This window comes from Trachypithecus francoisi, unplaced genomic scaffold (genome assembly GCF_009764315.1).
Source record: "Trachypithecus francoisi isolate TF-2019V2 unplaced genomic scaffold, Tfra_2.0 Lachesis_group17, whole genome shotgun sequence".
Classification (NCBI taxonomy): domain Eukaryota; kingdom Metazoa; phylum Chordata; class Mammalia; order Primates; family Cercopithecidae; genus Trachypithecus; species Trachypithecus francoisi.
The window spans coordinates 63,830,975-64,119,332 of record NW_022681462.1 but is presented as its reverse complement, the minus strand read 5'-3'; the positions used below and the strand labels follow the sequence as shown (position 1 = coordinate 64,119,332).

Here is a 288,358-nt window from a genome sequence, read left to right as displayed (position 1 = left end):
AGTCAAGAAGATAAGGTATGTATGTATTTTTAATATGCCAATCGAAATAACTTTTTGTTTGTTAGGGCTTAAACTTTTCCTTTTCACTCTTCTCTTACTTTGTAAAACTTCAGAATCTTTATGAGGTTGAAATTTGGTATAATCTGGTGCAACCGAGATAATTATACAAAGGTCTATCATCTACACCTACAAGGGTCTTGATTCTTTTTTTTTTTTTTTTTTTGAGACGGAGTCTTGCTCTGTTGCCCAGGCTGGAGTGCAGTGGCCGGATCTCAGCTCACTGCAAGCTCCGCTTCCTGGGTTTACGCCATTCTCCGGCCTCAGCCTCCCGAGTAGCAGGGACTACAGGCACCCGCCACCTCGCCCGGCTAGTTTTTTGTATTTTTTAGTAGAGACGGGGTTTCACCGTGTTAGCTGGGATGGTCTCGATCTCCTGACCTCGTGATCCGCCCGTCTCAGCCTCCCAAAGTGCTGGGATTACAGGCGTGAGCCACCGCGCCCGGCAAGGGTCTTGATTCTTAATTACAAGCCTTAGCAACTTTTAATTAATGCATCTTCTAAGACCTAGAAAAGTCTTCTTCTACTCCCTCCCCACAACCATCAGTTTCTTATATTTTCCCAGGTTCTTACAGACCAGATAAGGTTGACAGAAGGAAGCAGCAAGTTAGGAAAGAAAACCTAAAAAGGAAAAAGAATCTAGTTGTGTGCTAGGCCCTCAAATTCCCAAATACCACTTATCTACCCATCCATCTGCCTATTTATATTCTGTTTATTAATGTTTAATCCCCTCCACAAAAGAATCTGAATTATTTTTAATTTCAGAGTAAAAAGATGGGGTATCTACCCAAAGGTAAAATGCATGCCCAGTCATCGCTACGGGTATTCTGTGTCACCTTTGGATAACTGAAACTATAAAAGTTGAACCAACATGGGCCATGAGTACTTATATAATATAATGATGTCCACTCCTCTGAAGAGCAGCTTGTGACTGTTACTGTGTTCATGAGACTGAACTTCTTGGTCTAGTGACCACGTGGGACAGTTAGTATTTCTCCCTCCCATTTAACAGACTACACTCTCAGGTCTGACCAGCTATATTTAAAATACATGCTGTTATACTCAGTATTGCTAATGGGGTGATTAACACAGACAACCATTAAAAACAATGCTGAGGCCAGGCACGATGGCTCATGCCTATAATCCCAGCACTTTGGGAGGCCAAGAGGTGGGAGGATTGTTTGAGCCCAGGAGTTTGAGACCAGCCTGGACAACATAGCAGGACCCTGTCTCTACAAAAAATTTAAAAATTAGCTGAGTGTGGTAGTGCGTGCCTGTAGTCCCAACTACTAGGGAGGCCAAGGTTGGAGGATTACTTGAGCCCAAAAGGTGGAGGTTACAGTGAGCTGTGATTCGCACCATTGCATTCCAGGCTGGGCGACAGAATGAGACCCTGTCTCAGAATAAATAAATAAATAACCAACCTCTGAAGTAGTGTGGGAAAATGCTGACATACAAATGCTACCTGAATATGTACAATACAAAACTGTATACTCGATATAATCCTAACTCGTCAATCAGGAAAACAGAAGCCACTCTATGTAGTACAGGTGTAAAAGATCTAATGCCACCCTAGGCAACATAGGAAAACCTCGTCTCTACTTAAAAAAAAAATTAGCCAGGCATGGTGATGCATGCTTGTAGTCCTGGCTACTTGGGAGGCTAAGGCAGGAGGATCGCCTGAGTCCAGGAGATCGAGGCTGCAGTGAGCTGTGATCACATCACTGCATTCCAGCCTGGGCGACAGAGTGAGACCCTCTCTGAACAACAAAAAAAAAGTTTTAATATAGAATTGTGGACATACATAAATTTTAGAGAAGTTTTATAATTTACATAACTTTTAGAAAAGTTGTGGGGGATGGGTGGTGAAAGTTAGGGAAACTGCCAGTGAAGGTCAGAGAAGTCAACACTGAAGATTTCTGGCCAAAGGACTGAAGGTAGCTGGTCCTTGAGGGTTCACTGGGAAGCTTCAGTGAATCTCACATGAGCCCCGACATCCAGCTGCTACAGTCCCAGGAGAATAACAACTCTTCTACTCTCTCCTTCTAAACTTCAAGTAGATTCTCTCATAGGAAACTCTAACTGGGAACCATAACAGGGAAGGAGGCTCCGGCAAATATAGTTCCCAATTTCTCGGTAATTATGAGATCTTAGAGGATGGTGATTGGAAGGCCAAGTTTATAAATCTCAGTCTGACACATCTAAATAAAAACAGAGCAGATAGAAAAAGAACTATACCAAAATGTTGAATAATTATCTGAGATCACAGTAATATGGATGGTTTCTTTCTCTTTTAAATCCTTTCCATACTTACCAAGTTTCTGTAATGAGCATGCGTTTTTAAAAATAGAAAAATAATTTAATAAAAATGGATAGCATTGATCACAGAAGAAACGAGTCAGAAGAATGGATACATGAACAGAAATCCATTATAACCACTGGAAAAGTATTGAGAATGTATGTGAATCATTATAGGCCTACTTCATTTTTTGCTATAAATATTTCCAAAAGAATTTGCTTTTAATCTGTATCAATGTCTTTTTAAATTAAATCAAAATATTTGAAACCACCAGGTCTGTTTGCTGCTTATCAAGGCATGGTGCATCCTTTGGCAAAATGAATAACCATCTTTAAATATTAGGGTGGATGAAACCTAGATTTTCATATGATTGGTGTGCCTAAAGCACACAATTAGGTTAGTATTGTTATGTATTATCATAGTATTAATATAATTTTTTTCTTCATCCTATTTTTAAAAGCTTGCTTTTTAGGAGAGGTGAAATTTTACCTCTGCTTTCTTAGGGTTTTTGGCAGGCCTGAGAATTAAATTCACATTAAGACAGATTACAGGAGAAAACATATACATTTATTTAATATAAGTTTTACATCACACAGGAGCCCTCCTAAGGCAATGAAGACTCAAAGACATAAAGGTGAACACTTATATACTAAACTGGACAAAGTGTAGTAAACTGTGAAAACGTGACAAGGCAAAGAGACTTAGGCTGGGGTAGTTAGTTGGGTGGAGAAGTGAGGAGGAAGGGTTGTTTGTATAACTTTCCCCAGACCTTAGCTTCCCATCTTGACAAGAATCTTACCTTCCTCCTGGTAAAGGGAGGATATCTTTCATATAGGAGTTTTGAAAGGCAGGTTCCCTCCTGCCTTTGGGAAGAAAAGGCAGAGGGTCAGAATGCCCTTCTTACACCTGCCACTTTTAAAAATGTCTTTAGTTCAAAATAACCCTTATGCCAAAGTGATATCTTTTGGGGTGGCAGATTCTGCCTCCTTTCAGCTTTTGCTCTGAGTGAGATGACAAACCACTGGAGGGCTTTGAGCAGAACAGGGACACAATCTTGCCTGTGTCTAACAGGCACACTCCAACTGTTGATTAAGAATAGATCGGAAGGAATAAGGAGGAGATGCATTAGGAGACGTTGCAGTAATCCAGGTGAGAGGAGTTTGTGGTTTAGTGGTGCCGTGGACATCTGAGAAGCAGCCAGATTCTAGATAGATTCTGAAAGGCTTGCTAACAGGATTTATTGACTGAAAAGTCAGTATGAGAGACTGCAATGATACCAAGGTTTTGGGTGTTGTAGCTATTTATAGAAAGGTAACATTGCCAACAGCTTGAGATGGGGAAGACTGGGCAGAGCAGGTTGTCAAGGAGGACTTACCAAGGTAAGTCTGAAATGCTGTTAAGTTTGAGATGCTATCCAATATCTAGGTAGAGTTAGTGAGTCTGGAGTTATAAATTTGGGAGTAGCTAACATCTGCTGGTATTAAAGCCATGAGCTTAGATGAGGTCACCCAGAGAGTGAGCATAGATGGAAGAAGGGCTCGAGCACTGAGCCCTGAAACTTAGCATGTAAATGTGTGATGTAAATATCCTTGTAGTTAGAATGAACTTTTTCAAAACTCCAACTGCAAACTTGGCCAGATATTTTAGAAGTTATAAATCTGATGCAGACCATGTATTTTCCTGGAATAAAGGTACTAAATTAGAACAAAAGTTTTACAACAGACATGCCAAATATTCAACACACCAGATATAGTGGTTTTGTCAATGAAAGCTTAGATAAAATTTAATATAAATTGGCTTTAGGAAGTTTTTCTTACCCTTAAGATGGAGAAATTCATGGTGTTGTTTTGTGATATATTATGTTAACAAACAGCCTCGGAATGCTGCTCATTTACTGGCATTTGGGATGATAGTTCATTTTGCACTACCTGTCTAATCTTGTTATTTTTTTCTAGGAACAATATTTTTCTTTTCAATGAACAGTTTTGAGACTATGTATACACTTGTCCTTTTGATCCAATAACTTAATCAAATCGCTGATCAATTCTGTGGGATAAAAAAATCAAATGACTGTTTTGGTGAATTATTGCTAGTTGCTTAACTAAATAATGGGTCATTTTGAAGCAGCCTTGTTGTCTGGGGTAAATACCAAAGTTCTTGTTCTCACGGCCAAGGAGATCTAGGTCGTGGACACACACAGACAGAGTGAGTTTAGGGCAGGAGTTTAGTAGATAGTGCAAAAGGAAAAAACAGCTCTCCATCACAGAGAAGGGTCCCGAGTGGGTTGCCAAGTTGTAGTAAAAATGTCAAGGTTTTTATAAATGGGCTAGCGAGGAGGGGGCTCGTAAGGAGGGGATATCTTATCCTCCTGATGGTTTAGTTGGGACCAGGTGTGCTATCTGTACAGCGCAGTTTTTTTTTTTTTTTTTTTTTTATCAGCTGTATCTCATTCCCTGACCACATAGGCTGACTCTTAGTCTATGTTTCTTTGTCCTGGTTATCTGGGAGGGAGAGTTTCTGTGTTTGTTCCCATCTTCTTGCAGCTGTAGGCAACCCCCCACCCCCAAGTCTGCTTTTAGCTTCCCTATCTTAGTGTGCCCAAAGGGAAAAGAATGTGCTTATTAAGGCCCACTGTTTTATTGGGGCCCATTGTACAAGTGTGAAGTTTGGTAATTACCCAGGAGACCTTCCCCACTCCTGTGCCGAAGCTGTCTTATCTGTGTTTTACTGTCTGCTCTTTCAGGCTGCTTGTTGTTAGAAGAGAAGTGATTTCCTTGAACTGCAGGAGGTTAAGAAAGGAGCTATCTTTGAGCTGCCTTTTTTTTTTTTTTTTTTCCCCAGGCTTAATTCACTTTATTTTTCTTGTATAAAAACCCTATGTTGTAGCCACAGCTGGAGCCTGGGTCCGCTGCATGGAGACTCAGGTGCGGGTCTTGACGAGGTGGTCAGTGAATTCCTGATAGGGAGACTTGGTAAATACAGTCTCCTTCCAGAGGTCAGGGGTCAGGTAGCTGTAGGTCTTAGAGATGGCATCAAAGGTGGCCTTGGCGAAGTTGCCCAGGGTGGCAGTGCAGCCCGGGCTGAGGTGTAGCAGTCATCGATAACAGCCATCATGAGCAGCTTCTTGGGCACACGCGCTGAGACTATGCCAGTGCCCCTGGGTGCAGGGATGAGGTGCACCAGCACAGAGCCACAGCGGCCTGTCACCTTGCAAGGGACGGTGTGGGGCTTGCCAATCTTGTTCCCCCAGTAGCCTCTGCGCTCAGGGACAATGGAGAGTTTGACCAGGATGATGGCCCCACAGATGGCAGTGGCCACCTCCTTGGAGCACTTAACACCCAGGCGGACATGGCCATTGTAGTCCCCGATAGCAACAAACGCCTTGAACCTGGTGCTCTGGCCAGCACGGGTCTGCTTCTGCACCAGCATAATCTTCAAAACCTCGTCTTTGAGAGAGGCCCCCAAGAAAAAGTCAATGATCTCAGATTCCTTAATGGGCAGGGAGAAGAGGTAGATCTCCTCCAGGGACTTGATCTTCATGTCCTTGACCAAGCAGCCCAGCTTGGTGACGGGCATCCACTCCTTGTCCTCGGCCTTGTCTCTGCGAGCTACGCGGCCTCGGCCCCAGCCCCGTCCACGGCAGCGACCCCGGCCCCTCGCAGCCCCGGATGCCACTGCCGAAACCTCCGCGGAAGCCACCCTGGTTCCCCATCCCGGGGCCACCAGGGCCTCCAGGCCCCCCCGCTGCACCGGCTCATCCGCCATTTGGTGTTTTCTCAGAGAAGCTGAGCTGGTTTTTTTAAAAGGAAAGTTTTCTGCTGGGGACTCACTTTACCCTAACTGTCTATCTAAATAATTTCTTTCTGCCTCCTATAACAATTTTAGTACAGCTGAATCATCTGAACTACTGTATAGAAGTAACATCTTGCTTTTTCCTCAAAAGTTAAATCTCTAATATGTATATGGTTCTTTCATATTACTTTTGGGCTCTTTGGTTGTTGCCACTACTTTTGTTACACTGTGGATGATCAAATTGCCTTTAGGCATCATTTTTAAAAAGATACGTTATGCTTGTGTGGTGGCTCACGCTTGTGATCCCAGCACTTTGGGAGACTGAGGCAGGAGGATTCTTTGAGCCCAGGAGTTTGAGACTGGCCTGGGGAATGTAGCGAGACCCTATCTCCAAAAAAAATTTTTTTTTTAAATTAGCTGGTTATGGTGCCATGTGCCTGTAGTGCTAGCTATTTGGGAGGCTGAGATGGAAGGATCCCTTAGGCCCAGGAGTTCGAGGTTATAGTGAGGTTACTGATTGAGCCACTGCATTCCAGCCTGGGAGACCCAATCCTGTCTCTAAAAAAAAAAGGAAAATAAAAAATGTAAAGGTATGCTTTATAAATTTAAAAATGAAAAAGACTATGAAACATTTTAGTAGGAAAAGATTTAGAAAATGCCTTCCTCTGGCCGGGCGCGGTGGCTCAAGCCTGTAGTCCCAGCACTTTGGGAGGCCGAGGCGGGCGGATCACGAGGTCAGGAGATCGAGACCATCCTGGCTAACACGGTGAAACCCCGTCTCTACTAAAAAAAACTACAAAAAACTAGCCGGGCGAGGTGGCGGCGCCTGTAGTCCCAGCTACTCGGGAGGCTGAGGCAGGAGAATGGCGTGAACCCGGAGGCGGAGCTTGCAGTGAGCTGAGATCCGGCCACAGCACTCCAGCCTGGGTGACAGAGCAAGACTCCGTCTCAAAAAAAAAAAAAAAAAAAAAAGAAAATGCCTTCCTCATAATTACTAACATTTACTTTAGTTTCCTTTAGGTCAGATCAAACTCTGGGAGGCTAAAGTGGAAGAGGTCGACCGATCTTGTGATTCAGATGAAGATTATGAAGCCAGTGGACGCAGTCTGTTATCCACACATTATACTATCGTTATCCATCCCAAAGACCAAGGTCCGACTTACCTCCTAATTGGATCCAAGCATGAAAAGGTATTCAAAGACTTATTGGTTGATTTAGAATGATGTAGACTAATATTATTCAGATATTGGTAATAATTGTCAAATCAATTTAATGGAAATAAGGAAGAAAATTTTGCTATAGACTTTCAGCTCTGTTTTCAGAGATTATTTACCTCCCTGGAAATGAGCCTTGTTCAAATATGTCATTTTCCAATCCTGTTGGTAAAAGTGGTATCAAGGCTGAAATTAGTGCATGGAAGTGGAGGGCTAAAGGACCTTATGTTAAAAATGTGAATCTCTCAGACTGAATATTTTTTGGTAAATCTAAGGACTCTATTTTATATTTTTGACTAATTTTGATAAAATTTGGGCTTAGATACAATTGAAAATTTATGTATTATATGTACATGTAGTCATTTATGATAAAGGAGGTATCACAAATTAATGGGGAAGTAATGTATCATTCTATACATAGGGTTATGTATTTATTATATACTGAGGAAATTGGCTACTTAGGAAACATTAGTTTTTCATCTCATACAGATAGCAAAATATTTCCAGATGAATTTAAAGAGTTAAAAGAATTCAATGAAATTATTTTTTAAGAGGGCCTTTATCTGATTTCTGAATCAGAAGTACTGTCTAAGAAAACAAAAAGGTGGACCGGGCGCGGTGGCTCACGTCTGTAATCCCAGTACTTTGGGAGGCTGAAACGGGTGGATCACAAGGTCAGGAGATGGAGACCATCTTGGCCAACATGTTGAAACCCTGTCTCTGCTAAAATACAAAAATTAGCCAGGTGAGGTGGCACGTGCCTGTAATCCCAGCTACTTGGGAGGCTGAGGCAGGGGAATCACTCGAACCCGGGAGGCAGAGGTTGCAGTGAGCCAAGATCGCACCACTGAACTACAGCCTGGTGACAGAGCAAGACTCCGTCTCAAAAAAAAAAAAAAAAGAAAGAAAGAACGAAAACAAAAAGGCAGTGTAAGAAATCAGAGTGCAAATGGTTGATAGATTTGACTATAAAAATTGAAATAATTCTTTATGTCAAATATTATCATAAATATGACTAAAAAGATAATACAGAAAACAAAATATTTCATGGATGGCTACTGTATCCTTAACACATAAACAACTCTTTATAGATTATTATTGTTACTGTTGGTCATTGTTTTTAAGCACATGTATCAGGCCAAGTGCTAAGTATATCTCTTCTTCATCCTTCCAATTACCCTCTGTGGGAGGTGACCTTATTCCCATTTGTAGGTGGAAAGACTGAAGCACTTTTCTGTGGTCACACATCTGGCAAGAGGCAGAGTTGATATTAGACCCCTGTCTCTAACCACAGTGCCTGTGTTCCTGAACACTTGCCTCTGCTACCTCTCATTTGATTTGAAAAGGACTATGTTTCTAGTAGAAAAATAGAAAGAGGGCCTGATGAACAACTTACTGAGGAATTTAATGGCTAATGAATGCTTACACTCATTTGTAATCAAAGATATGCACATTTAAAAGTGATAAAGCTTTTATTGTCTCTGAGGTTATCAAAGATTTTAAAAATTATGCTAGTGAAGCTATGAGGAGGGAAGCACTCCTATACACTACTGGTGGGAATAGAAATTAGTGTAAATGCTTTGGAAAGTACTTTGAAAATATGTTTCAAGAATTCCTGAAAGTTTTCACGCCCTAGTAATGACTCATAATTCTATTTCAAAAAATATATACTGGCCGGGCGCGGTGGCTCAAGCCTGTAATCCCAGGACTTTGGGAGGCCGAGGCGGGTGGATGACAAGGTCAGGAGATCAAGACCATCCTGGCTAACACGGTGAAACCCCGTCTCTACTAAAAAATACAAAAAAACTAGCCGGGCGAGGTTGCAGGCGCCTGTAGTCCCAGCTACTCGGGAGGCTGAGGCAGGAGAATGGCATGAACCCGGGAGGCGGAGCTTGCAGTGAGCTGGGATCTGGCCAGTGCACTCCAGCTTGGGTGACAGAGCGAGACTCCGTCTCAAAAAAAAAAAAAAAAAAAAATATATATATATATATATATATATATATACACTAAGAAAATGTTGGCCAGACACCGTAGCTCATGCCTGTAGTCCTAGCACTTTGGGAGGCCGAGACAGGTGGATCACCTGAGGTCAGGAGTTGGAGGCCAGCCTGGCCAACCCGGTGAAACTCTGTCTCTACTAAAAATACAAAAAGTAGCTGGGCGTAGTGACAGGTGTCTGTAATCCCAACTACTTGGGAGGCGGAGGCAGGAGAATCAGTTGAACCTGGAGGCAGAGGTTGCAGTGAATCGAGATCGTGCCGTTGCACTCCAGCCTGGGTGACACAGCAAGACTCTGTCTCAAAAAAAAAGAAAAAGAAAAAGAAAGAAAAAGAAAATGTTAGTAAATGCAGCCAAAAATTTATGTATAGTTTGTTTGACACAATACTCATTTTTTTTTTTTTAAACAAAGTTTCACTCTGTCACTAGGCTAGAGTGCGGTGGCATGATCTCGGCTCACTGCAACCTCCGCCTCCCGGGTTCAAGAGATTCTCTTGCCTCAGCCTCCCAAACAGCTGGGACTACAGGCGTGCACCACAATGCCCGGCTAACTTTTGTATTTTTAGTAGAGATGAAGTTTCACCATGTTGGCCAGGCTGGTCTCAAACCCCTGACCTCAAGTGATCCACCCTCCTTGGCCTCTCAAAATGCTGGGATTACAGGTGTGAGCCACCATGCCCAGCCTACAATACTCTTTTTAAAATAATTTTTTAAAAGTATTTTAAACATGGAAAATATAACATTTCCTTTCCAGTTAACAGGTGATAGCTGTCACAGTATTTTTTATCAATGAGAAGTTAGTAACCATCATAATGTTCAGCAATAAGAAATTGCTTAAATAAATATGGTATGTCCATATGTGTAATAGAATATCCTGCAGCCATAAAAACTTGTTTATAAAGAATTTCTAGCAACAAGGGAGTGCTTGTACTATATTACTAAAATTCAGAAATTATCCTCTACTTTTAGCATAATTCAAATATGTAAAAATTTAATCTACATATATATTTTCATAGAGAAAAAAAGACCAGAAATCTTTGGTGAATGGGATAAGATGGATATTATGTTTTCTTTAAATTTTCTGGATTTCCAAAATATCCTGTATGTATCACTCTGGGAGCCAGATTTTTAATTTCATAGAATTTATTTATTTTGTAAAAAAAATCAGCTGGTTGTATTTAGTCTCTTAACATGTGTTATTCTTCTTAATTTTGTCATGCTTTTCTAAGATGCATCTGAAGAAAATAAGAAAAATGTGAATAATAGGAAAAGGTAATATAAACACAGTTCAAGTGAGCATGCCTCAGAATGGTTTGAATACATGGCTTTTCATTATTATTTAAAAATTAAAGCAAGTGGTTCGTTTCCATCTCAAAGTTTTCTACTGTTTATGCAAGTTGTTTTTTTCTTTGAGTGATCAAAACTGTGTCTTCACATTTCTATTAATATGTTCTGGTTTTCAGGACACCTGGCTTTATCATCTGACTGTTGCCGCTGGAAGCAACAATGTAAACGTTGGATCTGAATTTGAACAACTGGTTTGCAAATTGCTAAACATAGACGGGGAGCCTTGTAAGTTCATAAACATATAAACAAACTTTATGGTTTATGAAATGGACCTCAACCCGCTTAGCCTAATGGAGTTTTCACTTAATGGGTTCCTGTTTCCCTGAAATATACCCACCTTTTCACTGCCTTTGTTCATCATGGGAGAGAATTCTCTCTGTGGCTCTTTGGCTGCAGGGACACCATCATTCCTCATTAGGCTGTGTCAGGTCACCTCCCTCTGCCTTTGCTTCCATTGCTCCTCTGCTTGGAATGCCCCCTTCCTTGGCAGTCCTCACCAACATAATGAAACCCCACCTAGCCTTAGGAGATCCCCCAGCCAGCCCCCTCCAGCTCAGCATCTGGCTCATAAAAGGTGCTTCATCAGTGTTAAAATTATGTCCTAATATGCTTTGTCACTTAATTCTTTTATAGCAAGCTTGTCCAACCTGCAACCCACAGGTGGCATGCGGCCCAGCATGGCTTTGAATGTGACCCAACACAAATTCCTAAACTTTCTTAAAACATTACGAAATTTCTTTCTGAGGTTTTTTGTTTTTAAGCCCATCAGCTATCATTAGTGTTAATATATTTTATGTGTGGCCCAAGACAATTCTTCTTCCAATGTGGCCCAGGGAAACCAAAAGATGTATAGCATTTGTAATTTTGCATCGAAATTAAGTTTTTGTTTTGTTTTTGAGACGGAGTCTCACTCTGTCACCCAGGCTGGAGTGCAGTGGCATGTTCTCAGCTCACTGCACCCTCTGCCTCCTGGGCTCAAGTGATCCTCCTGCCTCAGCCTCCTGAGTAGCTAAGACCACAGGCGTGCACCACCATGCCCAGCTAATTTTTGTATTGTTGGCAGAGATGGGGTTTCGTCATGTTGCAAAGGCTGGTCTTGAACTCCTGAGCTCAAGTAATCCACCCACCTCAACCTCCCAGAGTGCTGGCATTCCAGACATGAGCCACTGTGCCTAGTCTGAAATGAATTTTTATGGCTAAGGTTTCCCCACTGAGAGTCTAGATTCTATCCTATGCTTTACACACTAAGAGAAACCATATTTTGGCCGGGCGCGGTGGCTCAAGCCTGTAATCCCAGCACTTTGGGAGGCCGAGACGGGCGGATCACGAGGTCAGGGGATCGAGACCATCCTGGCTAACACGGTGAAACTCCGTCTCTACTAAAAAATACAAAAAACTAGCCGGGCGAGGTGGCGGGCGCCTGTAGTCCCAGCTACTCGGGAGGCTGAGGCAGGAGAATGGCGTAAACCCGGGAGGCGGAGCTTGCAGTGAGCTGAGATCCAGCCACTGCACTCCAGCCTGGGCGACAGAGTGAAACTCCATCTCAAAAAAAAAATAGAGACCATATTTTATTTGCCGTGTCTAACACAGGAATTTAATAAATATTGATTTTAGGAATGCCTTCAAGTTCCTCTTTATCTTTATATCTCTTTCTACTTTGGCTTCTCCTCTCTAGAGAAGTTCTAGATCTTTCCCCAGCTCTTTCTCATATATAGTCATGCCCGCTACCTAGGTCACCAGTCTTTAGCACATTTAAGCAATGTGCTAGTGCCCTGGTAGACTTATTGCAGCCTAGTAAATTAGGACCGAACTCTTCAAGATTATCCAAAACAAGAACATGTCTCACTCATAAATGGCAGCTAAACTGTGAGGATGCAAAGGCATAAGAATGACACAATAGACTTTGGGGACTCAGGGGGAAAGGGTGGGAAGCGGGTGAGGCAAATCAGGTTCAGTATATACTGCTCGGGTGATGGGTGCACCAAAATCTCCCAAATCAACACTAAAGAACTTACTCATGTAACCAAATACCACCTATTCCCCAAAAGCCTATGGAAATTTTTTAAATTAAAAAAAAAAGAAAGCAAACAAACAAAAAAACAGTAACGTGAGAATCCCAATGGCCTGGCTACCAAAATAGAATAATGTTGCCAAAGAGTTTTTTTCTGACCTTTGTGACTTAAAGTTGTGAGCCAAGCCTGAATGAGCTAATGTCTAAAGGATTAATTTAATGGGAGGCCAAAATAAGTGGTTTATTCAGTTTTCTGTTCATATTTTATTCTGCATTTAGCCTCTCAGATATGGAGACACCCCACTTTGTGTCACAGTAAAGAAGGAATCATTTCCCCTCTGACAACTCTACCTTCCGAAGCCCTACAGACAGAAGCTATTAAATTATTTAAGGTAAAATATTTATATGTTGTTAAATTATTTAAGGTAAAATACTTATACGTTGTTAAATAATTGGAAAAAAATTAAAAATAACATTTTCGGTTACAAAATTTTACTCCAAGAAAATTCAAAATGTGTTGCTTATTATTAAGAATATCATTGAAATAAAACTGGTGAATTTAATATGCTTTCTTAGTGAGGATTTTGGATTTACTGAAATAAACTATTAATATGTATGGTTTGGGCAATGTGAAATACTTGGTATCAGATGAATCATTTCCCCTTTAACTTCTAATTTTCCACATCACACCAGGCACAGCACTGGGAGAGGGGTCAGCACTCTTCTTTCCTCTCTAGTGTTACTCTCAGTTTCTTATTCCTCAATCTCTGTTAGAAATCCCTGATCACTCAAAACTTGCCATGCACCTTAGCACTCTATCGTTCTATCCCTATCATCAGTTACCTTCCAGTAACTCTTCAGATTTCTCTAAGGGCCAGGCGTGGTGGCTTAATCCTGTAATCCCAGCACTTTGGAGGCCGAGGAGGGTGGATCACCTGAGGTCAGGAGTTCGAGACCATCCTGGCCAGCATGGTGAAACCGCATCACCACTAAATATACAAAATTAGCTGGGCGTGGTGATGCATACCTGTAATGTCAGCTACCTGGAAGGCTGAGGCAGGAAAATTGCTTGAACCCAGGAGGTGGAGGTTGCAGTGAGCTGAGATCACACCACTGCACTCCAACCTGGGCAACAAGAGTGAAATTAAGTCTCAAAAAAAAAAAAAAAAATTATCTAAGGATTTTAGCTCCCAACTCACATTCTCTACCTGAACTCTTGCAAATGACTGTTATCACTTCACTCACCAATGCCATGATTTTAAGATTCTTGACCTTCTAAATTCCAGTAAGCTTCACCTCTGGTCTCCTTCATCATCCCATTCTCCATGTCCACACCTGACTTCACCATTCCTCACAAGTACGTCACCTCTAAAAGCTTCAATTCAAACATCTCTTTCTTTAAGCAGAATCCTAGCCTACAAGCTCTTTTTTTTTTTTTTTTTTTTTACTCTTCCATTTTTTCTTCATCTCTAAGACCTTTGTTTTGGACCATTTGCTTTCTTTGAGATCATAATGACTGCATCTTGACTTTTCTTCCTTCCTTATCCAGTCTGGTTTGTTCCTATTAATTCTCATAGTTCCTTGGGACCCATACTTCCATGCACTCTTCGGCCAGATCCCAACCTAGATCAGTGCTATGTTTTCTGCTCCCAGGATAACCAGATGTGCAATGCTGCAGAGCATCAAACCGCCATGCAGTCTGATGTCAGTATAAATTCAGGGTCTTCCTCTGTCACAGCCAACTTTCTGCCTTTGTGCTTGTCTTTGGTCACATCCCCCTCAAACTCTCTACTTAAGAATACAGCAGAGAAACTTACCTTCTATTTCACTGAGAAAATTAGAGGACATCAGACATGACATGACCACTTCATAGCCCTCCTCTTGCAGCTGGGCATGGTGGCTCCCGCCTGTAATCCCAGCACTTTGGGAGGCCGAGGCGGGCAGATCATGAGGTCAGGATATCGAGACCATCCTGGCTAACATGGTGAAACCCTGTCTCTACTAAAAAAAAATACAGAAATTAGCCGGGCATGATGGCATGTGCCTGTAGTCCCAGCTACTTGGGAGGCTGAGGCAGGAGAATCACATGAACTTAGGGGGTGGAGGTTGCAGTGAGCCGAGATCACGCCACTGCACTCCAGCCTGAGTGGCAGAGCAAGACTCCGTCTCAAAAAAGAAAAAAAAGAAAAAGAAAAAGAAAAAGAAGAAGCCGCACGGTGGCTCAAGCCTGTAATCCCAGCACTTTGGGAGGCCGAGACGGGCGGATCACGAGGTCAGGAGATCGAGACCATCCTGGCTAACACGGTGAAACCCCGTCTCTACTAAAAATACAAAAAAACTAGCCGGGCGAGGTGGTGGCACCTGTAGTCCCAGCTACTCGGGAGGCTGAGGCAGGAGAATGGCGTGAACCCGGGAGGTGGAGCTTGCAGTGAGCTGAGATCTGGCCACTGCACTCCAGCCTGGGTGACAGAGCGAGACTCCGTCTCAAAAAAAAAAAAAAAAGAAAGAAAAAGAAGAAGCCCTCTACTTAACAGACAGCCCTTCATCTCTTTTCTCCTCCACTCCTCCAGCCTCAGAATATGGTGGATCTTCTGTGTTTCCAAGTCTGGACTCTACACCAGGATCTTGGTACTTCATTTTCCCCTAGTCTCTTGGAGCTCAATCTCTTTCTTTTGGCTTTGTCTTGCCTAAGTTTCTCCGGTCTCAAAAAATCTATTTGTTTATTAGATAATATTATGGAGTTATTGTTAATTGCGGGGTCATGGATGGCTATATAAAAAATCTTTATCAACTGGACATCCAGCCTGAAATATTTATTGATAAAGTAATAAAGTAATATGATATACATTAAAATACTCCAGAGGAAAAGAAAGTAGAGGTGGGGAGGTGGTGAAGTTTAGCAAAATGCTGATAATTGTTGACACTGGGTGATGGGTACATAGGTGATTATTATGCTCTCTCTACTTTTATACATTTTTAAAATTTATATAATGGAAAGTTTAACAATATCCACCTGTAGAGTACACCAATCCCTAAATCAAGAAAGACTACACAAATATATTTGAAAATCTAGATGATGTGGCCAATTTTATAAGAAAATATAAATGACCAAAATTGATTCCACAGGAAAAGGAAAATCTAAACAGAGGAGTTTACCAAACTTTATGTGTAGATAATTTCAATGCTGTTTAAATTGTCCCAAAGCATAGGAAAAGAAAGAAATTTTCCAAATTCAATTTTTTCTTTTACTTTTTACTTGGGACAATTTCCAACATATATGAGTAGAGAGAGTATTACAATGAGGCCTAAAGTGCCTGTCTTTCAGATCCACAGTCATCAACACATGGCCAATTTTGTTTTATTCTCCCATTCCCCACTGCACCCTAACTTTAGATTATTTTGAAGCAATCCTCGATCGTTATATCACCATATTCTCTTTGTTAAATAAGTATCACTTTCATACAAGAGCACAGCAAAGATTGTACAAAAATAATAAAATATTAGCAATCAGAATCCAGCATCATTTTAAGAATATTAAATCACTCAACTCAATAGCAAAAAACAAATAATCCAATTTTAAAATGGGCAAAAGATCTCAATAGACATTTCTCAAAAGAAGACACTCAAATGGCCAACAAGTATATGAATCAATGCTAAGCATCGCTAATCATCAGGGAAATGCAAATCAACATCATAATGAAATATCATCTGACCCCAGTTAAAATGGCTATTATCAAAAAGACAGAAAATAACAAATGCTGTCAAGGATGCAGAGAAAGAGGAAAACTCATAGACCATTGGTGGGAATATAAATTAGTACAGCAACTTTGGAAAACAGTGTGGAGGTTCCTCAAAAAACTAAAAATAGAACTACCATGTGATCTAGCAGTCTCACTGGGAGTATATCCAAATGAAAGGAAGTCAGTATATTGCAGAGATATCTGCATTCCTATATTTATTGTAGCACTGTTCACAAGAACCGATATATGGAATCAACCTAAGTGTTCATCAGTAGATGAATGGATAAAGATGGGCCGGGCCAGTGGCTCAGGCCTGTAATCCCAGCACTTTGGGAGGCCAAGGCAGCCAGATCACTTGAGGCCAGGGGTTTGAGACCAACCTGGCCAACAAGAGGAAACCACATCTCTACTAAAAATACAAAAATTAACTGGGCGTGGTGGCACATGCCTGTAATCCCAGCTACTAGGGAGGCTGAGGCACAAGAATCGCTTGAACCTGGGAGGTGGAGGTTGTAGTGAGTCAAGATCGTGCCACTGCACTCCAGCCTGGGTGACAGAGCAAGACTCTGTCTCAACAAAAAAAAAAGAAAGAAAATGTAGTATACATACACAATGGAATATTATTCAGCCATTGAGAAAAACAAAGCCCTGTCATTTGCAGCAACACAGATGGAAATAGATGGAATTGGAGAATGTTATGTTAAGTAAAATAAGCCAAGCACAGAAAGACAAACATCTCATGTTTTCACTCACAGGTGGGAGCTAAAAAAGTGGATTTCATAGAGGTAGATGGTAAAATAGAATAGTGGTTACCAGAGGCTGGGTAGTAGGGGGTGGAGGGATGAAAGGAGGTTGGTTAATAGGTACAAAAATACATTTATATAAAAAGAATAAGTTCTAGTGTTCAACAGCACAGCAACTATAGTTAACAAGAACTTAGAGTGTATTTCAAAATGCTTAGAAGATTTGGAATGTTCCCAACACAAAGAAATTATAAATGTTAGAGGTAGTGGATATCCCATTCCCTTGATTTGATTATTACATGTTGCATGCATGTATCAAAAAACTCATATACTCCATTAATATATGCAGCTATTATGTGTCGATAACATTTTTTAATGTTAAAAAATGTTAAATTATGACTGAAAGGGATTTCTTCTAGGAAATTAAGGATGGCTAAGTATTAGAATATCTATTAATATTACTTACTATTAGGGAGATAATCATATCTGTAGATGCTGAAAAGGCATTTGACAAATTTAACACTTATAGATAGCAATATATAGATACTACTTTAACATGACAAAATATTCCTGTTTTAGCTAAAAGCAAGCATCATGCTTTATGGAGAAATTTTGGAAACGTTTCCACTAAAGTGAGAAAAAGACAAAGATGTGCCCCATTATTTTTAAAATTTTTCAATTAAAGTATAAATTATATAAGATTTGTCATTATTATTATTATTTAATATTCTGTTAGGGAACTAACTTATGTAATTAGGCAATAAATAAAAATATTTACAGATGGCATATTTGTATACCCAGAAAACCCAAAAGAACAAACTAAAAAACTGCTACACATGAAAAGAGAATTTGATAAGATAGTGAGAGGTACAAAATAAGCAAAAAACAAACGCTTTTATGTGTGCAAGCAACAACCAGTTAGAAGATAGAAAGGAAGAACTACTTTGGGCCATGATGAAGTCACAGGACTGGATTTGCCCTGCCAGTGGTTTTCAGACATTGAACATAGGCAGTGCAGGACAGATTCTTCAGAAAACTAATGACATAAGCTCTATGATTGCTGCAGCTTACTGTCTGGAGACATTCAAGACTGCTGTGCAGAGAGGGAGCACCCAAATAGAGCCTGGCAGTCTTCCTGAGTTGTGAAGACAGAGTTCAGAATTTGAGAAGGCCAAGGTAGTTAGACTTCACGAGGCTGATCAGGCACGGTGGCTCACCCTGTAACCCCAGCACTTTGGGAGGCTGAGATGGGCGGATCACCTGAGATCAGGAGTTCAAGACCAGCCTGGTTAACATGGGGAAACTCCGTCTCTACTAAAAACACAAAAATTAGCCAGGTGTGGTGGTTGGTGCCTGTAATCTCAGCTACTCGGGAGGCTGAGGCAGGAGAATCACTTGAACCCGAGAGGCAGAGGTTGCACTGAGCTCTGCACTCCAGCCTGGGTAACAGAGCAAGACTCCATCTCAAACAAACAAACAAACAAAAACAGGGCTGAGAGGAGAGAGCTAAAGAGAGGGAGGAAAGGAGGGAGAGCTCTGGAGATTTGAGTTTTCATCTGAGAACTGATAAGCATGTGTGTGTTTGAGGAAAGTACCTGAGGCTGAGAACAGAAAGACACAGGCAAAAACATTCCAGCTCACACAGAGCTGGAAATAGTTTTCCCATCTTCTAGAATGGAAAAATCTCTGATACATTGGACATCAAATAGAGTGCACAGAAGGTGATTGCCTCTGGAATGGGGCCCAGATAGTACTAAATATAAGGCTGTTCTGGTCCACCCTAAGAAACTTAAAAGAGACCTTGGAAGAACCAAACCGTTTCCAAGTAATTTAACTGTCATCTGAGAGCAAAGCTAAAAAATATTTAAAGCATCCCAAAAAGTCCAGTGCCCAAGAATATAATATTTACAATGTCTGCATCCAGTCAAAGATCACCAGGCATACAGAGAATCAGGTCAAGTATGCCATACAATGGGTAAGAAAAAGTAATCATAGAAACATATCTAGAAATGATGCAGGTGATGGTAGATAAGGACATCTCTGTGTATCTGTTGTCTATTGTTACATTTAAAATTTCCCCAACACTTAGTGACTTACAACATTTGGTATTTCACACAGTTTTGAAGGTTCAGGAATCTGGAAGCAGTTTAGCTGGGTAGTTCTGACTCATAGTCTCCTGATGGTACCATCAAGCTGTCAACGGGGGCAGCAGGCATCTGAAGATTGGAATGGGGCTGGAGGATTCCAAACTCTCTCACGTGGCTGTTGGCAAAGAAGCCTCAGTTCCTCACTACATGGGCCTCTCCAAATGACTGCTCAAGACATGGCAGCTGCCTTCCCCAGAGCAAATGATCTAACAGGAAAAGAGAGAGAGTGACCAAGATGGAAGTGCATTGTTTTTTATAAGCTAATCTTAGAAATGGCATGCCACATTCTACCGTCACACAGACCAACACTGGTAGAATACAGGAGGGAATTACCCACGGATCTGAATGTCAGGATGTGGAGATCACGGAGGACCACTTTGGAGATTGGCCACCACACTTCACGTGTTCAGGAAGGTAGAGGAAAGCATGAGCATTTTAAGAAGAGTAAGAGAAGAGATTTAAAAGACTCAGATTGAATTTTTAGAGATGAAAAATGCAATGACTAAAATGAAAAATACACTGGATGAGATTCACATGTATTTTGAAGCTCTGTTAATAAGTGTGTCGATGTTTAGGACTATTATGTCTTCTAGATGAACTGACCCCTCTATCATTATAAAATGACCCTCTTTATCTCTGGCAGAATTCCTTGCTCTGAAATTTACTTTGTCTGCTATTATTGTAGCGATTCCAGGTTTCTTTTGATTAGTGTTATCATAATATATCCTTTTCCATCATTTTAAACAAAAACTACTGCTGAAAAGAGAATCGATATAATTCAAGCAGAATAAATCTACTCACTCCTCACCTTGAATATATCTGTTTTTGCTTAATTCAGACCTGCCAGCTTTTTATAAATGCTGCAGTTGACTCTCCTGCAATTGATTACCACATATCTCTAGCCCAGAGTGCTTTGCAAATCTGCCTGACACATCCTGAGCTGCAGAATGAAATTTGCTGTCAGCTTATTAAACAGACAAGACGAAGACAGCCACAGAATCAACCAGGACCATTGCAGGTAGATATTGATATTGATACATATACATGCAATTTAAAGTGATACTGTTTTTCTGATTGTAAGAATGATACACATTCAGCATAGACATTTGGAAAATACAAAAAGTGCAGAAGGAAAAATAGGTATTAATATTTTGATGTCTACCTTTTTGGTTTATTTATATATTTATATGTTTATATATACATGTATGTATGTTGGTGTGTGCACACTCACAGTTTTTTATATTGCTGGCATTACAGTGTGCACTTTTTTAAACTATAGAAAATAATCATTTCCCCTGTATCCTTAGACATTCTTCAAAACATTAATGGTCATGTTAACATTAAGTACTATACATTTAGGTTTTTCCAAATTTTTTCTATAATAAATACCTCTACAGTAGACATCTTTGAACCTAAATGAGATGGAGTTTCACTCTTATTGCCCAGGCTGGAGTGCAATGGCACAATCTCGGCTCACTGCAACCTCCACCTCCCGGGTTCAGCAATTCTCCTGCCTCAACCTCCCAAGTAACTGAGATTACAGGCATGTGCCAACACTCATGGCTAATTTTGTATTTTTAGTAGAGATGGGGTTTCACCATGTTGGTCAAGCTGGCCTTGAACTCCTGACCTCAGGTGGTCTGCCCACCCCGGCCTCCCAAAGTACTGGGATTACAGGCGTGAGCCACCGCACCCACCAGGAACCTAAATCTTGTGGACAGGTCCAGCAAATTCCTTTGAACTCATTTTTAGAATTTTCCTATATCTTCAACAACATTCAGTATATTTTAAATTCTTAACAGGTAAAAAATGTTATTTCACTATTGAATCAGGATGCTTTTCTTTATTAGTGCAGTTGAATACATTTTTCAGGTGTTTGGTAGTCATCTGTGTTTACTCTTCAATGAACACCTGTTTTTATCTTTGTGTTTTGACTCCCTGTTAGCCACAGGATAAATCAGAAATTTCTTACCTTAACATATAGGACTCTCAGGGTTGGATCCAGGTTTGTGAGACTTGAAGCTTATACAGTTTGGGAAATGCTCTTTAAGACAAAGACTTGAAAATGGATTACTTTTGCACATTTTAGAAATCATATGACCATGTAAACACAGTTAATAAGGCCTTTCCCAGGACCTGTGCCCAAGAGGGCATCTGAAGCTTAAGATTCATCTGCATCAAGAACACTTCATAATCTGGCTCCATTGGCCCCTCCATCTCCACTTCCTGCCTCCAGCAGACAGTGAATGAATAAATACGCCCCATCCTTCAAACACACTCCACCTTTGCAATATTCTCCACCTTGCACCTGATGGCATTCTTGTTACCTGGATCCCTCCTCTTCCTTCCCTCCCATAGACTTTATAGCCCAGCCCAAGCAACATACTCCCTGTGATCCCTTCCCTGACTCCACAAGAAGTTAGTCATTCTTTCCATTGGTTATGCTTTAAAAAGTTAATACATGGTATTACCATGTTGTATTATAATTTACTGTTTAAATATATAACTGTCTCCTACTAGACTGTAGGCTCCTTAAGGGCAGGGACAATGCCTATTTCTCCCTCTTTTTTAATACAACGTTTTAAAAATGACTGAAAATTATATATAACAAACAAAGACAAATAAGATCTATATCCTACTTTTACATTTGTGTACTCTAATGAGTTTGTCTAATGCTTAACATTTTTAAACAAATGCAGTGTTTTATAGGATAAAGAAATAAAATTTTTGTTGTTGTTGTTTGAAGACATTTTTTTACCTTGTTTAGTGGTCGAGCATTAACCACCATGTTCTTCAGAAGAGAATTCTGCTGTAACATGTTTTATACTTCCTTGAAAAAATATAGAAAGGAGAATACAGAACAGAGCAAAGGAAAAATAAAAATTACACATATTACTGTTACCTAAAGATAACCTCCGTTAATATTTTTATACTTGTCCCTTATTTATGTATGTAGATACGTATGTATGTGTAGGTAGATTGGTTTTGATTTAGGGCATGTGTTTTTTACTGTTTTGCAATCTGCCTTTCTCAAAACTATTACTTGTATTTCAATGAATGAGTAAATACATAAGTGAACAAAAAAGAAACAATGTTTCTAATCTTTGAGTGTGATGTCAAAAAGGAGCACCTTGTCTGCTTGTGCCTTGGTTCCTCTGTTGTAGATAACCATAGACACAACTAGATGGATCATAGATCTGACCCAGTGTAGAGTTTTTTGTTTTTAACCTATAATAAATGCTGTAAACAGATCATGCATATGTGAAAGAAATAAAACGTTTTTGGGTTAAGAGAGACTGTCATCAGCCCATTACACTCACTCTGATGTAGATTTCTGACTGGCACGTGGTATCTAACCTGTGATGCTTCTCCCTGCCCAGGGCTGGCAACTCTTGGCACTCTGCGTTGGGCTCTTCCTTCCCCATCATCCTTTCCTGTGGCTCCTCAGGCTTCACCTAAAGAGGAATGCAGATTCCAGGTGTGCAGAATACTAGCCAGCTGAACTGTTTATGTGGTCTCTGAAAGTCTACGATAAATCATAAGTATTTAATGATCTGCCAGGTACATTTTTAGAAGAATGTGTGAAACAAATATTGGTACAGGAAGCCTTTGGTTATTGATGTGGAGCTAGGAAAATGCTTCCTTTGTTATGTTAAATCTCTTAGGGAAGATTGCAATAAATACTTGAAAAACTGACAGAGTATTTTTAAGTGAAAAGTGTATTTGCATTTAAAGTATGAATAACTTAGCATTAGTGGGTATTCATTCAATAAAAGCAACTATTTTGTTTCCTTAGTTTTCCCTTTTACTATTTTTCTCCACATTAAATTATTTTATGTGAACAATTTCCCCCATGGTCTTCCCTCCTTTTCTAATTGTATATATTTGAGTTACTTCAGAATTGTTACTCCTTTGAAAAACACATTTAAAGTTCAACTTCCAGAATGGCTTTCTTACTCTGGGACCCAGGTCACTCAGCCAAGGCTTGTCCAGGGTCATTTTGTCCACCAAGAGGTTTGCGTCAGGTTGCTTAAATAAACTCTTGGACTAAAACAAACACAGTAAAAGAAACAAACAAATAAACAAACCGAACTTGGAAGCAATAGGAAAATATTCTACAGTTCATAATACATTTTGGGGCCTCTGTGATCAAGGTCATCTGTGATCAAGATCATGTCATTTCAGTTGCAGTCACTGAGGAGCCCCCAGACCAAGGATCTGCCTACAGGGCACTTGAATACAAACATATTTGACAGGTGTTATCAATCTGCTTGAATAAGCAGTAAAATTTATGTATAACAAGGGCAAATAAGATCTCTATCCAACTTTTACATTTATTTACTCAAATGAGTTTGTCTAATGCTTAACATTTTTTAACAAATGCAGTGTTTTTTATAGAATAAAGAAATAAAACAATAACATTTTTTAACAAATGCAGTGTTTTTTGTAGAATAAAGAAAGAAAACATTTTTATTTTTGTTTAAAGATTTTTTTTTTTTTTTTGAGACAGAGTCTTGCTCTGTCACCTAGGCTGGAGTGCAGTGGCACATTCTTGGCTCACTGCAACCTCCGTCTCCAAGATTCAAGCGATTCTCCTGCCTTAGCCTCCCAAGTAGCTGGGACTACATGCGTGTGCCACCATACCTGCCTAATTTTTTGTATTTTAAATAAAGACAGGGTTTCACCATGTTGACAAGGCTGGTCTTGAACTCCTGACATCAGGTGATCTGCCCGCCTCAGCCTCCCAAAGTGCTAGGATTACAGGCATGAACCACCACACCTGGCCTGAAGACATTTTTTTTTTTTTTTTACCTTGTTTAGTGGTCAAGCATTAACCACCATGTTCAGAAGAGAATTCTGCTGTAACATGTTTTTATAGGTTACTCTCTACTATTATTCTTCATGCAATTGCTTTCTTTATATTTGTTAATATTAAATCACTATATATTGACTTGTGACTGGTAATTTTAAATTCAGCTTGTGACTATAATAATACAGTAAAGATGAAGAATCCTTTGTGGGGAGGTTTGAGTGAGGCAGTTACAAAAATAAAGAAGTTGGAATTTGAGGAAAGTTACAGCAGTTTAGTATTGTCATTCAAAAAAAGTTACTGTCAAAATTAGCCTAATACATTGTGATAATGTACAAGGGATACTTTCTTAATGGTTGCATATATTAGGTTGTCAATTAAATTTATTCTTAGATTTTATCTTAAGTTTTGTATTACAGGACAGAATTTGGAAAATATGCCATTTACTGCCAGCGTTGTGTAGAAAGAACACAACAAAATGGTGACAGAGAAGCAAGACCCTCAAGGATGGAAATTCTTTCAACTCTTCTCCGAAACCCTTATCATCATTCTTTGCCCTTTAGTATACCGGTGCACTTCATGAATGGGATATACCAGGTAGGTTACCTGATGAAAATATGCTTAGCTGACAATCCTATGTGCAACCTCTGTTACAGGGAACAGAGACTTCTCTGCCTACTTTTGTCAGCACCTGGCAGTGACAAACATGCAAATATATTAGACTTACTATCAGAACAGCTGAGTTTTGAAACAGTTTTGCTACAAAGGATTTGCACTAATAACAAATCCATATTGAACCAAATAAGGGATGGGCTTCACTGCCATTATGATTCTGATGGACAGAAAAATCAAAAACATTTTGGTTGGGGCTTTTTCCCATCAGTACACCTGCTAGGTGTGGAAATAATTACTGATACTGGGTGTGTACAATTTTAGTCTCTTTTAAAATCTCCAAATCTCAGAAATTATCTGGGAAGACTTCACTGGGCCCTTCCAGTTCTCAGATCTAGATGCTTGCTTATTACTTGAAGCAAACATGTTCCCAAACTAGCAATTAGTCTTTGTAGCCATATGCCTTTTATCACAGAATTCAGATACTTAACTGCCTATTAAAGAAACAAATATTAAATACATAAAAGTTTTCATTTATTTAAACGTATTTCTTGTTTATTTTCTTCCATTTGATTAAAGATTGCATATTGTACTATAGTTCTTGGTTTGATTCTAATGAGTAAGCATAATATCTTTGCAAAATATTTATAGCTGTCAGTTGATCATTCTATTTTAGATTTATGTCTGTTTGCTGAAGCCAAGATTTTTGAGTTCTTCAGCAAGCTAATTGCTGAAGTAACCTTGTTAATTTTCTCCAGAGGAGCTTTGGAAAAAAAAGTTAAAGCACCTAGAAAAATATGTTATCATTAATCATACATCAAGTATGCTCTGTATCATCCTCAAAATCTCAGTTTGAAACTATATATTTCTTACTAAGAGAACTGTTTTGTTAATTCTGTCTAGGTAGTTGGTTTTGATGCATCTACCACAGTGGAAGAATTTTTGAATACTTTGAACCAGGACACGGGAATGAGGAAACCAGCGCAGTCTGGATTTGCATTGTTCACTGACGATCCTTCTGGCAGAGATTTAGAGCACTGTCTTCAAGGAAACATCAAGGTGAAACCAAGTCCTTTTTAGGAGCCAAGCCCAATGAACAGCAAGGAAACTGCTCTTTACAAGAAGAGTACACTTTGCAAGAAGTTTAATTTAGGAGTTTTCCAAAAATTTAACCAATCTAATCTCCACGATAAGAAAAAAAATGCAGGACTTTGTTAAACTCATAGAATTCTTAATACACAATCTCTACATTTATACATTCCATATTAAAGAGAGGAAAAGTGTTAGTAATGGAAATGATACTCTAAATATTAGGAGACTAAGGGTAGATATGTAGAAGTGCTAATAAAATGACTTTCCTTTTTTTTTTTTCATTTACTCAGCAGTGCTTACTAAACTGTTTATCTCTTACCAAACTATTGTTATCTCAGGGGCTGACTGGACTCTGTGGGGAATACAAAAGGACCAGGAATAGTCCCTGCCCACAGTGAACTTAAAATTTGCTTAGGGAAGAGCAACCTTATACACAGATAACCTTGAACTAGAGTTGAAAGTGATGAGTTTTAAGAGTGCTGTGAACTTTGCACAGAAAGAGGGAGATTAAGTTCAGCATTGGGAGTTAGGGAAGGCCTGAGCTGGAAATGAAAAATGGTTTAGGAAACAGACCTGTGGTCGGGTGCAGTGGCTTACACCTGTAATCCAAGCACTTTGGGAGGCCGGGGCAGGTGGATCATTTGAGGCCAGGAGTTTGAGACCAGCCTGGGGAGCATGGCAAAAACCCATCTCTACTGAAAATACAAAAATTAGCCAGGCACGGTGCCGCATGCCTGTTGTCCCAGCTACTCTGGAGGCTGAGGCACTAGAATCTCTTGAGCCTATGAGGTCAAGGCTGCAGTGAGCCGTGATCACGCCACTGCACTCCAGCCTGGGCGACAGAGCAAGACTATCTCAAAAAAAAAAAAAAAGAAAGAAAAGAAAGAAAGAAAACAGACCTGTGGAAATGAAAAGGGAGGGATTTTAAAAGAATCTTTTCCAGATCATAGTAAAATAACTTTAATAGAGCTTCCATTTAGTAATGGCAATAATATATATAGAATTAGGCCAGTGCGGTGGCTCACGCCTGTAATCCCAGCACTTTGGGAGGCTAAGGCAGGCAGATCATTTGAGGTCAGGAGTTCAAGACCAGCCTGATCAACGTGGTGAAACACTGTCTCTACTAAAAGTACAAAAATAATTAACCAGGCATGGTGGTGGGTGCCTGTAGTCTCAGCTACTCAGGAGGCTGAGGCGGGAGAATCACTTGAACCCAGGAGGCAGAGGTTGTAGTGAGCCGAGATCGTGCCACTGTACTTCAGCCTAGGCAGCACAGTGAGACTCCATCTCAATTAAAAAAAAATAGAATTTTAGAACCACAAGGGACCTTAGAGAAACAATGCACTTATTTTGCAAATGAAAAAACTGAGGCCTAGAGAGGGAAATGAGTTACCCAAAATCAAATAGCTAGGCCTGGGTCTAGACCCTTTCCATAAATTATATTTCCGATTTCTTTGGTATAACTTTACTTATTACAATCTTTTTGAACTCGGAAGGTGAAAAAGTTACTTCTTTAGTGACCGAATCATGAAAATATCCCTGGAATCTTCTTGTTTCCAGTTTCAGGCAGTCATACACTAAGATTCCTTTTTGAGTAAAAAATGCATGGCCACAGTCCAGAGTTAATGTGTGTCCAAAAGGGTAAGTGGACCAAAGAGCAATTTATAATGACATCCTAAACTCAGAGCCTCACAGAGGCTGAAAACAAAAAGCTTGAGTATATTTGGTTTGATCATATTAATGGAAAAATTTCAGTCTGCAGCACAATTGTCTTCAAAAAATGTTGATTTGAAAAGTACTGTAAATCTCAATTTTCCACTTCCTTTCTAGATTTGTGACATTATTTCCAAATGGGAACAGGCTTCCAAAGAACAGCAGCCTGGAAAATGTGAAGGTACAAGGACTGTTCGTCTGACATACAAAAACAGGTGTGTAATACGCATCCAGATGCCGAAGCATGAGTATACAATATGTTCAAATAATACAGGTGTGTAATACTGCATCCAGATGCCAAAGCATGAGTATACAATATGTTCAAATAATACAGGTGTGTAATACTGCATCCAGATGCCAAAGCATGAGTATACAATATGTTCAAATAATACAGGTGTGTAATACTGCATCCAGATGCCAAAGCATGAGTATACAATATGTTCAAATAATACAGGTGTGTAATACTGCATCCAGATGCCGAAGCATGAGTATACAATATGTTCAAATAATACAGGTGTGTAATTCGCATCCAGATGCCGAAGTATGAGTATGCAATATGTTCAGATAATACAGGTGTGTAATATGCATCCAGATGCCGAAGCATGAGTATACAATATGTTCAAATAATACAGGTGTGTAATACTGCATCCAGATGCCGAAGGATGAGTATGCAATATGTTCAGATAATACAGGTGTGTAATACTGCATCCAGATGCCAAAGTATGAGTATACAATATGTTCAAATAATGCACCTACTATTTACCTTTCTATTGAATGCCTTAAAAATTATTTATTTGTAAGTTTATCTTTCTATAAATGATAACTCTGTTTCTATAGGAAAAAATTTGTCACGTAAAGTTTTGTTTCTAATTCTAGTCTCTTAATGTCATAAAGAATTGTATTTTATAAAAATATGCTTTTAGACAAAGATTAGAAACACTAGGTCTAGCTGAGCACGGTGGCTCACGCCTATAATCCCAGCACTTTGGGAGGCCAAGGTGGGCAGATCACCTGAGGTCAGGAGTTCGAGACCAGCCTAGCCAACATGGCAAAACCCCACCTCTACTAAAAATACAAAAATTAGCCAGGTGTGGTGGCATGGGCCTGTAATCCCAGCTACTCAGACAGCTGAGGTGGGAGGATCACCTGAGCCCAGGAGGTTGAGACTGCAGTGAGCCATGATTGTGCCACTGTACTCCACACTCCAGCCTGGGCAACAGAGTGAAACCCTGTCTCAAAACAAACAAAAAATACACACACACACAAGCATAGAAACTACAGAAAAAAATAGCTGCTCTCTCAGAGTAGTTGATACAAGGATGCATTTTTCACTTTCATAATTGCCTTTAACAGTATTATTACATTTTTCATAAAGACTGAATACTTCAACACCCTACTATAGATCTGTAGTAAGAAGAGATACCTATGTTTCTTTGGGAGGCCAAGGTGGGTGGATCACGAGGTCAGGAGATCGAGACCATCCTGGCTAACATGATGAAACCCCGTCTCTACTAAAAATGCAAAAAATTAGCCGGGCGCGGTAGTGGGCGCTTGTATTCCCAGTTACTCGGGAGGCTGAGGCAGGAGAATGGCATGAACCCGGGAGGCGGAGCTTGCAGTGAGCTGAGATTGCGCCACTGCACTCCAGCCTGGGTGACAGAGCGAGACTCCGTCTCAAAATATATATATATATATAAATAAATAAATAAAAAGAAGAGATACCTATGTTTGCCTCAGTCTTTTGGAAGCCATATATTCTTTATACTCATATTATTCCTTCTCAGTCTTTCATTCTCATTTTTCTCTTTCTTTCTGCCTCTCTCTCTCTCTCCCTCTCTCTCTCTCTCTCTCTCTCTGTGTGTTCACCGAGCTTCAACTGTAAGGCCTATCACTTAGCTAGATGCTATGAATAAAATTGTAATAAATACAGACAGACCCAGTCCCTGACCTTTTGGAATCTATAGGTTAGCGAGGAAGACTACTGTTGGGCATATCCTCACTCTAATGAGTGTGTAATGACACAGTACATTCTCTGAAGGGAGAGAGAGGTACTGTGAGGGCACACAACAGTGAGCCTGACCTAGATGGGAGACCACAGGAAACTTCTTTGAGGAAATGATGTTTACGCCAAGTTCAGAGGGAGATGGGAGTGGGAACATCAAAATGCATAGAAAAGAATGTTCAAAGGCCCAAAGGTCTGTTGAGGGAGGCTGCTCAGCTTGTGTCAGGAATTGAGAAAATGCCGGAGAATCCAGAGCGCACACCGTCTCTACGGATAAAATGGTAATGTACTTTGGCACGTAGTCAGGAACCAGATTTCCTTTCTTTCTTTTTAAATATTTTCATTTCTTTCATGTATTAGCAAAAGGTAGTACTTAATAAACACGCTTAACTGACCAGCTCACATTAATTATAACAAAATAATGGTATTTTGCTGGTTTTATTTGAGTCTTATATCCTGTAAATTCAGGAATCTATAAAATGTTAGACCCAGAGCCTGGTGGAATTATTGGAGTCATACTCAGAGACCTCTTTTTGGAAGATGTTCAAACTTAAAATTGGAATGTAAGAATTGAAGGCACTATGTACCATAAAGGATGTAATAGCTATTGATCCACTTTAAAATTTCTTGTTCTAATAGTCTATCCCACAGAAATACTCAGATAAGTGGGCAGAGTATTCCAGTATGTCCCAGTATCTTCCTTGTCATATTTTTGTCATATTCTTTGTCAATGTTTTTGTGAAAAATTTGGGACAGACACTTACATGTTTATTAATAGGGAGATCAATTAAATAAATATGGCACATTCATATTTTGGACCCTTCTCTCATCCAGTTGGCCACTTAAAAGGCCACCCAGTATTTGAACAGACTCTGTTGATCTGAATAAATGGTGGTTGTGAACACTGGAGCTTCTTTATTCAGGGGCTCATGAGCTGTGATGATTTGCCAGAGGTTCAAGTAACAAGAAAGTGACTATTAATCTTTGGTATCTGAGGTTCTAAAATCATACATTCCTAGAGATAAGCAATATTGCATAGATATTGGAAATCTAATAGGCATCACCTCTGGAGGGACCTGTTTCCCTTGAGGGCAACGTTTATCAATGTATCAATGGCCCTTTGGTGACTGGTGAGGACAGCAGGCTAGGAGACTTGGACCCTCTAGATTATTGTTGTAGTTCTGTTTAATGTGGAGCAGTAGTTCCCAACGTGGGCCCCACACTAGCAGCCTCAGGACCACGTGGAACATGTTAGAAACGCAAATCATTAGGCCCCACTTCAGACCCACTGAGTCAGAATTTCTGGGGGTGGAGCCCAAGAGTCCGTGTTTTGACAGCTCTCCAGATAATTCTTACGTGTGCTGGGTTTTGAGAAGCACTGACCTAAAGGTCCTCATCGCTGCCCCTGCCTCTTGACCTCAGCCTTTGTGGAAGGAGCCAGTTCCCGGACCTGGCCTGCCAGAGACATTTATGGAGAAGAGGTTCAGACATTTTTATTTTATTTTATTTTTTATTTATTTATTTTTTTTGAGACGGAGCTTCCCTCTTGTCGCCCAGGCTGGAGTGCAATGGCGCGATCTCGGCTCACCACAACCTCTGCCTCCCAGGTTCAAGCGATTCTTCTGCATCAGCCTCCTGCCTCAGCCTCCCGAATAGCTAGGATTACAGGCACCTGCCACCACGCCCAGCTAATTTTTGTATTTTTAGTAGAAACAGGGTTTCACCGTGTTGGCCAGGCAGGTATCGAACTCCTGACCTCAGGTAATCCACCCGCCTCAGCCTCCCAAAGTGCTGGGATTACAGGTGTGAGCCACCGTGCCTGACCAAGACTATTCCTAATAATCTTATGAATGCTTATGAAATCTTATGAATTGCTAAACCTTATGAATACTTAATACATACGAACTCTGATGATGATGGCTATGATTGGAACTGAAGTGAAATTTGGATACAATTTGGATATGAAAGACAGATTAAAAAAATGCTTCAAGTCTAATAAGCACCACGAGGAGGGACAAAGAGAGTCGTGAATAAAAATTTTTTGGTTGACAATTGGTTAAGTTTATCCAAAGACCTGGGATCAATAGAAAGGAATGTCTGGGTTGGGATAAGAGGTTGTGGAGTCCTCACTTCAAGTTGTTCTGCCTTTCTAGACCAAACCAATGGATTTCTTAAGTGTATTTGATTGATGTCTCATGCCTCCCTAAAATGTGTAAAACCAAGCAGCACCCCGACCACCTTGGGCACATGTTCTCAGGACCTCCTGAAGTCTGTGGCATAGGCCATGGTCACTCATATTTGACTCAGAATAAATCTCTTCAAAAAAGAATTTTTTTAAAAAGAGAGAGTTGTGAATAACAGATGATGATTACCTTGTTTAAAAATAAAACCTCATGACAATGTCTTTGACATCAGGAAAAAAAGTAACTCAACTGAAAGGCTTAATTTTTTTTTTTTTTTTTTTTGAGACAGAGTCTCACTCTGTCACCCAGGCTGGAGTGTAGTGGCCGGATCCTGGCTCACTGCAAGCTCCACCTCCCAGGTTCACACCATTCTCCTAACTCGGCCTCCCGAGTAGCTGGGACTACAGGCGCCCACCACCTCACCCGGCTAGTTTTTTGTATTTCTTAGCAGAGACGGGGTTTCACCATGTTAGCCAGGATGGTCTCGATCTCCTGACCTCGTGATCCGCCCGTCTCGGCCTCCCAAAGTGCTGGGATTACAGGCTTGAGCCACCGCGCCCGGCCTGAAAGGCTTAATTTTTAACAGAACTCTGAAATGGCTGGATAGCTACAGCTATGAGAAAGTAGTGTTTCTAAACATGGCCATGCTTTGCATGTGTTTATAAGTAGCTTAGACAATGAACCCTAATTTTTAGTGATAGTTAGGAGGGAACCTTGCTGTGACCTGTCACACAGCCAAGGACCTGATTCTTCATCTGCCAAGCAGCATGGTAATAAACAAAGCTAAAATATCAATCCTCTTTATCATGGAATTTTAAATTGATACTTAGCAAGTGATAGAAATTTAATTATTTAGATTCAGTTATGAAAGATCTAATTAATCGGTTTTGAACTTGTTCTCATAGACAACCGTTGGCAACTAACATTTAAATTCTATTCACAGTTAAGCTTCTTATTTAATTTGATTTCTCACTGTGTTTTCGAAGTTGTAAGAGCCAAGGCATGTTTTTAACAAAACTGGCCACAGCCAAGAAGTTTAAGCCAAGAAATGGAGTTTATCCCATTTCTCCTAGCTATGTTCACACTAAAAAAAAATTGCAGGATCAAGAGACTTTCATGTGGACCGGGCACGGTGGCTCACGCCTGTAATCCCAGCACTTTGGGATCCGAGGTGGGCGGATCACCTGAGGTCAGGAGTTCAAGACCAGCCTGGCCAACATGGTGAAACCTTGTCTCTACTAAAAATACAAAAATTAGCTGGGTGTGGTGGCATGTGCCTATAGTCCCAGCTACATGGCAGGATGGGGCAGGAGAATCGCAGGAACCCAGGAGGCAGAGGTTGCGGTGAGCCAAGATCATGCCACTGCACTCCAGTCTGGGTTGTCACAGAGCAGGAGTCCATCTCAAAAAAAAAAAAAAAGGCCGGGCGCGGTGGCTCAAGCCTGTAATCCAGCACTTTGGGAGGCCGAGACGGGCGGATCACGAGGTCAGGAGATCGAGACATCCTGGCGAACACAGTGAAACCCCGTCTCTACTAAAAATACAAAAAACTAGCCGGGCGAGGTGGCGGGCGCCTGTAGTCCCAGCTTCTCGGGAGGCTGAGGCAGGAGAATGGCGTAAACCCGGGAGGCGGAGCTTGCAGTGAGCTGAGATCCGGCCACTGCACTCCAGCCTGGGCGACAGAGCGAGACTCCGTCTCAACAAAAAAAAAAAAAAAAAAAAGAGAGACTCTCGTGATTCCAGAGACCTCTGGGGAATACTACTACTAGTACTACTAGTACTACTAACCTGCATTTGTTGAACATTTACCTAACATCGGGCCCTATTCTGAACTCTTTGTATGCATTCTTATATAATCCTTACAACTCTTTGAGGTTCTGTTATTATTTCCATCTCACAGATGAAGTAACTGAAGCTTTAGAGAGTTAAGTCACTTGCCTAAGACTATGAAAGGGAATTCTTCAGGCTTTTTTGGCAAACTCCTGTACTTAGCAATTCTCACATACCGTTTATTTGTCCATTCATGCCATCTACCAGTGCCAAGCCTTGTTTGGAGCCTTGGGAATTCCAAGGTGAATAGAGTTTCCTTACCCTTTAGAATCTTCCAGTTTATAGGGAGAGGCAGATATGAAGTCTTAGAAGTGCAATCAATGCTATAACAGGAAGAATATAGCACAGGAGTGAAGACCATGGGCTGGAGACAGGCTGCCTGGGTTAGAATCCTGGCTCTACCACTTACTATGTGGCCCTGAGCAAGTCACTTAACATCTCTGTGCCTCAGGTACCCTGTATGTGAAATGGAGGTCAAAATGATTCCCACCTCTACGGTTGTCTGAAGGATTAAATGTTGGCAATTGTAAAGCACTGGGTTCAGAGCCTGCCACATAGTAAATGCTTTGTAGATATTTGTCATTATCATGAATATGATGTGCATGTACAAGAGGTTGTAGGGACATAGAGGAAGACTTTGCAGAGTGGTCACTTCTGAGCAGATGACTGGAGGTTGGATGCCACTGAGGCAGGAAGAGAACAATTGCAGTTTTACTAGAGTATAACCAGTAGACCATGGTGGACTGAGGAGTGAAGGAAGGGTGAACGGAGAGAGATTGCAGGCTGTCCCCCTAGTAAGTTTACAAGAGGATGGGAAGGGGAACAGTAGGAAATAAATGCTCTGAAGAATGAATATGGATCCAGTTGAGGGCAAACAAAAGGATTACCCAGTGGCGCTGAGAGCCCTGCTGAATTTGGAAGCAGTGTGTTTGTTTAGTGGTACTGGTCCACAGTGATGTGATTTCCATCCCACAGTATTCAGCTTTCTGGGTGTGCAGTGAGGAGGTGAAGATTTGGGAATACCCCTGCGAGCTAATCCAAGCCTTGCCTGCTGTCATAGAAGCCCGTTCTGTCTGCTCCGGGCCTCTTTAGGATTTGGAAGCAGCTGAAAGCTGGCCATATTGTGAGAGGCTTAGATCACATTCCTGTAGTGCCTTTCCTATTCAAGCTCCATGGATTTGATATTTATGACTTCTTGGTCATTTTTGTTCCTCTTCAAATTCTCCCCAAATCCCTGGATAGCTGTTGGAGCCCAAACTGTTTCATTAGGGATTTGAGTCAATGGTTCATGTCCAGTATAGTTTTTCTCTGTTTTTTAATTATTATTGTATTTATTTATTTATTTATGCTAATGATGCTTCCTTTTTCCCTCTCAGGCTCAATCGCGTTGCCTGCCGGGAATAACAGAAAATGCACTTAAGCTCTTCTTGCCTGTAGCCATTTGGTTCTTTTTCTCCCCTTAGCCGTATTACCAAACCTTCCAGTGGTAACACTTAGCTAAACTCTAGTGGGTTACAGTGATGAGTATGATATACTTCCTAACTTCAAGTAGGGAAAATAAGCTATGCATACCAATGTAAGCATGCCAGAAGGGAAGGCTTTCATCTTAAATGTTCTTCTTTTTGTTTTATATGACTTTTCTGATATCACTTTGGATTTGCATCTGTTTCTGTTGTCCAGCCGTATTCTACTACCAGTTTAACAATATAATCCTGCATTATTTCTCATGGTGTAGTCATTGTAGATTAAAATGGAGCTTAGGATTTTTCTGATTTGTAAACTGGGTAGAGAGGAAAGAATGAATAGCATCATGGGGTAGGAGGAGCTTTTCAAAGTACACCCACCCATGATTGCCCAGAGATTCAGACCTGCTGCCCTCCCCTTCCCTGCTATTTGAGAGAATTACTGGGAGAGATACTGTAAATGATAGGGGTGTGTCCTCTCCCTCAAGTGTGTAGGGGGAAAAAAAGGCTGAAAATGCAAAGTTATAGCCAATTGAGCACACACCTAACAGCTACTGTATCTAAATCTCTCTTTTCCAGCCTCTGTGTTGTCATGGCAGGATTCAGGTATGTCAAGATGTTGCTCACCCACCCCATTGTCACAGCATTTAGAACCCTTACAGCACCTGTGCCTGATCTGCAGCCTGAAGTCAGAGCCCCACAAATCTCACATATGAACAAATGACACAGTGAATATATGGAGTTACTGATTTGATGAAGACCTCCCTAGGCAGACAAAAGCCATGTTGTGTTTCAGCGAGTCATAGTGATAACTTGTCAACTATTTTTGAGCCCCTAAAGCTGCTTATCAGATTGTGACCAAAAAGTCAAAACACACTTACATATATAAATATTATCTTTTAGATTCCCAGAGAAAACTCACCTTCTCCCCCTCCCCTTATTTGATGTTGATTTGGGGGTGATTTTAAGTTGAAACCTTCACTTCCTTTTCCGTGCTGTGTCCAAGGTTTTCAGGAAGGATCATGAGGGTTTTGAAGACTGGGTTTACACAGCCCATTGAAGTAAAGGCCTATATCATACATTCCTTGCAAGAGAGGGCATATTTAATTTCGCTTGATGCCTTAGGTCACTCCTCAGGAACATTTAAGGATTTGGTGTTTCAAGGCCTAAGAAAGTGCTTCATCCCTTTACTTCTACTTACGTATTTTTATTAAATTTAAAGTGGATTTCTTATAAGCACCATATAGTTGGGTTTTATATTTTATCCACTCTGACAATCTCTGTCTTTTCATTGGTAGATTTAGACAATTGACATTTAACGTGATTCAGCTTGACCTCCAGCAGTTCTTCAACCTCAACCTCAAAGCAGTTTTTTCTTATTTTGCTGGAAGTACTAAATAGAACAGAAACAGAAGTCAGTGACAGTAATAGTCTAAGTTCATACCACTTAAGGTACTGTGTTAAAACAACCCCATCTCAGTCCCCTGGATTTATCTTTACTTTATTCCTTTGTAAGAATATAATTTAATGAGAAATTTACTCTTTTTTTTTTTTTTTACAGACTATATTTCTCAGTGCAAGCTTGTGGAGAGACTGATAGAGAAAAGTTGCTGTTAATGTATCAGACAAATGATCAAATCATAAATGGACTTTTTCCTCTGAACAAGGATCTGGCATTAGAAATGGCGGCTCTTTTAGCTCAGGTAACTTCCATGTTATATAGAGTTATATATTGAAATAATAAGATACTAATTTCTACATTGAATTAAATGTAAAACAATATACTTCAGTAACTCTTTACATTCATTTTGCTATGATTAGCACCTTAAAAATTACAGGCACTATAATTACAGTTAGCCTCTAAAGTGCTGATGATTGCAATGACGTAGAATGAGACAGTATTCCATACAGAGAACCCAGTTTCTTAATTATGTTGAAAATATATCTCTAGGCTTTGTATTTAATAAAGGAATTGGAGTGTAGAGCTGTGGGCTTGAAGATGTCATGCTGACATCGCTTGGTAGTCTAATAGGAATAAGACCTTGAAAAGGCTAGAGCACTTTCTTTTATTTACGTATCATATTAGTTATGATTAAGTTCAACCTTCTACACACACGCACACATTAATACTGACTTAATCAGAATAGAAGTATATTTAGCGCTCACATAGAGAGAGAGGCATCCTGGCACCTCTATGAAACCATTAGGGGCATAGGCTTTATCCTCTTCTCTCTTCTACTGTCCCTAGGGTGTCATCATCATGGTCCTGGGAGTCTGCCAGAGCTCCAGCCAACGTCAGTGTTCCAGGCCTCAGGGTGGGGGAAGGGCTGAAAAGGGCATGCCCTCCTGCACTTGAGAAAACTCAGCAGTTGCATAGAACCCTTCCATTCATGTCTCTCCCATCAGAATTTAGTCACATGGCCTTGCCTACTACCTACCAGGGAGTCTGGGGAATGTGGTCTCAGCGGGGTAGCAGTGTGCCCAGCTAAATTTAAGGTTTTTCCTAAGAAGAAAGAGAGAATGGTCATAAGATGCAACCCATAGTCTCAACCACACCTGAGTCTTTGCCTAGGTTAATTAAGAAAAATGTTAAAGCAACTCTGTGATATGGCATCTAGACCAAGGCTTAGATTCCCCAGGGTCTTTGGTCTACGGCTCCTCACGCTACACTCTGTCCCAGGACATCTCAATCATTCTTTTTATTTTAGGCACCACCTATGCCAAAGTTTCCCAGATCTTTTCTCTTCAGTTTGTAGTTCTTTTGTGGGCTCCTTAAAGTCAAACTTTTTTTTTTTTTTTTTGAGACGGAGTTTCCCTCTTTTGCCTAAGCTGGAGTGAAGTGGCATGATCTCGGCTGTAACCTCCACCTCCCAGGTTCAAGCGATTCTCCTGCCTCAGCCTCCCTAGTAGCTGGGATTATAGGTACCCACCACCACGCTCTGCTAATTTTTGTATTTTTAGTAGAGACGGAGTTTCACCCTGTTGGCCAGGCTGGTCTCGAACTCCTGACCTCAAGTGATCCACCTGCCTCGGCCTCCCAAAGTGCTAGGATTACAGGCATGAGCCACCGCGCCCAGCCAAAATCAGCATATTGAAAACCAAACTAATCATCGTCCCTCCTCTGTGTTCACACTCTGTTTCCTCTTTATGATACTGCCTCCACCCGGTCCCACAAGCAAGCTTCAAACCCAGGAATTATCATGACTCTTCCCTCACTTCGGCTCTTTCCCACCAGTCACCACATCCTGCGAATGTGAATTCTTAGGGATGTTTTACTCTGTTCTCTCCTCTGTATGCTGACTCCTGTTGCTAAGGTTCGGATCGTTGTCTCACACTGCCTGCCGTCCTATAGCAGGCTCCTAAGTAGTGTGCCTTTCTGTGGTCTCTTCCCTCACAAATTTATCCTTCACACAAATGCAAGAATAATTTTTTCCAGTTATCTATTGCAACATAACAAATGACTCCAAAACTCAGCTACTTAAGACAGTAATTTGGGCAGGGATATGAAAGGACATGTGTGTCTCTGCTTCAGGTGGTATCAGCTGACATAACCTGAGAGCCAGTTGTCGCTTTATGGCTGAGGGCTGGAATTATTTGAAGGCTCCTTCGATGCTGGCAGTTTGTGGGGACTTCTGCTGGGACTGTCAGCTGGAGCACCTTACACGTGGTCTCTTCATGTATATGACTGCTTGTGTGCTTCCTCCAAGAATGGTGAATGAGTGACAGCAACAACATCCCAGAAGAAAGACAAGAAGTGGAAGCTGCTATTTTCTTAAGGGCTGAGCCTGGAAATTGGCACAGTGTCACCTGTGCATGGAGCTTTATTAGGCAGCACTAGTAACTGGGATAGAGATACAGCAAAAATGTGAATCTAGCTCTGTCATTCATTTTTTACATGCAAGGACTTTCACGATCTGAACTCTGCCTGCCTCTCCACCCTCAACTTTCCCTTAATACTCCCTACCTTGAGCTTCATGCTCCAATAAAGTATAAACTGTGGTTCCATACACAACTCCCTGCCTTGTGTGTGGTGCACTTTTTCTTGCCTCTTACGATTGACTAGTTTGTCTCCTTTACCCGGATCATCTCTACCCCATCCCTTCACCTGTTAACTTCACCTGTTAACTTTCTGAATCCTGTCTTGGAAGGTTAAATGTCCCTCTTGGGGTTTCTGTAATGTTCTATTGCTGTCCTGACCTCAGTGGTTTATAATCATTGATTTATCTTTCTGCTTTGCACTACTGACTGCAGCCTCCCTGAGGCCAGGGCTGTTCATGTTCATCTTTGTCTCTAGCACAGCCTTAAACACAGTTCTTTCTCCATAACTGTTCTTAGAGGAATGAATACTTGATAATTTAGCTGACTTTAAAAAAAAATTTTTTTTTATGGAGATGGGGTCTTGCTATGTTACCCAGGCTTGTCTTGAACTCCTGGGCTTAAGCAATCCTCCCGCCTCAGCCTCCCAAAGTGTTGGGATTACAGGCGTGAGTCACCGCGCCCAGCTTCCTTTTCTTTTTTTTTTTTTTTTTTTGGTAACTATTCTGTGTTAGACTGTCGTATCCTTGGAGATTGAATCCGATGTCAGGTTTCCCAGGTAGCTGTGGTGAATGCTGCTTGGTGATAGATGGGAACAATGCATAGCTTGCTCTGGGGCAAGGATTTCAGTATGGTTGAAGAGCTAGTGGACAGCTTTTATTTGGAGTGAAGAAATTTGGAAGGATACTTGACTAAGTAGGAGATGATGGGGATTGATAGATAAAAGGGAAAATGAAGAATGGGAGCTGAAAAGCAAAATCAACCCAAGTAACCAGCAAGTAAGAAACTGGGTCAAAGAACCTAGGATGTTGTAAGAATAGGCTGTAAGGGCAAAGCTCAGGTGAGGACTTTAGACAGTAACTGATCAGATTAAGAACTGGAAAAGAGGAGCCCCAGGGTGGGAGTCTCAGAGGCTGGTTGTGCTAAGGAGGGCTTTCTATGAGACCATTCCAGTTTTGATGGAACCTTATCCACTTTTTGGGGAATGCTGTAGGTAATGATGTGAATGATCAGTAGGACATTCACCTGAATATCCCCTATCCTGTCTTCCTCCCTAACCCTCTTTGATATCTACATATCTACATGGCTCTACAAGCCACCTAACACAGTTTATCACAAGTATTTATGCCTTGGTCTTCTCTACTAGATAATAAACTCTTCGAGGGTGGGGCTATGCTCAGCATTTTGCTTTCTCACATCACTTAGCACAGTGTCTGACTTACAGTGGGGACTCAGAATGGGTTTGTTTGAAGGGATGAATTGGTGAGTTCATGGAGAGATGGATGGGTGGATAGTTAGATAGTTGAGGATGGCATCTGTGCAGCCTATTAGTAGAGATGAAAGCTGAACATTCTTTCATTAAGGGATAAAGGGGAATGAAGGACTCTATTCCCAGGATTAATGCTAGTAGAATGACAGTATGAACACAATAACATGGAGAAAATCTAGGAACAAAGTAATGAGAATACAGTTCTTGCTCCCATTACATTCAGGAGAGACTCTCAAAAAATTCCAACTAATAGTTTTTTGAAATTTCTTATAACTGTTTTTTTTTTTTTTTTTTTTTTTTTGAGATGGAGTCTTGCTCTGTCACCCAGGCTCTGTCACGATCTCAGCTCACCGCAACCTCCACCTCCTGGGTTCAAGCGATTCTTCTGCCTCAGCCTCCTCTGTAGCTGGGATTACAGGTGCCCGCCACCACGCCCATCGATTGCCTTTTATTTGTAACATCCATTTCATCTTATTATCGGCAATTAAAATAGTGCCTTAAAAATGAAAAATTGTCCTTGTGTTACAGACAATAACAAAGTAGTGGCTTTTAGCAAGTACTACTAAATGGTGATAGTAAACTAGGAAGGTTAATGTAGAAATGGAACTCAAATGTTTAAATTACAGATTTTTTTCAAAATTAGAATTCAGGCCAGGCGGTGGCTCATGCTTGTAATTCCAACACTTTGGTAAGACAAGGCAGGCGGATCACTTGAGGTCAGGAGTTTGAGACCAGCCTGGCCAACATGGTGAAACCCCGTGTCTACTAAAAGCCCCAAAATTAGCCGGGCATGGTGGTATACACCTGTAGTCCCAGCAATTCGGGAGGCTGAGGCAGGAGAATCACTTGAATCTGGGAGGCAGAGGTTGCAGTGAGCCTGGGTGACAGAGCGAGACTCCATCTCAAAAAAAAAATTAGAATTCAAATGTAATTTATAAAAATTCCTACATGTGATTATAAATTTCATAATCACATAATTATGACAAATAGATTTATGTATTATGTGTTAAAAAAGAATGTTTAGGAAAAATAAAACTAACTGATTTTCTGTCTTAAAACTCTTTTTGATATATTTTCACTTTTTTGGATTTCCAATTAGGTAGAGATTGGAGATTTTGAAAGACCTTTCTCAACTCCAGCAGGGCATGTTACCAATCAGTGCAAAGCGAATCAAACTCTAAAGCAAGTCATAGAGAAATTTTATCCTAAAAGGTATAGAGATGGCTGTTCTGAAGAGCAGTTAAGGTAAGGACATCTTTGTAACTCTTTAGAGGGTAGGGTCTTGCAAGTTTTTTGGTAATATTTTTCTGTTCAAATTTTAAAGGTGAAAAACATTTTGACAGTTTTCTCAAGATTTTTTAATACTATTGAGCCACAGGAGATTATAGATATTTTTATTTAAGATAAGCCCAGAAGCTTTAGAATCTATATTTTTTTTTTTTTTTTTTTTGAGACGGAGTCTTGCTCTGCTGCCCAGGCTGGAGTGCAGTGGCCGGCTCTCAGCTCACTGCAAGCTCCGCCTCCCGGGTTCACGCCATTCTCCTGTCTCAGCCTCCCGAGTAGCTGGGACTACAGGCGCCCGCCTCGTCGCCCGGCTAGTTTTTTGTATTTTTTAGTAGAGACGGGGTTTCACCGTATTAGCCAGGATGGTCTCGATCTCCTGACCTCGTGATCCGCCCGTCTCGGCCTCCCAAAGTGCTGGGATTACAGGCTTGAGCCACCGCGCCCGGCCTTAGAATCTATATTTAAACTGTCTTTAATTAAAAAAAAAAAAGCCTTTAGATGTAGTTTTCAATTGATCTTTTTCATTCTTGTCCCTGATAATAAATAAGAGGAAAAAACTGGCCAATAATATGTTTAATTTTATGAAGTGCCTACCAAAAAATCATATGTTGTATATTCTATTATGAGTAAATTGAAATAAAAATAAACTATCTTCTTACATAAGACTTTTTAATATAAAAGTTTCTAATTTACCTCAATTTGGAGTTTCAGTTTCAGAGAATATATAAAGAGAAGGTGATTAGATTTAAAAATAGAGGCAAACCCAGTTTATCATGAGCTTTTCCAAAATAAAAACATTTAAGATTAGCCTTTTATCTATGTAGAATGAGTGGTTGCCTTTGTGATTTGATCTGACAAGTTTCACCTTGCATCTAATATCTCTCCAAGCCAGGGGTGGTAGGACCTAAAATTCTACCATCAGGGATTCATCTTTGGGCTCTACTACTTGTATTTTTTTTTTTTTAAGACGGAGTTTTGCTGTGTCACTCAGACTGGAATGCAATGGGGCGATCTCGGCTTACTGCAACCTCTGCCTCCCAGGTTCAAGTGATTCTCCCTCCTCAGCCTCCCGAGTAGCTGGGATTAAAGGCACCCGCCATTATGCCTGGCTTATTTTTGTATTTTTAGTAGAGATGGGGTTTCACCATGTTGGCCAGGCTGGTCTTGAACACCTGACCCCAGGTGATCCGCCAGCCTCAGCCTCCCAACGTGCTGGGATTACAGACGTGAGCTACTGCACCTGGCCTGTACTTTTGTTTTAAAATGAAAATATTCCCATGAGAAGTTATCTTTTAAACTAATTTACACTAAGTTTTGATGGTAGATATTCAGATTTTAAAAATGGATCTGCTGGGGGTACCTAGTTCATGCTGAAAACATGGATAGTATGAGAATTTGGTGAAAGGAATATTCCAGAAAGGACAAGTGGTGGACAGTGGTGTGATGAGAGCCACAAAATCTTTACCCGGGTTATGCCTAGGGGTCACAGTTATGCTTAAGATTGGCCCAAGGAGAGTTTTATCTTAAGATTATGACACACTGTTTATGTTTTTGCTTTAGTGTTTTTGTTTTTGTTCTTTTCTTTTTTTTAGGCAGCTTTGCCAGCGACTCTCAACCAGATGGATGGCCCTCCGGGGACACAGTGCTGCTGACTGTGTGCGCATTTATTTGACAGTAGCCAGGAAGTGGCCGTTCTTTGGTGCCAAGTTGTTTCTTGCAAAAGTAAGAAAGAATGGGAGAGAGATGCGTAATGAAAACCTTTGTGTACATAGTCGACCAGATTTACCCCAGACTTAGTATATTTGGCTTTTGTAAAAAAATGAAGAAATATCCAATAATGTAAAGAAAACAATGAAGACACACAAGGGAAAGGGCACAAAAGCGTCTCTGTCTTTTCCTGTCTGCCCAACTTTTCCCACCCTAAATCATTTCTTGGACTCATTAGCTAATCATGAGTCCTAAACCACAGCTCAACTCTGCATTCTTCTGTTCATTCATTCATCCATGCACACGTTTACTCTGTCACTCATTTGCTCATTTGTTTAGTATTTACTAAATAGTTCTGTTTGCTAAACATTGATCTAAGCTCTAGGGATACATAACCTATTGTTTCAGATGGATTGTACATGAACTTCCAGAACTATTTTACTTTGTGTACTCTGTAGTGCAACAAGCCTGTAAACAAACCACTGTATGGCAAATATCATGATGAGTCACATGAACAGAATGCTGCAGGAACACTGAGGAAGGAGACTCGCCCTGCCCGCGGATGGCCAGCCCTTTCCCCAAGGGAAAAATTGTGCCTTTTGATTCCTTTTCTTTCTGTTGAACCATGTCTCTTTCTACTTTCTCAGGCTCTTAAGATAACATCTTGCCTTGTGTTATATTTTTCTGTGTGTTTGTTTTATCCTCACTATTAAATTGCATGCTCCTTGAAAGTATAAACTCACTGATCCTAAAATCTTCCTCTGGTACTCACCGTAGTGCTTTGCACATAATTAATAATTATCACTTAATAAATATTTGCTGAATAGCTGTGCAACTTTGGGCAAGTCAGGTTACCTCTCTGGACCTCACTCTTCCTCATCTGTTAATGAAATACTTAGACTAGAAAAGTAAAATCTAAGGTATCTTCTAACTCTGATTCTATGAGTGACTATATTATTGATAGGTGAGAATTAATTTTTTTCTAGTGGAACTGAAAGCTGTATATTAATTAAGAAAAAGACGATAAAGTTAGTATTCTTAAACATCTATAAAATTAATGTTCTTACAGGGAGTTGAATATATATTTTTTAAAATTACAAGGAATAGATTTGAACTGTAGAGCAGCATGGATTTTAATTCTAACTTCAGCATTGGAAATAATATTAAATACCCTTTTCTGTTCTGAATATATGTGCTTGCTGGCACAAAATATTATTAAATAATAATATTGCTTTTCAAATTACATGACAGGCATCTTTTTTGCTCACTTTTCTTTCTTTATAACAAGCGACACTTCTTTGTTGCTTCATGACCTCCTGTTTTCTGTGTGTGGTAAAATACACATAAGGAAATTTACCCTTTAATTTTTTTTTTTTTTTTTTTTGAGACGGAGTCTCACTCTGTCACCCAGACTGGAGTGCAGTGGCATGATCTTGGCTAACTGCAACCCCTGCCTCCCAGGTTCAAGCGATTCTTGTGCCTCGGCCTCCCAAATAGCTGGGATTACAGGTGCACACCACCACACTTAGCTAATTTTTATATTTTTGGTAGAAACAGGGTTTCACCATTTTGGCCAGACTAGTCTCGAACTCCTGATCTCAAGTGATCCACCGGCCTCAGCCTCCCAAAGTGCTGGGATTACAGGAGTGAGCCACCGCACATGGCCCATTGTAACCATTTTTAAGTATATAGTTCTGTGGCATTAAGTACATTCTCATTGTTGTGTTGCTGTCACCACCATTCATCTCAGAACCTTTTTATTTTCCCAAACTGAAACTGTACCCATTAAATGCTAACTCTCCAGTCCTCCCTCCTCCTCCCAGCCCCTGGCAACCCCCACTCTACTTTCTATCTCTATGCATTTGACTACTTTAGGAACTTCATGTAAGAGAAATCATATAATATTTGTGCTTTTGTTATTGGCTTATTTCACTTAGTATAATGTCTTCAAGGTTCATCCATGTTGTAGCATGTGTCAAAATTTCCTTCCCTTTTGAGGCAGAATAACATTCCACTGTATGTATAGATATACCACATTTTGTTTATCCATTCACCTGTCAGTGGACACTAGAGTTGAAGGGCATCCTTTGAATTGAATTCTTCCCTATCCTTTGCAAATCAACCCTCAGTAGACAGTTTCTAACTGAGGGTTTTGTATATATGAGATGCTAACAAGTTTTATTATGTAAAATAACCCAACATTCATCCCAGTTTTATATCTATAGTCTTGACATTATTTTGTAAAATTTAAGAGAAATAGTTAAGATTTTTTTTAGGATTTCATTTGTTAATGGAACCAAACAAGCATCATTAATTGCTCAAAATTATTCATGGGTTTCAGTGGTAGGAGGTTCTTTTTATTAATATAATTTCATAGCTTTTTTTTTTTCTATGAGAACCAGGAGTAGCTTTTACCTTTTTTTTTTTTTTAGATGGAGTCTCACTCTGTCACAGAGGCTGGAGTGCAGTGGCACTATCTCAGCTCACTGCAACCTGTGCCTCCCAGGTTCAAGCTGTTTTCCTGTCTCAGCCTCCCAAGTAGCTGGAATTACAGGCGTGCACCACCATGCCCAGCTGATTTTTGTGTCTTTGGCAGAGATGGGGTTTCATCATGTTGCACAGGCTGGTCTCGAACTCCTGGCCTCAAATGATTCACTCACCTCGGCTTCCCAAGGTGCTAAGATTACAGGCATGCGCCACGACACCCAGCCAATTTCATAGCTTTTACAATAAAAAATTTGGTGGGAATTTTCATATTTCTCATTACTATTTATCACACAGTTTCATATTTTCTTTTTATTGTGTTTCTATTACACATTGAATATCAGATTTAATGAACTTTCAGGAAAGGTGTGCAATTATAATAATAATCCTTTACCTTGTAATAGCACTATACAATTTATCAAGCACAGCAGTATATTTTGCTTCATTAGGATTTTGGTCATCATAGACACCCTAAAAGCCTTGTTGACTATTAATGTCTTAACGCAGAAGAAAATTAAAATGTGAACATTATTGTTCCTATGCTAAAGATGAGGAAATTGAGCCTCAAAGAGATTCAGTAGTTTGTGCAAAGGCACACATTAATAAATGGCCCGTTGGGTCTCAAAGCTAGGTCTCCTAATACCACATTCACTGTTTGCTCCAGTATACCACCCTGCCTCTTTCCTAGGAGATTTTTAATAAGTTTTTGTTGTTTAATGGCAAATGTTACATGCCATTTAGACTGAAAAAATTTCTGTAATTTTGCTTAGCATTTATAATATAGTGTATTTTCACCTCTTCATAGCCCATAACTCCATCATCACTTGGAAGTACTTTCATGTGGCTGGCTGTAAATGAGGATGGTTTAAGCCTCTTAGAATACAACTCCATGGTAAGTTTAAATGCTCGTTTTGCATTGAATCAACTGTTTCCATTGCTCAGTGTACCATAAACAGAAGGTAATGATATCTTAATCTGATTTTTCTCTTACACAGAAAACATTCTCCCTAATACTATGTCATGAACAGTCATTTTACAAATACAGCTATGATTATAATTTAACCTTTTAAAACAAGATAAGACAGTGTATGAGAAAAATCTTGATACCGTGACTGTATTGTAATCATGGTTATATTCGTGAAATGATTATATTTTTAAAAGTGTTAAGAAGATTGTTTCCTGTGTAAAATAAAAATCTGTAAGAAATCATTAAAGTGGGAACTTTAATAACCAAAGTTTAAGTTCCCTTTCACTAAGGCTTCTTTAACAATTTCTATAATTTTCTATAATGTCATATATATAGCATCTTAGCACTTTCCACATAGTTTAAAGTCAAACTATGATTTCTATATATGTTCATTTATTTACCTGAAATTTACATTTTTTAATATTTCATGTGTCTAATTATTTAATACAATTTTATTCTCTTTTTTGTTTAATCTGGTGGGCAGGAATTACTACATTCACCAGGCAGGTCTAATCGTGTGGCTATAATCAGAGAACACTGAAAATTTTCTGGAAACCAAACTATCCTTTTGTGTTATAGTTACTGTTTCCCCTTATAATTGCTTAAAAAACAAACACATACACATTTTTTTTTCAAAGGGTTATATTTTCTGAGTGCCTTTTAGTTCTTGAATGGATAACTTGAAGGTATTATAAAATCAGTGACTTAAAGTAAAAAAAAAAAAAAAAAAACCTATACACCAGTATTGAGTTACCTTAGTTCAGGAAACTAGCTCCCTAGCTCCCAGGAGGTAGCCAGACAGGCCAGGAAGCACACACAGGTAGGTTGCAGGTCTGAGGCATTCAGTCCTGGAATGGTCTGCCCAGTCTTGCAAGGTAATCATTAGATATACAGAGTCCTTTCAGGCTGTATATTAGTTACATTTTATTTTATTTTATTGATTTTTTGATTTTTTTTTTTGAGGCAGGATCTCATTCTGTCACCCAGACTAAAATGCAGTGGTGTGATCACTGCTCCCTGCAACCTTGACCTCCTGGGCTCAAGCAGTCCTACTGCCTCAGCCTCGCAAGTAGCTGGGACCACAGGCATGCACCACCATGCCCAGCTAATTTTTTTTATTTTTTCATAGAAACAGGGTCTCCCTATGTTGCCCAGGCTGAGCTCAAGTGATCCTCCCACCTCAGCCTCAGGTGTGAGCCATCAGGCCCAGCCTAAGTTACATTTTTACATTGTTTTGGAAACACATTAGAAAAAAATATTTGCTGCATATGTGACAAAGGGTTAATATATGATACTGTTTCTGTTTATAGATTTCAAAATCCATCTATCAGGGTAGATTTACCAATATTTGACCATTTTGACCATGAAAAGTATCAGTAATATGGCTTAACCTAACATATATATAAGAGATATATGAACGGGCATACAAAAAATATTAACAGTGGCTTTCCACTAGATGCTGGAGTATAGATGCTTTTTATTTTTTTCTTACATTTTCTCGTTTTTCTTCAGTGACTTGTTTCGGACTCAACATTGTAAAGGCAGATGATACCTAAATGAAATTAATACCACTACTATCTATTTTGGATCATAATAGATTTTATTTTAGAAATAATTTTGTATTATACCATAATTGATTAATATCTGCATTTTAATTGAGCTATATTACTATTTTTCATCTCTCTTTGGAAGTAAGAGCATATAACATATTTACTTTTTCTTCTCTTTAAAGAGGTTAATAGTCAGCTATGTGTATAAGAGTCTAATGACCTTTGGAGGCTATCAAGATGATTTTATGGTAGTCATTAACAATACACATTCAAAGGACACACCAACAGAGAAATTACTTTTTGCCATGGCAAAACCCAAGGTGAGTAGGAGCCTTTCTGCCAACTTTTTTGTGCTAGTTGTTTTCACTTAATTTTAGCCAAAAGGCCAAAAAGCAATGCTAGTTGTTTTCATACTAAAACATTTATTCAGCAAAGACTATGTTCCAGATGGGAAAACAGACGTTATTTATAGTCAAACAAACATGGGTCCAACTTACATCATCTTTCCAAGCCCTGGTTTCTTTGTCTAAAAATATAGTAACATACTCCCTCCTTCTTTTGGCTTAAAAATTAAATGAAGGAAGCTTCTAGAGTACTTAGCCCAGTGCCAGGTATATAGAAGATTCCAAATAAATGGTTGTGGCAATAAGTTATTGCTGTCTGGTACTTTATGCACATTATCTTATTCACTTGTGGTTATTTGCTTTATGGACTCATTAGAGGAAAGACTGGGGTTTTATAATTAAAACATACTTGCTCCTTTATGACTTTTAACAAACTATGTAGTTTTAACATCTCTAAGTAAAAGCAATAAATAAATGGATTACATTCTAATATGCAATTCTAATTGAAAGTGATTTTCCTAAAACTTTAACTGTCTTAATGTTATCAGATAAAATAAATTACTTCTTCAGAAGCTGAAGCTTTTTTAAAAAAATAGATGTCTTTCTTAATTAAGTCTATACTTAAGTGAAAGCAGCTAACCAGTAAGTGCAGATCAGGGAACTCAGTCTTGAGTGAAAATAGAGTTCATATGACACTAACTTTCTTAATTCATATATTCACGAATGTGGCTTTATGATAATTTGATAGAGCTATACTACTGACTGTCACATTTCCTAAGATTGCCACTCAATTTGATTGTTTTTGAGATTCACTCTGCTGGTTTAAGTGATGAAAAAATGTGTGGCTGCCTTGATGGTGCTGGACATGTAAGCACTTCGTTGTTTGATCTTGAGAGAAGGGAATCCTGGTAGCCTGGGCACTTGCAAATGGAGCTCACCTGTGGCCAACACTGTGCTCTTCTGGAAGTGATGAGAACTTCTCAGGAGCATAACAATTCTGTTTTGTTTTAGATTCTTGAAATTACTCTTTTGATCGCCAGTTACATAAACAACTTCCATCAGCAAAAGGCAGCATTTCACCACCTCTCTGCTCCAGCACTGCTCTCAGCCCAGACCCGGGGACCCCAAGCCAGAGTGATGGGAAGCCAGCCTCTTCTGTCAAGCAGCAGACCGACCAAAGGCCCCACCTTACTCTGAAAGCCAGGGAGCCTGATCATTCACTCCTTGTCCTCCATGCTGTGGCTGTATCAGCTCCCTACAAGTTCCTTTACACCTGGCAGCATGGCAGCCACACACCGGTATTCCAAACTTTAACAATGAAGGGGGTTAGTCTCTGTTATTTGATTCTTAAATATTCAAATAAATATTAACAGTAAAACATAAACACAAAATTTGCCAACACACTAATTTTCTCATAGAGTAAATGAGTAAGAATTCATCATTTTTTCCATCTCCCTTCTCCCTTGTCATCAGACACATTGTGCAATGTGGCTTTTCTTTTCTTCCCCTTTTTAATATTCTGGCAATCTTTAGAAAGGGAGATTCCAAACTCTCATTTGGTAAACCAGTTGATTATTTGGAAATGTTCACTGCCAAAATAGTAAGTACTATAATTAAATGTGCTTTTAATTAATGATATAGTGTTTGGAAAGGAGTAGAACATGCAGAATAAGAAACAGCTGCAGAGTGGTGTGAGGAGTCCATTTTCAGAGCAGGTGCAATACATCTTCCGGCTCTATGAATCATTATGTGAGAAAGCAGGGTAACGTTAGGTAACCTGAGCCTCCTGTGTGGTATTAGAAAGTGTACCCTGTCACCTTTTCAGATCACTGGAGTGTAAAATTTAAAACAAGATAGTGATTCCTGACATTCCTTGACTGTTGGTGCTGCCCAGGTTCACAAGAATATTGCCCACATTTCACTGTATTTGGTGCTGGCTCATCTTAACCTTGCTTTGTTAATAATATCTTTAAAAACAAAGACAATCCTTAAAGCTTTCCCCCTCACACATTACCTTCTAATTATAGTTTGAAAATAGATTCCCTACACATATGTATATACAGATAGTGTCTTGCTATGTTGCCCAGACTGGTTTTGAACTTCTGGCCTCAAGCAATCCTCTCTCCTCAGCCTCCCAAAGTGCTGGGATTACAAGTGTGAGCCACCACACCTGGTTCCAGAAATATTTTATTTTATGTTTTTGAGGCAGGTTCTCACTCCGGTTGCCCAGGCTGGAGTGCAGTGGGGCCATCATAGCTCACTGCAGCCTCGACCTTCCGGGATCAAGCAATCCCACTTCAGCCACTTGAATAGTTGGGACTAGAAGCATGCACCACCATGCCCAGCTAATTTTTGTATTTTTAGTAGAGACAGGATCTCCCTATGTTGTCCAGGCTGGGTCTCAAACTCCTGGGTTCAACCAATCTTCCCACCTCAACCTCCCCAAGTGCTGGGATTACAGGCATGAGCCACCATGCCCAGCCTCAAAAATATTTTTTAAAAGAAAAGAGCAAATAATTCTTCTGTCAAAGGAGGTTAAATTTTAGTTGATAGAGTACTTAAGTGCATTACTTTATTAGGTTATGTAAGTGGTCAGTGCATTCCAGTATGTGTCACAACAATGTAGTTCATATTCGTGATAAAAATGAAACTGTGATAAGACATGAAAATGATATTATTAAAATGTTCAATTGTAATGGTAATCATGAGTATACTTAATTTTATTTATGTATAGAATATTTGTATTTATTTTTGGACATATATTTATCACTTTGTCATTTTTTTAAACCAATTTGAGAAATGTTAGCTGCTGAATTAATTTGTTGGCCGAGACTTCATATTTTCTTCTTTGCTGCTTTCTCCCGTGGCAATGTACTGTTCTCACATTAAGTCTTTAAAAAATGTTCCATACTGTATTAGCAACCTTAGGAAGGACAGAGCTAAGAAGTACATTGCTCAAAAAATATTGTACTTTATTGATAATGACAAAAAAGAATATTTTTTAAACCCCATCAAAATAGATTTCCATTGACTGTTTCCTGTACATCTTTTGAGCCACAGTTGCCCATTGAATAAGCACATTTGTTTTTGAGAATAAACTGGTAACCAATTTATGATGACTCTCAGAAACCTTTTGGCTGGGATATAATAGAGTTTCTAAGTTCCCAGACAGCCATCTCATAATTCATTGGTGAGCTAGAGGCTCGACAGAGCTGTTACTTATGTGTGAGGGCTTTATTCTCCTGCAGTAGTTTATTCATCATTTGGTAAGCCCCTCCCCACAATCTTCTAATTTAAACAAGTAGTGAAGGCTTAGCTTAAACTGTGTAGTACTTTAGGCATTTATTTTTGATAGAGCAGAGATAAAATATTTTGATGGAAGGAAATCAATTTTCTGTAACTGATGATGTGAAAATTTTATTTTCTGGGAAATTATATAGCCATTCAAAAATTCAAAGTATGTTATTATGATTGGTTACAAGAGAATAATGTTACACGTTTAATTGTAATATTTGTCTCCTATCATTTTCTTCCCTTTCAATCATAATAAATGATTTACAAAACCCATTTTGAGCATTACCTTTTGAATAATCTTCAAGAAGTACCTAATGTTTTCATTGTCAAAGCTGAGGTGTAGTACTAGTGAAAATGGTAGTTATTGCCTCCTTCTCTTGCATTCGTGCTTTGTCTTCAGTGTTGCTGTGTTTTATCCATATAAAAGAAAGCTCTTTTGGCGAATTGTAATTTTAATCCATATGTGTGCGTATTGACACACAATATGTAAATAGGTAAATAGATAGAAATATTGGTTCTCCCATGATTTCATATTTCATATAGGTGAGTTTAATGGATTATGTTCCAAAAATTTGTTTTAAATGTTCTGGATTGTGTGTGTGTGTGTGTATAATATTGTGCCCTTATGTGTGCCCTTAAAATCAAATACTATCACAGCTTAGAAATGAATTTAACTCTCAATTTACAAGAGAAGTTAGTCACAACTTATAAAGACCCTTTATTTCAAAAATGTGTTTAATAGTTTGCTGTTTGGATTTTTTTTTTCATTAAAAGAAATACATGTGCTTACGTCTACCTGCCAATTAAAAAAAATACACAGTGGTCAAGTTCCTAAAACAATACATTTAACCCTTAATTGTACCTGAAGCATGATCCTGAAGAAGTAACCACCATGGATAACCATATTTCTCTAGAAAAAGGCTTTACCTGTTGGTGGGATGCCAACAACATATTTCCCCCACCCACTCCCCCGCCCCAAGCAGCTGATTTCTAGGGAGGGGAGGCTCCAGTAATTTGAAAATTGAGGAAGAGAAGTGACAAGCAGGAAGAAGTGGACAGAGCAGTTTCCCTGCTGCCCACCTGATTTATGCAGAAATGACATCTCCTCTCACATTTCCCCCCAATCTCTTTTCCCTAAAAGAAGAAAGGGATGGCCGGGCATGGTGGCTCACATCTGTAATCCCAGCACTTTGGGAGGCCGAGGTGGGTGGATCACGAGATCAGGATCTGGTCAAAAAAAAAAAAAGAAAATGATGTTGGCAAAGCACAGGAGTATCTGAGATTACAGGCGCCTGCCACCACGCCCAGCTAATTTTTTTTTTTTTTTTCGAGACAGAATCTTTCTCTGTCACCCAGGGTGGAGTGCAGTGGTGCCATCTCGGCTCACTGTAAGCTCCACCTCCCGGGTTCACGCCATTCTCCTGCCTCAGCCTCCTAAGTAGCTGGGACTACAGGCTCCCGCCACCTTGCCCCACTAATTTTTTGTATTTTTAGTAGAGACGGGGTTTCACCATGTTGGTCAGGCTAGTCTCCTGACTTCAGATGATCTGTCCACCTTGGCCTCCCAAAGTGCTGGGATTACAGGCATGAGCCACCGTGCCCGGCCTGCCAACATCATTTTCTAATAAACAGGGTGGAGGTGGGAGGGGAAGGGCATCTCTTTCTGAATGTGCTGCTAGGTTATATTGTGGTTTTATGAAAATCGAATTACTCTTCTTTAACAGTGGCAGTGGCAAGAGAAGGCTAATTCCCTCTCTCACTATGTGGCTCTAATGAATTCCCAGGAGTTCCTAGGAACTGAATATTGGGTAATACCAGAGGAAATGGCTTAGATGTTACTAACTTCTTGAGTTTCTGGAAAATGCTATCAAACTCCAATAAGAGTTGCCTTTTATGAGAGAAAAGTTAACAGAAAGTGTAACCTTAGAAAAGCTTGTGGAGAGTTCTTAGGTTTTGGATCATGTACAGATTATAAGATGTTCCCCTCAGGGATAGGGTATCATCAACACTGCTTTCATGTTCTGACTATTCTACCGAAACTTCTTCACATGAGGTTGTCACTGACCACTTAACTGCCAAGTCCAGCAGACCCCAAATGGTCCAACTGTCTGCTGGGTGATATCTCAAACTCACCATGTCCTCTAAACCTGCTTCTCCTGCTCTGTGCCCCTCAAAATTGGTTAAGAGGATCACCAGTTCATCAATCAAGAAAGAAACATTGACTTTTCTCCCTCTTACCAATGTCTTACTCTCTACTGCCTAGTAATTGTATTAGATAGAACTCTTTTTGCTGTAAATTCCAAAATTCAACTTGAACCGGCTTAGACAAAAATGAGAAGTTGTATTACAAGGATATTAGGATGTCTCATATAATCAAAGAGTAAGCTGAACAACCAAGCCATAAGAAAGGTGAGGACACAGGTAAGCCTTAGGGACAACTAGAACCATGAGACATATGCCAGCACTTTCTCTTCATATTGATGTGTATCTGCTGCTGTGTGCTCACTAACTACAAAATAATTCATTTAGCACAAAATGTGCTAATTTCCTCTAGAGGTAGAGTGATTTGCTTTTCCCAATTCTAGTTTGAAAAATTTCAGGGAAGGACTGTGATTAACCCAGTTCATGTTAGGGGTTTACTCTGAACCACCCCAAATGTACTCATCATTAGGAGAATGCTTGAGTAAATTATGAAAAATCTATGTAGTGAAATATTCTGCAACCATCAAAGTTATGTTTATGATGCATTTTTAAAATTTGATATGGTGCATTTTAAAAATTTGATATGGGGAAATACATGTTAAAATCAGGATGTTAATTAACTTTACAATTAATCTCAACTTTGTAAGGAAAAAGATTAGAATGAAACATATCAAATGTATTTCCAAAATACCTAACAATGATTACTTCTGGCTTATGCTTATTTTATCCTCTTAATTTTCTGTGCATACCTTTTTTCCCCTACAATTAGCTTACATAACTTTGAAAACAAGAGGAAAAATTTCAAACTCTGCCTGTCACTTTCCTAGCTATTGTTAATAGCTTCCACATGGTCTTTAGATGCCAAAGCATCTTTCACGCAGCTGCAAAAAATTATCTCATGAAACTCATGTCTAATCATGGCACACTCCTATTTTTAAACCCTATTTGGTTTCTCATAACCAACACAGTAAAGTTTAGACTATAGTATCCTTCACAGTAGCCCCATCTACCTGCCCAGTTTGCTCTTCCGCTGTAGCTCCACCAGGCACTTTATATGATCTCACCCCAAACTATTCAGTTTCCCAGATACATCCTGCACACGCCTTTACCCTTCTGCACTGTTGCTCATTCCATCCAGAAAGATTGTCTCCTTCTCCTTCCATTCTTACCTTAAGAACAATCTTCATCTACCCAGGAAGGTCACTTTCTTTGCCCAAGTATGAAGGCCTCAAGAAGAATGAGGGAAGAAAGGGGAACTCACCTGCTCAGTCAGACCAACTGAATCAACCCTGAATTAGTGCTGCTGATCAGGGCCCAGCCAGATCACCTGCACTTTCCTTGTTACCAAGCCCTCCTTCAAACACCTCTCCCAGTTATTCAAACAAGTGTACTTTTGAAGTGCTAGTACTGAGTACTGTGCCCAGTACATAGCAAGCACTTGGCAAAAATGTTAGCTGTCGTTATTGCTATCAATATCAGCAGGGTTTCCTAACTAGCATGCAAAAGTATTCTGAAGTTCTAGAACCCAAATCATTACAATTCATTATAATCTGTCCCATATCAGTTTGTGAGCTTAAAGGCTGGCTTAGCACCAGGCTATAGCTGCTGATTCAATGACAGATGTATAAGCCTCCTTTGAAAAAATCATCCTTTCTTCGGTGAGCTCTACTCCCATTAATTCCCTTCCTATGTGCAACTTAGTGTTCTTTATATCTCCAAAATATACCTAGATGTTGGGAGGATTTTGTTCCTAATGACTTTATCTGAAATAAACACCCTTTTATCAACCATCAGCCTGGTTTCCAGGAATGTGTTCCTTGTGTTTCTTTGTTCAAAGTTACTGAGCAGCAGCTTATCACACAATAATAACAAGCATTAAGCAGTTATAATGTGTCAGACACACACATAAGTTATGTTTTACCTATATTTATCTCATTTAAGATTCACAATCTTTCCCACTTTACAGGATCAGAAATCCAATGATTTACCCGACGTGGCAATGTGGCAACTTAGCCAGCGTGGCCGAGTCGGGACTTGAACCTAGGTCCATCTCGCTCCAAAGCCCATAGCCTTGAACACCACACCATAGAAATCAAGCCAAATAGCAGAGGATTGGAGGGAGGGTATCCCCTTCAAATATTCAGGGCGTCTTAGGCTAGAAAGCCTAGGTCTACTCAGCATTCAACACAGACCAAATACTATCAGTGCCATAAATGTTTCACCATCTCCTTCAGGCATAATTAGTCACTTGCCCTCATGCAATTTTTGTACCTCTATACAATAGCTTAGATCACTCACCTCCTTGGGTGCTTATAATTAGCAGAGTATGTCTTTCTTAAAGATAGCGATCTTTTCTTACTCATCTCTTTATTCCTTATTCTGTGTAGCATACAGCCTTGCATATTCAGTGATTGTTACTTATTTCAGTGTTCGTTATTTATTTGGACACTCCTGGAGATCTATAAAGAGACCACAAAGTTCCAAAAGAAAATAATCTACATTCATAAAGTAAACGAAGTATATAGGAGATGCACTTGCTTCATTAATTTTTAATAAATACACAATGTGCTATTGAATAAAACTTGAAACAACTAAGCATCTAGAAAGTTGGAAAATATTAAAATTACATGCCTTATTTTAAATTTTAAAGTCCGAATGTTCCTTGCTTCTAGTAAATTACTAGAAAACAGTTCAAGAGATTGTTACTCCTCTATTCCTAAAGCATGGCGGTTGGGAAGAAAAAAGTGAAAGATGGGAGAGAGCAAAAACCCCTGGCATATAGTTGATACTCAGTAAAAAAAATTTTAAAATAAAAGAACACTTCCAGCCCAGAAATAATTGCTTTTAGATCCCAGGTTTGTAACCCCTTATCATCTCGATCTAGGAGGTAACAAGGGGTTACTAACTTGGGATCTAAAAGCAATCCTAAGGCTTGAGGCTGAGACTGAGACGGAACAAGACTCCTGAGAACTACATTTCCCATGATGCCCCTCTCCCCCAACGCAACCGCGGCCGCGACGTAGCTCCCATGGCAACCCAGAAGGCCTCACTCACAGACTCCTTGCGGAGCTCGCCGCCCGATTCGTGGCTGGGCCCTACTCCGAGCCCGTGACGTTTGCGGCAGCCCGGCCGCGATGTCCAGGTATTCCCTGAAGTCGGCTTGCGAGGCAAAGGCTGCTGAGAGTATTCCTGGCGAGAGGAAGCCCAGGCGGGACCAGCTGTTGGAAGACTGAGGGGGTGGCCTCCCGGGTCTGCATGGTCGGGGACCTAGGAACCAGCCTTGAGCATAAAGATTCTGCCGCAAACAGAAAAGAAAGTTCCCTAGGTAGAAAAGTAAGAGATTTGGAAAGATCAGCAACTCCACCCATTGAATGATTGAATAAAAGTTTCTTGCAGGCCAGAGAGTGCTTCCGGAGCAGGGCTTTCGGCGATGAGCTAGACCGCAAAGCCTCCTCTGCCCAGGGGCCTCCCCTCCTGTTGCGGGGATTCGCAGTAATAAGCAAGGGGAAACTTGGAAGGCATTGTGGAAAGTGTAACATCACATTGAAGGGGGAAAACGGGAGAGGGTTTGTAAATTATATTCTAGCTCTTCAATTCTATGATATTCATTTTAATTACCCATTCTCAAGATATTCCTAAACCTTCTCTCAGCAATTTATAAGCACGTCGGGGAGAGGGGTCAGGGAGTGCATCACAGAGCAGGATAAATCTTTTTCTCTCCTTGGGATAGTGTGGAAAATTGTCAGCTTTCCATCACGGGATAATTGGTTACAGTTGTAAAGCTATGGTTATACTTAGGATTTCCGCAGGTGACATGGCTGACTGCAGCGCCTCGGTCTCTCCTCTCTGCTGGGTATTTGGAAAACAGATCCTCACGTTTTGAAAGGATGTTGTGTAAATGAAGAGCAAACAGGCCCAAACTGAGTTCTGAAGGCTCACCTGTGAAATAAATGCATGAATTTTAGTGCAAACATTTAAGGACTCCTGTTTTGACCCTTTTTCTTTATTCCTGGTTCTTGAATAGTAGTAATTACAAGCCCTCAATAATTTTTGTAATTGTATAGGCCATGCCCTAAACTAAATACATATTTTAACAATTATGACAATCCTATAAAACTGGCATTCTTTTTTATTGCCATTTTAGCGATAGAGAAACCATTGAGCCTGGGGAATAGTACAGAGGATTGCATATATTAGGTTCTCAATAAATATTTGTTTAATTAATAAAGGAATGAAGGACTTAAAGAGGTTAGGTAATTTTCCCAAGTTCACATACATAGGAAGTAGCAGAATCAGGCTAGGACCCATCAGGTCTTGCCCATGGTTAGTTTTTAGTTTAATATTCCATTTTCACTTAGGCTTTAATTCATATATATATGATTTTATTGTGTAAAGTTATATATCTGTGTAAAGAAATGAATGAAAGGATGGTTTTCAAAATGTTTGTGGTTTTAGGGTTTTTTTTTTCCTTTATACTTTTTTTTTTTTTTTTTTTTGAGACAAAGCCTTGCTGTGTCACCCAGGCTGGAGTGCAGTGATGTGATCATGCTCGCTGCAGCCTCGACCTCCGGGTCTCAGGCAGTCCTCCTGCCTCAGCGTCCCTAGTAGCTGGGACCACGAGTGCATGTCACCACACCCAGCTAATTTCTTTCTTTCTTTTTTTTTTTTTTTGAGACAGAGTCTTGCTCTGTTGCCCAGGCTGGAGTGCAGTGGCACGATCTTGGCTCACTACAACATCCACCTCCCGGGTTCAAGTGATTCTCATGCCTCAGCCTCCTGAGTAGCTGGAATTACAGACACCTACCACCATACCTGGCTAATTTTTTTTTTTTTTTTTGTATTTTTAGTAGAGATGGGGTTTTACCATGTTGGCCAGGCTGGTCTTGAACTCCTGACCTCAAGTGATCCAACCACCATGGCCTCCTAAAGTGCTGGGATTACAGGTGTGAACCACTGCTCCCAGCCTCAGTCAATTTTTTTTGTTTGTTTTCTTTTCTTTTTTTATACTTTAAGTTCTACGGTACATGTGCACAATGTGCAGGTTTGTTACATATGTATACATGTGCCATGTTGGTTTGCTGCACCCATTAATTCATCATTTACATTAGGTATTTATCCTAATGCTATTCGTCCCCCATGCTAATTTATTATTATTATTATTATTATTATTATTATTATTATTATTTGTAGAGATGGGGTCTCCCCATATTGCCTGGGCTGATCTCAAGTGATCCTCCTGCCTCAGCCTCCCATATACTTTTATATTAAAAAAAAAAAAGATTTTTTACCCCAAAACATAATTTAAAAAACAAAAAAGAAATGTTTCAGGGAGGAAAGATTATTTGATACACTGGTTTTGTACTTTTCCCATCTGCCTAGGTGACTTAAATGTTTGTGGTTTTCAAGTTGTACGTTCCCAAAAGTCATTGTACTTCCATGTGTGTCTGAGAAGCTAACACACACAGCTATGAACCTTAGGGGAAGCCCCAAATAAGACAGCCTCAAATCCTGGCGATAAAGGCTCTGCTTATCAATTTCAGCATTTTTCAAAGAACTAGTTCAAAGCAACAAAAGAAAAACAAAATCATAGAATGACTAATCCTCAGATGTTTTACCAGATTATTGTTCCTCAGAAAATAATGTTCATTTGTTTCATAAATTATACTGAAGTAAAATTTCTCTGAGCTTGAAATAAATATTTGAAAGAATTCTTTTTCCCTCAATTTTGTTTTTTCTGCCTCTCATGTAGTGAAACTCTCTGGGAAATTGCAAAAGCTGAAGTGGAAAAAAGAGGAACTAATGGAAGTGAAGGTGATGGAGCTGAAATTGGAGAAAAATCTGTTTTCTTCATTGGCAGTAAAAATGGGGTAATGCTTTCTTTTTTTCAATTATTGTGATGATTTAACAACCATTGGTAAAACATCTTTTAATACTTCGATTAAAATGTAGATACTTCAACACTTTAACCAGATGACCAATCTGGTTTAGCATGAATTAGAAAGTGCTTGTTATTAATCTAGGAAAAACTATAATAGTAAACAAAATTTTAGAAAAATATATTTAAACTATTTTTTATTTCATGATTTGAAAATATTCAGATCTTCTACCATAATTGAGTATAAAATCTAGGATTCATTTAAATATCTAAGTCAGTCTCTAAATCAGTAAGTCAGTATCTTAATATTTTATATTTTAGATTGTTACTTTACTTTTAGAAATCTCATTAAAGGAATAATTGAACTATGTCAATGATATTTGTTACAGGGTTATTAATTATTTTGAAAAATGTGGGGAAAATATGGCAGCATTTCCATTGGGCCTCTGATTGGTAGGAAGAGACCCTCCCCACTTGCTATAAGTCTCTGTTTTCCTTCACCAAGCATACAGAAGGGCTTGGAAGTGGCCACACAGAGCAGGAACGTATGCATCATATCTTCATGCAACTTTGCCTGGCCAACAAAGTTCCTGCCAGAAAGGCAAAATGGCTGGTGACAGAAAAAGGTCAAGACTTGCCAGATACAAGATGCTGAAATTCATGTAGTGCCCTAGCTCATTTCTGTGTGGGTTTCAAATTCCTGTTCATTTTCTGTGCTACATGCTTCTACTTAAGTGCACTGACAAATACGAAGCTTTCAGAAACTAAACTCTGCATCAGCAAGGTTACATGTTCACTGGGCAACATCAGTGTCCAGGCAGCCTGAGCACCCATCTTGTCTCCAGATGAGTCCCAGAAGGCCCTCCCCGCACAACTGGACACCCTTCATTGGGGGGTTTTATATACGACATTAAGATCACATTTATTGGGAGAAATACTTACACAACCATGAAAAAGGTTTTAATGATATAAGAATATAATCTGAATTGAAAAAGCAGGACATAAATGTCATACATGATATGATCCCAATTATACAAATATGTAAATAAAAAGTCTAATAAAAGTTAGAAATATGGATAGTAAAAGTTTAATCACTTAATGTTTTTATTTTGTTTTTAATTTCTTTATTTTCCAGAGTTTTCATATTGGCCCAGTTTTTAAAATTCAAACTTAATTCTTTAAAATAAAATTATCATAGAGCATTTCTATTTTAAAATTTTAATCCAACTATATAAGTATATAGTATATAACGCATGTTATTTCTTTTTTTTGAGACAGGGTCTTGCTCTGGTTGCCCAGGCTGGAGTGCAGTGGCGCGATCTCGGTGCGCTGCAGCTTTGACTTCCCTGGCTCAGGTGATTTTCCCTCAAGCAGCTGGGATTACAGGCATGCGCCACCATGCCCGGCTAATTTTTCGTATTTTTAATAGAGATGGGGTTTCACTACATTGCCCAGGCTGATCACGAACTCCTGGACTCAAGCAATCGCCCATCTCAGCCTCCCAGAGTGCTGGGATTACAGGCATGAGCCACCGTGCCCAGCTATGTGTTATTCCATGAGTTTACTATTATGATGCGTGTGATTTTCATATTAGGCGTAGTACTTAACAGTTTCCTACATTTTATCTTACTCTGCCATGTAGGTACATACATGGATTTAAATGAGTAAATAACTAGTACTAGTCTTATGGTACAAATAAATTTCTATTACAGCAAACATTCTGTACACAGAATATTAGACAGAATGGCTTATACTAATGGTACTGATTACTGACTCCAGCATACAAATGCTCACATACAAAATATACTAGTATCCTCTTAGCGCTCTCTGTAACAATTATTCTTAACTCCTTTGTAGTCATGATACCTGGTTTTTGTCTTGTTTTATTTGTTTTTTTGTTACTTGTGAAACCACCCCTTTTTCTTGATGGCAATATGCGGCATATACAAGCTGTTTTTCATTTTTAGTAACAAAAGTAATTTTGTGTCTGATGATTTAGGAACTCCCTTAAGATATCTAAAACTTTTGAGGATATTGTTCTTTAAAAAGTATGTGATTCTGCTGAGTGCGGTAGCTAATGCTTGTAATCCCAGGACTTTTGGGAGGTTGAGGCAGATGGATTGCTTGAGCCCAGGAGTTCGAGACCAACCTGGGCAACATGGCAAAACCCAGTGTCTACAAATATAAAAATAAAAAAATTAGCCAGGTGCGGTGGCACTCACCTGTATGTAGTCCCAGCTACTCGGAAGGCTGAGGCAAGAGGATCACTTGAGCCCAGGAGGTGAAGGCTGCGGTGTGCCACTGTGATTCTGCCACTGCACTCTAGCCTGGGCAACAGAGGGAGACCTTGTTTCAAAAAAGAAAGAAAAAAGTATCTGATTCAGCTTCATGGAGAACATTATTTTGGAAGATAAAGAGAAGCAATTAATGCTTCTGTTGTTCATTTAATAGTAATCACCCTTTACCAAAGAAGCCAGCTGTCCTGCTGCCTTATCTTTTCTCCTTCCAACCAGCTGTTCATCCATTCGGTTGACAATGAACGAACATCTTTTATTTCTAAGCATCCTGCTAGACACTGTGGAAACAGGAATGAAAGGCATTCTCTACTGGGAAGGAACTTGTGTATCAGGACTTGTACACCAACAATGACAATACCATGAGACAAATGCTGTGGTGGAAAAAGAGAGGGCACTTTACTCATCCCAGAAAGTTGGGAGACTAGGAAATCCTCCTGAAGAGAGTGATGGCTAAAGCTTGAAGGGCGAGAAGTAAGGAAAGAGAAGTAATTCAGTTGAAGAGTGTGGAGTATTCTAAGATGATCGAGAAAAATGTATGAAACAGATATTCCAACAAATGGGAGAGAGATCATACTAGAGGAATGTAATAGCATTGCCAGTCATTGTTGACTGCCATTTTCATGATGGGTGTTAGTTTGATACTAATCTGCCCAGTGTACATGGATTTTCTCCAGCATCACTCACTTGCATGGGTGCAGGCACGGAGGAGGAAGGTGATTACCTGGGGCTGTCTTTGCTGGCTGGGTGCAATGCAAAGTGAGGAGCTCAGGGCATGGATGATATTTACCAGAGATGATTGTGATGATAAACTATGGGCTCTGAGATGGAAAAGGAGAAAAGCGAAGGTAGGAAGAGGCTGATGGAGTAGGAGCGACTGTTGGTTGGGGGAAGAGGGGTATCAATGGACATTTGAGACCTTTCACTAAGGCCAAGGAATTATTACTGTGGGGATTCCTGAAGTAGTGGTTAGAGAATGTGTTGTTTGTATGTGTGATTTTGGAAGCAGTGCAGTTTCCAGTGAAACTGGAAAGCTTCAAGATATAACCTTGGAAGTGACCGTGGCAGAAATAGAGTGAGGGAAAAGGCCTCCATTGGGAGGCAAATGCACTGAGAGGTCCGGATGTCAGGTGGATTGCCAAGACCCATGTGGGTGTGAAGAAGATTCATGACAGTAGCTGAGAAGGCAAGGGAGATTATGAGCCAAAAGAGATGACAGCAACCCTGGTGGTAAACTGATATGAGCCTCTGAGGTTTTTGCAAGAGGAGGGAGGTAGAGTAGTTGTTTGTAGGTGGCGCTGGGGAACAAGGAGGACCCTAAAGTATGTGAGGTAGTGAGAATAAATAGCCTCATTTAACAAGGCTGCAGAAGAAGGGGTCCAAGGGAAGTCATATTTTAGTTAAGGCCAACAGGTGGAGAGAATATTCTGAAAAGGCTGAGATATCGGGGAGTTTGCCAGTCATGGAGTTGAAATCATAGAGTGGAAGGATTTTAGAGGAAGGGAGGACAGAAGGGAATTATTGGGCAAGATTAAGGGATGTGTAGAGAGTTAGGAAATTCAGAGTTCCAGGGATAATGGGTCAGAGGAGAGGGCTGGACCTCTGGGGTGATTGAGGCAATGGGAGGGAAGATGGGATTCATTTTGATGGTCTCTAAACGAACTCGTACTAGGTCAATGTTTCTTGAATTAGGAAACCTACAAGACTATGGTGACATTCTCAGGGGACTACAGTATACTAATGAATTTTTAAATCTTGGGTTGTAATTTTGATGGTAATCTTAAACTTGATTTCAATTCCCAGATTAGTTTATGTTAATTTGGAATTGTTACCATATAGTACTATACATTTATATGAAATTATAATAAAAGTGATTTAAGGCCAGGCATGGTGGCTCAAGCCTATAATCCCAGCACCTTGGGAGGCCAAGGTGTTCAAGACCAGCCTGGCCAACATAGTGAAACCCCATCTCTGCTAAAAATACAAAAAATTAGCTGCACGTGGTGGTGCGTACTGGTAATCCCAACTACTCCAGAGGCTAAGGCACTTGAACCCAGAGGGGGAGGTTGCAGTAAGCTGAGATGGCGCCACTGCACTCCAGCCTAAGCAGCAGAGGGAGACTCTGTCTCAAAAAAAAAAAAAAGAAGAAGAAGAAGGAGGAGTGATTTAAATCAATTTGAGGAAATTGGCTAGATATTATTTAAAATTCCTTCCAATTCTTATTCTACTTTCTTGTAGAGTACATTACTTTTTAGGTAATGTAGCCCTTATTAATTTAAAACTTTTACAGCATACTACATATGATACAAGTTAAGTGTAGGAAAATTAGAAAATCCTGATTTTTCTTCTTTTTTTTTTGTTTTGAGATAGAGTCTCGCTCTGTTGCCCAGACTCGAGTGCAGTGGCATGATCTCAGCTCACTGCAAGCTCCGCCTCCCGGGTTCACGCCATTCTCCTGCCTCAGCCTCCAGAGTAGCTGGGACTACAGGTGCCAGCCATCATGCCCGGCTAATTTTTTTGTATTTTCAGTAGAGATGGGTTTCACCATGTTAGCCAGGATCTCCTGACCTCGTGATCCACCCATCTTGGCCTTCCAAAGTGTTGGGATAACAGGCGTGAGCCACCACGCCTGGCAGAAAATCCTGATTTTCTTAAAAACATTAATTACCTGCAAATCCATCAGCTAGAAATAATCATTATTAACATAGTGATATCCCTCTACATTTATTTGTGTGTTTCTTTCTCTGTGTGTGTGTGTGTGTGTGTGTGTGTGTACTTTAAGGAAGCAGGAAAAGTATTTTTTAATTGAAAACAGAGTCATGCTGATCTATTATGAATGTCTTACTATGTCAGTAAGTATATTTCTACATTGTTATTCCTAATAGCCATATATTATTCTATTATATGGATTACCATAATTAATTTAGCCAGTCCCCTAACTGGGGACATGTAGGTTCTTTTTAGTTTTTCAGTTTGATGTAACACTAGCCAATAAATATCCTTCAATAATATACATTTTTATATTGTACAATTCCAGTTATTTTTTAATATATCTCATTACAAAAAATTTATTCAATTTGATCATATTCCAGATATAATGTGGAGTAATTATCTTTTTTTGTCAAAAACTATGGGTTTTTTAGTAAAAACAAAAACACATATAATAAGTGTTCTGTGTTTTTGGCAATCCAGAGTTTTCTAAATTATTTTCTTTAGAGCTCCACCTCCAGTGGAGCTTTCCCTGCTGTTTCTCTTTTATCTATTTCCTTGCAAGGGGTATTTTGTTTAAAAAAAAAAGGGGGGGTTTACTGTTTTTAAAAAATGATATAAACCACTGAGCTAGTCCCTGGCTAAGCTGTGAAGTTAAGTTGCATGACTAGTGGTAGGAATTAGGCCAGAACCTGTATTTCCTTACTCCTAAAAGGAAACTTGGGACCGGGCGTGGTCGCTCATGCCTGTAATCCCAGCACTTTGGGAGGCTGAGGTGGGCAGATCAGATGAGGCCAGGAGTTCAAGACCAGCCTGGACACCATGGCAAAACCCTGTCTCTACTAAAAATACAAAAATTACCCAGGCGTGGTGGCATGCACCTGTAATCCCAGCTACTTGAGAGGGTGAGGCACGAGAATCACTTGAGCCCAGGAGGCAGAGGTTGCAGTGAGCCAAGATCATGCCACTGCACTCCAGCCTCGGCAACAGAGTGAGACTCTGTCTCAAAAATAAAATAAAATAAAATAAAAATAGAAACTTGGAATAAGTACATCCTCTGGACTTAAATTACTCTAATGCAGTATCTGAATTGCTTACTTTGAACATATTTACAATGTGTCCTTTATTTGTATGTTACCTTTTTCTTTATTTCCACTTCAACAATTGGAATTAAAACATTTTGAAAGACACTAAACATCAGCTTAACCAGTAATTAACATTGATGAGTAGAGAAAAAATTTAAGACAGCTGCCAAGTTGACCACTTAAGTGAGGTATGATTTGCTAGTATTTGTCATCTGTGGGACTTTATAATTATAATAATAGCAGTGTAGTTACACTGTGATAGAAAGTTGACAGTTAACTTTTTCCACTTATCAAACTTCAGAACAATTCCGAAAGTTTCTAGTTTTTAGTTTCCAGGTAATTTATCATTCAATTGATTAAAAATCTATTTTGGGTCACAATTATGAACAATAATACAATTTTTACATATGAATGACATTAACACAGTATTCCTTCTTTTGTAATTTCCAGGGAAAGACTACTATTATTCTAAGGTGTCTTGATAGGTAAGTGTCATGTTAACCTCTAAACTACGGTTATGCTTATTCTAGTTGTATAGGGCAAGTTAGATCTAAAAGACATAAGGAAGGGGAACGATTTTAAGACCCAAACAAAATATTTAATTCTTAGCAAATCCTTAGTATAACCTTTAAGAGCGCCTTTAAAGATAAAACTAACAATAAGCCAAAAATTATTTGAGACTAATACTGGATTTCCCTCTTTGAGGGAGAAATGTTACTGTAAAGACCCAGCCTATAATAGTATTTACCCTCTTTTTGGCTATGCTACTCTGGTATTTAAATTATTTTTATTCTACCTAATCTACAGTTATTTGAACATTCATTGTAAGCTTTAGTTGCTCAGGGGTACATTTTTGAAGCACAGTGTTGGTCCTCAAACTGGATATTTTATCATTTCTTTTATATATTTGCTAACGTATACTGTAGAAGCAGGCCGTCAGATTAAGATTTAGGATTATGATTGGTAGATGTTGCAGGAAGCTGATGTGGAAAGCCTTCAATCACTTTTGGAAGATATTTCTCTGTTCCCTTCATTTGAATACATATATCTTATAACTTCTCCAAAAATCATCAAAAGAGATGGAATTTGGTGTTAAGGTCACATTAAAGAAACATCACTCATTTGAAAAATATTATTAAAGGATACAAATAATAAATTCCTGCTTTGGTGTAATTCCTTTCACCAACAATATTGTTTCTCAGAGGAACTATCAACAGTAACACCTGTTTTATCTTTCTATCTCCAGGAATCATGGGTCTTTTTAGACCACATTTAGATGTTTCCTGTCATAAACAGATCATCTAATACAACACCAGCTTAGGACAAAATACTACAAAATAGTACATTAAGTTGAAAAGTATTAATTTCTTTCTTTCTTTTTTTTTGAGACAGAGTTTCGCTCTTGTTTCCCAGGCTGGAGTGCAACGGTGCCATCTCGGCTCACCGCAACGTCCGCCTCCTGGGTTCAAGCGATTTTCCTGCCTCAGCCTCTCGAGTACCTGGGATTACAGGCATGTGCCACCACGCCCAGCTAATTTTGTATTTTTAGTAGAGACAGGGTTTATCCGTGTTGGTCAAGCTGGTCTTGAACTCACAACCTCAGGTGATCCGCCTGCCTCGGCCTCCCAAAGTACTGGGATTACAGGTGTGAGCCACCATGCTCAGACCTGAAAAGTATTAATTTCAATTCCTCAATAGTCTACTTAGGAAAAAGTTAATTTTCTAAACTATAGGTTAAATATCAGATCTTATAAATTTTGTCTTAAAAGTAGCATTTTGCTTGATAAAATTTCTATCTTTCAGGAAATATAACCAAACATTACTCTCTATATAATGTATTCAAAAGATATATGCAGGGGTGATATTCAAAATATTTAATAAACATAATTATATAAGTCACAAATTTAAAAATCATTTCTCTTTCTTCTCCAATCTGAGGATAGATACGGGGTCAGGCACAGTGGCTCATGCCTGTAATCCTAGCACTTTGGGAGGGCAAGGCAGGCGGATCGCTTGAACTCAGGAGTTCAAGACCAGCCTGGCCAACATAGTGAGAAGTCGTCTGTACCGAAAGATGCAAAAATTAGCTGGGCATGGTGGTGCACACCTGTATTCCCAGCTACTCAGGAAGCTGAGGTGGTAGGATTACTTGAGCCTGAGAGGTTGAGGCTGCAGTGAGCTGTGATCATGCCACTGCATTCTAGCCTGCATGACAGAGTGAGACCCTGTCTCAATAAAATAAGAAAGTAAAATAAAGATATGTACCAATATAATTTGGCCTTAAAAAGGAAGGAAATTCTGTCACATGCTACAACTTGGATGAAGCTTGAGGGCATTATGCTAAGTGAAATAAGCCAGAAACAGAAAAAACAAATATTGGGCTGGGTGTGGTGGCTCACACCTGTAATCCCAGCACTCTGAGAGGCCGAGGCGGGCAGATCACTTGAGGTCAGGAGTTTGAGATCAGCCTGACCAACATAGCGAAACCTCATCTCTACTAAAAATAAAAAAACTAGGCAAGCGTGGTGGTGGACCCCTGTAATCCCAGCTCCTTGGGAGGCTGAGGCACGGGAATCACTTGAACCTGGAAGGGGGAGGTTGCAGTGAGCCAAGATCGTGCTACTGCAAAAAAAACAAAACAAAACAAAACAAAAATACATGTGTGTGTGTGTGTGTGTGTATAGTATGATTCCACTTACATGTCTAGAATAATCAAACTCATAGAAACAAAAAGAATGGTGGTTACCAAGAACTGGGGGAAGGGAAAACGAGAAGTTGATTAATAGGTATGGAGTTTCAGTTTTGTGAGATGGAAAAGTTCTCAATATTGGTTATATAACAGTGTCAATATATTTAATACTACTGAATTGTACACTTAAAAATAGGTAAGATAAATTTTATGTGTTCTTGACCATAATAAAAAGTTAAATATATATACACCATAAAACTGCTTACCAGCAATATAAGCTATAGTATAAATAATTCAACAAATTGTTTTAATATTTTCCTAATCATTACTGATTTTAAGGACTTGTTGATATAATTTATTAACTATCACTATCTAAATGATGCCTATATTTGAGCTGTGATTTAAGATAAAGAACTGCTAGAGAACTGCATTAAAGTCTTGCATTGTTTTTGTTTTTTTGAGACAGGGTCTCTCTCTGTCACCCAGGCTGGAGTGCAGTGGCACGATCTTGGCTTATTGCAGCCTCAACTTCCCAGGCTCAAGTGATTCTCTCACCTCAGCCTCCTGAGTAGTTGGGACTACAGGCATGTAATACCCTTTTTTGTAGAGACAGAGTTTTGCCATGTTGCCCAGGCTAGTCTTGAACTCGTAGACTCAAGCAATTTACCTGCCTCGGCCTCCCAAAGTGCTAGGGTTACAGGCATTAGCCACCATGCCTGGCCAAGTCTTGCATTGATGTTGTAATGTGACAGTCATTAGATTCCTAGCTCCTCACATCATGGCTGAATATAAACCCAGTGTCACTTTGGGAGGCCGAGGCGGGTGGATCATGAGGTCAGGAGATCGAGGGCATCCTAGCTAACATAGTGAAACCCCGTCTCTACTAAAAATACAAAAAAAGCAGCAGAATGACGTGCACCTGGGAGGCGGAGCCTGCAGTGAGCCGAGATCACGCCACTGCACTCCAGCCTGGGCGACAAAGCGAGACTCTGTCTCAAAAAAAAAAAAACACAGTGTCAGTGCTTCCTGCATGGCCTGGATGTGGAGATCTTGTGCCCAGCGTAGCCATCCACACTGCTAGCCTCAACTCATTCTCTACGTGCCCCAGCAGTGCCTTTAGGGGCTACCACATTATGCATGCGCCGTTAAAATCCACTAAGATGGTGTTTTGCAGGTTTATTTCTTTTGTATATATAATTTATCTCAATGCTATTATACAAGGTAACTTCTCTACTAATAAAGTTTTTAAGAGGAAGGAAAAATGAATCAGGTAAGATGGTAGCATAAGAAACTAATACCACCTACAATGATGATACTATCTGCCTTTATTTTACAGAGACGAGCCACCAAAACCAACCTTAGCTTTGGACTATACATATGGAAGAAGAGCAAAAGGGTACAACACAGTACGTGTCTTTTAAAGTGACATTGCTATGCCCATAGATGGGAAAGTAATACTGCTGACTTTGTTTTACATTTTCCATCTTATCTGTAATCAATAAACATATCCAGTTGTACACTTCATAGCTGTCTGCCATTAAACTTGAAATGCAGTGTGGCAGATAGAAGCCAACCCAAACTGTGAAAAGATTTTAGCCTTCTCATGTATTATGTCTTAAAATGCTGTAATAAGATACCTTTTTAACTTTATTGTACAGTTCATGAGAATAGTATTGTGAGTTACTTTCTGTCTCTCAAAAATCTGCTAAAATATAGGTTTGACCTGTGGAATATTTATGAAAATATACTGTTTAAAATCTAAATTACTAGCATTTAAAAATGCATCTTGAAGTTGATGGTACCAGTTGAGATCATATGCCCTACTTGATTATAATCCTATTTTCACTTGTTTTAATGTCTCTTTAGAGGAACATTATAAACTCTTCAGGATAGAAGGAAGGTTTATAATATATGTTGGCGGTGGGGGGGCGGAATTCCTAAATAGAATCTTTTTGGAGTTGTCACCTGAAAAGAGGTCATTTCTTAAATAAAGTTAAGTGTGTAGAAGGACAATCTAGAATGGAGCATCCTGCTACTCCTCTAACAAAGGCACATTTTTATACACTGACTTAGTCCAAATGTTTGCTCATCAGTAGACAGTATATAAAGAGATAAAACTTCCTATCGTTGCTTCCAGGATTCACCAACGAAAGTGGGTTATTAAAACTGAAATTTAAAGAAAAAACCTAATATATGGAGGTACAGGAGAACTTCATTTTTGTGACCCACTTGAATTTTGACACGAGTAATAAGCCTAGAAATGTAATGATGCTTTTCATTGGAAACTTTGAGACAGCTCTCTCTCATAGGCTTAACTTTTGAGAAGAGCTCTAAAAAGTTCCCTTTATCAAATTGTGAATTGAGGGAGATTTTCCAGTGAATAATTATTTTCCCCACAAAAATTAATGATTCAGATATGAACAGCCAAACAATTGTAGAGATTGCAAAATGAAATTTTGTCAAAAATCCAAAATAATATTTATTCATCTAAAACTTATTTTATTGACATTCTGTCTCTTCCAGGTTCATGGGAGTAGATACATAAAAACTTGTGTGATTATTTTTTTTCCTAAACTTTGTACTGTCAAGTGGGATATTTCCATGTTCATTCTGGAAGCATCATATCTTTCTCAGATTTAATTCCCTAAGAGTCCTAAATAGAAATATTTTGTCAGCTCCTCACACAATTTCAGTGACCTGAAGGGTCTTCAGTGTCAGGACAGAAGCAGAAATGCCATTAGCCAACAATCTAGGAACGTCTTATGGAATAGATGGTCCTATTTCTTTTCTTTTCTTTTTCTTTCTGAGACAAGGTCTCACTTTGTTGCCCAGGCTGGAGTACAGTGGCAGGATCATAGCTCATGGCAGCCTCAAACTCCTGGGCTCAAAGAATCCTCCCGCATTAACCTCCCAAGTAAACTGTCCCCACAAATTCACTACAAGCATGCACCACCACACTCAGCTAATTTCAAAAGATTGTTTATAGTGATGGAGTCTCACTGTGTTGGCCAGACTGACTTTGAACTCCTGGCTTCAAGTGATCCTCCAGCCTTGGCCTCCCAAAGTGTTGGGGTTTACAGGTGTGAACCACTGCACCTAACCCTAGATGATCTTATTTCTGAACTTCTTGGCTGCCTAGCCCTGTCAGTTTCCTGTTATTTTGAGGGTCCTATAAAAAAGAGAAGCAGCTTTTCCGCCCGCTCCCCCCTCCCCCCAGCGCCGCTCCGGCTGCATCGCGCTCGCTCCGAGTTTCGGGCTCCTGCTAAGCTAGCGCCGCCGTCATCTCCCTTCAGTCGCCGTCATGATTATCTACCGGGACCTCATCAGCCACGATGAGATGTTCTCCGACATCTACAAGATCCGGGAGATCGCGGACGGGCTGTGCCTGGAGGTGGAGGGGAAGATGGTCGGTAGGCCAGAAGGTAACATTGATGACTCGCTCATTGGTGGAAATGCCTCCGCTGAAGGCCCAGAGGGCGAAGGTACCGAAAGCACAGTAATCACTGGTGTCGATATTGTCAGGAACCATCACCTGCAGGAAACAAGTTTCACAAAAGAAGCCTACTTTGGGAGGCCGAGGCGGGTGGATCACGAGGTCAGGAGATCGAGACCCTCCTGGCTAACACGGTGAAACCCCGTCTCTACTAAAAATACAAAAAACTAGCCGGGCGCGGTGGCGGGCGCCTGTAGTCTCAGCTACTCGGAGGCTGAGGCGGGAGAATGGCGGGAACCCGGGAGGCGGAGCTTGCAGTGAGCCAAGATCGCGCCACTGCACTCCAGCCTGGGCGACACAGCGAGACTCCGCTCTCAAAAAAAAAAAAAAAAAAAAGAAGCCTACAAGAAGTACATCAAAGATTACATGAAATCAATCAAAGGCAAACTTGAAGAACAGAGACCAGAAAGAGTAAAACCTTTTATGACAGGGGCTGCAGAACAAATCAAGCACATCCTTGCTAATTTCAAAAACTACCAGTTATTTATTGGTGAAAACATGAATCCAGATGGCATGGTTGCTCTATTGGACTACCATGAGGATGGTGTGACCCCATATATGATTTTCTTTAAGGATGGTTTAGAAATGGAAAAATGTTAACAAATCTGGCAATTACTTTGGATCTATCACCTGTCATCGTAACTGGCTTCTGCTTGTCATCCACACAACACCAGGACTTAAGACAAATGGGACTGATGTCATCTTGAGCTCTTCATTTATTTTGACCGTGATTTATTTGGAGTAGAGGTATTGTTTTTAAGAAAAACATGTCATGTAGGTTGTCTAAAAATAAAATGCATTTAAACTCAAATATTTGAGAGAATGCCTTTTAGTTTAATGCATAGTTAAATTCATCCTGTAGTGTTCCTGGAGGAGCTAGAGCCGGGTTGTAGGCTACTACTCATCAATTAACTTCTACAGTGGAGACTACTACTGGGACTGGAATATAAAAAAGAATTAAAGGTTTTGATTGTGAGTTGCAATAAAGGGAAAGACCATGCTCATAGCAGTGCCAACATCTGAAGTGTGGAGCCTTACCCATTTCATCACCTACAACGGAAGTAGTTAACTGGAAGAGATTACCAAGAAAATAAAAAGAGACTCATTCAGTGGAAGCAAAAAAAAAAGAGAGAAGCAATTGGTTGATCTCTTGTTCCCCCACCTACCATGTATTATTGTCAGTGGTAGCCTGTCAGATTCCTCCACAGGAATCAGGAACAAATCATCTGCTTATACTTTTGTTCAAGTAGTCTCGATCCGCAGCCAGGACTGCCATTTGTTAGTCCCTTTTCTTTATGCCTTACGTGTGTCTAATTCATTCTGCAAGCTTCTGTCTTCCTAAACAGGAATGTTTTCCTATTCACCTGTTTTATTTCTATCTAGAATTATAAATGTTTTCCAAAAGATAATACCAAATTTGCTCAACGGGTTAATTTTTATCTAAAATCTGCATAAGTGTATGCCACATTTTATTTACAAGATCGACGCACCGTTTATGTCTTCTGTTACAGTATTACTAGAATTAGGGCATTTGTTTACACATATAGAGAATTCTGAATATTTCATCATTTTTCTTTAAAATAGGTGCTTTGGTGCATTTTGAGGGATGGGATACAGGAAAAAATTTTGACTGCCAAGAAACGGTTGATTAAGGACTACAGTATTTTATATGTATAATTATTACTGTCAAGTGCTTATGACATGTAAGAAGTACCTAAAATTCAAAAAAATCAAAAATTTTTGTTTTTCAGCCAAAAGATATCGCTCACTTTTGGGAACTGGGTGGAGGAACCTCTTTATTGGATTTAATCGGCGTACCCATCACAAGTGACACCTTACGGTAAGTGAGCCAGCTCCAGGAAAAGCTGTAAGTACACAGGAGTGTCCCTAGGAGAAGTATGAGTTGACTTTTCTCAGTCAGAATTTTGGAGCACAGTTTTATGTTGCTGAAGGCTTATGCCCACTTCTTTTCTAAATGCCTAAATTGTAATGCTTTCAAAGAAGTTTTAAAAGAACCAAGATTTTGGCCTGTGCTGAACTGAGATAGCTGACATTCCCCCTAGTAACATATTTTGCAAGCTGAAAACAGACAGACAAAAAAAATACATCAAATTACACTTGGGCAATGAATTCATTTTGTAAAAATAAATTTGAAAAGCTTAATTCTTTCCATTATCCATCTCAGTATGAGTTAATTGGGCTCTGAGTTTTTTTCTTCAGCTGAGTATTATAAGCTACCTTTGAATTTAATGCTAATTTACATCCTTGAAGCTTCATTTAAAGGAAGACTATATGTCAGAGAAGAGAGAAAGTCTCTCCGTTTGCTGAACTTAGAGAAATAGAACTTAGGGGAAACCTCAAAATGCTTGAGTGATGTTTTCCTGACAGTGACTCCCACATGTTGGCCAAATATGTGGAAAATTGTGACATTTCTTACAATGTTCCTGGGAACTGGTCTTAGCTAAGAAAACATTTTTTTTTAATTTGAAATATTTTGTTCTTAGAGTTTAACATAAACCATTGCTGCTGCCTGGATCAAATACAAAGGGCTTGACAATTAGTTGTTACATGTTGGTCATTAAGCTCCTTGGAGGATGGAATTATTTCTTGTTAATGGGACCGTTGTTTTTCTAGAACTGGCTGGATACAGTTGGCTTTATTTTGTCTTTTTTTTTTCTTTTAATGAAATATGATTTACTTTCTTTCACTTATTACAAAAGTAATATATGCTCATATAGAAAACTTGTAAAAATACTGAAAGACACAAAGAAAGTAAAAGGAACCAGGATCACATTAAAAAATAACCACTTTAACATGTTGAGGTATTTCTTTCAGCCTTTTCAATGTCTGTAAATAGACTTTGTACAGGTTTGGGATATTTTATATACATATTTAGTTCTTGCTTTTCCACTTTTAAACACTTTTCCCTATGATATTATTTTTCAGAAACATGGAATTTTACAGTTAGATAGTTTTTCATTTGTCTCTCTTTAATGGAGACAAATAAGTGAAGCTGCCTGGGAATAGTGCCTAGTGGTGTGGTTGAGAAGAGATGTTGAGGGGCCGGGTGCGGTGACTCAGGCCTGTAATCTCAGCACTTTGAGAGGCCAGAGCTAGAGGATCACTTGAGGTCTGGAGTTCAAGACCAGCCTGGGCAACATAGTGAGAACCCATCTCTACAAAAAAATTAAAAAATAAAATTAGCCAGGCATCATAGCATGCCTCTGTAGTCCCAGCTACACAGGCGGCTGAGGCAGGAGGATTGCATGAGCCAGGGAGTTTGAGACTGCAGTAAGCTATGATCATACCACTGTACTCCAGCCTGAATGACAGAATGAGACATTGTCTCTTTAAAAAAGAGAGAGCGAGAGAAAGAGAGAGAGAGAGAGATAGTAAGGGTAGGAGGAGCTTCCAGTTAGTGTGGCCAGAGGCTGAAAGGGTGAAAATACAGGAGCTGGCTCTTCCCTAGGTTGGGAGTTGGCTCCTATTCAGCTGATTTGTTATATTACCTCTCTCCCCTTCTCAAAGCCCAAAAGGTTTTGGCCTGCTGGGGTTGTGGGAATTCTAGGTTCTGCAGGAAGCCAGATCATCCCGAGGGTTAATACCTCATTTGTGAGGTCTTGGTCTTCCTTTCCCTGGAACCCCAGGACAGCTGGGACCTGCTTTAGGAAAGAGGAAGGGTCAGGGTTATGATCAACAGAGGGAAAGGGAGCCATAGGCTTGGATCTAAAGTAGGTTGCTGAGTGGTTAAATAATTCATGGAAAACATTTCATTCTTCACGTGGTTGCTAATCTCAAAGTGTTTTTGACTGGAATTCGTTTGACACATAATTTCCTTGTGTTGGATGAAGTCCCACAACTTGAGAAAACAATATTACCAAATACCGTTAGATACTGTTTATCTCTGAAATAACCACTTATAGAATTATAAATGCATTGAACATTTCCACAGACTTCAGACAATTGGTAATAGAACATTTCCTGTAGTCTGAATCTCTGTTTTAAGAGTTTATTTTTTAAAAATTTGGTGTTATCATTTGCTATAAAATAGGTAAAAAGTAACAAAAGTATTTCCAATATACTGTAAACAAAAATTTTAATCTTAGAAAAATTTGAGTAATTTATTTTTCTTTTGCTTAAAATAATTTTTCACTTGAAAAAATAATAAATTTTACGTTATATCCATTTCATCACAATGAAAAAATGTTAAATCATAGTTGAAACATAACCATACCAAAACCCTAAAAATAAAATTAGTACAATTAAAAATGTATAAATTATTTTTACAGTTAAGCAAAACTGTTTATGAGCTTATTAAAATGACATAAATATAATTGCCTAGACCATGTAATAACGCAATAATTTTTAGAAAATTTGATAATTAGTGTATAAAAGACCACTTTCTGAATTTAGACCAACAGAATTGTTACTGTTTTGCTTGAATTATACAAAATAGCCTGTTCACTTGAACTAAACAAAATAATTAAATAACATTATAATTTTGTGCTATGTCTTCTAGCAGAATGTTTGCTGTGTTGATCAAAGATATATTGGTTTTATTGGATATAATCCTAAACCATCAAGGATTATGGTTCTACATACTTATTGTAACCATTTTTTAAAATACTCCTAGATTTATATATGTTTAGTTTTTATTGTGGTAAAATACACATAGCATAAAATTTTACTCATTTTTAACTGTGCAGTTCAGTAACATTAAGTATATCCTCATCACCATCTATCTCCAGAACTTTTTAATCTTCTGGAACTGAAACTCTTTACCTATTAAACAATAACTCCTTATTTTTCCCTCCCCAGCTCCTGGCAACCCTCATCCCTATTGCCTGTCTCTATGAATTTGACCACTCCAGTACCTCATATAAATGAAATCATTCATTATTTGTCCTTTTGTTATTTATTTATGTCATTTAGCGTAATGTCTTCAGGGTTCTTCCTTGTTGTAGCATGTGTCAGGATTTCCCTCACTTCTAAGGCTAAATAATGTTCCATTGTGTAAACAAATAACCACAGGTTAGTTATCCATTAATCCATGCAGGAACATTTGGGTTGTTTCCATCTTTTGACTGTTGTGAGTAATGCTGGTATGAACACTGGTGTACACTATCTGTTTAAATCTCTTCCTTCAGTTCTTTTGGGTATAGACTCAGAAGTGGAATTGCTGAATCATCTGGTAATTCTATGGTGAATTTTTTGAGGAATCACTATACTATTTTCCACAGCATCTGCACCATTTTACATTCCCATAAGCAATGTACAGGGGTTCTAATTTCTCTATATCCTCACTAATACTTGTTATTTTCTCATTTAAAAAAATGTTTTAGGCCAGGAGCGGTCGTTGACACCTGTAATCCCAGCACTTTGGGAGGCTCAGGTGGGTGGATCACCTGAGGTCAGGAGTTCGAGACTAGCCTGGGCAACATGTTGAAGCCCCGTCTCTACTAAAAATATACAAATTAGCCAGACGTGGTGGTGCACGCCTGTAACCCCAGCTACTCGAGAGGCAGAGGCAGGAGAATCGCTTGAACCCAGGAGGCAGAGGTTGCAGTGAGCTGAAATTATACCAGTGTACTCCAGCCTGGACGATAGAGACTCCTCCACCAAAAAAAAAAAAAATGTTTTGACAGTAGCTAGCCTAATGGATAGGAAGTTGGACATCTTTTCATGTGTTAATTGGCCATCTGTATATCTTCTTTGGAGAAATGTCTATTTGAGTCTTTTGCCTTCTTTTTTTTTTTTTTTTTAAATGTAGTTGAGATGGGGTCTCGCTATGTTGCCCAGGCTGGTCTTGAACTCCTGGCCTCAAGCAATCCTCCTGCCTTAGCTTTCCAAAGCTCTAGAATTACAGACATGAGCCACCATCCCTGGCCTCTTTGCCCATTTTTGAACGGGAATGTTTGTTTTCGTTGCTGAGTTTAGGTTTATGTTTGATGTGCATGAACAGAATACAAGTGCATATGGTGATGGTGGTGGTGTATCTGGTGGTCAGGAGTGTGCTTTCAGAGAGACAGAATGGTATTGCAGAAAAACATGTAACTTTGGATCTAAATACCAGTTCTACAATTTACTAATTATGTAAATCTGCGCCTTAGACTTCTTCTAATCTATAAAATGGACATTATATCATCTTCTGGAGAGGGTTATTGTGGAGATTAGCTAGGTAGTTCCCTAGCACGGTCCACCCATAAATCTGTTTTCTTCTCCTTTACCTGATTATTGTGTTATTGTTTTTGCTTCTTTTATTATTTTTGCTTCCCTTTTTTGGAGCACATAGTAAAACTGGATGTAAACATGGCATTGTCGGCCCAAATGCTTGTAGCTTCTCTATTTGAACTAAACTACTTTTAGTTCAAACAGAAACTTAGTTCCACTATTGTAACACTTAAATATCACTAGAGGGAAGTATTGGAATAAATAAGGCTATGACTTTGGTTTTTGGTTTTTTGTTTTGTTTTGTGTTTGAGGGTCTTAGAATAATGCTATGGGGTTTTTTCCCCCCTTAAGTATTATATTTTAGTTATTCTTTGATAAATTTCAGTACATTAGGGTTTCAAAATGGTAATTATTTTGAGTCTTTTTTGAAAAATGTTCTTATTTCTTTAGGACGTTTTCTCTTGTTCTCGTTCTGGATCTTTCAAAACCTAATGATCTTTGGCCCACCGTGGAAAATCTCTTGCAAGCCACAAAAAGCCATGTAGACAAAGTGATAATGAAACTGGGAAAGACAAATCCTAAAGCAGTTTCTGAAATGAGACAGAAGATCTGGAATAATATGCAGAAGGATCATCCTGTGAGTTGCTGTTTGGGATTATTACTGGACTCCTTAGTCCCGTATATAGTTAACGATAACATCACAAACAACTTCTTTAGATTTTTATGCATGACTTGAAATTCATTTGATGTAGATGAACCTGCTCACTGGAAAATTACAGCAATTTATTAAAACCTCAGTAAGAGCAAACAAGAAAGAAGATTCCTTGTATCTTCTTGTTAGACATCTTCTGTGATTGTTATGACATATTACACCAATCAGAGAAATAGATTTTTAAAGTAGTGGTTTGATATTGATTTTATAATCTCTGTAAAAATGAAGATAAAAAGCCAGATTGTACAAAAGTCACCTGACAAAGACTAGATGAAGCTACAACTTTAAGCAAGAGGTAGAGTTTTAATAGCCTTCACTATCACTCTGTATTTTACATTCGTTTCTGTCACTTATTCAGAATCTTTTTATCATCTGACAGCTAATTAAATTATAAAGTTGCTCTGATAGTAACACAGGTTCCTCAAATACAATCATAAATATCAGCATCTGGAAAACTAAGAGCAGCATTTTATATTATCCAGAGTTTATAAGAAAGTGTAGCCAGGTGCAGTGGCTCATGCTTGCAATCCCAGCACTTTGGGAGGTCGAGCGGGCAGATCACGACGTCAAGAGATCAAGGCCATCCTGGCTAACACATGGTGAAACCCCATCTCTACTAAAAATACTAAAATTAGCCGGGTGTGGTGGTGTGTGCCTATAGTCCCAGCTACTCAGGAGGCTGAGGCATGAGAATCGCTTGAATCTGGGAAGCGGAGGTTGCAGTGAGCCAAGATCGTGCCACTGCACTCCAGCCTGACGACAGAGTGAGATTCCTCCTCAAAAAAAAAAAAAAGAAGAAGAAGAAGAAAGTGTTTTACTTAGGAAATAATGAAACAAAACAAATCTATGCTGGATAAATGCTATTCCAACAAACAGTTAACATAAAATAGAAGAAAAAACCAGGAAGGTAATATGTTATATAAGGAAATAAAAGGGTAGAAAAAGGAAAATAATAAATATAGTAATTTAAGGAATTGCCATTTCTAGTTTTACACTTATGAAATATAGCCTAGGCAGTGAAAGTTAAATATTGGAACAAATTCTATGTCAAGCAAATTAAGTAAACATCTATGAAGAGATTGAAAATGGAATGTTTTTGGAAGTAGATAGAAATTGCTAAGCACCTAGCATTAAAGAATTATAATAAATCAATGAAATATGTTTATTAACAGGATCGTGAATTAATTGACCCATTTCCAGTACCTCTGGTCATAATTGGAAGTAAATATGATATTTTTCAGGTAAGCTCTTCCACTTCTAGCTGAGTTTGTTGTACATACATGGCTGTGCTTTTTATGAGGGAGGTACAAAAATAATGTCAACATAAGAAAAATAATTATTGAAGGAATAGATTAGTAAGTCATACATCTTAAAGATTTTGGAAAAGAAGACATAGTTGGGACAGAAAAACATAGGTAAAGAAAATAAATGCAGTGATTAGAATGGGGATAAGGCAGATTTAGAAAACGAATCCTGCTGGGCACAGTGGTTTATGCCAGTAGTCTCAGCACTTTGGGAGGCTGAAGGGGGAGGATCACTTGAGCCCAGGAATTTGAGGTTACAGTGAGCTGTAATCACACCACTGTACTCCAGCCTGGGTTACACAGTGAGACACTGTCTCTTAAAAAATATATATATATAGGTCTTCAACCCAGTCACTGGGGAATAGGACTTACTTCCCAACTTTTAAATTGAAGAAAGTAGAAAATTAGTTCCTTCTTATCTTTGCTTGTCAGAGAATCGTTAGGGTATTCCACACTATAAAATGTGTGCTTATATCTAAATTCTGTTGAGCTAAGTATTTAAACAAAGAAAGATCTGATAGCTGAAGCTCTAAGAAGGCTGCAGCTATTGTTCAACTCTCTATGAAACAAATATCAAGGTAATGGAATACTATTCCTGAAGGTGAGTTTAAAAAAATAAGAAATAATCTATTTCTACATTTAATAATTTGAATCTTCCTGCTATAGATATTTGGTTATCTTGACTTTTTAAAATAACGTATTTCTACAGGATTTTGAGTCTGAGAAGAGAAAAGTAATATGCAAGACACTTCGATTTGTTGCACATTATTATGGAGCATCATTAATGGTTTGTACATTTCTTGTCCTTTGGGCTTGAATGGACAGTACCAAATTTGGGGAAATTAGCAACTTGACGCACAACTACGAGGAATAAATGCTTTTGCTAATGCACATGGTCCCATTGCTTTCCCACTGCTGAAGACCTCTCCTTACAGAGCGTTTGATAATGCATCTGTTGAACATGTGCTACTAGTTGGTCTCCCCCTTCTTTGGAACAAAAGTTCTAAATTGTTTATATCCATAAATCCCAACCAAGTTTAAAGAGACAAGTTGATTATCTATTTATTCTTTTTTGGTATCCCCTTAAGAATTAGAATGTGTATTCCCTTAAAAGAAAAACAAAAAATAACTCTAACAGTGTGTGTACTGGGGATGAAGGCTCTTTTAAAAAGTGCTATTTGTTGTAAAAGTTAAAAACATGAAATCTGAAGGCATGCTCCCTGGGTTCGAATCTCAAGGTGACCATTTATTAGACGTGTGATCTTAGGCAAGTCACTTAATTTCACTTAAGCCTCATTGTCCTCCAGGGTAAAATGGAGAAAAATAATATCTTCTTCATAGGGTTGTTGTGAGGATTCAAAGAGGGAGTACATGTGAAATGCTTAGCACAGGGCCTAGAACAGAATATTACTCAATAAATGTTGGTTTTTATAATCACTGTTATTATCTCCCGTAGCAGGACTAACCTTCACTAAATGGCCTTTAATGCTATAAAATATAACAACTTTTTTTTTTTTTTTTGAGACAGTCTCACTCCGTCACCCAGGCTGGAATGCAATAGTGTGGTCTTGGCTCACTGCAACCTCTGCCTCCTGGGTTCAAGCGATTCTCCTGCCTCAGCCTCCTGAGTAGCTGGGACTACAGGCGCGTGCCACCACGCCCGGCTAATTTTTGTACAGTTAGTAGAGACGGGGTTTCACTATGTTGGCCAGGCTGGTCTTGAACTCGTGACCTCGTGATCTGCCCTCCTCAGCCTCCCAAAGTGCTGAGATTACAAGCATGAGCCACCGTGCCTGGCCAAAACATTTTTATTTAAAAAATTTCCAGCTGGGTGCAGTGGCTCAGGCCTGTAATCCCAACACTTTGGAAGGCTGAGGCGAGAGGATCATTTGAGCTTAGGAGTTTGAGACCAGCCTGGGCAACATGGCAAGAACCTGTCTCTACAGAAAATTTTAAAAATTAGCTAGCCATGGTGGCACACACCGGTTGTCTCAGCTACTTGGGAGGCTGAGGTGGGAGGATCATGTGAGCTCAGGAGGTCAAAGCTGCAGTGAACCATAATCACACCACTGCACTCCAGACTGGGCTTGTCTCAAAAAAAAAAATTTCCTTTACATTTGAATAATTATGTAATGGTCTCTTTTTTCCTCCAAATTAAAGCACTCAGAGGAACCTAGAGAGAACATGGTCTAGCCCCTTGCCTTCATGGCTAGAATATTTTGACTGAAAGTAATATTTACAAAGTATGTATTCTCAGTTTTTATACCTTTCAAAACATTATACATACCTTTCCTTACGTATTTTCTTAAAAATGATCACCTTTTATGTTTGAATTGTATTTGCTTACGCATTCGGTTGACACAGTACTTTGGGAAATGTTCTTCTTTACTATTTTGAGAGGATATAGGGAATTTAAAGTGAATGACTCATTGAGGGTGCAGAGGTAAAGATCTTGCAGTTACTAATTTTTGCCACTAGAGAGGGTCACACATTTACTTCTGGTTATCAAGTTAGCTGAGGGAAATCCCTGTATTTCTTTAGGAACAGATTACATTTGATGGAGGGCCCAGTCTGGTCTCACAGGTACAAATTTAGATGAAGTCAGGTCAATGCAGGCCACAGCAAGCCTGGGATTCACTGTGGCCCAGGAGATGGAACAAGATCAGGGACCAGGGAATGACTTTGAGAAGGGCTTCATCTCAGCTTTCAGTAAGCCCAGAGGAACAGGGTTTGGGTTAGTGGAGTACTTCTGGACCACCAAAGGAACCATAAGGCCTTTCGGGAAGAATGTAGCCAAAGTGATCAAAGCCCCATCTTTCAGTTTCACATCTCCTCTTACCCTCTGCCCCATTTAAGGAAGAAAGTTGGGTACTGCTTTGCAAAATTCCATGATATTTAGCAGGGTTTTTTTTTCCAACACTGTAGTTGATCCTATACAGTGCAGTTGAGAATATTGATTCAACATTATGAACAATCTAATTAAGTTAATAAAAACAAAACACAGGCCAGGCGTGGTAGCTCTTGCCTCTAATCTCAACACTTGGGGGGTGAGGTGGGAAGACCACTTGAGGCCAGGAGTTTAAGACCAGCCTGGGCAACAAAAGGAGACCTTGTCTTGACCAAAAAAAAAAAAATTTAATTAGCCGGTCATTAGCATCATAGTGCATGCCTGTGGTCCTAGCTACTCAGGAGGCTGAGGCAGGAGGATTGCCTGAGCCTGGCAGTTCAAGGCTGCAGTGAGTTATCATCACACTGCTGCACTCCAGCCTGGGCAACAGAGCAAGACCCCATCTCTTAAAAAACCAATATGCTCCTCACCCCCCAAGAGAACAGGAGAAGACTGATAAGTTAACCAGATTCAGAGGAGAGCCTTCAGGATGGCAGGAACTTAAAATTATTATATATGAGGACCAGTAGAATATCACCTAAAATGTGATAACTCTCTTACATAGTTGAAGGAATGTTCCATAGAAAAGTGACTAAATTCATTCTTTGCTATTCTAAAGTCCAAAAAAAGGAATCAACAGAGTTTACTCAAAATATGAAAACACTTTCTAATACTACCACTGTCTGAAAACAGAATGAGTTATTTGGGGAGATGAGTTCCCAGGTATTGAGTTTGTTTAAGCAGAAGGCCTACAGGTCTTTGTGAAGGGTGTTTCAGAAGTGATTCATGCAGCAGAGGGAGGAGGTGGGTTAGAAAACTTCTCATGTTCTCCCAGCCCTATGTTCTGTGAAATATGTTTGTGATTAGGTTTTTCCTTTCTCATAAAGAAAATAAAATTAAACAGAGCAGTTATATTTCTAAAATTCAGTTAAAGTTTTCTATATGTATTTTTAAACATGGTCTCAGTAGAAGGATTACAATTATTTCAATGCTTTCTTTTAAATAAATGTATCAGATCTTATATATACACATGAATGTTCTCATTTGAATACTTTCTCTGAGAGCATTAAGAACTTTCTGTTCTTAATCCAGAACGAGGCTTATCTTGTGGAATTGCCATTGGAACCATAATGCTGATATCTTTGCTTCATAATTAGATTTCATTTCAGTTCAAAATTGTTCTTCTCACTTCCATACCTCTTAGTCATTTTGACCTGGCTGTGAATGACTTTTGGTATCTACAGAAATCCAACCTAGTTTTTAAAGATTTGTAGAGTAACCATATGTCCTGGTATTCATCTGATGTCACAGCTTAATTATTAATAGTACCCAACCCTTTTCATTCTCTGAAATGTTCTGGTTATGGTTTCCCTAGTTATATGCCAGCATTGAAAATATTCAGCCGGGTGCGGTGGCTCAAGCCTGTAATCCCAGCACTTTGGGAGGCCGAGGCGGGCGGATCACGAGGTCAGGAGATCGAGATCATCCTGGCTAACATGGTGAAACCCCGTCTCTACTAAAAAAAAATACAAAAAACTAGCCGGGCGAGGTGGCGGGCGCCTGTAGTCCCAGCTACTCGGGAGGCTGAGGCAGGAGAATGGCATAAACCCGGGAGGCGGAGCTTGCAGTGAGCTGAGATCCGGCCACTGCACTCCAGCCCGGGCGACAGAGGGAGACTCCATCTCAAAAAAAAAAGAAAATATTCAGTAGCTTAGGCACTAAAAGCAATTTAAAAAGAAGTTTAAAAATTACTTTAGTGAGTATCAGCATCGTTAGACCAGTCTGCAGTCCCACAGTGACTGTTTGGAAGGCAGCAATACACCCTTGGATGTGAAAGCTACTTTTGAGGTATACCTCTTATTTTCTAACCAACCCAACTGCATTTTGGAAAATTTTCTTTTAGACCATAATGAGTATGTTTACACACATACAGCCCATAAACATACATTCATATATACATTTTAAAGAAATTATTTGACAGTGATTATGATCCATTTGTATGAGTAGCTGAAATGATTAGTACATAAACACAAGTCCTTTCCACATCATGTACTCATTACGTTTGAAGAACAAGTTAAAGTTACCAAGATTTCTTTATTCAGGTTTTGTTTTGTCTACTCAAACAAAAGTATTTTTTGGGCAACTAAATAGTGATTCTCTTTGCAATCTGTATTTGTTCAAAGCAATATTTATTTTACCTGTTTCTGTGATTGGAAAATAGAGCATATAATTTGTTCTCCTGATTTGTTTAAAGTTTACCAGTAAATCAGAAGCTCTGTTACTAAAAATACGTGGAGTTATCAACCAGTTGGCATTTGGCATTGACAAAAGGTACTGCTAAGATATTTTTTATATCATTTATTGAGTGATTGATTTAGCCAATGTTGTCTCATCTGATTATTGTTCTACTCAGTCTGTTGTGTCTTGACCAGGAAAGTGACCTCGATGGCTAGTCTTAAAGGGATAATTTCTTTTTAAAATTATTTTTATTATTATTTATTTTGTCATGACTCACCATAAAGGGGATAATTTCATATTATTTCCTGCTTATATTCTTTAAATATTTCTCAAATTTTGCAACCAAAATGTTACATAACATTTAGTTTGAGGCTGGAATAAAATAATGATAATATTATACTTGCTCCCTGATTTATTTTACTTCCTTTCCCACACTTTAGTAGCTTCCCTCTATTATTACTTTCTTTTATTGATTTGAAATGGAATTGAAAATTTTGGTATGTATCTTCTTAGCCTTGCTACTTCTCTTGGTTTCAATTTAAGGTAATAGGGTCTGTCACTTTTTTCCTATAAAATGTTTATTTATGCTATACTTTAATTTTTGAAATCACTTAAATTGACATTCATTTGGGGCAATGCTCTCAGTAGTGGCTAAATGTAAAACTAGTCCATAATATTGCTCTCATGTTTATGGGACAGCGTGGCAGCAAATTTAATGGCTAAACTAATTTAGAATCTTTTTTTTCTCCACGTAGCAAATCAATATGTGTGGATCAGAATAAACCACTGTTTATCACAGCAGGATTGGATTCTTTCAGTCAAATAGGTTAGTGAACTTATTAAGGTTGTTCAATCTTTTTTTAATTGCGTATTGATTTTATCCTACTCCATGTTCACTTTGTCTCCAACATACTCCTGTTTCTGGTTTCATTATCGTTGCTGTTATTTCCTGTGTGTTTGTTCATATGCCCAGTATCAATGTAACATGCATCACATTGACATGTTTGTGATGGAAGGGATGTCACCACATAAGAGACTGATTTCTCATTTCTGATCTCTATTCCACTGAAAAACAAATTGCGTGTATTTTCTTTCCCCCACTGATTTCCAGGTACTTTTAAATTTTAGCTCCTTGGATTTAAGGAAGCTAGGAGCATAGAGTAGTGAGGAAATTCAAAGCTACATATTATGGGCAATTGGCAAGTATATGAGAGATTGAAAAATAAGTCAAAAAGAACACGTTTGTAACAATTAGGTATGATTTGATTTTTTGTTATGAAATAGCATGCCTCATCTGATGGAATGTATTTCATAAACTCATAGACTCTACAGGCTTCTGAATCAAAAGGAAGTTTAAGAGTTTATATCTCAAGCCCCTTACCTTCCCACAGAAACTGTTTTCATTGTGAAGCTCTTTAACCTCACACTTCTTTATTCTCTGCAGGTGGCACAGTTTGCTTTTAATACTCTAATGGGCAGTAGGGGTTTTGTTTTGTTTTGTTTTGTTTGTATTCCCCATCCTCTATTAGTCTTACAAGCTAAAGGTGACTTGACTTCAAATATAGAAATCTTTGTAATGAGATTACAGATTAATTGGAATGAAAGGAATGGAGGTGATTTTGCTTAATGAATGGTCATGGAGTCTGATGTTTATGATTATCATTAGTGCCAACTTAATTCCAGTAGCAGTGAGACTCTATTGTACTGATAGATAATGCTGATGGAATTCTTTTGCCTCTATGAATAGTTGGAGGCCAGAAGAGAGTTCATAATTACTGAATTTTGAAATCATGGAGCTTAGATCTCGTCAGAATTTAAAACTTTTGCTCTGTGAAAGCCCATGTGAAGAAGATGAATAGACATGCCACGGTCTGGGAGAAAAGAATCTCAAACCACATACATGACAGAGGACTAGTGTTTAGAATATATGAACTCAACAGAAAAATAAACAATCCATTTAGAACACGGACAAAAGACATAAGCAGACATTTCATATCAGAGAGGACATAAAAATAGCAAAGCAGCACATGAAAAGGTGTTTAATATTGTTAGTCGTTAGGGAAATGCAAATTGAAACCACAATGAAATATCACTATACACTTAACAGAATACCTTAAATAAAAAACAGTGACACCACCAAATACTGGCAAGGATGCAGAGAAACCAGATCTCTCATACATTGCTGGTGGGAGTGTAAAATGGTACAGCCACTCTAGAAAACAGTTTAACAGTTTCTTATGAAACTAAACTTGCAACTACCATATGACCTAAAAATTGTGCTGTTGGGCATTTATCCAGGATAAATGAAAACTTAAATTTCACACAAAAAATCTCTAGGCAATGTTCACAGCAGCTTTATGTGTAGTAATCAAAACCTAGAAACAGCCCAGAAGTTGTTCAGCAGGTGAATGACTAAACAAACCGTGGTACATCTGTACCAGAGAAAACTGCTCAGCCACACAAAGGAACAAATGACTGATACACACAGCCTGGGTGAATCTCCAGGGAATCATGCTGAGTGAAAAGCAGCCAATTATAAAAGATTACATACAGTGTGATTCTATTTATGAAAAATTTTGAAATGAAAAACATTTTAGAAATGGAGGCAGATTAGTGGTGGTCAGAGGGTAGGGATAGGACTGTGGATGGGGAGACCAGAGGAGGGCTCAGGAAGGAGGAGGTTATGTCTATAAAAGGGCAACACAGGATCCTTGTGCTAGTGGAATTAAGTTGGCATCTTGACTGTGGTAGCAGATACATGAACCTATGCAGGTGATAAAATTGTATAGAACTTAATATACACACAGACACACAAAGGAATACAAGTAAAACTTGGCAAAGCTGAATAACATCAGTGGAGCATATCAATGCTTTTCCCACTAAAGTGGTAAGGATGTCCTGGAAGATCACCCGCAAAACAGTTTTGGTGAACAATAGATGTTGGAAATAGAAAGAATGGGAAATATCCAATTACAAATTGTAAATGGCAGCACAGTTTTAAATTTTTCAAATTAAATTATACAAGTAATACATAAAGATATCTCCTTGTAAAAAGGTAAAAGAGTATATACAAGGAACAAATCTGTGTTCTTTCCAATTTCCTGTGCCTTTACACACGTGTATATAGTGTAGAAAAAACTATTTGCTTTAAACATAATTATATGTTCAGTCTATATCACTTTTGGAATTTCCCTTTTTTATTAAATATGCCTTATTATTCAATACCTTTTTATTCAATATACCAATATACCTTAGTAGTTTTTCCATGTTAATGCTACATATGGATCTATTTCTTATTTTAACTGTTGGATAGTGTTACAGAGCATGGGTATGCATAGTAATTAATGCACTGTTCACCACTGATGAATATTTTGGTTGTAGGTCAATTTATTCAGTGTTAACAAATAATGCTGCAGTGTGAAATCCTTAATACAGTACCAGTTTGCAGGTGTTTCTAGGGCAAACACTACCAAGAACTGGAATTACTGGTTAATAGGATGTAGATACAGGTACAGATACAGGGTGTGGAGAATGAGAGTTACAGTTTACCAATTACTCTTTGGCTCCTCTTCTTTCAGTATTAGAATCTGTCCCAATGACCTTGCTGTGCTGGGTAGGGTAAATTTTAATGGTGACTATATTAAGGAGAGGGAAAATGAGTGATCTGAGATGTATACCTTTGTTAGTGTCATTTCTTTTATTGGCAGAATTTGTAGTATTTTAATCAATGCAGTCATTTGAAGTAAAACTTGCTATTTTAGGATCTCCTCCTATTCCTGAAAATGACATTGGAAAGCTTCATGCCCACTCACCAATGGAGTTGTGGAAAAAAGTGTATGAAAAGCTCTTTCCACCAAAGGTACATATTTCTAATTTTTTAAAAGCAAGATTTTTAGCACCATCTAACAGTTATAGGAAAAGTGCCAAAGGGCCTATTATGATAACTTTGTTTTTATCTCTTCTGCTCAAAAATCAATTAAACATTGCTGAAAATGTAAATAGGCACTGTGGTGATTAAAAAAAAAAAAGTCAGACATGGTTCCTGCTCCACTTTCAAAGATAGTTATCTGGTTGTTAGAGAAGGGAGAGACAACTGAAAGGGGACCTGGTGGAATTGGAAGCAGGCCTCAGTGGTGATGAAAAAAGCTTGAAAGATCATAGAGAGCCTTTGTGGTAGGCTGAGGAATGGGAGCTTGGTTTATTAGGCAGATGGTAACCATTGAATTTTGGGTTATGGGTATGAAGTGATTTGGAGATTTGTAATTTCAGAGTATTAACACACTGAAAAATATCAAGGACCCTGCAAGAGATCCTCAGTATGCTGAAAGTGAAGTCGACGAGATGAGAATTCAGAAGGATCAGGTATTATCTTAAACATTTACTTAATTTCATCTGAAGGTTTTTCTTGTTATTGTTGTTGTTGTTTTGAGATGGAGTCTCACCCTGTTGCCCAGCGTGAAGTGCAGTGGCGCAATCTCGGCTCACTGCAAGCTCCACCTGCCGGGTTCACGCCATTCTCCTGCCTCAGTCTCCCGAGTAGCTGGGACTACAGGCACCCACCAGCATGCCTGGCTAATTTTTTTTTGTTTTTTTTGTTTGTTTGTTTTTTTAGTAGAGATGGGGTTTCACCATGTTAGCCAGGATGGTCTCAATCTCTTGACCTCGTGATCCGCCCACCTTGGCCTCCCAAAGTGCTGGGGTTACAAGCGTGAGCCACCGCGCCTGGCCTTATCTGAAGTTTTATCACAAAACCTGGAGTGCCTTGGGAATTCCTTACATTTTTCTCAATGTATTTACTTGGTGTTTCTTTTTTACTGTTAAAATTATTTAAGTAGTACATCTATTTAAATAACACACTAATAGTATACTGTAGAAAAAAATAAAAATTTGATATGAATAAAGAAAAATTTTTAAATCACCTGTCATGCCACCACCCAGACATGACTTGATGTTCACATAAACCTTTTTGATTTTCTAGTTTACATCATATTAAAGATGGGTAGTGATTCTTACCTTTCTGCTGGAGAGATATTTTCTTAATACTCTTTGGTTTGTGGAATTACATAAAAAGTTTTGTTTTTGATTAGGAAATTCAGACGTACCTGTACTTTCCTTGTACCAGAAAACGTATCTTGCCCAGTTAAGGACTGAAAGCACAGTCTGAAAGCACACAGACATACCTGACAGAACCCAGGATCTCTCAGGAAAATGCTTAAAAGTGAACACTACCATCCCGTGTATCCCTAGACAGCCCCATTTGAACACACAAATCTGATGTAAGAATGTAAGAGTTGGTAAACTCACCATGACCCAAATACTTAGAGTTTTCTTTTCTTTTTTTTTTTTTTGAGACGAGTCTCACACTGTCACCCAGGCTGAAGTGCCTCGGCTCACTGCAACCTCTGCCTCCTGGGTTCAAGCAATTCTCTGCTTCAGCCTCCTGAGTGGCTGGGATTACAGGCACACGCCACCATGCCCAGCTAATTTTTTTGTTTTTTTTTTAGTAGAGACGGGGTTTCACCATCTTGTCCAGGCTGGTCTTGAACTCCTGACCTCGTGATCCACCCACCTTGGCCTCCCAAAGTGCTGGGATTATAGGCGTGAGCCATCGCGCCCAGCCAAGATTTTTCTATAAACAAACAAGCAAACTTAAGTTTTAGTTTGATTTGATAAAATGAAACATTGTACAGAATCTGTCCTTATATGAGTAAACTTATGTATGGTAAGCACTAGATTAAAAGCCCTGGCAACTTCTCAGGCGGCAGCCACATTTTTTTCAGGGTAACCTGAAAACAGCTATCAGCTGGGAGCAGGAGCCAGGGCATTCTTCTCAGCATTCACCTGCAGGGGGCCCTTGGAGAAGTAAGCAAAACATTTTATGTAAACGGTCCAGAAGACTTTTGAAAAATATGCCATGAATATTTAGAGGTTTTGTAGCTGTAGCAAAGTGAGAGGCATGTTGTAGAAACAGTAAAATGACCTCATGTAACCCTTATTATGTTTCCAGTTTGGATGTAAGGATTAGTTGGAAGTCATCCCTGATTAATATTTATCTAGGGGTCAATGATTAACTGTTGTTGTTGATAAGAATATTTGTTTATATTGCATAATGATCACTTTGATTAAGTTCATATACATCAGTATTATTAAAGGATTAGGGTATTTGTGAACATCATGAATTTTCACATTCAAATCTGTCTTCTCTAAATGACTTAAAACTGTAAGAATTCTGTGTGGAAAAGGAAGGCAGCCCCACAGTACCCGTATCACCCTTCATTCATCTCTTGTGTCTCACTGCCAGCAGATCACCAATTCCTATCGTCTCTTGGTTCAAGATGTTTTTTAACCTACCTGAAAAGTTATGCTATCCTAAGTTTGCCTCTAAACCACTTTTATTCGTGTGGTTCTAGATGAATTGCATTGATTCCAGATTGCACACATAGGACCTTAGCATAATTTTATGCTTTAGCTTTAAAGATACCCTAATGCTTATCAGTATTGTTGCTGTTATTTCACTGGTAATCTGAATCTAAATTTTGACATTCTACTATACAGCATTTTTAATTTGAATATTATTTCATACTCTTTCACGCATAGTTGTGAGACCTTAAGTTGTTTCCAGTTGTGTGCTGTGAGGTCAGTCCTCAAGGATCTGAGGATTGGTAGGAAGATCCCTTTCATCTTTACTGCAGATTTAGGGTCTTTCGTGTTTAGCCCTCTTTAATTAAAGTTCTGTCTTTGCCAGACTTCACATGGGCAGCAGAAAATACTTTAGTAGTATTTTCTACTTTTTAAAAGCCCTCTAGCTTTAAAGCAGTCCCGATTTGAAGGGAATGTCAATGTGGAAAGCACTTGCTGAGCTCTTCTACCTCTTTTGTGTTTTTTTCTTTTTCTTTGATACTGCATCTTGCTCTGGCATCCAGGCTGGAGTGCAATCGTGAGATCATGGCTCACTGCAGCCTTGAACTCCAGGGCTCAAGCGATCCTCCCATCTCAGCCTCTCAAGTAGCTGGGACTACAGGCACACATCACCATGTCAGGGTAATTTTTTCCTTTTTTTGTTGCCCAGGCTGGTCTTGAACTCCTCTCCTAAAGCAGTCCTCCTGAGTTGGCCTCCCAAAGTGCTGGGATCACAGGCGTGAGCCACTGTACCCAGCTTCTTTTCTATATTTTTGTTAAGGCAAAAAAAAAAAAAAAAAAAGTTACAGTTAACATTTATTTTTAAGGTCTTCTTGGCCAACCACAGATATCTTTTGAAAATTTTCTTATTCGCTATCCCTTTAAAACATCAATGTATTATTTTGAGGACATATTGTCATATTGAAGATCTAGCGGACTTGGTGGGTTCTCACATTGGTTATTCCTTTTTCTCCCTCTGGCGTGGCCTGTGTGATAGCCCTAGTTTTCTCACAGTCTGCTGTCTGCAAAAGGGAGATACTACTAGCAAAGAATCTCAAAACAATGTTTTCACCTTTGTCCTTGGTAAAAATAATTTAACTTCCAGTTAAAGACGAAGTTTGCAGTAAACAATTTGTTTATTCTTTATGAGTTAATCTTTAAAACCACAGTGGTAGATAACTGGTGAACTGAATTAACTTTATTAGGAAAAAATAAAACAAGCTGTAAAGAGTACATATGATTATTACCATGAAAATTCTTCCGAGAATGCAGTGAGGAAGTTAAAAAAAAAAAAAAAAACAAGGAAAAATTCTTCCAAAGTCTGTATACCATTTTGAAACATTTAACATTCAAATTTTAGTAACTTAGAGTATAGGTATGAAAGGGACAATCCGGCCGGGCGTGGTGGCTCAAGCCTATAATCCCAGCACTTTGGGAGGCCGAGACGGGCGGATCACGAGGTCAGGAGATCGAGACCATCCTGGCTAACACGGTGAAACCCCGTCTCTACTAAAAAAATACAAAAAACTAGCCGGGCGAGGTGGCGGGCGCCTGTAGTCCCAGCTACTCCGGAGGCTGAGGCAGGAGAATGGCGTAAACCTGGGAGGCGGAGCTTGCAGTGAGCTGAGATCCGGCCACTGCACTACAGCCCGGGCAACAGAGTGAGACTCTGTCTCAAAAAAAAAAAAAAAGAAAGGGACAATCTGCAATTTTTCTGAAAATTAGAATGGATTTTCTTTTCATAGCAACTGTGAACATCAGTTATGTTAGCCAAAGGGCAGTGATTGCCTTATCTTGCAGAGTAACCACATTTTGTTTATTTGAAGTGGTGATAACCTTTGTACAGTTATTTAGACATTGAACAACATGTAGGAGGCCAAGAGGCATCCCCTTAGATGGCCCCTTTTACATGTCAGTTGCCTTGTGCAGGATAGCCACCTCCACTAAAATTTATTTATGAATTATAAAGGTAACATATACTCATTGTGAAAAAATTCAAAAGATATAGATAGATGTGTATAAAATAGAAAATGGAAGTAGCTTGCCTTCTCCCTAGCTGTGTGCTTTTTTCATGTGGCACATACTATTTTTTCATGTGGCCACTTTTATTTTTGCTGGCTGCCTTGGAAGCCACCTGTGAATGAACGCTAATTATTTAATCAGTCCTTACTGGAGGACGTCAAAGTTGTTTCCAGCTGTGCTCGGATAGAGCAATGAGTTTCCTTCTCTTTACATTCTTGTGCATTGCTCTATTGTTATGTGTGATAGATTTCTAAAAGTAAAATCACTGGGACAAAGGATACACACACAAACATACACACACACACACACACACACTTTTTTGTGGAATTACATGAAGAGTTTTGTTTTTGATTAGGACATTCAGACATACCTGTACTTTCCTTGTACCAGAAAACGTATCTCACCCAGTTAAGGACTGAAAGCACACAGACATACCTGACAGAACCCAGGATCTCTCAGGAAAATGCTTAAAAGTGGACACCACCATCCCATGTATCCCTAGATAGCCCCATCTGAACACACAAGTCTCACGCTGTCACCCAGGCTGGAGTGCAGTGGCGCAATCACAGTTTACTGCAGCCTTGACCTCCCAGGTTCAAGCAATCCTCCCACCTCAGACTTCCAAGTAGCTGGGACCACCGTGCATACCACTATGCCTGGATAATTAGTTTTCTCAGTTTTTATAGAGACACGGTCTCCCTATGTTGCCTAGGCTGGTCTGAAATTCCTGGGCTCAAGCAATTCTCCTGCCCCAGCCTCCCAAAGTGCTGGGATTATAGGCATGAGCCACCGCACCCAGCCTGGGTATATGTTTTTAAAATATTTTTCTAATTTCAACCAAGTTTTTGATAAGAACTAACAGCAAACAATTAAAAATAAGAGCACTTTTGAATACTTGAAGGATGACAAATGTCTAGTTCATTAGTTGAAAGACGATTCATATGTATTATGTAGTTTATGTACATAATTTTGTCTGAAAGTTTAATAAATTCATCTCTGAGTGCTGCTTAGCAGCACAGAAACTCTGAAGACTGTATTTCTAGAAGATAAGTCCTAAGCATAATCATTTACAAAATAATTGTCACGAAATCTTTACAATGATAATGCTACTAAGGATACATTGTTATATCTAAAAAATGAGGAAGCAGTTTTTTTTTTGTTTTTTGTTTTTTTTGAGACGGAGTTTCGCTGTGTCGCCCAGGCTGGAGTGCAGTGGCGCGATCTCGGCTCACTGCAAGCTCCGCCTCCCGGGTTCCCGCCATTCTCCCGCCTCAGCCTCCGAGTAGCTGGGACTACAGGCGCCTGCCACCTCGCCCGGCTAGTTTTTTGTATTTTTAGTAGAGACGGGGTTTCACCGTGTTAGCCAGGAGGGTCTCGATCTCCTGACCTCGTGATCCACCCGCCTCGGCCTCCCAAAGTGCTGGGATTACAGGCTTGAGCCACCGCGCCCGGCGAGGAAGCAGTTTTAACGTACCTCCTTGAATTCTTAAGTTGATTTTTCTTAAAGTAATACATATTTTTGTTTTAGGAACTGGAACGGTACAAAAGAAGTTCTTCCAAGTCTTGGAAACAAATCAAGCTTGATTCTTGAACCTAATTCAATTGTTGTATATTTATTTCTTCTTTTCCAAGTACAAATAAGATTATATTATGAATTAACTATTGTGGCAATATGTGAAGAAAGTTAAACTGTATAATTTGTGAAAGGACAAGCTGGATTTCTTGGACTAGTGCTCTCCCTGTATATCTTGAAGCTTCTTAAAAGGAAAAAATATTGTAGAACCGTGTGTAATTTTTTTTTCTAATAAAAGAATCTTCTACTACCTACCTCTAACATGTTTAAGTGGTATATACTCAATTCAGCATGTATAAGTTTCTGCTTATATGTTTTTAGGAATATAAAAGTAAGAGTATTTGGTTACAGTTTTAAATGCAAGGTTAAGTGCCCGTGTTAGTCACATTCTTTCTAAGAGGCGTTCTCAGCTGTAGCTGGGAGGAAACCAGAATTGGGTTCACAGATGTCAAAACTTTACTCTGAACAGTGAGGCGCAAGAAGCACCTGAAATAGGAGATGCACATACCTGGGTCCCCACACCTAGAGAGTCGCCATCCGTGGTCTGGAATGGGGCGTTTTTAATCAGCACCCATTGCACCCCACTGTGAGACTGACACATTTATTTTAAATACCACTTTTTGAAGAACAGGCACATTTAACGAGATATCCTATCAAGAACCAGGACAAAACATCACGTGTTGGGGATAACCAGGATTATTTCCAAGGTGGGATAGCCTTTAAGAAGCCGTTCCAATCTGTAGATTTGTGTACCTGCTAGCCAAGTTCATTCTGAGTAAGTATAATTGCTGTGATTAAAAATGATTTATTCTGTGTTCTTCCATAGCCACATGTAAAATATGTTGACTCCCAGCTTCAGATAAACACATTTACTACCCCAAGGGAGTGGTGTCTGAGCAGATAGCAAGCCATCTGCTTATTGCAACGAACCAGGACTTCATAAATTATTTGCAGTATGTATGGTTCTGACACCCTTGAGAACAGAATTTTCATCATGTTTCCAAGGAACCTCAGTCTTAAGCACAGGTTTCTTGCTGAGTGCTATGGAAAAAGAGATCCCTTTAAATTTACAGTGAACATTATGATCTCAGAAACATCACTGACTTGGTGGGAAGAAACAGCCTGTTCCACAAAAGTAATAGGAATTGCTGTTATATACTTTGATTTTCTTACACATCACTGTCCATTTTTGACTTGAGACACAGACTGTCACATGTTGAAAGCCATTGTGTTTTTCTAAGGTGCTATCACTAACATTTAATAGCTTGAAGTCACGTGTGATGTCAGTTTTCCAAATGTTTCTGAGCTAGAATGAAATTCATCTGCATATGAATAGTAGAAAATGTTTCCACTTATGTTGTGCACCCATATCTTTAGTAAGTTGAAATCAGTGATTTCAAAAGAGGTTCCTGTGGGACTCTCTTTGAACTACTGTAATAGATTATCATCTCCAGAATTGTCTATAACTGATGTGACATATATAATCTGTAAGACATTGTGTAACTATTACACCATAATCATCCATGTCAAAGACCTTTTATAAAAATTGACAGTACTAGTCTGATAATTTACAAATGCCTCCACATCCTTAAATACTGTTCTGAGAAATAGAATTTTACTGTGGTTTCCTTAATGAAATGATCTTTCCTACTTCAGTGTGAGACATTTCAAATGCTATAATTTATCTTTCTTCACAAGTTAGGTCACAGTCAGTGAACAAGTTCATGCGCTCTCTACCATATTCTCACCCAAAGTTACCATAGTAACACTGAGACAGTTTCATTTCGGGTTCTTACATGGAATTACTTGGAGATCAATCAGAAACAGAATCAGATCAGTTATTTTAATACAGAACCCAAATTTTTTTTTTTTTTTTTTTTTTTGAGACGGAGTCTTACTCTGTCGCCAGGCTGGAGAGCAGTGGCACAATCTCAGCTTACTGCAACCTCCACCTCCCACATTCAAGCGATTCTCCTGCCTTAGCCTCCCGAGTAGCTGGAACTACAGGCACCTGCCACCACGCCCAGCTAATTTTTGTATTTTTAGTAGAGATGGGGTTTCGCCACACTGGCAAGGATGGTCTCGATCTCTTGACCTCATGATCCACTTGCCTCGGCCTCCCAAAGTGCTGGGATTACAGGCATAAGCCACCGCGCCTGGCCAGAACCCATTTTTAATAACCTATTTATATTATTTTATCCTTGAAAATATGTAATACAAGTGTCTGTATTTATACATATCAGCACCCTTTACAGTTCAAGAATGTGAATTTCTAGGGTGTACCCTGTTCTTTGTAAATAATATGTCAGCACTTTTCTTCTTTCTTTTTTAGAAACAGGGTCTCCCTCTCTCTGTTGCCCAGGCTGGAGTGCAGTGGTTCCATCATAGCTCACTGCAGCCCCTACCTCCTGGGTTTAAGCGATCCTCCCACATCAGCCTCCTGAGCAGCTGGGATTACAGAGGTGAGACACCATGTCTAGCTATGTCAGCATTTTTTCTATATGGACTTTAAATAACAGCTGATCTCCAAACTTAACAAGGTTATTTCTCGGTGTATACACTTCAGTAACGTTTACTTGTAATTCTATAAGTAAACTCAGCTGAAAAAGTAGCAAACGAATCTTTAAAAACATAACCAGAGGTTTGTCTGGTGTGCTTTGTTCACTGTTGAGCCCATTCCTACAGTTTTTTATTTTAATCCTCAGTAAAATTACTGGGTGCTCTGTAGCAGTGTTGCTCACCATTCATCTGCCCAGCATTCTCTCAATGTGAGCAGGTAACTCCGACCCCTCGTGTGGAGGGGTCTTTTAACTCTGGGTCTTCCAGGAACAGAAGCATTCTTACCCAATTCTGCATGATAACCTTGCTTCATCTAAACCCACAACTCTTTTTTTCTGTCACTTACAGTCAGTAATCCTTCAAACCTTTTACTTTTGCCTAATCCTTTATCAAATGTAAACATATTTTTAAGATGACCTATTTTTTTCTGTGCCTAGAACAAGGACAAAAATAGTCACACGAGTCTCCCATAGGTTTGTGAATGATTATTATTTAATTTTTGGGCCAGCTCAGTCACAATTTCCAAATACCACATGTCCCTGCAAGTTGTAACAGGAAGGGACTATGAACCACTTCCATTGCATTCAAGGCCTGCATGAATCCAAGAGGCACAAATAGAGTCTTAATGTTTAAAAGACCTGAGATGTCCTATCAAGAAAGAAATGCATGGCACTCTCATTTCAGACATTCAGAGCAGTCATGCACAGTCAGCAGCTTCACTTCCATTTTCCCAGCCATGGTTTTCACTACCTGCTAATGAGATGATCCCTTATTTTGAAAACAACTATTCCTAGGATGACAAGAGCTGGAATAAATGAATACAAAATCAGAAAGTTCATTGTGAATCTTGATGTTGCACCTGGGCTGGTTTCCTCAATGAATTGAATTCCTTGAGTGAAGGCACACATTGGATTAGTTGTCACAGAAACATCTGAGCTGCCTGTCAAGGAAAAGATTGACAGTGTCAGGTGTGGTTTATCTCAGGTAATTTAATCAACAAGTATTTACCAAATGCTTGCTAAGTGCCCTTATTTTTTTTTTTTTTTTTTTTTTTTTTTTTTTTTTTTTGAGACGGAGTCTTGCTCTGTCGCCCGGGCTGGAGTGCAGTGGCCGGATCTCAGCTCACTGCAAGCTCCGCCTCCCAGGTTTACGCCATTCTCCTGCCTCAGCCTCCGGAGTAGCTGGGACTACAGGCGCCCGCCACCTCGCCCGGCTAGTTTTTTCTATTTTTTGGAGAGACGGGGTTTCACCGTGTTAGCCAGGATGGTCTCGATCTCCTGACCTCGTGATCCGCCCGTCTCGGCCTCCCAAAGTGCTGGGATTACAGGCTTGAGCCACCGCGCCCGGCCAGTGCCCTTATTAATGAAAAGTACAGGACACTTTAGCAAGCACAGAGTTTACAATTTGAAGAAGCAAGAGTGAGCAGTTCTGGCCTTTGGCCTCGTTTGAAGATGGACGTGCTTTTGTTTCTATTTTGAGTATAGATTAATTACCATATTTGTGATAAAAATCATGGTCCCTTAGCACAGGCTATCCTAAAGTTAGTGACATTATCACTTAAAATTATTTAAAACACTACTAAATTCAGCCATATTATTTGGTTGTCTTTGGAGTGGCCCTGAGATTTTTTTGGTGGGTTTTTTTTTTTTTTTTTTGAGACACAGTTTCACTCTGCTGCCCAGGCTGGAGTGCAGTGGCTCAATCTTGGCTCACTGCAACCTCACCCTCCTGGGTTCAAGTGATTCTCATGCTTCAACCTCCTGAGTAGCTGGGATTACAGGCATGCACCACCACACCCGGCTAATTTTTGTATTTTTAGTAGAGACGGGGGTTTGCCATGTTGGCCAGGCTGGTCTTGAACTCTTGACTTCAAGTGATCCACCCACCTCGGCCTCCCAAAGTGCTGGGATTACAGGCGTGAGCCACCGTGCCCAGCCACCGTGAGATTTCTAATGGCCATGAGGTCCTTGTCCTGGTCCTACTTCTGACTTTTGCCAAAAGTGGCTTTACTTAGCTGTGTATGATGTACATTTTGGGGAAAAAGAAGCCACTTCAGCCTGCTTGAATGTGTTCAGTAGATACAGAAACTGAGTCTATCCTGAATATACTAGAGTTTACCTCAGTGTACATAAGGTCTGTCATTTTCTAACAACATCCGAATGTCCCTTACCTATTGACCTTTGACAGGAGACTGACTTGACTACTGCTTATTTTCTTTCATTTTAAAAATCAGAAAATGGACCGTATTTCAAGACAGAGTTTTAACTTGAATTATTATGAAACACAGCTTTTATTTCAAAAATACATTTCCTCCAATAAATTGCTTCCTCAGAGTAACATGCAAAAATAATATCCCCAAATAGAATACTTACCACAAGTGAAATTCAGTCCGTAGAACTCATTGACTAAAAGAATCTCACTGCAATATTTTTGGAATGTAAAATAACTGATGATTTTAAAAGAAATGGGCATTTCTTGTATGTTTCTTAAGAAAAAGAAAACAAAAATGAAATTCAGTGGGCTCTGGCAACAGTCCTACCAAATGAAAAGAAAGGCAATCCTTATGTTTTCCAACGTGAGTATAGTTTTCTATCTCTTTATTATAAAAATGATGCTTACTATTAAAAAAACCTTCAAACAACATTGAAAAATATAAAGAAATACCATTGCCTAGAAATAACTATTGTTAACATTTTGATAATATATATAACATATGTGTTTATAAAGTTTTATATAAATGGAATTAAACTCTTCATGCTCTTTCCCAACCTACTCTTTCTGCCAAACATATGTCTCAGACATCCTTCCAAGTCAGTAAGCATAGTACTTTGTCATTTTTAGTCACAGCTTGGTAGCCTGTTAGAGTGAAGACCTTAATTTAACAGTTCTCTCAAGTAGACGATTACTGTCTACTTATTTTGGTAAGCACTATTGATATAAACATACAAGAACATACAGACCTAACACATACCAATTGGAGGAGGAGATTTTTGATTACATAGAAAGTTGAAGGTACCAGTGTAGAAAGTTAGAACTAACCTAGAATACAAAGGAAAAAGGAAGGAGAGACTGAGCCAACATTCATTGTGAAAATGTAATATGTCTCCGCTCCAATCTCTTTCAGGTGAAACTTTATACTGACACTGTGGTCTTTTTAGTCCACCATATATTTCCTGTCAATCAAAAGATTTAAAATTCTTTCTGGTTGCAAGACACTAGTTCTAGGAGCTTGAGAACTTCAAAAGACGCATCCTATCCCTAAAGAACTTGTAATGTAGTTGGAGATACAGACTATATCCTTAAAACTATAAAAATACACAGTAGTGAACTATTTGTGCCAAGAAAGTATTAAAATGTGTACCACACATCCGTGCTGTTCTTGTATTTAGCATTTATGGTTTCACTTATTTCCAAGTGGTCCTCAAACTTTCAGTTATTGTCAGTTTCCTAAGGCACAACATTGAATTAACCACATTGAGAGGTTACTAATTGAAAAGGATACGTGGGACTCTGGGAAGGAATTAGAGGAACAGAAAGGAAAATCTAGGAAGGCAGAAATGGTATGAGTACAGGCATACCAAGGGCGGCATATTGGACTGACTGGACCAGAAAGACTGGAGGAAAGGATGTGAAGGAACAGTGGGAGGGGAGCTCGGAACAATAGCCTGAGACAGCTATTTCAGGGCCTTGCCGTGAGTTGAAGTTGAATGACCATGAATGAGAAAGGTCACGATGAAATCAGCATTCTGAGAAAATTAACGTGACTTCAGCAAGAAGGATGGCCAGAATGAGCGCAGAGTAAGAACAGAAAAAAAAAAAAGCAGACTACAACAAAAGTTCAAGTATGAGATGACAAAGGCCTGGAGTAGGATGATGGCCATGAGAGGGTGGCTGCCTAGTGGCTAGGGTGGTATCTTTTTGAGGTAGGAACCGTGCACCTTTGTTTCTCCCTATACCACACAGAGTCAAACACAAATGTTCCAAATGCACCTATGGTTTGATATCAGAAAAGAAAACCAACATGATTTGGTGAGTGATGCAGTGTGTATACAGTTCAAAGACAGAGTCGTTCACTTATTCACTCAACAAATAATGTTTTCAGGCCTGATGGTCCAAGGCCTAATTGGGCTGGCTGCTGAGAAGGTCTAAAATGATGAATGAGACACAGCTGCTGCCTTCAAGAGGTGGATAATCTATTACTGCAAAGGAAGACCGTGACAGGAGGTAGCGTGTGATAGGCTGAGAGAGAAAACAAAGGGAGCCTTCAGAGAGAGTGCGCCTCTAGCCTCGGGAACAACCAACAAACTGTGCAGGTGGCAGAGAGAGACAAATGGATCAGTGAAAGGCACAGACAGAAGGAGAAGCAGCGGGAGGAACCATAGATCTAGATGTATTGACATGACATTGCCCACATTATGTTGGTTTGTGCTTTTTTTGTCTCTTTTTTTGAAACTGAGTCTTGCTCTGTCACATAGGCTGGAGTGCAGTGGCATGATTTTGGTTCACTGCAGCCTCTGCCTCCTGGGTTCAGGTGATTCTCCTGCCTCAGTCTCCTGAGTAACTGAAATTACACGCACGTGACACCACACCCAGCTAATTCATATTATGTTGTTAAATGGGAAAAATGTATGCATATTTTATATCTTATACAACAGGATGATTTCATCTTTGTTGAATTGTATATAAAAATCTAGCAAGAACTACAACTAAATTTAACTCTGGGCTCTGATACTTCAGGTAACTTTTACTTTCTTCCTTATCCATATTGTGGATATTATATTTATATTGTGAAGATTTCTTCCCCCAAGAACTTGCATGATTTTGTAAGCAGAAAAAACAGCAAAGCTAATTTCCTTTGTGTTTAAAGGAGAAGGGAGCCAACAGCACAAATGCCGCAGGCAGTTCACCTAGAAAGATGATGACTGGGCAGGAAAATGGGTAAACGGAATGACTAGCAGGTTGATGTGGCCTTTAAGAGCAGAGTTTTAATTCAGTGATGAAAGTGGAATTCATGTGAAGCCTTGGGATGTTAAGATTTTGCAACTAATCTGAGAGCATTTAATATTCTTTGCCACTGCCTACCTTTTAAGAGCAAATTAACCACCAGGCGCAGTGGCTCATACCTGTAATCCCAGCACCTTGGGAGGCAGGGAAATCACTTGAGGTCAGGAGTTTGCGACTAGCCTGGCCAACTTGGTGAAACCTCATCTCTACTAATACAAAAATTAGCCGGGTGTGGTGGCACGCACCTGTAATCCCAGCTATTCAGGAGACTGAGGCAGGAGAATCGCTTGAACCCAAGAGACGGAGGTTGCAGTGAGCTGAGATTGTGCCACTGCACTCCAGCCTGGGTGACACAGTGAGTGAGACTCTATTTCAAGAAACAAAAAAATAAAGAGCAACTAACCTCCTTTTCCTAAAAACCCAATACAAATGCTGCTTATGATGGGGTTACTTCCAGATAAATCCATCATAAGTTGAAAATATTGTAAGTTAAAAATGCATTTAAGGACAGACGCGGTGGCTCACGTCTGTAATCCCAGCAGTTTGGGAGGCTGAGGTGAGCGGATCACCTGAGGGCAGGAGTTCGAGACCAACCTGGTCAAAATGGTGAAACCCCATCTCTACTAAAAATACAAAAATTAGCCAGGCATAATGGTATGTCCTGTAATCCCAGCTACTCGGGAAGCTGAGGCAGGAAAATCGCTTGAACAGGAAAATCGCTTGAACATGGGAGGCAGAGGTTACAGTGAGCCAAGGTCATGCCAGCCTGGGTGACAGAGAGAGATTCCCTCTCAAATCAAACAAAAAACGAAACAAAACAAAAACACATTTAGGACACCTAGCCTACCAAACATTACAGCTTAGCCTGGTCTGCCTTAAATGTGCTCAGAACACTTAACATTAACCTACAGTTGGGAAAATTTTTCTAACACAAAGCCTATTTTATAATAAATTGTTGAATATTTAACGTAATTTATTGAATCCTGTTCTGAAAGTAAAAAACAGAATGATTGTATGCCTACTCAAAATGCAGTTTCTAGGCCGGTTGCGGTGTGGCTCACGCCTGTAATCCCAGCACTTTGGGAGGCCGAGGTGGGCAAATCACTTGAGGTCAGGAGTTCGAGACCAGCCTGGCCAACATGGCGAAACCCCATCTCTACTAAAAATACAAAAATTAGCCAAGCATGGTGGCACACACCTGTAATCCCAGCTATTCAGGAGACTGTGGCACGAGAATCGCTTAGACCTGGGAGGCTGAGGTTGCAGTGAGCTGAGATAGCGCCACTGCACTTCAGCCTGGGCGGTAGAGTGAGACTCCGTCTCAAAAAAAACAGAAACAAAATACGGTTTCTACAGAACGAGTATCACTTTCTCAAAAAATTGTAAGTCAGGGATTGCCTGTACATGAAATGGCACCAGATTAACTGAAACAATGATTCAAATAATATAAAAGAGGAGATGCTGTCCAAGGTTGGCTCTGTACGTTGCTGGCTTGACTCTGTACTCTTGGTGTGATTTGATTTCTGCATTTTTCATAAATATTAACAATCCACTTAAGCAACATGGACAAATACAGTGTAATGGTCTTAGTGTGAAAAAATATCCTCCTGGATTGATCAAAGCCTAGTTCACTTTGCTTTATATAATATCTCACCTTCATATAACTCACTACAATTTATAATGTGTTTTCATATTGATTATTTTCTTTCCTTCTCATGATCCCTTGAGGTATCATGGTGGGGCTGAAATAGTGATCTCTTTTTTGTAAATGAGGAAACTAATTTAGATAGAAAAGAGACTGGCAAGTGGTAGAGGAAGTTTCTGACTCAGGTCAGCCTCTCTCCAGGAAGTCACATGCATCACAGCCTTCATAGTGGTGTGACTTGAGCAAAGTCAAGTCTGAGCTTCATTTTCTTTCCTGAAAATGGATTGCTCTAAGAGTTGAATAATTAAACACACACACATATAATTTTATATAGTAGATGCTCAGTAATGTTTTTGTTTTTTGACTTGATTTTTTAAAGTTTAAGTCAAAGAAACAGCCTTCATGTTTCCTTGGGGACCCAGAGATTACTTACTAGATCCCACTCACACCACCTGCCTGGGATCATTTTTTAGCCTTTTAAAATTTTCTGCCCTTTTTGCTGCTGCTTTTTAAAAATGTGTATGGATGCATTTTTTCCTGGTTATAAAATGATACTTATCCATTATAGAACATTGATAAAATACGGAAATGTGAAGAAAAAATTAAAATCAATATCACCTAGAGATAATTACTGCTATCATTTGGTGAATGTCCTTTAAGCCTTGATACTCTTTGGAGCAGTCTTTTATCCTGCAGGCTCTTTTTTTATCTGACTAGCCTTAATTCCTAAGAATAACTGGGAATTGAGAACTGCAGTACAAAATCAACAGTACCAGGTCAGAAATGAACTAATGTATGCAATTTATTTAGCCTGTCACTTGGGCTGTGAGTTTTTCCTGGAACATCTGGACTGATTTTCTTCTCTTGGTATAATGGCTTATTACATGTGAATCATATCATAACATAACTTGTCAGTTCCTGATTCCCAATAAAAAAGACATTTTATTGGACACATGAACAGTTCAAGGTCTAAGGCAATAATGATTAACGAGCAGTACAAATGCTCCAGACTATAAGGTAATATCCATAACCACTATCAGTTCTCTGGTATTCCTTTACTTCAGTCATTATTAGGTGATCATTAATAACAGGTTATCTCAATCTACATTTTTTGAATTATGATATCTTACCTGACCAATCCAGATCCAACAAGCACCCCCGCAATGGACAGCAGAGCCACTACACTGTTGACTATATTTGGATTTTGGATGATACCAAGTAGCACAAGAGTTAGAAATTCACCAAGTAAGTGGGGGGCCAAGACAGCAGCAGAGAAATATCCAAATCTGGCAACCTCAGGATGTAAGCCCAGCGTCCTAGAAAAGCATAAGCTCTTCAGTTTCCTCTCCAAGGGCTATCATTTAAGAAAAATACTGTACTTGCCTCTATGAATAAATCCTTGGTGGTGAGTGGGTGGGAGGCGTTTGCAGGGCAAGCCACACTCCCCTTTGAAAGGCCTTTTCAGAACGGAGCCAACATGAGACTATTTATTACATCAGATTGTTCCCATTGGCTGCAACTCATTGGAAGCCACCTTTTCCCTTTCACAGCTCCTTCAGCTCTCATAGGAAAACATTAAATTACTTAGACAATGGTCACAACTCACTGCAGGAAGCAGGCTTGTTGAACTCTACAGACTTCTTCATAAATAACCATGTTCTGCCTAGCCAGCACCACACCTACCTTAATGTTAATGGGCTCACCCAACCCGCCTCCCAGCACCCCTTCCCTGAACCTCACCTCTGTTCTGTGGGATTATTGCCTGTGTGAAAACCCCTCACTTCTTGTGTCCTCGATCAGGTTAGCCCTCCCCAGGCCTACTCCATTCCATTCTTGTCTTTTATTCTACCAACCCCTTCCACTGATTTGATCTTAGTTTTCTTTTTTGAGACAGAGTTGCACTCTGTTGCTCAAACTGGAGTACATTGGCTCATTGCAACCTCTGCTTCCCGGGTTCCAGTGATTCTCCTGCCTCAGCCTCCCAAGTAGCTGGGATTACAGGCGTGTGCCACCACACCCGGCTGATTTTTTTGTGTTTAGTAGAGATGGGGTTTCGCCATGTTGGCCAGGCTGGTCTCGAACTCCTGGCCTCAAGTGATCCACCCACCTCAGCCTCCCAAAATGCTAGGATTACAGGCATGAGCCAGTGTGCCTGGCCTGACCTTTGTTTTCTGGCAAACAAACCACCCTATATCCATGCACATATCCTCTTATATTCCTTTCTCCAAATTACATTTCCCTGGTGATAGCATGTCTTCAACGACCATTAGGCATGGCTGCGCTTTATCCCATTTGTAGAGTAAGCAGAAAAGGTTGGCATGTCTTATACTCACCCCTCCTTACCACTTCCTCTTCAAGGCCATCTACTTTTCCTCTGTGCAAATCATGAAGTTTGCCTATGCTATCAATGCCATTCCTCATCGTTGTCTTCTGTGACGTTTAAAACATCCTCTCACCTTTGATTATTTTATAGCATCTGGACCAGAGTTATTCTTTCTGCTCCTCTCCACTATCATTTTCCTCAAGCTCTTTAACCTTCCTGAGAGCCATCCACATCAGTGGTTCCTAATTAGCTAATCTCAATTCCAGTGGCTCCAGCTACCTAATCTTCATCACTCACCATATCTTGGACTTAAATATTACTCAAAACGGTTCCGCTCCCAGGATTTCAGAGTCTGAGGACACCCTCTCTGATCATGGCCTCCTGCCTCTCACTTCCCCCGTGCCCTCACTGCCCCAGACGCGGCCCCTTCTGCCATTCTTTGCCTTATCAGTTCCCACATCTGGGGACCCTATTCTCCCTTAAGCAATGGAAGGTGTGCTGGACAATGCCTATTGCCGCACTAACTGGATCCCCTCTGCCACCTTGCCTCAACTGGCCCTTGGACCCCTAAGATTTCCTCATTGTGTCTTGATACAATTCTAATAGCACGTCCCATTATGACTGATATAAACCTCTACTTTAAAATTTCCCCTCCTCAGTTGCACTCTCTCTCCCCAGTGCTCAGCAGCTGAATCCACCTCCCATTTTATGAATTTCTTGATATCTTCATCATCTCTATTTTTCATTCTCTCTCTCCCCCTCTCTCTTCCTGCACCCCATCTTTGAAAGTGTGACCCTAGCTGCTTGCATCCTTGATCCCATGTTATTGATTCCCCTATCCCTACCTTGGTCTACTCTGGAAACTTCCTCTTTGACTTATCCAAATTTTGGCTGCATTTTCATCTACTCTCAATCTGATGTTTTTTGATGCTCTTATCTACCACATTCTAAAACAACCATTTTTGAACTTGATCATGATTAAAGTAACTGCCCCTTTTCATCCTACCCTGTAACACCAAGTTTCTCAGAACAGTATCTGCTTCCTCCATCTTACACCTTACCTTCTTGTAAACCTGACTTACACCCCCATGACTCTACCAAAGCTCTTTTTTGGAAAATTGTGATGGCCTCCTCCCCTTATACCTCACCTCCTTTAACCCCTGCAATATCAAAGTGTTTACAACACTTCCTTGAAACTCTCTCCTTCCTCATCCTCTCTGATGCTGCCCAATCCTGCTTCTCTTTCTGCCTCCCTGATCACCCTCTGCCTCCTCTGTTGGCTTGCTGTCCTCTTCCTACCCTCTGAATGTGTCAGTTTTAAGGTTTTACACTCAGGCTGTTTTCTCCCTGCCCCTGGGCCCCCCATGCACCTGGGTCCCAGCCACTTCAGAGCCCTCTTCTCTGGCCCAAGCCCTGCCATCAATGTGGGACAGGCCATTCCCAGGCATGTGTCGCCTTGTTGGTTTGTTCTCAGGTCTCCTCCAGCCCACAGTTGGGCTATTTACAATAGCATTAATGTCCTGGAAGATAGGACATTGCACTAGACACTGATGGGCAAAGTGTAGATCCTTCGGAGCAGAGAACTTCACCCTGGAGCTCTCCCTGCACAAGTCCCACTAGCTCCATGACTCCATGGGAGCCCGACCCTGGGTAAACAGAACAACCCCTCACCAGTAGCACACACTGCTGAAAATCATCGTGGCAACGACACTGAAGGGGAGGACGTGCAGCACGTAGGCCAGCAGCATCTGCCACTTCTGGTAGAGGCCGTCCTGACTCTCCTGGTCGCTGACAGCTCGCAGCACAGGAACTGGGAATGGAAGGCAGGTTTCAGAAGTCAGTCACCACCCAGCTGAAAGAGGGAGGGCTAGCCCAAGCTGAACGTGAGGTCTGCCAGGGCTGGATGGTGAGGACCAGCTAGGGGGAGTTCCCTAGTTGTAGAAGGAGGGGACCTGCCATCCACAGGACAATAAATTCCCACCCCAGAAATCTACACTCTACCTGAATTGCAATACAATTGCAAAAGATGTCATTTATTTCCTTGTCTCTAAAGTGAGGAGTTGTCACCAATTCAAGAAAAGTACATGCAAAAAGGGCATAAGTGATTTGAAGCATTTTGTCTTCTTTCTGTGCAGGACTCCCCCCACCCCGCCCCTGCCACCAGCAGCCTGCATTTTAGACTTGCTCTCAGAAGGCCAGGCAAACCTCGCAGAGGCAGACACTTAGCATTGCCCCTCATGTCAAGCTCTAGGGCAACTTCACAATAGCTAAGTCCTTCGTCTTATTCCCTAACAGTGTTGCCTTTGGGGCATCCCTCTAATGCCAGCTTCCTGCAACGTTAGGCAACCAGGTGTTGTCTCTGGAATTCCACTGAATTTGAAAATTAGGTGCTGGCTGTCCTAAAATCAGCTCCAAAAAGAAGCTAATGGCACGCAGTTGGCCTGGTCGCTGAGCCCCCATGGGCCGTGCATTCGAGATGGCCAAGATGAGATAGGAGGAATGATCTTTTGAAAAACTCCTCAAACTCTCCCCACCAGTGCATTGTCACTTCATGTTTCCCTGGATCCTTAGCCCTCAGAGAGATCCACCTGGTGAGCTCATTCATAATAATGTGCTGGTAACTCACTAGTTGCCTTTCCCCAGAGAGGGAATCCGGAGAGGGCCGGGTTGAGCTCAGAGAAATACCCGTATAATGGTGGACTTTTGTAAGGTTACAGCTGGAGAAGGGAGGTATGTAGGGAGAAAGAGGTGGACCTCCAGCACGTGGGCACTTACACAGATTCACAGCGTTGAGCATGCCTGTGTACGGGGTGGAGCCCACAAACATGTAAAGGAGACCCACGCGGTCCTGGATAGCACCCTTTAGCACATTGTTCTGGACCCGCAGAAGGAAGAAGAGGAGGAACAAACCCATGGTCAGATTCTGAAGGAGACGCATCATCACTGCCAGCTTATTTCTCACCAAGTTTCTTGTCACTCTCCTGAAAATAAACAACCCTGTTTTAATTCCTTTTCAGAACTGTTATTGGGGGATGGCTAAAGACCTCCAATGGGCATTGCTCACATTTGTGAGCCTCTTACCTCAGGAGAACACCCAGTTTGGAGAAAACTCCGGGAGAATCTTTGGTTTTGAAAGGAACCATCGGTAATGTTTTCAGGTGTTTTGTTCTTTCAATATTCTCCAAAGTTTTATGATAAATTGCTGATTTCTTGTAGGCAGATTCTATCATCTGGACTCTCTTGTAGGTTTCTATTTCCCGTTCCTTGCTTTGGGTATCCACTGACGTCAGGTCCACTAAAAGTTTTTCCCAAAAGATGTCACCCATGTGTTTTTAAATGCATGTATGCACATAGATATACAATTGGTACAGGAGTACTGGCCATAATACCTCATCCCATCAAGATAAAATTTGTGGTTAATGCCCACCTATAAAATCAGAATACTTTAAAGCATCCCAGCAGGGCCTTGAGGATCCCACTGGGATTATCTGGGAGAATTCCCAGGCTCAGCTAATTATACTCTGATAAAATAGTAGCAGTGCACCAATTTGTTTGAGAGAGATCCCCGACCTCATTCTGATAGTCATCTTTAGCAAGTTAATTGACCCCGCCAAATTAATTCCTTGAAGAGTATAAACCACAAAAACAAAAGCAAAAATCAAACCCACTAGAGCTCGTGTCATCCAGGCAGAAGTCTGAGATGAGAAAGTTTAAAAAACATTCATGATGGGGAATGTGAAAGAAAAACTTACTATAGAAGTCAAAAGGGTTTGAATGTTCAGGACAAGGGTAACCGCAGTCATTGAAGAAATCAAGCATTTCCACTGGTGTGCCACAGAAAATCAGCTCTCCGAAGCTCAGGATGGCAATTTTGTCAAAGAGCTGATCAGACAACAGACGAAGTTAGTGTGTGATCACAAGGGTAGCGATGCACTTCGAATATCTCCGGGAACACTGATGCAGGCCCAAGGTCAAGTATTCCTTATGGTCGCCATGTCCTTATGGGAAATGCATTTCTAAGCAGTCAGTCCTTCGATGACCCTGGCCCTGTATCAGTATTCTTGGAGACATTCAAAGTGCATCGCTATCCTTGTGAGCCTAGGCTACCACTCTGGGTCATGCTGCCTCCCATCCTGAGGTCCAGCTTCATATCTGGGATAGACAAGCGTGACTGGACCTGTGGTTAAGTCCTAGCCAAGCCAAGTGAGTGACCTCGGGCGAGCTGGGGTGGGTCTTAGTTTGTTTTTTTGTTTTCATTTTAAATATCGGCTCCTCCTCTATAAAAAGCAAATAAAAGCTAACTAAAGGGATACTGGGCAGAGAAAGTGAGATTTTTTTGAAGGAAATCTGTATGATTGCATGGAAAAACACAGCCTTTGAAGCCAACTTGGCTGTGAAAGCCTAATGCTAGCTTTTTACTATTAATAACTGTGTGATCTTGGCTCAATTAGTTGTTTTTGTTTTGTTATTGTTGTTGTTGTTTTTGAGACAGAATCTCACTCTGTCACCCAGGCTGGAGTGCAGTGGCACGATCTCAGCTCTCTGCAACCTCCTGGGTTCAAGTGATTCTCCTGCCTCAGCCTCCCGAATAGCTGGGATTACAGGCGCACACCACCACGCCCAACTATGAAGTTTGAATCATTGCTAAGTTTCACTCTTTTCCTCCATAAGGTGAATATCCTGAAACACACCTCATAGGATTGTTGTGGAGATGAAATGAGCTATGTACAGAAAGTATCTGGAACATGGTAGGTGCTGAAAGAAGTGAATTTTCAACCTTCACTCTTTCTCTTTCAGGAGCTGTTGGCTCCAATTGCTCTAGTACTAATTTTGTTTGTTGGTTGGTTGGTTGGTTGGTTTGAGATGAGGTCTTGCTCTGTCACCCAGGCTAGAGTGCAATGGCATGATCATGACTCACTGCAGCCTTGACCTACTGGGCTCAAGTGATCCTCTCACCTCAGCCTCCCAAGTAGCTGGGACCACAGGTGTGCACTACCATGCCTGGCTAATTTTTCTTTTTCTTTCCTTCTTTCTTTTTTTTTTTTCAGAGATGAGGGGGGGTCTCACTTTATTGCCCAGCCTGGACTCAAACTCCTGGCCTCAAGTGCTCCTCCTGCCTCAGCCTCCCAAAGTGCTGGAATTACAAGTGTGAGCCACTGTGCCTGGCCACTGGTACAAATCTTACCCTTGCCCCTGCGATTCCCAGCTCAATACACCATAGACCCGGCCTTTACGAGTTGAATCCCTTACCTGAAAAAGCTCAGAACGGGGCTGGTGAATGGTGAGAACCACAATTCGGTTCCTGCGAGCCAGTTCCACCAGGAGGATGACAATCTGATTAGCAGTCATGCAGTCCAGGCCTGTGGTCGGCTCATCAAACAGCATGACCTCTGCCAGCAAAGAAGGGCCAGACTTCTGAGGCACTGCAGAGCCCAGGCTCTGTGCTTAAAACTCGGACTTCTGAACTGTTCCTTATTGAGTTTGCACCACATCCAAACAGTGTGCAGTGGGAAGTAAACATGTAAACTAGCTTTCAGCCTGAGCTCAGGAGAAAGGACCTGATGTGGAAGGGCCTAGTTCCCAGCTCCGGAGCACATGTGGGGCTCAAATCCTCGAGGGTACAGGGAGTAAGGAGATCAGGCCTCTTATAGGGTACTATGGGCCATCTGCGCTCTGCTCAGGGCACCCTGCCAGAGAACAATGGCTGGCAGGCTGGCATCAAGTTGTTTTAAAACAAGACTGAGAGGAGGCTGGTCAAAAAGACAACTTCATTTCATGTCTGTAACACTTTCCAACACCAGCAGGGTCTTTGCACAGAAAAGAAAAAAAACTGACCAATAAAACAAGGTCTGAAGTGTGGCAGGCATTTGGGTTCTTTAGAGGGTTTAAAGTAACTTATTTCTACCTATACAGTGACAAGGGGGCCGGGCGCAGTGGCTCACGCCTGTAATGCCAACACTTTGGGAGGCCTAGGCGGGCAGATCACCTGAGGTCAGGGGTTCAAGACCACCCTGGCCAACATGGTGAAACCCTGTCTCTAGTAAAAGTACAAAAATTAGCCGGGTGTGGTGGCGGGCGCCTGTCATCCCAACTACTCAGGAGGCTGAGGCAGGAGAATCACTTGAACCCTGGAGGTTGCAGTGAGCCGAGATTGCACCACTGCACTCCAGCCTGGGCGACAAGAACAAGACTGTCTCAAAAAAAAAAGAAAAGAAAAGTGACAAGGGCTCTTAAAAACATCTCTCTTATTTGCCTTCTAGTGACCAAGCACCATCTGAAGAACAGGCAGTCCTGGTCTACCAAAGTGCAAAGAAAGGGTCCAGATGCAGTTTGTCCTCTCCAGCTGCATATGAGTGGTGAGGTTTCCCCAGGTGATGGGGATAATGACCAAACCAGGCAGAGGATCAACTACTCTGTTTTGATACTCCCTTCCCCACAACATATACACTTTTGAGTTTATCATTCAAATTCCTATTTTAATTCCTGCCATTTCATGAACACCTGTGGTCATACCAAAACTCACTAGCTTTCCCCAGCCCACACAGTAGTATTCCCCTGGTGAGAAGAAATGATTGGCAGGGCAAGGCTCCGTATTCATGGAAAATCCCAATGGAACACTCCAACACCAACGCAACACTTCCGGGTCCAGGAGCTGTTTTGTTGGGGTGATGGAATCACATCAGGAAATGAACTATACAGCATTTCTGAAAAAACTGGGTCCCCAGTTTGAAAAATCTATGATTTCAGTTGCACACAAACCCCTTTCCGAATGAGGACTGTGAAGACAGGGCCCAAAGTATCTGCAGACACACAGAAGATGTCCAGGCAGCAACTAGTAACAGTTCTGGGTGCCACTTACTGGGATCCTGGAGTAGCTGGGCTGCGATGGAGACCCGGCGCCGCTCACCAATGGAAATGCCCCCCAAGTTGTAGTTGCCAATCAGTCGGTCTGCCACATGGCTCAGACTCAGCTCTGCCATGATGGCCTCCACCTGCAGGAGACACAAATTACAGGAAGGCTGGGCGTGGCTGTGGGTGCTATTTCAATTTATGGGCTGGGGAGGACATGAAAGAGGCAACACACCCCCCAAGAATCCAAGGGCCACTTCCAGACTCACCACACCCTGGAGAAAGCATGTCTTTGATAATAATATGATCCAATTTGACTTAAATCGTAATATAATACATGTGTCCGATTTAAATAAATAATATGCATTTTTTAAAACGTCCCCAGAGGCTGGGTGCAGTGGCACATGCCTGTAATCCCAACACTTTGGAAGGCCGAGGAGGGAGAATTGCTTGAGGACAGGAGTTTGAGACCAGCTTGGGGAACAAAGAGAGACCCTGTCTCTACAAAAAAAGAAACAATAAATTAGCCGGGTGTGCTGGCACATGCCTGTAGTCCCAGCTACTCGGGATGCTTAGACAGGAGGATGGCTTGATCCCAGGAAGTTGAGACCACAGTTAGCCATGATGGCACCACTGCACTCCAGCCTAGGCGACAGAGCAAGACCCTGTCTCAAAAATAAAATAAAATAAAATAAAATAGGCCTGGCATGGCGGCTCGTACCTGTAATCCCAGCACTTTGGGAGGTCGAGGTGGGTGGATCACTTGAGGTCAGGAGTTCGAGACTAGTGGTGAAACCCTGTCTGTTCTAAAAATACAGAAATTAGCTGGGTGTGGCGGCGGGCACCAGTAATCCCAGCTACTCGGGAGGCTGAGGTAGGAGAATGGCTTGAACCCGGGAGGCAGAGGTTACAGTAAGGCAAGATGGCGCCTGCACTGCATTCCAGCCTGGGCGACAGAGCAAGACTCTGACTTAAAAAAAAATAATAAACAAATAAAATAAAATAAAATAAGATTCCCTAGAACAAAAACTGCTTACACTTGCTTCAGGAAAATTAGCCAGGAAACAACGGATACTTCATTAAACTCCTATTTGCAGGAGCCACAATCACTGCAGCACATACAGAAAAATCCCCCAAAGTCATGATTACAATATCACTTACTTTTATAAGTGTTTGGATTTCGAAACTTTATTATAATAAATGCTTTATGTGTTTAAAAAAAATCCAACCTGATTTGAACTAAACCTGTTTCCCACTGTATAACCCAAATAAGTGCTGGGGTCCCGTGTGGTACAATCTCAGTGTGATTTTGCATCAGAGACATATAATCCAGCCTTCAGAAATAATTAAAAATAATTCCAATCTTTATTTGAATTTATTTAAGGACTTTAAGGGGGACCCAATTTATAACCCCCAGCCACATCTAAAATTCCCTTTCTTCCAATTGTCTTCACTCTACTTAAACCCTGCAGCTCCCTGAAACCCTTTTTCCTCCTCATTCTCAACTCCCCCAAAACAATAACAACTAAAAAAAATTCTTTACTGACTTTCTAATCAAGAAGCTTGGCACTTTTCCTCCCTCTCTGTCTTTCCTTCCCCAGCTTATCTCCTCTCCAGAGACCTGTTCACAAATCTGTTTCTGTCCTCCCGTACTGATTACCTCTAGCTGCAGAAACCCCAGGGGGAAAGCAGAAAGAGACGGAAGGTACTCATATGGTAATGAGCTTTGTTTCCAGACACCCCTAATAAGGCCGTGTTACGAAAATGGAAACAAAACCATTGCATTAAAAAACAATAAGCTAGGCCGGGCACGGTGGCTCAAGCCTGTAATCCCAGCACTTTGGGAGGCTGAGACGGGCGGATCACGAGGTCAGGAGATCAAGACCATCCTGGCAGGCCGGGCGCGGTGGCTCAAGCCTGTAATCCCAGCACTTTGGGAGGCCGAGACGGGCGGATCGCGAGGTCAGGAGATCGAGACCATCCTGGCTAACACGGTGAAACCCCGTCTCTACTAAAAATACAAAAACTAGCTGGGCGAGGTGGCGGGCGCCTGTAGTCCCAGCTACTCGGGAGGCTGAGGCAGGAGAATGGCATAAACCCGGGAGGTGGAGCTTGCAGTGAGCTGAGATCCGGCCACTGCACTCCAGCCTGGGCGACAGAGCGAGACTCCGCCTCAAAAAAAAAAAAAAAAAAAAAAAAAAAAAAAAAAAAAAAAAGACCATCCTGGCTAACACGGTGAAACCCCCGTCTCTACTAAAAATACAAAAAAACTAGCCGGGCAAGGTGGTGGGCACCTGTAGTCTCAGCTACTCGGGAGGCTGAGGCAGGAGAATGGTGGAAACCCAGGAGGTGGAGCTTGCAGTGAGCTAAGATCCGGCCACTGCAGTCCAGCCTGGGAGACAGAGCTAGACTCTGTCTCAAAAAAAAAAAAAAAAAAAACAATAAGCTAGATTGCAGAAGAAGAGGGAATGACTTGTGGACCTACATTCAAGAGGAGTCAGGGAGTGGGGCTGACAGCATAGATGTAGCTTTGACCCACCCAAAGAATGGACATGTCTGAAATAGGTACAAAGGAATAACGAGAAGGTAAAAAATGCATAAATAAACTAGCATGATATATTCTGGAAAAAAAGAAAGGTCTTCTCTTGCCATCAGGGTAGAAGGATCCTGGAATTAAGCTTTGCTTGACACTGTGAGATTTCTGTGCTCACCAGCCAGGGTAGATTCCTGAGCCTCCTTCTCGTCTCTGTAACATCATAAGGAGTAAGCTTGCCCCTCCTGGCTTGGAAGGGATGGACAGAGAAGACATTTACTTAATTTGTCTCAGAGGTTTCACACCCCAGCAGGAATGCTCTCCCATATTTTGGAAACACTGTTGGAAATGGAATTCAGAGTCCTTGTAAGGAATATTGTGAGGACCTTGTAAGGATCATTGGGATGATTAAGTTCAACCCTCCATGCTCTGTGCTTTCACATAATCTGATGTATTCCTCACATCAAACCCAGGAGAAATGCATTCTTATTGTATTTTTATAGAGGAGAAAACAGAGAGAGGTCCATAACTTGCCCAAGATAATGCCATTAGCAAATGGCAGGGCCAGGATTGAGAGGACTGTGTCTGGGCTCTCTCAAGCGGTCCAAGAAGCCTGAGCCTTAGCCAACAGCCCCGCAAACACAGCCTGCTCACATTGGCCATACTTTATTTCCAGGTTCTTCCAAGGACAGAAGCAGATCTGCCATGCTATCTCCTTTATTATAATCAGCACTTCCTTCCCACTGAATTACTTGTCAGGATTTTACACGCTGTGGGCTGGATTTGCTGAGAAAGGACTCACAATTGAAGAAAACTCTGCTATCAGGAGTTCTCCTGCTCCCAGGGAGCTGTGCCCCTTGAAGGAGGCATGTCCACCTGTCATTGGTCCCTGGGTGCTTGTGGGCCTTCCCAGTCTAGAGAGAAATGAAGCAGTTTCCAGGTAAGGTCTCCGATGGGTTTACTTGTGGCTACTTCCAAACTGGAGACAATTAAGAAAGAGATTGGAACCTAGAAGGAGTTGACAATTCAATTGTTTCTTCCTTCATTAACTCAGTCCAGTTTGGACGAGGCACATTCAAGATGTCTCCAAGCAAGCTGAGAAAAATCAGTGGCAAAAATAACTATATCTGTTCAAACAGGGAACTTGTAGAACAGCATGGTCCCAGAGAAGGGTAGTGCAAGCCACAGACAGAAGTGAAATATTTTAGTAGCCATATTTTGAAAAGTAAAAAGAAACAGGTGAAATTTGAATAACATATTATTTACAGCCAAAAATACCATTTCAACCTGTAATCAATACTTTTTGAAATTTATTTATTTATTTATTTATATGTATTTATTTAGTTGGTTGGTAAAGACAGGGTCTCCTTTCGTCCTTCAGGCTGGAGTGCAATGGTGCAATCATAGCTCCCTGCAGCCTCGACCTCCTGGGTTCAAGAGATCCTCCTGCCTCAGCCTCCTGAGCAGCTGGGAGTGTAGGCGCACGACACCACGCCCAACTAATTTTTGTATTTTTTGTAGAGACTGAGTCTCGCTATGTTGCCCAGGCTGGTCTCAAACTTCTAGACTCAAGAAATCCTCCCGTCTTGGCCTCCCAAAGTGCTGGGATTACAGGTGTGAGCCCACCCTGCCAGACCTAAAAATTCTTCATGGGCTTTTTCACATTCTATTTTTCTCAGACTCAGAGTCTGAAATCTGATGTGTATTTTGCGCTCAGAGCACGTTTCAGTCTGGACTAGTGACATTTCAAGTCTTCCAAAAGCACATGTGACTAGGGGCTGCCCTCTCGGGCAGCACAGGGTACACGGTGCAAGGTGCAGGGCGCGCTCTAGAGTGAAGGAGTGACGAGCAAAGGGGAGTAATGGGCAAGCGTAGGAGAAGAGAGGAGGGCAGCGGGGGGTGCAAAGGTACTCAGTTTGCCCGCTGTGAGCGGGGGGCTGCACCCACCTTCTTCTGGAAGAAGCCGGGGTTGCCGCGGCGGATGGCCAGCAGCGCGGTGTAGCGCAGCGTCTCGCGCACGGTGAGGCTGCTCAGTAGGGTGTCGCTCTGCGGGAGACTCGGGCGTCAGTGTAGCCCGAGCCCCCGGGGCGGGCGGGGAGCCAGGGATGTGGGGGACGCGCCCACCTGCAGGACGTAGGAGAAGCAGTCCTGGAACTGCTCCCGGCGCAGCGCCCGGCCGTTCACATACACTTCCCCCAGGAAGGTCCCGGTGCGCCGCAGCCTCCCGGACATGGCGTCCAGCAGCGTGGTCTTCCCGGAACCTGTGGGGCGACAACAGAAGGCCCTGGGGGAACCCCTCTGTGCCGGCCTTGGAGGAGCTTCCCGAGACCCTCTGTGTGGGCATGACCCCGCGTGCCAGAAGTGCTACGTGAGGGATCCTGTTCTAGGTATTAAGGATACAGCGGGATACAGGCCCTGCCCTGTAGAACGCGCACTGTGCATGCAGCAGTCTCACGCGCAAATGAGTCTTTGGATTGTCCCCTGAGTGAGAGGAGACATGCCATTTCTTTCATCTGGGTCAAGACCAAAGGTGCTTTCTCTGCTTGTTTGTTTGGCTTTAAAACTGTTTTGCTTTGGGAGGCCGAGACGGGCGGATCACGAAGTCAGGAGATCGAGACCATCCTGGCTAACACGGTGAAACCCCGTCTCTACTAAAAAAAATACAAAAAAAAAAAAAAAAAAAAACTGTTTTGGATTGAATAACAAAATACCTATAGGTATCAGAATAAGAGGAAAGCCAAGACTCTTGGAAACGTTTGGATCCTAGGACGGATTTCTTTTTGTGGCCCCCCTGGGGCGGTCTGGTTGTACCTGGATGTAGGTGACATTGTCTAGAGCCTTGCTCACAAAGCAAGGAGCATCAGCAACCCCTGAGAGCTTGCCAGAAATGCAGAGCCCCAGGCCCCACCCGTGACCTGCTGAGTCAGATCTGCTTCAGTCGAGGTTGAGAAGCACTGACTTGGTAAGTCCTTTGGTAAAACCAAGTTGGCCACAGCCTACACTAGAGCCTGGGGCACGGCCTAGCTGGATGTCACTAGGAAGGTTCCCACAGAGGGGTTGTGGTGAACTGCCTGCCTGCTGGAGGTGACTGCGGGATAATGCTTGCCTTGGTTTGCTTTTTTTCTTTTTCCTTTCTTTCTTTTTTTTTTTTCTTTTTGAGTGAGACTGAGTCTCGCTCTGTCACCCAGACTGGAGTCCAGTGGCACAGTGTCGGCTCACTGCAACCTCCACTTCTCAGGTTCAACCCATTCTCCTGCCTCAGCCTCCTGAGTAGCTGGGATTACAGGCATGCACTGCCACACCCGGCTAATTTTTGTATTTTTAGTAGAGATGAGGTTTCACCATGTTGGCCAGGCTGGTCTCGAACTCCTGACCTCAGGTGATCCTCCTGCCTCAGCCTCCCAAAGTGCCAGGATTACAGGCGTGAGCCACCACTTTGTTCTAAGGTTAAAGGTTAGGTGATGCCTTTAGACAACAGCCTGATGGCCCCTCAGTCATACTGGACACAAGTTTACCACAGACCCAGAGTTCATGGAGACAGAATAGACCTCCCAGGCCTTTCCTATCCAAGGAGGCTGAGAAGTTGTGATTCATAACAGAGAAATAGGCAGGAAGTTCTGAACTATCTGGGAAGATAGCAAGAGAAATCTGCTCATGAGATGGCTGTGCAGAGCCAAAGAGATCTTTTGTTGAAATATTATTATCATTATCATCATTATTATTATTATTTTGAGACAGAGTCTCGCTCTGTTGCCCAGGCTGGAGTGCAGTGCACAATCTCAGCTCACTGCAACCTCCGCCTCCCAGGTTCACGCCATTATTCTGCCTCAGCCTCCTGAGTAGCTGGGACTACAGGCACAGACCACCACGCCCAGCTAAGTTTTTTGTATTTTTAGTACAGATGGGGTTTCACTGCATTAGCCAGGATGGTCTCAATCTCCTGATCTTGTGATCTGTCCACCTCGGCCTCCCAAAGTGCTGGGATTACAGGCGTGAGCCATCGCGCCCGGCCCTTTATTTATTTATTTATTTATTTATTTATTTATTTATTTATTGAGATGGAGTCTCACTCTATCGCCCAGGCTGGAGTGCAGTGGCAAGATCCCAGCTCACTGCAACCGCCATCTCCCAGATTCAAATAATTCTCCTGCCTCAGCCTCCCGAGTAGCTACGATTACAGGCGTCTGCCACCACACCTGGCTAATTTTTGTATTTTTGTAGAGACGGGGGTTTCACCACGTTGGTCAGGCTGGCCTTGAACTCCTGACCTCAGGTGAACTGCCTGCCTCGGCCTCCCAAAGTGCTGGGATTACAGGTGTGAGCAACTGCACCTGGCCCTTGTTGAAATATTTTGAAGAAACTTGCTTGTTGCTCTGAGAGGTACAGAGATGAATCAACTCCCTTAGCAGCTGTCTTCTTTTCTAATGCGTAACTGACAAAACTCAGAATTAGCCCCAGCCTGTTCAGGGGGTGGTCAGAGTGGGGAAAGAGAGGAAAACCCATTATAAAGAAACAAAATGTGACTTCATTGGGATTGTCTTTCAAAATGTGCCCTGTAATTTCAGTCGTGTGGTTCTTCTAACCAGAGCCACCCTGGCTTTACATTTTTCGGATCCAATCTGAACTCTGGCAGAAGCTGCAGATATCCTGCAGCCTGAGTCCAACCCAACCACTTCCTCAAAACTGGCCTCCCCAGGGATATAAAATCCACTTTATTGTTGCCACATCCAGTGTATATTTCTCTGGAGGGATCCCAAGACAGAACTACCCAACCAAGTCACTTCCAGAGCTCTGATTCATAGACATTCTGAGAGATCATGAATGGTGTTGTTTTAAGCCACTAAATTGTGGGATACTGTTTTTTTTTTTTTTTTTTTTACAATAGATAATGAATTTAGTTTTTTAAAAAACATGTCAAATATTTATTAACTCATTAATTAGGGAACCAGCAAGATGACAAAGCTCATTCAAAAGAGGATATGAGAGGCTGGGCGTGGTGGCTCATGCCTGTAATCCCAGCACTTTGGGAGGCTGAGGCAGGCAGCCTGAGGTCAGGCGTTCGCGACCAGCCTGATCAACATGGTGAAAACCTGTGTGGACTAAAAATACAAAAATTAACTGAGTGTGGTGGCAGGCGCCTGTAATCCCAGCTACTCAGGAGGTGAGGCAGGAGAATTGCTTGAACCTGGGAGGTGGAGGTCGCAGTGAGCCGAGATCACACCACTGCACTCCTGGGTGACAGAGTGAGTGAGATTCCATCTCAGAAAAAAAAGAATATGAGAAATTGATATGTATAGACAGTGGGGGAAAGAAGGTTGGAATAAGATAACAAAGTTAGACACAAAAATGGTTAAGGCCCTAAAGGGCAATAAAACTATGACATTTGTGGTTTTCTTTTCTAATAGGACAGAAATCATTTGCAACTAAATAATCTGCAAAGAAGCATCCAATCCAGAGTCTACGCCCTCCTCAACAGCAAATAACAATTCAAATAAGTTTAAGTTGGAGTTCCCCTGGAGTCAGATGGCTCTAGGCAGGCTTGCTTTAGACTACGCTCTAGTGAGACTTTGAACATATATGTCATCATCTTTTGCCTCGCTAATGAAGATTTGATAGATAACACTGCTTGAGATAAGACACCAATGGAATTGTCATTTTATGCAATACTATGGAGTAATTCATAAAATTATTTTACTCCTTTATTCAACAAATATTTATTAAGCACCCACTATGTGACCGACCCTGTTCTAGGTGATAAGGATACAGCAGAATACAGTCCCTGCCCTTGTAGAACTTGCAGCCCACTGTGGATTCATTTCAGTATAAAGGGTAGGTGTTGTCCGAAAGCCATGATTAGGCATCTCATCAGAAACCAGCCCACACCCCCACCCCAATCAAAAGCCCCTCCCGCTGTCCTGCTGTATGTACATGAAACACAACATTAGCCTTTGGAGTGCACTTCTGAGATGGGGGGTTCCATCTCTTGTTGTTCTTAGAAGTGGGACACACTTCTGAGAAGGGTGCTAAATGTCACCCTGTTTAATTCTTTATAAGGACAACAACAGGTGACAATTTGTTAAAGGAGAAGAGGCAGTTTTTTTTTTCTTTTTAAAGAAGCGCACTGTATTTATCAAAAGGAAGCTGAGAATGACCCCGAATGTTACGGTACATGTGTACAGCTAGATACTGGTTAAAAATGGAAATAAGAACTGACAGAAAGTCTTTGAAAAGTGTAACAGCTTTGGTCAGTGCTATAGTCTGAAAGTTTATGTCTCCCTAAAATTCATATGTTGAAATATTACCCAAGATGATGGTATTAGGAGGGGGGGCATGCAAGGAGGTGATATTGGGAAATGATTAGGTTATGGAGAACTCTTACAATTGGGATGAATAACTCAGAGACCCCTCCGCACTTCTGCCACGCAAGGTTAGGGTGAGAAAATGGCTGTCTAGGAGGAAGTCTTCCTCACCAGACACCGAATCTGTTGACCCTTTGATCTTGGACTTTCCAGCCCCTAGAATTGTGAGAAAAAATTTTATGCTTTTTATAAGCCACTCAGTCTATTTTGTTTTAGCAGCCTGAATGGACTGAGACAGTCTGGGAATTCCTCTTCTTTTTTTTTTTTTTTTTTTTGAGAGAAGGTCTTGCTCTGTTGCCCAGGCAACAGAGTGCAGTGGCGCTATCTCAGCTCACTGCAGTCTTAACCTCCTGGGCTCAAGCAATTCTCCCACCTCAGCCTCCCGAGTAGCTGGGACCGCAGACATGCACCACCATGCCTGGCTAAGTTTTGTATTTTTTTGTAGAGATGGGGTCCCACTATGTTGCTTAGGTTGGTCTCAAACTCCTGAGCTCAAGTGATCCTCTCACCTCAGCCTCCCAAGCTGCTGGCATTACAGTCATGAGCCACTGTGCCCAGCCTATTCTCTATTCTTGATTGTATGTCCAAAATATACCATCATAAAACAGGACCAGTGGAATCAAAGATAGGGGCTTAATGGGCATTTCTGTGCTTATTTAATCCTTTTCCTTTCTCTAGGCAGTGTACAGATAGGGGAAATTGTGTTTTCTGAGTACTTTTATATGCTATGGAACTGTGGGGCCTTTTCATATTTTGAAATATGAATTCACGTATATGTTAGGCAGGATTTTATACTCTTTCAAGGATCTTTCTAAAGATTTCACGTTGGTAGCAGGTTCCATTCACAGTCAGACATCATTAGATTTCATTCTAATATCAAACCTGTGGCTTTCTTGCTACAACTTAATCTGTTTCTTCAATGTGGAGTTTAACTCAAGCCAAAGCCTTTTTAGAATCCTCCTTCCCAAGCTTACCTGAGCTTCCTAGGATGCACATAATCTGCCCGCTCTCCACGTACAAGGAGACATCTTTGAGGATCTGCCTGGTCCATTGCTGCTGGCAAGATGTGATGTCCCACCAGGGCTTCACGTGGTGGCTTTAAAGGAAATCCCAGGAAGGCAAAGGCAGCTTGGGGCCCTGGAAGGGACTACACCCAGGTCCCCAGCATTGATTCCACCTGTGCCCCACCCTAGTTGTCTCCGGACAGGCTCCTAACGCTTCAGCCTCAGCGCCCTCCTCTGTAGAACCTGGCAGATAGCGACTGAGGCTGCCCCAGGGAGGGGGCCTGTGCTGGAGTTGCTCCGAATGTCCTGTCCGTTTGGCTGGAAGGTGGCTGTCCCTGCATTCCTTCACCAGGTTTCAAGATTCCTTGCATTCCCAGTACCCCCGTTCCCATCCACAGAGGGCAGGCCGTAGATACTGGGGTAGGCAGGGCACTGCTGCCACTTTGTTTATGCCCAGGCCCTTCCCTGGGCAGGGGGAGGGGCCATTCACTGTCGCTCCACATTTCCCAGCACAGCCCTTCTCCCTCTCCTCTCTCCACCCGATCCACTAAAGTGGGAACCCAAAGTCCCCAGGCAGACAGAGTGAAGAAAGGCAGCAGAGGGTTGAGTGCAGAGCCCCGTGCTCCTGGGGGAGCAGCAGCAGCAAGGGCTCTGCCTTACCTGACACTGTAGGAGGCATGGAGGATGCCCAGGCTGTGTGGCTCCAGGGCAGTGGCAGAAGCCCCCTCCAGGGAGCTCTGGGAGCCCCTGTTTACTTGGAGACCCATGGGCCCTCCGGGGGTCAAAGATGAGAGGTCACCCATGGCCAACAGGCAGCAAAGCTGGGCAAATTTTCTGGTGGCCTGACCCTCCCCAGAGTGGCTTCAGTTGGGGAGCCTGGGGCAGACTGCCCTGCCTGCTCCACCTGACCCTGGAATCCCTCGGGATGGCAGGACTGGGACTTGGCCACGGAGACCATTATCTGATGTACCTTTAGCCAGCGCGTCCTTATCTTGACAGTGGGCAGAACACACACACGTTTGTAGGTGGGCTTGCCAGAGAGGAATGCTGGGAGAGACGGGCCCAGGGCAGGAGGCTCCAGGAAACAGAGTGAAGACACTGGCCCTGGCAGGCAGCAGCTGGGTCTAAGAGAGCTGCAGCCCAGGGCACAGACCTGTGGGCCCCATGGCTGGGAAGGTGGCAGAGGAGAGAGGGCTGCTGAAAGGGACCACTGCCCAGGATGCCTCGGTGAGTGAGCAATGGGGAGTCGTCCCAGGCCCGGTGGGCGGGCAGGAGAAATCAAACCTTTCTCTCTTCCCTCAGGAGCCTTCTGTCCTAGCACCACCCGGACAGCAAGCAGTGTGAGGACATGGCCATGGGACTGTTTCCTACATGGCAAAGTGCTGAGGGGAACAGATTCAGGGTCCCAGAGGCCTCTGAGGTCACTTCCTGCCCTAAGAAACACTCCTTAGGGAAATCATGTTCTTATGTGTGATGTGGGACAATTTCACTTTTTCTTTTTTCTTTTTTTTTTTGAGACAGAGTCTTGCTCTGTTGCCCAGGCTGGAGAGCAGTGGTGCGATCTCGGCTCACTGCAAGCTCTGCCTCCTGGGTTCAAGTGATTCTCCTGCCTCAGCCTCCCAAGTAGCTGGGATTACAGGCACCTGCCACCACACCTGGCAAATTTTGTATTTTTTAGTAGAGACAGGGTTTTACCATGTTGGTCAGGCTCAAACTCCTGACTTCAGTTTACCCACCCTCCTCAGCCTCCCAAAGTGCTGGGATTACAGGCATGAGCCACTCACCTGGCCAGTTTTGCTTTTTCCAAATGAGACTCCATCACAGAAATGTGCCCACACATGCCGGGGACTCCACTGGTGTCTCCTCTGCCCATGTGGCTGTCAGGTTGGTCTCAGTAGTGAAGTGATGGGTGAGACAGGGTGACAGACGGCTTTTGTGGGAACATCAGCATGTGTGGCTCTAGCAGGCAATCGTAAGGTCTGGGAGAAAGCTGGAAGGAGTAGAAGCAGCCAGGTGGCAGGAGGTGGAGGTACATTTCCTTCCTCATTTTACCTGAGAAGTGTTTACTCGAGAAATAGCCTTTGACTGAAATCGGGGTGTGGCAGGATTTGAAACAGGAGTCTAAACTGGAAGAGAGGCAAGAAGCAGATCCCCACTCCCACCGCCTCACCCCATCCCACCTTTCCATCTTTGCCTGTTGTGGGTAGGAGGGAGGAGAGAAAGACAAGCGTGATTGAGGACTCCACACCCAATGGGGAAAACTGCCTGGACTGGCCTTGAGTTTCCATGACTTGACTTGGCCAGACCCAAGGAGCCCACCATTTCTAGTCAGTTCTGCAACCACCACACCTGACCAGCTCTGCTCTCTCAATACCCTGTGGGGCCCACCACTTTGGGGAATGGTTAAAGCCTGAATAGAATAGAAAGCTAGCAGGGCTTTGGGAACACTTTCTGCCTGGGAGGGCTGACGATTCGGCCACCACAGCTTGAGAGGCAAAGAAATGCTAGGACCGCACCAGAAATGCACTCCAGCCCTGCCATTTCTGCTTCCCTTCTGTCCAATCCTGTCACTCCAGGTGCTGAGCGAGGGTCTGCCCCTAACACGTGTGGGGCTTGGAACAAGAGATTGAGGGTCACATTTCCTATGTCTAGATATATAAAAGTCATCAGTCAAGCTATAAGAACAGTCAAAGATACCCACCCTCCTCAGCCTCCCAAAGCGCTGGGATTACAGGCATGAGCCAGTGCTCCTGGCCAGTTTTGCATTTTCCCAATGAGACTCCATCATAGAAACGTGCCCACACATGCCGGGGACTCCATTGGTGTCTCCTCTGCCCATGTGGCTGTCAGGTTGGTCTCAGTAGTGAAGCGATGGGTGAGACAGGGTGACAGACGGCTTTTGTGGGAACATCAGCATGTGTTCTCCAGTGTCTGTCCTCTTGTCTCGACGTATCTTCCTCACAACCTGAAAGGTCAGGTGTAAATTGAGAAATTCTAAGGCGCCTTGGCTAGAATGCACTGGTACGGGGGAACCACTTCCAGCCCAAGCCACAGCCTGTCCCCCTTTTCTGCCCCCCTCAGCTCCATCCCACTCCATGGGGCCCTCAACACCCTGGGTGGTCACCCTCCTGCCTACCTGCATGGCAGCCCTGCCCTGCACAGACGTATATACCTCTCTGGCCTAAAGGTCCTCAGGAGGTTGGGCCTGGGAGGAGGTGCACAGACCCTGGGGATGGACTTGGGGCCATTTGCACAGAGAATTCTGGCAGCTTAGGCACCTGGAGTGGTAAGTGCCCTTAACCCACACACTCTTCATGCCATGGGCAGGAGCAGCAACAGAGAAGGACAAGAGAGACCCTGCAGCAGGCAGAGCTGTGTGTGACCTAGGCTGAATGTTTCGATAAAATTCCTTCAGCCAAGAACAAGTCCTGCGTGTCCCCTCGCCAACCCTCCAGCCGCGAGCGTCAGTACATCACTCCCCGCGAGGCACAGGCTCCTCATCTCAGAACTAGAAACATGTACGCTGTGAGTTTCCTTCTTGCCTAGGCATCTGACTCAGGAATTCGATCAGAAGTTAATACGGGGAGAAATTACAATGTAGCCCAGCAGGAGCAGAGCTGGTTATCTACAACTAAACCTGCTTTTGCTTTTTTGGGTGTCGCCTGTCAGAAATTCAAGTGATATCCTGACAGGCGTACTGATTAAGATGTCAGCCGAATAGATATTTAAGTATTTGAAAAATACAGAGAGTTTGTCAAAACCTCAGGAAGAGTCTAACAAATCCTTCCTGGGAGCCATGGAAAATATTTTAAAATGGAACAGAGGTCGTCCCCAACCCAGGCACGAATTTTCTTCCTCTGAAAGATGAGCTGCCTGTGCCTTCTGGAAGGCACAATCCCTCAGTGGTGGTTGGAGTCCCGGCTGGCCCACACCTGCCTTCCCAGCCCACAGTGAAGGGGCTTGGGGCGAACCTTGGAACAAGGAACCAGGCACCTTTCCCCTTCCTCTTATCCAGTTTCTGCTCTGCCTCGTCTTTCTGTCACCTCCCTCCCCTTCTCAAAGTACCGCACAGCGGAACCCAGTTGGGCTGCAGGTCACCTCCACACATCGTTCCAGACTCCAAATGTCTGACCTTCCTTCCTCAGCCCCTCCTCCATGCCCAAATCCGACCTGGGGGTGTTTGGGCCAGCAGAAGTAATTTCTCAGCTCATTTACATTGTCTGATATCCCTCCTGCAGATATTTATTTTAAAAACAACAGCAAGATGCATGTTAGCCCACATGAGTCTCTTAGCAATAGATAAGATTTTTTTTTTTTTTTTTTGACAAAGTCTCACGCTGTGGCCCAGGCTGGAGTGCAAAGGCATGATCTCGGCTCCCTGCACCTCCACCTGCCCAGTTCAAGCGATTCTCCTGCCTCAGCCTCTCGAGTAGGGTAGCTAGGAGTATAGGGGTGCTCCACCATGCCCAGCTCATTTTTTAAATTATTTTTAGCAAAGACAGGGTTTCACTGTGTTGGCCAGGCTGGTCTTGAACTCCTGGCCTCAGGTGATCTGCCCACCTCAGCCTCCCAAAGTGCTGGGATTACAGGCATGAGCCACCGCGCACAGCTGGCAATGGCTAAGATTTTTTGATGATTCAAGAACAACAAAAATGGAACAACGAAGCAATGTGTATAGTGATGGTGGAGAGGGTGAGTGAGGGGCAAGGCCGAAGCGCTGATCTGCCGGGAGTCCAGCATCTGTCTGAGCTGTTTTCAATCTCCCCAGGAGCTTGGGGCACAGACCTTCTTACCTCCTCTCCCCCAACCTCCCTCCTGCTTTGGGGCTTTGGCAGCTGGAGTTGAGGTGGGAATGGAACTCTGGAGTTCTACTCACTGGCTTGCTCTCTCAATTTGACAACATATTGTGAAATATTGTACACAAATCAGCTTAAAGAACTCTCACGTACACGCCACCAATTACCAAAAGCTTTGAAGCCTGATCCCGCACTCCTACTGTGTCCCCTTTCTCCTTTCATCTCTTCCCGCTCCCCAGAGATAACCCCTCTCCTGAATTAGGTGTTTCTCTTTCCCATTTTTTTTTCTGTATAATTTTGGGTCTTTATGGTGATAATTCAAACATTAAGCAATGGAAGTCACTTTGGTCTGCTGTTTTTCACGCTCTCCCAGAACTCTGGGGGTTCCCCACAGCACGCCTGCAGCATACTGTCACGGAATTTCTTTCCCTCTGCCTCCACTGACCTGGAATGTTCTTTCCAAGGACTTCTGGCCCCCATCGTTGCAGGGGCACTTAGACAAGAAGACTGATGTATGGTATTTGCTATTTTCACGTAAGGCATACTCATGTTATTTTCACCTACAGCATGTGTGTGCATTGTGTACACAGTGAAAATAAACCCATCAGCCTCCCTCTCTGCCTGATCTGTCTCGCTCCATCCTAATCACCTGTCCTACCTGCCAAAATCTAAGCTTTTGAACGGCCTTTTCATTGTTACATCCCAAATTCCAAGCCTGAAGCATGTTCTGGGCTCTCCATAAGCGTTTGTTGGGTGCATGGTTGATTGAAGGAATGTATAGTGTGAGAATGGTAGCTTGAGGAGGAAAGTCTATGGGAACTTGTTAATTAAAATGTACTTGTTCCTGCCTGACAGAAATGTGAGAAAAATTGAATGCCGTAAACAATGGAGGTCAGGCGAGGTGGTTCACGCCTGTAATCACAGCACTTTGGGAGGCTGAGGTGGGTGGATCACTTGAGCCCAGGAGTTTGCTACCAACATGGCGAAACCCTGTCTCTACAAAAAATACAAAAATTAGCTGGGTGTGGTGGCGCATGCTGGTAGTTCCAGCTGCTTAGGAGGCTGAGGTGGGAGGATTGCTTGAGCCTGAGAGGTCGAGGATGCAGTGAGCTGTGGTCATGTCACTGCACTCCATCCTGGGTGATACAGCATGACCCAATCCAAAGAAAAAGAAATGGTGGGGGACTTCCTAGTTGCTTCTTTATTTGGGCCTCAATAATTTAAATGATTGAATTGTCAGAATAGGAGGAATTCAGGTCTGCAGATAGTTAATACCATTCAAAGGTATCAGCTGACACCATGAAACGCTGATTTTTTAATGTACATTCAAATATACCACCACTTCAACAATAACAACATGATGGTGACGATGACAGGCACTACCTCTCAAAGCTCCCAGCAGCATTTTCAGTCGCTTCATTGCACGAACTCCTCATCAAAATCAGATGTGAGGAGAAGTATGCCAGATGTTAGTGAGGACGAAGAAGTTGGTTAGGACTTTTCTCAGAGTGGTGTCTTCATGAATATTGGGCATTAACTCTCGACAGCTACTTCCCTCTCATATGCTGCATGTGTCATGTCTGGTTGGCATTAGGAGATATGAAGCCAGGTGCAGGGAAAGTTAAAGGCAAAGGGTTTGCCCGCTCCAGTCAGATCTTCTCGAAGCACAGAGGTTTGTTTATAGAACTCTCTCCAGTCCAGAGTCTGGGTCTCTTTACTGTAAGCCGCTTGGCTTCAGGCTCCACCAGCCTGAGGTTGAGTTTCTCTGGGGCAGGTGCCCCAGGAGAAGCCCCGAAGCTCTATCTGAAGGGAAGAGGAGATGGGCCCTTGTCAGCGCTCCTATTTTCCCAAAGCTCCAAGGCTCCACCGGTGCAATCCCATCTCTTGCCAATTTGAGATTTCAACTACGTCGGCTCTAAGAAGTTGCTCTTACCTGTCGGTTTCCTCCTTGTCTTCTCCTATGTTCTCAGCGGCTTCCAAAGGAGCCCCTCACCTGTCCTGTCTCCCACAGGGCCTCCAGGATAGATTGTTCTCCTCTGAAACTGACAACAGCCTGTACTTCACCTACAGTGGCCAGCCCAACACCCTGGAGGTCAGAGACCTCAACTACCAGGTAGAGGCACGCCTGGGTTCAAGGGGAGAGGAGCAGGCAGGGACAGCCAGGAAATTCCCCAGGTGGAATAAAAGGGTGGGTCCACCTTATAGGCCCTCCACCCCCAAGGACAGAGTCCAGTCCACATTGATGCCTCACGTGTCAGGTGCAATAGGTGTCATCAATGGCATATATCAGAGCTGGAGGTTGAGAGGCTTGAAAGGGAATGAAATTGTTGTATAAACATAAAGCAAAATGTGTGAACCTATAGAAAAATGTCTCTGGGACTCTTTTTAAACTATATTTTGAAATAACTTTAGATTTTGGAAAAAATTGCAAAAATAATACAGTGTTTCCATATACCCATTGTCCAGCTTCACCTAATGTTAACATCTTGCATACCCATAGTATAATTATGAACACTAAGAAATTAACAATGTACAATGCTATTAACTACAGACTTTATTCAGATTTCATCAGTTTATATATATGTGTGTGTGTGTGTGTGTATGTGTGGGTATATATATATATATTCTTTTTTTGTAAAATGTACTATCCCGGCCGGGTGCGGTGGCTCAAGCCTGTAATCCCAGCACTCTGCGAGGCCGAGACGGGCGGATCACGAGGTCAGGAGATCGAGACCATCCTGGCTAACACGGTGAAACCCCGTCTCTACTAAAAAATACAAAAAACTAGCCGGGCGAGGTGGCAGGCGCCTGTAGTCCCAGCTACTCGGGAGGCTGAGGCAGGAGAATGGCATAAACCCGGGAAGCGGAGCTTGCCGTGAGCTGAGATCCGGCCACTGCACTCCAGCCTGGGCGGCAGAGCAAGACTCCGTCTCAAAAAAAAAAAAAAAGTACTATCCCTGGAGCTTATAAAACATCCAGAGTGCAAAGACAACCACTGACCTTTCAGAGGCACCCAGGAACACCCTGGTCAGATTCAAGGATCCATATTCCCACACCTTCCCAGGGACCCAGATGGAACATGGTGGGGCCTGGGATGGTGAACTTCAGAGGCCTGAGTCTGGCTTCCTGTGGGTGTGAGTTGGGACAAGCCAATGAGCCTTTCTCTGCTCTGCCACTTACCAGCTGTGTGACCTTGAGCAAGTTACTTAACTGCCCTGAGCCTCATCTGTAAAACAAGGATTCTGATCGTGTCTGTGTTACAGGTTTGCAATGAGGATTGAATAAGATGATGGATGTTACGTGATTAACACAATGTCTTGCACATAGTAAACATTTGATAAATTATTAGCAAATTACTATTATCAAGTGAAGACATTTTGCTTCATGTTTTGTTTTTATTTCTATACCACTATTGCACATGCCTTTCTTTTTTCTTTCTTTTTTTTTTTTTTTGAGAGTCTCACTCTGTTGCCCAGGCTGGGATGCAGTGGCGCAACCTTGGCTCACTGCAATCTCTGCCTCCCAAATTCAAGTGATTGTCCTGCCTCAACCTCCCGAGTAGCTGGGATTACAGGCACCCACCATCACACCCGGCTAATTTTTGTATTTTTAGTAGAGACGGGGTTTTACTATGTTGGTCAGGCTGGTCTGGAACTTCTGACCTCAGGTGATCCACCTGCCTCAGCCTTCCAAAGTGCTGGGATTACAGGCGTGAGGCACCATGCCCGGCCTGTACATGCTTTTCATTCCTCTTATCTTCAGACCTGGAAACAGCAGCTACAGGTTCTCAGCATGGATTCTGCTTCCGTGTTTGGTAAAACCTGGGTTGGGGCCTATTGCGTGTAGGTGAGGACATATCCTCTGTGGAGAGGGGCCACCTGGGGAACGAAGATGCTGAACAGAAGTTGCTGAAGCCCTCTGAACCATTCAGCTCTCTAAGGAACCTTCTGATGTCTCCCCACAGGTGGACCTGGCTTCTCAGGTCCCTTGGTTTGAGCATCTGGCTCAGTTCAAGATGCCCTGGACACCTCCCGGCCGCCGGAATTCTTGTGAGCTAGGCATCCAGAACCTAAGCTTCAAAGTGAGAAGTGGGCAGATGCTGGCCATCATAGGGAGCTCAGGTACCTGAAAGGCAAATCGCTGGGCAATGGTTTCTCTCCTGGGATGCAGAATGGTCCTTTGGACAAATGGATGCTTCTTGTGGAGCTCTTTGCTGACTAGTAGAATAATACAGCAGAATGGTTGAGAGCACAGGTTCTGGGTCAGACAGACCTCAGCTCAAATCCTGGCTCCTCCATCTGCTGGCTGTTGTGGGTAGGTGCTGTCGTTAAGAGTCATGAGTGTGCCTCTTGTCCACCCGGGGCTGTGGCCAGAGCATCTGACTTTGGCTAACACCCGGACTGAAAGATCAGCAAACAGCTTCAGCATGTGCTGTTCTTTTCAGACTCCTCCAGCCATGAGGGGTATTGGTTCAGGTTGCTCCTCCGCAATCACATTCTGATTATGGCCAGAAGCCCCTGCCACACTCTCACCTCTCAGCCTCTCCAGCATCTTACTTAGCACAACCTTCACTCGTCTGCAAAGAGCCACGTTCTTGGAGTGCCTCAAATTGTCATTTCCACAGCCAGTTTTAACATGAGAGAATGTCTGAGCTGAAAGGGGGCTTGGGGAACAGAGTTCATTCTCATTATGTTCCACCTTTCTTTCCCCTACCAGTTTGGAAGCATTTTCAGAGGAAGGTGTTCAAACTCCCTACTCCTTAGTGTGTCTAGAGTATTCTCTTGCGCGGGATCACGCGCACACACACACACTTCCCCCCATTTGACAGATGAGAAGCCTCAAATCCAGAGAAATTGAGGGATTCTCATAAGGACACATGTTGAATGCAGAGCTAGAACTAGAACTTCGGTTTCATGATTCTCGGATCAATGCATTTCTCCCTGGGACACCTTTACATACTGTTAGAGAGAGAATATTATATCTTTTAATTAATCATTTCCAGAGGTAGAGATTACTCAATTTTGTAAACATCTGCTCCAAACTTTTATACCCATCTGGTAGATAAGTTCTGTTTACTGTTTAACCAAAGATCAAATGAAATCTTATGTATAAATGCACTTTGTAACTGAAACAGCACCACAGTCATGAAGTTCCTCTCACTCTGTCCCTGTCCCTGCAATCCTGACCTAAATAAGAAAAGAGTAGATCCCAGCTGGGCACGGTGGCTCACGCCTGTAATCCCAGCACTTTGGGAGGCCGAGGCAAGTGGATCACGAGGTCAAGAGATCATAGACCATCCTAGCTAACATGGTAAAACCCCGTCTCTACTAAAAAATACAAAAAATTAGCCGGGCGTGGTGGCGGGTGCCTGTAATCCCAGCCACTCAGGAGGCTGAGGCAGGAGAATGGCATGAACCCAGGAGGCGGAGCTTGCATTGAGCCGAGATTGTGCCACCGCACTCCAGCCTGGGCGACAGAGTGAGACTCCATCTCAAAAAAAAAAAGGAAAAGAAAAAGAAAAAAAGTAGAGCCCTCATGGGCCTACTGTTGTATTTTTATTTATAACATCTAGTAGTGTTTCTTGTTGTATCTGCTTTTTCTTCCTGAATCCAGCATCTAGGGGACACATGGGTCTTTACTTAGGGTCATATCATGGTTAATACTTCACACATACAACCCTCTAGCTGTCAGTATCCCTAATTTGTGGTTGAGGAAAGTTCAGAAAGGTTGAGCAAGAATTACATTGAATATTTGGGAGGTTGAGCCAGGAGGACTGCTTGAGGCCAGGAGTTCAAGACTAGCCTGAGCAACATAGGGAGGAGACTCCATTGATAAAATAATTTATTTTAATTTAAAAAATTAGTTGGGCAGGGTGCCACGCCCCTGTAATCCCAGCTACTCAGGAGGAGTGCTTGAGCCAGGAGTTCAAAACTGAAGTGAGCTATGATTGTGTCACTGCATTCCAGCCTGGGCAACAGAGCAAGATCCCATCTCTTAGAAAGGAATGAATAAATTACATTGAATAATCTCCTGGTTTTTTGTTTTCTTTTTTTTAATTGGTTTGGTTTGGTTTTGTTTTTCTGAGACAATCTCGCTTTGTCACCTAGGCTGGAGTGCAGTATGTGATCTCAGCTCACTGCAACCCCCGCCTCCTGGGTTCAAATGATTCTCATGTCTCAGCCTCCTGAGTAGCTGGGATTACAGGTGGGTGCCACTATGCCTGGCTAATTGTTTTTGTATTTTTTGTAGAGATGTGGTTTCGCCATGGCAGCCAGGCTGATCTCCAACTCCTGGCCTCAGGTGATCCGCTTGCCTTGGCCTCCCAAAGTGCTGGGATTACAGGCGTGAGCCACTGCATCCAGCAGCGCCTGGTAGTTCAACTATAGATTCAGTGTTGTTTGACTTCAGGTTTACTTGCCTGTGTAAAACAGAAAACATAACAACAACAACAACAAAAAAAAACTTTAGACAAACAGTAGAGTTATTTGAGCAAATAATGATTAATGAATCTGGCAGCGCTCAAAAACAGGACCAGTTCAGAGAGCTCCCCCAAGCAATTTGGTCAGGTGATATTTATAGACAGAAAAAGCAAGTGCTCTACAGAAATAGCTGATTGGTTACAGTTGGGTGTTCACCTTATTTGAGGGTGATGTGATCAGGTGTTGGGTATGGACAGGATCTCATCAGTCGGTAGGTTGGGGCAGGTGATTGTGACTGGCTGATGCTTGGCTGCCATGATTGGCTGAGACTCAGCAACTTGTCTCAGCCAATCTCTGTCTTAAGGGAATATACTGCTAAGATAAGTTGCAGTTTGTTTACATACTAAGTTTGCTTGCAGTTTGCTCTGTGGGAACTCAAAGTATGCAGGCAGTCTCAGGCCAAATTTAGTTTAACTGAGCAACTGAAATTATTAAAATGATTTATTAGAAAGGTTCATCAACTACACTTCCTATGACTTTTACTGCCATCCCCTCCTCCCCCTGCCCAACACAAACACGAACGCTGGCCATTAATTTTTAAAATATAAAGTAAACAGCCTGGCTGGGCGTGGTGGCTCATGCCTATAATCCCAGCACTTTGGGAGGCCGAGGTAGGTGGATCATCTGAGGTCAGGAGTTTGAGACCAGCCTGGCCAATATGGTAAAACTCTGTCTCTACTGGAGAAAAAAAAAAAAAAAAATTAGCTGGGCGTGGTGGCACATGCCTGTAATCCCAGCTACTCGGGAGGCTGAGGTGGGAGAATTGCTTGAACCTGGGAGGTGGAGGTTGCAGTGAGCTGAGATTGTGCCATTGCATTCCAGCCTGGGCAGCAAGAGCAAACTACTATCTCAAAAAAGAAAGAAAAAAAGAAAAGAAAACAGCCCTAGGCATTTTAGTTTCTTTTATCGATTCAGCAATACCAAAAGTGGTTTCCAATTGATGAGTTTACTGATTCGGAGATTCCAGCCATTCAGTAAAGGTCTTGAATGCCAGTGGGTGTTTTGTCTTAGTTCATGGAGGGTGTGTTAGTCTGTTTTCACTCTGCTCCAAAGAACTACTTGAGACTGGGTAACTTATAAGGAAAGGAAGTTTAATTGACTCACAGTTCCTCATGAATGGGGAGGCCTCAGGAAACTTACAATCATGGTGGAAGGCAAAGGGGAAGCAAGGCACATCTTACGTGGTGGCAGGAGAGAAGAGTGAGGGGAGGAACTGCCAAACACTTTTAAAACATCAGATCTCATAAGAATTCACTCACTATCATGAGAACAGCATGGGGGAAACCTGCCTTCATGATCCAATCACCTCCCACCAGGTCCCTCCCTCGACAAGCGGGGATTACAATTTTGGATGAGATTTGGGTGAGCCATACCTTATAAGGAGTCTCCCTGGATACCACAGGTATCCTCCACTGGAAAGGCTCCCCACCACTCTCACAAAGTTTTGCTCAGAAAACGTGGACTTCCTGCTTTCTGAGTGGGAATCCGTGGTCCCTGTGAATGTTGGTGAAGTCCCCTGTGCCCCTGGAGCCTGGCTCTGAAGCTTCTCTCTCAGATTTCTCTCCTGGCTATTTTGCTCCACTTATGTTCTCAGGGATCTTAAATGAGGTACACCCAGAGATAGCGCACAGGCCCCTTCTACCCTGAGATCCTCTGCACGGTAACCAGAGAGATCCTGTGGGGAAGCTTCTTGGCTTTTGAGGTTTGCACGGGGTGCTGTGGGGCCTCCTGCAAGAAGCACATACTGTGTGGCAGGAAGGACTTATCACATATGTATTGGCTCAACACGTGACAAGTCTGTTTGAACACAACTTGGAAAACTTGCTCTCCAGTAAGGAAATCAAAACTCCATCTGGGGCCGGGCACGGTGGCTCACATCTGTAATCCCAGAACTATGGGAGGCTGAGGCAGGCAGATCACCTGAGGCCAAGATTTGAGACCAGCCTGGCCAACATGGTGAAACCCCGTCTCTGCTAAAAACACAAAAATTAGCCGGGTGTGGTGGCAGGAGCCTGTATTCCCAGTTACTCGGGAGGCTGAGGCAGGGGAATCTCTTGAACCAGGATGGCAGAGGCTGTAGTGAGCTGAGATCGTGCCACCGCACTCCAGTCTGGGCCACAGAGTGAGACCCCGTCTCCAAAACAAACACGCAAACAAGCAGAAAACACTCCATCTGGGTGAGTGGAAAGAGCTTATTCCTAGCTCCACGGTAGGAAGATGTTCTGAGCCTGAGCCCAATCCGCACTCACATCTTAAACAGCTGTCACGGAAACAGCCTCATTGAAAGCCTTTGGAAACTAGATCCAATCTGATGCTGACTTTCTCAAATCAATAACAATTAGTACACCATTTGGAAGAGGGTAGTGTTAACTCGAGTGCAATGAATCTTTTTTTAACCTTTATTTTAGGTTTGGGGGTACACAAGTAGGTTTGTTATATAGGTAAACTAGTGTAATGGGGTTTTGTTGTACAGATTACTTAATCACCCATGTACTAAGCTTAGAATCCAAGGGATTTTTCCTGCTCCTCTCCCTCCTCCCATCTTCCACCCTCAGTTAGGTGAACCTTTTTTTTAAAAAAGAGAATTAAAAATACCACTGATGCACTTTGGGAGGCCAAGGCTGGTGGATCACTTGAGGTCAGGAGTTCAAGACCAGCCTGACCAACATGGTGAAACCCCATCTCTACTAAAAATACAAAAATTAGCCAGGCGTGGTGGCAGACGTCTGCACTCCCAGCTACTCAGGAGGCTGAGGCAGGGAGAATTGCTTGAACTTGGGAGGCAGAGATTGCAATGAACTGAGATCGCGCCATTGCACTTCAGCCTGGGCAACAGAGTGGGACTCTGTCTCAAAAAAAAAAAAAAAAAAGAAAGAAAGAAAGAAAGAAAAAGCACTACTGGTGGAAAGAAGAGAGAGATGGGTATAGATATAGTCAGAACATATGTGTACACTGTGCTGTAGTTTTAAAATCGTTTCTACTTCTATTATTTCTCTATATTTTCCTCCATTATTTCTCAAAATAGATTTGGCTTTGCATTTTTAAAAGACACTCTATAAATGCTCCAAATTAGTCCTCACAAAACCAGCTTCTGAGCCAACCGACATTGAATAATGAGAGATTGCTGGCATGTTTGCCAGCCAAAAACAGTTACGTTAACACTAGCCTTGCTTGGGGAGAAAGGGCCTTGGTTGGTGGCAGGAGGGGACAAATGCTCCAGGCACCACCTGGCCCTGTGGCATCTAGGACTCTAGCCTTCTCCTGTCAGGACACCACTGGTTGGCCTGGCCTGAGCCCCCAGCGCCATCATGCCTCACAGCCCCATAGGGGTGCTCACATTGGCTGCAGACAGAAGGCTTGGAGCTCCATGTCCTGGGCCCACCCCATCTAGGTCCAGGGACTATGCCCCATAGGTCCAGGGACTATGCACGGACAGAGTAGTCCAGGGTCCTGGAGAGTGTGTGGGGAGCAGTGGCTGCCAGGCTGGCCCCCACAGAAGCTCTGTTCTCAGGGATGTCTCTGGTGGCTTTGCAGGTTGTGGGAGAGCCTCGTTGCTAGACGTGATCACCAGCCGAGGTCACGGTGGCAAGATCAAGTCAGGCCAGATCTGGATCAATGGGCAGCCCAGCTCGCCTCAGCTAGTGAGGAAGTGCGTGGCCCACGTGCGCCAGCACGACCAGCTGCTCCCCAACTTGACTGTGCGAGAGACCCTGGCCTTCATTGCCCAGATGCGGCTGCCCAGAACCTTCTCCCAGGCCCAGCGTGACAAAAGGGTAACTGGCCCCAGTGGTGACCCTCAGGGTCCAAGAAGCCACAGTGTCCATGCCCCCCTCTTCCCTGCTGCCCTGCCTCAGGTCCCAGCCACAGGTTGAGTTTGAACAACTCAGCTTGCGGTCCACCCGCCCTGGGCTGCAGCCTGCCCTCCACCCTCCTTTCAAACCCCACAGGCTGCCAGAAGCTAGCTCAGTCCATTGGTTCCCTTCATTGCACTTTTTTTTTTTTTTTTTTTTTTTTTTTTTGAGGCGGAGTCTCGCTCTGTCTCCCGGACTGGAGTGCAGTGGCCGGATCTCAGCTCACTGCAAGCTCCGCCTCCCGGGTTTACGCCATTCTCCTGCCTCAGCCTCCCAAGTAGCTGGGACTACAGACGCCCGCCACCTCGCCCAGCTAGTTTTTTTTGTATTTTTAGTAGAGACGGGGTTTCACCGTGTTAGCCAGGATGGTCTCGATCTCCTGACCTCGTGATCCACCCGTCTCGGCCTCCCAAAGTGCTGGGATTACAGGCTTGAGCCACCGCGCCCGGCCATTGCACTTTTTAAGATGTGGGATGAGTGTATTTGTTTGTCTGTTTTCTGGGCCTCCATGCGGGTAGAGAGCCATGGTCCCCAGTACACGGCCATGTTCCTAGCACATGCCCGGCACATCGAGGCTGCTCGGGACCTGTGGAAAGAATAGGGAGAACCAATGTTGCAGCTTGGAACTCAAGTGCGGGAGCTGTCTCCCTTCACTTTCAAACTCAGCCAGGGGAGCAGTTGCCTTTATCCTTGGGGTCACAATGTGTCCAGCCCTGAAGGAGGCCCCTGGGGTGGTCTGAAAGCTCCTTCTGGCCCACAGGTGGAGGATGTGATCGCGGAGCTGCGGCTTCGGCAGTGCGCTGACACCCGCGTGGGCAACACGTATGTGCGAGGGGTGTCGGGGGGCGAGCGCAGGAGAGTCAGCATTGGGGTGCAGCTCCTGTGGAACCCAGGTGAGGGCCTAGGGGGCAGGTGGGGGCAGAGGGACCTGTGTGGTCCCCTCAGGCTTGGCTTAGTCTGGCCAGAGCCCCACCGACTCACCAGGCTCCTCTCTGTTGGGCAGGAATCCTCATTCTGGACGAACCCACCTCTGGGCTCGACAGCTTCACGGCGCACAACCTGGTGAAGACCTTGTCCAGACTGGCCAAAGGCAACCGGCTGGTGCTCATCTCCCTCCACCAGCCTCGCTCCGACATCTTCAGGCTGTTTGATCTGGTCCTTCTGATGACGTCTGGCACCCCCATCTACTTAGGGGCAGCCCAGCACATGGTCCAGTATTTCACAGCCATTGGCTACCCCTGTCCTCGCTACAGCAACCCGGCTGACTTCTATGGTGAGTCCCCAAGGCCAGCAACCAGGGACCTGGCACATGGGGCCTCCCCGATGCTTCAACCCTGCCCAAGCTTGCTACAAAGATTCAGGGGAGAAACTCCCAGAGGTTTCAGGAGAGGAGGAGCAAGGATGGGGAAGAACGGGGGGGGGGTTGCCAGCTGTCAAATGCTAGATATGAGGGCCTGGAAATAGAAGCTTCTGACAAATAGCCACCCTTCTGTGCATGATAGATGAGAAACTTGCAAGCTCCAAAGATGGGAGGGCATAGAATCCAAGAGGGAGGGGATCAATAAAGATCAGAATTTTTATTCAGACTCGGTAGGGAAACAACCTTTAAGGTTAAGAAGTCACCAGATCTTAAAACATGCCCTGGTGCTCCCACAGTGGCAGGGAGTCTGAGGGTGCAGGGTGGCAGAGGGGGGCCCAGGGTGGTGGCCTTGGCCAGAGAATCCCTAGATATGAAAATTGCTCTGGCAGCCCCAGACTTACCCTTTGCTTGGCTCCTGAACCCTCAGCATATTACACTCACGGAGCGTGAGCCACTTCCTTCGTTCTGCAGGGGACAGTTGCCTTCCCAGGTACCTGGCCTGAAATCCTGAGTGCTGAGGAAGGGCATGGCTGCTGGACAGGCGGCATTGTTGTACCAGGTCCCGGGGAGGCAGCTGTCATGGCTTGTCCTGTAGGTCACTTGAGCCCCCAGTTTCCACCCAGGCTGGCAAGCTGTAGCAAGGACCTCACCAGTAAACAGGACAACAGTGATCATCTTGAAGGCAAACACGGGGCCCAAACATGCCAGGCCCAGAGGGTCTCCTGTTTGACTCTCAAACTCCTGCCATGCCAAGGCCATCTCCATCTTTACAGATGAGAAGCCTGGAGCCTGCAGAGCTAAACACCTGCTCCAGCACAGCTGTAAAGCACAAAACTGGGACTGGTGCCCAGCCCTGGCCCTGACTCCTCATCCAGCTGCCCACACCCTCCTCCTAGTGTCCCAAGTTCTCCACCATCCTTACCTCAGGAGGACAGGCCGCCCCTCACCCTATGTACTCACATTCTGCACGAACTCACAGAAAGGTCACCTCCCTCCCTGTCCTCAGGTGGCAGCCTGGCTTCCTGACAGTGTGTCATTCTCAGGCCAGCTATCCCCAGAATAGGGGCCAAAGGGCACCTGCCAACCTGGCCACCAGGGAATAATTTTAAGTAACCCTGGAGAGGGGTTACCAGAAGTCAAGTGTCCACAGCAGACCTGAAAACTCTTTTTTACATTTTATATTGTTACTGTAGGGGGCTCTGGACTACAAGCCCTGGGGCAGGAACCTCTCACCAACCTGGGATGCAAGAGCTACACGGGGCCTGGGGTGCCCAAAAATCTGATGTTTTGAGCCACAGTGCTGCACACTGGGGGGCCACATCATGGTTTATAAGACCACACCTAGACATTATCTTGTCTTGAGATGTGTTATGAAAAGGGGAGGAAGGGCCGGGCGCAGTGGCTTACACCTGTAATCCCAGCACTTTGAGAGGCCGAGGCAGGCAGATCACCTGAGGTCAGGAGTTTGAGACCAGCCTGGTCAACATGGTGAAACCCTATCTCTACTCAAAATATAAAAATTAACTGGGTACAGTGGCTCATGCCTATAGTACCAGCTACTTGGGAGGCTGAGGCATGAGAATTGCTTGAACCTGAGAGGTGGAGGTTGCAGTGAGCTGAGATCGCGCCACTGCACCCCAGCCTGGGCAATAGAGTGAGACTCCATCTCAAAAAAAAAAAAAAAAAAAAAAAAAAAGAGGATATGGGAGGAGGGAAGGGAGAGAGAGAGGAGTAGGTCACCTCTAGCCAAGCCAAGGCTCTGGGAAAGGAATGGAGGGAGGGTGGGCAGGCATGCATGGGTCTAGACTGAGCTGGGTATAGGGAGATCCTGGCTGTGGCTGGGCTCAGTTTGCCTTTTCTGGCATTGCCAGGGCCTTGGAGATAGAAGGCAGAGGCACTGCAAGAGGATGGCTGTGGTGTGGGGCTGCCTGGTGCTCCCCACAGGTTAGCATCCCTGGGATTTAGGAGGCAGGGCTGATCAGATTGGGTCTCCAGCCGAGTGTGCTGTCTCCCTCCTGGGGCAGAGCAGCAGACCAAGGGGACAGTGAGAAATCTACCTGAAGTTGGCCAGTCCCTGGAACCCTCCAGCCAGACATCCTCCTGCTTTGGGCAGGCTGTCTGGGAAGCCAAGTTATTAATTTTCAGTGAGAGAGAGAACTCTCACTATCTGGACAGAACTCTCACCATATGGATAGAACTCTCATTATCTGGATAGAACTCTCTCTGGATAGAACTCTTAATAACTGGATAGAACTTTTGCCATCTGGATAGAACTCTCACTCTCTGCCTGGATAGAACTCTCATTATCTATCTGTATAGAACTCTCACTATCTATCTGGATAGAACTCCCACTCTCTAAATAGAACTCTTACTAACTGGATAGAACTTTCACCATCTGGATAGAACTCTCACTATCTGGATTGAACTCTCACTCTCTAGTTAGAACTCTCACCATCTGGAGGCTGGGCGCAGTGGCTCAAGCCTGTAATCCCAGCACTTTGGGAGGCCAAGACGGGCAGATCACGAGGTCAGGAGAGCGAGACCAGCCTCGCTAACACGGTGAAACCTCGTCTCCACTAAAAAATATACAAAAAACTAGCCGGGCGAGGTGGCGGGCGCCTGTAGTCCTAGCTACTCGGGAGGCAGAGGCAGGAGAATGGCGTAAACCTGGGAGGCGGAGTTTGCAGGAAGCTGAGATCCGGCCACTGCACTCCAGCCTGGGCGACAGAGTGAGACTCTGTCTCAAAAAAAAAAAAAAGAAAGAAAGAAAGAAAAGAGAACTCTCACCATCTGAATAAAACTCTGTGTGGGAATAGAACTCTCACTCTCTGGATATAATTCTCTCTCTCTGGATAGAACTCTCACGCTCTGAATAGAACTCTCACTATCTATCTGGATAGAACTCTCACTATCTACCTGGATAGAACTCTCACCATCTGGATAGAACTGTCACTATCTGGGTAGAATTTTCCCCATCTGGATAGAACTCTCACTGTCTATCTGGATAGAATTCTCACTCTCTGTATAGGACTCTCACGATCTATCTGTATAGAACTCTCACTATCTACCTGGATAGAACTCTCACCATCTGGATAGAACTCTCACTCTCTGGATAGAACTCTCACTAACTGTGAACCCAACTACTCAGCCTCCCCCTGACCAGCCCAACTTCTCCCCATGGAGGGGCACTGAGTCCTCATCAAAAGCTTCCTGGACAGCTAGAGTTGGAGCCAGAGCATGATTGTGATGTGGCCCTTGGCTCTGAAGGCTCTTGCTCTGTCCTAAGATATCCTCAAAATGAGCCTGGGTAGTAGGACTTGGGTGGGGCCTCTGCTGTTGCCCATTTTTTGATCCACTGCCCTTCCCCTGAGGCTTCTGCAGATGTGGTCAGGCCTGGCAGGGTGAAGGCCCAGCCCTTGGGGTCCCTCTGCCTCTCTCTGCTCTGCCCCTTGCTTCGTGGCTGAAGGTGGAGAGCATGTCCCAGAGCCCCACGAGGGGTGATCAACATTGTGAGCTGGGCATGCGCCAAGCTCCTCACCTGGGAGCAGGTGCCAGGGAACAGGCCACCCATGACTCCACATCCCCTGCTTGCAGTGGACCTGACCAGCATTGACAGGCGCAGCAGAGAGCAGGAAGTGGCCACCAGGGAGAAGGCTCAGTCACTTGCAGCCCTGTTTCTAGAAAAAGTGCGTGACTTAGATGACTTTCTGTGGAAAGCAGAGACGAAGGATCTTGATGAGGACACCTGTGTGGAAAGGTAATGTGGCGGGCGGCTCTGAGAGGAGAGCTCCCTGCAGAAGGCGGCTGCCCCCATGACCTGGCCACATCTTCTGCCTCCCAGCAGCCTGACCCCACTAGACACCAACTGCCTCCCGAGTCCTACGAAGATGCCTGGGGCGGTGCAGCAGTTTACCACGCTGATCCGGTAATTAACTGTCTTTTTATTACTGACCCCCCGCCCCACCAAGTCTTTGTATATCAAATTAAGCCTTTTCTATTTAAGTGAATTTAAAGGAGAAAATGAGAGAGAGAGTCATTTGAAAAGACAGCATCCTGGCCGGGTGTGGTGGCTCAAGCCTGTAATCCCAGCACTTTGGGAGGCCGAGACGGGCGGATCACGAGGTCAGGAGATCGAGACCATCCTGGCTAACATGGTGAAACCCCGTGTCTACTAAAAAATACAAAAAACTGGCCGGGCGCGGTGGCTCAAGCCTGTAATCCCAGCACTTTGGGAGGCCGAGACGGGTGGATCGCGAGGTCAGGAGATCGAGACCATCCTGGCTAACACGGCGAAACCCCGTCTCTACTAAAAAATAGAAAAAACTAGCCGGGCGAGTTGGCGGGCGCCTGTAGTCCCAGCTACTCGGGAGGCTGAGGCAGGAGAATGGCGTAAACCCGGGAGGCGGAGCTTGCAGTGAGCTGAGATCCGGCCACTGCACTCCAGCCTGGGCGACTGCGAGACTCCGTCTCAAAAAAAAAAAAAATACAAAAAACTAGCCAGGCGAGGTGGTGGGTGCCTGTAGTCCCAGCTACTCGGGAGGCTGAGGCAGGAGAATGGCCTGAACCCGGGAGGCGGAGCTTGCAGTGAGCTGAGATCCGGCCACTGCACTCCAGCCTGGGCGACAGAGGGAGACTCCGTCTCAAAAAAAAAAGAAAGAAAGAAAGAAAAAACAGCATCCAGTGGGGCGTGGTGGCTTATGCCTGTAATCCCAGCACTCTGGGAGGCTGTGGCGGGTGGATCACTTAAGTTCAGGAGTTCAAAACCAGCCTGGCAACATGGTGAACGCCCGTCTCTACAAAAAATTACAAAAATTAGCCAGTTAGGGTGGCATGGGCCTACCTGGTAGGCTGAGGTGGGAGGATTGCTTGATTCCTGGAGGTGGAGGCTGCACTGAGCCGTGATTGCACCTTCACTCCAGCCTGGGCAGTAGAGCAAGACCCCATCTCAAAAAAAGAAAACAACATTGTTGGGACCAGCACTAATCTTCAAGGTGACACAGAACAGCCCTATTGCTTTTATTCTTTAAACAAAATTAAGACAACCTCACCAGCTGGAAGATTGTACAAATAGCATAGGGTCATTGAGAAAAATGTAGACAATAGGAGAGAATCTCTAGTAAAAAGGGAAGTCCCAGTCACACCAGCCCTCAAAGAAAACCAGACGGCACTATGTGGCGTGTGTCTTTCCTGACGTTTCCATGCACACACATGTTTTTAAACGTAGTGGGATCATACTCTGCATGCTAGTTTGTAGCCGGCTTCTTTTCAGTGAGGACAGCGCCTCTACCTCTTGTCTGATTGGGTCTTCCTCGGCATTCCAGTCAATCTAGCCATAATCACCCACCCGTTAAGTCCATCTTGATGGCCAGATTATCTTCCGGCTTTTACTACTACAAGCAATGAGGCAGCAGACATCATTGAGCACACATCTTTTTTTTTTTTTTTTAAAACACAGAGTCTATCTCTGTCACCCAGGCTGGAGTGCACTAGGGTGATCTCGGCTCACTGCAGCCTCCACCTCCCAGGTTCAGGTGATTTTCCTGCCTCAGCCTCCCAAGTAGCTGGGATTACAGGTGTGCGCCACCATGCCCGACTAATTTTTTGTGCGTTTTAGAGATGGAGTTTCTTCACGTTGGCCAGGCTGGTCTTGATCTCCTGGCCTAAAGTGATCCACTTGCCTCAGCCTCCCAAAATGCTGGGATTACAAGCGTGAGCCACCATGCCCAGCCTATCTGTACATCTTCACGGACCTAATTGATTTTTTCCTGGGGATCATTTCTTTAACATTGCCAAGCTGATACATTATGACAAAAGTAACAACCATTTATTGAGTACCTACAGTGGGACAGATGCTGTCATCAGTTTTCTGATTTAATCCTCAGGGCAGCTCTAGGAGGCAGGTATTACCGTCCCCATTTTGCATATGAGAAAAATGAGCCGGGCGCGGTGGCTCAAGCCTGTAATCCCAGCACTTTGGGAGGCTGAGACGGGCGGATCACGAGGTCAGGAGATCGAGACCATCCTGGCTAACCCGGTGAAACCCCGTCTCTACTAAAAAATACAAAAAACTAGCCGGGCGACGTGGCGGGCTCCTGTAGTCCCAGCTACTTGGGAGGCTGAGGCAGGAGAATGGCGTAAACCCGGGAGGCGGGGCTTGCAGTGAACTGAGATCCGGCCACTGCACTCCAGCCTGGGCGGCAGAGCGAGACTCCGTCTCAAAAAAAAAAAAAAAAAAAAAAAAAGAGAAAAATGAGGCATACAGAGACTGTGGCATTCCCAAGGTCACAGGGCTGGTGTATGTTGTTGCCTGAGCATCTCTTCCTTTTGGTTTTTAAGTCGTCAGATTTCCAACGACTTCCGAGACCTGCCCACCCTCCTCATTCATGGGGCAGAGGCCTGTATGATGTCACTGACCATCGGTTTCCTCTATTTTGGCCACGGGAGCATCCAGCTCTCCTTCATGGATACAGCCGCCCTCTTGTTCATGATCGGCGCTCTCATCCCTTTCAATGTCATTCTGGATGTCATCTCCAAATGTGAGTGTGGCCACTGGCGTGGCCACGCAGGACCTCAGCCACCTCTGAGCTGTGTTCCTCTGAGCTCTGGGTTTGATTTCATTGTGATTATGATATATAAGACAATCATGTTTTTAAAGTTTGCATGTTAATATTAGTATGCAGATGAAAGCAAATTACCGAGTCTTAGCTGTTCCTATCCTAGCAGGATTTATATTTGACAGCAGAACACGAGCTACAGACTTGCAAAACCTGAAGAGCCTCATCAGACATCTAAATTAGGATGGCTTTACTGTGCCTATTTTTTAAAAAAAACATAAGAGACTTGGGCAATATGATAACTACTTTGAATTGTATTAAGAGAATCTCCAAAACAGAAACACTGTAGATTTATTCTACTTTTTCATGCTCTTTTCCTTTCCCTTATTTTTTAGGTTACTCGGAGAGGGCAATGCTTTACTATGAACTGGAAGACGGGCTGTACACCACTAGTCCATATTTCTTTGCCAAGGTGACTGGGCAGGGTTGAGAGCAAGTGCCCCCCACCCACCAGGGTGGAGGCAAGTGTGGAAAAAACACTGCTACAAGGAAGCCTTTTCTGAACCATGGGGCTATGGGTCATGTGAAGTTGCAGATGCTACCAGATGTCACATTTTCTAGGGGAGTTTCAGAGACTTGAACTTTTATTTTAAACATTTACCAAAACACCAGGATTGTGGACCAGGAATGATAGTTTTCTGGTCAGAAGGAATCTAAAAAAAAGAAATCCTCATTGTATTTTACCTCTTCGGAGCCTCACTGTGGCCCCCGAGCAGGCCAGGCAGGCGTTTCCAGGAAGCAGAGGTTCAGAGAGGCTACGTGGCTCTCCAAGACCACATAGCTACTTGGTCTGGTCAGGGAGAGTAGGGACTTGAAACCAGGTCTTAGGACAGCAGGTGCCCAGTGCTGCCCTGGGGGAAACAGGCTGAACTGCCCTAGAGGGAACCCTTGGCATCTGCAAGGGGGAAGCCAGCACGGAGCGTACAGGGTCCCAGCACACCCTCCTGCCACAGCCTCATCATCACCAGGAGGGAAGGTTGCCACTGGGGGGCGTAGATACTTTTAAACGTTTATAATAATGGCAGTGAAGGTGCTGGCTTCATATCCTTGCAAGGGCTGTTCTTTGCAGATCCTCGGTGAGCTTCCGGAGCACTGTGCTTACATCATCATCTACGGGATGCCCACCTACTGGCTGGCCAACCTGAGGCCGGGCCTCCAGCCCTTCCTGCTGCACTTCCTGCTGGTGTGGCTGGTGGTCTTCTGTTGCAGGATTATGGCCCTGGCCACCGCGGCCCTGCTCCCCACCTTCCACATGGCCTCCTTCCTCAGCAACGCCCTCTACAACTCCTTCTACCTCACTGGGGGCTTCATGATAAACTTGAGCAGCCTGTGGACAGGTGAGGCCTGCACCCCGGGCCTGGGCCAGCTTTGTTAGGCCTCATGCGGCTGGATGAAGCCTGCTTTCATCCGGAGATAGACACTCGTCACTTGGATCCAACTTAAGGCTGGTCCTTCTGGAAGCAGAGGCCTTTGCCCACTGTCCTGGAGGCCAAAGGAACGATTTCATTAGAGATTCCAGATGCACCTCCTCCTATCCCATAGTCAATACCCAGAAGTCACCCTTGACTCTTTCTCTCCCTCTCCACATCCACCTGTGAGCCAGGTCGATTCTGCCTTGGGTTTCTCTGAAAGGTCTGCTTGGCTGTGTCCCTATCCCTGGCTGCCATCGTTTAAGCCTGGGCCACTGCCATAGCCTGGTCTCTGTGACCTGGGCCCCTCCACATCCCTCTCGACTCAGCCATGCAGAGTGAGCTTTCCAAGGTGCAAACCCATGCCCCTCTTTGTTCAAATCCTCCCAGGGCTGCTCAATCCCTGCAGCCTCCCCAGCTTTCTGAAGCCCCCAGCACACCCCACCCTCTCACCTCTGAGCCAGCCAGCTGTTGTCTCCGGGAATGTCATGCCCTACCTTCCATGGGGCCTCGCTTCTGCCAGGGCTTTCCTGACGCATCCAGGCAGGGCTCACTGCCTCCTTTTCCTCCCCATACCATGCCACCTCCATAGGATCAGGGCACAGGCTCCATCGTCTCTGGTGTGGGGCCGCTGAGTCTCCTCAGCCCGCACAGTCCATGAAGCTCAGCACATGCAGGGGTGCCTCATCACATCCCTCTTGAGAATTGCTATGAATCAAACGTGCGGGTGACCTCGTGGCCTCTCAGCTCCCTCAGCCCCAGTCTGTGTCCCCAGCATCCCCTCTGCCCTTTTGCCCCTTGGCCTCTCTCCCCTCCTTGCTCATCAGAGAACTTGGGCCAGAGCCACCACGGCCCTGTCTCAGAGAGTGGAATGTGCCCTTGTGCAGGTGGGAGAGACTGTGGGAATGTGGGGACACCATGGGAACATGGGGAGACTGTGTGAATATGCAGGAGACTGTGTCAATATAAAGAAGACCATGGGAATACGGGGAGACCGTGAGAATATGAGGAGACTGTGGGAATATGGGGAGATGGTGAGAATATGGGGAGACTGCAAGAATATAGGGAGACCATGGGAATATGGGGAGACTGTGGGAATATGTGGGAGGCTCTGGGAATATGGGGAGATCATGTGAATATGGGGAGACCATGGGAATATGGAGAGACCATGGGAATATGGGGAGACTGTGGGAATATGGGGAGATCATGTGACTATGCAGGAGACCATGTCAATATAGACAGTGGGAATATGGGGAGACTGAGAATATAGGGAGACCATGGGAATATGAGGAAACTGTGTGGATATGGGGGAGACTGGGAATATGGGGAGATGATGGGAATACGGGGAGACCATGGGAATATAGGGAGACTGTGAGAATATGAGGAAACCGTGAATATGGGGGAGACTGTGGGAATATGGGGAGACCGTGGGAATATGAGAAGACTGAATATGGGGGAGACTGTGTCAATATAACGGAGATCGTGGGAATATGGGGAGATCATGCAAATATGGGGAGACCATGGGAATATGGGGAGACTGAATATGTGGGAGACCGTAGAAATATGGGGAGATCATGCAAATATGGGGAGACCATGGGAATATGGGAAGACTGTGTGAGTATGGGGGAGACCATGTGAATATGGGGAAACCGTGAGAATATGAGGGAGACCTGTGAGTAACGAGGCTCTCTGTTTCCAGTGCCCGCATGGATTTCCAAAGTGTCCTTCCTGCGGTGGTGTTTTGAAGGGCTGATGAAGATTCAGTTCAGCGGAAGAAATTATAAAACGCTTCTCGGGAACTTCACCATCGCGGTCTCCGGAGATAAAGTAAGCGGGGAGGCCTCGGGTTCTAAATTATTGGACGTCCGGCTGCCCATCATTCTAATAAGCCCACTGCATGTCTGTCTCCAGATCCTCAGTGCCATGGAGCTGAACTCGTACCCTCTCTATGCCATCTACCTCATCGTCATTGGCCTCAGCGGTGGCTTCATGGTCCTGTACTACGTGTCCTTAAGGTTCATCAAACAGAAACCAAGTCAAGAATGGTGATTCACACCAGGCGCCTGCCCGCTGGTGGGGGACCTGAGCAGACTCTTCAACTGCACTCCCTCCTCAGGACCCCCTTCTTGGGGACCGTGAAGACAATGACCCTACAGATGCTCAGCTACATCCGGCCCACGGTGCTGCAGTGGCACAGACCAGCCACAGGATGGCAGTAGAATAAAGACAGTCGAAAGGGATTTCTGCTCACTGGCAGGAGACTGCGATGACTGGGAGTGAGAAAACCTGCACTCGGTGGCACCTACAACGTTGCTAATTTATTTCCTTTTGATATGCATTTATATAGGCAACTTGATATAGGATGGGAGCAAACTAGGAATGAATTGAGTAGCTAGACTGTGCAGGAATTGTTGGAACCCGGAGGGAACAGTAACAGTAGCTAGCAGATTTGGCTTCATCTTCCAGGGGCCCCACACTCTGTGGTGAGCCACCATCAATACAGAAAGTGACCTAAGATGTACCAGCAAGATGCCATCCCTTCTTTTTGTGTGGGGTCATGGGCTCCAAAAGCCAACGTGAACAATTAAAAATTTATTGAGCATCTACTCTGTGGCAGGTCCTTGCAAAAACACTTCAGGCGGACAATCCTTTGAGGTAAGTGGTATCCCATTTTATAGGTGTGAAAACTGAAGCAAAAATTCATTTTCCCAAGGGCACATGGATACTTTGTGGTGGAGTCATGAGGTGGTCAGAAAAGCCTTTGAGGCCTTTGGAGTTAGAGGGCAGAAGGCAAGGCCTGAGCTGCTGTAAGGCTTAGGAGTTCAGGAAGGCTCCAGAAGATAAATGGGGTCTGTAGAGGCTGTGTTAACTCAGCCAGGCTTGTTAGAGTTGCATTTCACTGACTGATATGGTTTGGCTCTGCGTCCTCCCCCAAATCTCACCTTGAATTGTAATAATCCCCACGTGTCAAGGGCGGGACCAGATGGAGATAATTGAATCATAGGGGTGGTTTCTCCAATGCTGTTCTCCTGAGAGTGAGTTCTCCTGAGATCTGATGGTTTTATAAGGGGCTTCCCTCTTCGCTCAGCTCATTCTCTCTCCTGCTACCTTGTGAGGAGGTGCCTCCCACCATGACTGTTAAGTTTCCTGAGACCGCCCCAGCCATGCTGAACTGTGAGTCAATTAAACCTCTTTTCTTTATAAATTACCCAGTCTTGGGTATTTCTTCATAGCAGTGTGAGAGCAGATGAATACACTGACCCTGCCTGGGTTTCAGGGCCAGCCTTGAACCTTTCACAGTGGCCAGAGGATGGGATGGCAGAGGCCCAGGTTGCACACTTCATGCCTGAGTGTTGGGGAATATCTGACTCAAAACAGGTGCACAGAGGGCAGGAGAGAATGTTCTCAAAGGAAAATTAGAGTTTAGAATCAAAAGAAGGGGAAGACGGGTGTTTGGGAGGCAAATAGCAAGTGCTCTTCATAGGTTCACTAGAGCCGCGTTACTCCAAGTATCATCCCTGGGCCAGCAGAAAGGGCACAGCTGGAGCTGATTGGATAGGTCCCATGAGCCTCAAGGCCCCACCCAGGCTCAGTGAGTCTGCATCTTAAGAAGACCCCCTGGTGATCTGTGCAGATTCAAGTACACTGCCCTTTTCCAAAGCACCTGCCACACTCAGGGTGCTTGCACGGTCACGCTGCCACCATCCAACCCGCAGACCCCATTCCTGAGATTCACTGGGTGTTCCTATCATGTCCTCCATAGCAAGAGGATCTAGATCAGAATCAAGCCTTGGATCTAGTTCTCAAGTCTTTTTGGTCTCTTTCAGTTTAGAACAGTTAGTCAACTTTCCTTGACTTTCGTGACCCTGATACTTAATTTTGAAGACTGTCTCTCAATTTGGGCTTATCTGGTGTATTTTCATGATTAAGCTCAGATCACACACTTTGGGCAGGAATGTCACAGAAGTGATGTTGTGTTCTGCCCAGTGAGGCATGTGATTTCAACTTGTCCCATACCAACAACGTTCACTTTGATCACTTGATTAAAGGGGTGTCTGCTAGGCTTCTCCACAGCCAAGTTACTATTTTCTCTCCCTTTATAATTAATAAGCATTTTGTAAGTGGGTACTTTGAAACTATGTAAACTTTCCATATATTCATTTTAAAATTTCGATCAATGTAAACTTGTGGTTTCCCATTGTATCCAGTGGATTACAACCCTTTACTATTGTGATTAATTCTGATGCTCAGCTTGTCCCTGATTTGGCCATTGGGAACCCCGTCGAGCTGGCTTCTGCATGCTTTTGACATGTCCTCATCATCCTTTAAGGGCTGAAACAACCGAGTTTCAGGCTCTTTTTTGGGTTTTTTTGTTTTGTTTTTTTTTTTTTTGAGGCAGTATCTCACTTCGTGGCACAGGTTGGAGTGCTATGGTGCAATCTCGGCTCACTGCAACCTCTGCCTCCCAGGTTCAAGTGACTGCCTTGCCTCAGCCTCCCAAGTAGTTGGGATTAACCACCACACCTGGCTAATTTTTGTATTTTTTAGTAAAGACAGTGTTTCACCATATTGGCCAGACTGGTCTTGAACTCCTGACCTCAAGTGATCCACCTGCTTCGGCCTCCCAAAGTGTTGGGATTACAGGCATGAACCACGGCACCTGGCGTCACAGGTTCGTCTTGTATTTTCCTATCCCAGCCCTGGAATCAGATGTTTCTCCAGAGAATCTCGGTTCCTCTTAGTGGAAAATGGTATTTAGAAGCCAAGGTTTTAGTGATAAGTAAGCTCATTGCTTTTGGAACATCTCTGCTCCCAGGCTGTCTCAGTGAACAGAGTTAGGGAGTGTGTGTGTGTGTGTGTGTGTGTGTGTACGTGCGTGCATACATACATACCTAACTACACATGAGTTTACTCTGATAAAACCCAATTCCAGTCCAGCAACACAGAGCTGATCCTTGGTTCTTCCCTCTTCTCTAATTGTGAGAAACCTGGCTTCCATTACCCTTAGGTTATTTACTCATTTGATTAACCGCCTGCATGTAAGTAATCTCTTATCTACACTGCCACGCCTTCCCCTGTATAGACATCCTGCCTACCCTGCTCAGGCTTCAGCTCCCACGTCCAGCTTTCCCTGAGTCTGCAGCTGTCTCCCTCACCCTCCCCTGGCCCACCACAGCTTCCCCCCACCTCCCTGTCACTATGGTCCCCTAATGGCGTTAGGCCTGAATGAAGAAGGGGAAGGATAAAGAGGACATTGGTATCGTTCCTTAACTCCCCCAGGTAATTCTAATGTGCAGTGATTGACAGCCACTAAGATACATCACCTGACTTTGTAAGTTTACTATTCAGTCTGCAAAGGGTTTTTGGTAACTCAGTGGCTCTGTCTGCCGGGCTGCAGGGGAAAAGGGCAAAGTGCAAAGGCAAGAGAGATGGAGAAACTACAGCAGCTGCCATTTATTTGTGTTTTTTCTACAGCTGTGGTTCTCCACCCTGGTTGCCTATGCTGGAGCTTTAACAAGGCCAATGTGGACCCATTGCCCAGAGATTGTGATCCCATGGGTCTGTTTTGTTTAAAATGCTCTTCAAGGCATTGTGAGGCCAGGGAAACAAAGAACCAAGGCTCAGCCGGGTGCGGTGGCTCACACCTGTAATCCCAGCAGTCTGGGAGGCCGAGGTAGGCAGATCACAAGGTCAGGAGATCAAGACCATCCTGGTCAACATGGCAAAACCCTCTCTCTACTAAAAATACAAAAATTAGCTGGGCGTGGTGGTGCGTGCTTGTAGTCCCAGCTACAGGCTGTTGAGGCAGGAGAATCGCTTGAATCCGGGAGGTGGAGTCTCTGCAGTGAGCTGAGATTGAGCCACTGCACTCCAGCCTGGCGACAGAGTGAGACTCTGTCTCAAAAAAAAAAAAAAAAAAAAAACCCAAGGCTCTCAAGGAATGCATGCTGTTTAGCGAGCGCCTGCCCTGCATTGCAAAAGGGTAGAGATTTGTTTATTTGTCATTACTGAAAGCATGGCTTGCAAAGTTTTCCTGTTAAGTCAGATAGTAAATATTTGGGACTCTATGGGCCATATAGGCTCTGCTGCAATTACTTAACTCTGGTGTTAGTGTGAGAGCAGCTGTGGACTATAGTAACGTACAGCTGGTGTGGATGTCTTCTAAGAAAATATTATTTACAAAAACGGGCATGTTGCTAGATTTGACCTGAGGCTGTAGTTTGCAGGGCCTTGGTAAAAGTTATCAAATTTGCATTTTAAGCCCTCCAATTTCAAGTTATGCTATTGGTGGGGAATTTTAATTAAACAGAAAATAATCAATACTGGCTCAAATATTTCCTGATTAAAAAAAAAAAAATCTCTTGTTTCTATAAATAGTATATAAGATGTAATCTTGCCCTGGGTTAAACCAGTCTACAGAGGTAGATCTTGCATTTGCTTTTGTTTTTTTCTACTTCTCTTCAATTCTTGTCTTCATCCCAAATTAAACAACTAGCAACAGAAATGTTCAAATCTATGTCAAATCCACGTGTTAACAGACCTGGGATGGGGGGTTCCACATAGTGGCTTAGCACAGCATACAAACCACTTTCCTTTGGCCCAACTGGCCTTGGCGGTCTGGAGCACAACCAGGCCCTGAAGAAGCGTGCAAGGGACTGGAATGCAGGGAAAGTGATGAAATGTTTTGTTGGTTGGCCTTTGCTTGTATGCAAAATATATCCAATGCTCACACCTGAGAGACAACAGACATCCTTATTTGCAAATAGTCTGCACTAGATAATTCAGATTGCAAATCATCTGTCATTTACACTTGATAATGATTTGTTCTTGATTTAAAGTGGCCTGGGTACAGAGCAGCATCCCCTGTCTTTATCACATGAGCTCTGCCTGAGGCAGCTTCAGCAGGGTAGGCAGGTAGGCAGATGGAGCACAGCCCATTTTCTGCTGGTGCTCTAGGAAGAGCAGCACATGTGGTGTTAGCAGCTAATAATTAAAACAATAATGTCTAAGCAGTGGGTTGAGATTTTTAAACACATACCAACTCAAAAACACTTCTCTGCTTTCTATGTAATAGTGCTCACATCATTTGTATGATTGTCTTTTCTCTTTAAAATTGGAAATACTCTTGTTTCCCCCAAACTGCTAATAAGCTCTACTGACCCATGCTAAAAAAATAAAGCTCTTTCGGCCGGGCGCAGTGGCTCACACCTGTAATCCCAGCACTTTGGGAGGCTGAAGCGGGTGGATCACTTGAGGTCAGGAGTTCAAGACCAGCCTGGGCAATATAGTGAAACCCCATCTCTATTCCAAATACAGAATTAGCCAGGCACAGTGGCAAGTGCCTGTAGTCCCAGCTACTCAGGGGGCTGAGGCAGCAGAATCACTGGAACCCGGGAGGTGGAAGTTGCAGTGAGCCAAAATCGTGTCATTGTACTCCAGCCTAGGCAACAGAGCAAGACTATCTCAAAAAAAAAAAAAAAAAAAAAAAGCCAGACATGGTGGCTCATGCCTGTAACCCCAGCACTTTGGGAGGCCGAGGTGGGTGAATCACCTGAGGTCAGGTGTTCGAGACCAGCCTGGACAACAAGGTGAAACCCCATCTCTACTAAAACTACAAAATTAGCAAAGTCTGGTGGCACATGCCTGTAATCCCAGCTACTTGGGAGGCTGAGGCAGGAGAATCGCTTGAACTTGGGAGATGGAGGTTGCAGTGAGCTGAGATCACACCACTGTACTCCAGCCTGGGCAACAAGAGTGAAACTCCATCTCAAAACGAAAAGCTTTATTTTTGTTGATTCCATTATTCCACGAATGTACAGAAACCCTGCACTGTGCTTGGACTCAGCTTGCATTTGTCTGACTTTCACAGGCCTCCTCTTCCTGACAGTGAACTTGAAAATATTTTTATGTGGGCACTCGGGTGGTGAAGGACTCCTTGGGCCTCAACCCCCAGTGTCCTAACTCTGAGCTACCGAGTTGACTAGAAATCCTGTAAGAAGACCACCATGTGGGAGGAAGCCCTCCGAAGCACACAAATCATCCATCTCAGAAGGGACACGACTTGGAAAGCGGAAGGACATGGTGGTGTGCCCACTGATTGATTCATTCAGCGGTGCCTACCGGGTGCCCAACATGCCACGCTCTGCTAATTGGCAGGTCTGCAGAGTGCTGGAAGAGCCCACCTCCTCAAGGAGGAAACAGAAAAAAACAAGCAAATAATGTGAATGTTACAGCAAGTGCACATCCAGGCCTCGGTTGGTAAAGATGCTACTTTTTGGTGGCTCACGCCTATAATCCCAGCACTTTGGGAGGCCGAGTGGGCAATCACCTGAGGTCGGGAGTTTGAGACCAACCTGACCAACATGGCAAAAACCTGTCTCTACCAAAAATACAAAAATTAGCCAGGCATGGCCGGGCGCGGTGGCTCAAGCCTGTAATCCCAGCACTTTGGGAGGCCAAGACGGGAGGATCACGAGGTCAGGAGATCGAGACCATCCTGGCTAACAGTGAAACCCCGTCTCTACTAAAAAATACAAAAAAACGAGTCGGCGAGGTGGCGGGCGCCTGTAGTCCCAGCTACTCGGGAGGCTGAGGCAGGAGAATGGCGTAAACCCGGGAGGCGGAGCTTGCAGTGAGCTGAGATCCGGCCACTGCACTCCAGCCCGGGCGACAGAGCGAGACTCCGTCTCAAAAAAAAAAAAAAAAAATTAGCAAGGCATGGTGGTGGGCACCTGTAATCCCAGCTACTTGGGAGGCTGAGACATGAGAATAGCTTGAACCCGGGAGGCGGAGGTTGCAGTGAGCTGAGATCGTGCCATTGCAACCTAGTCTGGGCAACAGAGCGATACTGTCTCAAAAAAAACCAAAAACCAAAACAAAACAAAAAAAAGAACAAGACGCGACTTTAGAGAACTCTCTGAGGATAGATCTCAACAGCCAACCATTGTTCAAACAACTGTGCAAGGGTAGGAAGACTGAAGCTGGTTGAATACTTTTGCTTTACCTGGACCTGATGTTTTTGGGTTTTTTTTTTTTTCCCCTCCATGCAGACAAGAAAAAGATAAGTGCCTATCTTTGATTTGCTAATGCAGCTTCTTTATTTGTACTAAGGCTGCATAATGTGGGCTTTGTAAAGTCCGCAGGCCTGAAAGCAGGATACATTTCTAATGGAAACACTCCCATGCATGATTGTACAACAGCAAAGCGATAAATTACCCTGATTTGTACTCCCTGCAGCTATTAGTTCAGCCCTCCTTCAGGAATGTTGCTTTCAGTTATAGAAATTCTCTAAATATTGGTTCATCAGAAAGACAAATATTAAATGAAAATTATGCTCAAGGACATGAGAAAAAGTATGCAGAGTACACACATTGCAGACTTGAGACAGAAATTATCCCGAGAACAATCTGCAATACAAAGCTTGCTTAATAATTTACTGGAACTCGTAAACTCAGCGATTATGCCAGGCACTGGATATTCGATTAAATCGAAGAAAACAGGCTTACAGTGTGAGGTGTCTGGAAACTGGGAGCACTTGTATTAATATGAATGTGAAGGTTTTTTTTTTAATTAAAGCAGAATATTCTTATAGTTTCAATTCCAATTTGATTTTTAACTGACTTTAAACCGGATTGCTTCCATTTTGTATTCTCATAGGAAGTAAATTATTTTAGTTAGTCCTAGCCATGCGACTTATCAAGTTGATTCTGGGTAAATTCACTGCTGTAAGCCTAGGTTTCTCATGGTGAATTCTCACTGCAAAAGGGCAGCCTGACCCATAGTAGTAGGTGCAGTGTTTAGAACCCACAGAACTGACTACAGACAGCTTGATTTACTGTGACAGGATTATGCTAGGTCTGGGGACACACGAGACCAAGAACTGGTCACTGTGGAGTTCAGAATCTGTGTGGAAGACAGTATGTGTGATACGTGCTCTGCTCAAGCAGCCGTGGAACACCTGGAAAGGGAACAATATGTTGGGTGAGGGGCCCAAGAGGCAGAGGTGACACTGATGGTGATCCCAGCAAAGGGTGCAGGTGCTGAAGGCGGCCTGTCCATGAGGTGGGTGGGCCCCAGCCATCTATGGGGATGTAAAATGCTCTGACAGATAGAACCTCCTTCATTTTAGGTGTCAATTTACCTTCTAATTTTTGCCAACTTTGTCCCACAGAGGTCTCAAATTATCTGCTTGTCCTTAAAACAGATAAGCAGTGACTTTGTTGGTTGTCCACATACAACCTACAGGCCATTTAACAAGGAAATTCTGGTCCTAACAGAGGTCCCCGCCTCACTTTTAATTTACAATTCTAAGACTGAAGTCTTTTGAAATGGCTTAAAGTACTTGTGCAAACATTTGATAAGATAAAAACGAAGGTGCCAGTTGGGTGCAGGACCTCATGCCTGTAATCCCAACATTTTGGGAGGCTGAGGTGGGTGAACTTCTTGAGCCCGTAAGTTCAAGACCAGCCTGGGTAACTGGACAAAACCCCGTTTATTCAAATTAATACAAAAAATTAGCTGGCTGTGGTGGCATGCACCTGTAGCCCCAGTTACTTGGGAATCTGAGGTGGGAGGATCACCTGAGCCTGGGAGGTCAACACTGCAGTGAGCTGTGATCATGCCACTGCTCTCCAGGCTGGGCAACAGAGTGAGACTGTTTTAAAAAAAAAAAAAAAAAAAAGGCAGCAGCAGCCCACATTTAGAGTATACTTTATTCAAAGCATTTCAGTTAAAATTATATTGCGTTCAAATACATGAACATATAATTATATATAAAATACTATAGTTTTCAATAGTTTATAATGACATCTTTTTAGAATTAGCTGCTTATAATTTGAGTGTAAACATATTACAGAAAGCTGCTAAATTTTGTTTATATTTCTACTTACTTCAATTTAGCTATTAGATATTTAGAGCACTCAAAAGCCTACCTACAGTATACAGTTATTATACTTTAAATATTTATATTCAATAGGGGAACCAATACAGTGCAAAATGTATTTGAATAGCTAGTGGTTTGTAATGCCCCCCGCTGCTGTTTAGAGTTCTAGATAAGGGGGTCTTACCTATTTCCTCTGTATTACACTCACATTTTACCAGAGTCCACATACAGGGCCAGTGTAGAGTCACTTCAGGCAAATGAGATGGTACTTTCAGTTTCCCCAAAGATTGTTAAATACAGATTACACCCCAAGGTTATGCCTCACCTCGGAGACCTATTTTAATGAATGTCAATTAGTGAATGTTAACTTGTCATTAGCATGACTGCAAAAAATAAGGCCTACTTCAGTGCAGTCACTAAAGATGTACACAGGAGTGAGGCTCTTGGCCAGGTGTGTAATACCAGTACTTTGGGAGGCCGAAGCAAGGGCAGAGGGAGGATCACTTGAGGCCAGGAGTTCGAGACCAACCTGGCCAACATGGTGAAACTCCATCTTTACTATACAAAAATTAGCTGCATATGGTGGCGCACGCCTGTAATCCCAGCTACCTGGGAGGCTGCGGCACAAGAATCACTTGAACCTGGGAGGCGGAGGTTGCAGTGAGCTGAGATTGCACCACTGCACTTCGGCTTGAGCAACAGGGTGAGACTCTAGCTCAAAAAAAAAAAAGACTCCTGGCAAACCTGTAACATGTGCAGGTCCTGCACCTGGGCAGTGCTCAAGGCACTATGTCCACTGGGCCAAGACTCAACATTGGCCACGCTCCCTGCTTCCTTAAATCTAAGGCCACAAAAAGAGTTGAAGTAAAAGCCTGGCTAATACCATGACGACATTTACTTTCTGGCTTCCCGCCATCAACCCTCCCTCTCACACCATCTGCGGGCAGGTAGCAGATGCAGGAGAGATAGTCCCACAAGACAGAAGGTCAACAGCACAAGTTGCAAGCAGCCTGCTTATGTCCCCAAGGCAAGGTCTCCCCTGATGTGAACAGTGTGACCCAAGTTGGTACTGAAACTGAACAGCAGGGACTTACCAAATCCAAATGAACAAGCAATACCCCAAAATGGGAAGGGTTCTCAAAACATTTTCAACATTTTGGTAATTAATTACGTCATCTCCAGTTAGGTCGATATTCCATATTAAGACATGTTTTATAATGGCAAACTCTCTTGACTACCTATCTTAGAATTTTTTTTGAAGTCACTATTTACAGTGTAGATATTAACAGGCATGAGACTCAATATAGGGATAACTTTTATTTAAAAAAATTAAATACAAACCAATATTTTGCCCCTTCATAGATGAAACCACATCTTTTCAGGATATGAGTATAAAGTAACAAGCCTAGGACAGAGCTTGTGCTGACAAAGTCCTGAAACTAAAATGAGAGGAAACACATCGCTCTACTTTGGGATAAGTCATGACCAAGACTCAATTTCAGAGACATTCCATGATCAGAGGTGCTTGGAAGCCATGGTGGCAGAAGGGAAAGAGGGGGAAGTATGCCGAAGAGCCTCCAGGCATGACAGACAGCCCCCTGACCAAGCACAAGTGACAGGCCCTTTGGGTCTCTGCTTCTCACTGGAAAATGATGAAGGCTAGATCTGATGACTCCTAGTGCCAACATTTAATGAAATTTGAAAGTTATGCAGGACTTCACACATGTAAGGAATTGTTATATTGCAGAATATTATGCAATAGAAAGTTCACAATCACTATACTTAGCTCTAAAATTTTTCAGAGAAATAGCAGACTAATAAGCGACTCTTAAATAAAGGAATAACATTTTAATGAAATAAATGAAACAGAGCAGGGAAACCAAAGAGCCAATTAGGGGAAGAATCTTGAAAAAGTATGGCTTCCCACAGCAGCAGCACTGAGGAAAATGCTATCAATTTCTGCCAGAGAAAAAAAACTCCAAAAATGTCCAATAACCAAGCGCACAGTTATGGTCAATAAGACTTTGAACATTGTGTCACACAAAGAAAATTTTCATTTATTTTTCCCTTCAAATACACTTCAAAATAACATGTAGACACAGAATCACAAATATATACAAAACAAAGTATCGCCTGCTTATTTCAGGAAGAATTTTCCCTCGATTCTTTTAGCTGCTGTACATAAAATTCAAAGCTTTCCTGTTAAGGAGAAAAAAAGAGGGAAAGTTAGAGATAAAGCTACCAGCAAGAGGTGATGGTACAAAACTTTAAAAATCATAAACACTACCAACGGGTAGCTAAGATGGCCAGGCCCACGGAAGATGCTGCCCTCAAGCTTCAGCACTCCTTCTTGTTTCATTCAATCACAAGTTCAAGGGCCTTGGGTTCAGAGTCAAAGTTAGCAGTAGGAGTTAGGGTACGTGTGTATGTGCAAGCATGTGTGTATGTGCACATATGGAGGTATTTACACCTGGGTATGGAAGGCTGAAGTGTTAGAAATAAACGTGGTGTAGTGACTTTCAGTTCAATGATGCAACAAAAAGGAATTGTGCATATGTGATTTCTCTTATTAAAGAAAACAGGCGGCCGGGCACAGTGGCTCAAGCCTGTAATCCCAGCACTTTGGGAGGCCGAGACGGGCGGATCACGAGGTCAGGAGATCGAGACCATCCTGGCTAACACGGTGAAACCCCATCTCTACTAAAAATACAAAAAACTAGCCGGGCGAGGTGGTGGCGCCTGTATTCCCAGCTCCTCGGGAGGCTGAGGCAGGAGAATGGCGTGAACCTGGGAGGCGGAGCTTGCAGTGAGCTGAGATCTGGCCACTGCACTCCAGCCTGGGTGACAGAGCGAGACTCCGTCTCAAAAAAAAAAAAAAAAAAAAACAGGCCAGGTGCGGCGGCTCACGCCTGTAATCCCAGCACTTTGGGAGGCCGAGGTGGGTGGATCACGAGGTCAGCAGTTCAAGACCAGCATGGTCAACATGGTGAAACCCCATCTCTACTAAAAACACAAAAATTTGCCAGGCATGGTGGCGGGCCCCTGTAATCCCAGCTACTCGCGAGGCTGAGGCAGGAGAATCGCTTGAACCCAGGAGGCGGAGCTTGCAGTGAGCCGAGACCGTGCCATTGCACTCCAGCCTGGGCGACAGAGCAAGACTCCGTCTCCAAAAAAACACAAAAACTTTCCTACATGAAGAAATAAAAACCAACTTATGTAAATGAACAAGTAATTACCAGTGACATAACATGCTTGGCTGTTGAACTACAGGCCATTAAATCCTATTTCAAGTTGAAATGATAGAACTGCCCCAAGGACATTTGGTAAATCCATGCCTATAGCTGAAGGTCTGAGACAGACCTTGTATTTTAACTGTGGCCCCAGAGAGCTATGTTCTCCCACTGCTGCAGCCAAGGCACGCTGTTCAGTTCCTCAAGCCATCCCCTGAGGGTTCTTCACAGAGATCTAATCCTCATGTAATTAAGTCTTCAACTTATTTTCTTATACATTGTTATGAAGCGTACATAAATCTGTAGAGGTATTTTTCCCTTTAATTAAGAAATACTCACAGGGGGTTCAGTGAAAGGGACAGACTCTCCAGCATTCTTCAGCAAAACTGCATAACGCTTGAGAAACAGATCATTCAATTTTGCATTCTTTGCAGTCAAATGTTCATACAGTGCTTTAGCAGATGTGACATCTTTATTTGAGACTGACAAAGAAATAACTATATTAATCAGAGATAAAGACAACCTATCTAACTCTTTTCACCAAAACACTTAGCCACTCAGGGATGGCTGGATCCCTTCATCCCATGGCAAATGAACACTTAACAACCTTCAGTAAGAAGCCACACTCAGAATCTACCATTTCCCTCACTTCTCTACATCCCTCATTCAGCATCACTCACTTTGAAGGAGAAGAAAATAACAAATATGGCTACATTTAAAGGCCTTTAGAATAATATTAATGGTACCATTCACTTAGGTTATTACATTATTTTGAAGACCTATGATAGTTCAAGTGACCACAAACTGAAGTCCTCAGTTATAAAATAAAACACACACATCATTCAATCCCCTTTGGCTTAAAACCACTTTGAAATCAAGATAATCCAGGAACTCTTGTGGAGAGGGACATGTCAATTATGGAGAAATCTACATCAAGATCATCAGCTCAACACCAAAAAAGCTTTTCATCTTTCGATTGTGAAATAAATATGGAGAATATAGTTAGCTACAATGATACACACAAAAAAAACCTATAGGCCGGGCGCAGTGGCTCACGCCTCTAATCCCAGCACTTTGGGAGGCCAAGGTGGGCGGATCACGAGATCAGGAGATAGAGACCATCCTGGCTAACACGGTGAAACCCTGTCTCTACTAAAAATACAAAAAATTAGCTGGGCATGGTGGCGGGCGCCTGTGGTCCCAGTTACTTGCGAGGCTGAGGCAGGAGAATGGTGTGAACCTGGGAGGCGGAGCTTGCAGTGAGCCGAGATTGGGCCACTGCACTCCAGCCTGGGCGATAGAGCGAGACTTCGTCTCAAAAAAAAAAAAAAAAAACCACAAAAAAAAACCTATAAGAAGACATTAACAAGTTACACTAGTTTCACTTAAGTGAATGATGAAATAGCTTAGGAGCCAAATTTGGCTGACTGTCTACTTACTTGTGGCTGACTTGTGGAAATTTTTTAGTTTACCATCGAGATCGTAAGGGCTCTGCTAACAATTACTGCTGGTAATTCAACTCTTTAATTTTGCATTAGATTGTTAGCATCTAACCACCAAATAAACCCCTGCCCTACGCTGACTCTGATATTGTCAATCGCAACTCTAGCAGCACCAGGGGAACCCCTAAGGTGGATATGAGAAGTTCAGCAATCAGAGTCTCCCAAAGTGGAATGAGGGTGAATGACTCGTCAGCTCTTAGAGGATCTGGAACACATCCTTGCTGTTTCCATGAAGTCAACTTCTTGTGTAAATCCTTTATTCCCCTCCCTAAGGAGCTGAACCCTTTCCCTACTACTATCAAGGGCTCCAGCTCTATCTTCTAGGAAGCTGCTCTGAAAATTCCAGCATCTTGCCTTTCTTTACTTCTTCATTTTCTACCTTCCTCCCAAGATGGATTACCTAATTTAATAGTAACACATACAGTTTTAGGCGTTTGACACGATTTCACATTACAGGCATACCTTGGCTTTAATGTACTTTACAGATGTTGCGTTATTTACAAATTGAAGGTTTGTGGTAACCCTGCCTTGAGCAAGTCTATCAATGCCATCTATCATTTTTCCAACAGTATGTGCTTACTTTGTGTCTCTGTGTCACATTCTGGTAATTCTTGGAATATTTCAAACTTATTGTTATATCTGTTATGGTGATCTGTGACCAGTGATCTTTGATGTTGCTATTGTAATTGTTTGGGGGGATGCTATGAACCATGCACACGGAAGACGGCAAACTTGAGAAATGTGTTCTGACTGCGATGTTGATTAGCAGTTCTCCCGTCTTCCTCTCCTCAGGCCTCCCTATTCTCTGAGACACAATATTGAAATTAGGCCAACTAAAAACTCTATAATAGCTTGTAAGTGTTCAAGTGAAAGGAAGAGTCACACATCTCTCATTTTAAATCAAAAGTGAGAAATGATTAAGCTTAGCTTACTGAGGAAGGCATGTCAAAAGTCGAGATAGGCTGAAAGTAAGGCTTCTTGCGTGGAACAGCCAGTTGTGAATGCAAGGGAAAAGTCCTTGAAGGAAATTAAAAGTGCTACTCCACTGAACACACAAATGATAAGAAACTGACACAGCCTTACTGCTGACATGGAGAAAGTTTTATTGGTCTGGATATAAGATCAAGCCGGGCGCGGTGGCTCAAGCCTGTAATCCCAGCACTTTGGGAGGCCGAGGCGGGCGGATCACGAGGTCAGGAGATCGAGACCATCCTGGCTAATACTGTGAAACCCCGTCTCTACTAAAAAAACACAAAAAACTAGCCGGGCGTGGCGGCAGGCGCCTGTAGTCCCAGCTACTCGGGAGGCTGAGGCGGGAGAATGGCGTAAACCCAGGAGGCGAAGCTTGCAGTGAGCTGAGATCCAGCCACTGCACTCCAGCCTGGGCGACAGAGCGAGACTCCGTCTCAAAAAAAAAAAAAAAAAAAAGATCAAACCAGCCTCAACATTCCCTTAAAAGCCAAAACCTAATCCAGTGCAAGACCCTAACACTCTTCAATTCTATGAAGGCTGAGAGAGGTGAAGAAGTTATAAAAGGAAAGTCTGAAGCTAGCAGAGGCTGGTTCTTGAGGTTTAAGGAGAGAAGCCATCTTCTATGACATAAAAGTCCAAGGTGAAGCAGCAAATGCTGATGCAGAAGCTATAGCAGGTTATCCAGAAAATCTAGCTAAGACCACTGATGAAGGCAGCTACAACGAACGACAGATACTCAATGTAGATAAAACAGTCATATTAGAAGATGTCATCTAAGACTTTCATAGCTAGAGAGGAAAAGCCAATGCTGGCTTCACAGGACAGGCTGACTCTATTTTCAATGGCTAATGCAGCTGGTGACTTTCAGTTGAAGCCAGTGCTCACTTACCATTCCCAAATCCTAGGGCCCTTAAGAATTATGCTAAATTTATTCTGCCTGTGTTCTATAAATGAAACAACAAAGCTGGAGGACAGCACTGATGTTTATACATGGTTTACTGAGTATTTAAAGCCAGCCTGCTGTAGAGACCTACTGCTCAGGAAAAAAAAGATTCCTTTCAAAATATTACTGCTCAGTGATAATGCACCTGGTCACCCAAGAGCTCTGAAGGAGATATACAGGGAGATTAATGTTCTCAGGTGTCCTAATACAACATCCATTCTGCAGCCCATAGATCAAGGAGTAATCTAGACTTTCAAGTCTTACACATTTTGGGCTCACTTCGGCAACACATGCACTAAAACTGGAATGATACAGAGAACATTAGCATGGCCCCCACACAAAGATGGCATGCAAATGTGTAAAGCATTCCATGTTTTAAAAATAAAATTAAAACAAAAACAAACATGTTTCATAAGGCTATAGCTGACACAGACAGTGATTCTTCTGATGGATCTGGGCAAAGTAAACTGAAAACCCTCTGGGAAGGGTTCACCATTCTAGATGCCATTAAGAACAAATATTGAAGCCAGTGCTCACTTACATTTCATGGTAAGCGAGCAGTGGCTTCAACATTTGTTCTTAATGGCATCTTTAACAGGAGTTTGGGAGAAGCTGACTCCAACCCTCGTGGATGAACCCCTTCGAGGATCTCAAGATCTCTGTGGAGGAAATCACTGCAGATGTGGTGGAAATAGCAAGACAACTAGAAGCAGAAGTGGAGCCTGAAGATGTGACTGAACTGCTGCAATTTCATGATCAAACTTAACATGATGAGAAGCTGTTTCCTATGGATGAGCAAACAGTGGTTTCTTGAGAAGGAATCTACTCTTGGTGAAGATGCTGTGAATACTGTTTAGATGACAACAAAGGATTTAGAATATGGCATACATTTAGTTAATAAAGCAATTGTATGGTTTGAGAAGACTGACTCCAATTTTGAAAAGACGTTCAACTGCAGATAAAATGCTAACAAACAACATCGCATAGTACAGAGAAATCTTTCATGAAAGGAAAAGTCAGCTGATGTGGCAAACTTTATTGCTGTCTTATTTTAAGACACCTCAACCTTCAGCAATATTCACCCTGATCATTCAGCAGCCATCAACATTGAGGCAAGACCTTCTACCAGCAAAATTACGACTCACTGAAGGCTCAGATGATTAACTATTTTTAGCAATAAAGTATTTTAAAATTATGTATTTTTAAAAAACACAACGCTATTGCACACTTAATATACTACATTATCGTGTAAATGTAACTTTTATATGCACTGGGAAACCAAAAAATTCATGTAACTCACTTTGTTCATTATATATTTGCTTTAATGTGGTGGTCTGGGACCATATCTTCCAGGTATGCCTGTGTTTAGTTACTGGAAATTTGAGAAATTTTATGACTATATCTCTATTTTGAAATACAGAATGTTCTCCTTAGAAGTATAGAAAAAGAGAACTGACTTACTAAATTCTGACACCTGAGTCTGTTGTCCTCCCATAGATAAAATCAATGAAGCAATTATTTACCCCATGCCTCCAGTGAGCAAATCAGTGGGCAACAGATGGAGAGGTGATCGTGATTGAGAAATGCTAACATTTATTTTGATGACTGAGGAAACTTTAGACTAGTTTCCTTTCATATGTGATTGTCTGGCAATCAGGGAACAAACTGGTTAAAAGACCAGAATTTGAACTGGGACGTAAAAACCTTGGGCTACTTTTTAATCAAGGGTCTGTCATTTCAAAGGAGTAGCAGGCAAGCAGAGAGGGTACTGAAGGAGCAAGAAGGCCGGTTAAGTGAGTCTCAAATTTCTGCTGGTTTCAGGTGGCAGGCCCTTGGGGAGACTGAACTAGTTTCTGATATATAAGTCCAAGAGGATTTCTAGGTCTTTCCAGGAGCCTGGGATTCTACTCAATATACCTGGACTGCTCGGAAGATGTTCAGTAATACTTTTTAATGTTAAAGTTATATGCATAATTTCATATTTTTCTTAATATACAGTTTAAAAACATATTCCAGCACTGAGATATTTATATCATAATTATCTGATATTTAGGATTACTGCCTTTGAGCTGCAGACTGACTTAGTTGACCATACTACAAGTCATTTACATAATATAGTCACTTAAATAATAAAGCCATTTAAATAATCCAATAATATAGTCAAATTAAACTTATATTACCATAGCTTTTCATGAGGGAACTATATGCTTCTTCCTTTTCGTTTAATTCAGGAATCAATTCTAACAGAGATTTCAGAGTTGATGCCTAGGAAATTAAATAAAGGTAATATTACCAAAACCTCAAATTAACAGTGAATTAGAACACTGACAAAGCAACCCTATATTAAAATTTTTCACAATAATTATAACAGAACTGCCTATTCAATTTAATGGACTATTGTCCCTTGTATATTAGCATTTGATATCGACTCAATAATCTACAGCTAAGACAAACCAGCATTTTTCACAGGTTAATGCAATTCCACTTACATTTCTACGAATATTTTCCTGGAATATGATAAACATTGCTTCTTTTGTCAAGCGGTGACCATACCATACCAAGAAGCTATAAGATTCCCGAGGGTAGAGAGATAACCCTATCTTTAGGTGCCACAACTGGTTGATGAAATTGTAAAGAACTCAGTTAAAACATTCTGAAGTTTTACCCACTTGATATACAAAAAAAGAGCATTTCTAGGATCTCACTGAAATTTTTACTTACTTCTTCCAGGGAATATGCAGACTCAGCTATGGTTTTATTTCCCGTAGCAAGTGAATACAGAACTGCTATGCCCTAATGAATATCTGAGTATTTCCCACCCTACTCCAACATCGCCGGATAAATCCACGACGGACATATAAACATTTATGCCTTCTTCCCATCTCACCAAGAGGAGCAAAATCTGGCTTAACTATTCTACTGTCAAACAATGGAACACTGTTAACAGGCATGTTAAAAATCCTAACTCCTTTTTATAGCATGTTTATTCAGTCCACACCAGGACCTGCATCCTCCCAGGGCTGCTTCTATTTTAAACTCTCCTGGTTGGAATGTTCTAAGCAGATATATTGCTGTGCATTTCCCGTCCCATCTCCTGGACAAGGCAACAGATACTTGGCACAGTCCCACATGTGGACTGACAAGTGCTTTTCAGATTCCTTGTACTTTTTAATCACAAATGTAAAAATGTAGCCTCTAACAGGAAAGATAGGGCAATTAAATACTTTCTAAAAGTTGTTTATAGTAAATAAATATATGAGTCACAGATGCAAAATGAAGCAAATTTTTAAAAAGTGTAGGTATATTTAGGGGAAGTGTGTAGAAATTCTCCCAAAATGGACACAGCCTAAATGTTTCAAATAAAACAAGCATCACAGTTGGCATGTGGTTTGAAACTTCATAAAGAACCCAAATAAACTAAAAATGTAGTTTCTGGTGTACAAGAGGTAAAATGAGATCTAAGAGAAATTCAACTTTATACTTACTGTTAAACATCAACAGAATTTAATATACCTACTATGTATCCACAGAAATTTTAAATAATAAAAAATTTTTCAAAAGGACTTGGTTCTGTTACACACTCACCCACCCCTTTTACGGTTTTTTTTTTTTAAAAGTAACTGTACAAATTTTAGAATATTTGTGGCTCCATATCAATTTGAAAGCCAAGTGGCTCATTTACCTGATGGTTTATACCTGATAAATGCTCAAAAGTAGCTACGTGCTGGAAGACACTCTGGAGTATACATTTCCCTTGGCAGTGCTTCTGCATTGTTAACTGTCCCAAGGTGACCTAAGCAATGTAATTTTAATCTTCCTTCTTTTTTTTTTTTTTAAGTAAAGATAAGGTTTCGCCATGTTGGTCAGGCTGGTCTCAAACTCCTGACCTCAAGTGATCCACCCACCTCGGCCTCCCAAAGTGCTGGGATTACAGGTATGAGCCACCATGCCCAGCCTAATCTTGCATTTTTTAAGGGCCTTTTCTTGGAGCTCTCAATGCATAACTACGTAAGTGGAAAATTCCTGCATGAACTTGTTTTACATTTCTAGTTACAGCTAAAAGACGACAAAACTGACTCTATTAACATCCTCTAAAAGTAGGTAAGTAAAGACAAGAAAAGTCTTGAATCTCTACTGTATTCTCAAATAAGATCCTGAACCAATGGCTTTTATGTTAAATTCAATACTTCTGAGCAAGGCACGTGCAGTATCGTTGATTTGTTAGCAAGTAAAGCAGAGTACCTTTCCTTGTTTCCCAGAATTTCTAAGGAAGAACAGCAACAAAATCGGGGTTTGTTCAGCAATTGCACCACATCTCTAAAAATTAAAACATTATTCAGTAAGTGAAGGTTTCTGATAAACAAGTGGATCAAACTGAATATTTCCAATTAAGAAAGTTCACAATAATACAGTAGTGTAGGAAGGCCTAATAGTCGACTATTATTTTTTAAGGCAAGAAAAAAAGAAAACAAGTGTAAGCTATGCCAAGCTTTGCTAAATGCTGTCCTTGGCATTGCAAGTATAAAGTTTGTTTAAAAAGAAAAGGGAAAAATTAAACTAATGCTTCAACAACCACAGAATAAGGTTTAGGACTGCAAAGAAAGAGGAAAAAAAGAAACACTATTCCTCTCCAATTATACTGCCAAGCATTCACAAGTGAGCTAGGGATCATAAGGTTAATTATACATTTAATAAGGTGTCAGGGAGATAACTGCTCGTTTCTTTATAAAAATTAAAATGTACAAAGCAAGTTCTCTTTAAAGTATAATTACCTACACTTATGCATACAAAAGGACTGATTTCAATCTCTATTTTATAAAAGGCTTTCATTGCAACAGACAGCCAGCGCTTGAGAAAGAGACCAAAGTTAAACTAAAAAAAAAAAAGTTTGTATGACAGACCAGATAAATCAAGTGTCTATCCAATCTTAGATGCTATAGTAAAATCAAATATAGCAAGACAATATTTTAGTTTACACTCATCACAGATGTCATTCTTTTAAGTTTCTAAAAGAACACTGCTCTTTCAAAGCTTTAAAACACTGTCAATACTAAAACTAATGGTATAAAAAGAACTTTTTGGGGACACACAGAACATTTACATTATGCACTGATGTTTTTGACATCTGTGAATAAAGTATTCTTCACTACGGCAAGAATAATCTCTTACTGTTTGACAAGTAGGTAAAGGATGGGTGAAGGGTTTATCATCTGAAACCCCAGTCTAGTGATGAGATGGTAAATGAAAAGACTCTGCTGTGGCATCAACACTCAGCTATCACCAAGAGCCCTTCGGTGAGGTCACTGCAGATAATGCAGTTCTTTCTGAGGGAGTAGGTACCATCCCTGCTGCCTCCCACCTAGGCAGCTGTCAATCGTGCTCTTCAAGAAAAACCTTCATTATGGCAGAGAACAAGCTGGTAGATGAAGTACCAAGTGCCACTTTCTAAAGAACTATCAAAAGGATGTGTTAAAACTGATTGCATACCATCATGTGTATAATTAGATATGTATATACTTATTATACCCCTAGTAGGTACTTAGATATGTACGTATGAAGATAAAGCATGAGTATCTTTTTTGTTTTTTCCACGGAAGATAGCAAAATAAAACAATTTTAAAAGTCCTGAAATCCCTATCATAAACTGCCTTTCCCTTAAAATTAAAAAAAAAAAAAAAATCAAAGGGAAAAAAAGTAAACAAGCAAACAAAGCAAGAAAGTTCCCAGTGAACTGGAATTTCTCTTCTCCAGCAACAAAAGTAAGAGTCTGAGAAGCAGTGCTAATTCATCCTCTATAAAACTGTTAACAGAGACCCAGTTTTTCAAGAATTCCTTTTAAAAATGGCTTGGATTCTACTGTCAAACTAGATAAACTTTAAGGATCAAAACTGGAGGTCAAGCACATGGGTACAGTTTTACTTTCCCTATCCACTAAAGATCTTTTGCAGCTGGTAAATATGTAAGGGAATATAATACTATTTACGATCAGAAATTGGTCCCAGGCCTCAATTTGACACAGGGAGTCTACACAAACACAGCCGTTGGCGGGATCACGGTGACTGTTTGACTGCCACCTGCTGGGAAGGGGCTCCCCAGCGGTGCCTGTTTGTGTACATTGCCAGTGGCAGCTCCGATCACCCACTGCTCTGTCGGCACTTGGTGTAGCTTTATATTGAGTGCTGTTAAAATGGCATGAATGCAGTTGTCTCCTTCCCTGAAGATTGCTAATGTAACTGAGAGTGCGGGCCACAGAGACCTGCATTTGTCATTTAATGTTCTGTGACGCACAAGTGAATAGAAAGCATATTCAACTCTTAATAAACCTTGAATAAGGCACTGAGAGTGTTTGAGTATTCAAGTGAGAAGCTGTACTTGAAAAGCAAACATTTCCTACTTTTTGTTTGCAAACTGTGTTGCCATGGTGATGCACAGTATCTACAGCATTTGAGAAATTAAAGTAGAAAATCAAAGAAATTGTTGTTTTGCATTACCTATCTGCACAGAAACATTTGCCTTTAATTATTTCAGCAAAACTCATTGCCCCCTACCTACTCCCCACCTTGCTCCCTTCCCAACCTTAATTCTAAGGACATTTCTGGTTTGATCTGGGATCTTTAAAAACAAGTAACCTAAAACCTACCATCCAGTCCTTGTCCTGCAACCTCGATTCACACTGAATTTAAACAGGCTAGCTGCGCACCACACTGAATTTCCAGTATTCCACCACACACCTATGTCTAGTAATTTCTCAGTTTACTTCTTGCAAGCCTCGAGCCCCACTGCTCCATGAGTGGAGGGTCATTACCTGTAGGAGAGCTCTGGCATCATCCACCTTGCCTGCATCCACAAGTTGAAGGAAAAAATCAGTGACAGGTTTATAAATTGCAAACTGATTGGCCAATCTCTCTGCCATGATGCTTACTGGAAAAATGACAGGTAAGAAAAATCATTAGAACAGTGGTATAACTCACCTACCAAAGAAATTTGGTCTAGTCTCACTAGAGAGAAAATGTGCTTTTGTGTTCTTTAGCATAAACAACTAACTTACTCTTTTCAACTGCTGGTTCCAACTGCTCCTCTATGACTTTTCTGAATAAGTATGCCAAGCCGAAGAATTGGGGTTCAATGACTTGATTCTCTGAAGTAAGCATATTTTCAATGTTTTCTATTGCGACATCTATGTTATTGCTGTTAGAAAAAAGCAAAATAAATTATTTTAAAATATGCTTTTATATTAATATTGCAGGCAGTTTAGTATAATAACTTACTTTTACATCCACTCATGCTAATACTTGAGGAAAAAAATGAAATACATTTACAATTAACCAAAGAAAAACACTATGCAACTGAAACCCAATCACATTTAAGTAGCAAAAACAATCACTAGCTGGTTCATGCTACCATGGTTGCTTATCTTATTTCACAGCAGTTGAAATAGTTGGTTTTAACAATGCTCTACAGACAAGATCAAACAACTATATACAGGAGAATTCATGAAGATAACTTAAAAAATTCTGTATCTTAAATATTTTTGCCACTCTTTGGATATAATTTTTTCTACTCTTTGGATATAAAATGAAAACTTGTATAAATGCTATAATTTTGGCTTTATGATCCACAACTGGTCACTACTGCATAAAAACAGTATTTAACATCCCAGGGTTCTTAAAGATACTGATGATGTTTCAAAAGGCATATATGCATGTCTCTAACTTACAGTCGCCTCCATTTCTTTTTGTCAGGTATGATACATTTGGAAAATACTCAATTTATACTAAAAATCTCAGGAAAAAGTATCTTCACACTTTGAAAAAAATCAGTTACATGGTTATGGTAAAAATTATCTCTGACTATCTTTTTGGTTAAGGTAATCTATAATGCATACCTTACTGTTATGGCATACTAAATCCAATCAGTCAATATTGTGTTGAAATTATTATATTAAACATAAGAATTCTTTAAAAATGAATACTCTGTTACAATATATTTTTCTTATAAGTTTTAAAGAATTACTTAATAGTGAGTATGTTCTCCAAATCATATAAAACTGTGTTATATGGTAAAACTTTAAAATTCACCCAGTTCTTAGATGAGTAATCTCCTCAATCTTCTGATTTAAAACAATCACATTTTCTTATTAAAGGAAAGTTATATTTGGGGAAATAGTTTGAAAAGGTCAAAACAAAACACAAGTGTTTCTCTGCTCAAAGAAAGAACAAACAAAAAACCCTACAAAAACAAACATTACATTTTAATATCATGTCCCATTAAATGTATGCAAGATTACTAAAGAACATTTTTTCTAAAAGCATATTAAGGGTATCAAATTTCATAAAGTACTTCGCTAGGGGGCTTATTAAAAATCAAGTCCTTATTTACTTCTACAGGGGTAATTCTCAAAAGGAATTTAGGGACAGTGGTAAGAAAATCAGCTCTAAATACCTCCCTTGTTTGTGGGGGGCGGGGGTGTGTTCACAGGGTGGGTAAGGAATATGAATACGAAAATGCACATTTTTAACAAGCTTGCAGGGCCCTCTGCTTCACAATATTCTACTAGTATCCCTGTCAAATATTACTAACAAATGAGATCATTTTTCACTTCTGAACAAAGTGTTTCAACAACAAGAGGTCTGACATATATACACAAGAATGAGAAAGGTTATCAACTGTGGAGCAAGATTTATGAATTTGGTAAATGCTGTTTATTCTAAGATTTAAGGTAAAGAAAAAACATTTTTCAACATATAATTACTCCCTAATCAGCAACTAACATCAACATTTCCTCTGCAGTTGATATGGTTTCCACATGTCTAAAAGTTCTTAAAAGGTGGTATCTCAGGTAATGCCCATTCTAGTGGCCAATGAAGGGAAAGAAGGCTTGCAAATACTCACTTCTTTATTTGTGCCAAAGCAATGTTATTGATGAAAACCATTTTTGAAAGTCCAAGGGAGTCTTCGAGTCCATTTACCATCTTCTGAACTACTTCTATGTTTTCAACATCACCCTTCATGGCGAATGCCTGGATGAGGCGGGTCACTGCTACCTTAGAAGGGGTCTGCTGCTGATCCAATGCTGTTTTCAGCGTTCTTAGAGCCTCTAAAATACAAGAGCAGGCGACAGGGCTTTTCTTATATGACCTGTACTGAGTTTAACGCATTCTGAAAACCAGCCTGTAAATACGAACACCAAATGGCCATATACAAAAAGCTATGAATAATTTAGATTACAGAAAATATTAATACTTCATGACATACCCCCCAAAATTATTTACCTGACTACGTAAGATATTTGAGGCCTGAGAAATTTCTTCTTTCAGGCACAGAGAAAATACAAATGTTACCGATAATATGAGTTTCATTTAGGGATAACATTTAGTGACTAAAGTTGGTAAGTTCAAATGAATATAAATAAGAGTTTCTAAAAATTAGAGTTTCCAAAAATGTGTGACTTCTATCCATGTTCATACTTGTCCAGATTTTATTAACTCAAAGATTAAATGATCACTAAAACTTAATATCCCAACAGTTCTTTCTCAAAAACAGTATCTCCCTCTAGGATCAATGTTCCAAACTGAAACATTCAACTTTCACACCAACAAATTTATTTTATGATTAGATGCCCTGTGATTATTTTCTTGCACTAAATTTAAAAAAAAAATAAAGCCTACTGATTTCCATGAATACAGACAGTCCCTGACTTACGATGGGTTTATGGGGTAGTTAATGCATTGTCAACTTAAGATGAGTTTATCCGGACTTAGCCCCATCGGGTAAGTTGAGCAACATCTGTACAATCAATGGAGTTTTGTTTATATGTTTTTTTGAAGTATCACACTTTCAAGTACTTGATTGTAAATAACTATGGAATAGCCTTCTACCTAACTGACTCATAAAACTGTAGCAAAATCATGATATGAAATAAAGTGGTAGACTGAGGAATAGCATAACAATTACCCTTACCACTATCAAAGAAAACTTATAGCTTTATAGCAACTAAAGTAATGTAACTTAGACAAAACTAAGACTCTCCTAACAGCTTTCCAAGTAAGAACAGCTTAGCTTTACAGAAAAATGGGAAAAGGGTATGAATTAAAGTCTACTAAAAATACATGGAAAGCGGAAAGACATGATGAATTGTGTTCATTAATGAATAAACAATTTATAATTATTTGAAATACACAATCTAAACCACTCATTCTAAAATGGGAAAAAAGAAAAACAGTTTAAGAAGCATAGTCAATAAAAATTTTAAAATACACATGCATATACAGGAAACAAAAAATGTTTTTATAGTATTTTTAAAAATATAATTTATAATAAGCTTGATAAAATTTTGTTAATGGGTGGTCAAAGAATATTGTCAGCTAGGGAGGATCTTCCCACAGTACGTTAAAACAATAATAACAAAACTAAGATTAATGATGGTGACGACTGTAACTCAAACTTATTGAGCATTTGCTACATACCAGGCACAGCAGTTTAAACAGCTACTCTCACAACTACCTTCCGAGACAAGTACCAATTTTACAGATGAGACACCTGGGCACAGAGATTCGTTTGCCCAAGATAAAGTCATATTTTGAGACAACACTCGAAGATTCCAACGATCCCAGAGCTTCCATCTATGAGTGCGTGTGTGCACGAGACAGCAGAAGGGTGGGGAGAACAGACCAATTCTCGTCTGTCCAAAGATAGCACAGGACCTTGTGACCTAAATCCTATTCTCATATAAGGCTTGCCTTCTGTACAGTTAATGACTTCAGGGACACCAAAAATGTTACCTATCCACATCCCTCACCCCAGGTCCTTTCCCACTGTCACCTAATTCCAACATTTACACAATTACTCACTAGTGATACTGATTACACTGTACAAGTGCCACGTATCAGCTATTAATATTCACCAATGGTAAAATTTAATTGGCTTTACTTTTTCTTCCTACTTTAGATGGGGTTGAGAAAAAGAAACCTAAAAGAGAGAAAGGCAGAAGAATGGAAGGGGACTCTGAAAAATCAAGAGCTCTCATCAGCCATGGAGCAAAATAAGTGCAAACCCTACTCCTGTTCTCACTGATGATCATTTTACTCCAACAACAGGTTTGTGGTGATATGCTCAGGAAGGGGGTGGGGTGGGGGTGGAAGAGGTAGTGCAGCAACAGTGGGCTCAAGGCTCCTGCTCTCAGGCAACCTCCAGTTGAGCTGAACAGCTCAGAAGAGTAGATGATAAATTATACCATGTCCTTTCCTGTAGCTTACACAGGGCACCTAACATAAAAATAAAGGGTACCAATCAAGCTGAAGAAATTTGGGTCAGGTTCAGCTGAAAAATGAACCTCTGAAATTAGAAAAGTGTTTTGTTCTTATCTCCATGTCTACAGAAACAAAAGCTATTTATGACAATGAGCTTATTTATATGGCGAGCAAGTTTAACTTTTCATTGTTTTAAAACTGTTTATCATTTTGTTACATAAAATACTAACGGACATAAAGTCATTTTTGGGGGGCCGGGGGAAGGGGGGTTCGCTCTTGCCCAGGCTGAGTGCAGTGGCACCATCATGGCTCATGGCAGCCTCAACCTCCTGGGCTTAAACGATTCTCCCACCTCTGCCTCCTAAGTAGCTGGAACTACAGGCGCATACCACCATGCCTGGCTATTTAAAAAATTTTTGTAGAGACCAGGTCTTGCTACATTGCCCAGGCTGGTCTTGAACTCCTGGACTCAAGCAATCCTCCTGCCACGGCCTCCCAAAATGCTGGGATTACAGGTGTGAGCCACTGCGCCTAGCCACAAAAATCTGGGCACAAAAAGTGTTTTCCATTCACTTACATATTCAGTACTAATCAATTAGGAAGACAGCTAAAGACCAGTACATTTAGGTATTATAAGCAACATTAAAGTTGCACAATTAAACAACAACTTCCAGCCGGGCGCGGTGGCTCAAGCCTGTAATCCCAGCACTTTGGGAGGCCGAGACGGTGGATCACAAGGTCAGGAGATCGAGACCACCCTGGCTAATACGGTGAAACCCCGTCTCTACTAAGAATACAAAAAACTAGCCGGGCGACGAGGCGGGCGCCTGTAGTCCCAGCTACTCGGGAGGCTGAGGCAGGAGAATGGCGTGAACCGGGAGGCGGAGCTTGCAGTGAGCTGAGATCCGGCCACTGCACTCCAGCCGGGCGACAGAGCGAGACTCCGTCTCAAAAAAAAAAAAAAAAAAAAAAAAAAAAAAAACAACAACTTCCTCTCAAGGATGTGAAATTATGTGATAAACATGCAGGACAGGCACGGTGGCTCATGCCTGTAATCCCAGCACTTTGGGAGGCCAAGGCGGGAGAATCATTTGAAGTCAGGAGTTCGAGACCAGCCTGGCCAACATGGTGAAACCCCGTCTCTACTGAAAATACAAAAATTAGCTGGGCATGGTGGCAGGCGCCTGTAATCCCAGCTACTCAGGAGGCTGAGGTGGGAGAATCGCTTGAATCCAGGAGGCGGAGGTTGCAGTGAGCCAGAGCCATCCCACCACTGTACTCTAGCCTGGGCAACGGAATGAGACCCTATCTCAAAAAAAAAAACCAAAAACACCAAAAAAACAAAAACAAAACCCTAAAACAAAACCAAACCAAAACATGCAATGAGGAATAATACCATTATTACAGAGAGAGGAAGCAACGAGGTTACACTTCCAGAGCTTTTTCAACTTTCCTTAGAGATCTCCTAAGTGGGTTTTGTTGTATTGGCAAAACTGCAGTATCACTGCATTCACTCAAATTCAAATGTAAATCTTAAAGTGGAAAGTTACTTACCTAAATTTAAGAGATTCATCATAGTACCCCTTGGGAGATCATTCATAAGACCTCCACATCCAATTTCATCCCCTTGAAAACTCTTAAACAGCCTCTACCAAACCAATGGCCCCCACCCCAATCCTCCCCAAAGTCATGTCCACATCTTTCAGGTATCATTCTCTTAACATTAATCTGAAAACTCTAAACTTCAAACAAACACTGTATTTTATTGCTGTTGGTGTTATGAACTATTTAAAAAGTATTAGATTAAGTTTTAAAAATCAATATTATAATCATTTGGTACACAATCCCACACATTTAACACTCAATTTAACTCATTTGCTATCTCACACACAACCAACACAATATGCAAGAAACAACTGCTGAGAATTGTTTCAGATGCTCTAAAGTATGTTAATTTCCAAAGCAAAATGACTTGTGCTGTGAATTTTAACGCACTTGAAAGCCTGTACTTTCTCTCGTTCTGGAACACAAATTTTGCATGTCTGAAGAGCTGTGATTCATCTTAAGAAAACCCATCTTGTGTTAAATGGAATGGAAACTGGACTAAGTGGTCAAATGACAAGTACATTCATATTCAAGCTGTATTATAAATGCATGTACAGTAATTTACGTCTCTCAGCTACCACAAAAGGCTCTTGATAAGCAGGTAATTTGCTAAATGGACTCCTTTATCCAAGTATTCGAAGGGCGTTACAAGAAAAATCTGCAGAGGCATTAATGTGACGTAAAGGTCAAGCATTGTGACATACCTTTCAAATAATCCCGCCTAACTTGCGTTATGATGAGGAGGCTGTTGGCAGCATCGTTCAGTGTGAAGCCCTTGATGTGGGTCTCCGCGCTAAAAGAAGCAGACATTTAGAAAGGAATTACTGACATGCTTCTGATACGATAATAAATGGTTGAGCACCAAGGTGAAATTATAAAAACTACTGTTCGTATGTTAAAAATATTGCTGCAAAATATCGACCTGGAGACAGCTTTTGTGTTATCCTGTCAATGGTTATAGAAGGATAATTTTTTTTTGCATTCTGACAGATGACAAAGTTGGAAATGAGCAACAAAAGAAACAAAGTACAAGATTTTTTTTAAACAATCGGTTCAGATTCTTGAATGCTGACATATTAGATGACTAAAATAACTGCGTGCCCCGCATTGTTCTGCCGTATCCTAAGCTGGATACTTCTTTTTTCTACATTCACAGTAATTATAAAATGTAAAACTCTTCTTCCAGAAACAAAAATGAAGATTTATTTTCAGCACTGTACATTTTAAATATAAACTAAAGCAGATTACTAACACTGTATCATTTGGTCAATTAATTTTCAAATTTCTGCCATCTAGATTCATACAGTTTTTGAAGCTGAACATACTACAGAACTCAAACTACTGGTACTTTAAAATTAAAAATTTCACACAACCATCTTGCCCTAGCCTTAAGTTTGAAACGAAACACCAACTTTTAAAACTCAAGAGCAAAAAATCACTTGACTTTTAAATAAAGCCTACAGGATTAAAAAAAGCAAAATGAAACAACAAAAACCAACAGGAAACCCCAAAACCTAGCTGGAGATTGCTGTGTGCTGCACTGTTTGCACATCTCCTGTGATGACATTTCAGCATCCTTAATGCTCCCAGAGTTCATCTCTGGATTAGAAAATCTAAACAGGTCAAAAGGAACAAAAGCAATTGCTGCCATTTGCCTTATCGAGCTCAGTGATGACCTTGCTGCCAACAACAGCATGCCCTGCCAACATGGACATATAAGCTGGGCAGATTGCAACGAAAGCGGGGTCACTGCTAAATTATTCTCATCCCAAGAAAATCCTCCAGAGACACTCCGACATGCCCATCCTCTCAGTCACTTTCAGCCTCTAAGGTCCACCCCTACAGTCCCTGGACACAGGATTTTCTTATTCCTCTGACCAATCCTCTTAATCCCACCAAAGCACCCATTGCTCAGTTTGACTTTTCTCCTTTGTCCCATCTGTCAAAGCTCTTAAGTCAACAACTCATGCATGAGACTACGAATTGCACAAAGGATTTACTTTCTCAATCTTTAGTATGATTAAATAAAAATTAGACACTATTAAAAGCTCACTTCTCATATTATTACATGTATTATACCGTATTAACTTAAAAATATTCACCTACAATCCATTAAAACCACAAGGTAACACAACTTCTCTTTTAACTGACACTAAGTATGAACTACAAACCTTTCAAAAACCTCAAAGCCTATAACGTTCTTTTTCAATAATCTCTTCCTGTCTCAAGCTGCCTGCTCATTACAAATATGAAAGTGGAGATAAATAGCAGGAAGAAGAAACCCCAGATTTATTCTATAATAATATATCCTACATATGTAGAAACTGATCAATTACAACCAAAACAGATTCCAAAGTGGCACAAAGAGAAAAATTTTAAAAAGTTGCGGGTAGAGATCTTTGCATTGGAAACATTTATACGATATAATAAAAGACATTAACTTTTGACTCCTAATTTTGATCTTTCCTTCTGGAAAAAATTGAGTCCAGAGCTGTCAAATCAAACTTCCTGTGATGATGGGAATATTCTTCACTGGTATTGTGCAACACGGTTAGCCACTAGCCACACGGCTACTCTGATGAAGAAACAGAAATCTTAATTATATTTTAACTAATTTAAATTTAAGCAGTTACAAAGGACTAGTGGTTACTGAACTGGATAGCAGAGAATTCCAGAAATTTTATTTTTAGAACTGTCAAAATGAAGGGAAAAAAATTACAGGGGAAAAAGAGTACCCCTCTTTCAATTTACAATCAACTGCAAAAATTAAACTATCTTAACCAAAGAAGACAGTATTATAGGGAAACTTTCACATTGGACATTTCAGAGAATTTATTGCTCTGAAATGACAGCATTTCAAATTTAAGAGTTTTGTTGCCTTATGGTTTTAATGGATTTTAGGTAACATTTTTAAGTAAATATGGTATAATACATGTAAATACAGGCATGAGAAGTGAGCTTATGCACAAAGGACATTAGTTGGTGATTATATTATTTAGGATAACAAAAACTGGCCAATTCAATAAAAATCATCAGTGACAGACATAGCATTACTTCCGAACAGAATGATACAGGAAGCCAAGAGGAACAAGAGAAAATCAAGGTCTACTCTCAAAAGATAAAGTAGGGTTGTTGTTACATGATTCCTAAATTCCCTAAGAATATGGTTTAATGTTAGCAGAGATTTAAAACAACAGTTTATATCCCTTACTGCTCTTTGAATTAAGTGGTTTCCCTCCCTTGAAAAGAATTTACTACAGATAAATTGATCTCCCAAAGTGCTGGGATTATAGCCGTCAGCCACTGAGCCACCACGCTCCACCAAAACCATGGCTCTTAAGGTTGACCAAGTGACATTACATAGAAAACTGTAACAACAGATAGCTATGGATCCAGAGTAAGACTGCCCAAATAATACTAGAGCTGTACTGCCATTTGCTACAGTAGCTCATTTGGCCACCATATTATAATAAAGTTGCCTATAAAAAAGCAACAGTTGTTTTTCACTCTGATCACTGACACAGAATGGGAATGGGAAGAGAGGACCTAGTTGGCAATAAACAGGAACTGAACCCACAAAATATCTCTTGAAATACCTCAAGTAACATAGTTGGATAATTAGTAACTTAAACTTTCACTTCTGAATTTCCAGTCCAGCATTATTTTTTAAAGTACTCAACAATTTAAGCCATGAAACAATTCTACATAGTCAGAAATAACATTTTATTGGTTCAAGGCAGAGGACATGCATCCAAAGCCCAGACTGACTTCAGGCTTTGGATCTTGGGTTCTCTTGGGTGCATACAGATGCACGGGGGAGGGCAACTCCCAATAACCCTGGTAGATAACACAGCTAAAAGAAAAGTCTCACTTGTATATCCAACTAAGAAGCAGAGCATGATGGCGGATGCCAAGGACTGGGAGGAGGGGAAATGAGGAGACAATGGTTAAAGTACAGTTTCAGTTATGGAAGATAAGTAAGTTCTGGAGCTCTATACAGCTTAGTGCCAACAGCTAACAATACTGTATTTATACTGAAAATTGCTAAGAGGAAAGATCACAAGTATGTTCTCTAACACACAAAACCCAATTAATAATAATAATAATAATAATATTGAAGGTGGGAAGAAACTCTGGAAGGGGAAGGATATGTTTGTGGCCTTGAAGTGGGCAATGGTTCCAAGGGTGTACACTTATCCTCTAACTCACTGAGATAGATACATTAAATATATATCTTTTTACATGTCAATCATACCTCATGAAGCCTTCATGAAGATCTAGAGAAGAAGGGAAGAAGATAAACCTTGGCAATCATTAAAAAATCAGGAAACAATAGGTGCTGGAGAGGATGTGGAGAAACAGGAACACTCTTACACTGTTGGTGGGACTGTAAACTAGCTCAACCACTGTGGAAAACAGTGTGGTGATTCCTCAAGGATCTAGAACTAGAAATACCATTTGACCCAGCCATCCCACTACTGGGGATATACCTAAGGATTATAAGTCATGCTGCTATAAAGACACATGCACATGTATGTTTACTGCGGCACTATTCACAATAGCAAAGACTTGGAATCAACCCAAATGTCCATCAGTGACAGACTGGATTAAGAAAATGTGGCACATATACACCACGGAATACTATGCAGCCATAAAAAAGGATGAGTTCGTGTCCTTTGTAGGGACATGGATGCAGCTGAAAACCATCATTCTCAGCAAACTATCGCAAGAACAGAAAACCAAACACCGCATGTTCTCACTCATAGGTGGGAATTGAACAATGAGATCACTTGAACAAAGGAAGGGGAACATCACACACCGGGTCCTATTGTGGGGAGCGAGGAGGGATAGCATTAGGAGATATACCTAATGTAAATGACAAGTTAATGGGTGCAGCACACCAACATGGCGCATGTATATATATGTAACAAACCTGCACGTTATGCACATGTACCCTAGAACTTAAACAAAAAGGAAAAAAAAAAAAGATAAACCTATGTTTCACAGGTTGTAAATTTAAGGCAAATAGAGGTCATGCTTACAACTATCTTCCAGGTCGGCAGTTTCAACCTTGGTAGATCAAGATCCATGGGAGGACTATAGTAAGAAATGATGTTTTACATGACAACCCAATCCACAGATACATACACACACGCATAACTGAAAGCAACTTTTCATGAAATATTATCTTTACTACAGAAGTACTTTGAAATAGTCTATACTATTTCATTAATACAATGTTGGTTCTGTCCCACTTAATAGATGTCATGACCCACTAATTGGCTGCAACTGCCGTTTTGAAACTACTCTAGCCGGGCGCGGTGGCTCAAGCCTGTAATCCCAGCACTTTGGGAGGCCGAGACGGGTGGATCACGAGGCCAGGAGATCGAGACCATCCTGGCTAACACGGTGAAACCCCGTCTCTACTAAAAGAATACAAAAAAACTAGCAGGGCGATGTGGCGGGCGCCGTAGTCCCAGTTACTCGGGAGGCTGAGGCAGGAGAATGGCGTAAACCCGGGAGGCGGAGCTTGCAGTGAGCTGAGATCCGGCCACTGCACTCCAGCCCGGGCTACAGAGCGAGACTCCGTCTCAAAAAAAAAAAAAAAAAGAAAAGAAAAAAGAGAAAAGTGAAACTATTTTAGACCAGTGGTCTTCAATGAGCAGCATGCACACTGTATGAACACTCTAGGGTGAGGCAAGAAAACCTTTACATCTCTCTCTCCCTTTTTTTTTGAGACAGAGTCTTGCTCTTGTCACCTAGGCTGGAGTGCAGTGGCGCCATCTTGGGCTCACTGCAACCTCTGCCACCCAGGTTCAAGCGATTCTCCCGCCTCAGCTTCCCGAGTGGCTCGGATTACAGGTGCCCACCACCACACCAGGCTAATTTTTATATTTTTAGTAGAGACAGGGTTTTACCATGTTGGCCCAGGCTGGTCTCGAACTCCTGACCTCAAGTGATCCTTTCAGCCTTAGCCTCCCAAAATGCTGGGATTACAGGTATGAGCCAACGTGCCTGGGCTTAAATCTCTTTTTAAAAATTTCATCTTACGAAGATTTTCTATTTTGAGTATGTTTTATAATATAGTTACATGTGATATATCAAGTACAATTTGTTATTAATCATATGCGATCAAAATGTTTAAGACATGATTCTTCAATCACCTGGGGTATGGAGTAAAATGTACATTCTCAGACCCCACACGAAATTGGCTGAATCAGAATCTTTGTGGTGAGCTGTGAGGAATCTGTTTATGCTACCAGAATAAGGATCACTGTTCTAGAACAAACCCAATGAAAATGAAAAAGAAAAAAAAAAAAATTAAAACCTGTACTTTTAGGAAGTATTTCAGAGGTCTTCATGACCAAACTCAAAATCTAATTTTTTTTAAGTTTTCTGTCTTTGCTTCTATCTCATCACTTAGTCATACTTAATTCTCAACACAAAATGTTTCTCTTTTTTCTGGCTCTCCTTCATTATCATGGAAAGGGTTTGGCGAGTTTCATAATTTTCTGAGGAAAGTAATTTTAGATGATCCTCACCCTTGACCTAGTGGTTACAGATAACAGGATACTGCTCAATGTCAAATTTTCCAAGTCACTAATTAAGAGTATATCGAGTGTTCTAGAGATATACATATAATTTGATTAGGAATTGAGAAAACACACAGAGTACATTGAAAACCCGACAGTCCTACTGCAACTGTCTTGTATCAAGACATACAAATGATGATTCAAGACCACACACACACACACACACACACACACACAGACAAGTACAGTCATATAGAACACGTTTTTCAATACTAAGACACAGACAGTAAATACGGCCTATAATGCATAACTTTAGCAACACTAGGACACTGCCAGGTTTTCTTGTGATGTGAAAGGATGGCAGGCATCCATTTTCTCCTTAGGATTCTAATATTCTAAAAGTGTTGTGGACTTAAAAATTTTTTCAGATTATTCCTTTTCTTTTCTTCTTCTTCTCTTTTTTGAGACAGGGTCTCGCTTTGTCACCCAGGCTGGAGTGCAGTGGCGCAATCTCAGCTCACTGCAACCTCCACTTCCTGGGTTCAAGTGATACTCCTGCCTCAGCCTCTTGAGTAGCTGGGATTACAGGCACACGACACCATGCCCGGCTAATTTTTGTATTTTTAGTAGACACGGGGTTTCACCATGTTGGTCAGGCTGGTCTCAAACTCCTGACCTCAGGTGATCCACCCACCTCGGCCTCCCGAACTTGTGGGATTACGGGCATGAGCCACCTCGCCCAGTCAGATTATTTTTCTTTTTAATCAAAAAACACGAAAGGAGGGGGAAACACAAATAAAATGAGTTCAGTACCTATGTTTTTTCTACTTCACGCTACCTTCTTCAACACCTAGAAGAAATCTTTAGTATTAAGTAATATTATCATACACTCATCATACAGAAGAAAAACTAATGATCAGAGATGGCAGGTAATTTTCCCAAGGTCACAGAACTTTCAAGTAAGATTCAAATCTTAGTCTAAGTTCAAAGTCCATGGTGTCTTTGTTTTCTCAGGCTACTCCCCCCACAAAAAGTAAATGGATTTAGTTGCTGAACAAGAAACAGAATATAATAAAATTACTTTTCTGTGCATGGATATCTTAAATGAATCGTGATGGAACATTAAGCAAAATGTACTACATTGTGTATGGCCAGTAAAGGTTTTTTTTTTTAAGATGAAAAAACCCTGATAAAATTAGTTAACCATTTCATATGATTTTTATGGGTAGCTGAGGCCAATCAAGCAATTGCACTACACAGCACATTATTATTATTATTGGCTAATGGTAGCCAATATTCTTTTTTAAACAAGAGGTTTAATAAGTGGACTAATACTTACAATGCTTTCACTTCCACTGCTTGTGTAAAATACTCTTTTGACAGCAGTAATTTAATGAGATCACTGTAGGTTTCAGCATTAAATACAACGTTTTGCTGTTTTGCTTTCAGGAAAATACCATATGCTCCTATGAGAGAAAACAGACAAAAAATAAATAAGATGACATTATTCTGAAATGCCAAAAGGATGGAAAAACTCCTGAAACAAAGACCTAAACCCAAATATTTCTGCTTTTTAATACCAACCCACTGTTAACACTCTATAGAGAGACACACTGACATAATTCTTCAAATATTTTAAAGACAAAGCTACAGTTTTGGAAATTACAACTTAATCTGAATGGATGGTGCCTGAAGGGGTTTTCTCTTAAAATGATTTCTCACACCAGCTTTCTTAAGTTGATAAATTATTTTCTTTCTAATAAAAATGAGAAACAACTCTTCTGAATTTATGAAAAGATGATACTAGTTTCAAAATAAATCGCAAAATGTGTGTTAAAGTCCAAATAAACCAGAGGTATAATTTAGATTGAGGGGAGCAAAAGATTCATTTTAAAGCAATCTTTAATCTATAAGTGGGTGGTTACAATGGTTAACATTTCAGCACAATAGCACTAAAGAGAATATAGCCTATAATTCTAAAATTAGGAGATCACATTATTTGGCTACGACAGGACTTATACAAAAACATACAATTTTCAAATATACAGATATCTAACAAGTAAACTAAGCAACATTTGTTTGACTGATTAACAGTTTTATTTCACTTGTTCACAATAACTGTCAGTGAATGAAAAGATGTTACCAAAAGAGAAGTAACTACACTTTTCAGTCACTTACTTTTCTGAAATAAAATTGCCTGGCTATAAACAGCCAACTGAAACTACAATCTACTCCCTTCTGTGTATAAACAAATCACAATAAAGATGGGGCATAAATGAACTATCACGTATGGCCTACGTGATAGTTCTACGAACACAGGGCTCAATGTAAGGAAATATAAAACTTCTAATTAAGACGAACATGATATTATTTTAATGTTCAGAAGAACATTTTAAGCTACTTTAGAAGTTTCTAAACATGCAAAAATTGCTATGCTTCTATGTATGAGTTAGGGGATGTGTGCATTAGCCCCTTAATTAAACTTAAGTGGCACTGTCAAAGAAACATATATCCCTTTAAGCTAAATTTGGAGAAAAAAAATATGACAACATTTATATTTGCATCTTAACTAAGGAGAACAGTTTGGGCAAGTGAAAGTAACAATGGCACAAGTTTATCACATTCCAAGTAAGTCTTCCATAGAACAGTCCCTGTTAGTCATTAAATTTCCAAGTGCCTTACACTAGATTTCTATGGTTGTGAACAACTGTATATTCCAGGACACTGGCAAAAAACAGAAAATAAACACACGCTAATATGCAAGAAGAAACTCCACTATCATTTCCATCAGATACCTAGTGTATTCGGTGTATTTCACTTTTCTGAAATGGGAGAAAATGACATATCTTCATTCGAGTACCAGTATCAATGCATCACAAATTTAAGAATGTCTTATTTACTTATTAAAGTCACAGAACAGCTCTGCTAAATAAAATATTTAAACCATGACATACAATAAGATGACTGCAATAAAATCTGCCACTCAATACCCAATGCTTTTTAGGGGGCTAAAAACTTAAGATGCAATATAATTATTGTCAACTTCCTCACAATCATACATAATATTTCACTTATTTGGAAACTCTTGTTGTTTTCTAAAATTGTGGTCTTCACATTAACTTGGTGTGGCTGTGTATATTAGTCCCTATTAGTTTTTTTTATTAGCATTTTACTATACCAAACCCATTCACCACACGTTTGTTTCTGATGTGACAATCACGATACACCTTTAAGTAGACTGAACTACCAGAAAAGTGTTAATGTAAGCATTCAATTTTTTTTTTTTTTGAGACGGAGTCTCGCTCTATTGCCCAGGCTGGAGTGCAGTGGCCGGATCTCAGCTCACTGCAAGCTCTGCCTCCCGGGTTTACGCCATTCTCCTGCCTCAGCCTCCCGAGTAGCTGGGACTACAGGCGCCCGCCACCTCGCCCGGCTAGTTTTTTGTATTTTTTAGTAGAGACGGGGTTTCACCGTGTTAGCCAGGATGGTCTTGATCTCCTGACCTCGTGATCTGCCCGTCTCGGCCTCCCAAAGTGCTGGGATTACAGGCTTGAGCCACCGTGCCCGGCCTTAAGCATTCAATTTTCAAAGCATTCACATTTCACTAAACATTCGAATCCTGAGCTTATGGCCAGGCACAGTGGCTCACACCTGTAATCCCAGCACTTTGGGAGGCCAAGGTAGGAGGATCATTTGAGGTAAGGAGTTTGAGACCAGCCTGGACAACATGGTGAAACCCGGTCTATACCAAAAATACAAAAATTAGCTGGGGGGCACCTGTAATCCCAGCTACTTGGGAGGCTGAGGCTGGAGAATCACTTGAACCCAGGAGGCAGAAGTTGGAGTGAGCTGAGATTGCACTACTGCACTCTATCCTGGGTGACAGACCAACATTCTACCCCCCGCCCCCCACAAAAAAAAGAATGAACAGGATGAAACCAATTAGATAAATGAAAATTCCAGAATAGAGGTAGCTCTACATTTATAATACGCACTGTATTGTATTTAATCATTTAGTTAACTACTTAAATGTTTTCACTTAAACTGTACACTAACTATTCATTTTAGTCACAACAAAGCTTCACCAGAGGATGGGCTTGGTGGTGGCTCATGCCTATAATTCCGGCACTCTGGGAGGCTAGGCGGGCGGATCACTTGAGGTAAGGAGTTTGAGACTAGCCTGGCCAACATGGTGAATCCCCATCTCTACTAAAAATATGAAAAAAAGAAAAGAAAAAAAAAAAAGCCGGACGTAGTGGTGGGTGCCTATAATCCCAGCTACTTGAGAGGCTGAGGCAGGAGAATCACTTGAGCCTGGAAGGCAGAGGTTGAGCCACCGCACTCCAGCCTTGGCAACAGAGTGAGACTCTGTCTCACAAAAAAAAAAAAAAAAAACACTTCACCAGAACATTTACATAGTGTTGATCAAGCTTAATCTTATACTTCGCTTTCAAAGATGCACAGCATGTACTCAATGATATATAGACTCAATAGACTGGTGTGCACCTGTAGTCCCAGCTACCTGGGAGGCTGAGACAGGAGAATCACTGGAACCCGGGAGGTGGAGGTTGCAGTGAGCCGAGAATGCACCACTGCTCTCCAGCCTGGGTGACAGAGCAAGACTCCGTCTCAAAAAGAAAAGAAAATGACTCAGAATAAATAAAAAGTTATACTATAGAGGTAACTGAGGAGGCTTAAGAACTTAGCTTATTTTTACTTCATACATTTTACATCAGTGCCACCAAATTTCTTTTTTTTTTTTTTTTTTTTTTTTGAGATAGGGTCTCTCACTCAATCACCCAGGTGCAATCATGGCTCAATGCAGCTTCAACCTCCTGGGCTCAGCTGATCCTCTCACCTCAACCTCCTGAGTAGCTGGGACTATAGGCTTGTGCCACCAAGCCAGGCTAATCTGTGTATTTTCTGGAGAGATGGGATACCACCAAGTTGCGTAGGCAGGTCTCAAACTCCTGGGCTCAAGAGATCTGCCCACGTTGGCCTCCCAAGCCTGCAAGCCTAGTCAAGCCTTCTAGTTAAGTTAGGAAATGAAGTTCCATAAATGTCTACATTGATTCCTTTCTAATAAACAAACCTCAAAACTATCGATACTAAAATTAAAAAAAAATTCTGTTGTATTTATTTCCTTAATGGTAAACTATCATAAACCATCCTTGAAATCCACCCTAAAACTGAAGGAATCATTCTATGGAAAGCTAGAAGGAAAAGAAATTAATAAAAGTAAAGAAAATAAGAGTAATATATGCTTCTGGAACAGTACAAGAAGTCTAAGTGAAAATATAAAATTCAACTTGCAAGCTCCTATTAGAGGATTAAAGATGGTCATACAAAATTTAAAGTAGGCATGAAGAGAGGTGAAGATGTCTTCAGGAAAACTTAATACTAGAGAAAGGGAAGAAAGTCAAGAAGCAGACCTCTAACCTCGAGATACTGCTGGATCACGTCAATATACACTAGTATAGTAATTAGTGCCTTAATCATTTTTTGCTTTCAAATAAGTTATAATATTTGCCACAACGCTATTTTCAAAAAAAATTTTTAATAAAAATGTATGCCAACAATGGCATTTATTATGAAAAATTGCAAATGTACAGAAAAGTATGAAGAATAGTACAGGTTGGGGGTGGTGGCTCATACCAGTAATCCCAGCACTTTGTAAGGCCGAGGTGGGAGGACCACTTGAGCTCAGGAGTTTAAGACCAGCCTGGGCAACAAAGCAAGACCTCGTCACTACAAAAATTGGCTGAGTGTGGTGGTGTGTGCCTACGGTCCCAGCTACTTGGGAAGCTGAGGTAGGAGAACTGCTTGAGCCCAGGAGGTGGGGGCTGCAATGAACCATGATTGCACCACTGCACTTCAGCCTGGGTGACAGAGCGAGACCAGTCTCCAGGAAAAAAAAAAAAAGAATAGTATAATGAACACCACCTTCCATATATCCATCACTTATATCTAACAATTAACGTTTTACCAGATTTGCTTTTTTTTTTTCTTGGGACGGAGTCTCACTCTGTCACTAGGCTGGAGTGCAGTGGTTGGCTCAGTGCAACCTCCCTCTCCCAGGTTTAGGCGATTCTCCTGCCTCAGCCTCCAAAGTAGCTGGGACTACAGGCATGCACCAACACGTCCAGCTAATTTTTGTATTTCTAGTAGAGATGGGGTTTCACCATGTTGGCCAGGATGGTCTCGATCTCTTGACCTTGTGATCGGCCCACCTCGGCCTCCCAAAGTGCTGGGATTACAGGCATGAGCCACCATGCCCGCCTGCTTTGTTTTTCATAGCTTGAGCATTTTAAAATAAATTATAGAAATCTTGACTTTTTTCATCCTTCAGTAACTCATGTGGATCTCAAAATTTCAGAACATTTTCCTATAAGAAAATCATAATACCACTATCACATTTAATATAAGTAATTCCGGCTGGGTACGGTGGCTCACACCTCTAATTCCAGCACTTTAGGAGGCCCAGGCAGGCGGATCACGAGGTCAGGAGATCGAGACCATCCTGGCTAACACGGTGAAGCCCCGTCTCTACTAAAAATACAAAAAATGAGCCGGGTGTGGTGGTGGACACCTGTAGTCCCAGCTACTCAGGAGGCGTGAATCCAGGAGGTGGAGCTTGCAGTGAGCTGAGATCATGTCACTGCATTCCAGCCTGGGCGACGCAGTGAGACTTGTCTCAAAAAAAATAATGAGTAATTCCTTAATATTACCTACCACTCAGTCAATAGTTAAATTTTCCCGCTTGCCCCAAAATGTTTTTGTTAAAGTATGGAAGGGGACAAGAAATATATAAAATGTAAGTCCTATCTGTAACCTACAGCACTTCCTACACTGCATTAGAAAGAAGACCCCCGCTCCCACACCGCCATTCCCGTATGTGCTTGCCTTTGCTTTGCTTCAATCGGCAGGCATTCAATATATCTTTCTGGAAATCAGGTTCTGTGGTTGAGTCTGATGAAGAATCCGATGAAGAATTCAGGGAATGTTTTTCATCTTCATACCACAACTTTAAAACAAAATTATTCTGTTAAATAAAAACTGGTGATCTTTTCAGTATAAGAGTAGGCTAATCTATGACCTAATTATACTAACAAAATCTGTTATGATTATGCCAAAAACAATTACCTCAGGTACGTCAAATGGAACTTCCTGGTTACTATCTCTAAGGATTTCCGCTAATAATCTTAATGTCTTCTCACGAGGAATAATATTTTCTTCTTGGATTTTATTCCAGACAGCATCAGCTCTTTGCCAGTCACCATTCATTTCTGTAGAATTTGATTAAGCAGAAATTAATCAACAAATATACTATAGAGAATTCACAAAAATATTTAGAACTTTTCTTTTTTTTTTTGTATTTTTTAGTAGAGACGGGGTTTCACCGTGTTAGCCAGGATAGTCTCGATCTCCTGACCTCGTGATCCGCCCGTCTCGGCCTCCCAAAGTGCTGGGATTACAGGCTTGAGCCACCGCACCCGGCCAGAACTTTTCTTATTTGATGTTGAAGAAAGCATTATTTCAAATGCTGCCCTTTAGGGAAAGGAACCAAATGTGAATGTGACCCAAAGTCAAGAAGGGAACTTTTCTCTGTACTTCTGAATTACAAACCAAAAATACCCTACCTATTAAAAAGCAGTAACAAGAAGCCCCATCACACTTTATTAAACACTTTCAATCATGTTGATAAAAAGTTTGTCTTTTTAATGTTACTGAGAAAGTGCCTACTGCTGAAATCAAAATCAGAAATAGGTAACAACTCAACTATGACCTTTAGCCTTTGCAAAGATCATGGAGATATACATATATACACACACACAGCATATGGCACCATATATACATACATACCGTATGTATATATACGTGTACCATATGCAGTATACATATATACGTGATTGTATACGGTGCATATGATACACATACATCCATGATCTTTGCAAAGGCTACAGAACTGGGCTACACAGCAGAAGGTGTGGGGTGGGCGGGCGAGCAAACACTGCCCCCAGAGCTCCACCTCCTGTCAGATCAGCAGCAGCATTACATTCTCATAGGAGCACAAACCCTATTGTGAACTGCGCATGTGAGGGATCTAGGTTGTGCGCTCCTTATGAGAATCTAACTAATGCCTGATGATGTGAGGTGGAACAGTTTCATCCCCAAACCATCCCCGTTCCCCACCACAACCTGGTCTGTGGAAAAACTGTTTTCCACGAAACCAGTTCCTGGTACCAAAAAGGTTGGGGGCTGCTGCCGTATAGTACACAGCTGTGGTGTGTACTAAAATGACTGAAAAGTGTGTAATTCTATTTACAAGTGACAAACCTTTTCACTTAGTTGAATAGAGAGAATAGTCTATGTTTCTTCTGTCGACATGAAGAGTTTCTATGACCATGTGAGATACATGGAATCTTCTTAGATTTCTTAACTGATAATGTTATCAGACTATTACAAGGGGACAGGAAGTCGGCTGGGAAGGAAACAGGCAGATCCCTTCGTATTGAAAAGTCCATTTCCTTTCATGTGGTAATCTAGTCTTTACAAATAGCAAAAACTCCAGAATCAAAACTTTGTTTTTAGAAATTCTCATGGTTGGAAAAGGAAAGATCAAGTCATTTAATATAATAAATTAATTTCTGCTTGTGAAAAACTGGGGCAAGATAAGAAAAATGTCACATGACACCAAGTGTAATACAACGATTAAATGCACAGAAAACCTGCTCTAGATGTCTTTTTTTTTTTTTATTTGTCAGTATGTATAAGAAATATCTGGATTGTGTGGGGTCCAGCTCTAGGAAGGAAGGGTTTGTTTTAGAGCACAAATGTTCCAGGCAACATGAATACATTTGTTCCTCAGCATTTTAGAGGAAAAATACTAAAACACGTAGGATTTTCCTAGATTATTCTCCCCAAAACCAAAAAGTTAAGTTTTTTGATAACTAATGACTCCTGAAAGTAAAAAATTCAAAGAACAAAAAAAGCATACTCATTCTTCAAGGGAAATCAGCAATTAAAAAAAAAAAAAAATCCTTAAATAATGAGTAGAGAAATTCCCCTGGGTCACACAGACTGAAGCCTAAACTTTCTCTTTTTTTTTTTTTTTGAGATGGAGTCTTGTTCTGTTGCCAGGCTGGAGTGCAGTGGCCCGATCTCAGCTCACTGCAACCTCTGCCTCCAGGGTTCAAGCGATTCTCCTGCCTCAGCCTCCCAAGTAGCTGGGACTACAGGTGTGTGCCACCATGCCCCACTAATTTTTGTATTTTTAGTAGAGACAGGGTTTCACCATGTTGGCCAGGATGGTCTTGAACTCCTGACCTCAAGCAATTCACATGCCTTGGCCTCCCAAAGTGCTCAGATTATTGGTGTGAGCCACCGTGCCCAGCTGCAGCCTAAACTTTCACACAGACTACACTGCAAGGAGGCCCAGATGGCAGAAATTAACGTAAAGTGCAGAGTGATTTTATACATATACTGATAAAATTAACCCAACTAATATAAAAGCCTTACATTTACAACCAATTTTCAAAACAAAACTCTCATTAGCTGATTACGCTTTTTCTTCACTAAAATGTTGTGTAATATAAAATTCAAGTATTTCAAGTATGTGAAAGTATAAAACTTATTTGATTAAAAAAAAAAAAATCCAAGTCTCTGAATCTTTATTCCATAGAAGGAAAAAAAGTGGAGCACTTCTGTTGACTGCCAAAAGGTCCTTGTGGACTGTGGGAAGATAGGGAAGGTTTCCAAAAGCTAGACACAGTACTGCTAAGGACCTTTAAAAAGGGATTCATTATTCTGAACAATAAAAACGTGGGTGGATAATCTACAACTCTGTGCCTTTAGGCTGTAAGAATTCTGGGAACATTATTTTCTTTGTTTAAAAAGAGCACAAAATTATATAAAAAGCTTCTACTTTGGGAGGACAAGGATATTACAGAGATGCACCTGTTAAAATAGACTAGTGGGCAGGCACAGTGGCTCATGTGTGTAATGCCAGCACTCTGGGAAGCTGAGGTGGGCAGATTAGTTGAGGCCAGGAGTTCAAGACCAGCCTGGCCAAGGTGAAACTCCATTTCTACTAAAAATACAAAAATTAGCCACGTGTGGTGGTGCATGCCTATAATTCCAACTACTGGGGTGGCTGAGGCAGGAGAATCGCTTGAACTTGGGAGGTGGAGGTTGCAGTGAGCCAAGATTGTGCCACTGTACTCCAGCCTGGGTTGACAGAGTAAGACCCTGTCTCAAAAAACAAATAACAACAACAATAACAACAAGAAGACTAGCAACTTCAGAAAATATTTCAAAATACAGATGAGAATTAGTATAATATAGCATGAAACAACTCAGTAAATATTTTTCAGGGGGAAAAAATTTCCTGGAATTGTATCTGGATCACAAAATACAAAACAAAGATTTGAAGTAGTCAAGCAAATCAGTGTGTCAAAATCTGCAGCTGTGTGTAAACTCTCACAAACGTGCAGAAAGGCTATGCCTTTTTTTCATAATAGCCTTAGTGTGTTTAAAATCCTACTGAGACAATAATGTTATTCAAATAATCTAACAGCCACAAACTTGAGTTGAGACCAAGGAATGGACACTCTGCCTCTATAATCACATCACTTTCCTGGAACTCACAGTTCCCTCCTGAAAGAACAAGAGGACAGACTGTTCTAAATGACCTCTGAGAACCCTTACGTTCTAAGACCAAAGATTTCTGACAATACAAGAATAGACACAGTTGTGGGGCAACATTTTATGGCTATGGAACCAGGGTATACCAGGTGGCACTTTTCACACACTTTTCTCTATGGTATTAAACTAAGAGATCTCTACTTCAGGGTTTTAATCATAAGGCTGATGGTTTTTACACAATGATATGATGGGGCAATTTCCATATTCCCCATGTCAATTACCTGATTATGGGACCTAAGTATCATTCCCCTATAAAATAAGGATTACAGTCTAGGACAGGAATGATGTAACATAAGCCTGGATTGTCTTGTTATGCCTGAAAACAAGGCACTAACAAAGACTAATGGGGTGTGTCAGGCAACATAGAATCCAAGACAGGAGCCAATGTGAAGGGGTTCCCAATGGCCAAAGACGAGATAATGTGAACACTAAAACAAATAAGGACTAAAATAAAACACAAATACATTTTAAGAACCCATAAATTCATTTAAAAAAATTCATCAACTTCAGAGGTTTTAAGGATACCAGCAGTTAAGATTCGTATTTTAAAAGGGAGAAAAAGCAAGTATTTTTCTTGTGAATTTATTTTATATTGTTAAGTAAAACAAAAAGAAGCCACAGAATACAGTGTAGAAATGTAGAACGTGAAACACGTAGAGTATAAAACAATCAAAACAGGCTATAAAAGAACCAAAATAATAGGTACATACATAAAAAATATATGGATATAAAGGTAGAGAGAGGGCAATGTACAGAGAAGACATGGAAAGGATGGCCAATTGACAAAGTTACATCTGAAATAAGAGGTTGGGGACGGCGGTGGACACAATGACGTTTTCAGAGTTAGCTAGTATAGTATTACATTGTTTGAATCTTTAGTAATCACAATATGTTCATTTCACTTGTGTAATAATGGAGGAGGAAAAGGCCACACAATATGAAAAGAAATGTAAATGGCTATACATACTTGAAGAAATACTATATAAATCATTATTGAGATAAATGCTGAGGTTATACAGACTTTTTAAATAGATTCAAAGAATTATATTGCAAACTTACAAATGTAAGGCAGCTTGACTCTTGGCTAGACTACTATACAAAGAAACTAATTTCCACTTTCTATCTGTAAAGAAGAAGTGTTCAGAACATAGGAAAATGTCATATAGAAATAATAGAAAATTCCTTAAGCAAGTGAGGAAGTCATTTCATTCATGTAATTAATGTTTGTTATAGGTTCTAGAAGCTAATTTTGCAAGACTGTCACAATGAAAGCTCAAAATATACTGGAAAGGATAGAAACGAAGTTTGAATAATGACAAAATTTTGTAACAGATCGTGTTATATTGAGTCCACAGAAAATGCAAGCACTTTCATGTTAATAAAAGCTTGTATTTAAACATATGTAAGACTTATGCAACGCAGTTCCATGGGTGTTGGCTGAGCTACATATCCGTGTTTTGTGCCTGTTTCTGTAGTATAATTTACCACAAAATTAAGAGTGTACAGGTATGTGAAAAGTACTGTTTTAAAATAAACAAAGGAAAGTTGCTTTTCAACAAATATCCACAAAAAACTACTAATTCAATCTCTTTCAAGGGCTAAAATCACATCCTAAGAAAGAAATCCACAATGCAAAATATGGATTTTTAAAAAGTATGAGTCCACATTTACTACCAATTCATATCATATGTTCCATTTCAAAGCAACTGAGTCCATGTAACAATATTTAAATAGTGGCACAAGTCTGAAGACAAAATGCAGAAGGGGATAGCTTGCTTATTCTTCAGAAAGGAAAGGATTAGGGCTATTATAATCAGATTATCTATTTATAACATGGCAGAAGGTAGCTATACAAACGTGGTTAAAAAGTATGTCTACTTCTCTATAGGATTCCACTGGCTTTCAGCCTCCTAAGAAGCTAACCACACTCTGCCAACCTTCTCTAACTACTGGCTCAAATACAATGTAAGAATTGGAGACAGGTGTCCAACAGGACAGATAGAGGAAATTAAGGACAAGAAAACAGTATTAAACCTCAAAGACCATATATCCCTAATGGAAATTTTAAGATGAAGCTAAACGTTGTGTATTTTTATTGTTTCTTAAAAAAAAAAAAAAAAAAAAAGAGGCTGGGCACAGTGGCTCACACCTGCAATCCCAGCACTTTGGAAGGCTGAGGCAGGAAGACTGCTTGAGCTCAGGAGTTCAAGACCATCCTGGGCAATGTAGTGGGACCCTGTCTCCACAAAAAGTAAAAGAAAAAAAAATTTTTTTAGCAGGGTGTGGTGGCACATGCCTGTAGTCCCAGCTACTTGAGAGGCTGAAGTGTGAGGATTTCTTGAGCCCAGGAGGTTGAGGCTGCAGTGAACTCTGATCACACCACTGTACTCTAGCTTGGGTGACCCTGTCTCAAAAACAAAACAAAACTAATAGTGAAAGTTCTTCTGAACAGGAAGAAGTTTGTGTGGCTGGCCACCTCTTACCTGGCCCTAGACTACCACATACTTACACTTGTTCTTACCTGCTGCAGTGTTAAGACTTGGTGATGGGGCTGACCCTTTCAGCAGAGCACTACCTTTACACCTGCAGCGCCTACCACAATGTCTAGTACACGGTAAGGGCTTCATAGATTTTTTTTTTTTTCCTGAATCAACATTTATATAGTCTTCTATGAGGACTACTTGAAATAATAAGACACATTTAGACATACAGTCAGTGTTTCTTTTGAGCTTGGTACATTAGAATTTCATGAAATTGTTCTTTAAAAGGAAGAAAAAGTAGGTAGAGTGGAATGTTAGTGCTCAAATACAGACTATAATTTGCAATTTGAGGACCAACTGCCTAAAATACAGGTTTTTAATTGTATATATTCAATACCAACCTCAGCATTGTGTACAAAAACTTCATCATCGTTCAAGCCAAAGTCTTAAGAATTACACTGTGAAGTGTGTATTTCAATATAACCAAAAACTGGAATGTAAATTTTTTAGCAGGTTTAATTTCATTTACATCATCAAGATGTAAAATAAAGCTTTCTGGCCAGGCGCGGTGGCTCACGCCTGTAATCCCAGCACTTTGGGAGGCCGAGGCGGGTGGATCACGAGATCAGGAGATCGAAACCATCCTGGCTAACACGGTGAAACCCCTTCTCTACTGAAAAATACAGAAAAAAATTAGCTGGGCTTGTTGGTGGGCGCCTGTAGTTCCAGCTACGCAGGAGGCTGAGGCAGGAGAATGGCGTGAACCCGGGAGGCAGAGCTTGCAGTGAGCTGAGATCTCACCACTGCACTCCAGCCTGGGTGACAGAGTGAGACTTCGTTTCAAAAAAAAAAAAAGCTTTCAATGGTAATAAATACAAGTTTGAAAAGACAAATAAATCCCCTTATTTGTTTGGTGAAGGGAAATTTGCCAAGAGAAAAGAAGAACAATAAATCTAGATAAATATCCATGAATCAAATAGGGAAAGGTCACTGGCTGTTCTAAGTGTTATTCCTCTCCACTGAAATATCCTAAAAGAAACTGTAAAGCTCCAAATGTGTACACCGGTATAAAAGTACTAGAGCATTGTTTGAAAAGAGAGATCAAAAGTTTCTAAAATGTCAAATACAAATACTAAGATTTCAGCCTCAGAAAAGAGTTAAGGATGTGAATGAAGATTAAGGCACAAAAATGAATAACGCAGTATTGTTTTAGAAACGGAAAATGGAAATCTATTCACAAACCCAGTAACAGGAGATGGGCTGAGTAAATTTTAGTACATCTATGTAGTACATTAGTTATTTGTGGGTGATTAAATATAGAAAAATGTTTGTAATATATAACTGAGTCAAAAATATATGACATTTTAAAAACTGTTTAACAATGAGTTTGTATATAGATATGCAAGATATGCATCTTCCTGCAAAAAGAAAAAAATATCTACATACATCAATGTTTTGGTGGTTACCTATTTATAAAAGTGACCAATAAATTTACCTGAAAGTTTAAATAGAAAGAACAGAAAGATCATTCTTACCTCAAAAAGTCCTATTAAATTCTGTGGTTCTGAAGGTTCTCGTACTTTCTCATTATTGCAGTGAGAATGTCAGAAACTATGAAGATATACAGTGCCTAGTGCTACAATATAATATTCTGTGATAAAACTCAATCTAGCCTCTACTTGAGCCTCTGTTGAATGAAAACTGCCTTCTGACAATCCCTGGAGCTCCCTCAAAACCAAATACTCCTTTCCTGCCACTGCCTTCAACAGAATAAATGAAAACAAGAAGAATAGTTAAATCACTTACTATACAGTTTTAGCAGATTGTAGTACATCTGGTCTCTATCACATTCAAATAGCTTCTGTGTCAGCTCCACTAATTTTTCCAGAGTTTCAACCTTAAAAGTAAGATTAAGAGATAGATCTACCTTGCTATATATTTTATAGTTAACAAACAGCAGTGGAATAATCTTTCAAATTAACTTTACCAAAGGGCAGTTTAACTTCATTTCAAAAGTTAGTGGGCTGAGCACAACAATGTAAATGAACTTAATGCCACTGAACTGTATACTTTTATACAGGGTTAAATGATAAATCTTACATTATATTTATTTTACCACGATTTAAAAAAAATCTGGAGTCAAGAACCCAACGTGAATAACTACTTCAAAGATATCTGGGTGGGAGAACTCAATGAGATTATCGTACACTAACATAATACTTCTCCCTCCAAATTTTACAATCCTCTTGCCCTGGGGCTTTTACTTGGCATGATGCAAACAGCTACCTGCACCAGAGGAGGGCAAGCAGAAATTCCAGAGCTCTAAGCAGCAACTCCTCCTGCCACTATGGACTAATGAAGGCTTAGTGTATTAGTGCCAAGGACACAAGGTCGGCCTGCTCCAACCAACTAGTTAAAGATAAAATCTTCAGGGCCCAGGTTAACAATTTAGGGTTTCTACTGCACCTCAGGAATAATAAATAAGCCATTGCTTATCTGGCAAACAATCAAGATAAACACTGCTTCCACAATGCCCCATCTCTCGAAATCCCCAAATGTTCACGGGACACAGAGGACCCTTGCCTTTTACTCACAGTTTTAGGTGACTGAGACATCAGAATCAAATACAAACCTGATTATTCGCAATACATTTGTCACAAAACCACTGAAGCCTTGTAGATCGAGCTCTAATCCCTGGAGTCTGTAAAATAAAATAATTACATAACACCCAAGGTAAGGCTTCGGCTGAATATTATTTTTTTCCTCAAAGACAGTTTCCTTTCTTATGAATTTGCTGCCAAACATATATACTAAACTTGTATACTAAACTATATATACCATTATACAATGTATATATTAATTTATACTATAACTAATACAAAACTAAAATTAACCCCATAGTTATCAAAGACCTTTAAGTAAGATTAGAACAGAGCATAAAACACAACCTATGTTTAACCTGTGCCTAGAAGATGCCAATTATTTCCAAATGCTGCATTGCAGGTCAATGTTCATTCCATGAATCTTTAATTAATAAAACGGTTATACTTTCTTTAGTTCAAAAATATGCGATAAACTAGAAAATGTCAAATAAAACATGGGTGTGTCAACATCCATATGCATGTGCTCTTTTTTTTTCAAATTTTTTTATTTTTTGAGACAGAGTCTCACTCTATTGCCCAGGATGGAGTGCAGTGGCATGATCTCGACTCACTGCAACCTCCGCCTCATGGGTTTAAGCAATTCTCCTGCCTCAGCCTCCCAAGTAGTTAGGATTACAGGTGTGTGCCTGGCTAATTTTTGTATTTTTAGTACAGACGGGGATGCACCATGTTCGGCAGGTTGGTCTCGAACTCCTGGCCTCAAGTGATCTGACCACCTCAGCCTACCAAAGTGCTGGGATTACAGGCATGGGCCACTACACCTGACCGCATGTGCTCTTTCTCATTTACACTCTCTCTCTTGAACACACACACACACACTTACTTTAAATATTCCAATAGACTCAGGAGACAAAAATTATCAATGTTACACAAAACAACAATTGTCACAATAATAAACCATTGGCTTTCATTTTTAAAAGAAAATGCTTTGCAAAATTCACAGTGATAAAAGTACTCTAATGACTTTTGCCTAGCACCTAAAACTAAATGTTTAGACAACAAAACAAGCTAAGTACTTTAACATTGGTTTATAGTCTTAGTTTATTTAAACAATTGAGACATATGTTACATCCTCAATTCGAAATTACTATTGTTTGGTCAATAAGTCTGGCTTCAAAGCACTTATTTTACAATTTTGGACACTGGAATAAAATACAAAGCATTTCAACATAATTCCAAAGATTTGTCACTCTATAGTATTTTCAATATCTGTAAGAGGGCTTCACCATTAAATACTACATTTCAATCACAGCATTATAAGAAAACTACATACTCATTAGCCCTGGCTGCTCCAGTCTAGAGGAGGTACCTTTACTGCTTTCTCCACTCACTTCTGTTGATCAAACCAGGTATCCCTTGAATCTAATCTCTTATTTATAAGTCCTCATTATTTTTAATTTAAAAAAATAACATTGTGCAATGTTAAATTAAGTACTGAAGTGGAAACTAGCATCTTGCAGCTTTGGTGGGATGAAAGAAAAACTGGTAGACTAGAAGTTGGATAACTTGTTCTCATTTCTTGTATCCACTTTTTGGGATACAAGAAATCACTGATGAATAAATTAGTCATTAAAATATAGTCTCAAATACTATTAATATCTACATTCAGGCACAATTTCTTCTCAATGATTTTTCTTACGTTATTTTGTTTTGTTTCACATGCGTAATACTGTAAATGAAAGCAATGTCAATATATACTAAAAGCCCTTGAAAAATTATGAAATAATCCTCTTCAGAACATGGCAAAATGCAAGGGCTACACTCACTTACAACTTTCAATATTATTGCTGATCCAAATGCCAACAATCTAAACAGCACAACTTTTATGACATACTCTTTCTGTTTGTGGCTGATTAATCTGCCTGTCTTTGGAAAGACAGTTGATTTATATGGCAGATTTTCCCATGTTTCATTTTGAAATTGAGAACTTCAAATATAAATCTCAATCATCAAAAGAACATCTAGGTCAGATTAACTAAATCTCCTAGGCTGCTGTAATAGTCAAGATTTCTGGCTTATCTCTTAACATCTTACTGATTTTTAAACACTGCAAGTTGAAAGCAGAAATAGAAAATGTAATAAAAACATGGAGAAGAATAGAATTCTAATTGGGATGTTAAATATAACATCAAAAAACAGTTAATGTTAATTAAACTCATCTTTAGTTCTTTCTGTGTTGCTACATACAATCTATCTAATGAATAGTGAGGATAAAATAATTATTTGTATAGAAACAATTGCATGTTTGTTTCCACCTGAGCTACTGTGCTTCAAACCACAACTTTCTGCAGTTGCAATTCACTACTAAGTTTACTTGTACAGGGGAAAAAAGTAATCCAAAGCCAAAAATAATTGTCATTACTTTAATTTCATTACAACACTCTGATGTAAATTTACCATAAAAGCTTATCATAAACTTCTATGTATACTAGTAAAAATAGATATCCAATAATTATTACCTGTTAAGTAAAAAGAAATGAAAGTTTTTCTACTGCATTTCAAACTCTGTCTCAAGGAAGGTTATCCTGAATTTAACTCAGATAGAAATTTTCACCTGTTCTGATTTTTCTTGCCACTACTGCTGGAGATGTCAAATGAAAGCAACAACAAAAACCGCCTGCCCTAGCCTCATGTCCCCTAGTCAACACAGTAGGAGGAAAAACCATGTCCTCAAGGGCTTTAAAGAAGGGACAAAGACAAGAACATGCTGGAGAAGGTGGCATGCACCTGTAGTCCCAGCTACTCGGGAGGCTGAAACAGGAGAACTGCTTGAGGCCAGAAGTTCAAGGCTGCAGTGTGTTACGACTGCACCTGTGAATAGCCAATGCACTCCAGTCTGGGTAACATAGTGTGATCCCCATCTCTTAAAAAAAAGAAAACAACATCCCCACCCTAACCTGAGTACTGTTCAAGTACAACTGACCCGTGAACAACATGGGGTTAGAGTTTGACCATCTGTGCAGTCAAAAATCCACATAAAACTTTTGACTTCCCAAAGACTGAACTACTAATAGTCTACAGGTGACTGAAGTCTTACCAATAACAAATAATTGATTAAGGCATATTTTGTATGTTACACGTATTATATACTATATCCTTACAATAAAGTAAGCTACAGCAAGAAAATGTTAAGAAAATCGTAAGAAAGAGAAAATACATTTACAGTATTGTATTTTTTGAAACTGTAAATTTATGACACCTTTTTACAAGATGAATTTCTATCTGAAATGGCAGGCAACCAGAGGTGCAAACCTCAATCTACAGTACGTATCAAGCAATTCAACCTTTTCTTGAAATGTCACAACTTTACTTCTTAGAAGCACTTCCAGCATCACTAGTAATACTGCGTATGGATGTCATGGTGTTATTCAAAATAATTACAGTAATACAATATGTACTACAGTGAATTTAATGTACTTATGACTAGTATTTTGTTACTTTTGTTTACATTTCTCTCAGCTGTGAATGGCAGCATGTATAGTCTATGTGTAAGTTTTGATAAATGTTAACGTCTAATAATAGATTTGTATATGTTTTGTGGTAGCAAATGATAAGATAGACTAGAATCTGCCTATATTTTAAGCATTCATGACATACCTTTTTCTTAATATTTGCAGTATTTCTAGGCTATGCAGTTCATCTGCGAGTTTTTTCAAATCTCCAAAAACTTTTCCAATATAGTTACTGAAAAAAAGCCTACATGTAAGTGGACCTACACAATCCAAACCTATGTTGTTCAAGGATCAACTATGTTTATCCCCATAGCTAGCACAGAACAAGGGAGCAAGAAAGGTCTCATGGTTCTTATTAAATCTTTGAGCATTTGTCCTTTTCTCTAAAATTTTCCAAGATAGACTTGAAGACCATGTATAATAAGGGGGAAAATATGAACTAAAAATTATCCACCTGACCAGATGTTATAGGAGATACTAAACAAACTCACGAAAGAAGGGGGCGGCCGGGCGCGGTGGCTCACACCTGTAATCCCAGCACTCTGGGAGGCCGAGACGGGCGGATCACGAGGTCAGGAGATGGAGACCATCCTGGCTAACATGGTGAAACCCCATCTCTACTAAAAAATACAAAAAACTAGCCGGGCGAGGTGGTGGGCGCCTGTAGTCCCAGCTACTCAGGAGGCTGAGGCAGGAGAATGCCGTAAACCCGGGAGGCGGAGCTTGCAGTGAGCTGAGATCTGGCCACTGCACTCCAGCCTGGGCGACAGAGCGAGACTGTCTCCAAAAAAAAAAGAAGGGGGTATACATTTACATGAGAACTGACATATCTTGAAATTTTGGAGGACAAGACAAAAAAACAAAAACAAACAAATGAAAAAAAAACCCTAGCTCTAAAATCCATTGTCTGTGTATAGGATTCACCCTGGCTTATTAAGGAAGGCAAATGGGAAAAAAAGTCCTGAATTAGTAACAAAGACTGGGAGATCACTGGAATCCAAACTTTTGGTCTTAAAAGTCATCAAAAGAGTTTTTCCCCCCCACTGAGGAGAGATCAAAATTTACTCTGGCTGCAGTGTGATGGAAAAGCAAAACAGCAAATACGGAGAGAGGGAAAAGTCAAGAAAGACGAATTCTGGAGAAAGGGAAGTTGTTTTTGACAGTTCAGATATTGAGGGGTCATGAGATCACGGAGGTAGGAAGGTACAGGGGAAACAACAGAAAACAGAAACTCAGGGCCTGGTTTCAAATTCCATAACTACTATACGTTGAGTATCCCTTATCCAAAATGCTTGTGACCAGAAGCGTTTCAGATTTCAGATTTTTCTGACTTCTGGATTATCTGTATTATCTACTAGTTGCACATCCCAAATTCGAAAATCCAAAATCTTGTAAGCATTATTTTTAATGGCCACATCATTCCATTTCATAAACAAACTGAAGTCCATTTGCGCCCTTTCTCCTTTGAGAAAAACTTTCACTGTTACAGGTAATAATCATAATTTACATCTTTACCTACTTTGGTTTTCAGATAATTTAGGCTCATTTAGGATCATTTCTCAAAAGTGGGTCAAATGTCATTACCATTTTGAAAGCCCCTGATACATAAAGACAGCAATGTTGTTATGACTGTATGGATGGGATCTTTATGGTTCCTATAGCAGAGCCGGAACTAAAACTCAGAGTTCCTGAGTGCTAGTCCAATACTCCTATTGCTAGAAATTACGGTAAAATAAGGTATTTCTCTGTAAACAAACAAACAGAAAAATGACTTCATTCTTTTAGTCTATGATCTTTACAGGTACTTCATTTACCTCCCAGGAAGAAAGTGTTGCAGCCCATATCAAGTATCACTTTTCGGGTTACTCATTCTTTTTTTTCAAGACCAGGCCGAGATTATATACACAAGCAAAAAAGTTAAATAACGTATGAAATGTAACCATATTAAAGGTTTTCTATCAAGAAATATATTATTGAATTTAACCCTTACGCCTTTGAGCAGTTCTGCAATCACTTACTGAATGCCTGTCATGTGCCAGGCACTGCTAGGTTCTCAGAACCAGCACAAAGATGAGAAAAAAATTCTGCTTTAAACTTAGCATTTCTTACTCTAATCTCTTCCCTTGGGTTTGATTCCCAAGAGTTCTTGAGACAGTTAGCTTACAGAGGATGTATCTGCAGAAGAGATAAAAAGATTGACTTCTACGCAGGAAAGAATGGCATAGAGAAGGAAGGGAATCAAACTAACATTTATTACATGTCTGATAATGTACCAGACATTCCAGATGTCATTTTATTAGTGTTATCTAACAAGAGTTCTAAGAGGCAGAAGAAGGATAGAGAGAGGAACCTCTTTGCTGCCTCAGGGCCCTTGCACAGGCAGTTCCTTCTGCTTGGAATGCTTTTGTCTCTACTCTAAGTGGAAACGCACAATTCATCTTTTAATTCTTACCCCAAACACTGCTACACTCAAAATTAGGGTAATGGTGGTGGATTTTTAAGACACTTTACTGTCATCTCAAATGCTATGTAAATGACGGATAGAGACCTGAGTTAACAGAAAATAGGGTGAATTAACATAGGTACAAGATAAATGGAGCTCTTAGATCTGACACAGTATCTCCTATCATGAACCCTTAAAGGTGGCATTGGCAGATTTCTTCATCTGAAACCTCCAGAATGAAGCTCTTTAGTGAAGGTGACTGATAGCATTTGCATGGCTTCCGAGTTGGACCAGTTTCCCCTTCCCTCTTTCCTTTCCTTCTCAGTCTTTCTCTCTTCCCTTCATTCTAGTTGAAGAGATAGACCTTTAATAAGAGAATCTACGGAATGTAGTAATTACTGTAAGATGAAGTGTTATAGAAAGGACTTTTTTCAGACTAGGTCTTTCTGAGGATTGCTTGTGCCCAGGACGTCAAGGCTGCAGTAAGCTAAGCCACCACTGTACTACACAGCCTGGGTAACAAAGCAAGACCCTGTCTCAAAAAAAAAAAAAGACTGGAGACTGTCAAATGTATTACATATAACACATATGCCAACTCATTTAAAAAAAACAAAAAAACAAAAAAACAGGTCATATTTACTACACACTGAACCTTGCCTATGACTGGTTTATCTAATTATTTCCACAATGCTTCAAATACAAAGCAAGTCTGGAAATTCAACCATAGTGAATCTACCCAATGATAAGACACTATTGCTTTTTTTGGGAATGATAAAAATGTTGCTCATGACTTGTAGTATTCTTTCTGTAAAGCTATTCTTTACCCTTAAAAAAATTTTGTACACACCTACTATGAAAATTCTGTACTCTGGCAAAGCTCTAAGTAATTAAGAGGCAGTCTTCTCTTGCCTATTCATGTGACAAACATGTACCTTATGCTGAATATCATATTTTGAATTACATGTGGTAAAGAAGACAATCCTTGCCCCTTTAAGGGGCAAAGGGAATTATTATTATTGATCACTTACCATAATCCAGGAAACATGCAAGCTGCTTTACCTGCATTATGTGATTAAATCTTAAAGACAGATATTATGTTCTCTTTTATACATGAGGAAGCTTAGAAAGGTTTAGTAACTTGTCCATTATCACATAAGCAGGCAAAACAAGAAATCACTCTTCTGCCTCTGGCTCTATCACATCTTACTACACAAAGACAGGCACATGCTTTCCTCCTGTAGAACCTCTCAAAGCTGAGCTTCATTTCTGCTCTGATCAGTGATCTGCTAATACTGACACTGTACATATAGGGCAGCAGAACTCAACAGCCAGACAGCTCTTCTCAGGTTTGGATTCACTGTACTTTCAGAAGTGAATGTGGAAGAAATTATACCATTTTCTAGAAAATGTAAATGAACCACTTAAACTACAGAAGCGCCTGTCCAAGATAGCACGCCCCACTGTCCGCTGACAAGTGGGCAGACTGAGTCATAAAATGAAAAGAGAAGAAAGTTCTGAGTTGATTTCACAGTCCTCCTTTTCTATACTACACCGTTCTCTTCAAAAAACATCAGGAGGAAAAAAATATAGTTTTCTGGGTTCTGTGCCCACATTTTCAGTTTCATGATAAGTGGTCATCAATATACAAATAAGGAGGTCAAACACCACTGTTGCATCCTGTCCCCTGTGTATTTTTGGAAAACAACACTGACTAAAAGCAAAGTATAATCTGAGAAAACCCATGATTATTGATGTATTTATAAGTTAACAGTTTTAATCACATGAAATAATTTTTCTTAAGGCAATAGGTCCATCTTCTGTGAAATGTTTTGTTTTCTTAGTGGATGCAGAATTGTTTAATAGTGAAATTAATCACAATTTGGACAGACTTTTATAGTTAGCCCCTGACTTATCAATTCCACCAAGCAATATTTAGTAAAGCCTAGATAAAATATACTAATCCTAAATAGGCCAGGTTTGTCACCTACCATTTCCCATAAGCTGCTTACCATGGTGGAAAAAAAAAAGAAGAAGAAGAAGAAGAAAATTTAAATTAAATGCCAAACAGTTGCAGACAGCACTTGTTTGGCTGATTAACTTGTAGACAAGCATTACAAATAAATCTGAGCATGGTCTGCAGCAAATTAAATTCCACTGCTTTTAAGAACAAAGAATTCTTCGGCAAAGAGGATTAGCAACTTTACACCCCGGAATGCCAGTTTAATTTAATTGTTCCACAATCCAAGATTTAATATGCAAATATCATTTTGATATATAATAGTGAATTTAACAAAGTGAGGAAACAAATTTAATATACAACCAGACTGCCTTTTCTGAACTGTAATTATATACAATAAAGAAGCTGGCCGAGATCCCCCTCCCCCCACATTATTGGGATTGAATTCTATTAACATGAATCAGAACAAGTGTAATTAAAGGTTAAAATTTTTAAATGTATTCTAATTAAGAGTCTAAATAGCTCTACAATTAGAATACTGTAGTTAAAATCACACCTCAATGATCTTCTTGGCCTCTTTGTAATTTCCTGTTTGTAGGAAGGCAAAGAAGAGATCATAGAGCATCATCATTTCACCTTGTTCTTGGCTCACAAAGTCCATTGCTAGGGAGGAGAGAAAAAATATACACATTAGGAGAAAAAAAAAACCAGAAAAACAGTATCATATGAAGTTCTAGACAAATACAAGAAAAATTTATTTTAAAAAACAAATATTAAGAATAACTTAAAGATTATAGCTATATCGACTAATTAAGTACCTAACAGAGTAGCTTCAAAGAGAACTAGTGAGGATAAGGGTAAAAAAAATCTTCATAAAGGCAGATCACCAAGAAGTAGAACACAAAAATAATAGACACTTTTTCAAAATGAACAGTTACTGAAATCAAGAACATGTATAGTATTGGAAACCTACCCGATATTTTTCTTTTAGATTTCACAAGTATAAAGAAAGTTTATCTGAACGTGCTGGCCTTCTGCTGAAGTTTCTCTTAACAACACACTAAGATTAAATAAGCAAGAAGGGAAAAAAATCCAACTACAGTAAGATATTAGAAAGTGACTAACCTTTCTGAATTAGATCAGTCTCGCCTTTCTCTATCAGTTTACACAAGATATCATGCATCCTTGGTAATATTTTATACTTTTCACAGCAGTCAATGGCGACATCAAGAGCAGTAGATAGGTCATCCCTTAGAAGCAAAAAAATTAACGAATAAAATAAATCTAATTCAGCTTAGTCTCTCAGTAATACTTTAGAGAGGTGTTTAATGACCAGTTAATATGTAAACAACTGAGCTTTACTTAAGGTAGAGAACCACAAAGCTAAAATGGGGGGGGAAAAAGAAACGATTTCTCTAAGTAAATGTTCAGAATACATACATCATCAGCAGTCCACTATTTACTCTGCTTCATCCTTTATTTCATGTGTTAAAGGGTACTTTTTTAAAAAGTCCAAATAGATTAAGGCATTCTCTGATTTTATTATAAATTCTGACTTTATGTAGTAAGTTGCTGTAAGAATGTATTATTTCTAGTCAGGCACGGTGGCTCTCGGCTATAATCCCAGCAGTCTGGGAGGCTGAGGCTGGTGGATCACCTGAGGTGAGTCAGGAGTTCGAGACCAGCCTGGCCAATAGAGTGAAATCCATCTCTATTAAAAATACAAAAATTAGCCACGCATGGTGGTGAGTGCCTGTAGTCCCAGTTACTCGGGCAGCTGAGGTAGGAGAATCATTTAAACCGGGAGGCGGAGGTTGCGGTGAGCCGAGATCATGCCATTGCACTCCAGGGTGAGTGACAGAGCAAGACTCCATCTCAAAAAATAAAAAAAAGAATGTATTATTTCTGAAAGCAAGGACTAATGTCAAATACTTTTTTTCCAATCATTTACGTGCCTTTAACAATTGTACCTCAACAATTTCAGATTTGGTAAACGTTATTAAATGTCCACCAATAATAGCTAATAAGGAATTTTCAAGCAGTTTTCATCTTTATCATAATGTTTTGTACTGCCACCTTACTAGCCAAGTAGGAAATAACCTCAAGTTTCATATATATAGGAACTTACTATTGAGAAAACGAGGATATATTCATGTTGGTCAGTGAATTCTAGGAGAATTCTAAATACTTTTTCATTAAAGGGTAAGCTTTTAAAAATTATTTCCAATTATAAATTCAAGCCCTCTTTTATGTGGTGAGAAATTAAAATGAAAAGATACTGTCATTAAACCAGTTTCTTTTGTGTGTGTGTGTATGTGTGTGACGGAGTCTCGCTCTGTCTCCCAGGCTGGACTGCAGTGGCGCCATCTCTGCTCACTGCAAGCTCCGCCTCCAAGGTTCACGCCATTCTCCTGCCTCAGCCTCGGAGTAGCTGGGACTGCAGGCGCCTGCCACCTCACCCGGCTAGTTTTTTGTATTTTTAGCAGAAACGGGGTTTCACCGTGTTAGCCAGGATGGTCTCGATCTCCTGACCTCGTGATCCGGCCGCCTCGGCCTCCCGTAGTGCTGGGATTACAGGCGTGAGCCACCGCGCCCAGCGAAATCAGTTCCTTAAACAGTGTGGTACTATATTCTTGTGGGTCCTTAAAAAGTATTCTTTCCCCCTTTAAAAGGACAACGTCGGCCGGGCGCGGTGGCTCAAGCCTGTAATCCCCAGCACTTTGGGAGGCCGAGACGGGCAGATCACGAGGTCAGGAGATCGAGACCATCCTGGCTAACACGGTGAAACCCCGTCTCTACTAAAAAATACAAAAAACTAGCCGCGCGAGGTGGCGGGCGCCTGTGGTCCCCGCTACTCGGGAGGCTGAGGCAGGAGAAGGGCGTAAACTCAGAAGGCGGAGCTTGCAGTGAGCCGAGATCCGGCCACTGCACTCCAGCCTGGGCAACACAGCCAGACTCCCTCTCAAAAAAACAAACAAACAAACAAAAAAGGACAATGTCAGTATGAGAAATATTTAAGATCTTGCAAGACCGGGTGTGGTGGCTCACGCCTGTAATCCCAGCACTTTGGGAGGCCAAGGAGGGTGGATCACCTGAGGTCGGGGTGTGAGACCAGACTGACCAACATGAAGAAATCCCGTCTCTACTAAAAAAGACAAAATTAGCCGGGCGTGGTGGCGCATGCCTGTAATCCCAGCTACTCTGGGGGCTGAGGCAGGAGAATCCCTTGAACCCGGGAGGTGGAGGTTGCAGTTAGCTGGATCGTGCCACTGCACTCCAGCCTGGGCAACAAGAGTGAAACTGTTTCCAAAAAAAAAAGAAAAAAAATCCTTTGGAAAAATTATAGAAATTATATGATTCAATTCTACTTGCCACCCCCTTTTACTTTCAAAGAAATAAAGAAATTGGGGCATCTAGCTGATTTGATTAAGGCTAACAGGTAAACAGAGCAAGCAAGTCGTTGGACTTCCCATTGTCAGTTCAGTACATCTAATTACACATTATGCTTTATTAAAAGTACTGGTATCTGGCCGGGCGCGGTGGCTCAAGCCTGTAATCCCAGCACTTTGGGAGGCCGAGACGGGCGGATCACGAGGACAGGAGATCGAGACCATCCTGGCTAACACGGTGAAACCCCGTCTCTACTAAAAACTACAAAAAACTAGCCGGGCGAGGTAGCGGCGCCTGTAGTCCCAGCTACCCGGGAGGCTGAGGCAGGAGAATGGCGTGAACCCGGGAGGCGGAGCTTGCAGTGAGCTGAGATCCGGCCACAGCACTCCAGCCCGGGTGACAGAGCGAGACTCCGTCTCAAAAAAAAAAAAAGTACTGGTATCTGAATAATCTAATAAAGTGGTGCCATTTAGAATAAGAAATTAAAGATTTATGAAAAGAGAGTATGAAAGGTATTTTAAAAAGAGGCATGGTTAGAGACATGGCTCCAAGTATAACTAGTGACAATTAGTGAAAACTAGTGACAATTAGTGAAAATCTTTGTAGAGAATATAAATTTCTCATACACAAAACAGTTTTCAAAATCAGAAAGTCCTTTTATACTTTCTGTTAAAGTCTTCACGTTTTTGTCCCTTATACAAATGTTTCACTGCCCTAAACTGAATTACTATTTTACCTAGATTTGATTTTAAGCCATACTAAAAAAGTAAAAGACAACGAAGAAATGTTAATTTTGTTGCAATAATACTGACACAGTGAAAACGAGCCTATCCTGATGGAACTCTTACCTTATCCCCTTACTAAGCCCTGTTTACAGTGCATCTTCTGGCACCCCACAGAGTCATTTGAATTTTTGTCATTTGGGGTGAAGACTAAATTACAGGTTAATTTCAAAACCGCACGTAGATGTTGCAGGCTAGATTACTGTCATACAAGAGAAATGGTACAGTAGCTACCACATATGATATAAAGCTTTATATAATCAGTATTTTCCCTTACTTCAGACACAGGTTCAGTTATTGCCCTTCTATAATTCTGCTTAATGAAAAACTACTAAAACATTTTTTAAGAGCAAAGCTAACACATACAATTGTTTTTTAAGCAGCATGATTTGCTTTTCCAGATCAATTCCCAAACTAGAATAATATTGTCTCAATTGTATTTCCCCCTACATTAGGTCAAAGCTATCAATAAATGAATGAATAATTGTTCTGTCAATCAAAGCGACATGTTAATAGTCTTTGGTCTCCAAATATATGCTTCTGAAGATTATACATGTTCAGAACAACAACAGAAAAGACAAGGATAGCAAAATGGAAATAATTCATATACTTGTAATTTTAAGTACCAACGTTACTGCTCTTAGGATGCCAACAAAATGAATTAGAAATTTATAATGAAATACCTCATACAAAGTGTACTGGAGATAAAAATTAAGTTAATGACTAGTCAGTTCTTCAGTCCCTGTTATCTAATTCTGACTTGTGGTTGGATCATGTCATTTTAAAAGATAAAAATTTACATTCCCCGCATAATTTATGTCACTATTAATCTTTCATATTAAAGCTTGAAAACTTAGGTGATGATGGAAATGAAAAATATGTTTAAAAGCACCTAAAATTTGCATTGCTATGAAGATAGCTGTGTAGTCATAGGACTTTGGGATTCCCATCCCAACTGATAAGAGTACTTATGCTACTCAGCTGTAGTAATGTGATACATTTCTAGAAGTGGTGATGAAAAGCAGGTTATCACAACAGCTGAACTCAAGGACATTTGGGTTCCCTCTTAGTTCTAATAGGTTCTATGACTCTGTGCTTATTAGGTTCATCTAAAGTGTTTTGCACAAGCAGAGAAAATCGTCAGGTGAAAATACCACTTTTATTAGGCAGGATGAAATCAGTAAGGGAAGCACAATATCAAAAGGAGAAATGTAAAAACTGCTTTACAGCCAAAATATGGGACAACACATTACCAGTCTACTTCTAGCTTCTGCCATCCAAAGTGATCTGTGAATTTCGTTGAGCGCTAGAAATGATTTAAAAATCCTACTAAGAAATAACAATAATCCTTTGAAGAAATTAATGTTGACACATTAATTTAACACTCGAAACTTTGAGCCCATGCTTGTATCAGCATATATGCATAATTCCTAAAGGTTTTACATACAAATATTTAAAGGCTCACTCCTAATAAAAATTTAGTCAATGCTTTCACAAATGACACTAAAAGAAAAATCAACTCTATAGCATACTATTATCCTTTTTTAAAAAAATCAAGACAACCCCCCCAAAATTTCAGTAGATTACATAATTTTCATGCATAAAACTACATACACTAATAAAAAGCATTTTAAAAAGCAGTATTTTGTTTGGTGCAAATTAAAAATATAAGCTTTACAAAAATTCTGTGAGTCTATGAAATAAAGGTAAAATTGAGGAAAAGATTCTGTAATTCTAAATTTTAAGGACATATATATGAGATAGGCTGGGTCCAGCAAGAAATTTGGAAACTTAAAATAGGTTAAATTCATTAGCCTGAATGGACTCACTTGGCCTGTATCAAAATTCATTCTAGAATCTAGAATTCAGTTCTTAAGGGAACATGACTACACAGAACTACTATAAACTACAATTTCTTATTATTACATGGACAAACATCCAGAAAAATAAGCTTGAAGCTCAGATGGCAAATCTGATAGTACCACTTGTTTGAGTCCTCGTTCTGAAACTGAAGTATGCTATAACGTCACTGACAGAAAAACAACCACCACGTAAGTTTGCTGGACAGACATTTCTATGGGACATCCATCAATCATAAAACTATCTACTTTGAGATACCAAGAAACACGTACTCCTAACTCTCATATACATTCCTCAATACATACACCTGTAAAATCATAAATGTGTTTCATACAATCTGGAATTGTTAACACAACCACGAGTGACAACTATCTATTCATCTATCAGTAGCTTTAAACTTAGTCTCGTAACTTACACTAAGTAACTTTGTAATCCCAGAGAGTATACTTAAACAACAAAAGAAAGATGACAAATACTGATTTCTTTTTTATTGGAATAAAGTACTTTAACCTTATACATTGTTAGTGAAGTGGCAATTTATGTAAAGGGCCTTCCTTATTGAAATGCTCTCAAATCTGAAATCACTACAGAAAAGAGGGGCTGTGGGGGGAGAAAAAAGTTTAAAAAAGAAAAAACAAACAAAAACCAAACTGAACTCCTTTAAAACAAACTCTCTTACAAATCCTAAGCAGATGTTCAATATGGGAAGAAACCAATTCAAGAGAAGCCATCATCTTCACAAAAATTATTCTGTTAAGAGAACCAGCACTTGAAAGAGCTAAATTTTTTTTTCTGTTCATCATCTATAAATGAGGAATCTTCAAGGAGACTGGTGTTGCAATTACAACTAATCCTCCCCAAAAAATTAACTGTGTTGAAGGCTTTGTAATTTCCCTAGGTACAATTTAGCTGTCACTTACTTTAAAATTTACTCAAACATGCGTTCCGAACAGCACTAACTTCACATGTCAAGTGCTTTCCAGCCAATTGAGTCTAAACTGGAAGTCGGTGTTAAACAACTGAATGATTAGACAAGATAGCTCATTTCCCTGCTCTTTTGTTCAGAATAAAATGCCACATTTACATTATCAGGCTCAACAGGATTTTCTGACAGAGGGAGAAAAAACCCTACTGCACACTGTCCGTACTAAGCACATGAAGCCTGTCATTTACCAATCATCCTTCAAAAAGCAATAGCCATGAATGTAACTTAATTACGACCCAATGATCCTTGACGAAAAATCATCTTATCACTGTCCTGTTCCCCTAGGGCAAATGAACCACTTTTTGTCCTTTGGCACTGATGATGCTAAATTCTTAATTGCAATAATGGAGTAAAAGAGCCAAACCTCCTTAATTTCCTTTCAGCGCATAAGGAGTTTTACTCTAGAAGGCAAGCATTCCTATAAATAATAAAAGTATCCAGTACAAATGAACATGCTAAAATTGAAGGGGAGCATGTATAACAGAATCATCAACATTTAAAAAAGCCTATTTCCCATTTATGTATCATATTAGTGTTACCAGTGAGTTCCAAAAACATTGTTACAAGTTCATCTTAGAGAAATTGTGACCTTTATGAAGAACTCAAGATTAATTTAGCAAGAGTTCTGGGAGGAGAGCATATATGAAGTTCATGATACACTTAAATGAAATGCATATGTACATATACAGATTATAACACAAACCAGCACAAAAAAATCCTTAATGAAAAGCAGAAATTAAAGCTGCTTTGATCACTTGCACTAACACAATCCAGTTAAACAGCTTCAGTTATTTTTTAATGCATGCAATGAAACCAAAATGGATCAGGTATAAAACAAGTGAATCTGAAACTGCATCATACAAATTTTTATGCTTTAAAATCTGATGGCCCAGACTTTATTAATTTCATTTCCTTGACCATAACATGAAGACTAATAAAAAACTCTTTTAACCTATTTTAAAGCATTTCTTTTTCCTTAATGTGACGGATTGCTATCATCTCCATGAATCAGGCATGATTTCAATAAAATAAATACATTTTAAGACAAAATACTTACAAAAGAAAATGTTTGAAATAATATTCATTTGAACTACATGTAAAATATGTGGCTTAGAGACTGTAATGTAATGTAAATGAAACACAAAAATTTTGTTCAACTGCAAATTTTTTTTCCATTCAATGCAAGTATTTTCATTTTGATAATACAAAAGCAGGTAGCTTACCAACTTCTCTATAATTTTCCAAATCTGTTATTGTTTTGGAATTCCCTTGGCAAATGAATAAAAACAAAATGTATTTTTTCCATACCCATAAAGCATTTTTACATTGTCTAAGTAACACAAACATAGTATTAATATCTCCTGTGTTTTGTCCAATGCTGGAAAAGTCAGTTCAGAATTAAGATCCACTGAATCTTAAAGAGATTATCTAAGGAACTCAGTCTCATGGATTTGCTCCAGAATTACAACATGAAAGTGATATTCTCTTTAGAGTCTTTTGCAGTGACACGCCAAAAAGATGCCTGCCTTTGAATGAAAGGGTGAAGATTTATGATGATGTTTAAAAATGTTTTTTATAATTTTATCACAAGTTTGAAAAAAAAAAAAAAGCTCATTTGCCAGATGAGCTCATACCTGCTGAGGTCAATTACATGATATTACTGAAGATTATGCACATTTAATCAAATCAAATACACATAGACTTTTTGGCAGGCCAGTGTGGTTAATCCTAGCACTTGTCATGATTCTGAATTAATTAGCTATCTTCCATCAGTTGGAGAAAACACAATTGAGAAAAAGTTTCAAAGTCAGGGTTTTACGCCAGCATTTCCCCTATGAATGTTTCTGCTGTTTTCTGCAATTTTATAAACATACAATTTCCTTTATCTTTTTTTATTATTGTCCTGACTCTGCAAGAGTCAACAGCCCTTTTTATTAGGAGAGATGAAACTGAAAGACCTCATCATGGAGACTGCACTGGCAAAGTAGTTTAAAAAAAAAAAAAAAAACTAGGCAAATAAAAATAGAATAATTAAAATAAAATAAAAATAGAAGATATACGTATCTGAAAGTAGTAAAACACCAAAAACGAAAAGACACTAATTTAGATTTCTTTAGCTCAATTAGCAGGGAGAGCCAAATTTGACTGAGACACAGAAATATCTGACTTCAGGATATAATCAGAAGCACAGAGGATGCTCTAGGTTAACATCTGAATTCCACACCGTTTCCATTTTCCCATGGTAAGCTCTCCTTGGTTCATGAGCCCCATCTGCAGACCTCTTTTGGAAAGTTTTCACTTCTCCTCTGTCTTCAAAGTATTTCTATTTGTAAGATACTTTTCTATGATGGCCTCATTTTCACTGTTAATTATTTTATTTTTGCCCGGTAGTGTAGGAGGGTCTAATTCTTCTGGGCACTGGGCCCATTTCTTTCAAATCCTTCTGTAGAGGTGCATATGCAATTTGCAGAAATGGGTCTTTTAAGCAATCAAAAAAATTCTAATAGGAAGCATATTAATTATAGGATTTCTATATAAAGTTGGCTGTGAATATGATAACTCAGTAACACAGTCATTATTTGAATCACTATTTCGTTAACAGGATGTAATGCTGAGACTGTGGAGGTTAAGATTTGGCCAATCATCTAACATGGTAATTGTTTTTGATTGGATGGCAAAGGAATGATTTCATGTGTGCATGCATATATACACACATTTCTTAACAGAAAGTTAGTTAAAAGAGATGGTTTTTATTATACATTTAAAATTCAACACTAAATCATTTATTATATTCAATTAATTATACTCTCTAATAAAGAAAGAAAAACTACCAGAAATTTGGGGAAAACATGAGAACCGTTAAAATACATATTTTTCTCCTGGCATCGACAGGACAATGTCCACACTACATCGACAGTGAGATATTTCTGTGTTTCAGTCAAATTTGGCTCTGCCCTGTTAACTGAAATCAAGAAATCTAAATTAGTATATTTTCGTTTTCGGAGTTTCATTACTTTCAGATACATATATCTTCTATTTTATTTTATTTTAATTATTATCTTCTATTTTTGTTTGCCTAGGATTTTCTAATACTACTTTGCCAGTGCAGTCGCCATGTAATGCAGATTACAAACTATATTAAGCTATGAAAAAGCTGACAAAGATGATCTAGGAAATTTAAAAAGCAAAACAAAACAAAAACAAATACAAAAGAAAAAGGTAAGTTATGCTTAGTCATCTTACTAAAATGTTTCATTCATTACAAAATAGACTGATTGTATGATTTACATTGCAAATAATGCCTTAAATTGAGCACCAACAAGAGCATTTCAAATGGAAAAATTACCAAACTCAGTAAACTTTGCCCTATCAGCAAAATTCATCTCCTACAACATTTATCAAAGCCAGAAATAACTGTAATGGTATATGTATTTAAAATACTTTGTGAAGAAAAGGAGCACTGAAGATGCTTCTACACTTATTACCTGAATAACTAACAGTCAAGACACATACTCAAAAGCCCCAGAAGATCCTTTTTTCTTATATTTATTAATAACACTTTTCAGGCTCAAAACTGGGAAAAACTAGATTCAATTTCAAGTAATCATATGCTCCTACAAAACAGCACCAGGGACCATCCCATTGATACATAAAGCCACAGGACCACAGTGATTTTAAACGTCACGGAGTTCGTATTAGTCCTCTTACTCTGTGGCAAATGACCTCTAAGGAATCCCCATCATGAGAGTATTTACAAACTATAATCCGAAAATTATTAGACTCATTCTTTTAATGCCAACATTTAAAAATTCAAAATTCAATTAACTTACTTTTCCAGGTATACAGTGACCAATGGGAAACTTATGTTGGTGGATGGTTTTGCTAACCCTAGAGTCACAATGGCTTCATGCAACTGTTTTACTGTTTCAATTTCACCTCTTAAAGCTGCGCCATTTAGGATGTGGAAAAAGGACAAGACTGTTGAATCTTTGATAGGAACATCCTTCTTTTTCATCTCCTTCAGAATGTTAATAGCATCTACAATGAAGTAACACAAAAGACCCTTAGGTAATTTCATGTAGGGAAAACAAACTGCTATTAAAACAGCATTTCAAGCCCAGCAGGAATGTAAATTCTAGTGTATAATGCCGATTTCAAGTTAATTACTACTTGCATTTCTAAACGAGACTACAATTATAAATCCACAATAGCATGGTTTTATCATTTCCCTGCAACTTTGACTACAAATTATAGATAGGGACTGTGTCCCCACTCTGTACCACATAACCCTGTACGGTCTGCCCTATAGCTGTAAGATCCTCCTAAATGGATGCTTTTATCGTTCAGAGCTAACATCTGCTAAATCACACCATTGTTTCTTCAGCAGATGGCTTGTCAGGAGGCCAGATAATAAAGATGTGTTTACACTGTATATACAGCCAGACTAATGGTCTGATACCGATAGGGCCTGTTTGCTATGTCGATACTAATTAGCCAGCCAGAGCCAATGAAAGCTTTCCAAAAGACTGCATGTTAATACATTAGATTCATTAAGCTTCATTAGGAAGGCAGAAACAAACATTTTAGGATATGGAATAAGTGCATTTTTACAATGTTGTTCTTAATTATTACACAGACAAAATGTTTTGACCACTTTACAAAAAGTGATTTAAAAAAAAAAAGATAATCCTTATAGTTAGAAAGGTGTCCTAGGAAAAAATTCAATGTTCTAATAAACGATTTTCTCTGTACATTTTTCCCTATAATAAAATTAAAACAATCTTTTCTGAAAATCTAAGGAAAAGAGGAAGGCTAGAAAGGAAGTTTCAAAATAAAGTCAAATCAGAAAGTTAAGAAACAAGCAAATAGTATGAATGTATTATCAAGTGTAATTAATTTTATTAGGCTTAACATTATCTCAACAATGAGAAAATCTGAGTATGCAAATCAGCTGTGTAATCAGCTAAGCTTTTTCCATGAACCATTAAATAAAAACCTTAATTAAAATAAAAACTTTAAAGTATATATTTTGTTAATGTTATTAAAAAGTAAGGCAAAGACTACTGCAAAATCCAGAAGCATATATTAGGTTACGTTTATAGGTTTTACGTTCAGGCTTCAGACCTTCTTAAGCAAAAACAAAGCCATTAGTGCAGGCATATAAGCAAATTGTGCCATAAGTCATGATCTTCAAACTCAATCCAAACAGCAATGCTAATAAAAACTAGCTGCAGAAATGCAAAAAAGCACTGAGCTGTGCAAATGTAAATGACAAGCTTGCCAATCCATTAAAACTAATGGCCTACACTGTCCATGCAGCTCTGGTTGGATTCACATGCAAATTTGTATGCAAAGTGTTCAAGCACTTTGCAGGACATGATATCCATTAATATCAATTCACGTGTTATTCCAGTGGCAAGATACTCGCATCACATATTTCCTTCATGTGCTGAGGCTTACCTTGGAGCTTGCCATGCTTTGCCAATACTCTTACAAGGCCTACATACTTGCTGGTGTCAAGGACAGCAGATGAATCTAAGCGGTCACTAAAAATTAAAGCCACATTTATATTATTTTAAAAGTCAACTAACTGCTAAAAGAACAGCAACATCCATTTAATCACTTTTCAAAAGCACATCAGAAGACCTGAACTAATGTTGGCCTCTACACTTCAGTTAGGATTTCTTTTTGAAGTCATATACAAGTTCACATGAAATTATATTCAAAGTGACTAGTGAAGTAAAAGTCTAACACTACATATATATTGCATCACTCCATCTGCAAAAGATACTTTAAGTGATTCTAACCTTCACCACGAATAATGAAATACCCAAAAAGACATTTTTACTTGAAAAATCTAACAGGATTGGAAACCGAAGGTACCTGAGAAATGGAGAGAATTTTATTTACACTACAATATAGAAAGGGAAATGTTATCAAGCCTCATGAAACAGTCACCATCACCACTGTTGTGATATGGAGATATATAATCAATGGAAAAAAATCTTTGGTTCTAAGGACTAGAATGTCTTATACTTAAACAAAGACAACTTGCGGAACATAAGCTACAATTAATTAAAGAGCCTTATAATATGAAATTTCAAAAACACTGACAACAAAAGAATTTTTTAAAATGACAGTATATAATAGAGTAATATTCCATCTAGATAATCTATCAAGGTCTGTAGAGCAGAATAAATGTTGACAACTTGTTTTGGTGCCAGGGTACTCACAATTCTTCTTTCAAGTTCAAGGCATCTTCTGCATTATCATGTCGACAGCATAAATTTATTAAAGCTGCATAACCACTGATAACCATGTCTGATTCATATTTTGCTTTCAATTCAAGGGCTTTTTGCATATTCTAAAATACAGCATAGAAGTGAAAAAGAAGAAATCAGTGTGAAGGTAAAAATGTCACATTTTTAGCTTTAATGTTCAGAGTTTAGAAAAAGTTAATAGTACTTTAAAAATAAATGGTTTCATGTTAACAACCTGACTGCCCCTTGGTATTTTTATTCACCTCTAAAAAGTGGGCAAGTCTTATACATGTAGGGGTTAAAAGATGTGTTATCTATAATATAAAATGGCCATTGTTTATGCCAAATTTGATGTTTTAGGCTTTGTGTATGGTATTATTTTAAAAAGACTTCCAGATTAAGTAATTCCTAAATCAAACCCTAATCACAGTCTAATTTCAGGATGCAGAATTATGTTATCATTGAGAAGTTTCTCAGTCTAGTTTAGTATCCAAGTAATGTGAAGAAATATTTTAGAATTTAACAGTAGCAGGTTATAATCATAAAATTAGCCATGATATTTTTTCCTAAAACTACAAGCTTATGGCTCAATTATATTGAACTAGAAACTGACAAACAGTCTAGTGATATCCCACAAATTGCAGACATACACTAAAATGAACACCAAGTACAGCTGGACGCCCGCTGAAAAAAGGCAAGGGACCCTTTATCTCAGAAAGAGCTTTTTTCCAGCAGGAAAATGGAATTTCAATCCCTGCATTAACAACCTAGTAATATTTGACTTGCAAATGACTACTGCGTGTATCAGTTGCTTGACAATCTAGATATAAGAGACCGGAGCCATGGCTTGAAAGGACATTTGGCATGTATGATAAACCTATCACGGCTGTTACTATCATTCACTTTGCAGATTATCATAAACAAACTACAGCAACCCGAAAACATGCCATTCAAGGTGTAGCTGAAATTAGTTAACCTTTCATTTAATTGCATTCTTTACAAGCCTGAAGTATAATGATCAATCGTAAAAATCATAAATATTATATTTGGTTTTTCTTATTGTTATCTATCAATAATTTTTTGCCTTAATAACATTTAAGTATTAAAACAAATGTTACCTCTTGGGAACAAAGTGCTAATATGAGTTGCTTTAGGACATCTCTTATAGGTTGATCTTCAGCTTTTAATGTTTCAAGTCTAGACTCCAATTCAGATGACCTAAGTCGCAGAGTCTACAGAAAAGAAAAAAGAAAAGAAAAATTTCCTGAAAAAGGAAAGCTATCCCTTGTGTCACTTTTCCCTTTAAACTGACTTTCCTTTCTACTTTCCTAAATGTCATAAATGCTATCAGGGATATGAATTGGGGATCCATGGATGGACTCCAGAGGTTTACAAATCTCTTGAGATTATATGCAAATTTCTTAACTATGTTGACTTTTCTGAGATGGGAAACAGGTTTTACCAACTTCTCAGAGGTATACAAGATGATAAAAATGTGAGCAATCACTGGTTTTATAAGTACACAATCCAGAATACTCATTAAATATGGTTACTATAGCACGTAGTACCTTGTCAAAATCCTACTTACTTTTCGAGAGTCTAAATCCTCACTGTCAACCAACATATAAGCACCCTAAAATTGAAATTCAAATTAGCACAGAATTAGAAAACATACACAGAAACACATCAGCAAACATCAAACTAAATTTTGTAAGTCTTACCTCATATTACTATTTTTCATCTTTCCAAAATTTTAGACATTCTTTTCATACTTTATTAATGTAATTAATGTTTTAAATATATTTATGAATATATAAATAGTATTTATGAACAATCAATGAAAAGCTTTGTTTTAATGGCTGTCATTGAAATAAATTTTTTTTCTGGCCAAAAGCATCATATTTAAATAAAATTTTAACATGCTATTATATATAAATTAAGCATTTTATCCAGTTGATTGCTATTTCACACACCTTAATCAATTCAGGAACATGGTAGCTATCCAGTAGATTACGAATGCCTCTGTAGATATTTTCAGGAATTTTTACATTCTGTGAGAAGGGAAGAAGGGGGGGAAAAACCTGAGTTTTAGACAACTAAACTGAAATTTGTCTAACAGAAATTATCTCAGACATAATTTAAGTCTCCAACTCTTGCATGTCATTGAGAAGTGGTCTGGTTGTACTTAAAAGCAGCAATTTCAAATCTAATAGTTACATGTCAGGCAGGACAGGCATTATATAGCAAAAAATGAAATGGTACCATCTCCTTCAGCTGATGGAAGTATTGTCTCAAATGCTCCTCCTTGGCCTGTACCTCTGAGTCACTCATGCTGTCAATCAAGTTATAAAGAAAATAGCCAACAGCTTCTGTGGAAAAAAACAAGAGAAAGCATTCCACTAAAATTACCGAGACTGTCATGTTATCAAGATTAATTTATAAGAAATCATTTTGGTGTGAGATGTCACCCTGATGAGAGGCTCTGAAATGGCAACAATGATCACTGAGGCATAGAGATTATGTGGTTTGGGAGCACATATCTAACTGGTGAGTGAAAGGAATATTAATTATTTTCAGACCGAGTGACAGCTTTTCAGTACTGAATCTTACTTCAATCTATTTTTTTTCCACCACTCTGTGACAGAAGTGGTTCTGCCCAAGGCCTTACCCCTTTCCTGTCCAAATCACAAGTAATAAGAATAAATAAATGTCTTGTACACATTTCTATACTATTTTGTTTGTGGACAATATTTAGGGAAGCACATAAAATTAGAAAGCATTATTAAATGTTGATTATAGAAAGTTAAATAATTTTAATAAGCAGATACAGTAATCCTGTGGAGAGCTACCTATTAGCCAATGAAAAACCAAGATTAACAAAGATGTTTTGTAACAACAGTAATTTTCCTTTGCATTCAAGCATAAAATGTATAGGGCCATGTTACAATAATACCTAGGATAGAAATGTAAATTTTCAAGAAGGGTACCATCTTACAGAAAACTATATATTCTAAACTTCATTATGTGAAAAATGAAAATCATTAAATGTCAAAACAATGTATTTGGGACAATAAATTATATTTAAGTGGAAATCCACAAGAACCTTCCCTACATTTTATGTTTAAAATTAACTACACCTGCAAAATATTAAAAGCACATAAATACTAAGAATCACTGATTTTTAAGCCTATTTCCATAGGTGTTAGAAGAAACATTTCCCCAATATCCGAAAAGAAAAAGCCTCCCAACTCCGTCTTTAGAAATAATAATTGTAACAAAACCAAACACCTCAGATATTAAAATGTTGTAATCAATATAAAGACTTATAACCAAATGTTTTCAAATTTCACTTTTAAAAATAAAGTGTTTACTGCTGTAATCCTCCTAACCCATCATTACACAGAAGAATGGATTTGTGGATAAGTTACAATCATCGAAATTGAAACGCTACCCGTTGGTCCTGGAGGCTCCTGGCAATAACGTCCATCCTTGTACAACAATTCTGTTATCTGGTAAGACAGAAAAATCGTGCATTGCAGCAAGAGAAGCAAACAAAAACAAATATAATCTGAAATTGAATTCTTGAAATAATAAAACCTCTCCCCAGTAAGGTATTATTCTATATCATAGTAATTCAAAACCATCCCCACCTGCCAAGGAGATTGTTTTGTTTTAAATAATAGGTTTGTCTTTTAAAAACAAAAACAAATCCATGTTGAAGGAAAACTGCAATGTTTTGTGAAATGCCACAAAGACTCTAAACTGATTTATAAAGTGATATATAAACATCACTTTGCATGAATTGTTATAAACAGAAAAGAGCTTATAGGAATTATTGACCAATATTATTCCTCATTATATTGTTTTTGGTCTTGTTGACACTGCACTGGTTTCCTCATTTTGTATTAAGTTTTACTGAAATACAAAGCAAAATATCCTGAACTGCTACATGACTTACATTTTTTAGATACTTAATAACAATTTCCATTCCTCTTAATGAGACTAAAACAAAAGGGGTCTAAAGATTAAAGTGTCTATTCTTATGGATTCATTTTTTTTTAATTTCCAACTTTTATTTTAAGTTCAGGGGTACATGTGCAGGATGTGCAGGATTGTCACATAGGTAAATGTGTGCCACGGTGGTTTGCTGCACAGATCATCCTATCACCTAGGTATTATGCCCAGCATTCATTAGCTGTTCTTCCTGATCCTCTCCCTCCTCCCAGTGGATTCTTATCCGTTGAATTCACAAACACTAAAAGACACACGTAACAATTATTTTTCAACATTAACTGTCAGCAAAATTTTAAAAGAAAACCAAATATAGGTTTCATGATAAAAATTATTACATAACCTATGGTATTGGCTTGTGACGTTAAAAACACCTTATGATTTGCAATATGAGGGGGACTTACCTTGCTCCAAAGATTTATATTCATAGACCTGCAGAGGGCAGCAAAGGATCGAAAATAAGCCCAGGTTTAAAAAACATTAAGTTAAAATGCATACTTGTAATATGTACAGATCAAAGTATTAAAATTAATAAGTAAATAAATGTTTGCTGTATCAGGATGAATTTTCAGGACAAGGTAATATAGAAAGGCTGACACTTACCCATTTCAAATATTCAAAATAGGCCAGGCTTGGTGGCTCAGACCTGCAACCCCAGCACTTTGGGAGGCCAAGGCAGGCGGATCATCTGAGGTCAGGAGTTTGAGATCAGCCTGACCAACATGGTGAAACCCCGTCTCTACTAAAAATACAAAAATTAGCCGGGCGTGTTGGTGGATGCCCGTAATCCAGGCTACTTGGGAGGCTGAGGCAGGAGAAATGCCTGAACCCAGGAGGCGGAGGTTGCAGTGAGCCGAGATCCCGCCACTGCATTCCAGCCTGGCAGACAGAGTGAGTCTCAAAGTGACCGCCCACAGATTGCTTGTTACTTGTAATGAAAAAAATAGTGACTACATAATGGAGAAATCCCAACACCTGGACCGGGTGGTCAAAACTAATGTGCCTTTAAATATAATTCCGTGAGAAGACAGAGTATCACTCATGTCGTCTTCCAGCAGGGGATTACTTGAAGCTATAAAGAATAAAATACAGTAAAATCAGATAAAAATTAGGTATCTTTTTCGGTTAGGCTACAAAGAGCTTTAATTCCAAGGAATTTTGGCCTGCCAGTAGCCTACCACATTTGAAAAACAGGACAAGGAAAGTAGGGAAAAATCAGAGTTTGCAAGAAAGCGAGAGGCTAATGTGCCAAAGTGCATAATATTAAGTGGTAAAACTTGGAATGGTTCCTTTGCTGTATCCTGGACCCATTTGGGCATTTGATGAATTCTGCTTCTCAACTAGGATTAATTTTGTCAGGTATGATATTATGGTGGTTATGTTGTTTTATTTAAAATAAGTTCTGAGATATATACTAAAGTATTTATGGGTAGATGACAAAGATCCATAGTTAGTTTTAATGGTCCAGGAAAGAAAGAGACAGAAGGGGAATGGTAAAACAGGACTGCCAAAATCTTGGCTGTTAAAGCTGGGGGATGGGTACATGGGAGTTGTACTTTAAAAAAATAAACACATATCATGTCCAGTCTAAATTTTGTACTTCTATTTTAACTCTCAACATTAGTAAGCTGGGCTTCCTCTTTTTTTTTCTTTTTGTTTTTAGTTACTTTAACCATATATTTTTATCAAAGTATCAACTTACTGTCAAATAAAAAATAGTTAAGGCTGGCCGTGGTGACTTACACCTGTAATCCCAGCACTTTGGGAGGCTGAGGCGGGTGGATCACCTGAGGTCGAGAGTTCAAGACCAGCCTGACCAACATGGAGAAACCCCATCTCTACTAAAAATACAAAATTAGCCAGGTGTGGTGGTGCATGCCAGTAATCCCAGCTACTCAGGAGGCTGAGGCAGGAGAATGGCTTGAACCCGGGAGGCGGAGGTTGCTGTGAGCTGAGATCGCGCCATTGCACTCCAGCCTGGGCAACAAGAGTGAAACTCCATCTCAAAAAAAAAAAAAAAGTTACAATATTAAGTTGCCCTCAAACTTGGCATGAAGTATCTAAGGAAGACATGGAGATAAACTTTCAAAATTTCACATATACCTAAAACAACTGAAAATGTCTAAAAGCACTACCTTGAATGTGAAGCTTCATGGTGAATGGCACAGGTTTGAAACCAAAACAAAAATATACAGAATCCTTCAAAACCAGGTTATTGTAAGGAATAGTTACCAGTTCCCAATCCGATGCAATCTGACTTCTGGCCCCAAATTCCACTGAAACTACTCATGCTAAAATTACCAGTGATTTTAATTCAAAATTCAACTAACATCTTTTTGGTCCTCTTTGACTAAGTTTTGGAATTTGTGGTGTTGTTAGCCATTATCTGCTAGGTGCTACTCAATCTCTTTCAGTAACTGTCCTTCCCTACGTGCCCCTTAAAAGTGACCCAGACTTTGTACTGGGTCCTAAGTGCATTATATTTTTTACCTTTTTTTTTTTTTTTTTTGAGACGGGGAGTCTTGCTCTGCCACCCAGGCTGGAGTGCAGTGGCCGGATCTCAGCTCACTGCAAGCTCCGCCTCCCGGGTTTACGCCATTCTCCTGCCTCAGCCTCCCGAGTAGCTGGGACTACAGGCGCCCGCCACCTTGCCCGGCTAGTTTTTTGTATTTTTTTAAGTAGAGACAGGGTTTCACTGTATTAGCCAGGATGGTCTCGATCTCCTGACCTCGTGATCCGCCCGTCTCGGCCTCCCAAAGTGCTGGGATTACAGGCTTGAGCCACCACGCCCAGCCTATATTTTTTATCTTAAAGACAATCCTGCATATACATATTTAAGTTCTTTGTTTCCCAGAAGAGGAAACAAATTTGGTAAGGCGATGTAAAATACCTTCAACTGGAAATTCCACAGTTCCCTCAAAGGATCCCATAAAGTGTGAAGGATCTGCTAATGTTTCCTGTCTCCCTATATAGCCTGTATTATCCCCTTTGAATATATGTCAATCTTAACTTCATCATGTAAACCTTTCAATGGCTCGAAGCCATGTGACTCAAGGTCCAAATATCCTAATTTAGAATGAGACTACTCACAAAGACCCCTAGGCTACCATTTTGGCTTTATTTCTTCTCATTATTTCATAGTTTCTTAAGCTACTACCAATCTACTTACACTTCCCCAGAACCCCTGCTCTTTCAGCCTCAATGTCTCTGCCTGAAAAACCCTTCCCTTCCCCTCTACAAATTCAATATGCATTTCAGCAATTTCTCTGCAGCTCCTGCCCTGATTCATCCCTTCCCCAACCTTGGCAGAAGACAGAGTACCTTCTATAAACATTCACAGTTACGAAGACTAGTTTACCGTTGCTTTCTTATTTTCATACTGTGAACAACGCTGGTGTAGGAAGTTTCCTATTCATATTTAAACGGTCCATTATGTAGCATTCATAGCCCTTGGCACACACTAATGAGAACTAATATTTTCTGGGCACTCACAAATGCATTAAACAGTTTTCTAAGCACTTTGACTTATTTAATGGTCCTAACATCTTCACTTTAAGCGCAATTATCAGAACCATTATAAAGATGAAGAACTGAGGAGCAAAGTAGTTTTAAAACTTATGCAGGCATTTTCTGAGTAAGCTGTGGATGCGAGACTAACAATTTCCATCTAAATTTGGTCCTTTTCCAATACCCCACTGCAATAAAAAGATTTTTTTCAATGACACATAAAATAACTGGGAAGTATATGTAACTAGAAATAAATATTACAGACAGAGAAGTGATAACCAATTTAGTAGTAAAGAGAATGTCAAAATCTCAAGACATCAGTGAAGAAATCTAGAACCAAACTTATACAATCAAATCTCCATTACCAAGGTAGAAGAAACGAGACTACACTCGGAAGGTCCCTTAGATCCTCTCCCTCAGCTGGGAGGCTACACCCCTCCCTCCAACAGCAGCAGCAGACACCTGGAGGATTCTTCTCTGAAGGGTAAAAGAGTCAATCCCTAGAGAACTGAGAATTAAGTAACTATACACTCTACACGATAAACACAGGAGTCTCTAGTACTCTCCCTCATGCAGTGTCCTGGAAGACATTTCATTGGGGAATGCTCCATCCTATGAGGAAAGACACAAAGATACAATGACAATCTCAACAGCCACTCAGCGATCCCTAGAACAAGGCACCAAGTCAACACACCCCACTAACAAACTCAGAGCTTCGGATGGCTTTTTGCATTTCCTACTTTTAAGGATTCCCAGATATTTAGGGGGGAAAAAGGGAAAACAGTATACATACACACAAATTTGAAGATAGTAGACAATAAGCATGAATAAGGAAGCCTTGCAAAAAACTATTACTGGCCGGGCACAGTGGCTCACACCTGTAATCCCAGCACTTTGGGAGGCCGAGGCGGGCGGATCACGAGGTCAGGAGATCGAGACCATCCTGACTGACACGGTGAAACCCCGTCTCTACTAAAAATACAAAAAATTAGCCGTGCGTGGTGGCAGGCGCCTGTAGTCCCAACTACTCAGGAGGCTGAGGCAGGAGAATGGTGTGAACCCGGGAGGCGGAGCTTGCAGTGAGCCGAGATTGCGCCACTGCACTCCAGTCTGGGCAACAGAGCAACAGAGCGAGACTCCGTCTCAAACAAACAAACAAACAAACAAAAAAACTATATTTCCTATGAGAGGCCAGGTGCGGGGTGGCTCACGCCTATAATCCAAGCACTTTGCAAGGCTGAGGCAGCCAGATAGCTCGAGCTCACAAGTTCAAGACCAGCCTGGTTAACATGGAGCAACTCCATCTCTGCAAAAGATACAAAAATTAGCCAGGCGTGGTGGCACACACCTGTAGTCAAAGCTACTTGGGAGGCTGAGGCAGGAGAATCGCTTGAACTTGGGAGGCAGAGGTTGCAGTGAGCCAAGATCGCACCACTGCACTCCAGCCTGGGTGATAGAGCCAGACCTTGTTTCAAAAAAAAAAAAAAGGCCTATGAAAGATAAAGACTTGATATCTATGAGACAGTAAGATGTTATTTTACAAAAGAAACACTTTGAGAATGCAAAAGTGATTTTGGAAATAAAAAAGGGATAGCAGAAACAAAAAATTCAACAGAAGAGGCAGAAGATAAGGTTGAAGAAATATCACAGAAAGTGGAACCTAAGAACCAAGAAAAGCAAAGTAGGAGAAAAAAAGAAAGCACCAGTCTAAGAGTTTCAGAAAGAGAGAAAAAATTATTTCTAAAACTAAAATTTTCCAGAGCTGAGGGATATAAATGGCCAAATTAAAAGGAGCCACTGAGCATGCAGCACAATTGACAAAATACGAAAAACAAAACAAAACAAATAAACTCACACATAAGGTTGCTCTATAGTGAAATGTCATAACACTAGTGGTCAAAAGATTCTTAAGTTCCAGAAGATTCTAGAAACTTCCAAAAATCATTCTAGAAATTCCAGAATACTAATGATAAAATGAAGCTATACAAATTTCCAGAGATAAATAAGTTGCTTAATTGTCAAATGTCAAAACAACAGAGATAAAGGAAAGATTCTACAAACTTTCAGAGGATGTTCTATAAAAAGAAGTTACATATAAAGGGTCAGGAATCAGAATGGCTTAAATCTTTCAACAGTAACACTGTAAAGAAAACATGGAGCAATACCTTCAAAATTATAAACAAACATTATTTCCAACTCAGAATTCTATACATAGGCAAACTATCAATCCTATCTGAGGCTAGAATATAGGTATTCACGGTCTCAAAAAAATTTACCTTCCATATGCTTTTCTCGAGAAGCTACTCGAGAAGGTTGTCCTCTATAAAAAGACTAAACTAAGAAAAAAGAAAAGTATCAGATACAGAAAGCAAAAAGATTCAACTTGGAAGAAAAGAACAAAAGAGAATCTCCTGAATGAAAATGTAGTGAGAACCCAGTGAAGGAAAGCAACTAACCAGTCCAGAGTGTGGACCCTCACCACCAAGGTCTCTGTCACTATATCTCTTTTTTAACCTAAGGTAACAATGGATCTACATTATCTGTATTGTTTTGACCATGTAATGATACAATACTTCCTTGGCCTTTCATGCCCTGCTGCTTGGACAGACTGAGAACATTCATTTCACCCACAAAAGTGTTCTACTCTGACACATTCCTGAAAGTTTGAGGAAGTGAGTTTAGGTGCAGAACACATTTACGTATCTGTAGATACTTCTGCCAGATGCCTGGTATTTAGCCATAGACTTCTCAAACATGGTAAATTCATCCTCTTTCTCAGGACTCACTCACACATGACCTTCCTCACTGACTTCCCTAGAAGGGTCTTTTGTAAACTTTTAGGAAAACTGAAGCCAGATCCTAACCCAGAGACTATTCAGTCTATATTTCCTGGCAGTGTTGCTTCTTCCTTATTGCCAGATTTCTGTTTGTTAATCAGTCTTTCAAAACTAAATTATATATTGCTTGGGGGTTAGATAAAAGTGGCTTAATTATTTAGGAAAGCAAGGGAATGACATACACAAGCCTCAACAGCAGGGGAAGGCATCGTGGGATTGAGAAGGAGCACACAAGAGGCTTTTAGGATCCCACTGACATTCTATGTCCTGGTCTCAGAGGTGGGTACCATGTATTTGATTTATCTTTTTTATATGGTACATTTAAGTTTTAGATATGCCTCTGAATGTATAATACAGTTCATAATAAAAAAGAAAAAATTAAATTTCCAGGTTCTCCAAAGGAATAAAATAATGAACTAATTTTGAACCCAAGCAGTTTGGCTACGAGCTTTGGCATTTGCTATTTGATAAACTAACAAATTTTAGGTAGAACTCATTTAAGTCAGGGTTCTACATTTTATTGATGTTTTACATACCATGTGATCATGGCAAGTTAATTAACATTTCAATGTCTCCATTGTCTAATCCGAACAATGGAAAGACAAACTCTTGTCTTCTCTTCTGCCCACAACCAAATGAAGTTTGTGAGGAAGCGGCATTTAGTAATCCCAGCACTTTGGGAGGCCGAGACGGGCGGATCACGAGGTCAGGAGATCGAGACCATCCTGGCTAACACAGTGAAACCCCGTCTCTACTAAAATATACAAAAAATTAGCCGGGCGAGATGGCGGGCGCCTGTAGTCCCAGCTACTCGGGAGGCTGAGGCGAGAGAATGGCGTAAACCCGGGAGGCGGAGCTTGCAGTGAGCTGAGATCCGGCCACTGCACTCCAGCCTGGGCGACAGAGCGAGACTCCGTCTCAAAAAAAAAAAAAAAAAAGAAGAAACGACATTGTTTTCTCTACACCTAATTCCATTTACACTTTTCTTCCTGTTTGAAGAACAAGTTTGGAGAAAAGGTTAACCCCATATGTCTGTTGAGATCCAATTTCAGCTTTCAGGTGAGATTTTTCTAGCAGGATAACAGAATTTTAAAGAAAAACGTTGCCAAATCATGAAGAACAGTAACATTCTACTGCTATTATAGACAGAGGAGTCTACAAACTCTGGAGAACTCCAACAGTACTTTTGTAAATTTCATACAGCACTATGAATAGCCCCCAAATAGTTTCTAAATGAGAATACTATTTTCAAAACTTTTAAATTCTCCTTTAAAGACACAGGAGGCCGGGCGCGGTGGCTCATGCCTGTAATCCCAGCACTCTGCGAGGCCGAGACGGGCGGATCATGAGGTCAGGAGATCAAGACCATCCTGGCTAACACAGTGAAACCCCGTCTCTACTAAAAAATACAAAAAACTAGCCGGGCGAGGTGGTGGGCGCCTGTAGTCCCAGCTACTCAGGAGGCTGAGGCAGAATGGCGTAAACCCGGGAGGTGGAGCTTACAGTGAGCCAAGATCCGGCCACTGCACTCCAGCCTGGGCGACAGAGTGAGACTGTCTCAAAAAAAAAAAAAAAGACACAGATAGGGCCTACTAAAAAAAGACACTTTCAAAGTATTGACAAAGCAGTACAGCCATTTAGATACTCTTCTTTCTACTGTACATACTAAAAAACAGGGACACTGAAATGTTAATTAGCTTGCCAAGATCACATAGCATGTAAAATATAAATGAAATGTAGAACCTGGACTTAAATGAGTTATATCTAAAAGCCTGTGATCTTAACCAGCTTTAACTTTATTAAACACAGCCTCTCTTCCATTTGCCTAATGTATGTATGTACATTCCTCCCATCCCTTCCCCCAACTTTCCTCTCTTTGTATAACATTTCTGTGTTATCTCTGAGAGCTCATACTAACATATATGCATTCAATTTCCATTTCCTACTAAACTGTGGTTTTTTAAAAAAACCCACAAAATATTTTATTTCATATAATATTTAAGGCAGAGCAAAATCAGATATATTCAACCTTCTTTCCTCCAATGTAAAACAGAAATCAAATTAAGAATATGGTGTTAGGCAAGAAAAATAATCATGCTGCATGCCGGCGGCAATCCAGAAAGTTCAACTTACACATGTGAGGGCAGAAAGGGTTAAAATCAAAGAGCCAGGCTGGTCTTGAACTGCTAGAGTCAAGCTGATTCTCCAGCCTCAGTATCCCAAAGTGCTGGGATTATACAGGTATGAGTCACACCACAGTCTCAAAATGTGAATTCTAACAATGAACTATACATCCAAATTTCCTTTAGATTTAGCTAAAGTGACTATGGTATCTAATTATAATGTTCTTTAACTTTTTAGATTTTGGATTAACTCTGAATAATTATTTTTTGCAATTATTTTTGGCAAGAGATTCACTTTTGGTGAATCTCTTAAAAGCTAATCATTGTGAGACTCTGGTTCTGGGACAGCTAGGGACAGTGGTGGTACCTGGAATAACTTTACCAAAGGAAAGCTATTTTGCGAACTGTCCTCTCCAGTGGAGATGGCCAATGTGCTTTGTTTTTTTTTTTGTTTTGTTTTTTTTGTTTTTTTTTTTTTGAGACGGAGTCTCGCTCTGTCGCCCGGGCTGGAGTGCAGTGGCCGGATCTCAGTTCACTGCAAGCTCCGCCTCCTGGGTTCACGCCATTCTCCTGCCTCAGCCTCCCGAGTAGCTGGGACTACAGGCGCCCGCCACCTCGCCCGGCTAGTTTTTTGTATTTTTTAGTAGAGACGGGGTTTCACCATGTTAGCCAGGATGGTCTCGATCTCCTGACCTTGTGATCCGCCCGTCTCGGCCTCCCAAAGTGCTGGGATTACAGGCTTGAGCCACCGCGCCCAGCCGGCCAATGTGCTTTGTAACAGAGCCAGACTGGTTTCCTATCTCCCAGGATTTTGCTCTTTAGTTAAAAGGGTTGTCAATCCCAGAGCCTTTTCGACTGCAGGATCGTCAGGTTCAGATGAGTCTCATGTGGCCGCTGCAACTCCAGATATATGCTCTCGAACAGTGTGGCCTGATGAAACTATGGGACCCTTCGGACCTCAAGATCCGAGGTTCCAGCTTCCTGGGAACATAGGTTTTGATTGTCACCTCAATGGGACTGCTTCACAGAAGAAAAGCCTGGTTCATAAAACTGCCTGATGTTCTAGCAGAACCTTTATCAAGTGAAAGACATGAGTTTGTGATGGCACAATATGTGAATGAATTTCAGGGTAATGATGCACCTCTTGAACAAGAAATTAACAGTGCAGAAACTTACTTTGAAAGTGCCAGTGTAGAGTGTGCAATACAAACATGTCCAGAACTGCTGCAAAAAGATTTTGAATCACTGTTTCCAGAAGAAGCTAATAACAAACTACTGATTCTGACTGTAACACAGAAAACTAAGAATGATATGACTGTTTGGAGTGAAGAAGTAGAAACTGAAAGAGAAGTGCTCTTAGAAAAGTTCATCAATGGTGCTAAGGAAATGTGCTACGCTCTTCGAGCTGAGGGATATTGGGCTGACTTTATTGACCCATCATCTGGTTTGGCATTTTTTGGACCATATACAAACAACACTCTTTTTGAAACTGATGAACGCTACCGACATTTAGGATTCTGTTGATGACCTTAGATGCTGTAAAGTGATTCGTCATAGTCTCTGGGGTACCCATGTAGTTGTAGGAAGTATTTTCACTAATGCAACACCAGACAGCCATATTATGAAGAAATTAAGTGGAAATTAACAGAAATGTCCATTTATTTGCTGTACTATTTGTATGTGATCTTTGGATTGATCTGTAAACACTGTCAGACTAAAGTTTTTAAAATAGACTTATTTCTAAGTATTTATTTCAGCATTTATGAATTTACAACATTGGCAAGTGATTTGGGACTTTAAAATTGCAAATCTTCGTTATTCATATCATTGAATACACATTGAGCACATCCACATTGTATGGGATGTGGTAATTAGCTTGTAACCAGGGTATGATCTGCTATTGTTATTTCTCCCCTTTTTTGGAAAAAGGTCTCAGTTTTAATTATTTTCTTCCCAAAATAAATCACACATTTGGTTACAAAAAAAAAAAAAAGCTCATCATTGTAGGAGTTGCAGGTAGTTAACCCTGGCTCTACGGGCAATGTAAATCAATGCCAATAAGTTTTCTCCTACTCACTCAGCCAATTCTAAAGTTGCTAGAGTGCAGTGGGACCCTCAGGAGCACAACAGATGACTGCTTCAATAACTATACTGACAAAGGGATTTTTAAATATACTAGTTAATTTGACATCAAACAAAAAAATACACTGGCTACATTAATGCCAAGATAATGAATTGCAATTACATCAATTACATTTTGAATTTTTAGTAGTTTTCGGAGTAGAAGAAAAAGAAAGAAATCACCTGTAGTCACACAAGTGCTCTGAATTATGCACATATTCTTATGAAAAATGCCAAGTTACCACAACCTAAAAATTTTTCTTTATCTACAATAAGAAAAATTAATCAACAGTATACAGTTTTAGGACCTACATGCTGAAATATGTTCCTGGAAGGAATCTGCGTAAGCTTATTTTTACTATGTCAAGAATAAAGATGGATTTGTAACTGTGCAAACATGGGAGACTCCTGGGTAATGTCCCCTTTGTTAAACATATTTAAACATTTTATCTAACTCTAAAGTGGAAAGTTAAAAAAATGATCAATCTGTGGCTATTTTTAAACCCAGGAATCAATTAAAAATTTTAGATGCTAACAAATAGGGAAAGCAACAAAAAGGATGTAAGTCAGGGGAGAAGCAAAGCACCTAGCCTGGTGTGGTTTAAAGATAAGGTAACCTTTCCAATATTTTCAATGTATGTTTTCAAATAAAAATATAAATAATCTGAAAGCATAGATAAATTCAGTTATAGTATACATAATCCAATCACTAAAAGCAAAACAAAGACACCAAGATTCTCAGAGCTTCTAGCTGGGCTTCTTCCACTACAGTAGTATCAACTCTTCTCTTAAAGATACTCAATAATGGTCAGGCCAGTGGTTCATTCCTGTAATTTCAGTACTTTGGGAGGCCAACACTGAAGGTTCGCTTGAGCCCAGGAGTTTGACAGCACTCCGGGCAACATAGCGAAACCTCATCTCCATTTTGAAAAAAAAAAAAAACCTCAGTAACTTTTCCAAATACCAAACTGAACACCCTCTTTCTATAGGACTATCTCTCCTCCATCTCTGCAGCTTGCAACACTGACTACAAACTCCTCTGACTCCTTCCAGTAACTATCCAAGATCTTATCCTTATATATCTCTCTCATCTCTGCAAGGTTAAAAAAAAAATCATGTATTTCACATGCGATAGTGTACAGATAAATATCCCTCAAATGCAACACCTTATAAATTGACAAGAAAAACTGTATCACCTAGTAGAAAACTGGCAAAGAATTTAAATAGGCATTTCATAGAAGAAGAAATCCAAATGGCCAATAAGTACGTTCTAACCCTGCTTAATAGTTAGGAAGATGCAAATTGAAAATTATTTTTCAATTGATAGATGAGATGTCATTTCTCATCTATCAGCTAGGCCAAAATTAAAAAGCATTACAATGTCTAATACCTGTATGTTTGCAGGAAGTGGGTACTCTCATACATTGCTGGTAGAAGTGTGAATTGCTAATCTAAGTATGAGCTAATACAACTTTTTCTGGAAAGTAGTATGGTAGTAGCTATTAAAGAATATATACACTCTTGAAAACAGATGTCTCTTTTTCACATTCTAGCCACCGAGGGGGGAAAAACTAATGTATATATAATACATATACACACACACGCATGCATGTGTACAAACACACATATATATGGACATAATATTTAATGTACCACTTTGTTTTGGTAGTGGCAAAAATTAGAAGCAATCTGAGTCCATTAATAAAGGAGTGATTGAAAATTTATGGTATAGCCATACCATGGAATCCTCTCCAGATATTAATAAACACTTAGATTTATATCAGTAGACCAAGAGGTGTTCATGAAATATTGTTAAGTGCAAAATAAAGATAAGGAGTAGTATGTAAAGTATGATATATTACTTTTGTTTAAACAAAACTTCAAATACCTCTTACAAGTTTCTGCTTCTATACAGAGAAAAGCATGGAAGGATACACTCCAGGCTCTTATTTGGCTTCCACGATAAGGGTTTTTATAGGGAGAGGGAAAGTACTTCATGAATTCCATTAAATTATAGTCATAATTTTATAGTATGCATCTTTTGTGGGGAAAATTGAGCCATAGCTTTCGACAAATTCTCAAAGGGATCAATGAATCAAAAAAGATTTAGGCGGCAGGTGCAGTGGCTCACACCTGTAATCCCAGCACTTTGGGAGGCAGAGGTGGGAGGATCACCTGAGGCCAGGAGTTCAAGACCAGCCTGGGCAACATGGTGTGACTCCATCTCCACAAAAAAATTTTAAAATTAGCTGGGCATGGTAGTGCACATCTGTAGTCTCGGCTAAATGGGAGCCTGAAGCAGGAGGATTACTTGAGCTCAGGAGATGGAGGCTGCAATGAGCCACTGCAGTACCACTGCACTGCAGCCTGGGTGACAGAGCAAGATTCTGTCTCAAAAAAAAAAAAAGAAAGAAAGAAAAGAAAATTATGAATCACTGTGCTATATTGCTTCTCTCAACAGAACAGCCTAGGCAACATAGTGAAATCCCATCACCACAAAAAAATTTTAAAACTCAGCCAGGCATGGTGGCACGCGCCCACAGTCCCAGCTGCTCGGGAGGGTAAGATGTGAGGATCGCTTGAGCCTGGGAGGTAAATGCTGCAGTAGGTTGTGATTGCACCACTGCACTCCAGCCTTGGGGACAGAGCGAGACCTTATCTCAAAAAAAGAAACTCATCCTTGTGTTAACTACCAATAACTAATTCAACAAGGATTACCCATGGCTGCTAAAACCAAGGACAGAAAAGTAATGGAAAAACAGGGTAGACACAGTCTCAAATTATCACCCCATAGTATTCTTAGTAACTACAAACTGGATGAGGTGCCTCTGCAAGAGAGATGTGGGAATCACCATCTTAACCAAGTGATCAAACTTAGGTGATGGCATCATTATTGCACACCTGCCTTTATATCTGTTGATGTGATATAAGATGTGCCCATCACCTTTGGAGTATTCTTGCTAAAAATGCTTAATCTGAGTCTCATCATGGGGAAAAACAAAAATCAGAAAAATACAAAATGTGGAAGAGACATTCCAGCCTAGGCTCTTCAAAAAAAAAAAAAGCCAGAGTTATCAAAAAAACAAACAAAAAAGGTAAGGAAATTGTTCTGAATTAAGATAATAAAGAGATGCAGCAATCAAATCCAATGCATCAATTTAATTGACTCCTCAGTCAAAAAGTGAAACATCTATAAAGGAAACTTGTTACAGTGGGAAAATCTGAACATGGACTACATATATCAGATGGTGGTACAGTATTGTTAATTTTTAAAGAGTGATACTGATATTGTGATTTTAGAGATGACTTTATTCTTAAGAGAAATATGCTGAAAGATCCAGTGTCATAATGTCTACAACTTCAAGTGGTTCAGCCAAAAAGAAAAAAACGTGTGTGCGTGTGTACTTTCTGTGTAGACAAAGAGGGTATGAGAGAAAGTAAACATGGCAAAATATTAACAACTGGCAAATCTACACAAAGGGCAATACAGAGGATGGGTGCGGTGGCTCATGCCTATAATCCCAGCACTTTGGGAGGCCGAGGCAGGTGAATCGCCTGAGGTAAGGAGTTCGAGACCAGCCTGGCCAACATGGTGAAACCCCACCTCTACTAAAAATACAAAACTTAGCTGGACATGGTGGTGGGCACCTGTAGTCCCAGCTACTCAGGAGGCTGGGGCAGGAGAATCACCTGAACCCAGGAGGCGGAGGTTGCAGTGAGCTGGAATCACACCACTGCATCACAGCCTGGGTGACAAAGCAAGACTCCGTCTCAAAAAAATAAATCAGATAAAAAAGGGTAGTACGGGGGTATTTCCTTTCACTATTCTTTCAGTTTTTCTTTATGTTTATCTATTTTCAAAATAACAAAATTGGAAGGGCAAGGTCATTAACATTCTCTGAGCACACAGAAGGGAAGAATGATACTTTACTGAATAAAAGTCACCTTGTAATTAAATGCTCAAACAATAAGCTGAACATACATATGCAAATTTGTCTGTAACTCCAACTTGCCATTTTGAAACAGGACTTTCTTCCTGGAAACAGGATCTTTACCAAACCTGTATGCATTTCTTGGAAAAGATGATACAAAGCTGCCTAAATTTAATTCAATGACTTAAAAGGAAAAATTAAATAGGCAAAGGTTATTTCAGGTAAACTGAATGTACACTGAAAGATAAGAATATCTGTATTTTTCCACATGCAGTAAGTCAAAGGGACAGGAGAATTCAGTCCATATTCAGGCAAGGAACATTTAAGTTGATCATCTTACCTCCTAAAGCCTAGCAGTAGGCTACTTCTAATAGACTGCAGTGAGAGAGGCAATGTATTTGATTCCACTGCAAAAGAAGATGACCATCATTAAATCTCAGACCAAATTTAAAAACCCTGCATTATCAAATTGAAAACATATTTATATCAATACCTTTTAGCTTTCATTTTGGAAATTGTATTTAAAAAATAAAAAATGTTTTCATACAAAATTAAACAATGCAGTAATATATATCTGCAATATAAGCTACCCTTTTAATGTATTTTTAAATTTCATGAATATATACAACTAATTAATTTATAAATATCCTTTCCTATAAATGGCAATTACTAATATACCAGCAGACTCAGAGTCAGCCTGGTACACATACTGAGGCTGTATGTTGTTGGACATGGTGGCACCATGAAGAGAGAGACTGGTGGCACCATGAAGAGAGTCCTACAGGACTTTTGTTCTTTAAAGATAGTAGATGAGAGGAAAAATTCTTTTCTCAGAGAGGTGCTGGGTTCTGTTGAACCATTCATACTTTCTCATTTCATTTTTCACTATGATCAAGGACCTGCACTCACACAAGAGTAACCACCTAAAGTAATAATAAAACAGGTCACATGTCTGTTATGTAACTGACTTATATTGATCTTTCACTTTTCTGAGTATTTGTTCACTCTACTACTCATTTGGACATTTAACAGTCTACAACCTTGTATGTTTCAATGGTGACATTATAAGCCCGATTTAAATTGTGTAAGAATCACACCTTACACTGACTCTTCACATAACCCTTGCCAAACTAGCAAGGGATGAGATCACAGTAGGCATTCCCTGAATTTATTTTTTCCTGCAATTGTATTAAAATGGAACCATGTTATAAGTAATTGAGTTAATCTTTTCACTATAATGGTAATGTGGCTATTGAATAATACAAAAAGGATGGGATTAGAGAGGAATTCATAGTAGAAGCAAATTCTGAAGACAATAAATACAGTTTAAGTGAAGGTTAAGATACCCTGTTTCATTAAAGAAAAATCCCATGGGAAAAGTCATGGTCCATTTTCAGTGTTCATCTCCCCAAAAGTAACAAATTAACCCACACACGTAAGGAGAATTGTTTTAAATCAGCTCCTATATTCCTTGAACAAGGAGCCTAAGTTTCTCAGTGCTTTTACAGCATTTGAAAATCTAAGTCATTTTTAAAATGACCTGCACTGAGTCACTCAAGGAATTTTAAAGGGAACACAACCACATGCCTCTTAGCAACTTTGAATTTTATATGATCAAATTAATTTTCCACGCCTACAAACACAAGTAGGAAAATGTTCTCTACTACTACAAAATGTAATCAAGATAATCCATTTACTCTTCTCTACTACCTGACATTTCCTGTGAGGTAGTAACCAGTAGTGCATTCCTAAGAGCTGCCTAAAGCACATACCAGCAATTATAGAATGAACAGCTCTTCAAAGACTTGGAAATCAAAGCTGGAGGGGAAGGCACCGACAGGAAAAGCTCAAATACTTGGCAAACTTCTTGGCATTTTTCTTTTTCAAATCTAATAAACAACCTCTTGAAAATTCATTTTTATACTATTCAAAATAGTATTCTACAGAATATTGTCAAGTTTTTATTCATTAAAAAGGTGACTAGAAACATCTCAGCTGGAAGGCTGCTGACAAAAAGCATCTAGTTTCCTTAGCAACAAACAAGCCAGAAAAATCAAGAGGTTTACAACGAAGTGGAATGGATGATATGATAAAAGGAAAAGGCAGCTCTCGTGGATCCACCTCGTGAGCCCAGATTCCTTTCTTGTCAGTATGGAAAATCTATGTATTATACAGAGTGGAAGAAAATCAATACACTCAGATAGCAGCCAGCAATAATACTCAGTATTTAACTCAAATAACTACAACAGTCACCATTTTTCATACTGGACACTTTGCCTTTCCCTTACAATATTACAACAAATATTTTAAGTGACATTCACAAGTAATACATACCAATAACCCGGTTTGTATAAAGCTTCCACCTATACAATTTGAATATAACATTAATGAGAGCTTAACTGTTAACATTTTAGGGAGCTAAAAGTTAATGTATGTCTGTGTTTTGTTTGTAAATGGCATATTTTTCAGAAGATCTGAAAAACTGTCAAGCAACACCATGGACATGTTAAAAAATAAGGTCTCTTAAGAATGTCTTATTTATTAATTAAAAATAAAATGCAGGTCAAGCGCAGTGGCTCACACCTGTAATCCCAGCACTTTGGGAGGCTGAGGCAGGTGGATCACTTGTGATCAGGAGTTCAAGACCAGCCTACCCAACAAGGTGAAACCCTGTCTCTACTAAAAATACAAAAAATTAGCTGGGCATGGTGACACGTGCCTATAATCCCAGCTACTTGGGAGGCTGAGGCAGGAGAATCGCTTGAACCCAGGAGGCGGAGGATGCAGTGAGCCAAGTTTGCGCCACTGCATTCCAGCCTAAGTGACAGAGTGAGACTGTGTCTCACAAATAAATAAAATAAAATAAACATCTTACTTCTGGTTCTGAACATCTTACTTCTGGTTCAAATCACTAACCTTGGGCAAATCATTTAACTTCTCTATGCCTTTAGTCATCTATCAATGGAGATAATTTTATTTACATGTGATAAGCATTATAAAGCACCCTAGCATTTAAAAATGTTTAGTAAACATTTGCTGTGTTTTTGTTAATGAAGACTAGAAGTCTTTGTAATAGATGTTAGTTTAAAAAACACTTCAGAAACAATATCACATTTGATTTTCACAACTCCCCCGAGTTGGGTAGTAATACCCTAAAAAGTGAAGCAGAGAGGTTAGAAGACTTCTTCTAAATCACATAATCGGTGGCCAAATTATAAAGAATATCCACGTCTTCAGGGTCTCCAGTCCAGCCTTCAGTCTAACACTGTATTACATAAAATATTCAATGTCCTTACAACATTAAAACTACTTCCAAATTATCCACAAGTTCAGCTCATAAACCATTTTATCAGCCTGGCTTTAACAAAACATATAAAACCTTCCTTGCTTTCAATGCATGAACCACCCTGCATGCCCTCAATAGTAACTAAATCTATCAAGTTTACTGCTAATGTTGTATACTTACAAAATGATAATACAAAGTCTAAGTTCCCATTTACTGCTTCGCTTCTCAATTCAGCTTGAGAAAACGTATCACTATTAGACAGACATCCATTTTCCTGGAGATAAAGCATATATCAATGAGAATACATCTCAGCTAACAATATTTTGATATGCCAAAGTTCCTGTTTTCCTGATTCTTTGAATCACCATATTCTCTGATTTTCTAGAAAAATACATAAGCTCAGAAATTAAATTTTAGCAAAAATTTAAAGATGACATTCCAACATTCCAAATTAAATGCTTATCTTCAAATACAGATGATCTGATGCCTTTAGAGGGCCTTACTTCTGGGATAAGTTTACTACTGAGGATACTAGAACAATTCTCCCATTTAAGATAAAACAAAAATTCAATGGATTAATCTAAAATATTCTGGGGCATACAGTTTGGCCAGGATCAAATTTAATTTAATTTAACTCAGAGAGGCTCATCACTTGTCCCAACATCACTTGTTTAACAATTTAAAGGCCGGGCGCGGTGGCTCAAGCCTGTAATCCCAGCACTTTGGGAGGCCGAGACGGGCGGATCACGAGGTCAGGAGATCGAGACCATCCTGGCTAACACGGTGAAACCCCGTCTCTACTAAAATATACAAAAAATTAGCCGGGCGAGATGGCGGGCGCCTGTAGTCCCAGCTACTCGGGAGGCTGAGGCGAGAGAATGGCGTAAACCCGGAGGCGGAGCTTGCAGTGAGCTGAGATCCGCCACGGCACTCCAGCCTGGGCGACAGAGCGAGACTCCGTCTCAAAAAAAAAAAAAAAAAAACAATTTAAATATATGAGTCAAAACTGAGCTCAAATACATTTATTGAATCATTTTATTATAGTATATTAAAAAAACCACCTAATCAGCAATAAGCAATGATAAAAAATAAATTATGGCATACCCATACAATGAAACAGCATACAAACATAAAATATATTTTGTGGAATTAAATACTGTTATGAAAAGGTGTCAAACGAAAAAGACTTCATCATGAAACAAATATGAGAGAAATGTAATTTTCCTTCAGGTCACTAGTAGGCCAGAAACAGAGACTTTTAGGGGGAGTTTGAAAGTAATGAAGCCAAAGAGAAGTATGTTTTTAAAAGGAAAATAAGAATGTTCTTTCTTTTTATTAAACTGTAGCCTCTGTCAAGTTAGGTGGGTAATAGGAACAGTATAATAAGAGTTGCTTGATAATATGAACAGTATAATTTTTTGCTAGAAGAAATTTCTCCAGCCTATTATACATCTGAAAGAATATACATGCTTAGCAATGACTATCTCAAGGAACTATGGACAGATTGTACAGCCCTACCACTTACTCATATTCTCTAATTTATCGATAAACATTATGTAATTTCTGAAAACTGATGAAAAAATGTACTTTTTAATGTACAGCTGAAGACAAAAGACATTATCAGGCTGGGCGCAGTGGCTCACACCTAATGCCAGCACTTTGGGAGGCCTAGGCAGGCTGATCACCTAAGATTAGGAGTTTGAGACCAGCCTGGCCAACATGGTAAAATCCCATCTCTACTAAAAATACAAAAATTAGCCGGGTGTGGTGGTGGGTGCTTGTAATCCCAGCTACTTGGGAGGCTGAGGCAGAAGAATCACTTGAACCCGGTAGGCAAAGGAAGTTGCAGTGAGCCCAGACCGCATCACTGCACTCTAGCCTGGGCGACAGAGCGAGACTCTGCCTCAAAAAAAAAAAGAAAAGAAAAAAGAAAAAAAAGCAGATAAATATTGTGGGTTCTATTAAGTACTTAACAGAGTAGTTGTTTTCAAGCCCAAAACACTCAATACTACTAAAATTCCAGCAATGAAGGCAAGACAGTTGAGATGAGAATGAAATGTAACCAAATTTGGGATAAGTTTCCAAATTACATCTGCTGTTCCCTAAGTCACTAATGAGAAAGCCAAAGCAGTAACCAAGAAGACACTGGATCTGGGGGCTATATTTCTGCAAAGAAAGAGAACATCTGAAAAAGTAAGAATATGTGGGAAAGTTACTTAAAAAAATTTTTTAACAGTAAAGTATGTATAGTACAGGCTCAACATACCCCACTAAGAACTTAGGGAAAGAGGTGAAGACACTGAAGATATAAACCCTAACACTTCAGAAGACTGTAATTATATAATTATTTTAATGAAAGAAACACTCTAACATTATTAGAAAAATCAAGGTATTACATGAATGACTGTATAGGAAACCTCTTTTAAACAACATGTTGCTTATTAAGTATTAGGTGCTCTGCCATCTTGTTCCTAATTGCAAAGCACTTTTTGTTTTGTTTCTGTAACTCATATATTCAGCGCTAAGCATTCTGTTTTGAAAGTGGAAAATGCAGCCTTTGCTAATCCAATGCACTGTCCCAATCAACATCTTCATGTGCCTCTTTATCAACAGCTTGCCTACTCTGGTAGGGACCAGAAGTATTTGGTAGGAAAACAAAGGTTTGGAGTTAAAAAAAAAAAAAAAAAGATGAGAGGAGAGAGAGAGAGAGGAGAGAGAGGAGAGAGAGAGAGAGAGAGAGAGAGAGAGAGAGAGAGAGAGAGAGAGAGAGAGACTAGTATATATACTATTAATGCACATTTTATGAAAATTAATAGGGAAGTGAAAAATAATATTCAAAAAGTGAAAACTGAAGCAGGGTACAGTGACATGTGCCTATGATCCCAGCTACTCAAGAGGCTGAGACAGGATGATTGCTTAAGTCCAGAGTTCAAGACCAGCCTGGATAACATACTGAAACCCCTGTTTCTTTAATAAAATAAAATAAAATCTAATTTATAAATGAAAATTGCAGGTGCATTTCAGGGTGGGATCAGGAGTTAATATTGTTTTAATTTTTCCCGATATTGGCATATTGTCTTTTTAATACACAAGAAAAAGGCTGCTTTGTCTTTTTGAGTTTTGACCACTATAAATGTTATACCAACGAATATTTTTTACCAAGCTTTAGAAAATTGTATGCAGAGCCGGGCGCAGTGGCTCACACCTGTAATCCCAGCACTTTGAGAGGCCGAGGCAGGCGGATCCGAGGCTGAGGTCAGGAGTTTGAGTCCAGCCTGACCAACATGGAGAAACACTGTCTCTACTAACAATAGAAAATTAGCCGGGCATGGTGGCGCATCCTGTAATCCCAGCTACTCAGGAGGCTGAGGCAGAAGAATTGCTTGAACCCAGGAGGCAGAGGTTGCAGTGAGCCCAGACTGTGCCATTGCACTCCTGCCTGGGCAACAAGAGCGAAACTCCGTCTCAAAAAAAAAAAGAAAATTGTATACAGATTTGACCATTTTGAGTCCTCAGTTCAATGACATTTTTGTGTGTGACCACTAAACATTAAGGAGGAAAGACACTCTCTTCAATTATTAAATTAAAACCACACTTGTACTCACCTGCAAAATGGCACGTGCTGACTTTACACTATTGAAGCACGGAATCACATAATCTACATATGTTTCCTGATCAGGATGTACTCCCAATTCTTGCATTCCTTTCAGGACTTCAATTATACCTAACACATAAAATGTAGAAGCACAGAGATGAAGAACTTAGAACAAAGTAACAAAAGATCAGTAAGTTCAGTTCAATTATTTTTTGAATCATAATGTAAGAAAATTACTCAGCAATTCGTTTGTCTAAAAGCAGAAAAGCAACAGAACTCTGAGATATAATGATAAAAAAATTAACTCCTTTCTTCATCCCCCTCTGTGAAACAGTGAATTTCAAGCAAGTATCCCTGAAATTATAAGCATAAAGAAATATTAAAAAATTAACCAGTGTGTCCAATGTTTCCGGCACCCCAACAGTCATTATAATACAACATTGCTATTATAGAGCAATGATGGACTTGTACAAAAAAAACTTGGCCAGAGTAAATGCTGCAAAGAGAACTGAGTGGTTTCAAAACATGTCTTCAATTAAGTACTTAAGTAAAAAGTTCCCTAATTGTTACTAACTTCTGATTTCATATTTTACAATGTAAGAATGAAAAACAGCAAACAATTTATTCTAATGAATTATTGTCTAACTATTTAAAACTAACTTAAAAATCTAATAAGTTGTTCTCTCCATTTCCCACTCACAAAAATCTCTTTTAATAACTTCTTACAAATTAAGTCATTTCATGTTTTCAGAGCTACAGTGAGTTTCAAATAGATGCGGTTAATTCTAGACAACTGTCAAGATTACTCAAGTATCACCTAATTTGACAGAGGCTACAGTTTAATAAAAAGAAAGAACATTCTTATTTTTCCTTTTAAAAACTTACTTATCTTTGGGTTCATTACTTTCACATTATTAAAACTCCCCCTAAAAGTCCCTGTTTCTGGCCTACTAGACACCTAGAGAAAAATTACATTTCTATCAAATTTGTTACATGATGAACTCTAGTACAAATAATTGAGAGTAAATTCCCACTAAGTACAGAAAGACACAGGCAAGTCTAACTACATTATAAATACCTGCACATTTCTTTTAGATAAAATTTAGATTATGCAAAAAAAAAAAACCTAGCTATAATTTTTTTTTAATTTAGGTTATGAATCAGAGTATTTTAACTTTAAACAGTTCATCATATATAAAATTACCTAATACTGGCCTAAAAACAAACAAATAGACCAATGCAATAGAACAAAGAATCTAAAAATAAACCCACACACATATAATCAACTAATTTTGACATAGGCACCAATAAATGGTGTTGGAGCTACAGGCAGTGGTGTACACCTATAGTTTCAGCTATTCAGGAGGCTGTTGCAGGACTGCTTGAGCCCAGGAGTTCAAGTCCAGTCTGGGCAACATAGCAAGACCCTGTCTTTTTTTTGAGACAGAATATTGCTCAGTCACCCAAGCTGGAGTGCAGGGGTGTAACCTCCGCCTCCTGGGTTCAAGCAGTTCTCCTGCCTCAGCCTCCAGAGTAGCTGGGATTACAGGCGCACGTCACCACATCCAGCTAGTTTTTGTATTTCTAGTAGAGATGGGGTTTCACCATCTTGGTCAGGCTGGTCTGGAACTCCTGACCTCATGATCCTAGAGATGGGGTTTCACCATGTTGGTCAGGCTCGTCTTGAACTCCTGACCTTGTGATCCACCTGCCTCGGCCTCCCAAAGTGTTGGGATTACAGGCATGAGCCACCACACCCAGCCTGGACCCTTATCTTATACAATACACAAAAATCAACTCAAAATAGATTAAAGACTTAAACTTTAAACCATAAAACTCCTGGAAGAAAACACTGGTCTTGACAATGACTTTTTGGATTTGAGACCAAAACACAGACAACAAACAAAAACAGAAACAGTGAAGTGGAACCACATGTAACTAAAAAGCTTCTGCACGGTAAAGGAAACAATAAAATGAAAAGGCGACCTATGGAATGGGAGAAAATATTCGCAAACCATGTATCTGGTAAGGGGCTAATATCTAAAATACATAATAAGGAACTCAAACAATTCAATAGCAAAAAAAAAAAAAAAAAAAAAAACCCCAAATAATTCAATTAACAAATGGGCAAAGGATCTGAATACACATTTTTCCAAAGACATAAAAACGGCCAACAGTCTTATGAAAAGATGCTCAACATTACTAATCATCAGGGAAATGCAAATTTAAGCCACAATGAAATATCACCTTATACCTGTCAGAATGGCTACTATCAAAGAGTCAAAAGCGATTACACAGTGGTGAGGATATACAGAAAGGGAACCCTGGTCTACTGCTGGTGGGAGAGTATGGAGATTGCTGAAAAACTTAAAAGTAGAACTACCAACAATCCCACTTCTGAGCATATGTCCAAAGGAAATAAAATCATTATCTCGAAGAAACATTTGTTCATTCCAGCATTATTCACAGTACCCAAGATGTAGAAACATGCTGTCAACAGATAAAGAAAATGTGGCATATAGACACATATAGAATGGAAGATTATTCAGCCTTAAAAACAAAGAAAATCCTGTCATTTACAACAACATGAATGAATTTGAAGTACATGCTAAGTGAAATAAGCCAGATACAGAAAGACAAATACTATGTCATCTCACTTATATACGGAATCTTTATTTATTTTTTTGAGACAGAGTCTCACACTGTCGCCCAGGCTGGAGTGCAGTGGCCCGATCTCGGCTCACTGCAAGCTCCACCTCCCGGGTTCACGCCATTCTCCTGCCTCAGACTCCCAAGTAGCTGGGACTACAGGCGCCCACCACCATGCCCAGCTCATTTTTTGTATTTTCAGTAGAGACGGGGTTTCACCATGTTAGCTAGGATGGTCTCAATCTCCTGACCTCGTGATCCTCCCGCCTCGGCCTTCCAAAGTGCTGGGATTACAGGTGTGAGCCACTGCATACCGCCTTTTTGTTTTTTTTTGAGATGGAGTCTCCCTCTGTCACCAGGCTGGAGCACAGTGGTGCGATCTCAGCTCACTGCAACCTCCAACTCCCGGGTTCTAGCAATTCTCTGGCCTCAGCCTCCCAAGTAGCTGGGATTACAGGCGCCCGCCACCACATCTGGCTAATTTTTGTATTTTAATAGAGATGGGATTTCACCATGTTGGCCAGGATGGTGTCGATCTCCTGACCTCAGGTGATCCGCCTGCCTTGGCCTCCCAAAGTGCTGGGATTACAGGCGTGAACCACAGTGCCTGGCCTCTACAGAATCTATTTTAAAAAAAAAAAGTTGAACTGTTATGGGACTGGGGGGTGAATGAAAAGGTATGGTGGTCAATAGGTATAAATTTTCAGTTATATGGTAAGTAAGTTCTGGACACAATGTACTGAATACTTGATTTTTGCTGAGAGAGTAGATCTCAAGTGTTCTTGCCACAATATATATATATTTTTTGAGACAGAGTTTTGCTCTTATTGCCCAAGCTAGAGTGCAACGGTGCGATCTCAACTCACAGCAACCTCCACCTTCTGGGTTCAAATGATTCTTCTGCCTCAGCCTCCTGAGTAGCTGGGACTATAGGCGCATGCCACCATGCCAAGTAATTTTTGTATTTTTACTAGAAAAAGGGTTTCACCATGTTGGCCAAGCTGGTCTTAAACTCCTCACCTTGTGATCTCTGCCTGCCTCTGCCTCCCAAAGTGCTGGGACTACAGGCATGAGCCAACACACCCAGCCAATACAAAATTTTTTAAAAGATAACTAGGCTCAACCAAAAAAAAAAAAAAAGAGAGAGAGAGAAGGGCTGGGCACAGTGGCTCACAACTGTAATCCCAGCACTTTGGGAGCCCAATGCAGGCGGATCACCTGAGGTCAGGAGTTCGAGATCAGCCTGGCCAACATGGCGAAACCCCATCTCTACTAAAAATACAAAAATTAGCTGGGTGTGGTGGCACATGCCTGTAATCCCAGCTACTAGAGAGGCTGAAGCAGGAGAACTGCTTGAACCCAGGGGGCAGAGGTTGCAGTGAGCCGAGATCACACCACTGCACTCCAGCCTGGGCAACAGAGCCTATGTAATCAGCTGAGGTGATGGATATGTTAGCTTGACTGTGGTAATGGTTTCACAATGTGCACATATTTCAAAATGTAGCCAGGTGAGGTGGCTCATGCTTATAATCTCAGCACTTTGGGAAGCCAAGGCGGGAGGATTGCTTGAGCCCAGGAATTTGAGACCAGCCTAGGCAACAAAGGGAGACCCGTTTCTACCAAAAAAAATTTTTTGAACTAGCCAGGCCTGGTAATATGTGCCTGTGGTCCCACTGAGGCTGAGGTGGGAAAATCTCGAGCCTGGGAGGTCAAGGCTGACAGTGTGAGACACTGTCTCCAAAAAGTCATGTTGTTTATCAGATAGATAGATGACTGATTGATTGATAGATAGATGATTGTTGATAGAAAGATAGATATAGATTTAGCTACACAATTATTCATCATTCATACCTCAGTAAAGTTGGCTGGGAAGAATAAATAAATAACCTACTATCTTCAAATCTTAGAGGTTTAAATGTATTTTTCAAGATGTAAAAATAATGTTTTTAATTAGCCAGGCGTGGTGGCAGGCACCTATAATCCCAGCTACTAGGGAGGCTGAGGCAGGAGTATTGCTTGAACCTGGGAGGCAAACGTTACAGTGAGCCAGTATCACGCCATTACACTCCAGCCTGGGCAACAGAGTAAGACTCGGTCTCAAATAATAATAATAATAATAATAATAATAATGTTTTTAAAAATCCCTAAACAAAGCATGTGCTTACTGAAATATAAGAGAACATGCATATAGAGTTGGTCCACACTGTACAGAGAGGACTAACAATACTTGTAAGTGAAATTTAAACTATTCCTCTAATAATTCACTGGGTATTATTACTAACAACCTTAGTAACTACCACAAAAGATGGCAAATTCCATTGTACTCTTCTTTATATGAAAAGATTACTAAGCCCCTGACACGAGGACATAGCTAAGTTGCTTTTGAATTCCTAGTAACAGATTTGTGTTAATCTAATGTCCTCAGTGTTCTTTCGGACCAGTAATAATTGTTTCCAGGACAATTATTATTTACTTAAACAGCTAAGTTGCTGGTGCGATACTCTGGTGAAGTGACAAAAAAAAAGGTTTTGGAGTTTAAAGACCCAACTCTCCCCCTTGGTGCTGGTACTTAGTGGCAATGTAAATCTAAGCAAGTCGCAGCACATGTCTGAGCCATAATTTCACAGCTTACACACTAGAAATGGAAATATGCCAGGAACTGTGCTTCTAGACACTTTTACACATACTGTTTTGCTAAATCTTTCTAACTACCATCCATGGACTATGCAAGGCAATATGTGTGAAGGCACTTAATGAATAATTTTCTGACCTATAAGAGTCTATGCCAGGCCGGGCGCGGTGGCTCACGCCTGTAATCCCAACACTTTGGGAGGCCAAGGCAGGCGGATCATAAGGTGAGGAGATCGAGACCATCCTGGCTAATAAGGTGAAACCCCGTCTCTACTAAAAACACAAAAAATTAGCCAGGTGTGGTGGCAGGTGCCTGTAGTCCCAGCTACTCGGGAGGCTGAGATAGGAGAATGGCGTGAACCCGGGAGGCGGAGCTTGCAGTGAGTGAAGCTTGCGCCACTGCACTCCAGCCTGAGCGACAGAGCGAGACTCCGTCTCAAAAAAAAAAAAAAAAAAAAAAAAAGAGTCTCTGCCTATTGAATGGATGGAAGTTCTAAGAACTGAAATATTATTCATAGGCATGTAAGAAATCCTTGTGGTCTAAATTCTTAGGGCAAGATTGGGGACAACAGAACTATAACATTCTGGAAAAAAAGAATTTCAATATTACCACTTGGCTTAGATCAGTATGTCAAACTCCAAGGTTTCAAAATCAGGGTGTGGGTGTGCCTCTCTATATAAAGAAAGCTGAAATGCCTTTAGAAATCAACTCATCAACTGAAATAAGCTGGAACCAGAAAGACAATACTGTCTCACTTATATGTGGAACAAAAACAGTCAAAAACTCACAGAAGCAGAAAGTAGGACAGCAGTTGCCAGGGACTAGGGTGAGAGAGATATTGGTCAAAGGGCACGAACCTTCTGCTAATGAGATGAGTAAGTTCGAGGATCTAATGTACAGCATGGTGGCTACTGTTATTAATACTGTATTGTTTACTTGAAATTAGTAAAAGAACAGATTTTAAGTGTCTTCACCACACTCATGCACACAACAGGCACACACAAATGGTTAACTATGGGTGTTATACGTTTATGGTTTTTAATTAACTTGACTATGGTAATCAGGACAGGATGTACCTGTACATAAAATCATTACATTGTATACCCTGAATATATACAGTTTGTGTCAATTTTTTAAAGTGGGGGAAAGAAAGCCAATGAATCTTCTAACAAAAGTATTCTCCAAGATCACAAGCAGAACTTGAATAAGAAACCAAGTCTCTTAATTGCTGGCAGGTCCTGGTTATACTACAAAAAATGCTAAAGCCTACATGTTTTTCCTGGAATCAGAAGGAACTGGGATCAAGTCCTTGTTCTGCCACCAAAAAGAATGATTTTCAGTGGCTCCTTGCTGGCAATACAGGAATGATGTTAATAAAGCGGCCCACTTAACTCTCAGGGTGGTCACTAAAATTAAAGGAAAAAATATGTGCGGAATCCTAAAACTACTAAATAACTGTGTGTGAGGGGTGTTTTTGTTTTTGTTTTGTTGTTTTGTGTTTTTCGAGACAGTGTCTCACTCTGTCACCCAGGCTAGACTGCAGTGGCAGCAATCAAGGCTCAATGAAGCCCTAACCTCCTAAGCCTAGCAATCCTCCCACTCCAGCCTCCCAAACAGCTAGGACTACAGGAGTACATCACCTCGCTCGGCTAATTTTTCTATTTTTTATAGAGACAGGATTTTGCCAAGTTGCCAAGGCTGGTCTCAAAATCTTGGGCTCAAATAATCCCCCACCTCAGCCTCCCAAACTGCTGGGATTACAGGCGTAAGCCACCACACCCAGCCTAAATAAATGTTAATAGTAGCAATAATGACTTAATTTTTTTAGCTGTATCAAAATACTGTAATAATACATAATACTGAAAAGTTTCTCAGATAGATTTTCCAATGTTTGAAAACTGGCCACCAAATTGACTGCACCTACAAGATTCTTATTCTTATATGAAACCCTTCACTTCATCTTCTAAGCCTCAAACATGTTTCATTCTCTTAATTCTTCATTTTTCCAATAACATTTATCAGGAGGAGGAGCACATTTTGCTCATTTAGATTATCTATGTTGCTGGCACTTTTAACTTACATATCTTTCTAACTGAAACTAAAGCAGGCTCGAGAAAACCAGGGATCACACCTTCTGCTCAGGTAAGTTCAATCACTCCCTCAGGCAGCCTTGAGGGAGCAGACAAAGAAAGAAACTCTGTTCAGTAACCATAGTCAGATGGGAGGAGAGAAGCACTTACCAATAAGAAGGAATAAGAAGGAAAACAGTGACTGATCTATCTGAATAAATTCTAATAAAAAATACAATTCACATTTCTTTTCAAAATAAAAAGATTAAAATAATCTTATATTAACTTATAGATTCCAAACCTCTGTGAACTTAGAAAATCTAAACTAAGACTAAATAATCTAATAAAAATATTTCAATACAGCCATGAGAAAGTTTATCAATCTAGAGGAAAGTCTCCATTTAAAAAGTTTTATGAGAATTATAACAGCTCACAAATTATCAGGAATGACACACGATTTGACTGAATAACTTTCACCGACTGTGACTGTTTCACTCTACAGGATTTTACACTCTACCCAGGGCACTCACTTTATTAGGAGGCAGTTGCTTCCTCTTTGAAAAGTAAGTTCCGCCGAGAGTGGTGGCTCACGCCTATAATCCCAGCATTTTGGGAGGCCAAGGCGGGTGGATCACATTAGGAGACCAGCCTGGCCAACATGGTGAAACCACATCTCTACTAAAAACACAAAAATTAGCTGGGTGCAGTGGCGCATGCCTGCAATCCCAGCTACTCGGGAGGCTGAGGCAGGAGAATCACTTGAACCTGGGAGGCAGAGGTTGCAGTGAGCCAAGGTAGTGCCACTGCACTCCAGCCTGGGCAACAAGAGTGAAACTCTGTCTCAAAAATAAGTAAGTTCCTTCTATTCAGCCACTTTACTCAACTGACATTTGGGCTTTCTGATCAGCCCTTCTTTATGTATTTTACTCCTTTCATATTCTTATTTTTATGTTTTCTAAATATACTCAGGGATATAGATCCAAATTCATTCTAGGTTATTTCCTGAAAGTCAGACCAACTGGCTAGAGATGCATTATTCTAAGTGATAACTTTTCACTTGTGCCACAGAGATAAATGCTAGTAAGGTAAGCCATGAGGAAGTAATTATAAATATCTTTCTTGGAGGTTGGTGATGGCTAAATCTGCAGCCAGAAAAATTCAACAGAAACTTGATTATACAGGGCACATGCCCTCAGGACCTCCTGAGGCTGTGTCACAGGAAAAAAAAAAGAAAGGAAAAAAGAAAAAATACATATATACTTTTTTTAAAAAAAGAAACTTGATTATCCTATTGTTGAAAACTCTTGGTTCCACTTTATCTGATCCCCAAATATCTTTCTTTGATTTTCTGAAGAGTTTTATTTATTCCTTAGGAAACATGGCACAGCCTCCATCACTGCAGTCACTTTCTTCTTTGATTTCTACCATTTTATATACGACCTTCACTGGACAAAGAACAAGTTCACTGCACTAATAAGAACGTTACTTTCTTACCTTACACTAAAGAAACTATAAAGAATACATACAACCATTTCCCTGTTACATAAAAGCAGACCGCAGAATATATACTTTACTATCTTTCAGGACCTTCTACCAAGGAGAATATATTGTTACATATTGTTTTTAAAAATTATAAAACTGACAACCTCTCGCACTCTCAGAACACACAGAATATAAAAGCATAAGCTTTTATATTTTTTCAGACAAAATCTTTATCAATTAAAAAATTCACTATCTCTTTTAGTAACGTTCTTTGTGTAAAAACTGGCAACTAATTTTTAAACAGTAGCTAAGAATTTTTAGAAAATAAACACAGTATAAAACTTACAAAAATTGAATATGGAAGGGTTATAGTATAAAAAAGGATATTTTAAAAGAAGGACAGAAATCCTCTGTTTTAATCCTAGTCTAAAGACAGCTAGATGTGGAAGTAAGGTCAGTCACTGAATGTCTATGTGGCCCTCAGTTCCTTCATTCATGTAACGTGAGCTCTCAATACGGCCCACCTTTAAAATCTAAATTCTGAGATTCTAAGAAAAGACGGATTTGAGATAAAGCCCATTTTCTACTATTTCAACTGCTACAACCATAGAAAGAAACTACCTAGCTCTTTTACGTTTACTAAGTAGTAAAAATGTAGGTAACCAATTCAACTGTGACATGGTTGCAAAAGGAGATTAACCTGATGAACAAACATTTCAACTGGTACCAAAAGAATTTTCATACTTGTGTAAAGGTGGACAATACCAACATGCCCAAAGAGTTTGATGGAATGATGTAAACTTTGTGTGGTTCCAAAACACTGGGTGATAGGTTACCTTTTGGAGCTTTCAGACTGGAGGATATACAAAGAGTTAATCAAACTAGCATATTGTTTTCACAGAGATTTTTCTAAAAAGGATTTAGAGACTTTTATAGCCAGAAACAATTAGGGAATACTTGTTTCACTATTTCCTTTAAACCAGAAGACGGCTGTATATTTAAAATAAAATTGCAATATGAAAGTCTGCTAAAAGCACTTTTTTGTTGTTTGTGCATTTTGTTTGTCACCCAATGTCACACTAACAATTCTGCATCTCATTCCAAAGCACATTATACTTCGAGATAAAATGAAAAAGACCATTTTTTGTTTCCCCAAGGGGAAAGTACTTCTGTTAAAAGCATCTTTTTATGAAACTATTCTTTCTGAATTACCAATAATGCAAACCAAAGAATTAGATACTGTACTCTAAAATTTAATATTTGTTCAATTCTTATTCATATCCTATAGACATCCCATGTGTACTAGGGAAAAGTATGATAAATGCTTAAACGTACTTAAGAACCTGAAAGATTGAACATTTTTGTCCTTCAATCAGCAGGCTGTCAGGTCATGAGTACTCATTTTACAATAAAAGTTTTCCTGCCTTTCCTATTATTCTAACTAAGCTCAGTTAAAAAGAAATAGATTGGCCCACAAAGAATATGGCCACACTTTTTGCTCTCATGAACCTGATTGTATATACAACTTTATCTTTATTAAAGGTAGACAATCTGATTTCAAACACTATATATAAAATTAAGAACTAAAGAGTTTTTTTTAAGAACTTAAAAACAATGAACTGCTTAGAACTACATTCGTAAGTTTGAATATCAGGATCAGAGATGAAATAAGAAATGAAATTAATGAAATTCGGATGAAAGAAATCCATCATGTTTTGTTTTTTAAAATACTTACACATAATACTTCATGGTGACTTAAAACAATTCCATTTTCTGGCCGGGCGCAGTGGCTCAAGCCTGTAATCCCAGCACTTCGGGAAGCCGAGACGGGCGGATCACAAGGTTAGGAGATTGAGACCATCCTGGTTAACCTGGTGAAACCCCGCCTCTACTAAAAAAAAAAAAATACAAAAAACTAGCCGGGCGAGGTGGCGGGTGCCTGTAGTCCCAGCTACTCGGGAGGCTGAGGCAGGAGAATGGCGTGAACCCGGGGGACGGAGCTTGCAGTGAGCTGAGATCTGGCCACTGCACTCCAGCCTGGGCGACAGAGCGAGACTCCGTCTCAAAAACAAAACAAAACAAAACAAAACAATTCCATTTTCTCATAATACTCAGGAATAAGTATGCTTTTCCAAAGAATCCAATTAGATGTGCGTGCAAACTGTCATGCTGGCTCTGGGAACCATTACAAACTGGTAAAAAGCACAATCTAACCTTGAACATTTTTTTCCTTCTGATGTCCAACTAGCAATGGCCAGAAATAGTGAGTTCTGATAGGAAAACCTTCCTCCTTCACAGCCTTCATTAGGGCTTTTGCCAAATCTGAAAAAGATATCATAAAATATCACAAAGCTACCACAGCAAAACTTTCTTACGTTGGCTTTAACTTTAAGAATGTAGTACCAGTTTTTTTGGCAAGTAAAGCACAATGGAGGGTGAACTGCAGAGGAAAGGAGTGCATCTGGACTTCCTTTAACTTCTTACAGTAGTCTGTTAGCTTCTCCACAGGCTGTGGGAAAAAAGTCACCACATTAGCTGGATTGGCAAACATCCTACCATTTGAACTGCTGCAAATATTCTACCACTTCTGAGATGAGCAGTTTAAATCCCGCATCCTCTTTCTACCCAAAAATCTTGCAACACAAGAACAAGGTTGTTACAATGTTCACAACTGGTCTAATCTCATAAATATTCCTATATTTTAAAGAATCTTAGTTCACTGCCAATTATATTGTCTACAAAGTAAAAGTGGACAGAATACCGTATTCATAGTCACACAGTGTCGTAAAAAGAAACCGCCAAAGTCACTTATGCCATCTTCCTTTGATACAGGGCATGCTAGTAAAATTTGCAAAGCTACATCTTCCAATTTTTCAGTGACTAAAAGTAAAATGAGGTTCATTGCATCTGGGAAGAAAACAAAGACATCTTTTGTTAGTAAACTGAACAATATTTTTACACTGCAACCAATGTTCCGATACTAAAGACAAAATAAGAATTGCAAACATCAAAAGCATATATCTGCCTAAATAACAATAAAACACTTGAAAATCAAATCATCCCCATGTATTCATTAACTCATGTTTTTGGGCTTATTTAACTGACTTTAAGAGTTCTATGTTCAACTCCCACAATGCCCATTGTTAGAAAATGTCCTTTCCATCATATAAGAACAGCAATTCAGATTTTTATAAAAATCATGTAAATAGATTTTTTTAAAACTACCTGGAATATATCTTCTTTCACATGTAACTTTTTCCAAAATTTCTGAGACATACTGAGGATACCCAGCTTTACTGAAGCTAAAAATAATTTGCAATAAATCACGGTCCATAAGGTGAAGCTCGGACTTCTCCACCTTCTCCAGAGTCTATAGAGAGTTCCAGAAATTAGAAGACCAAGTTAGAGTGTTTTGATTTAAGTATTAAAGTTAAATAAATTAAAATATCCAGGTTCAAAACAGTAGGGAAAAACACCACCTAAAGGTTTAGGACTTCTTTTAAAAAATAGGAAATACTTGGCCGGGCGCGGTGGCTCACACTTGTAATCCCAGCACTTTGGAAGGCCGAGGAGGGTGGATCACGAGGTCAGGAGATGGAGACCACGGTGAAATCCCATCTCTACTAAAAATACAAAAAATTGGCCGCGCCTGGTGGCGGGTGCCTGGAGTCCCAGCTACTCGGAGAGGCTGAGGCAGGAGAACGGCGTGAACCTGTGAGGCGGAGCTTGCAGTGAGCCGAGATTGCGCCACTGCACTCCAGCCTGGGCGACAGAGCAAGACTCCATCTCAAAAAAAAAATAAATAAAAATAAATAAAAAGGAAATACTCTACTTCCACAGTAACTGTTACATTATCAGCACCAAGATACTGAACTATAATAATTCTCCATAAATACTACTCTCTGCAAGGAAACATCTTTGAAAACAGGTATAAACTACACTTTGCTGCCTCATATAAAACATAAGTTTTTACAAATGATTTTAAAGTATGTTTATTTAGACATAAGTCATACCTGCTTAACATGGTCAATGTCGCCCTTCTCAGCATACGCATTCAATAATGCGAGGTATGTGTCTGGACCAGGATCAATTCCAGTATCTCTCATCACTGTGAGAATGTTTTCTGCATTCTCCATATCACTACAAGTTAATTCAAAAAACACATTACTATGCTCTTGCCAAATGTAATATAGTTATTCAAACTAAAACATACGCTTATTAAAATCAAAAATGCTAAGTACCATTTGGAATTATGATGTCAGAAAAGAACAAATGTATATTAAACTGGATATATGTTTCTGAAATAAAGATCATAAACATCTGATCCCTCATTAAGAAAAATAATAATTATACAGACATTAAATAACATATATCCTCTTACATTATGTAGGTTATGACTCAGACTTAACTTACAAGGTAAGAATAACGTTTAGTAAATTACTCTTCAAAAATAAAAATATTTTCCAGAGCAGTTACTTCAGATCAAGCCCAGTTTCTTTTTTCTTTTCTTTTCTTTTTTTTTTTGAGATGGAGTCTTGCTCTGTCTCCTAGGCTGGAGTGCAATGGCGCGATCTCGGCTCACTGCAATCTCTGCCTCCTGGGTTCAAACAATTCTCCTGCCTCAGAATCCCGAGTAGCTGGGATTACAGGCACCTGCCATCATGCCCAGCTAATTTTTATATTTTTGTAGAGACCAGGTTTCACCATGTTGGCCACGCTGGTCTTGAACTCCTGACATCAGGTGATCTGCCCACCTCAGCCTCCCAAGGTGCTGGGATTACAGGTGTGAGCCACTGTGCCCGGCCTATAGCCCAATTTCTAAAAATTCAAATAAAAGATTTGTGGAATAAATGTAAAAGCACATTATAAAAATATTAGTATGCTCTACCTCATACACTACAGATTTTTTTTGAAGCGGTAGACAAATATATTTTAGGAACTGTCTACAATAATTTTATCTAATTTAAACCCCACTTAACAAACAAAAAAGGAATAAAATGACCACTTTAGCATCTCAGCCATCTATCACTTAAGAATCAAAACCTTAGGTTGAACATTACCCAGCTCTGGCATGCCCTGTCACAAGGGCACTGAATACTGCCTCTGTAACTGGGAGATCCTTAGTTTTCATAAATCCAAGAATCTTGCTGCAAAGGAAAAATGAAGATACTCATTGGAAGTATTTATCAAGAAAACTCTTTACAACATGTATAGAATTAGGTTAGGCCTTGAGTTACTTTTGTTTTTAAAATATAATAGTAACACACACTTGTTTTAGAAACCATCAAGAAAGAACTGATCCCTTTGATCACCTTTCCACAAAACCCCACGCTTTAAAGTATTAATAGTCTCGAAGTACTCTTGATACAAATACTAGATTTTTTAAAATCTGATTTGTCTTACACTACTAATTACCCTTGTAAAAGCATAGTTTTGTAAGATTCACTTAGATAAAAATGAAATTATGTATTCCAATTTATCCCTTATTTTCCAAACCTTCCATTCATAAGTAGTAATAAATTTTACATAAGCAGAGAAATGGTGCAACTGATTTTCTATTAGTCAGTGGACTAAAGAGACTATTCCCAGTTTTATAAATGAATACAGCTTAAATAGCTAAGAACATTTCCCTTAGGAAATATTAAAAAAAAAAAAAAAGCTTTATAGCTCAACAACTTGATACCTCTCTCTGGTAAATCAAAATTTTTAATTAAAACAGCAACTTTTACTTATCTTTTCTCTCTTACGCAATAATTTTATATTTTATGTAAGTCAGATTACCAGATTTGCTAGATTAAAACAGTTCTGAAACAATTTCCTTCATTAGGAAGAAGCTTTAAAACAAAGAGTGAACAGACATTTAGAGTTACAAAATGTACAAATTTGTTCACTTAAACATGTTCATACAGATCCATACCTGGCACCTTCAATATCTCCCATATTACAGTAAGAAGCAATCAATCTCTGGTATGTCACCTGTCAATGAAATGGGCCAGTTAATTTTATATATACTTTTTTTTCTGAGTAAAGAAAAAAAATGGTGGATGTGAAAATATATATTCACAATAGCAACTAATTACTCGATTTGGTTGAATGTTCGCTTCCTCCATTTTTGCCAGGAAATCAGTTGGTGAGAATTTATATTCATTTTGAAGATAGACTTTAAGTAAAGCATTATAGTGACTCACATCATACACAGCACCTACAAATGAAATTTAAAATCAATGTTCAGAAAAGCATTGAAAATCCTATGCTTTAAAGTGGAACTAAATTTAACAAACAAAAAGAGTAAAACTATCACTTCAGCATTTCACCCATCCATCTTTGCGCTCAGACCTATCTACACAGATACTCTGTAACACAGAGCAAGCTAAGCATGTAAGACAGTATTTACTGAATTATTGTATAGTTACAAGTAACTGCCTATTCAGATATTAAAAGGCCTCTTACTTAAGAAGCACAAAATTATCTTCCTGTTAGAAAACGCTGACAACACCCCTAAATTTAAAAGTGACTATAAGATTTTTCTATACAAAGCAGCCCTCACATTACAGACACACTGTGATGAATGGATTGTAACTTCAGTTCTTTCACACAGTAGGACTGTGCTGGCAATTCTGCCACTCAAAGCCTTCATTTGAAGGATGCATTCCATTTCCAGCTAATGAACATGATCCATGGTCTGCTCTTGTTAATGATCGGTATTCCAATGCCCTTTGTTTTCTTTGTATCCCTACTATTTAGGGCCACATCAAATAAGGTTACCACACATCCTTACTCTACTCAGTCATGACATCACAGTCCTTATATCAATTTTGTGGTAACATGACTCACTATATTTTCATGAATTAAATTTCACATCTTTATTCTACTGCCTGTGACCATACAGGCCTACGGTCAGTATTTGGGGGTCAGATTATGAGATTTTAGGCAGCAGAGACCTGTTCCATTAAATTAATACACATTTTTATCTTAACAGATACGTTTCTTTCATACTATGTTTCAGGCACTATGCTAAGTGTTCTACATATAGTGGCTCACTTAAACTTCACAACAACTTTGAGACACTATTATCACCCCCATCTTACAGATAGCTTAGATCTGTCAACAGCTCATTCTGTAATTTTGGACAAGTTACTTAAAGTAAAAGATCTCTTGTATCTTTATAAATCTGTAAACAAGAGTCAAACCTGCGAAGTACAGGGTTTCTGGCAATATTAATTCAACAAGTATGTATCAGATGCCATTATACACAAAGCATCATGCTACTGGCAAAGAGGAAAATAAAGAAGTTATGGATTTAATCCTCATAAAGCATACACTTATATAGGAGAGACCTATTTGTAAATAATTTTAATATAATAACACATTGTCAATCTTTCTATGGAGGTATTATTACTGCTGTGTAATGCTTTTTTCTATTTTAGAATGTAACCTTTTCTGCATACATTTCTCCCAGTTCAATGACTTACTGACATACAGAAATTTCTAATTTTTAGAAATTGAATACTTTAGCTTTACTTTTCTGCTTCTTTTATACTTATAGAATCCTTTTCCATTCTGAAATTCAACATTTATTTATATATTTTTAACTTAAAAAAATCAACTTATCAAAATGTATTCTAGATGTATTTAAAACTGTGAAAGAAGAATCTGTCTTTATCCTATAGTTTTTTCACATAGGTCCTACACACTTTTTGAAGGTCAGTCATAAATATTTTATTTATTTGTGGCCATACTTTCTTGGATTCTTGTATCCATTTTCTTTTATAACTAGAAGAGATATGGATTCTTAAACATTCAGTAGGTCAGCTAATTACTGTCAGTTGACTTTCTGGGATTTTACAAATTAAACAATCACATCATCTAAAAATGGTAATTTCTTGTACTGTTTCACATCTTATTTCATTGCATTATACATGATTGTTGTTGGTTTTAGATTTTTAACACATTAAAGAAGCATCCTTCTATACGTTAAGATTTTTTAAAATCAGGAATGAACACTAAATTTTATTAAACGATCTTTTTTCAAATTATTTTTTGAATATGTACTACGTTACATGACTTAAAATTGAAAAAGTATAAAAAGGTAGAGTAAAACCTGCATCCAGTGTTCATCATCCTTCCAGAAATATTTTAACACTGTATACACATGCACATGTATAAACATTTTTCTTCAAAATACTATCATTCTATACATTCTGGTCTACACCTTAATTTTTATTTATACTCTGGAGAACACCCCCATTGGTATATAAAGAGCTTCTTCATTTCTTTTTGTTTGTTTGTTTTTGTTTTGTTTTGTTTTGTTTTTTGAGACGGAGTCTTGCTCTGTCGTCCGGGCTGGAGTGCAGTGGCTAGATCTCAGCTCACTGCAAGCTCCGCCTCCCGGGTTTACGCCATTCTCCTGTCTCAGCCTCTGGAGTAGCTGGAACTACAGGCGCCCGCCACCTCGCCCGGCTAGTTTTTTGTATTTTTAGTAGAGACGGGGTTTCACTGTTAGCCAGGATGGTCTCGATCCCCTGACCTCGTGATCCGCCCGTCTCGGCCTCCCAAAGTGCTGGGATTACAGGCTTGAGCCACCGCGCCCGGCCTGCTTCTTCATTTCTTAAAACAGTTACACAGTAATCTATTTTATGGGTACTCCACAATTTATTTACCTAATCCCCTAGAGAGGAATATTTGAATTGGTTCCAATTTCTTACTATTACAAACAAGCTACAATGAAGTATATCCTTTTGCATCTGTGAGTATATCTGTATCTAAATTCAAACAAATGGAACTGCTTGGTAAAATGGTATGTGCAGTTATAACTCTGACAGACAAACCGGCTATTTTGTTCTTTTTCTTTTTTAACTTACCATACTTGTAACACTTGTTATGAAAAATTATTTATTGTTAATGCCCCTAGATGTCACTATACCTCACCAAATAAATATTACCAAAAAATTATGAATCAAGTAGCCCTTCCATAAAACTGAATTATAGCATTTATGTAAACAAACTTTTTTTGCAAAAAGAAAAAATAGCTACACCTTTTATGCACATCATATATTTAAACAATCATACCTAATTTCTGAAGTTTGTCCCATATCCTATGAGCAAATTCTGTTCTCTCTTCAAGTTTTAGTTCAGGCAAGAGAGAACCACAGCTACGTAGTAGAAGCAAGGCATGACTACTACCTGGGCCACCTGTGGAAAAAAGGTTAATGGATAACATTTAACATAGTAGCAATATCATAGATAAATATCAAAATTTAAACAGAAATCTATAAGCATTCAAAAATCTCCTGGCTCAAATTGAGAGTGTCCATAAATTAGAAAAATCCTATCCTAATGTACAATGTTACTAAGTTACAAGTCAAACTTTTAATATTAGTCTGCTTTCTTAAGAAAGCCTGTAATCCCAGCACTTTGGGAGGCCAAGATGGGCGGATCACGAGGTCAGGAGATTGAGACCATCCTGGCTAACACGGTGAAACCCCGTCTCTACTAAAAATACAAAAAACTAGCCGGGCTAGGTGGCGGGCACCTGTAGTCCCAGCTACTCGGGAGGCTGAGGCAGGAGAATGGTGTAAACCCGGGAGGCGGAGCTTGCAGTGAGCTGAGATCCAGCCACTGCACTCCAGCCTGGGCGACAGAGACACCGTCTCAAAAAAAAAAAAAAAAAAAGGAATCTAAGTTATAAAATCTATATAATCTGCAAGACTGTATCAAATACAAAAATACAAAGAATCTAATTTATAGGCAGTGCTTGCTACAATTCAAAGGCTAAACGTCTCAGTATCTTATGAAAATAGTATAAAGGGCCAGGCGCAAATCCCAGCACTTTGGGAGGTTGAGGCGGGCAGATCACCTGAAGTCGGGAGTTTGAGACCAGCCTGATGAACATGGAGAAACTCCGTCTCTACTAGAAATATAAAAATAACTGGGTGAGATGGCACACGCCTGTAATCCTAGCTACTTGGGCGGCTGAGGCAGGAGAACTGCTTGAATCCGTGAGGCGGAGGCTGCATTGAGCCGAGACTGCGTCATTGCACTCCAGCCTGGGCAATAAGATTGCAAGACTCCGTTTCAAAAAAGAAAGAAAATACTGTAAAGCAGTGTAATTATCATCCATGAATAGAAAAGTTAGGTTCATAATCAGCTACAATATAAGCTTCCCTCTCCCTACATCTGTAAGCTTTATCTACATATCTCTGAAAGCTGACTTTAAAACAAAGCAAAAATAAACCACTTAGTATGATTCCATTTATACGAAATATCTAGAGTAGTGCAAACCTACAGTGACAGAAAATAACTAGTGGTTGCCTAGGGCTGGAAGGGATGAGGAGTTGGGGAATTTCTTTTTGGGGTGATGAAAATGTTCCAAAATTTATTGTAGTGATGGATAAATAAGTTAGAGAGAGAATGTGACACAGGTTCTTTAAATGTACGTAACTATAGTAATAATTGATACTTCTTTGGTATCTCCCACCATCAGATTCTATATCTATGCTTCTAAGTGTGTCTGAAACCCATGAATAGGCTTTAGGAAGCTACTGAATCCTCTTAAACTGGATGCAAAATTATGCATATGTTTGCATGAGGTTTTTGCGGGTCGGGGACAGGGAGTGAAGGACCTATAGCTTGCATCAGGCATTAGTGACCCAAACAGCTTTTTAGCAGCTAATTGAAAATGCAAGGAAAATAATGGAAATCTATCATATGTGATCATCTTACAGAAACCTGACACTCTACAATGGAAGGTAAGAAAAACTAGTATCTTCCAACAAACTTACTACTAAAAGTGACTCCATAAACTAGGAAAAGCAAAAAGGCAATTTTTATTTTCTGATTTCGAATAAATATCTAGACCAGGCATGGTGGTCCATGCCTGTAATCCCAGCACTTTGGGAAGCCAAGGCAGATAGATCACGAGGAGTGCGAGACCAGTCTGGCCAACATGGTGAAACCCCGTCCCTACTAAAAAATACAAAAATTAGCTGGGCGTAGTGGCATGTGCTGGTAGTCCCAGCTACTCGGGAGGCTAAAGCAGGAGAGCTGCTCGAACCCGGGAGGCAGAAGTTGCAGTGAGCCGAGACTGTACCACTGTACTCCAGCATGGGCAACAGAGCGATACCCCATCTCAAAGAACAAACAAACAAAAATTTTAAAATGTTTTAGTTACTCCAAACTTTGCCCAGATGAGTTGACAAGATAGAAATCACAATCATAACATAAATGACAATCAACAGAATATAACAAAGAAAATTAAAGTATCAAATAAGCTACTCTGTAATGAGCTTACCCTCAAACAAGTGTTTATTTAGGTTGATGTAAAAGTAATTGCAGCTATTATGTTTAATGGCAAAAACTGCAATTACTTTTGCACCAACCTAATATTTAAGACTTTTTTTGTTTTAAAGACAGATGTCTCTCTCTATCACCCAGGCTGGAGTGCAGTGGTGCGATCTTAGCTAACTACAACCTCTGCCTTCTGGGTTCAAGCGATTCTCCTGCCTCAGCCTCCCAAGTAGCTGGGACTACAGGCACGCACCACCATACCTGGCTAATTTTTGTATCTTTAGTAGAGATGGGGTTTTGCCATGTTGACCTGGCTGGTGTCAAACTCTTGGCCTCAAGAGATCTACCTACCTCCCAAAGTGCTGGTATTACAGGCCTGAGCCACTGTGCCCAACCAAAGGTCAACTTCATAAAAAGGAAATTTTGACATACCTGAGCGGCAGGTGTCATCAAAGACTTTTTGTAGAAGCGACTTTGGAATGCGGCCAGTTCTTCTAACAGAATTATCTAGTCTCATCAGAGCCCAATCAAAGTGATTGGCAATCCTTCTAGAAGAAAAAGTGGACTCCTCTTGAATATCCTTTTTTTCGGCGGCAATGACATACAGCCTGGCAGGGCTCAGTAGTCCTCTAAAAAATGAAACATAATTAATAATAGTCAGTTGCTATCTATTTAGGTCGTTTTTTGAATAAAACTTACACAAATTTTTTAATTAGTTATTAAACACCTAAAATCACAGTACAATACCAAAAATAAAGGTATGAACTAATAGGAAAGAAAGTTTTAGCTTTTTCTTTAGATAAAATCATATACACACATACATAAATTATATGCACAGTAAATCTCCTGAATAATTGAGAGCATTTTGGTAATTATGAACATGGAATCATTTCAAAATCAGATGGAAATATGGTGTGTTTTAAGTGTTTTTTAAATCTCTTAACCAAAACAAGGTAATGAAAGATGAAGCAGTTTATGCTGCCAAGCTCTTCTCACCTCTGTAAATAAGACAAAATCTAAAATATATCCAAAATTTTTATAACTACCTTTAAGCTTTCTAGGTATAAGCTTACTATGAATTTAAAAGAAGACCAATGTCCAGGTTAAAACAAGGCAGTCTCTTTTTTTTTTTTTTTAAAGGATAATTTAGGCCCAAATAATTTCTAATCTGTCTAAATAAAGTTGAAACACTTTAGAGTGATAATATTCTTAATTCTTATCTGCTGTGCAACTGTCAAAATGTTAGCTGTATTCTTTCCTAATTACTTAAAACAACTGCCACCAAAAATAAATAAAGTGTTAAACATCGTTAATTTTAAGGAAGCCAGAAGGGAAAGAAAATGATTACAAATTAGGTACGGTCAGAATTGTACATTATGTGTTTATAAAGAGCAAGCAATCTTTAAACCATTCACTATTTTAGTAATGGAGTCGAATATGCAAGTCAAATGCTCTCTAACATGAAATCTGAAGGATTCCAGGCTGTATCATTTTTTTTAAATAAACACAATTTTTTACAGACTGACTAGGAACAAAACACCACAATTTTTTAGAGTATTTTTAGGTTTATAGAAAAATTGTGCATTAAGTAGAGTTCCCATATACTTTCTTCTCTAGGCTATTCTAGGTAAAAATATAAGCTGTACCTGATTTAAAAGTATCAGATAAAAAATAATTCTTACGTGTGAAGGAAAACTTACCAATCTGAGTTGAATTTAAAAATGCTTTCTCTGTATTTAAACATCAATTTTAACAAGCGATTTCTAATTCTCAGTGGTTTACATATTTGTTGCCAACATCTTAGTCACAGCAGCCACTAAATATATTATACACTAAGTATATAATAACTAAGTATAATATAATCACATTTTTCTGACATACACATTTTCATCACAACGGTGACTTTAAAAAATAAAACTTACATTTCTGTCCTATGTCATTAATCTGAAAAAACCAGTCACAAATGGAATAATCAAGTATGTGATGTTTTATTAAAGGAAGCTATACTAGAGGTTTCACCTCAAGGTTGTATAAAACGAGGCTGTAATTGATACTCGACTAGAAATTCTACCACTGTGATCTGGGAGAAATCATGACTCTAACCATTAGTGATTCCACCATCTAGGTGGAAAATAATGGAAAAAATCAGGATACTGACTAAATAAGACAATGTCTTATTTTTGTAAGACCAATGATCAGCACATTGTAGATGGCTAATAGACTCAAGTTTGTTAAATGAGCTGAATTAACATACAAACCACAGAAGATATACTCTTAAACAAAATATTTATCCCTTACTTCCAAAAGGCATTTATCTAGTTGCTGTATCAGTTGTTACTAAACTATCCCCTTCTTAATGTCTGGCAAGCACAAAGTGACATTATTTTTCAATTACCCAGGACGTGACAGTTTGGAGGAGTATGCAATAATATTATTCAACAACAAAAGCTGATTAACAGAAATTTCAAAATTGTGACGTCTATTTGCCAAAGTTTTTTACACAACGCGAATCTGATAAACTGTTAAAGAGCAAAAATAAAACTTCCACTACAGGATATTTTTTAAATGTAAGAGGAGACAAACTCAAATTTCAGGAAGAAAACAGACGTTTATAAACCAGCACATTGTTCTGTACATTCTAGGCAAATTTTTCTCATACACGTCTTTACTGCAGTTGAGACTCCTTCACATAAGTGTGCTTGGCTTTTTAGTTAAGTAGAAACAGGAATCTGTTATAAAATAAACTGGGGTAGAGGAAGGATTACATATTTAACCAAAGAAGTCTTGACTCTTCAGTTATATGGTCGAGAACTTTTTAAATTTACTCTAATACATCTTGGAAACAAGAGTTTCACAGCCTGGAGCAATGGGTATGTCATGACAGAAAGGAAAGAACAGAACAAGTCCAGGGGTGAAGGTGGGCCCTGCAAGAAGATCACACCCACCAGGCTTGCACGAGCTGGAGCACAAAGCCTCCAAATGCTAAGGACCAAAACTGACATAACTACGTAAGGGGAAATCATTGTATCATCTCATCCAAGTATCATACTGGCTCCTTTCCACTTCTTAAATGTCTCAGGTTCCTTTCACAGACTCCAGCTCCTACCACTAATATTCAAATTACCCATAAATGTTTTCTTGTAAAATCTGCCATTTAAAGTTATTATCGCTCAGCTTTTTAAAAAAATTAAGGTGGGTTTTTTTTAAAACTCTTTAATAGAAAACTATCTTACGGTTGAGTGTCCATTAAAAATATATATATATATATATATACACAGACATATATATATATATATATATAAAAGGGACCAGATTATCCTACTAAGCAGGCTTCTATGGGACCCTCCCCCCTACTGTTAAGCCTGTACCATTTTAAAAAATAAATAAACACCATTTTTTGATAAGCAGAGACTGACTAGAAGAAAAACCAATTTTTTAGAGTGTTTTTAGGTTTACAGAAAAATTGTACAGAAAGAAGAGTTCCCATATACTTTCTTCTCCCTCCTGTTTCCCCTAGTAACATTTTGCTTTAGTGTGGTATACTTGTTACAAATGATGAACCAATGTTGATACATTATCCATCAACCAAGGTCCATAATTTCAAACATTACAGTTCACTGTGTGCACACGTTTTGACAAACATATGACATGATACCTTCACAGTATCACACAAAATAATTTCACCGCCTTAAAAATGCCCGGTGCTCTCTATTCATTCCTTCCACCCTCTTTCCAAACCCCTGGCAACCACTGATTTTTACCTGTCTCCAGTTTTGCCTTTTCTAGAATGTCATATGGTCGTATCATACAGCATGCTGCCTTTTCAGATTGGCTTCTTTCACCTAGCAATAAACATTTACGGTTCCTCCTTGTCTTTTCATGGCATGACGGCGCACTTCTTTTCACTGTTGAATAATGCTCTTTTGTACACATATACATAATTTGTTTACCCATCTGCCTACTGAAGGACATCCTGGTTGCTTCCAATTTTTTGACAATTGTGAATAAAGCTGCTAAAAGCATTTGTGTGAAGGTTTTCGTATGGACATATATTTTGAACTCATTTGGGTAAATACCTCTACGTTTAGCTTTGTAAGAAACTACCAAACTATCTTCCAAAATAGCTATACTATTTTGCTTTCCTACTAGCAATAAATGAGAGTTTCTGTTGTCCTACATCCTTGCCAGTATTTGGGGTTTTTGATGTTTTGCTGGATTGTTGCCATTCTGATAGTGGTACTTCATTGTTGTCTTAATTTATATTTCTCTGTGACATAAGCTGCTGAACATCTTTTCATATACTTATTTACCATCTATATGTCTTTTCTGGTGAAGTATTTTCTGCCCATTTTTACTTATTTTATTTTGAGAAGAAGTCTTGCTGTCCCCCAGGCTGGAGTACAGTGGTGTGATCTCAGGTCACTGCAACCTCTGCCTCAGGATTCAAGCGATTCTCCTGCCTCAGCCTCCTGAGTAGCTGGAATTACAGGCACACACCACCACGCCCAGCTAATTTTTTATATTTTTCATAGAGACGGGGTTTTACCATGTTGGCCAGGCTGGTCTCAAACTCCTGGCCTCAAGCGATCCGCCCACCTTGGCCTCCCAAAGTGCTGGGATTACAGGCATGAGCCACCATGCCCAGGCCATACACGTTCTTTAAACTCTTCTCTCCCCTTTTTTTCTTCTTCACTGATATTATGAATCAGTTTTGTGTCACTTTAGAGCTATGAAGAGTTTAAAGGGAGATACAGGTAGAAGATAGAAGAGGCATTATTAATAGCTAATGTTTATCACGTGCTTAATTTGTGCTGGGTATGAGAAAATTATAACTTGCAAATGAAAAAACTGAAGCAACTTGCCCAAAGTCATCACAGTTAAAACTAATGATAGGGCCAGGGTTAGCACTCAGACGGTCTCATTCTGAAATGAACTCAACGTGGCAAAAGGGCATCGAAGAAACTAATCTGGCTGCAATGGGGTGTTCACACCAGAAAGTGGTAAAAAATTAAACCTAGACAGTGAGTGAGACTAGATAATGGAAAGTCTCCAGTAGCAGATAAATAAGGGATTTGGATTTTATGACATACTTGTAAAGTACAAAACTAGTTTTCATAGAGCTGCTCTCTCAACTTACTTTGTTGCACTATAATGTGGAAATATGGGGAGCTCAAATTTATCTCTTACGTTTTCACCAATCCCTAATTTAACTATTCCACTTGGGTTTTCTTTAGCCTGTTGATACGCTGGATCATGTGGATTGATTTTCAAATGCTGAACCAGCCTTGCACACTTGGAATAAATCCCACTTGATCAAGGTACATAATTCTTTTTATATACTGCTGGAGTCTCCTGAGTTTTAATGTAGCCAAAATTCAAAAAGATAATGCCTCCTTTTAAAAATGGTTGATATTCCCTTCAAATTTCTCCACTGCAACCAACTATTCCACTAATAAATTGTTCCCTCAAAATCTTAGACTAATTATTTTATTGGGCAAACTCAGCCTTTATATCCCATCTATTGGGTGCTTAGATGTCTGAGGCTCTTGTTGAACTTAGAACACATGGATTTCTGCAACAAATCTTTAGTTTCTCAGGCTTCAGCCTCTCTTCATACAACTGCCAGATCAACCATCCTCAAAATCATCTTTTTTCAAAAATCCTATCATTGTTCTTTACTTATCACATCAATTCTGTTCTTCTATTTATTAATTCAAAAAATATTTATTGAGCGCTTTCTTTTTATTGAGCGCTTTCTATGTATAAGGCACTGGCTAGAATCTTATCTAGTAATAATTCTAATAAATTAGACTTCTAAAAAATACCAATTATGGTAAATGCTATTAAGAAACAAGGGGCCAGGCGTAGTAGTTCAAGCCTGTAATCCCAGTACTTTGGGAGGCTGAGGCAGGCAGATCACTTGAGGTCTCGAGACCAGCCTGGCCAACATGGTGAAACCCCATCTCTACTAAAAGTACAAAAATTTGCCTGGCATGGTGGCAGGTGCCTGTAATCCCAGTAACTCAGAAGGCTAAGGCGGGAGAAATGATTGAACCCAGGAGGCAGAGGTTGCAAGTAAGCCAAGATCGCACCACTGCACTCCAGCCTGGGAGACAGAGACTGTCTCAAAAAAAAAAAAAGCTGGGCGCAGTGGCTCACACCTGTAATCCCAGCACTTTGGGAGGCCAAAGCGGGCGGATCACCGGAGGTCAGGAGTTCGACCAGCCTAACCAACATGGAGAAACCCTGTCTCTACTAAAAATACAAACGTAGCCAGGCCTGGTGGCGCATGCCTGTAATCCCAGCTACTCGGGAGGCTGAGGCAGGAGAATCGCTTGAACCTGGGAGGCAGAGGTTGCAGTGAGCTGAGATCGGGCCACTGCACTCCAGCTTGGGAAACAAGAGCAAAACTCCGTCTCAAAAAAAAAAAAAAAAAAAAGACTCTACTGCTCAATAAATCATAGCTGTCTTATTATACAAGGTGCTCAATAAATGCCTCTGAGTTTTGTTTTTATTTTTGTTTTGAGACAGTCTCGCTCTGTTGCCTAGGCTGGAATGGTGCAGTTATGATCTCGGCTCACTGCAAGCTCCACCTCCCAGGTTCACGCCATTCTCCTGCCTCGGCCTCCCAAGTGACTGGAACTACAGGTGCCCGCCACCATGCCCAGCTAATTTTTTTATTTTTTTAGTAGAAACGGTGTTTCGCCGTGTTAGCCAGAATGGTCTCAATCTCCTGACCTCGTGATCTGCCCACCTCGGCCTCCCAAAGTGCTGGGATTACAGGCATGAGCCACCGCGCCTGGTCAAATGCCTCTGGGTTTTTAAAATATCTTTCCCTTTTTTTTATTTTTTTATTTTTGAGACAGGTCTCATTCTGTTGTCCAGGCTGGAGCGCAGTGGTGCAATTATGGCTCACTGCAGCTTTGAACTCCTGGCCTCAAGCAATCCTCCCACCTCAGCCTCAGCTCCCAAATAGCTAGGACTACAAGTGCATGCCACCACAGCTGACTAATTTCTTTTTTTCTAAAGATTGGGGTCTTACTATGTTGCACGGGCTGGTCTCAAACTCCTGGATTCAAGTGATCCTCCTGCCTCAGACTCTGAAAAGGCGGAGATTACTGGGCCTGGCCTAAAAAATCTTTTATAAAGCTAAGTCCCAAAGAACTTTCTCCATTTAAGAATTCAATTCTCCAAAAAGTTTTGACAAATTTAGCTACCCCAGTTTTATGCTTTATGGCAAATCACAGAATTTTAGAATAAAAAAGCTACGGGCCACCCTTCTACACTTGATAACCACCTCCTGGCCTGAAAAACCAATCCACTCCTTTCCACCTAGCCAGATTTCCCTTCCATCTCCCAGGATCCTCCAGTCAAACGGGATGCCTCTTTTGTCTCACCTATGGAGGAAGTGATGCAAAGTCAGTTAAACAGATTGGGACCAATGATGTGACATGGAGAAAGACACTCTGTTGAAGATCCCTTCCAGATACATTCTGAGATCTTCCATGTTTACTTACCTGTGAAAGTCTTGAAATCCCAAGTTTATAATATATCATGTATTGTCTTTTAAAAAAGTTTTTGTCCATAAGTAATCCCTTCACCATCTAAAACACAACAGTCTCGATCTCATTCTGCACCCAGTGAAAACTACCATGGCACTTAACTGTGAACTGGAAAATGACACGATCAAAAATGTAACATATGCAAAAGACTTGTAACATTAAGTTACAACATATGTAAAATGTTTCAGAAATGTGAATCATGGTATCTGGAGTTGAATCCCAACTTGAAGTCTTGAATAAATTATCCTTCTAACCGTTTCCTAATTTGTAATAACCCACGAAAACTGAAATGTTTGTATGACGGTATGTTTACAAACACACTTTGAAAATAATAAACATCAGGCCAGGCGTGGTGGCTCACGCCTGCAATCCCAGCACTTTGGGAGGCCAAGGTGGGTGGATCACCTGAGGTCAGGATTTCAAGACCAGCCTGGCCAACATGGCAAAATCCCGTCTCTACTAAAAAAATACAAAAATTAGCCGGGCACGGTGGCACGTGCCTGGCGTCCCAGCTACTTGGGAGGTTGAGGTGGGAGAATCGCTTGAACCTGGGAGGTGGAGGTTGCAGTGAGCCGAGATGGCCCCATTACACTCCAGCCTGGGTTAGCAGAGCGAGACTCCGTCTCGGGAAAAAAAAAAAAAGTAATAAACGTCTACTCTAAAGGTACCATTGTTTACCCTAATCCCCAAATCTACTTTTCTTAATTCTGCTAACACTCTCACCAATCTTCTGTTATCTTTCTCTTAAGAAAAGGAAGGATCTTTTCTTCAGTTCTGCACTACCTCATTGAAGTCCTATTATTCCTAATTTGCAATACCAGTGTTGTTCCATCCCCACGTTCCATTTCTCCTATAATCTACATAAACTTTGTCAAAATCTGTACTTAAAATCCTCCAATGACTTCCATCATCAAATAACCTACCTTCTAAGTAATCTTGGTAGTCTGAAGAAATCAACTGGCCTTTGCGGTACCAACTTCCACCACACCCCACACAGCTACACGGGATAAACGGTCTCCAAGTCTCTTCATGCTCTTCTCTAATTTTGGAACATTCTGAGTATCAACTACCATGTGTCCTCTAAAACTCAACATCCCCCTGCCATAAAACAAATGGGACTGCTCCTCTCTCTGAAATACCACAATATTATATTCTTCTCTTATGGACAGCACGTCTAATAGTTGTACATGTGCCTGTCCAGCCCTGTGATTGATAAATCTATACTTACAGAGCAGAGGCTGAATCTTACAGATTTCACAACCCCAAAGGACCCATCAGGTTCTTTTTTTTTTTTTTTTTAACTGAGATGGAGTCTCACTCTGTAGCCCAGGCTGGAGTATAACGGTGCAATCTTGGCTCACCACAGCCTCCGCCTCCTGGGTTCAAGCAATTCTCCTGCCTCAGCGTCCCAAGTAGCTGGGATTACAGGCATGGGCCACCATGCCTGGCTAACTTTTATATAGATTTTTTTGTTTGTTTGTTTTGTTTTGAGACAAGGGTCTCACTCTGTCACCTGGCCCGATCTCGGCTCACTGCAAGCTCCGCCTCCCGGGTTCATGCTATTCTCCCACCTCAGTCTCCCGAGTAGCTGGGACTACAGGTGCCCACCACCATGCTGCTCAGCTAATTTTGTTTTTGTATTTTTAGTAAGAGACGGGGTTTCACCATGTTGGCCAGGCTGGTCTCAAACTCCTGACCTCAAGTCATCCGCCCGCCTCCACCTCCCAAAGTGCTGGGATTAAAGGTGTGAACGATAGCATGGATCCATGAGATTCTTAATATTCGCAGAAGATTTTTCTAAAATGAGAGCTTTCTAAAAGTTTTCTTCCAACTTTAGAAATAAAAATCATGCCATCCCATCAAAGAATATGTGATTTTCACTTTTAGCCCAATCATTAGTCAAGATCTACTTCCAAACAGATTTAGCTCAAAGCTTATCTTTCCTCTGAAGTACACAAGTTTTATGCTAAAAACTGTCACGCAGAGAATATATAAGCAGCTCTGATCCAGAAATGCAAGGAAAATGTATGTGAGAAAGCAAGAGTATTTATCTCCTCACAGAGAACAGAGTAAGAGCTGGTTTATAAGAAAGCATCTATTTGAAAAATAGATGTACTGAAATGGGAAAATGAAGAGTAAGACCACATATAGGGTATACTTCTTGGTGCTACAATTTTGAAAACAGATTACTAATGAATGTCTAAAAATTTCACTACTAATACTCATTTGTCCTCAGATAGGACATTCCTGGAAATCAAGCTCAGGGTGAATTTGTGTAGACATACTGTACTGCATGGATGGGTTAAATATCCCTTCAATCTCCCCCAGGTTACCATCTTCCTTCTTCAATGTCTTAAGATATTCATTGATTTACTCAACAAACATTTGACACCTACTACATGCCACAAAGTTAAAACACCAGAGAAAGCAAAAGGAGTAAGACACAGTATCTGCCTTCAAGGAACTTACAGCCAGCTGTATCTGCCTTCAAGGAACTTACAGCCAGCTCCAGAGTGTTGGTGAGTGCACATGTCACAGTGTTAATGGGTGCTTTCGTTATACAGGGTCTAAGAGGAGGCACAAGAAAAGAGCAGTCAAATGGGAGAAGCAGTCAAGTTAAAGTTCAACAGAGATGGGGGACACCTGACTAAGGAGGAAGGGGAAACACATTCCAAGAGTCAACCTCACACTCAAAGGCAAGGAAATATACAACATGGCCCATCAAAGCTTTGTAGATCCACAGACAAGCAGTAGACCTACAAAATCAGAATCTGCATTTTAAGAGCCCCAGACAATCATGCTCACTAGAGTTTGAGAAGCCCTGCTGTAGAGCACTTCAAAGTAGTAGTCTGGTATGGCTAGAACACAGGATGCCATGGGAAGGAACTCACAAGAGATGATGATCCAGAGGCAACTCCAGCTCATAAAGCACCTGTGCTAAAGAGTCTGGATCTCATTCTGGACCCAATGGGAGTCACCACAATGCTTAAGTGTAAGTAGGAAAATGACATGATCAAATTACCAGGGAGACCAGGGAATGATGATGGGGTTGGAGGAAAAGGGATGCATTCCAAATGAAGCAGATCTAACTGGGCTTAATCATTTGTGCAATCAATAAACGGGGGGTGAAGGAAGTAAGAGACGAATGGGAAAACAAACATGCAGATATCCAGGATCTTTCTGGAAGGCAGGTAGAAACAGCAACATTCACGAAAACAGGGAACACAAGAGGAATAGATGTGACAAGAAGGAGGAGTCCAATTTGAGCTGTGTTGGCTTTGAAGTACCTATAGTTCAAGCAGGTGGATGCATCTAGTAGACAGTCCATATCTGGGAGAAACATCATCAGATAGGTAAGTAATGCCCTGAAAAATGAAAAAGGTCACAAAAGAGAATGAAAATACTGAGAAAACACAGAAGGACCACGGGTAAAACTACCAAGAACATCAGCATTTAATAGGTGAACAGAAGAAAGAGGAATGAAGCAAATGAGACAAATCCTAAAGAGAAGAGAATCTAGAAAAACAGTGTCATCAATACTGAGAAAAGGGTCTCATGAAGGGGAGAATGGAAGACAGTAATATGCGAGGTCGAGGCCTAAAAAGTGGATTTGGTAATTAAAAGAGGTCCTCTGAAAAAGTTAAATAAACATACATCTTACACATACATAAGTCATTAAAAGGATAGCTGTCAACTAATGGCTCTCTGGTTGACAAGAATTAAGGGTGATTTTTAGTTTACTGTTCCCACCACCCAGGTTTTGCAACTATTCCTCGAGGTACTTTGAGGAATAATTTTTGCAACTGTTCCTCAAGGCACTTTTGAAATAATTTTTCAAAAATACAATAAAAAAATCGATAAATAAGATAATAATAGTCTTTGACAGTGGTGTGACTGCAGTGAGTAGAAAAGGGAATGAAAAGTGAGGAAATCAGAGACAGAGAATTATGGACAGGGAAGAGACTGAGAAGCTTCTAGAGTAAATAGAGTTCCAGGAAAGGTTCTATGTTTCAGGTGGGCAAGATCTGGGCATGCTTACAGGTTGGGGTAGGAGACTATATACAGTGCCCAGAGTTCAGGAAAAAGAGGGAACAATTACCTTTATTGCCTGCTATCACCTGAACACACAGTGGTGAACAAGACAAAGTCCTGCTCTCATGCAGCTTACCTTCTACTAAGGAAAAAAAAAAAACCACAGAGAAATAAGTAATGATATCAGACAAGTGAGGTGTGCCACGAATAAATCTAAAATAGGACCGGCATGTTTTGGATTGAGTGTTGAGGTAAGGCTTCTCTGAAGAGACATTTGAGATCTGAATGACAAGAAAGCAACTTTACAAAGATAAGTGGGAAAAGCCTTTACAGATAATGAAACTGAGGAACTGAGAGGTTAGTAAGATGTCTGAGATTATGCAGTAAGTAAACAGAACCCAGGTCTGATGAACACGTAGACCACCCTTTCTACTAAACTGTGTTCTCTTTATTCAGTTCTCCTCAAATGCAACAGTGAAGATAAAAGAAAATGTGGACCTTCCCCTGACCTTACAGAAATGCTGAGGACTACAATAATAAGATTAATGGGCACAACTTTCTCAAAAGAAACTCTGAAAGCCAAGAGATGCATGTAGTTCTGCGCTCAGAGGCATGATTTCAGAAAGTTAACTGTTCAAGCCTAATATGAAAACATAGGCAGGCTCCAAATTACAAGTAGGTTACATTCCAAAGACTGTAAGTTGTTAAGAAATCATAAATTATTTTCTCCACGTAATTTTACGGCGAGATTAGGTGTTCAGGCTGGTCCACGAAGGTCCACATAACCGTAGTTGTTATGACTACTGTAGTAACCAACAAAGCACTTACTACGCATCAGGCCCTATACTAAGTGCTAAATACAGATAATTCTGAAATATTCCTAACACCGTTACTACTCCCATCTTATAGCTAAGGAAACTGAGGCCTGGAGATGTTAACTAACTTGTCTAATGGTATAATGCAGATAAATTGAGGATAAAATGCAGATAAAACTGGAGTAGGCTGCAGTCTGGGCCCAGCCTACTGCAGATCCCTGGCTCTCAGTCCTTATGCAAGCTCTCAAAGTACCTTAACTTATAAGCATCAGTCTTTCAAAATCATTTTTTCTCCAAAGCTAAAAGCTCAGCAACCTATCTCCCCTTCTCTGGTGGTCAGAATACTATTAATAACCAAATGAACACTTCCATTAACTTTTTTTATCCCCTCCACTACAAAACTCTATACCAAACCTATTTCTGATAAATCTCAAACCATGAGAGCATTCAGTCGCACATCTGACACCCACTGAGAGTTTAACTTGCCTTTGCATCCCCAGATTCCAACAGAGTGCCTTGTGTTCAAAGACACTTACAGGCCGGGAGCGGTGGCTCACACCTGTAATCCCAGCACTTTGGGAGGCCGAGGTAGGAGGATCGCTTGAGGTCTGGAGTTCGAGACTAGCATGGCCAACATGGTGAAACCCAGTCTCTACTAAAAGTACAAAAGTTAGCCTAGCATGGTGGCGCACACCTGTAATCCCAGCTACTCAGGAGGCTGAGGCAGAAGAATCGCCTGAACCTGGGAAGTGGAGGTTGCAGTGAGCCGAGATCGCGCCATTGCACTCCCACCTGGGCTACTGATCTCGAAATAAATAATTAATTAAATTAATTAAATAAAGACATTTACAAATCCTACCATGACAGTTACCAACTCGTACAACACCTTCCTAAATGCTGAAGGAAAACTCCATTCAAGAGAACGCAGGCAAAAGCCCAGACTGATCATAATCCAGCATCCAGCTTTAAGCCATTCGTGGCTCACCCAAACTCCCAACCCATTCCCCGCCGCCTCCTCCCACGCAAAAAGCTAAATTTCTCAGTATCTAAATGCTAGGTGGTTACTGATTACCAACAGTGACCCCACGTGGGACACCACCCAAGATAGCTCACCACCCGACTCCCCAAAGCAGTCTTTAAACTCCCCCCTCATCTTCGTTGACCGTGGGTAACCCGAGGACATTAAGACCCAGGCTGAAGCGGAGAGGGCAGGATTCAAGCCGGAAGCAAGCCATGCCGGCACCCGTGACCTTCTGAAGGCGCTTAACCCTGTCACCCGAAAACCCCTAGTAGGGTGCGTGGAGAGGGGCAGGCGGAGGCTCGGTCCTGGGGCGGCGAGGAGGGTGGCGAGCACAGGCGGGACCCGGTGCCTGCCGGCGCCCACCACGACCCCGGGGGACCCTCGCGCCGCAGCCTAACTGGAGGAAGGGCCTGGGCACTCACCCGGCCACGGGCCCGGCGCGAGCGGCAGGCAGATAGGAGGCGGCATGCGGCCGGCCCGGGCCGCCAGTGAGGAGGCGCAGGGAGAGCGGGAGGCGCGGGGCCGCCCCGGCACGCAGCAGCCAACACGAGGATCTCAGCAGGGCTGCCATGGCTCGAACGTCCCCGCAGCGGGAAGCACGTTCCGCCAGAAGGACAGGAGGAGCACGTGACCTCAGGGTCGCCCGGCGCGGCAGAGACCAACTGCCGGGCGCGCCAAATGTGGGGGGAGCCAGGGATCGTTTTAGGTTGGAAGATGGAAATCCGCATTTCTCTGAGAAGAGGGGAGCCAATGTGATATTCACATAAACGACGTTGCTTGTTTCATTATCGAAGAATTTCTTTTCCGTCTTCCGTCTCCGATCAGGGCATCGTGTTCATTCGCTGCACCCCCGCTCTCCTCTGTTGGTAGAGCCGCAAGGGGTCAACTCCTCCCAGGTTGGCGCAGAGGCTTGCGGGAGGCCAACTAGTAAAAACACCGAGAACTCTCGAGAAGAGCCGACTATGAAGATCCCAGGATGGGACGGTTTCCCCCGCCCCCGAGTGCAGACGTTGCAACCAACTTTCAGCGCTGACGCGATCTCCAATAGGAACGGCCCTTCACTCTCAGAAACGCGGGCCAGAGAAACCGTGGAGAACTTTTGCACCTTGCCGTTTGCCTCCCAGGTTCAACATGATAGGATTTGGATTATTAGGGCCTGGGAACAGCGTAAAGGAACGCGCGGGTCACCACCTTAAGCGTGTATGCGGGGCCTCGCTTTAGGAAATAAATGAATTCTACCAAAAGTCCTATAGTTTTAAAGCTGGAATTCAACTGACTGTCTTCTTCCCAAACCCTCCACGCCTACCGCGCCTCTCCCTTCAGTAAACGCACATATATATGTGAGAAGTAGAACAATGCAATTAAGAGCCTCCAGCCAAATGTGGGGAGAAAACAGGCAAGTTAAACCCATCGCTGGGCCGGGCGCAGTGGCTCACGCCTGTAATCCCATCACTTTGGAAGGCCGAGGCGGGTGGATCACCTGAGGTCAAGAGTTCGAGACCAGCCTGGCCAACATGGTGAAACCCCGTCTCTACTAAAAATACAAAAAAAAAAGAAGAAGAAGAAGAAGCTGTAATCTCAGCTACTCGGGAGGCTGAGGCAGGAGAATTGCTTGAATCCGGGAGGTGGAGGTTGCAGTAAGCCAAGATGGCGCCGTTTTCCAGCCTGGGTGACACAGCAAGACTCTGTCCAAAACAAAAAAAAACCACGTCGCTGCTGCCTTCACAGGGCTTACGGACTCTATCGGTTCCCTGTGTACACGTGGGAAATTGAGAACAGCCTCCCACTCCCTCTCCACCTGCTTGTCCCCTACCTATCACCAGGCGAACGCGCGGGTATTTCCTCTGGAAGCCCTCCCACGGTCATTTCCCATGTACGGTCATTTCCCATGTGACCGTTTATCCCACTGGACCAAGAACTCCTTATCAGTAGGGACTGTGATCTCTTACTGTAGGCCATACGCCTACCCAGTGCCAGATACACAATAGGTCGCATTAAATATGTGTTAAATTAATGTCTATTTTGAGATGACCTAGCTCACCCGTCCTTTGAGAGATGAGGGAACGAAGACATCCCCTCCAAGTCCCCAAAAGAAATAAGGTGAAATGATTGACTCTGGGTTATATTACTGAGCATTGGGAGTATAAGTTATTCACCTATTCAACACGTATTTATTGAACACATATCCAGTGCCATACACTTTTTGAAATCTTGGGGATACAGCAGAGAACAAAACAACCCTAGATTCTAATTAAGCTCTTTAAAGTTTAATTTGGGAAGACAGAACTGTGATGCAAAATACGCCAGGGTAAAGAGATTGAGGGTGTCATGGGGAGAGTTGCTTTTTTTTTTGAGACAGCGTTTTGCTCTGTCACCCAGGCTGGAGTGCAGTGGCGCAATCTTGGCTCACTGCAGCCTCGACCCCTTGGCTCAAGCAATCCTCCCACCTCAGCCTCCTGAGTAGCCAGGATTACAGGCCCAAACCCTGGATAATTTTTGTATTTTTAGTAGAGATGGGTTTTTACCATAATGCCCAGGCTAGACTTGAACTCATGGCCTGAAGCAATCTGCCTGCCTGGTCTCCCAAAGTGCTGGGATTACAGGCATGAGCCACCATGCCCTGAGAGTTGATATTTTAAATAGGAAAAAAGTTGAACAGAAACCTGAAGGAAGGAAACGAGGAAGCCAGGAGAATTTTCTGGAAGGAGAGAAAAAAAAAAAAAAGAGTGGTCCAGGCTTAGAGAAGGCAAACACCAAAACCCTGAGGCAATAATAGGTGTAGCCTATTCAGATAACTCTAAGGAGGACTGTGTGGATGAGAGAAAGGAGCAGGGGGTAGGAGTAGAGGAAGGAGCAGAGGGTGGAGAGGGGCCTGGAGGTGGGAGAGGTAGTTGGAGGCCATATCAAGCAGGTGTGGTAGGTAGGTGGCCGTGAAGACTGACTTTTACTTAGACTGAAGACTGACTTTTACTTAGAATGAGATGAGAAACCATTGGATAGTTTGGTGTGTTGCTTTTAAAGAGATGGAGTCTTGCTCTGTTGCCCAGGCTAGTGTGCAGTGTCTATTCACAGGAGTGATTATGACACACTACAGCCTTGAACTCCTGGGCTCAAGCAATCCTCCTACCCTGGCCTCTCAAGTAAATGGGACTACAGGTGCATGCCACCACACCTGTTTGCTTTTTTTTTTTTTTAGTGCAGTGGCACAATCTAGGCTCACTGCAATCTCTGCCTCCCCGGTTCCAAGTGATTCTCATGCCTTAGCCTCCCAAGTAGCTGGGATTAGAGGCATGCACCACCACACCCAGCTAATTACGTATTTTTAGTAGAGATGGGGTTTCACCACGTTAGCCAAGCTGGTCTCTAACTCCTGGCCTCAAGTGATTCACCCACCTCGGCCTCCCAAAATGCTGGGATTATAGGTGTGAGCCACCGCAGCCAGCCACCCATTTGCATTTTGAAAGGGTCACTCTAACTGCTGTTTGGAAAGGAGGTTTTAGGGGAATGGGGATAATAAAAATAGACCAAAGAGAAGGCTAATCCAGACTAGGGATGGTGGTGGCTTGCATTAGAGGGTAGGGTAGCAGGTGAAATGATGAGAAAGGGTCAGGTTCTTACTCTATTTAAATAGTAGAACCAAGGGGATTCTATTTAAATACTATTTAAATAGAGTACTGATGGATTGGCTGTGGATTGTAAGTCAAGAACGGCTCCAAAAGTTTTGGCCTAAACAACTAGAAAGATGGATATGACTCTAAAAGGGGGGAAACAGAGAGAAGCAGATTTAAAAAGGGAAATCAAAAGTGATTTTCTGGAATATTAAGCTTGTGCCTGCTAGACATCCAGGTGTCAAATTTGAATAGGGGTTGGCTACATGTCATAGGTTGAGGTCTGAAGGATGAAGAGTTGTTAATGCATGCAAGGTGTATGCACACATGTGTATGTGTTTGTGTGTGCATGTATAAGAGAGAAAGTGTAGTTTGCTAGTCTTTTAGCTAATACTTCCCAGGCTCTTCTCAGATTTCTTTAGACATACTCCAGAAGCAGGGTCCCTCAGCTTCTTCTGAACTATAAAATGGATTCAGATGTTGTTTAGAAACCAGAGATCCCTGTCCCAGTGAATGAAATAGCCCCTGAAAAGAATCTTACTATGAAGAACAGCTTAGAAACTAGACTTTGCAAAAATACTTAAATGCTTGGTTTCCTTATGTGTAAAACTGGTGATATTTACACCTTCCTTCCAGGATTTTTTGGGAACATCAGATAAAATAAATGAGGTATTTACCTTACCAGACACATTGGAAGCTCTAAAAAATAAAGTAGCTATTTTTGTTGTTTTGTTGTTGCTCCTTTGCATATTCAAGTCTAACCTGATAAATTTGGGTTCTTCTCCAGTTTCTCCTTAGGGACTGATTTTCATGAAATAGTAATTAGTCCTACTGCATCACCGCATGTGATGCCCTTGGATATTTACTAATCTATTTTCTTCTATTTTATTTGTTTGTTTGTTTGGTTGGTTTTTGGGTTTTTTTTAAAGGGAGTTTCACTCTTGTTGCCCAGGCTGGAGCGCAATGGTGCAATCTCAGCTCGCTGCAACCTCTGCACAAATGTGATTCTCCTGCCTCAGTCTCCCAAGTAGTTGGGATTACAGGCACCCACCACCATGCCTGGCTAATTTTGTATTTTTAGTAGAGATGGGATTTCACCATGTTGTCCATGCCACTCTCTAACTCCTGACTTCAGGTCATCCACCTGCCTTGGCCTCCCAAAGTGCTGGAATTACAGGCGTGAGCCACTGATGCCTGGTCTATTTTATTTTTTGAATGTTGATTTATCTTAATTTAAAGCAGCTATTAGAAGACATTTTTGAGATACTCGAAATTTGATTATGGATTGTATATTGTACAATACTAAGAATTATTGCTAATTTTCTTTTCTTTCCTTTTTTTTTTTTTCAGACAGAGTCTCGCTCTGTCACCCAGGCTGGAGTGTCATGTCGTGGTGTAATCTCAGCTAACTGCAACCTCTGCCTCCTGAGTTCAAGCAGCAATTCTCCTGCCTCAGCCTCCTGAGTAGCTGGGATTACAGGCGTGCGCCACCTTGCCCAGCTAATTTTTGTATTTTTAGTAGAGACAATGTTTTACCGTGTTGGTCAGGCTGGTCTCAAACTCCTGACCTTGTGATCTGTCTGCCTTGGCCTCCCAAAGTGCTGGGATTACAGGCGTGAGCCACCGCACCCAGCCTATTCTACTTTGTGTATGTTTAAATATGTTCACAAAGAAAAATAATTTAATGCCGGGTGCAGTGGCTCAAGCCTGTAATCCCAGCACTTTGGGAGGCCGAGACAGGAGGATCACGAGGTCAGGAGATCGAGACCATCCTGGCTAACACAGTGAAACCCCATCTCTACTAAAAAATACAAAAAAACTAGCTGGGCAAGGTGGCGGGCGCCTGTAGTCCCAGCTACTTGGGAGGCTGAGGCAGGAGAATGGCCTAAACCCGGGAGGTGGAGCTTGTAGTGAGCTGAGATCTGGCCACTGCACTCCAGCCTGGGCGACAGAGCGAGACTCAGTCTCAAAAAAAAAAAAAAAAAGAAAAATAATTTAAATGCTGATTATATTTTGATTTCACTTCTCACTAATACAGCATGACTTGGAGTTTGAAAAACATCGTATTCAAATAGTCAATACAAATGCAAAGTAGACAAAAGCACCAGCTAGACAAATGTACCAGACTATACCCTGAGAACTGGAGACCTGTTCATGGGAACATGATTAATTGACTTCTCCAACAAATAGTAGCTCAAACATCAAAACTTGCAGTTGTTGCTAAACCATTTTACATAAAATATTAAATCTCCAAGGTTGTAGCTGTTACAATCTAAGAAAAAGATTTACATTTAAGACCAAAGTTTAAAAAGAAAGAAACATTTAACTTTGAAATTCTGAGCCCAAAGTATAGTACTCAGCACCCTAAATCGGAAGCTTACAAGGCAGTTGGCATTACCCTTTTTTCTCTTAAATCAATTAATTTCTTTCTTGCCTCCTAATAATTTTTTATGACTCACAAAGAATCAGAAAATAAAACTGATTCTTCATAACTGTTTTTCAGCCTTTTTGGAATCTATTCCAATTTTGACACAAGTACATTCAAAATAGTGTGAGCAAAGAACCAAGCGATTGCCTTAAGTTTAAAAGCCTGTTTTGCTCAAAAGACTTAACATATTTTAAGCAGCAGATTTAATATTTAGCTGTGATTATGTTTTCTCTTAAGGCAACTTGTCTGATGAATCAAGGGCTTCTCCCATCTGTGACTACATTTTTCATATCCAAATGTATTCATGTATGTAATTCCCAATTATTCAAAAATTATCCTGCTCAGACCTTTGCACACAGCTTCAAGATTCTCACTACAAGTGGAGGTCCAATTTGCCATTGTTACACCCCTCAGCAATACTTCTGTCAAACAGTGATTCTTTCAGAAGCTTACAAACCAGCAAGACAGATGCAGGGTCATTTACTGTAAGAAAGTAACTAACGCCGGCAACAAGGAGTTGTTGCTGATATTTTCCCAGTGTTACCATGTGTGAAGGCTGAAAAGTTTATGTGTTTCCCACAGGGCAGATAGTGTCTGGATAAATCAATATAGAATAGCAGTCAAACATAATTGGCATTTCAATATACTATACAACTGAGTCCCTTTAAGACATAAAATGGATATAATTCTTACATTACTGAAAATAAACTTTAGGACATGTTTGTTGAACAATCATTTTTTTTTGTTTGTTTGTTTGTTTTGTTTTTTTTTTTTTTGAGACGGAGTCTCGCTCTGTCGCCCAGGCGGGAGTACAGTGGCCAGATCTCAGCTCACTGCAAGCTCCGCCTCCCGGGTTTACGCCATTTTCCTGCCTCAGCCTCCCGAGTAGCTGGGACTACAGGCGCCCGCCACCTCGCCCGGCTAGTTTTTTGTATTTTTTAGTAGAGACGGGGTTTCACTGTGTTAGCCAGGATGGTCTTGATCTCCTGACCTCGTGATCCGCCCGTCTCAGCCTCCCAAAGTGCTGGGATTACAGGCTTGAGC

General features: G+C 40.6%; 7 protein-coding genes, 3 long non-coding RNA genes, 1 other non-coding gene and 1 pseudogene across 19 annotated transcripts in view; 8 read left to right on the top strand and 4 right to left on the bottom strand.

Annotated features, from left to right (window-relative positions):
* The window catches only part of PLEKHH2 (pleckstrin homology, MyTH4 and FERM domain containing H2), a 131,649-nt gene extending 79,388 nt beyond the window's left edge, over positions 1 to 52,261 (top strand). For 3 of the 4 annotated variants that reach the window (XM_033175858.1, XM_033175859.1, XM_033175860.1), the window contains exons 16-30: positions 1 to 15; positions 7,159 to 7,338; positions 10,824 to 10,932; positions 12,998 to 13,110; positions 20,187 to 20,366; positions 22,729 to 22,826; positions 24,578 to 24,755; positions 25,674 to 25,829; positions 27,693 to 27,790; positions 36,615 to 36,756; positions 41,458 to 41,603; positions 43,235 to 43,364; positions 46,639 to 46,725; positions 48,533 to 48,670; positions 49,706 to 52,261. The exon at positions 1 to 15 is cut by the window's left edge and continues 66 nt beyond it. In XM_033175858.1, coding sequence (XP_033031749.1) covers positions 1 to 15; positions 7,159 to 7,338; positions 10,824 to 10,932; positions 12,998 to 13,110; positions 20,187 to 20,366; positions 22,729 to 22,826; positions 24,578 to 24,755; positions 25,674 to 25,829; positions 27,693 to 27,790; positions 36,615 to 36,756; positions 41,458 to 41,603; positions 43,235 to 43,364; positions 46,639 to 46,725; positions 48,533 to 48,670; positions 49,706 to 49,891 — 1,956 coding nt within the window. In that variant the 3' untranslated portion in view covers positions 49,892 to 52,261. Of the gene's footprint in view, positions 16 to 7,158; positions 7,339 to 10,823; positions 10,933 to 12,997; positions 13,111 to 20,186; positions 20,367 to 22,728; positions 22,827 to 24,577; positions 24,756 to 25,673; positions 25,830 to 27,692; positions 27,791 to 36,351; positions 36,506 to 36,614; positions 36,757 to 41,457; positions 41,604 to 43,234; positions 43,365 to 46,638; positions 46,726 to 48,532; positions 48,671 to 49,705 lie in introns of those variants that run through there. The other variant, XR_004428348.1, reaches the window with a different exon arrangement.
* Positions 5,219 to 6,136, bottom strand: LOC117062395 (annotated as a pseudogene). The gene has a single exon (XR_004428350.1). The product of XR_004428350.1 is annotated as a 40S ribosomal protein S2-like (transcript).
* A 495-nt stretch (positions 52,262 to 52,756) lies between the features above and the next one.
* Positions 52,757 to 57,518, bottom strand: LOC117062391. Its single transcript, XR_004428347.1, has 3 exons — positions 57,245 to 57,518; positions 56,489 to 56,649; positions 52,757 to 53,215 (listed from the first exon to the last, which is right to left on the bottom strand). It is a non-coding gene; the product is annotated as an uncharacterized LOC117062391 (long non-coding RNA).
* Positions 57,191 to 95,902, top strand: DYNC2LI1 (dynein cytoplasmic 2 light intermediate chain 1). 2 transcript variants are annotated; one of them, XM_033175855.1, is made up of 13 exons: positions 57,191 to 57,332; positions 59,940 to 60,057; positions 66,604 to 66,638; positions 70,179 to 70,248; positions 74,087 to 74,175; positions 78,957 to 79,143; positions 80,391 to 80,459; positions 81,232 to 81,309; positions 85,664 to 85,740; positions 86,403 to 86,473; positions 89,409 to 89,506; positions 89,917 to 90,009; positions 95,597 to 95,902. In XM_033175855.1, the coding sequence occupies exons 1-13, from the start codon at positions 57,325 to 57,327 to the stop codon at positions 95,657 to 95,659; spliced, it is 1,056 nt and encodes a 351-aa protein (XP_033031746.1). In that variant the 5' UTR covers positions 57,191 to 57,324; the 3' UTR covers positions 95,660 to 95,902. The 2 variants fall into 2 exon arrangements, with proteins under 2 accessions (XP_033031746.1, XP_033031747.1); XM_033175856.1 differs by lacking the exons at positions 57,191 to 57,332; positions 59,940 to 60,057 and adding an exon at positions 65,160 to 65,211 and having other exon boundaries at positions 95,597 to 95,832.
* LOC117062390 (translationally-controlled tumor protein-like) lies at positions 72,020 to 73,462 on the top strand. The gene is made up of 2 exons (XM_033175857.1): positions 72,020 to 72,425; positions 72,684 to 73,462. Exons 1-2 carry the CDS (start codon positions 72,144 to 72,146, stop codon positions 72,933 to 72,935), a joined length of 534 nt encoding a protein of 177 aa, XP_033031748.1. The 5' UTR covers positions 72,020 to 72,143; the 3' UTR covers positions 72,936 to 73,462.
* A 2,155-nt stretch (positions 95,903 to 98,057) lies between the features above and the next one.
* LOC117062388 lies at positions 98,058 to 114,533 on the top strand. The gene is made up of 4 exons (XR_004428346.1): positions 98,058 to 98,103; positions 110,190 to 110,317; positions 111,844 to 111,920; positions 113,433 to 114,533. It is a non-coding gene; the product is annotated as an uncharacterized LOC117062388 (long non-coding RNA).
* On the bottom strand, positions 98,173 to 124,880 carry ABCG5 (ATP binding cassette subfamily G member 5). 3 transcript variants are annotated; one of them, XM_033175852.1, is made up of 13 exons: positions 124,578 to 124,880; positions 123,888 to 124,009; positions 118,679 to 118,815; positions 118,502 to 118,600; positions 114,032 to 114,164; positions 112,423 to 112,562; positions 110,925 to 111,054; positions 110,254 to 110,467; positions 109,948 to 110,153; positions 108,844 to 108,982; positions 105,980 to 106,165; positions 100,573 to 100,685; positions 98,173 to 99,140 (listed from the first exon to the last, which is right to left on the bottom strand). In XM_033175852.1, the coding sequence occupies exons 1-13, from the start codon at positions 124,718 to 124,720 to the stop codon at positions 98,947 to 98,949; spliced, it is 1,956 nt and encodes a 651-aa protein (XP_033031743.1). In that variant the 5' UTR covers positions 124,721 to 124,880; the 3' UTR covers positions 98,173 to 98,946. The 3 variants fall into 3 exon arrangements, with proteins under 3 accessions (XP_033031743.1, XP_033031744.1, XP_033031745.1); XM_033175853.1 differs by having other exon boundaries at positions 98,568 to 99,140; positions 110,083 to 110,153; positions 124,578 to 124,845; XM_033175854.1 differs by lacking the exon at positions 100,573 to 100,685 and having other exon boundaries at positions 99,059 to 99,140; positions 124,578 to 124,845.
* A 100-nt stretch (positions 124,881 to 124,980) lies between these two features.
* On the top strand, positions 124,981 to 151,648 carry ABCG8 (ATP binding cassette subfamily G member 8). 2 transcript variants are annotated; one of them, XM_033175851.1, is made up of 13 exons: positions 124,981 to 125,144; positions 130,725 to 130,826; positions 132,678 to 132,834; positions 138,727 to 138,965; positions 139,804 to 139,936; positions 140,047 to 140,316; positions 143,998 to 144,160; positions 144,248 to 144,328; positions 146,740 to 146,939; positions 147,353 to 147,429; positions 148,087 to 148,354; positions 150,126 to 150,253; positions 150,338 to 151,648. In XM_033175851.1, exons 1-13 carry the CDS (start codon positions 125,082 to 125,084, stop codon positions 150,473 to 150,475), a joined length of 2,019 nt encoding a protein of 672 aa, XP_033031742.1. In that variant the 5' UTR covers positions 124,981 to 125,081; the 3' UTR covers positions 150,476 to 151,648. The 2 variants fall into 2 exon arrangements, with proteins under 2 accessions (XP_033031742.1, XP_033031741.1); XM_033175850.1 differs by having other exon boundaries at positions 144,245 to 144,328; positions 150,338 to 151,032.
* Positions 151,649 to 160,606: 8,958 nt separating this feature from the next.
* Positions 160,607 to 281,901, bottom strand: LRPPRC (leucine rich pentatricopeptide repeat containing). Its single transcript, XM_033175848.1, has 38 exons — positions 281,701 to 281,901; positions 268,281 to 268,477; positions 265,632 to 265,754; positions 262,643 to 262,764; positions 262,480 to 262,538; positions 261,623 to 261,709; positions 260,576 to 260,702; positions 259,788 to 259,932; positions 259,324 to 259,469; positions 258,966 to 259,071; positions 258,777 to 258,884; positions 247,741 to 247,859; positions 244,316 to 244,409; positions 241,190 to 241,256; positions 226,734 to 226,761; positions 225,770 to 225,827; positions 224,581 to 224,687; positions 224,292 to 224,369; positions 223,907 to 223,951; positions 223,437 to 223,550; positions 222,292 to 222,422; positions 221,519 to 221,604; positions 219,889 to 220,096; positions 210,167 to 210,291; positions 209,598 to 209,704; positions 201,159 to 201,227; positions 200,333 to 200,423; positions 192,486 to 192,628; positions 192,246 to 192,366; positions 186,682 to 186,808; positions 179,514 to 179,602; positions 174,848 to 175,052; positions 173,004 to 173,143; positions 172,761 to 172,876; positions 170,198 to 170,272; positions 168,136 to 168,220; positions 162,878 to 163,020; positions 160,607 to 161,507 (listed from the first exon to the last, which is right to left on the bottom strand). The coding sequence occupies exons 1-38, from the start codon at positions 281,847 to 281,849 to the stop codon at positions 161,451 to 161,453; spliced, it is 4,197 nt and encodes a 1,398-aa protein (XP_033031739.1). The 5' UTR covers positions 281,850 to 281,901; the 3' UTR covers positions 160,607 to 161,450.
* Positions 166,227 to 166,333, top strand: LOC117063104. The gene has a single exon (XR_004428728.1). It is a non-coding gene; the product is annotated as a U6 spliceosomal RNA (small nuclear RNA).
* On the top strand, positions 235,118 to 236,789 carry LOC117062383 (methylmalonic aciduria and homocystinuria type D protein, mitochondrial-like). The gene is given in 4 exon segments (XM_033175849.1): positions 235,118 to 235,227; positions 235,564 to 235,847; positions 235,849 to 236,313; positions 236,315 to 236,789. Coding segments are annotated over 4 exon segments (885 nt in total). The 5' UTR covers positions 235,118 to 235,218; the 3' UTR covers positions 236,442 to 236,789.
* Positions 267,164 to 285,500, top strand: LOC117062384. The gene is made up of 3 exons (XR_004428344.1): positions 267,164 to 267,175; positions 272,011 to 272,015; positions 285,326 to 285,500. It is a non-coding gene; the product is annotated as an uncharacterized LOC117062384 (long non-coding RNA).
* The last annotated feature ends 2,858 nt before the right edge of the window (positions 285,501 to 288,358 follow it).

Excerpts from the sequence above, each read along its gene's own strand:
- ABCG8 (XM_033175850.1), top strand. The coding sequence starts at position 125,082 with ATGGCTGGGAAGGTGGCAGAGGAGAGAGGGCTGCTGAAAGGGACCACT. Across the intron at positions 138,966-139,803 it reads AGGCCCAGCGTGACAAAAGG|GTGGAGGATGTGATCGCGGA; the intron begins GTAACTGGCCCC and ends TCTGGCCCACAG. Across the intron at positions 144,329-146,739 it reads CAGTTTACCACGCTGATCCG|TCGTCAGATTTCCAACGACT; the intron begins GTAATTAACTGT and ends TTGGTTTTTAAG.
- LOC117062390 (XM_033175857.1), top strand. The coding sequence starts at position 72,144 with ATGATTATCTACCGGGACCTCATCAGCCACGATGAGATGTTCTCCGAC. Across the intron at positions 72,426-72,683 it reads ACTTTGGGAGGCCGAGGCGG|AAGTACATCAAAGATTACAT; the intron begins GTGGATCACGAG and ends GAAGCCTACAAG.
- DYNC2LI1 (XM_033175855.1), top strand. Across the intron at positions 70,249-74,086 it reads GAGCAAAAGGGTACAACACA|CCAAAAGATATCGCTCACTT; the intron begins GTACGTGTCTTT and ends TTTGTTTTTCAG. Across the intron at positions 81,310-85,663 it reads ATTATGGAGCATCATTAATG|TTTACCAGTAAATCAGAAGC; the intron begins GTTTGTACATTT and ends ATTTGTTTAAAG.
- LRPPRC (XM_033175848.1), bottom strand. The coding sequence starts at position 281,849 with ATGGCAGCCCTGCTGAGATCCTCGTGTTGGCTGCTGCGTGCCGGGGCG. Across the intron at positions 223,952-224,291 it reads ATGTTCCTGAATTGATTAAG|GGTGCTTATATGTTGGTTGA; the intron begins GTGTGTGAAATA and ends TTTCAATTTTAG. Across the intron at positions 221,605-222,291 it reads TTGAACTTGAAAGAAGAATT|TGACCGCTTAGATTCATCTG; the intron begins GTGAGTACCCTG and ends TTTAATTTTTAG.
- ABCG5 (XM_033175852.1), bottom strand. The coding sequence starts at position 124,720 with ATGGGTGACCTCTCATCTTTGACCCCCGGAGGGCCCATGGGTCTCCAA. Across the intron at positions 112,563-114,031 it reads CCAGCTACTCCAGGATCCCA|AGGTCATGCTGTTTGATGAG; the intron begins GTAAGTGGCACC and ends CTTTGCTGGCAG. Across the intron at positions 100,686-105,979 it reads GTTGGATCTGGATTGGTCAG|AAACATACAAGAAATGCCCA; the intron begins GTAAGATATCAT and ends CTTTTTCTTAAG.